General features: G+C 43.2%; 2 protein-coding genes and 1 long non-coding RNA gene across 12 annotated transcripts; 1 reads left to right on the plus strand and 2 right to left on the minus strand.

Annotated features, from left to right (window-relative positions):
- The first annotated feature begins 19,015 nt into the window (after window positions 1-19,015).
- Window positions 19,016-208,378, plus strand: OXR1 (oxidation resistance 1). Of its 9 annotated transcripts, XM_081204469.1 has the most exons (17): window positions 19,016-19,097; window positions 35,702-35,746; window positions 94,470-94,669; window positions 165,779-165,861; window positions 169,832-169,939; window positions 170,969-171,088; window positions 171,771-171,923; window positions 175,074-175,258; window positions 178,713-179,431; window positions 181,248-181,413; window positions 182,154-182,310; window positions 195,335-195,415; window positions 200,929-201,051; window positions 202,110-202,262; window positions 204,016-204,111; window positions 205,043-205,116; window positions 206,576-208,378. In XM_081204469.1, exons 1-17 carry the CDS (start codon window positions 19,081-19,083, stop codon window positions 206,709-206,711), a joined length of 2,616 nt encoding a protein of 871 aa, XP_081060595.1. In that variant the 5' UTR covers window positions 19,016-19,080; the 3' UTR covers window positions 206,712-208,378. The 9 variants fall into 9 exon arrangements, with proteins under 9 accessions (XP_081060595.1, XP_081060600.1, XP_081060596.1 ...); XM_081204474.1 differs by lacking the exon at window positions 195,335-195,415; XM_081204470.1 differs by lacking the exon at window positions 35,702-35,746.
- A 124-nt stretch (window positions 208,379-208,502) lies between these two features.
- Window positions 208,503-222,079, minus strand: ABRA (actin binding Rho activating protein). The gene is made up of 2 exons (XM_081204888.1): window positions 221,288-222,079; window positions 208,503-211,636 (listed from the first exon to the last, which is right to left on the minus strand). The coding sequence occupies exons 1-2, from the start codon at window positions 222,022-222,024 to the stop codon at window positions 211,174-211,176; spliced, it is 1,200 nt and encodes a 399-aa protein (XP_081061014.1). The 5' UTR covers window positions 222,025-222,079; the 3' UTR covers window positions 208,503-211,173.
- A 7,477-nt stretch (window positions 222,080-229,556) lies between these two features.
- LOC308593158 lies at window positions 229,557-233,691 on the minus strand. Of its 2 annotated transcripts, none has more exons than XR_014010795.1 (3): window positions 233,643-233,691; window positions 232,576-232,871; window positions 229,557-229,904 (listed from the first exon to the last, which is right to left on the minus strand). It is a non-coding gene; the product is annotated as an uncharacterized lncRNA (long non-coding RNA). The 2 variants fall into 2 exon arrangements; XR_014010796.1 differs by lacking the exon at window positions 233,643-233,691 and adding an exon at window positions 233,496-233,599.
- Between the last annotated feature and the right edge of the window lie 53,310 nt (window positions 233,692-287,001).

Raw genomic sequence — 287,001 nt, forward strand, 5'->3', positions numbered from 1 at the left:
TACCCACCAACCCCAATATTTCCATAGTTCCTCCCACCAATACTTGGGGGCCATTCCTAATGTTCTTTTACTGCTGAAGGGCCCACTGATATTCGTATTCAATTATTCGCTGGGCCTCAGGGGTGACTCTCCACCTTTCTGCTGAGGCACCCACTATATGGAGCAATTTCCCTATAATCCCTTGTGGGTGGACTGGGCCCTCGTGTTGTCTCCTCAAGAGATTATACCCAAAAGGGGCTTCCCCCTCTTCATATATCACCATGCACCCACAAGAATATATCCACCCCTGCAACGGCCTGACACACGGGGTGACTATATCAAGGGGTTCTGGTCCCAATACCAAAAGTCCTAGTGGTGCCTCTAAATTTGCTGGAGAGCAAGTTTCTACGTTGGGGACCCTGCCCGCGGGCACCCCTCCCATCCAATTCTTCCGGAACTAGGTGCCCTGTCTGTCTACTGGGCGGCAACTCTTATGCAGCCACAAGAATACCCTGCCACATTCAAGGGTATTAGGTGTGGAGTTACCAGGCCCAGTAGTTCAGGTAGTATTCTGGGATTTTGGGAGGCTTGAGCCACCACGACAACCACAGGTGGGGCTGCAGAACTTACAGGCACCTGTTCAGTAATTTTAATGTGCACCTGATTATCAAATGGGGTTGGTACAGTGCTCTACCCTGCAACCAGCAGGCTATTCTCCCACAACCACAAGAGCGGTCTAGAACTCGATAGATTTCGACCAATCCTGCAGCTCCCCGGAGGAGCCACATCCAAGTGCGCTGGGCAATGCAGTGAATAAAGAGCCACAGTGGGAGAGTGGGATGCTGTACTGCGGGCGCCCTATTGAACCCTCGTTCCCAAGAGCCTACGAGTATGCCGTCTCTTACCACCGGCAAGACAAACCAGTCATAGCAGAGGTCAGCAGGCCAATAAGGTTGGTATGGTTCGGTAGGGTCAGGGCAATAAGACATAGAGCAAGTCAATAAAGAAAATAAGAGAGAAAGAGAAAGTCTTTGTAACTGTCCTTGTGATGATTAGTCGCAGGATCTCGTTGCCCGTGGCCTAACGCTTTTTCCCTGGTAGCGTCAGACACAAGGTGATGATCAACTTCAGAGGGTTAGCAGGATTTCTCTTGCAAGTCCAGACACCCTTCTTCAGATGCGTGTGATGTACCCAGGGGATCACCTCGACTACTTTCACTGCAGTTGGGGATGAGGGGGTCGCCAGACACTGTCACCCAGAGGAACTGGTGAACCGGCTCAGCGAGACTGCCGCGGGACTGCAGGTGTACGCTCGAGGGAATACCTGGAAAGGAAGCAAACACACACAACAAACACAGGGATTGCACTTGTTCTTGGGTGATGTGATCTCCCATCTGCCCCAAACTGGCGGGGATGTCTCGGACGAAAGGGGTTGGCCTGCCATATAGAAGTTCAAAGGGTGATAGTCTCAGTCTCTTGGTTGGCGCACAGGGCACATTTTGGGATATAGCAGCAGTTAGTTATAGCAGCAGTTAGTTGAGATAGAATATTCTCCCAAGGTGTGCTTTAGCAGCTGGGCCTCCCAAATGGGTGGACTCGTGGTAATTCTTTACAATTGTGCTGGCCAGATGTTGGGGCGCAAAAACACGGCTGTCTGGTCCTTCCTGGAGCGTGGTACTTCTTGGCTGGTCTACTGCTGTTCATCAAGGGTGTAACGTGGTTCCACATCGTCTGGAGTGAGTTCTGGGATTATTCTTTTGGCATAGCAGGCATTTCCTGGAAATCTGGGCCACCAGTTGATAAAGGTTGGCTATATAGACATACTTCTCCAGCTGCTTGGTTGTGGCATCTGGCCTCATGTGGGTGGATACATAGTATCTGGTTTGTCAGCAGTGCTTAAGATCCCTTCTGGGACCACTGTTCCAATAACTGAGGCGGGGCCAGTTCCCGGGCTGCTTCCTTGGCCACTCTGTCTGCCAATCGATTTCCTCTGGCCACTTCTCCTGGTCCAGTCTTGTGTCCATAACCTCAATGCAATCGTGCGTCTGCTCCTCACCTTCTCCTACCGGCAACAGGGTAGCTGGGTTGAGGGCGGTGGTGACCACTGGTGGAGGTTTCAGAGCTGCCTCACAAGCTGCATTATCTGCTTTCCGGTTGCCTCTAGTGACCATGTCCCAACCTCTATCATGGCCCTTGCAGTGCATTACAGCAATCTCTTTGGGGGCCCATACAGTTTCTAGTAACGTCTCAACTTCTGGAACGTATTTCAGAGCTTTCCCGTGGGCTCCACTCAAGCCCCGCTCTTTCCATAGGGCGCCATGCGCATGCAGGGTTAAGAAGGCATATTTAGAATCAATATAGATGTTAGCCTTGCATCCAGCTGCCAATTGCATGGCAATGCCTTTCGCTGTTGGACTTCACCTCAGAGGACAAATAACTCTTGGAGACTTTGGCCTCCTCAGAACTCTTGGAATGGCTTGCCTGGCCTGCACCCCCACTTTTGGGTGCTCCATCGCCTGAGGAACAGCTTGCAACTGCCTTTTCAGCCTTTCTCCAACAGACAGTGCATCACACAGATGCGTTGAACCGTAGAAACAACTTCCCAAAGCAGCCTCAGCCCCCTCTGGGCTTGGTACTCACTGCAGCCTGACATGCCGTCTTCAATCCCTGCCACGCAACCCAGGTCTTCTCTAGAGCATCAGCCACGTCTCCTTCACAAGCCTCCACTGCGCCTGTAAACTTCTTAATGGGCTGGGCAAAGCCTGTTTCAGCCTGTGTACTTTCCCATAGTTGCTTTTCTGCCAGCCAGTAATACATGCGTTTTGACCAGGCTTCCCAATTGGCTCCATGTAGCCTTTCACAGGGGTAATTCTTATGGCCTTGCTGTTGCTGAACAGGCATCTTCCTCCCCCTTGGCCGCGGGTCTCTGAATGGCTACGGCGGACCCCTCGGGTCCCTGGCCTGTGAGCCATTCCTGTGCCTAACACTGCTGCCTTTTCTTTCCTCCACTGCTTTTTCTCCCTCTTCTCAGCCTCTCCTCTTTGTTCAAACACCTTCTGGGCGATGGCCATGATCTGAAATCTGGACATGCCCTGGAACCCAGGCTGTTTTTGGATTTTTGGTTCTAATGTCCTTTGCACATTGTCCTATGAGGGAGGCATTTACCATTAACTCATGTGCAGGGAGTTCAAAGTCAAAGGGGGTCCAAATTCTGTATGCCTCCATCAGGCGTTCCAAGAAATTCTAAAGCCTGTGTATTAATTCTCCTTAATTTTGAATTGATCAGTCTTATATTTCTTCAGCCAGGGGGGTGGGGGGGGTTTCTCTATTATCACGTGAACCTCTAAAACTTCATCCATGTTCACAAACTCATGCAAGTTAAATGGAGAAAGTTCTTCTTCCTCTTTTAGTTTTATGCAGTTTTTTTGTGTTTTGTTTTTTTTTTTTCATCTGTTCCCTCATCCTTTTTCTGTGGCAACTAACTTGTCAACTGTGGTGGCCACAAAGATGCAGGTCTTCTCTTGAGGTTTCTCTGCCTGAGTCTCAAACCAGGGGTCTGCTGCAGTGTTCTCTGAGACACACCTGAGCACTGAGCCATCCAGCTGGTGCCTGGTTAAGGACACCAATTAAATTGCCCTCCCTGTCTCAGCTATAACTGCTATGGGTCTAAAACCATTTCGTATTTCCTAGCCATAGACCACCTCTCACTGGTCATCAGAGAACCTAGGGCACTACTGGTGGTTTCCCTGATGTGTTCCAAACTGCCGCTGGTCACATATATACCCAGCTCTTCCCTAACTAAGTTCTGGGATTTAGCTTGCCCTCCCTGCTCAAGCTGTACTTACTATAGGGATCAAAACTGTTGGAGGTCTGCAAGGCTCATGTACTTCCCAGTTCAGTGATGGGCTTTGGAGAAACTAGGAGGCTTGCCTTACTATCAAACTTACAGCTCAGCAGAGAACCCTCCAGCTCTGCCTGGCTGAACTCTTGCCTTCATTGAGGTCCAGAGATCTGAAAGCTTTGTATGCACTCTGGTTCTGTATACTAACTTGGATAACCTAAGGGATCTCTGGAGCGATCCCCTCCATCGCTCCCAAATCTGAATCTGAGTCTGAAACTCTTCTCTAAGTAACTACTCAGCCTCAAAAGATACTCCTTGTTGCCCTGTCCCAGCTAGGGCCCCTATGTTTCTTCCCAGTTCAATACTGTGTCCAGTCCAGTTCACACAGAGTGTGTAAGTGTTCTGGCGTCATCACAACGCCATAGTCTCCGCTGAATCCTTTCTTGAAATTGTTCAACATGCACTTTAGGGGAGTTATTAGACCTTTTGAGCCACTCCCTCCCATATTTAATATGGCCCTTGTGCAGCGTCCCCAAACACCAAACACACACACATGCACTTCCCAATTTTCCTCGCCCATTCGAACTCACGCTGCTAGGAAGCGGAGTATTTATTGGTTCTACCCCCACACACACACACGCACCAAGTGCCTCTTTCACTGGACGCTGTACCACACACACTAGCCTCCCGGTTCCCCCCCCTTTTCCTTTTTGCCTTCCTTTAAATCCTTAAACGTGGGTGGGTATCAGGGGCCAATCCTTCCCTTACTGCCACCAAACACGCTTGGGCATGTGATCAGGATGCCCCTTCCCCTTTTTAATTACAAGGGGGTCTCTGTCTTCCTCTGTCCCCAGGGCCCTTTGTCATGTACTCACCAGCCGGCTGGACTCTGCCCTGTCCTGTCAACCTCGGTCCTTCAATCCATTGCCTTCTCTTCCAGGATCCAGCAGAAGGGTCAAATTGGCTTCGCCCTCCTCCGAAGAAAAGCCTCGGTGGCGCCAGGATAAGCGGCCTATTGGCCCTTCCCCTGTGTCCTGCCTAGAAAAGGACAAGGGAGCTGCCTTCTGGTCTTTTTGAGGACTTAAGGTCCCTATCCGAGTCACGCAAGCACCAGAAATGTTAGAGACTTCAGAATACAGACCAGAATGGAAAAATCCAGGCAGCAATATTTTAATTACAAAAGTTTTATTGACTTTGGTTTATTTGTCAGACAAGCAAAGCAAAGGGGTGCATTCAGCTACCAAAATGAGAGAAAATGCCCCCGAACACCAGGGGCAAACAGTTTTTATCCCCTTAGGCAAAACAATGGTTCAACCCTTGACCCAGCCCTCAAACATTCCCCTTTATGCATATTCATTGAAGCCCAACCAATTAATAAATTTGGTGTGTCCTTTCGGTTCCAAGTTGCCTATTCCACTAGGTGGCGCTACTGGCTTATAATCTACTTAACCTCTTTATTAGTTCCAGGAAGTGCCCCTGAGCCCCCCCCCCCGCTTCCAAGAAATGTCCTTGTGGTTTTAACAGGTTGCTCGGCTTAGAACCTTGTGGTAGGCTAGACATCCTGGGCAAACGAACAGTTTCTCAGAACAGCTCCAAAATCCCCTGACCGCATCCTCTTGCAAACTCGCTGTGTATTGTTTTTGCAAGCAGGGGCAAGCAGGGGAGAGAGAGAGAAATGTCTTTTTTAGCTTTTAGTTTGCTCTCTAAGATGGCTTTCAGCTTATCTCCAGCCTGGCTCTCCAAAGTGGACCCAGGTGGACCCCTGGTCCTCACTCCTTCACAAGGGGCTACTTGAAGCCTTGGATATGAACATTTTGGAAGACTACGTATGTGCTACATATTTTATTTTCAGTGATGGGGAAACTGTGATCTTCCAGCTGTGTTTGGACTACAGTTCCCATCATCCCTGACCACTGGTCCTGATAGCTAGGGGTGGTGGGAGTTATACTCCAAAAACAGCTAGAGACCCAAATTTGGGAAACACTGGTGTACACAATACTTTGCTAGTTAGACCAGTGCTCTCACTCTAGTTGGCCACTGTAGGAACAGGGGGCTGGACTATGTTAGGCTCCACCCCCTGTGTGTACAGTGGTCTCTGTGTTTACAACCACTTGCATACAGGGTTAAGATCTGTACATGCTTGCATATAACTTGTACATGCTCCAGATGTTCATGCTATACTTGGTGGATGTCATGGAGCAAGCCAAGTCATTGTGCATGGCAAGCTGGTTTGTGCAGTGTTGAGACTGGGACTAGTCAGAGCAGTAGTAAGCAGGTGCTAGGGTTGCCATATGTCCTCTTTTTCCAGGACACGTCCTCTTTTTCATAGGTATGTAAAATGAGAGTTGTCATAGAGATCCGTAGTTAAAAGTAGAAGTCGGCAAATGCGTCCTCTTTTCTGCTCTTCAAAATATGGCAAGCCTAATTATTCCACGTGTTCTGCCCCCACAGGGTTCAGTTATTAGTGATAGCAAATCTGTGTATTAATATTAGGTAGAAGGAAAAGATAGTGCCTTTCCCCCTTTTTAGACCTCAAGTCAGGTTGGGAAATGTAGGCATAGCAAGATTCTAGTTTCTATTGACTCAGCCCAGAGCGGGAAGAAACCTCCCTTCCTCCTTTGTTTCAGTGATTTATTTCTTGCATACCAGGAAGATGGGCAAATTCACTCATTCTTACATAACTACACAAAGAACTTCATAAAAAGCTTCTAACCACTTTCATTCAGAACCAAAGAACAGCCTATTGCAATGTGAGTAAATATTTCTACATGTGCCTTGTGATTTTCAATAAATCTGTGTATGAGAACTTTGTGGAGTTTTGTTCAATGCTATCCAGAAGTCTCAAAGGGACGCGGGTGGTGCTGTGGTGTAAACCACTGAGTCTTGGGCTTGCCAGTTGGAAGGTTGGCTGTTTGAATCCCCGCGACGGGGTGAGCTCCCATTGTTCAGTCCCAGCTCCTGCCAACCTAGCAGTTTGAAAGCACATCAAAGCGCAAGTAGATAAATAGGCACTGCTCTGGCGGGAAGGTAAACAGTGTTTCTGTGTGCTGCTCTGATTCACCAGAAGTGGCTGGCCACATGACCCGGAAAAACTGTCTGCAGACAAACGTCAGCGCCCTCGGCCAGTAAAGCAAGATGAGCGCTGCAACCCCAGAGTTGTTCGTGACTGAACTTAACTGTCAGGGGTCCTTTACCTTTTACCTTTTATCCAGAAGTTTCAGGACAGAATACGACATACGAGTCCCAGTTGCCCGGTGAAGGTGGCTAAAATTAATGAGAGATCTGTAACTGCACTTGAAATTGGTTAAACATTTACTTATATTTCTAACACAAGATATGAAATATACACACATAAATGAAAAACTGCAGGGAATGGACATCAGACTAATAAAAAAAGAGAGACTCTAATAGGACAGAAAAGCCCTGCAGTGTTTGGGGGTAAAAAAATAATTGAAAAGGCTTGCCTAGCTGGATGAAGTATACATGATTAAACTGAACATGCTGCAAGCCACAAAATAATTAATTCATAAAAGGGAAGCCACAGTGTAAGTAGATTATATTAACAAGCTTACAAACACAATCCCAAATAAACAATGATATTAAATCCCACACAACAGTTAGAAGTTTTTGCAACCAACTGTTGACAAACTTTAGATACTATCAAATTTTTAGAGATTTTAGATAACTTTAGTTAGTAGTTAGTAAATGTGATCTGGACACACCCACCCAAATAAAAACCCTCACTTCTGGAAGAAAGGCTTAAGATGCAGCTTAGAGGTTAATTGTGCTCCAAGCTGATATATATATAGGCCCTCTGAGAATCCAAAATAAACAGCCTATCCCATCAGCACAGCTTCCCTGCATTAATACTGTTGAAAAGTACTAGGCAATTGGATGTTTGGGGGAAGGCTAGTGCGTCAATGTAGGAACATAAGAAGCTGACATAAGAGTCAAACCATTGCCCCATCTAGCTCATTCCTACCTGGGAACACCAGGGGCTGAATCTGTGACCTACCCACTGAAGCTACATATCTTCTCCAAGCAGCCAGTTTGGTGTAGTGGTTAAGAGCAGTAGTCTCGTAATCTGGTGAACCGGGTTCGCATCCCTGCTCCTCCACATGTAGCTGCTCAGTGAACTTGGGCTAGTCACACTTCTCTGAAGTCTCTCAGCCTCACTTACCTCACAGAGTGTATGTTGTGGGGGAGGAAGGGAAAGGAGATTGTTAGCCACTTTGAGACTCCTTCGGATATTGATAAAGCAGGCTATCAAGTCCAAACTCCTCCTCCTCCTCCTCCTCCTCCTCCTCCTCCTCCTCCTCCTCCTCTTCTTCTTCTGCTTCCATGAATGCTGCATCTTGTGTTTAACTGGGGGTACCAGTTTCATGCTGTCTTGTTAAATTATGTCCTTTTAACCCACCCTTCCTCCAAGGAGCTGAGAGTGACATGCATATTCTCACAACAAACCTCTAAGGTAGGCTAAGGAGGGAGTTGCTGCCCCAAAGTCACACTCAGTCATGACTGGCCCAACATCACCCAGTAAGCTTTTATGGCTGAGTGGGGACATGGGTGTCCAACACTCTAATTGCTACACTACACTGGCACTCACAAATTTTCTACTTTCTGCATATTAACTAAGAAGTAAGATAGGAGATGCAGTCTCAATAGCTGCTGTACATATTTGAAAAGACTCATTTACAGAGAGTTATAAACATCTACTTTTGAGCAATTTATGGAAAAACTTAATGTGTTAGATTTCATTTGAAAAACTGCCTATGATACCAAAATTAAATTGTCTTTTATGGCATATACTGACACTCTTTTCTGTCTCTTCTTACTTCCCCATATCAGACACCTATTATCCCTCTTGGCAAATTTCTCCCTGTTTGTGCATCTTACTCATCCTCATCCAAACTACATGGCTTCAATCTACCCCTTATTTATTCATATAGATAAGCTTGTTTGAAAGTAGAACAGGGTCTTCCCTTCATTTTCTTTCTTTATTAATTTCTTACTTTTAGTATCACACCCTTCCTTCATTAGGAGTCTTTTTCTTATTTTCATTTGCAGTTGTTGTGCTACACTCTTTAAATACAGCGGACGACTTCTAGGGTAATTCATTTGAGGGATACAATCTGCTGTTTCTGTTTCTGCTTTGCTTTCTCACTGCATCTTGAAAAGGAATAAGTAATCATTTTATAAATTTATAGTTGTAGGAAAACATATATTTTAAATGCTGGGAACGGTTTCATAAGCCGAATTTCATGAGTCCTCCGTGATCTGGCTCAATTTTTAAATGGCAGCGTGTATTCAAGTCTCCAGGGCCAGATGAACTGCATCCAAGAGTATTAAAAGAACTGGCAGATGTGATCTCAGAACCACTGGCAGTCATCTTCGAGAAATCCTGGAGAACAGGCGAAGTCCCGGCAGACTGGAGGAGGGCAAATGTTGTCCCTATTTTCAAAAAGGGGAAAAGAGAGGACCCAAATAATTACCGCCCAGTCAGTCTGACATCAATAGCAGGGAAGATTCTGGAGCAGATCATTAAGCAAACAGTCTGTGAGCACCTAGAAAGGAATGCTGTGATCACCAATAGTCAGCATGGATTTCTGAAAAATAAGTCATGTCAGACTAACCTGATCTCGTTTTTTGACAGAATTACAAGCCTGGTAGATGAAGGGAACACAGTGGATGTAGCCTACCTAGATTTCAGCAAGGCATTTGACAAGGTGCCCCATGATATTCTTGTAAAGAAGCTGGTAAAATGCGGTCTTGACTATGCTACCACTCAGTGGATTTGTAACTGGCTGACTGACCGAACCCAAAGGGTGCTCATCAATGGTTCCTCTTCATCCTGGAGAAGAGTGACTAGTGGGGTGCCACAGGGTTCTGTCTTGGGCCCGGTCTTATTCAACATCTTTATCAACGACTTGGATGATGGACTCAAGGGCATCCTGATCAAATTTGCAGATGACACCAAACTGGGAGGGGTGGCTAACACCCCAGAGGACAGGATCACACTTCAAAACGACCTTGACAGATTAGAGAACTGGGCAAAAACAAACAAGATGAATTTTAACAGGGAGAAATGTAAAGTATTGCACTTGGGCAAAAAAAATGAGAGGCACAAATACAAGATGGGTGACACCTGGCTTGAGAGCAGTACATGTGAAAAGGATCTAGGAGTCTTGGTTGACCACAAACTTGACATGAGCCAACAGTGTGACGCGGCAGCTAAAAAAGCCAATGCAATACTGGGCTGCATCAATAGGAGTATAGCATCTAGATCAAGGGAAGTAATAGTGCCACTGTATTCTGCTCTGGTCAGACCACACCTGGAGTACTGTGTCCAGTTCTGGGCACCACAATTCAAGAAGGACCCTGACAAACTGGAATGTGTCCAGAGGAGGGCAACCAAATTGGTCAAAGGCCTGGAAACGATGCCTTATGAGGAACGGCTAAGGGAGCTGGACATGTTTAGCCTGGAGAAGAGGAGGTTAAGGGGTGATATGATAGCCATGTTCAAATATATAAAAGGATGTCACATAGAGGAGGGAGAAAGGTTGTTTTCTGCTGCTCCAGAGAAGCGGACACGGAGCAATGGATCCAAACTACAAGAAAGAAGATTCCACCTAAACTTTAGGAAGAACTTCCTGACAGTAAGAGCTGTTTGACAGTGGAATTTGCTGCCAAGGAGTGTGGTGGAGTCTCCTACTTTGGAGGTCTTTAAGCAGAGGCTTGACAACCATATGTCAGGAGTGCTCTGATGGTGTTTCCTGCTTGGCAGGGGGTTGGACTCGATGGCCCTTGTGGTCTCTTCCAACTCTATGATTCTATGATTCTATGATTTAAATGATTTTTGTCCTATCTTTCTCTTATGGAACTCAGGGTAGAGCACATGCCAGACTCTCTCTCCCCCCCCCCCAGCAATTCTTTTAAAAAATAGATTAGACTAAGAAATACAGACAGTCACCTGGTGAGGTTTGGGGTTAAGAAAGTATTTAAACCCAAGCCTTGGTGATCCCAGATCAACACTGTAAGCCAGTGGTTTTCAGTGTAGCGGTCCTGACCCCTGGAGGGGGGCAGTGGGATTACCTAGAGGGCAGGGGGTGGCACTGAAGTTGTAAATGACTATCAGACATTGAGAAGCTGGTCTCACTGGATCAAGTTTTGTTGACGAAATCCTTCTAATTGGATTTTGAATAAATGTGCAAATACTTTTTTATTGCTTTAAATTTATTCTTTTTTTCCCTTTGGTGGATCCTGCAAATTGCTATTTGGAATAATGATTTTTATAGGCAGCACTGGGAATGAGTTTATGGAATCAAGGGAGCAGTGGCCCCCAGACGTTTGGGAAGCACTGCTCTAACCACGTATATTGTACTGGGTCAAATATATGAATTAACCGCTGTTAATGCTCTTCTGCCTGGTCAGCAGCATGAGTGATAAAATGGTAAATAATCTAATAAAGCAATTGGGGACAAATCTCATGCCACATTTTGCTTCTCCATTAGCAGTGCTGTTGTCAAGTCAAATATGCCATCACCCAATTGAAAGTTTCCCCTATAAGGCAGGACGTATTAATGATTGTGTTGTTATCAGTGCTTTGCAAAGCTTTGTCTCACAAGCTGCCTTGAAATGCAACTAGATTACATCTATTGGCTACATCCCTGTCAGCTCTTATTGTCATCTTGTCACGGGCAGTAATCTGATGGGTTAAAGGATGACCTGTTTCTTTATAAGCTCTTGTTATCGTCCCATTAGTCCATATACTTGGCCAATAGGATGTGTTGCAGGGTGAGAATGCTGTGCGTCAGTTAGTTGTGCATAAACACGTGCCCGGTATCCCATCAAGGCTGCAGTCCTGTACACATGTACTTGGAGGGTAAGCTTCATTTAATTCAGACTAAGGAGGCTGCACATTGCTCACTCAGAGTAGCAAGGGAAGTCATGGGGCAGGGTATGGTTCTGAATTTGCGTCTCCATCTTAGGAAATCCCCCATATCCGTAAGAAAGTAATGGGGATGGGCCTACCAGTCTGATCTGTGGAGTGAAACACCAAAGGGCTCAACTCACATTCAAACAACACAGAACAGTGCTATGTTTCACCAGTTTCTGGAAACTTGATAACACAGCTGTTTAAGAAGCAAGTGATTCCCAACATCACAGACATTACCTTGACTTGCACTCTCTCAATTGCCCATCTTCATGGGGGACCCCTGAGATTGGCAGAAGTACACATACTTTTTACTGGGATGGAAAGCTATGAAATGGCCTAACAAGAACTTAGTGGTCTCGGTGTCCACAGAATACTGACTAAGGCCCCATCTGCAATGTACATTTAAAACAGTGGTCATTATTTATTTATTTATTATTTAAATTTGTATACCATCTTAAACCCGCAAATGTTTGATTCTCAAATATTTTTCTCTGCCCCACGCTTTCAGAATAAAATTTGCTCGTGTCACACCAAATGTTTTATTGATAAGAAATACATTGGAAAACACAACTAGGATTGTCCTTGGTATTGCGTGATGTTTGTGCTTTCATTTTGAAAAGCTATCTATCCATCTCCTACTACACACACACACATTCTCTCTCTCTCTCTCTCTCTCTCTCTCTCTCTCTCTCTCTCTCTCTCTCACACACACACACACACACACGCACGAACGCACACACACACACTTACTAGCTAAAAGGTAAAGGTAAAGGACCCCTGGACGGTTAAGTCCAGTGAAAGGCGACTATGGGGTTATGGTGCTCATCTCGCTTTCAGGCCAAGGGAGCCGACTTTTGTCCACAGACAGCTTTCTGGGTCATGTGGCCATGACTAAATTGCTTCTGGCACAACGGATCACCATGACGGAAGCCAGAGCACACGGAAACGCCGTTTACCTTTCCACTGGAGCGGTATCTATTTATCTACTTGCACTGGCGTGCTTTCGAACTGCTAGGTTGGCAGGATCTGGGACAGAGTAATGGGAGCTCACTCCGTCGCGGGGTGATAATATTTTGTGATACCGTCGCAGGGTGATAGTATTTTGATACTACACTATACTGAAATATTTCAATGTTTCTTTGATTGTCCTTGAATCTTCCTGCCACACTTACCATCCTCTCCTGGTACAGCAGTGTGGTGCACCACATCCTTTGAGAACCACAGATTTCAATCAACATGCTACCGCTTTAAGCAGTCACAGGTCTCTCCCCCCAAAAAAATTATGGGAGCTACTTTCCATTGGCAATTTTCTTTTATTCAACGAAACTAGTTCCGGCTTTTCTAAAGACCTGAACACATGTTTTCTGAAAAAGTGTCTGGGGTTGGAAAATTACTCTCAAATCCCAGTTGGTGGCCATTGGGAGTAAAGGGTCTGAGTGAATTGGTGTTTCTGTCTCCCACATCAGCCCTACAGGTACATAAGTAGAGAATGTCTCTAGAGGAAGAAAGGTAAGCACATTGTAATTGAGGCCACACATTGGGGGTAAGAGTAGAATAATGACCAACACACAAAGGATAATTTCTGGGGAAGGAAACATTTAGAATGGGAGTTGTGTGTGCGTGTGGAGGGTTAGGTTATGTAAGTAAGTATTAACAATATATGTAATGCACTGACCTTAATCTAGTGTGAATACTGGACAGCTTGCTTTGGTGTTGTTCTGCATCTGTAGTGGGTGGGTGAGATAGCAAATTCTGGAGGTAAAAATGGTGGGTGTCTATTTCTACTTCTGTGCAAGGATAATCTGTGCAAGGAGGTGCACATTTAATTTATAGATGGAGGGAAGCAGGAGAGCTCTGTATTTTATTCCCACAGAAAGTAGGAGAAACTGTGATGATAAATCACAGAAAACTGGAGAGGCCAAGATGAAAATGTCACTGCCCAAACACAGAGTAATGAAAGATACAGCTGGAATTTTGTTCGTGTGTTGTTGTTTTTTTTAAAAAAAAGAACGGCTGCTTCATCTGCTAGAACTAACAAGACATTTTACCTGGCATGACATCAAAATGGTTGTGCCAATGTCATATTCCCTAAAGCGTTTCCCAAACCGAGGAAACTTCTTTCTTTAAGCCGAAATCTTTCAGTCAAATGTAACTTAATCGGAAAGTATTCTTAACAAACAAAATGCAATTTGCTTAGAGATTCTGCATTTCTAAATGTCTTCCGATAGCCATCTTTTCCTACAGGGAGAGGCCACTAAATCCTTGAATATATTCGTGTTGTGAGAGCAATTAACTTACGGAAGCAGAGCTGAGCCAGAATCTCTCAGTAGTCTGAGAAAATTTCCATGAAAAAGAAGGCCACTTAGCACAGCAGTGTTACATGAGCAAACAGCTCCCAGGGCAGGTGCACACCCTGGAGGGGTGGGGTACTGTTATGTACTGAGTTGAATAGGATCCAAAATGCAGCAGTCTGATTGGTCCTAGAATAATAGGACTCAGAATGCAACAGTCTGATTGGTCCGCAGGAGCTACCCAATCCAGCTCCAGGTGGAAGTGAATCCACAACCTGATTGGCCTACAGGAGAATCCCGGAATTAGCCAATCACGTGCAGCCCGTTGTGTAAATAATCTATATAAAGCAGATATTTTGGGGGAACTTTCATTCCTCCTCACCACTATGAGCTGAATAAAGAGCATGAAATCCACTCTCAACTCTGAGTATATTTCAGGTACATTGGGTGAAGGAGCTGGCTGCTGGCCAACCCCACTGGAGTGACCCAAGAGAGGAGCTCCGGGCCACGCTGCGCTGGGGGCACCTGCTTCACGCCCCCTCAAAAATCTGCACTCAGGGCCATGGCCCCCCGCACACTGCCCACGCCATGCCCCTGACTTGGCAGAATCTTCTCTAAATATTCTCCACCATTTTCTCCCCATAATATCCCAGGATGACACTTGATCTGGGCTTTTTATGGAGGATGCAGAACGATGGCCAGATCGTCTGTGCATAACTCAAACTCAAACAAAGGATTGTGAAGTAGGGTTTGAACAGGGATCACTGTATCTTTTCTTTCAAGCATTGTAGCAGCATAGTTTAATATTTCTGTTTTAAAGTTTTGCTTAATGTTTTTAGTGGTTTCCTTACTGTATCGTGCCGACTTTTTGCTCGTGGTTTTAGGATTGCAAATGCTGTGAACCGCTTAGAAGTTCTGTTCTGTTGTTATTATAAGTTATTAAAATGAAATAAACAGAATGAAATGAGAAGGAAAAAAAAAGAGGAGTTTGGATTTGATATCCCGCCTTTCACTCCCTTTAAGGAGTCTCAAAGCGGCTAACATTCTCCTTTCCCTTCCTCCCCCACAACAAACACTCTGTGAGGTTAGTGGGGCTGAGAGACTTCAGAGAAGTGTGACTGGCCCAAGGTCACCCAGCAGCTGCATGTGGAGGAGCAGAGACGCGAACCCAGTTCACCAGATTACGAGACTACCGCTCTTAACCACTACACTCACACTGAGCTTAGTGGTAGTACGCAGAATGCCCCAAGTTCCACCCTTGCTGTCTCTAGGAAGAGCTAGGAGATTGCAAATTGCAGTGGCAATGAAACCCCCACCATCTTTAAAGGGGAAAAAGAAAGTAGCTATGCTACGGCCACTGCTAATGGCAAGCCCTCTTTCTGGAAAGCTATTGAAGAATATCTCCTCCTGCTGGATAAATTTTCTGAAATGGTTCTCAATCCCAAACTTATCTGCCCACAAACAGCACAGAGAATTGTGAGAGGAAACAACTGTGCTTGAATGAATTTAATGCTTCCTTTAAAGTTTTTTCGAGCTTTGAGTCTGAGTGGGCACATGTAAAATAGTTGAATCGCAAAGCTCCAGCCGCACAACTGACACACACAAAAACCCTCAGTTTTTTTTAGTTCAGTTAGATGCTGAGAAATTGCACTACGGCCTGGCTTAAAGGTTGCATGTATATTTGCAAGAGAGATGGGTTGGGAGAAAAGCAAAAGAAAACGGAGATGACTGGTGACACACCCTCCACCACCATCATTATAGCGCTGGCCTTACTTAAAAACATTTTTGTAGCGATTGCTATGATTTCCTAGAGTAATAAGTATTAGTGAAGCATTTTTGAATACATGCTGTATTAATGTTATGTTTTATCATTATGTCAGGTTGTTTGAGGGAGGTCCACCCTGTGGGGGGTTAGATATTTAACACATTTACAGTATTTATTGATTTAGAACATTTGAAAACTGTTTTACTCAAAAATGCTCTCCCAGGTTGCGTAGAAGTGCAATTTATACATAAACGAGGAAAGAAATACAAAAGGCAATATGCATAAAAATAGTATTAAAACTAAGTTATAATCTAAAACAAATATAACTGGTTATGTGTCTGGATAGGTTTGCTGAAACAGAAAAGCTATCAATGGGCATTTAAAAAAGTATAGCAAAGGGGCCTTCCTAATGTCAACAGACATGCAGTTCCAGTGGTCAGGTGTTGCCTAACTATTTTTTTTTAAAATAATAATATTTATTCCTTTTACAACAATTTAAACACTTACAGAAAAGACAAAGAAAAAACAGTACATTACAATACAAAAACACTACATAAAAATTAACAAAACAAAACAAAAACAATTTAAAAACACATCAAAAGAGAAGAAGAAGAAAAAAAGAAACTTCCAATATCTTATCTTTCTTTCACATATTTCCACGGCCTTCTCACACCTCCCTTTTTGTATTCCACTTCTATTAATTATTTCAGCAACTCCTTTCCATCTTCCCCTGTTTTCTATCCTATAATTATCTTAACACATTTTAACCTTATTTTCCTTTAATACTCTATTAATCTATTTATACTTAATTCCTTATAACATTTCTACTGAAGCCATATAACTTCATTCCAACATTCTTCTAACATCATTAATTTTACAATATTTCTATAAATAATCTTTAAACTTTTCCCAGTCTTCTTCCACCGACTCTTTTCCCTGGTCTCGGATCTTGCCAGTCTTTTCCGCAAATTCCATCTAGTCCATCAACTTCATCTGCCATTATCCAACACTTCAGTGCTTCCAAGAGACAACCATTCTCTCAGCCAGCAAAAAGCAGATGGTTCACAACAAAGTTTAGGGGTCTGGCAGGGCAAGTCCACCTCCTTCTTTGGCATCCGTCAATATCTTAAATTTTACTCGAGGCTTCCTGCCCTGCCAAACAAATCCAAAAACATCCCTCTGCCACCTCCTGAAACAATCCATCCCATCCAAAACTTGCACTATTTGGAACAAAAGCAACATCCCCGGCAACACAGCAACCCTCATCCCCACCACAACAGATTGGCCCAACAATAGCAACTTCAGATTTGTCCATATTTCCCAATCCCCCTTCTCTTCAATCCAACGTCTTTCACAGTTACCCTTAAATAAATTCACATTTTTGGCGGTCATACTGACCCCCAAAAGCCTCTCTTTCTCAACCGATGTTAGTCCTGTCTCCTCCTGAAGCTCTGTCAAGCTTTCCTTTCCCAATTCAGGTAGGGCTCTGGTCCTCAAATTCATCTGTTTTTCTTTAAGTTCCATCATAACAGATGTCCCATCGAGTTGCCTTTGAATGGATGGGGCTCTCTCACACTCCAGTTGTATTGTTTTACATTCAGCAGCAAGGGTTTTCTCCCTTACTTCATCTGTAGTTTGCCGTGTCAAGGTAAAATCCTGTATCAATCTCTGGATGGTTTCTGTGTTGGTGTTCACCTTTTGTCCCAGATTGTCTGTTTTCCTGTGAAGCTGTTCCAGCGAATCGTTTATTTTCACTAATGCGACCACTAAGGCCTCTTCTGTCGACATTTCATCTGTTTTTTCCTTTCCATTTACCATAACACTTGAGAGATTCAAGGTCAATCTCAGAGTCTCACAATTTTTATCTTGCAGCTGGAAGTCCCCCTAGCCCAGCTTTTATAAAGTAACCAATTTCAGAGACTTCCACTAGGGGGAAACAGTTTCTATTTATAATAGTCAACAATGTCCCCTTTAAACGCAACTCATACAATCCAAAGTTAGTTTCAGATTTCAGTTACTTTTTACTCCTTTTTAGAAGCAGCCGGAGACAATAGAAACAATGTATTTCTCTTACTTTGCTAGCTGTCAAGGAACGTTCTAAGTGCTGTAAATGAGCATTCCTCATTTACCTCCCCGTTTCGATGCCAAATTAAACGTTTAAAATCCGATTCTCCCGTCTCAGCTCTACTCACGGGTAATTACTTTGGAGTCAAATTGTCCACAGGAAAAAGTCAATGATCTCCGGCAACAGCTATGCAGCTTTGCTCCGTGGAAGAAGCAGACAATTCGAAGCACTGTGCCACTCACCCCACGTTGCTCCGGATCCCCGAAACCGGGTTTCCCCGCGAGTAGGGGAGGCGCAAAAGGTGCCCGCCGAATCCCACATTCACAGGCTTCTCCCGCCTGTGATTTTTACGGGTCTCCGCCTTCGCCGTGGCGGCCAGACCCAAATTTCCACGGAGCAGATTCCTCCCGGTCAGAGGAAATCCGCCATTGCCGGAGGCACCAACCCGGAAGTCTCAGGTGTCACCTAACTAAAGGAATAACTCCTTGGAAATGTGGAACATTGGGTGGCACTTGTAGAAATTCAAGCTCCACAGATTGAAGTGATTGAATAGGCATGTATGGCCTGGCTAACACTAGAAACCTTGTTTTTACGTTCATGGGTGTTAATTTTTTTGGCATCCATTGGATAAAATTTTTGGCACTCACTGTTTACCTTATTACAGTGGTACCTTGGGTTACATACGCTTCAGATTACATATGCTTCAGGTTACAGACTCCGCTAACCCAGAAATATTACCTCGGGTTAAGAACTTTGCTTCAGGATGAGAACAGAAATTGTGCTCCGGTGGCATGGCAGCAGCAGGAATCCCCATTAGCTAAAGTGGTGCTTCAGGTTAAGAACAGTTTCAGGTTAAGACTAGACCTCCGGAACGAATTAAGTACGTAACCCGAGGTACCACTGTATCTTCAACCTCATTTGTCCACATCACCATTTTATTCTCCTTAACCTCATGCTCCAACAGTTTATATGGCTGGAAACGTTTTGCATGTTTTTGTAGAAATGCCTGGTGGGCAGTGTGACCTTACTCCCCAAGGTCGTGTAAATCATGTTTACTGGAAAATATTTATTCAAGGTGGTAGGTAATGCCAGCTTATCTGCTTAACCTGAAATTTTCATGTTTTTCTCTCCCAACCAGACCACCAAGAACAAGACAGGTTTGACCGCAGATTCCTCATAAATGTGAAGCAAAACACCTGACATTATGTTTAGCACTAAAAGGTGAGTAGCTGTTGTTTCTCATCTTCCTCTGTCTTTTTTAATCCATCCAGACAATATACAACAAATGCATTTTTTCAGGAGACCTTGATGTGGAGCATATGAACATGCATACAAGGACTGTTGTTTGCCTTTAATTTTTTTTTTTTGGGGGGGTGAAAGAGCGCCCACTTGCTTAGTTGCAGGAATGAACAGGGCTGCTTAAGAGTTAAAGTCCAACACTCAAAAAGCTCTTGACAGTTTTTTAAGTGATCAGCTGCAGCCCTTGAGAAATCAAAGCCCCTCTTTCCTTTTCTGCTCTTCCTCCTCTCTGCTGGTTCTCTCCCTTCCCCTAGGGGGAAAGTTAATACGCAACAGGCAGGTGACCAGGTGGGAGAGCCTCTCTGCAGTAGCATATGTACACCTAGCACCATTGGCAGAGCGTATGCGCCTGCTGCCTGGGGCGGGCATGCAGGGCGCGTCCCCTCGGGGGGCAGGGCATGGAGGGAGCCCGTTGCAGCTCACTGCAGCCCAGCAGAGCAGTGGCAGTTCTCTGCCGCTGACTCTTCACTCCTTCCCCAGGTCAGACCTGACCTGGGAGCAGAGTTGCAGTGTGTGATGGCCTGGGACTCGGGCTTGGACTCGGAGCTGCAGGAGTCCGCACCAGATCCGCACCAGATCCTCTGCCTCAGGCGACATCTGAACCGAGTCTGGGGCCTGATTCTGAAGAGCCCCAGTCTGCACAGGTTCCCCTGCAACAAGCACCAGGTGGGCCGAGTCAGGGGCCTGAGCCTGCCCTGGCTCCAGATGTGGGGATTATCTCGTTGCCTTCAGCTGGGCCGTCGCTTTCAGCTGCTCCACTACCGGGTGGGTCAGGAGAGGGTGAGGTGGCCTCTGGGTCTAGTAGCCCACTGACATCTCCCGAGCTGCAGAGACTGAGGTCTGAGAGAAAGAGAGACCTGAGTACTCACAGGAGGAGTGCTCACCTTCGGGTCAGGGAGGTGAGTCACTGGGGGATCAGGACCGGCCGTTACCCCATCAGAGATAAAAGGCTGCTGGATCCCACCCCAGGTTGCGGGAGCAACATTGCTGCTTGCTGGAACCTGCCTGAGACCTTGTGCCTGACCTAGCCCAGTTACCTGCCTTGGCCCTGTTGGACTGACTCCTCGTGGAATCCCTGGATTCAGGACCAGACCTGGACTGCGTGGCTTGGGTTAACCCCCAGGCCCAGCACACAGTGGAACTGCGGTTTGGTGCCAGGAAGCTGGCTTGACAGCTCCTGCATGTGTTCCGCCCAGCCCAGCCGAGGAGAGAGGCTCCGCTGCCAACTCTCCTCCATTCTGATGGTGGCACCTGACCATAGAGCCCATGGTCCCTGGCAGGAAATAATGTTCAGAGCCCAAGGCCTCTCCTCAATGTGTGCCATTTTCTTCCAAGCCTCATAAGGACTTCCCCTTGTTGTTGGCAGCCAGTGCCACCCCTTGGACAGGTTGTAAGAAGGCAGGCAGGTGGGAGGTGACCTGAGGACAGACTTAAGGTTGCCCTAGTAGACCATCTTTCCCGGGCGCTCTTGATGGAAAATGCCATTTTAAGTAGAGCAAAATTAAATTGCTCTATAAAGAGAATTAAAAGTTTGGGTCTGCTCTCACAGGAAATCTGAAAGTGTTCTAATATCATAGTGGCATTTACAATGTGAACGGACTCTGCAATCTCATCGCAATCCCATTTTCAAGCATAAAACTTGTTCCCTACTGGCTGGGTTGGCGGGCAAAACACTGTGGTATGATGCGTAGTACCTGCTGACCACAGGTTTGCATTTAGTGAATCATCTCTGCCTGCTGAGACCTGAGAAACTTTGAGAATAACTTTGTCATACTTTGAGGTCATAATCAAGGAAAATAGCTGGTTATATATAACAAATACATGCAAACGAGCTGTAACAAAAAATAGGTGATGCGCCTATTTTTTTTAGCTTTGTTTCTTTGTTAAACTCATAGCTTTAGGACAGGTTTAAATGGCCCATGTTCAGAATACATATCTTGACTTAATAAGCTAATATATGTATAAACCTTATGAACATTCTGTCCGTCCACCATCACCTCTTCTCTCCTTTCTTAGTGATTAACCCAGGAAGTTCACAGGCCCACAGGAGGGCTTGTGGGAGTGGATGTCAAAAAACACCAGAGCGATCAGTTCTGGTGCTTTTTTAAAGAAAAGTGTAGACTTACAGCAAATCAGCCTGCCAGTTCTCCAAGCCTTTGTGGGAGGGGCACTGCAGCAAGGAGATGGCTTGTCCATGTTCAGGCAAACAGGCTTACATTCTTTATACACAGCACAGCATATGTCACTTTTTCTAGGACTTCCCATCACTTCACCTGCCCAGATAAGGGCATAGGTGGCGAATACCCAAGTCTTACAGATAGCTCTCCTTTCTGGGCTCGCACCCCAGCACGCCAAGCCCACAGATAAGGATAACATCAAAGCAAGCCAATTACCTTATCTCAAAGCTAATAGAGTGACCGGATGGTCAGGGTATAAATGATAAATTTATTATGATTAATTATTATTAAAGAAAGTGAATCTGAACCTATATGAACCCATTGCTACAACAAATACCAATAAATTGTGGGGTTGGTTTGACTACCAAGATGGCATTAGCAGAGCTTCTGGAACAGTCCACCTTTGGTTCAACACATCTTCAATGGACCATAGTTTCCCACGCAAAGAAACAATGCATACCAGAATAAGAACAAGTCAGGGACTTAAACCAGCTTCAAACCCTGCTTTTATATCCTAGATTTCTCCACACTGGTAACCGTAGCTTCCTGCTCTTGGATGTGACTTTACTACATTTAATTGAAACTAAAATAAAGAAACTGGAGATCAAGATTTTCAGCAGTCTGATTTGGGGCGCAATGTGTGATTCCTATAAACTGAGGATTGCATGCTTAAATTTATCTCATTGAGATGAATGAGACCGAATCGTGCTTTATTTGTGGTCCTCTGTCAAACTCTGGCTGCCTTGTACTCTGCATGACTTTTTTTTATCCTAGTCCCACCTTTTGCTTCCAGTTCATGTTTCCCCCCCTCGATTGGAATTCCCCACCTCTTGAAAGGCAATTAACACGATAAGAATAGCAGGTAACTATTTTCTCGTGTTTTGTTGCAGCATTGTCCTCCTTCCTGTCCGTTATTATATGTTTAGGATGCTTTCCATGTTGGGTTGTTTCTAATTTCTTTTGCTGTGCAGAAGTGGCAAATTCCATGCACGATGGAGCAAACTTGCTTTCTGCTGCTTTGGAGGGTCGGATGCGAACCAGTGGATTCAAATTACAAGAAGGGAGATTCTGGTGAAATATCAGGAATAACTTTCTGACAGTAAGAACTGCTCATCAGTGGAGTGGACTATCTCAGAAGGTGGTAAACTCTCCTTCACTTAAGGTTTTATACAGACTTTTGGATAGCCATCTGTCAGGGATTATTTGGCTGAGATTTCTTTAGCTTGGGTTTGAATAGGAAGCTATTGCCATCACCTTCACAATTTCTTTAAAAAGATTCATAGAAGTGAAAAGAGGTATTTAGGAATGAAAAGTAGCTGCATTCAAAAGTGACCTAGAAATGAAGGCTTGTTGACAACTAATTTTATTTAGAGTAGACCCAATGAAATTAATAGACCTAAGTTAGTCATGGCTATTCATTGGATGCCTATATTTAACGCAGGTCTAGATTACTTATTTATGATATACTATAACTGGCTCAATTATTTCTTTCTCAAAAGTTTTGCATCTTCTGTTTCTTTCTGTGTTTTCTTGTTATATATTGCTGAAATCTATTTCTGGAATGAACTGGCAGTGCAATAGCTGATTAAAGCAGAATGTTTTTCGTTTTATTCCCGTATCTTGTGCATGGAACTTAGTGGTATTTTCTTACTTTTTTGGCACACAAATTGAATGATATTATAACATGTGAGCAACAGGGCTTGCGCTTCAGTTGGTCTGTTGTGGGTGGCAAGTATATGTGATGATTGCAACAGACAGGCTGTTTTGGAGGGTTTTTTTTGGTAAATGTTAATTCACACATTTATCTATAGAATGGCTTCTTGTCTAGGATGGTCTCTTGCAGATCATTGACATGCTGTATTCTTTTGCAAGTGCAAGCATCAACTGTTTAAACATTGGTTTTTATTTAAAGATTGTCCGACAGTGACAAGAGGGAGGCTAGTTCTGCTGTTCAGTGCAGATGTCATGAATCCCTTGGTGCTTTTGGCCTCAGACACAGGATGGCAGACTCTGGGCAGAGATGAGAAGGGATGGAAATGTGGGGCTGGAACAGATGGAGCACAACTGGCTCCAAGGTTGGGGCAGGTGTCCCAGCTGCTCCCCCCTCTTCTGTGTGGATGAGGGCCCTGCCAGAGTCTTGGGAAGGCTTCCAAGCACAGCCTGGGGTGGCCAAACAGAACTGAGAGAGGGAGACAGGTTCAGCACTCTCTCCCAGGACATTTAGTGTCAGTTTGCAGGTGAGACGGTCCTACAGGAATATTCACATAAGTAAGGGCTGCACCCTGCCTCACCTTTAAAGCTTGCCAGGTGGGTGTGGAAACTTGTTTCAGCAACTTCTCAGCCCCCATGCAGCCTTGAATTTTTTGTCACTGGGCTCATGAACCGAGCCAATGCTCATCCTTGCCAACCTTTTGCCTTATGAAAGCTCCAAGGTTGGATGATGATGATGATGATGATGATGATGATGATGATGATGATGATTGTTATTTATACTCCTCTCATCTGGCTCATCTGGGTGGCTCCCAACAGAATTAAAAGCACAATAAAACATCAGACATTAAAACCTCCCTAAACAGGGCTGCCTTCAGATGTCTTCTAAAAGTCTGATAGTTGTTTATTTCCTTGACATCTGATGGGAGGGCGTTCCACAGGGTGGGCACCACTACCAAGAAAGCCCTCTGCCTGGTTCTCTGTAACCTCATTTCTCGCAGTGGGGGAACCGCCAGAGGGCCCTCGGCGCTGGACCTCAGTGTCCGGGTTGAATGATGGGGGTGGAGACGCTCCTTCAGGTATACTGGGTCAAGGCCATTTAGGGTGTTAAAGGTCAGCACCAATACTTAATTGTGCTCGGAAACATACTGGGAGCCAATGTAGGTCTTTCAGGACCAGTGTTATATGGTCTTGGTGGCTATTCACAGTCACCAGTCTAGCTGCCGCATTCTGGATTAATTGTAGTTTCCGGGTCAGCTTCAAAGGTAGCCCCACGTAGAGCACATTGCAGTAGTCCAAGCAGGAGATAACCAGAGCATGCACCACTCTGGTGAGTGGATTAGCTCCTTTCTCCCTTCTGAGTCTGTACCATTACTCTGCTTTAGTAAAGATTGCTTACTTACATACAAGTAAGAGCACCTGCTGTCATGTTTTGGGGCAGATGTCAGGACAGCCAACTCTGTTCCAGGGATTAACGTTTGAATGCCAAGGATTGCCTCTTGACATTTGCTGCTGTGAACACGTAGACCACTCTCTTTACAATCACAAACTCAGACTTGCAAGTAGATGGGTGAAATAAAATGCAAGGAATCTTGCATGTCAGTTCTCTTGAGATGTTATCGCCTGTCACTCTGCTACCAACTTGCCCCAGGATGCAGAAATCAGGTTGCATTGTTTACTTATTCAATAAGGCATGCTTTAAGCAGGACAGAATCTCAAAGTATAAATGTGTTTTACACAGAATTTATTTTACAAAACCAACAGAGCACATGCCGATAAAGTCAGCCTCACAGATTTCATACAGTATATTGTAGAGAATCTTTTTGTGGTTATGGGAGGAGTGGAAGATTGCATGTGATTTAGTTGCAAGCCCATTATATGTATATATTTTAAGCCAGGCTCCACCAGAATAGAAGAGACAGTACAGAAATTCGGGTCTGGTTCTTGAGTAGCTATTTCATATGACATTTGTTAATTTTGTTAAAGTAAGAAAACAAACAGGTAGAACCAAAATGAACAGAGAACTGATGTCAAAAGCCTTTCAAAAAGCAGAGCAAGAAAGGAATCAATTTATAAAAAATTATTGTGTTCTGCAATAATTGTTTTGAATAAATGTGGTGTCCAAATGTAAAAAGCTCCTGTACATTTAAAAGTTGTTCAGAACAGAACAGGTGTTTTACTATTAATCAGTAAGATATCCCAATAATACAACACCTTATTAATAGTAAAACACCTTGCTTCTTTTAACTCCTTTGTTGTATGTTGCCTAGAGATGTTGACATCGGTAACTAAGGGAACAACCCAGAGCAAGATCTGACAGGCTGAGTGAGCTAGGATCCAGCAGATCTCCGGCTGAGCTGGGAGACCCCAGCACAGCTGTGCAACGGTGTCTTAACTTCCTCATCCTCAACATAGGCAGAGATATGCCAGCATTCCCCCCCCCCCCGACAACCCTATCCCGTCTCAACAGGTAGCCAGCTGGATGAGCTGAGCCCAGTGGATCTTAAACTGGCATAAGCTCTAAAAAAGTGATGTGCAAGGGACATGGTGGAAACATAACCAGAGACAAGGGACTTAGCCTGGATCATAAGCCTGTTCAGCTCAGTCATGTGACCTGGCAATTTCAAAATCTTTCCCAGACCACCTCAGTTAATTTTTCTCAGCTAAAATGCAAGGGTTTTTTTTGCCAAGTTAATGCATACTTTTCAGTTTTATTAATTATTGCTTGAACCCCACAGCTTGCTATCTACCTGTTTACAAATTTATTGTCAAAATCTGTAATCGTAAAAGATTAATGTATGAAAACATTGGTTTTCATTAACCAAAAAAAATATCCCATACAATCTTATTGAGTATACAGTAGAAATATCTGTAGCTATAGGTGCATTTTTGTTCAGATTTACTTGCTAGGAATGCCGTTGCCAACAGGTAAAATCAAAGATCTATGGCAATCCTATTCTTTCTACAAAACTTTATTATCAACAGCATAAGCATTTTAAAAACGTGTTAATCCAACCATGTGAAGAAATCCCATTTGGACATAGTTAGAATGGTACTGTCAGTTATTTAGCCTACAGTGCAAAATGGGTATGGTGCTTTTATCAGACACCATGAAATGCTAACAAATGGCTCTTGCCATATGTTGCCTTTTTATGGCAGTACAATATTTATATGTAACATGGCTATAAATCTCACAATTTGAGGGTACTTCAAGTTAAACGCTGTTGCCATTTCAGTTCCAGGGAGATACGCCTCTGTCGATTTTCTGGTGGGGAGTCTTAAGTACAATTTGGTATGCATTGTGTGTCTATTTTTAATGGCACTTTCCATTAAAGTTTTAATTAAGCACACGTCGCTGCATGCAGAGAGGTAATCAAAGGCTCCCAGGAAAGAAAATTTAACTCTGCTCCAGATGTACTGAAGAATGATTTCTTGATAACACCCAGATGAATTTCAGATAAAGAATATCTCTTTATGAAAATATTGCCAGCTTGGAAAAAAATACTTACTCTATAAATGGGTATTTTCCATAGTTAATATGCAGGAATGGCTTTCCTGCTGTTTCTTGCGCATATTTGGGAGTGGAAAGAAGGGAGCAAAATGGTTATATATACTAGCTATCGGGTCCTGTAAGAATGTGGAGTGTTTTGTTGTTTCTCTCCTGAAGCCTTCAGAAAGTCTCCAAGGGCAGCACCACATTATATCTCTACATCTGCCCCTGGTTTGTGGAATAGCCTTCCTTTAAAGATATGGAAGGCACCCACTTTCTAGAGACAACTGAAAACATTTTTGTTCTAATAAGCTTTATCAGATGGATTAATGAGTCTTTGCCATGAGTGTCTATTTTGTATTGTTTTAGTTTTGTTTTGAATTTAGTTGCTGTAGTTCTTGTGTGTGCACATGTAACTGGGGATTTTTCAGGTTTTTTAAAATTTTGTATTGCCTTGAAATAATTGTGTAGAAGTTGATTAAAACAACAACTTCTCTTCTTCTTCTTCTTCTTCTTCTTCTTCTTCTTCTTCTTCTTCTTCTTCTGCTGCTGCTGCTGCTGCTGCTGCTGCTGCTGCTTCTTCTTCGTCTTCGTCTGCTTCTGCTTCTGCTTCTGCTTCTGCTTCTGTTGATCAGGCATGGGGAAACTTTTGTCCCCCCAGATATTGTTGAACTACAACTCACATCATCCCCGAGCATCAATAATTCTTGCTGGGGCTGATGGGAGTTTTAGTTAGCAACATTTGGAGGGCCAGAGGTTCCTCACCCCAGTTCTGTTCAAAGGGTAATCAAGCCAATGAGCTAGTCTATCAGGATAAGGCACTGAGGAAGTCTGTATTTATATTTATTACTTAGAATATTAATATACCACATTTCCAAAAAAGCTTCAAGAGAAGGTATCATAACAAAAATACAATTTACAAGCCGACCATCTAATATTAGACAATATAACAATGGAAGACAAATGACAATTGCGATAAGCGAATGCCTGATGTAAGTGGTGTGCTTTACAATTCATTCTAAACTATCAAGAAGATAGCATTCCTTTTTAGGAATGATGCTCCACAAGCTTAGGGCAGTTGAAAAAGCAGCTTGGTTCCTAGGCACTACCACCCAAACTTGCCACAAAAAAATAGGCACAGGCCGTAAAGGCTGCTCACTCATCCTCACCTGATGTTGGATTATACAAGGACGCAGTCATGAAGGTCATGCTAGGCTTTAAAGATCCAAGCCTCTAGTTTTAGTTTAATTCACCACTTTTGCTGAAAAAAATAATTGACAGGACAGCTTGTAAGCCACAAACAATCCCTGCTTCAAAAATGTATCAGCTTTTTTAATCTCATTAGGCCACTAGGAAGATAAAAGTGTGCAAGCAGATGTTCGCTGCCACAATAGCTGAAGTAATTAGCAACTTAGGATCTTTATTAGGAAAATGGAAAATGGTGGCTTTGGAAGTTGCATTAATCTTTCTGTATTGGTTTCCAGTGAATTTTGAATTCTTTAAAAATAAAGAAGTCTAATGCTGTCTTAAGTAATATAATAATAATAATAATAATAATAATAATAATAATAATAATAATAGTAGTAGTAGTAGTAGTAGTAGTAGTTTTTTATTATTTATACCCTGCCCATCTGACTGCGTTGCCCCAGCCACTTTAGGTGGCTTACAACATAATAAAAGCACAACAAACGTCAAACATTAAATTCAGGGCTGCCTTCAGATGCAAAACAATTACCTCAACCTAAAGTGACTGGTTTGAAATAGTATACAGGCAGCGTGGAAGTGTCCTTGGTGCTGAAATTAGTGTTTGTGGAATAAAAAGAGATTGAGTAGGTGCAGGGGAGGAAAAAGCCATGAAACAGAATCAAAAGTCATGTCACCTCAACATGGCTAGTGACTAACTGTCAAACCTAGATGAGTTTTGTTATGAAACTTTCTACTTTAATACCACAAAAACTTTAAAAAAATTACCAACAAATTTAAAGCTATAATACTGTGAGGAAAGAGTGAAGTGCATTCTCTTCTGTCATTTAAAACAAAGAGAATTCTTGAATTGTACTACTAATGTTGTGTTTGAGGTATGTGTGGCACTGTACAGAATGAAAGGTATGTACTGCATTTATGGTAGGTCATATCTTATTGTATATATTGCTGTACATTGTATGGATTGGTGGTAGATAGGTACCTTAATAAACAAATAAATACATGAGACAGGAGCATAATTTACAACACCGAAAGTAATCCCTTTGGCCTCTGACAAACATGCATGCTCTTAAATGAGCTCTTAATGTCAAAATAAGTACTTGGCCAATAATAATTGCTGTAATTCCTGGGGGGAAATTACTTTTTGTGTGGTATAATGGCAACATTCACTTGCTAGGTTCTGCATTGACTACACTGAATTTAGGATAGGTGACAAAGGATGTGGTGAGACATTCTGCTGTAGCTCTTCTGGGTGGGCTATTATGATGAGATGGCAAAAGTATAATAAAATTTAAGACAGAGGTACTCTCCTGGGTGAGTTAGATGATCCCCCCCTTAGTAATCATATGGTCTAAAGTTTCTGTGTCCTTTTTAACAGCTGCTGCACATTGTTAAATGAGTTTGACCTGCCATGGGAAAATTGCATTTCCTCTTTGCTGTTTCTTTGCAGGCAGATGGGTCTGCTGCTAGTAATGTTGTTTTGCCATAAAGCCATTAATCCTCCCACATCCCTGCCAAAAGATTAGTCACTCATACCTCAAAAGTGATTCTCAACTCCGTAATTGCACAAGTTTTGGGAACAAAGTTTAAACAGGATACAGATATGAATGACCAGATAATTAGAAAATTGCATAAGCTATCAAAGCATTTTAAGGGGACAGTGTGGTAAGATTGACACGATGAAATCCTGCCCAAATATAAAGTCCCAGAAAAGGATTTAGCAGCCAGGAGAAAGCAAGGGTTCCAAAGCAAACATGTATATGCATCTTCTTTTTAGATTCTACCAGCCCCATAAGAATAGAAGAATTTCTTTGCAGAATCAGATCAAGATAATGCAATTGCACATTTTTGTTTCCAGAAACATATTCCATAAGCCAGACGCACCTTTCAGATGCTTTCACGCAGGAATGAAAACATCAGCCTTGTGAGAAAAGCTACTGTAGCCGATTCTGTAAGGGGCAAGGCAAATCAAAGCAGTCCACTGGAGAAATATGTGGAAAATGTGAAAGTGATATCCATTCCCTGATTTTCTCCAGCTTCTAGAATTCCACAGTATAACCCTTACTCTACCTAGATCTAATCTTGCCTAGGTCTAATCTTTTTATTTAAGTTGTCTAAACTGGAACCCATCACCACTCTTCTCTGGTTATTCATACATTTCTTCTTGCTTGCCGTTCACTCATTTATAATTTTAGTTGTATGCCACTTTTACACACACACACACACACACACACACACACACACACAAAATCATGCTCAAAGTGGCTTACAACAAAGAAAACAGGGATGCATTTCAAAAACCAAGCAGTGCAAAAAAAAATAATCGTAATAACACAGCAAAACAACACAATAGCAAATATAATTACAAAAAATAAAATAAAATTCAGTGCTATAAATATAAAAACATTACATTAACAACTTTACAACTCCTGGTGCTAGAGAAATAACAGGGAAACATCTAGGTCTGAGAAACATTTCCCGTGCTGTTGCTCACAGCCTGTCTCCTGCAGCAGCTTGAAAGCCTTCCAAAAGGAAGGGGTGGGGTAGCTGGAATCACTCCTCCGATTATGTCCTCAACGTACCACCAATCATTAGGTAACACCCAATTTCTAATATCTTGAGAGTGGGAGAAGCAAAGCTCCTGCCATGGGGCACAAAAGTGGAAGCAGCATAGCTTCCTTTACTCACCTTTGCAGTTCCAGGGCTTACCTGCCCCCTTTGGTTTTTGGCTAGTGCTGGCTGTTTGGAAACAGGCCTTAGCTTGGAGTTCTCATATTTTGAGAAAGGGAGACATACTTCCTCTCTCTTCCACTTGCTTTATATATTCCTGATTTTACCAACTCTCTGCCATCATGCCTTTCCCTGTGTTTTGAGTGGATCTTCATATGAGTTAAGCATATTGAGGTAGAGTATGACAGTGCAGTGCTAAATGTACTTTCTTCCCTGCCCATCATTGGCACCAAAACACCAGCTCAGATAAGAAATTATCTACCCCCCAAAAAACTTGACAATCCACAGAATCCTTCTTTTGGTGGTGTGGATCTTTCGGGGAGGGGGGAATTGGGGGCAGCTTTTCAGATCTTTCCTTCAGATGTTAAACTGTAATTTTGGCCCTCTTAAGAGCTGGATGTTGCAGTACAATATTGAGTGGAAGACTTTAGAGGTGCCTGCACATAAGTCGTGTAAACAGGAAGTATGGTAAAGCTATTATTACAGAAAGGTAACAAGATCTGTCCTGTTACTCTCACACATAGGATGTATCGGTTACATTCAGCTAAGTCTTCATTTGTATTAGAGAGCTTTATATATCTATCTGCCTATTGCTCTTGATGATTAATGAATGAAATATTACAGCTATGACTAAGCAGTTCTCCCATGTGGTGGTGGTGGTGTTATTCAAACTTTTAGCCTGAGTTATTTGGCAAGCCTAGAGCACAGTACAATACAGATCAGAAGCAAATTCTATAATCTATATCAGGTTCTAGGATATTATGGTAAAAGAACTTAACAGAGTCAGCAGAAAATAAAATTTCTAGCTGTAGTCCAGTCCGCACAGACAGACTAGTATTGCCAGTTAACCACTGAAGTGTAATAGTTAGGACACCTGGGTTCAAATCCGCATCCAGCCGTAAAATTTATTGGCTGCCTTGAAGCACTCATTCTTTCTCTGGCTGACCTATGTCAAAGGATAAGAGAAGCTTCAATACATTCCTTTGAAGAATACAAATGGGAGAAGTAAGCAAAAGGGTGCAAAGCAGTACTTAAAATGAAATTAAATATGCCATCGGTATGTTCAGTGAATTCTGTTTTTGATGTTTCATATTCTTTCTGTGCCTGGTGTCTTGTGCTGGTCCCAATAAGGAGAGTGTAATGGAGCAAGGCAAACACCATGGAAAGCTCTGTCTTAGCAAATTGCTCCAACAAAAATAGATTGAGGCCCTTAGGAACCTGTCTCTTGCCCAGCCTTCCCCATTCCTTCCACACCTTGTTGAACTCTTAACTCCCATAAACCCCAGCCAGTAGGGACAATGGGAATTGTAGTCTAACAACATCTGGATCGCCTGAGGTTGTTGAAGGCTGTTCAGCTGTTCAGCCTACCTGTCTTAAGTCCCAACCCCTTGCTTAAAGAAGTCTTTAAGAGGGCCAGAAGCCTGGCCTGGGCACAAGGGTTTTCTTTCTCTATTTTGGGGGCCTCCTGCCAGGCATGCTGTTTGGCAGGCATGGTAGTGAAGGAGCCACTTGGCTCCTCAAGCTCAAGGTAAGTTTCTCATGGGGTCCTGGGTTTGGTGGGCTTTGGTTTGGTGGCCTCGCAGTTTTGGGAGCCTGACCCACCACTACAGCCAGTGTCATAGCAGCCTTAGATCCAGCCAGGCTGTCGTCGTCTTCTGACTCTGAGCTTGAGGTTTGGGCCATGGCAGCTGCAGTCAGACCAAAACGATTGCCTTCTAAAAAAACTTACGGATAGTAATAGCAATTTCCTGTGCAGTGTTGGGAAGGCTTACGTAATGAGTTAAGAACCTCCTTGGGGCAGAACACAAATTACTCCTGGTTGGAGCCTCCAGTGAGATTTGAGAGAAGATGGCAAGCGTTAAATTTTCTTTGTTGGACAGCTTTTCAATAAAATATAGGATTAAGGATTGTGCTTTATATATTACTGTCCTTTGCAAGAGAGGCTGATGGGTAAGAAGTCCGCTCCTAAAATGAGCAGAGTGATAATTCTAGGGATATATATATTGACAGAGCTGCCATCAGAAATACAGACAAATTGTTCCCTGCTTGCTAAGAAAGGTTGACTCCCTTGCCTTGAAACATTCCCTTCTGCATTTTCATTTATTATTATCTTGGATAGCCTAGTAAAATCTAAGCCCTGAGTAAGTCCGCCCCCCCACCCAGCCCAGTATTTTTAGGCTTATAAAGCTTTGGTGGAAAAAGCAGATATCTGTGACATTCCAGATGGAAACTCAGCTACTTCACTAATCCAAAGACGGCCAAATTTTACACAGCTCAATATACATAAGAGATTGTCAGATGAAATATGTTTAACTTGCCTTGGGAGTCCTCCTCACCTTCATCACATGAAGAATGGTGATCCAGCTCCAGAAATAGGGTGATTACTAGGCTAGATAGACCACAGATTTATCATCGGGTTCTCTCACAATAAGAACATAAGACAAACTACTGGGCCAGGCCAATGGCCCATCCAGTCCAGCGCCTGTTCTCACAAGAGCCAACCAGATGCTTGAAGGAAGCCTGTAAGATGGACATGAGCACAACAGCATTCTGTCAACCTGCACAAACAGATGCTATTAAGAGGCACACTGCCTCTAACAAAATATTTTCAGCATACTGTAAAAAGCTCTCTAAAAAGGCACATTGTCACGATCAGTGTTGCATTAATCTTGTAAGGTGCTAAGGAACTGGTGCTGAGAATCAACACAGTAGCTGAACTCCCTGCATTCAAGGATCCCTTGAAATTGCTAACAATCAGGACTTATTGCAGAGCAATCTGATAAGACATGAATGTGTTATAATTCGCAATCTCTAAATGAATCGGGGGTGGGGGAGATGCTTCAAAGCTCATGCCGCTTGATGTTGATCTTTCTGCTTTGACATAAAATAGCTGTTATGGAGAAATGTGTGTTGACTATCAGAAGTGGCTTGTGAGGGGGATTTGAATGAGAAAGGCAGCCGCGCTAATGGAATGAAGCTTTTTCAGTCATATCTGAATGAGGCAAACTTGCTTTGTGCAAGTGAACTTGGCTCACTGAAGCCAGGAATTTAAACACACAGGGGTTCTGGGCAGGCACAGTGAAGAGGTATTTATTTTGCCTTTAGAGTTAAGAGCCATACTTTGCTTTATTCTTTATTCAAGATAACTGTTGGGGAATGATGATAACAAATGCATTTGGCTTCCTAAACTTACATGATTTGTGTACATGTGTCATGGAGGAGGTGGAACTTGTTCATTTTAAGCCAGATCTCCCTTTTTCTCTCTCTCTCTCTCGTTTACTGAAGATGAATTCGCACATGGAGGAAGTGAGAAGACAGTTCAGTCAGTCACCAGTTCAAAAGGAGAACTGGAGTCAAGAGTTGAAAATAGCTGCCAGGGGAAAGTAGCAAATCAGAGAAAGGCAAAAGGCACGGTCCAAACAGGCTCTGAGCCTGGTAAACATGGATCCAAGAAGCTGGAGGTGGAGGACATTGGAGACAGGTTGATGAATCAGATGCCAGATTAGGTGACTGGGATCAAGATGGTTAAGGATGGGTTTGTGGTCCACGGCAAGGCTAAAGCTTATTTGGCACCTTTGTATATCTACAAGTTGCCCAGACAGATGCTTTGAGAGTTCTTAGATAGATAGGGCTGGAAGGATCCCTAATGGTTCTCCAGGCTACCTGATTCCTCTTGGGCTGACTGCCATTGGCAGGACACACTGAGGGACAGCAAGGCTCAGGCCAGCCAACCTCTCTCCCTGTAAACTGTCCCTGTGGCACAAGGAGTAAAGCACCTTTGCCCTGCTGCCAGATTTTGTAGTAGGCACATGCATAGATGGGTGACAAGGGACAGGGCAAGTGTAGATGCAGGGCAGGAAGGGGGAAACACAGACATCTCTAAAAGATGCTTGGCTGAAGCAAAGATCTGGATTAAGTCCAGCCTTTTGCCTCCAGTTCCACCTCCCAGGCTCTCCCCAAAATTCTCTGAACGTCTTCCTTTGCAGTTCTGTGTGTGCAAATGTCCTCCTTTGCAGTTGTATGTGTCTTTGCTGCTTTCGTGAATCAGTACAGCAGCCATGTGATTCCTCTTGTCTTGTGCGGCATGGAGTATCATGCAGTCTAACTGTCGTATATTCTATGTGCAAAGCCAGAACATGAATGAAGCCTCACCAAGTAGCCACACATGTCCTCGATGTTGCAGACCGTGACTAGCTCTGCCCTTGCATCTGCACATATCGCGCATGCATCTGCAGCAAGGGAGCCTTGTGTAAAATTCTGCCATGCAGTCTGAAGCCTCGGTTGCTCAGGTTCCCAGATCACTTGGATGCCTTCATGCACAGCATCCTCCTTGCAGACGTTTGCACAGGTGCCAGGGATGGGGGGAGGGTAGTCAACATGTGCAATGGCAGGGCTGCAGCTACTCATTGGTCTAATATGTGGTTATGCATCTGAATGGGCCTGATGTCACTATCCTTGCAGTGCACATACTTAAAGGGCAGCATAACAGTCTTTTAAAAGATCTGCTAAATATAACTTGGCATTTGGCCTTGTGTGTTGTGCACCATTTCCAGAGAAATAATGTACTTAAAGCCGTGAGACTCTGCATCCATTGAATGGGGACTTTTATGCTTAGCCAAAATCTATCTTCACTTTTTACTTGGCTTCTTCTAGACGCTTTCTGGATGAACTGCTGGGTCACAGACAAGGATGTGATACAGATTGTGGCTTGGGGTACATTAAGAGTGGATTACAGCAGAATTCAGCTCTGGCAAGATTTTAAAGGCTAGTGTTTGGCAGCAGCTATTCTCTGTTCTCCAGAGCTGCTCTCTCTGCTACTTAAAGAGTGTCAGTAAAAATATAAAAATGAAAGCAAATAAAAACATTTGGAGGCATGGAACAGCTCTGAAATGGGCAGGCAAAAAACAAAATAGGATTGTCATTTTCCAAGCAGCTCTGGTATGTTATTTGTTTGAAATTAGATTACAACATATAACAAAAGTATCACACATATGTATATGAACTTTGGTATTTTTGAAGTAATCAGTTAAGAATGTTGTTGAAGCTTTACGCTTACGTTTTAATGGTCATGTTAAGAGCATTTCTATGAACTATATTATTTCATAATTATTTGCATTTCCTGTGATCTATAGCAACTCTGTGCAAATTGCTCTTCCTTCCTTCTTGCATCCATCTTTACTGTCCCATGAGGTAGAACGTTATTCTTGCTTTTGCAGATGGGAACTGAGACTGAGAGATAGTCACTCACCCGAGGCCACTCAGTGAGTATTAGATTCACTTTGCATGCATGCTGTGCATTCCGGGAAGCGTTGAGCTGTGTTTGTTTAGGATCCATGGCTAAAACCATTCTTTCCGTAAACGAATAGGTTTTAGCTGATGGACTGAAGAGAGAATACAGCACCATCAAAAGGCAGAGACCAGCATCACCAAAAGTGTGTGATCATATTCAATGTTTTGCTAAACAACAAGCACTTGTGGGTAGCCTAATAAGGAACTGGGGCAACTACATGTGGGGAGAGGGCAAAACCTTTATGCCGTGTCTGAGTCCCACCAAAATCACACACACAGCTGCTATTATTTGCTATGGCAAAGAAGTGGTTATTGCTACCAAGAGCAGTTCCCCTCATGGGATAAATAGCAGCTGAGTGTTGGCAAGGAGAGCACGGCCAGTCCAAGACATTTTGCTGCCTGAAGTGAACTGACACCCCTGTGGCAATTCCTTATCCAGAACCTGACCAGATAAGCAGTGAAATCTTCCTTTGACGCTGATAATTGGGCAGTATCCTTCACCACCCTTGCGGGCAGCAGAGCTCACTTAAGGGGCACAAGGTAATGTGACACTCCCAGCTCTGCCCTCCAGCATCTTGCTGCTGCTCCCAGTCTCTGCAGTCTGCTGTGTGAGGCAGCTACTTCACTCTGCCTAACAGTAGGGCCGGTTGTGCCAGGATGTTGGGGATTTTTCACTAGGATTGCAGTACAGAAGGAAAGGGTGTGAAAACCTCCCTCTCTGCATCTCACAGCCCAAAACCTAATTTCCTCTTCCTCCACACCCAGTTGCTGTTGGGGGAAAAAAAAGGTGTGGAGAACCTTTTGGCCCTCCAGATGTTGCTGAACTACAACTCCCATGATCCCGGGCTATTGCCCATGCTTGTTGGGGATGATGGGAGTTGCCGTTTAGCAACAACTGGGGGCCCAGAAGGTTCCCACTGCTGAATTAAAGCAAACAAGAGACATTGAATGTGATCGCAAATATAATGCAATGTTTAGTTTACCCTACTACGTCTCCAGTGAAAACAGCGTCTTTGCTATTTTGTAGATATTTATATTTTCCTATTGTTTACCTTGACTGACTTAACCCTTATGTTGCTTCTTGTATCCCCTCCACCATCAGTGTGTTTTCAACCTTTCAAACCTACAAATACATTATTACAAAAGTTAATTTTCGTGGTTTTTGTTGTTGTTGACTTTCTCCTTCCTGCTCTACACCAGGAAAGATAAAAGTAGTCAGCATGCGGCAACTTCCAGCCTTGCAACTATAAGCTCTGCATGAAATTGCATGTCATTAAGTTTGGATACAGATGGGTGTGACAACCTAATTGAGTGCAAGGAGCTTTAAAGAACGCCTTACTGTAGTAACTTATCGGCATAAGCAACAAGAGCAGCTTAACTGTTGGGGAGGACACCAAGAGGAGTTAATAATGCCTATCAGCTGCTTCTGCCTTGGGCTATAAGATAACTTAGAATGAAATAAAGTAGAACTCCCAGCTCTCCTCTCTTGAACTGCTGTGATTGGAGCCGCTGAAACAGAGCTAAGTCACTTCAGAGCTTCTTTTGCAGTTTGGCAGCAGGGGTGGTTTTCTGAAATGTGCCTTGAGTGGTTTTACCCCTTTCACAAATGCCTACATGATCATAAGCAACTCCTTTTATTTGGTATTGCTACTATTCACACAGGGACGCGGGTGGCACTGTGGTCTAAACCACTGAGCCTCTTGGGCTTGCCGATCAGAAGGTCGGCGGTTTGAATCCCCGCGACGGGGTGAGCTCCTGTTGCTCGGTCCCTGCTCCTGCCAACCTAGCAGTCCGAAAGCACGCCAGCGCAAGTAGATAAATAGGTACCACTCCGGTGGGAAGGTAAACAGCGTTTCCGTGCGCTGCTCTGGTTTCAGTGTTCTGTTGCGCCAGAAGTGGCTTAGTCATGCTCGCCACGTGACCGGAAAAACTCTCTGTGGACAAACGTCTGCTCCCTTGGCCTGTAAAGCAAGATAGGTGCTGCAACCCCAGAGTGGTCTGCGACTGGACTTAACTGTCAAGGGTCCTTTACCTTTACCTTTTTACTATTCACACAACAGCAGAAACCAAAGGGCAGTCCAGTGCAAAAGCACATAATGGTGAGTTGTATTGTTAGATCTGTTCAGGGAGGGAAACAACAACTTGGGATGAGTCATTGGTGCATCAAGTCCAGATTGACCCTGGAGCGAGGACTTGCGCCAGTCGGGTGTGGGCAGAGAGGAGACTTGCATTCTGCCACGCAAGGAAGTGGCCGAGTTAACAGGAATTCTGGGCACATCTCCAGGACCTACTTGCCCTTCCTCACGCATGGGACAACATTGCCAGCATGAAACGTGAGTTTGGGCTCCAAACCAATACATTATGCAGTGCCGAGCCTTACGGTCTACTAGTCTGTGGACTAGGATTGTGATCATTGCAGGGTTTATATTGTTTTCTATTTGACCTGTCTAGCCATAGAGGTCTATAGCATAAATGTGAACAGGCTGCACTTGGGGATGGTTCAGTGGCTGGTGAAACTGGATGCCTGGTCCTCATGCCTGCAAGTGCCCGTCACAATTTACGTGTGCACAAGTGAACTGCCTTCATTTAGTCTCATGGGACAATAGGAAGCTGCCTTGTACCAGGACAGACAATTGGTCCACCTCACTCAGTATGTCTACACTCTATCTATCAGTGGTCCTCCAGGGTCTCAGAGATCACCTGCTACTTAAACCTTTTAACAAGAGATGCCAGGGATTGACTCTAAGACCATCGTTGTAGAAAGCACGTGCCCTGCCACTGAGCTATGGCCCAAATCTATCTCCAGGGGAAGGGGAATTGAGGGCTCCCCTCTCCTGACATTCAGCAGTTGGGCTTCTGGCAAAAAAGGGAGTGGTGGTGCATCTTTGTGCATCTGTGCACAGTTCATTTGCCCAAATCCTGCAGCATTCTTGCCCTTTCTTTGCTTCCCTCAACTGCACTTGCGTAAAAATGTCATAAGGTGCTATGCAACATAAAATCACAAGACCACAGTAACATCTGAAAACAGCAACAATAAGGCCACTAGCTCCTCTCTGTAAAGATTGCGCTTTAATCTTGTGCATTATGATTTTTTAATGCATTGATTTTGGCCCCTAAGCATTGAAAGAAAAACAACAACATTCGGTTCTAAACAGGATTATGTGCTTTCTGCATTACATCAGCAACCATGCAGTGCATAATGATTTTGAAAAAGTAGAGAGAGAAATGACATTAATATAGATTTCACTGTTCCCTTCTTGGAATACCAGAACAGAAAAAACAGCCATAAATATAGAGAAAGGCACTGATTTTTTATGCCTTGATATTATGTATTATTTTTTGGACACTCTTTACTATGAGACTGTGGGTTACAGTGTTCTACTTTACTGCAGAAAGCCATTAGAGTAATTGATATACTTGGAGTTCATATTGGATATGAATCCCATAACCTCGGCTGAATTCTAGGCTATTTAGATTGTCTCAGTTACGTCATTCTCTTAAGAATGTATTGAAATATGGTGTCCAGAACATTTCTCCCTGCCAGATAAATGATACTATGAGGTCACCTTGAGGACAGCCATGTAGGACAAGTTGCCCCCAATCTACACACTGCATTCAAACTGTGGTGCACGATGAAACCATAACTGGAGCTAACCATGGTTAGCATTGGTGTGTGTGTAGCACTAAACCGTAGTTAACGCCAACAAAGGAAGGGAAGAGGGAATTTGCTCTGCAATTAGGTAGAGTGAGGCAGCTGCCACCGGAAGCAGATTTGGAATGTTGCGACAATGGTTCATTGCTTAATTTATAATTAAGCACTTGTGGGGTTTTCTGCTTTAGGAACCAAAATAAATTGGCAAGCTTTGGGTACTAGAAACCTTGACCTTGGGGGAGGCGTGGGCACCATTTTGTGCTCTGCTTCTGACAAAACAATGCCTTGGCCTGACACTGGCTCCAGAGAAGAGGGAACACATGTTCCCGGCGTCTGATCAGCTAGCTATGGTTTTAGGGATCCAGCATTTCATTGGCACCAGATCTGTATATTCTGTTTAGATTTTCACATTGCCATAAACTAAGTAGGGATGCATCTTAAATGAAAAGACCTGTCTTTCAAACTATGCATGCACCCACCAGCAAAGTGCCCTTCCAGTGCAATACTTTCAGTGTGAGGCTCCAAAATGCATACATTAGATAGAGCTATAGGACCTATTTTAATTCCCAAGGAATATTATTTTTTCATGAGTCTTGGAGGGCTAGACAGTGAATGTAAACAGCCTGTGAAACGGATTCCAGTTGCCTCCCCCATCACAGAAAAGTCAACGCTACTTTATTTAAAGAATGCAAATAATGAAATGTATTCCCCCTCCCCAATGTCAGTGGTTAGATTTACAGCACAGGGGTTTGGAGACTTCAGAGGTATTCATTTCAGGAAAGAAGGCTCTCGAACAGAATAATACATCTTTCTGCATAAGCTTCCCTTCTGATCTCTCTGCGGTGAGGACTGAGTAATACATCTCTTAACTTGTTTGCAAAGTGAAATATACTTTTCAGGCTTCTGTCATTACCTCTGCTGTGCGGTTGGTGGCTATTTTCTGTTTATTTCAGGGATTGCGGAATGTTGTGATCATTACCATAAAGGATCTTTTATGCGTTACTCTAACGAGTTTTGAGCGTGGTATGTAGGTTGGTTTGCAAATGTAATTGTGCAGTTCTGAGTGCTGGCAAAACAGCACTGGGAGGCAGAGACTGACAGCAGTAGAATTTGAGATGACAAAGCAGCAGAATATATAGCACTAGCAGGCTCGTACCCATCATTACTTGCGAGTTCTAAGAAACAAACAGAAACATCTGTGCAGTTTTTAAATCAATGGTTAAAATAAGTGCAGCATCGAAAGATTCAGTCCGCCACCTTGATTCAAAATCATATCCTAACATCAATGAAAACCTGCTCATTGATCTCAGGGAACATCATGCTAAATCCAGTTACTGTCCTGCTTTGGAGAAAACCTGATCCAGCAGTCCCAAGTCTACTCACATGAACAATCCAAAAGTCTGGTCTGGTCACAGTCCAAAATCAAAACACAAGAGAGACAGTGCAGTCACCAGCCAAGTTAAGAAGCTGGCTCAAGACTGTTGTTCCAGCACACTCTGGTGATGTTTAACCATGAACTTTCATTGCCCCACCCAGAGCATGGCTGCAGGCTTTCTGGATTGCCTGAGTAACCCCTTGCTCCTGAGGAGCCCTTGTTTTCGAATCAGCAGTCTTGCATTTGGCTGGGCCTGAAGTGACAGCTAGACTCTGTGGCAGTTCAGGCCCCACCTCTGCAGGGCTGCTCTATGCCTTCTGAAGTAAGTTGTGGTGTTGTGACTGGAAAGCCTTTGATCCTGCTGCTCTGTCTCACTGCCCACTGACACAGCCTGTAATGCTTGCTTTGGGGAGCAGCAGTTCCTCTGAAGAGGATTCCTCCATCAGAGGCATGACAATTGCGATACCTTAAAAGATGTCCAAATGAATGCAGCTTTGAAAGGTTCCGTCCACCATCTTGATTCAAAATGGCACCCAGTGGTATCCAAACCAAAACCAAAAGCTGCTCCTTGATCTCAGGAACCATCGTGCAAAATCTGGTTAAAATCAGGGCACTTTGGAATGATCTAGTCTACCATTTTGGTTGAAAATGGTGTTTGGTGGTATCCAAACTTAGACAAAACAACTGCTGTTCCATCTTGGAAACCCAAGTTGGTGGCGGTATCTTAAGGGGAGTCTGAATGCATAGAAAACAGATAGACAAACAGACAGACATCTTTCCAAAAATATAGGTATAGAAAATGCTAGGCTTTCCTGACATGCTCAAGAATGCATGAGAACACTAAGGTAAGCCAATGCCCCCATTTGGTTCTGAAAATTGCAATAATAATAATAATCCTAGGTGTCTGTTCCACCCGCTCCACCTCTTTCATAGGAGATGAAGCTGTGGCGTTTGCCCACTCATTACGAAGATGTAATACTGGGGGGGGAGAGAAAGGGTTAATAGGCTCACCAATAAGAAAGCCCAGGGGTGGAGCCTAACTGTGTTTAAGTCTCAACACAGGGGTTTGGGCAGTTAGTTTGATTAGTTTGTGGGTGGGAGGCACAGGAGTCAGAGTTAGAGACAGAGGGGAAACAAAGAGAGTGAATCGGATTACAGTGTTTCAAAGTATTTAAAACTTGTTTGCATTCACAATAAACTGGAATCTTTGTTAATACGTCACAACCTGACTGAGTCTGAATATATTACCGGGAAAACCTGGTTGGTGGCAGTGGAAGAGATAAGTCGTGGTGGTGCAGGGTCAATAGATTTAGAAGTGATTGTGTTAGATCACTTAATAGGATTGGACGCAATAATTTTTGTCATTTTCAACATGCAGTTTAGATACAACTTCCCTAGTAGTGCTCAGTTACAACACTTTTTGGTGTCCTGTATTTAGACCATCAGCTTTGGGTGCCTCAGCATCTCCTATAGTGGTGGGGAAATAATTGGATCTTTACAGAAGGTTAAACCTGTTTATAAATGTTTATTGGAATGCTGTAAATCAGAGGTTTGGGGCCATAGAGATGAATGGAATAGTGTTTCCTAAGCCTCTCCCCCCATGGGCAACTGGGAAATTGCTGTGGGTCTTGGCGGACCACTTAAAGATCTTTCTGCCTGTTGCAGCAGTTGTAATGCCACGGAATTCAAAGCGCAATGCAATAAAAGGCAATGTAAGAAATAAAAGAAGCAATAAAAATGCAATTTAAAAATCAATATAAATATTCAGTGGGATGGATGTGTGACCTTTCATTTTCAACCACAAATTCGCAGACACACCAAAGAGTCCTGAATAAAGCTTGTGAGCCTCTGGTGGTCCACAGACTAAAGTTTGAGAACCTCTGGTATAGGGAACACTCAGCTCAATCAACAGGGAGTTGCTTTGGTGTCTATATGCAGTGTTCCTTTAGACTTAAAAATGCCAATGATTCAACAAAAATGGTTTTTCCAGACCTGTTCTGACTCAGCAGTGCCTTCACAGGAAAGAACGTTGGAGGCATATGATATAGGTGCGCCCTAAACTTTCTGGTTAGAGATTGTTGTTCATATTAACTGTGTGGAGTTTTTTTTTTGGGGGGGGGAACCCTTGATATTTACAGATGCTCACATACTTTTAAATTATATTCGGGTGATGTGGGAATTAACAGATGGACAACAAAATTGGATCCTGCAAGCTGTTATTGTTGCGAAGGGACTTTTGAGGTGTGAGTTTGGAAGGGCAAAAACCCACAATCTACCGCTCAGCAGCCTGAAGGTCTCACTGTCCTTTCTGCATTATCCAAATGAGACAGATGATTGCATCTGTTTGGACATATAGACTGCATATATATGTCTGTCAAGAGTGATTAACTCTTTTCGTTGTTGTTAATGTGAGCTGCCGCTGTTATTTTCTTTCTTTCTGTTATAGTTGAATTAAATATAATAATAAGTGAAGGGGCAGTAGCGGATACACTGGCCAGGAGCAGATAGACCATCTCAGGGAGGCAGGGATGGCCCCCAATAAGGATACAGTGGTACCTCAGGTTACATACGCTTCAGGTTACATACGCTTCAGGATACAGACTCCGCTAACCCTGAAATATTACCTCAGGTTAAAAACTTTGTTTCAGGGTGAGAACAGAAATCGTGCTCTGGTGGCGCGGCGGCAGCAGGAGGCCCCATTAGCTAAAGTGGTACCTCAGGTTAAGAACAGTTTCAGATTAAGAACGGACCTCCGGAACGAATTAAGTACTTAACCCGAGGTACCACTGTATCATTGCTCAAGGCTTTCACAAAGGCTGGAGTCAGCACTGAATAGATTGTAAATATGCACAGGTTTTGCAGACTGGGTTTGAATTTCCTACAACTAAACCTTCTGTGTATATATTTGGAAAGAGGAACTTGAGGCAAAGATGTCCTTGAGCTTCCTATTATGCTGAGTGGACTTTTGGAGCTAAATAAAGCCAAACAAAAAAGGCTTTCTTTAGGATTTCAGGAGAGGGGATTGGGTTGCACTTACTCGTGTGGGTTTGTTGTTCTAGGTCCCTATTTCTTCTGTGTTTTGTTAGAGAGAGTTAACATTGCTGTCGTTTTAGTTGCAAGGGACTTGTTGCAAATTAATTGGTAAGATGTAGAAAGTGCACAGAAATCACCATATCCCCCCCCCAAAAAAAACTTAACTTCCCCATATGAAACTATATAATGCAGTCCTCTGGATGTTTACTCTGAAGTCAGTTAGATTGATTTCAATAGGCCTTACATCCAGGTATGTATAGAACTGCAGCTATCATCTGTGCCACGCAGAATGACGGTGCAAGTTTGCAGTGCATAATCATACAGTGTTATAACAGCATCTTAAAAAGGACTGGCCATTCACTACAGAATAGCCACACTATGTTCATTTATATGTCAGGATCAAAACACATATCTTTCATGTTCAGTTCCTGTCCCCCCCCTTTCCCCCCAGAGCTCAGAAAACATTAACTCCTTTAAGCACATTGGAACAGCTGCACAATTACCCCAATTGTATGTAGCCTATTTAATAGCTTCTCTATGAGGGACGAGGGTGGCGCTGTGGGTTAAACCACAGAGCCTAGGACTTGCCGATCAGAAGGTCAGCAGTTCGAATCCCCACTACAGGGTGAGCTCCTGTTGCTCGGTCCCTGCTCCTGCCAACCTAGCAGTTCGAAAGCACGTCAAAGTGCAAGTAGATAAATAGTACCGCTCCGGCGGGAAGGTAAATGGCATTTCTGTGCGCTGCTCTGGTTTGCCAGAAGCGGCTTAGTCATGCTGGCCACATGACCCGAAAGCTGTACGCCGGCTCCCTCGGCCAATAAAGCGAGATGAGCGCCGCAACCCCAGAGTCGGCCACGACTGGACCCTAATGGTCAGGGGTCCCTTTACCTTTACCTTTACTAGCCATTTATAGCATGTATAAATTGCTATAGCCGTTCCCTTCCCTCCTCTAGGAATCAGCTCTATGGCGTTGCTTCTTCTATCCCACCCCTCCCCCCAAAAATTGCATTTATGGTTCTCCTCTCACCCCGCAATCCAGCAGCAGCTGAAGGACTAAAGGTTCCTTTCTCCTGGCAAGAGGATTGGAAAGGCGAGGTGAAAGTTTAAGCTTTGCTACTGGAAAATGGTAGGAAGAAGGTCCAACTTGCCTTTGGGCAATGGACCATTGCTCAGTAGTAGACAATATGCAGTGAATGAGGAAAGTCCTAGGCTCAGTCTGATATCTTGGAAGAGCCGCTGCCTGTCAGAGTACAGATTGACAAATAGCTTGACCTGGTATAAAGCTATTTATACCTTTGACAAGTAGTGACAATGGTTGTTACTGAGATGGTTTATATTTACATAATGAGAATGCTACTAAAAGATGTCCAGTTTTGTGCAGGAAATGTTTTGTTCTGACCAGAATTAAGTTTTGGCTGTGCACAGAATGTTTGCTCAGGCTAATGACGCCACATTAAACCTGCCACTATAGTTGCAGACCTCCCCATTTGGACAATTTATATTAAATTGGGGGCAGAGGCCTATTTGCACTTCCTGAAGCAAATTGTCGGTGTATATGCACAGCAGTTCCTCATCACTACTTACAGCTTTTAATTCCAGGCACCGGCTTCACGAAGACAATCAGTATTTACAGCACCTAAAAGTCACTAAAAAATGGGGGGGGGGGGATCTACATAAAAATATATTGCACATTGTTTTCCTGTGGCATGATCAACAGAGCAAACAGAACTGCAAAATATTCAGAAAAGTCTATCAACAAATGCAGCAATACTAGGGTGCTGAGGAAGGAGGGAATCAAAGCCTGGGGTAAACATGGACTGCTACAAATACGTATATTGAAGCCATGTGTTAGCAGGTTACCCAGCTATGGTGATATGTAGAAAATCACTTCTTCATAGTTATAGACTTTTTATTTCATATATGAGAGATAAAAAGTGAAATGGACCAAACTTGACCCATATCTAAAATCAGAATTTCAGAATTATGGAGTTTAAAATTACAGCTCTCTCTGCTGTAGAGCAGACCTCTCTTGAAGTGTGAGAAGTTTTAAAAGCTATATTAGGTATGCCAGGAGGGTCTGCTATTGAAAGGAGAGTTGGAGGAGGACTGATCTAAAAATGAGCAGAAAATCATTTCCTGGCTTTTTTCATTTTACCTTCTCTGGAACTTGGATAATTTTAGCCATCTTTTGGAGTATAGTAAAAGAAATGGCCTCCCCAGTTTAGCCACCATGAATTTTGGACACATTAATAGATCCAGTTTTTTGTGTTGTTTAATATTATTTTAATATTGTTGGGTGGAAAGATTGGACTAGGCACCTACCCCCTCCCTTATTTTATTATTACTATTACTATTATTAATTTCATTTCTATACAACTTTATATTTTTAAGAGAAAAAGTGGTTTACAACTTACATTAAAACATCAAATTAAAAAATCCATAAAGTGAAAAAATCCATTACTGATGAATAGAACAAATCTACTCCTGTTGCTACCAATCCTTGCAATGGTGGCTCATGGCGAACTGTACTAAAAGGCAGCCAAGATTGTCTGTAGCCTTTTCATCGGCCTCAGCTTTTGCAACTAGAGTCAGTTAGGGCCACACTGTCCCAGGCCAGTCGGGAGAAGGCCTGCAAGGTACGGAGCAGGTCTTCCACGACTCACAGCCAAGTATGAACTGACAATAAAGTTTAATTCAACATAGTGAGCCAAATTGGTTGGAGGAAGGGCTTAAATTTCCTTCATGGGCACAAATCACGCCACATACGAGATAAGCCAACAGGCACAAGGTCAGCCAAGCCAGTTGCTATGGCAATGGTCCGGGGCCGTCTATATAAGTGATTAAGGTATGTCAGCTGGTTAGCAGGCCAGTGAATCTTGTGAATTGAGTTGGAGTCTGTGTTACATCTGGAGCAACAGATGTATAGTGTTAAGTTGTGGGTGAACATATCAGACGACACAGCGATTCTTCAAACAGCTCTTCTTTATTCAGAGGCCAGAACAGAACTGAACTGAAGGGCTCAGTCAGCCTGCTTATATAGAGCTCCAATACAACGTTACTGTAGCAACTTTCTAAAACTATCCAATCACTGAACGTCACTTTTGATCCTTCATTTGTATAACTATCTACTGCTGGCCCAGGGTGAGAACTTCAGTACATAACATATATATATCCCTATCACAGCCCTATAGGCTGTATGTATATATCAACATCCAGAATTGTATTGCCTAATCTTCTACAGTAACAAACTATTTTGGACCTTAAGCTGCAGCTGTGTGTGGTGAATGTACCTGAGGGTAGCTTCCATTACGTGGGTATCTCACCTCTGATCATAGCTGTCAACTTTTCCCTTTTCTTGCGAGGAATCCTATTCGGAATAAGGGAATTTCCCTTAAAAAAAAGGAAAAGTTGACAGCTATGCCTCTGATTCCTAACCAAAAATTTCTCCCCCTCCCCATGTCAGAAAATTATTTTCTTCTTCTCCTGAACAGCTGGAGAACTTCGCTCCTCCCTTGTAGATCATTTGGTGAAATTCCACACACACCACTTTGCTGCCTACAAATAGCATGGAGAATTTCTGCCGACCATTTTCAAAGCTGAACTGCCTGCATATCTGCTTCCTTCGGCCAGCTCAAAGAAGCCCTTTGAATACCAGCTTTGATGCAAGGCACTGTCAGTATCAGCAGTGGGAAGTATGAGAATCACTGTTGCTCCCAGGGGCAGATTGTTGTGAGTTTATAAGGACACAAGAAGAGCTCGGCAGGACCAGGCCAATGGAGCTCACAGTGTCCACCAGAGATGCCTATGGGAAGCCCGTAAGCAGGAACGGAGCGCAGCTGCTCTTGTGATTCACAGCCACTGAGATCGTGTTTGTTATAAGAAGCTATCCATATCAAGAAAATTGACTGCATGGTAATTTTAAATTGCTTGTGATCGCTACCAGAGTTAGAGAGAAAGGAAGAAATAGGCAACACGCTTCTGCTATACCCAAGCAGAAGTTCTTCTTGAAACCTGCTGCTAAGAAAACGTGTCTTCCACGTTTCTGAAGCCTATTGAACTCAGTAGGGCTTACTTTTTAGACATGCACAGGTTTGTGCTGTAAATATGATTAGTTATACGAATAAAAAGGAAATTACACATTCTGTTCTGAAATACACGAATGCTGAAATAGCTCTGCATGCTATCCCTTGCCTTGTTAGAACAGTCACGCGAGGACATATTTTCATGCTCGGCAATGGTTTTGTGAGTTGTTAGCTCTCCAAGCCTGGGAAAGCCATTGTCATCTGGCTGTAGAAATAAAATAGTGCTTTTACTGGTGCAATATATTTAGAGGTCTGCAATCATATATGAATGAATGAGGAAGTAAGGTAAGATCCAGAGTATTCAGGTGAACCTCTGCCAGTGTAATGGAGATTCCCTGCTCCCTCTTCCACAGGGGTGCAATAGGAGGTGAATGGGCAAAACGGGAAGGGCTGGCTTCCTTTGGATCCAAGCCCATTCAAAATAAATATACTGAGGATATTTTCATGCCTTTTTCATACCCTAGTGCTGGATTGCAAATGGACAAAGCAAGCTGAAGTGTTTTCAGGAATGGCTAGGATAGGAAAAACTCTCTCCTTTCTTGCATGTCACATTTACACATCTACAGCTGTACTACCCTGAACATACCCAATCTCATCTGATCTCAAAAGCTAAGCAGGATCAGGCCTAGTTAGTACTTGGATGGGAGAGCACCTGGGAATAGAGGGTGCCATAGGAATATTATTGTTGTAAGCTGCCCAGAGTGGCTGGGGAAACCCAGCCAGATGGGCTGGATACTCCTCCTCCTTCTCCTCCTCCTCCTCCTCCTCCCTCCCTCCCCCCCTCTCTCGATATATATATGCGCTTTTATAAAGCTTTGGATTTGGTAGTTCCATTACCATGCCCTCATTGGCTAGTTTTGTGCCTCATGAACCACCTACTGATAGGTGGCTTTTAGGTTATTTATCTATCTAACAGCATTTATGAACCACTTAATATTTTAGAAATGTCTAAGCATTGTACAATATTGAAACAAGCAATATCATTAAAACAAAGGCACAATGTAAAACCAATAAAGCCATGGTACTAAAAAAAATACACAAAACCAAAATAAAACAGGAATTCAAATGCATAAACCTGTTGGCTACCTCTCTAGTTTGGCAGCCTCCTTGGAATTTTGCCGTGATAAATTATCTGGCACCATCAGCAAATTTGGCTAACAGAGATTCCTAGAAGACCCCATGGCTTGCTTACTTAAGTTATGTAGCTGTCGGATTCTTCCTGCCATTTACCTCCCAGAGTAACCCTTTGCAACCTGGTGACCAACATATACTTTGGACTATTGTTGTGCTAGCCGGGGCTGATGGGAATTGTAGTCCAAGATGCCTGAAAATAACTTTGTTGGGGAAGGATGGGTGAATGTTATATAAGAAAGCTGTTATATAAGACAGCCCGGCTCCTGCGCTATGATTGAAAAAGCTTTTGACACAGTCTTCCACTTCATATTGCTCAGAACACGTCTGCAAACGTGTTTCAGTTTAACACAAGCTTAACTGTCTTGGCTTCCCCAAAGAATCATGCGACTTGTAGTCCACCAAAAGTTGTGAAACTTCTATGTCAGAACATCTCTCTCTCTCTCCCCTACTTTGAACTAGGAACTGCAACATCCTGATTTTTATCATGAGAGAACGGCGGCCATTTTGGTTGCAGTGGTCTCATGCGATTTCATAGTGCAACCCCCCCCCGACAAAGCGCTTTTTCAGAGCTGCGATATCACGCAGCACCCCAAAAAAGCATTTTTCAAAGGGGGTGGGGACTGCATTGAGAAATTGTGCCAGGTCACGGCAGCCAAAATGGCTGCCATGCTCTCCCAATAAAAAACACAAAGATGGAGTCCAGCCAGATGGCATCCCAGATTTGGGCTTCAAAGTGTTGGGAAGGACCATTGTTCGGTGGCAGAACTTTCTACATGCAAAGCAGTTGTTCTGCCACTGAGCAATGGTCTTTCCCTGAGCTACATTTCCCTGGTAAGAGGGACTCAAGCTGCAGTGTCAGAAAAACCCAACCCTCAGTATATACTGTATTGCTACTGTCTGCATGCTTGTTAACACTCTCAAATAATTACGGAGCTTCTGGAGGCATGGGGTGTTCTGTTCACATGTTTTTAAGCCCTGAGGAAAAACTGTTCCCTAAAGAAAACGAGGACAATGTGAGAGAGAATCATTACTTTCAAACCAGCCTTGAAGATACAGCTTGCTTTCCCTTCCTGGAAGAAGTATGCAGCCACTTTGATCATGTATCAGCTAGCAACTGCTTAGGGAGGCCAATATCATGCTTGGAAAAGCTCTTGTGTCTTGAAATGAGAAATTTTCTCCTTCTCTGGATGCTTAGGGGACACGTCTTGTGGTTTAAGGGGCTGAAATGGAAGCTGGCATTGAGCACACAAGAATTTATATGGCTGCGTAAGACAGTGGTGGGGCTCCCCCACCCAGCCTGTAGGCCAAATACAGCCCATAAAAGGTAAAGGTACCCCTGCCCGTGCGGGCCAGTCGTGTCCGACTCTAGGGTTGTGCACCCATCTCACTTAAGAGGCCGGGGGCCAGCGCTGTCCGGAGACACTTCCGGGTCACGTGGCCAGCGTGACGAAGCTGCTCTGGTGAGCCGGCACCAGCGCAGCACACAGAAACGCCGTTTACCTTCCCGCTAGAAAGTGGTACCTATTTATCTACTTGCACTTTATGGGTGCTTTCGAACTGCTAGGTGGGCCGGAGCTGGGACCGAAGACGGGAGCTCACCCCGCTGCGGGGATTCAAACTGCCGACCATGCGATCGGCAAGCCCTAGGCGCTGAGGTTTTACCCACAGCGCCACCCGCGTCCCAGCCCATAGTTGGGCTTAATACAACCCTCTGGGTCCCTTTCTGCCCTTTGGTTGCGTGGTGAGCCTCTGAGAGAGAAGGGGCTTTGATGTTGCTAAATCGCACCCGCTTCTTCTGCAAGAAAATCAAAGCAGACAGGAATATATACCTTGAGAGAGAAAGAGAACTTGTGTTCCTTGCCAGTATGCACAAAGTGTCCGTGCATTTAGTAATTGTTTCCATTCATTTGTTACGAATTCTGTGCAATTCCATGCAATTGCATTTTGCTGTTTGAGGCTTTGAATTGCTACAAAGCAGGGCTTGCAATTTAGTTGTGTGCTGACATTGTTTGCAATCTTCAGTTGGGATTGTTGAGTCGGTTTCGACTTTTGCAGGACAGATAAAGGGTGTTGGAAAGCTTTTTAAAAAGCAAACAAGCAAACTTGGTTTTATGGTTTTGAGGAGAAAATGGAAGGGGAAATTGTGTAGATTTAATAAGAATTAAATGTATTTCCATAAGAAGTAGCTGTGTATGAGTGTGTGTGATTGTGCAGAGGATGGCCTGCACCAGTACTGGAAGGGGAAACTGAGTAGATTTAATTATAATAATAATATATATTTCCATAAGAAGTAGCTGTGTATGAGTGTGTGTGATTGTGCAGAGGATGGTCTGCCCCAGTACTGCAATGTAGCATGGACAGCTTTCCATGGTGGGTGGGGGGTAATGTGGCGCTTGTCTCAGAAATGTTTCCCCACCCTGAAGATCCTGGAGAGGGCACGCAGGGTAGCGATGAAGCTCTGCATTGCATTGTTTCATCCGAAGTCTAGTTTAAAGCATCCCCATATTTTGCACATCCGTTTCCAGTTTCACTACATTGCATGTGACAGGTGCTTGAATGTGTTGTGAACTGCGAGCCCTGACTTCAAAGGGAGGTTGCACATTCAGGCGATTCCATAATATTCCGTTAAAGCCGAGTTAAACTGATTCCACATGACATCAGTATTAATGAGGATCAGTAAGTAGTGCAGGCTGTAACCTCAGGCCAGGCAGCGAGCAGAAAATCACAGGAACGGAATCCTGCTACAGAATTAGAGGCAGCCCATTACTGCGAATGAAGACAGATCCCGCCTGACTCACCGCCCGCCCCCCATGTGGAAGGGATGAAGCTCCAGTAAATATAAATGGATATCGAAGGTGACCGGTGACAACATCACACATGGCTGGCTTCCTCTGATTTGACAGTGCCTTCAGAGCGTCTTGAGGCGCTCTCTGAGCTAGCAGCCATTTAATGGTTGGTTTTGTAAAGGATTTGCATCCCTGCAGACGTAGAGGGAGTGCTTGCATTCAAATGGGCATAAAAAATTAAGTCTGCCCCATTGCTTTTTATGGCATTCGGGGTGCCAGATCTCTGAACACGGACAGCTCCAAGAGGTATCTGGACAGGAGCTGGTTGGAAGTGCTGACATTTCGGCATGGAACGCACTTTGTCATGGAATGCGGACTATAACACCTTGCCGTGTGCGTTTGTGTGTGCATGCATGAGAGAGAGAAAACAACACAACAACAACAACATTTCCTACATGTAAGCTTCTTAAACTTGCAATTCAATTGCAGGCTGGCGCCTCTTTCATGGATCCTCGTAGCATCCCCAAGAGTGATGCTGCCTGATCTTGCTTTTTGCCTTGAGTTGAGAATATTATTGTTTTGCTTTGTGAGAAGCAGCTGCTATAAATTGGGACATGAGCTTAGTATTGAAATAGTGCTTTTCCTAAGTATGCACAACATCTAATCTCTGCCCTGTGTTTATTTCCCTTTCCTACGGAAGCAGTATGGACTGAGTGAGGGTCAAGATCTGGGCATGTGAGAAGCCTGATGTACAAACAGTGGTGCCTCAAGTTACAAACATCTCAGGTTACAAACGCTTCAGGTTACAAACTCCGCTAACCTGGAAGAGTTACCTCTAGTTGAGAACTTTGCCCCAGGATGTGAACAGAAATCGTGTGCTGGCCACGCAGCAGCAGCAGCAAGAGGCCCCATTAGCGAAAGCATGCCTCTAGTTAGGAACAGTTTCAAGTTAAGAACGCACCTCCGGAACAAATTAAGTTTGTAACTAGAGGTACCACTGTATTTTGTCTACCTAATAAGAACGAAATTGTTCCCTCCCAAATGCTCTTACCTGGTGAGCTGAGGAGCACATTCTGCCCAGTGTACTTCAGTCTCCAACTTCAGCCTGATTCCCATCTCCATCTGTTAATGGCAGGGACCTTTCGCTGAAGAAGCGTAACCCCTCTTAACCATGACTGGGTCTAGGAATGAAGGAGCAAAGCAGTGATGGAGAATTGTGCCCCCCTCGCCAGCACTGTAGTTGGCCTTCAGTTCCCATTATCTCTGACGATTGGCCTTGCTGACTGGGGTTGATGAGAGTTGGGAGTCCCAGAACATCTGGAGAGCCACAAGTTTCTCATCTCTGCTATATACCAGGTGTGACAAGTGTTGAGTGTGATCCAGACAGGGTTAAGGACTTTTAATGATAATTGATTTCAGGGGGATGGATTTTAGCGTGTGTTTGATTGTTCCGCTTAAATCGAACGCAACTTTAAAGTGCTTAACTTTGGATAGATGGTGCAAAAATATACCCAAAACCTTCTCAAAAAAATACATAAAAACCAAATATCAAAACTGTTGAGTATTTTGTTTTCAACAGCAAAACTATCTATCCGGCTAGCGTTTTCCCCCTATCTCTCTTCTTCCCCCTTCCCCCTGATTATTGTCTTCCTGGCCTAGGATAAATTTAACTCTGTTTTTCACATTGCAACAGAAACTGGATTTTTTAAAAAATGGAAAAGGGAAAGCAGGAGCCAAGGGGTGGGGCAAGATGCTGAATCACGAGATGGGAATGATTTTCATGACTTGTGCTGATAAGTCTGACTAGTAACATCAACAAGTTTGGTTCCATTAATTATTTTTGAAACAGGCGACCTTTTCCTCTGCTGTGTTGTTTCTGTTGAGTCATTTTGAAAGAAAGGGATGCAGTAACATACAAGAAGTAGGTGTGTGCAGAATGAAACATCTGAAATTCTTGTCAAGGTCAATTGTTGTGACTTGAAAGGCTCGTTGAAAATAAAAGGTGTATTGACTACCGGGGAAGGCTGGGGGAATTCCTCTTACGGTCATTGTGTGGCACAGTGTTGCCCTATTCTGGAGGTGGGGAATCTTAGGACTGGGGTGTCTTGCCAAATGCAAGATGGTTCTTTTAAAAATAGATTCAGGATCAACACAAACGCAAGTGGTTGAGAAGATTACAGATTTTATTCCAAATAGCAAGCAGTATATACATTACCAAGGAAGCACTTCAATCGGCCACTGGGAAGCCCTGTCAGAAGTGGCGAAGAGACCACCAGGTAGTCTTGATGCATAGCACTGTGGCCACAGTCTATGCAGAGCTCCCACTTGGCATGCTCCAAAACTAGATATTTTATAGACCTGTGTCCTATTGGACTAACACAGGCTCAACCAGAGCTACTCTACATCAAAGGCTTTGCTGACCAGTTTCATCAGTACATCAAGGGCCTTTTCACAAAGGATATTGAAAGCAATAAAACACAGAAACCAGAGTCAGGAAGGAACAACCAGAGATGGAAGAGCTGACCATTCCAGATCACTGTCTCCTTGAAGTACAACAATCTTCCTCTATAATTATCCCGTACATTGGGAGTAATTGGGAGACCTTTCTGTGTGGCCATCAGGACTCTTCCCAAACCACCCCCCTCACCAGCACCTTCCTTGAGTATTTTTGCCTGCCTGGAATGTGCCCTTCAACTCTGCTGATGACGCCTGCTTGGCTGGATAGAGAGGCGGTGTAAGAACATGTGTAGAAACTAGTCTGAGGTAGACAGCAGACATTCATATTTGTTGTGGGATCTCCTAGTCTACTCCTTCACCCAAGTGTGGTGTTGTGGGTGGGAAAAGGGAAGGAAGAGCAACAACCCCACACTTACCAACAGGCTCAATTCAGACACCACACAACTTCTCCTTGGTTATTTTGGGCAAGTTCCCCCTGGTTCTACATTTTTTAAAATATAAAAATGGTTTTGTACCTTTGTGAGCTTTGAGGTTCCCCTAAGACTGCTGACGTCTTCCTGCTGCTCTCCGTTGACCTGTTTTTGCTCCAGTACTGTCAGCACACCCCACCTGAGTCCTCTGTTAGTAGTGAGGAGTTCAAACAGTGTCTTTTGCGTACTGCATGCATCACATTTCAAGTGGGATCTCAGAGGACCTACTAGCCCACCACAAAAATAAGATTTCTTCCTATGGAAAGCTGATAATGTCAGGAAGATGGTGAGGCTGGAACCATTCGCCCTGTTTTCTCCATGTTTTCCATGGGCAGGAAATACTTTTGCACACCCGCTTGTAGTTTGGTGGTGCAGCCCAGGTGTTCATGAAAACTAGACCTCAATGAGAATCCAAGAAGATGAATTAATTGCCTGTGATAAGCAGGTGCACATTTCATTTGTCTAGCTCCTTTTATGTTTTACCGCTCTCTGTCATGGCAGTGGGAGAATTGTATCCCTGTTACGATTAATTAATCTTTCAAAACTTTGAAAGATTCACATGTCTTTCCTAGAAATGAGGAAACGATGGATTTTTCAATGGCATCTTGAAAATTCCTCGGATGCTAAGGGAGAAGTTCAGTGCTTTGCTTTTATGATCGTTCTGTCAGCAGAAGCATTTCTGCTGAGGAAGGTGCAATAGTTGTGGTGGATGGGGGCGGCGAGAGCAGGATCCAGACCTTATGGCTTTATCCCTGCAATAACTGGCAATATGGTATTTATAGAAATATAGACTGGCAATGCTTGCAAAAGAAGTTCACTTAACTGGAACTTAATCTTGATAATGTTTAAAGTAGTGTTTTAAGTTTCTGACATGCATAAAACAATGTCTTGAATTTAATGGATTTATGCTTGTGAAACATTGCTTTGAAAACTCCTCCGAGTCTCTGCATTTGAGACTGAAAGTTGCCAAAGGATGTTTTAGGAGAAGAGGCATTATATAATTAACAATCAAGTTACTTGACCATTATAATGAAATCTTCCTATGCCTAGAGTCTGATGTCCTTGGAGTGACATAAATCCAAGGGGTCACTTTCAGTGCATTATATAATAGGCTCTCAGTGGTTTGGGGCAAAAGCAAATTGACTACTGTTGTTGAAGCTTCTCTATATTACAGATGAATAGTGGGAGCCCTTGCAGTTCTTAGTGAAGTTTGCTATGATGTATTTGGGAGAGGAATGGCAGGATGATGACTGAAGCCTTGTAGGAAAATTTCAAAGCCCCTTCTCTCTAACCTGGAGGTAGGTTTGCTTTTGAGTAGACTGTAGTAGTAGGCCTAATATGGAGCATGAAAACAAATTAAAGGACATTACTTAATATTCTATAGCTTGTAGCAGCCTCACATAAGAAAATTTCCTCTTCTCTCCCCTGCAGCCCCTCATGTACCCTCAAAACTGCTCCAGAATATTGAGAGACCCTCTGACTCCCCTCAGCTGCCAGGGGGGCATGGAGAGCTCCCAGGTGGCATGAAACTCCAGAAATCCCTGGATCATCTCCACCCACCTACCCCCCACCCAACTCCTCTGCCTACACCCTTGTGCAAATTAGTTGAAGCAAAGCATGTTTTCTATCTTACCCATAATCCTGTACAGCGGTACCTCTGGTTGTGAACGGGATCCGTTCTGGAGGCCCGTTCGCAACATGAAAAGAACACAACCCATAGAGGCACGTCTGTGCATGCGCAGGTTGCGATTCGCCACTTATGCGTGTGACATCATTTTGCGCTTCTGTGCATGCGCGAGCGGTGAAACCCGGAAGTAACCCTTTCCGGTACTTCTGGGTTGCTGTGGGATGGAACCTGAAAGAACGTAACATGAAGCGGACGTAACGTGAGGTATGACTGTACTCAAAACAAACACGAAAAGTCAGTTGATCATTATGGTGTCGGAAGCCTGCAGCCAATGGAAGGAATGATGCGCTCGCCACAATATATTGAGAGTCTATGAGAGAGAGTTGTTCCAGAGCTGGAAAAGAGGTATCCTGACACTACTGGGATATTCCAGCAGGACCTAGCCCCCTGTCACACATCAAAAGTGGTGAAGAAATTCATGACAGAGCAGTAAATACAGGTACTTGATTGGCCAGGGAATTCCCCGGACGTAAATCCCATTGAGAATTTGCGGGCTATATGCAAAAGTTGCCTCCGTGCTGTAGACTGTACGACTATGGAGAAGCTCATTCAGGCACTGATTCAAGCGTGGTATAGGGATCTGAAAATCAACAGTGACTGTTTGAAACTAGTAGACTCCATGCCAAACTGTGTTCAAATGCTGCTTAAAAATAGCGGAGGTCATATCTGTTACTAATGTACGTATATGTGAGTTTTGTACATGTATATGTGAGTTTTGTGCAATAAACTACATTGTTTGTTTCAATTAATTTGCACAAGGGTGTACATGTTCCCCTCACCTCTCAGGCTCCTGGCTGCCCTTGACTGGGAGCAACAGTTGCTTAACATGGTATCTATTGAAAGAAGTAATAAGAAACTCATATATGTGAAAGCAGGTTCCTAGCATTGAAATCTAGGTTTTAAGATCAGAATGTTAGGGACTTACGGTGGATGGAAACCCAGCACTGGGGATACACAACTCAGTGTTCTGCTGTGGCCACTTTAAATGCTTCAAATGGGCTCTTCTAGAAGCATAAATATGTTGAAATGTGAAACGGTGAAGGTTAACAGCAGTGGCTGATCAAAAGATTTTTCTCTTCCTTTAGAGGGTTGGGACGACTGGGCTGAGGTTGAGCAGTTTGGGGCAACTACAGCGCTGAATGGCACCTGAATGAATCCCAAATCAGCTGAAAAGCATCTGGGAGAGCAAATTGGGGACGCACACCAAGGCCTCAGCTCCATTTGGTGGGGCCATTCAACATCCGCAGATCTTGGCGCCGGTTTTCAGGGCTCCCCTATATTTTCCTGTCCTTTAAGCTCAGCCCCTTTCATATTGCTCCTTCCTATCAACGTGTGGCTCTTTTTCTTGCGCTCTTAAAGGCAGAACTGTGCACTTAGCAGATAAGATTTTTATAGCAGGCGCCTATTCAGAAAGGAAGAATTAATGGGAAATTGCCACTGTACTTTCAATACATGTTTTCCTTGCTGTGCCATACCTTTCTGAGGCTGAAAGGGAGAGAAATTGCCGCATTCTCGTATTTCCATTCCACTGTAAGCAATCAAAAATTTATCTCTCAAGTTGGAAGGGACATCTTTTCACGAAGCATGGCTTTATCCTAGGCTCAGTGTTACAAAGCCTGATGCTGAACGTACGGAATCCATAGGAGCTGCATATTATTATTATTATTATTATTATTATTATTATTATTATTATTATTCCCCTCCCCGACACACACATGCCCAGAATATGACTGAGGACAAACAGGCATGGGGATTGCTCCATGGCAATCAGACTTTACAGTTGTGGAGCTGCAACAAACTGTTGCAGTGTAGATGTCTTCTGTTCAGGGTTTTGGGTGTTCTGTTCCATTTTCCCCACCTGCTTTTCTCCTCCCCACTCCCAATCACCCCAATCAGTATTCCTTTGCCCTCTGTCCATGCTCAGTACCCATTGAACTGTGCGGTTTTCTCTCTCTCCAACCCCTGGGGGGGAAATCCCTTTTCTTTGCATTTCTTCAAACTTTGGAGTTTTCCCCAACCCAGCCAATACCACCCCGTTGTGCATGGGATATGCCATTTGGGTTATATAATGGCACTAATAATAATAATAATAATAATAATAATAATAATAATAATAATTAATTTATTTATACCCCACCCATCTGGCTGGGCTTCCCCAGCCACTCTGGGCGGCTTCCAACAAAATATTAAAATACCGTAATGCATCAAACATTAAAAGCTTCCCTAAACAGGGCTGCCTTCAGATGTCTTCTAAAAGTCTGGTAGTTGTTGTTCTCTTTGACATCTGGTGGGAGGGTGTTCCACAGGGCGGGTGCCACACCGAGAAGGCCCTCTGCTTGGTTCCCTGTAACTTGACTTGAACTTGCAGTGAGGGAACTGCCAGAAGGACCTCAGTGCTGGACCTCAGTGTCTGGGCAGAACAATGGGGGTGGAGACGCTCCTTCAGATATACTGGACCGAGGCTGAGCTTGAACATTGGAAATGACTAGGTTTATGTTTTAAAGTGGTGGTGTCCTGTGGCAGACAGCATAGCTTAGTTATCCTAGGGGTCGTCAGCTGGCTTCCTGCATCTCTTAAGAGATGAAACCTCATTCAACAACACCTGAACCCTCATCTCAACCCAAAATAGTTACGGCCCAACTTTTGGAAGGCTCGGAAAGAAGGAAACTGAAAAGGAACTTCAGTGTTTGGCGCCAGATGGTGCTTCCCAACACGAAGTATTTTTTCCCCCTTCCGTGTGTGCTTTATAAAGCTTCAGTAATCCCAGCGTTCCTTCACCACCTGTCTGTCTCCATTTCAGGAAGCAGAACCTGATGCTTTTTGGCAAAGCGCAACACCATGTCTGAGCTGCCGCTGCTGCTGCTTACAGCAGTCAAACTTCTCTCCTGTAATGTCAGGCAAACAGAAGGGAGGTTGACTATTTATTTATTTATTTATTTTTATCATCTGAGAAGCTAATAATACCACCACCCAGCCAGATGCAAGCTGCTGGAGGAGCTTGTGGTTACTCATCTGGCACGGGAAGACATGCCTGTTCTCCTGGCACTGTCCTGTGAACCTCCTCCTATGTAACCAGAATAATCAGAGTTAAACAGGATTACCTGAAACCTCACCACCTCTGAAGTGGGTCTCAGTAATGTTTAATGCTTTAATATTCGTTTGACAATTCATTTCAGAAAAACCGTTCTGTGTGCCTTTAAAGGCCGCACGACACCGAGGCTCATGGAACTATCATCCCCCTTTTGTCTTGGATCTTTTTTTAAAGCAACAGCGGAGACTGCTATTTTGAGTGGATCACCTGCAGGGGGAAAAGAGGCTGCTTAACCCTTTCCTCTAGGGCCATTTCCAGTCCAAAATTACCTCTCCCAGCTGTTGTGGAGAGCCATATCTTTTCCCCTGAGGTGTGAGGAAAACAACATATAAGGGGAAAGGATTAAGCAGTAACCTCCCCACTTGGCTTGCCAGCCAGCCAGCCAGCCAACATCCCGTAATTGTTTTCTCTTTTAAAAAAAAGAAAATAATTGAGGATTGTGAAGGATCTTTATAAAAACAGTGTGTCGTGTTGTGTGCAGTTTGGCTGAGAGAGAGAGAGAAACAGGAACTTTTTATATAATCCTGAGCAGGTGTTTTCGTTCTGTCTCACAGCCCCAAGTACAGAAGAATTTGCACCCATCTTTGCCTTGGGTCGCTGAGGTGGCTTCTCAGGGACACAAAGTCTCAGAGCTAATGTGTACCTAAGAGCTGGTTTTCTCATGTGTGAATTTCATGCGCAGGTGATGGCATCATAAACAGAAACAGTTACAGAAACTGTGGACTAGCGTTGAATGCCACAGTAGCCTTCCCTCCTCCACACAATAGCAAATATTTATTCCTATGTTCCTGGTTGAATAATACTGTTCCAAGGAACCCTAAGATCATTGGGTGGAAGAAGGTTTTTATTTTTATTTTCAAAAGGACGTTTTTGACCGAAAATGATTTTAGGTGCTTTAATTGTAATTTTTTGTTTTATAATCTTTGGATCCATTTTAGAATGCTTGCTTTCATATGTTTAGAATGCCTGGCATATCCGTTTGGAGCCCTGGGTTCCTCAGAGAAGAAGAGAGGGACAGAAACACAGTAAATAAATAGCACACAACTTATTCCCACTTCATCCCCGTGATTGAAACTGCAGTGTGTTGTTTTTCACCCAGTAGGTGGCAATAGCACACAAGCATGCTCTAGATTTGGAAGCAAATCCTCTTCCATGTGAGCCTTGCAAGCAAAGTAGAAAACCAACACTGAAATGAGGAACCGATAGGCTAATTGCTCATTAGGTTACCAGTCTGCCAATTTTTTTATTTTTTATTTTTTAAAAGTTCACTATTTTTCTCATTTTCACATTTTTGTGCACGGATTTTTTTTTAAAACTTATCATTTCCCCCTCCCCCAGAATGAATGCTTTGATGTAGTATTTTTAAGCCGGGTGGTGGTAACTCGCTCTGCAATTCCATTTGGAAAACTCCCACCCTCCCTTCCCCTTCCCCCTTACGCCTTTCCTTATTTATTCATTTAATATGCCCATTTAATTATTTATATGCACGCGAAAGCTCGGAGCAGCTCAGAGCGTTTTAAAAAATAATGAATGCTAAACGATACAATATATGGAAATCTTAAGCTGCATAATTCACAAATGATTCTGGCATTCACAACACTGATTTGAAATCAAAATCAAAATCAACGTGTCGGCTACTGAATCAATAGGCAGGGATGTTGCCTGCAGGGATCTCCCTCTCTGTATTCTGTCTGCACCACCTTCCAGAGGGACAGAATCAGGCATGTGAAGGTGACTGCCCTGTATGTCCGCTCTTCTCATCCCTCGCTCTCTCAGATCAGCTGCCCAGGCGGAGGCAGACAGGAGCAATGGGACCAGGAGACTGCAGGGAACGGAAAGAGGGTCTGTGGCTGGGATGTAGACCTCACCGGGTACCCAGGTACCCAACAAATCATTGAATTGTAGAGTTGGAAGGGACCCAAAGTGCAGGAATATTCTGGGGAGAAAACAGCAAAGACCTAATGAAGAGAGCACAGCAGAGGTTATATTTTCTGAGAATCCTCCTGAAAAATAATCTCTCAAAGGACCTGTTGATGGCATTTTACCATTGTACGGTTGAGAGTGTATTAACTTATGGTCTCTGTGTATGGTTTTGGAGCTGCACGGTCAAGGAAAAAACCCCATGCTGTCCAAGGTTGTAAAGTGTTATGTACTGAAGTTCTCACCCTGGGCCAGCAGGGGGATACTGTAGATAATTATGCAAATAAGGGATCGAAAATGACGTTCAGTGATTGGTTAGTTTTAGAAAATTGTTACAGTTACGTTGTACTGGAGCTCTATATAAGCAGGCTGACTGAACCCTTCAGTTCAGTTCAGTTCTGGCCTCTGAATAAACAAGAGCTGTTTGAAGAATCACTGTGTCGTCTGATATGTTCACCCACAACTTAACATAAAGACTGCGGAGAGAATAATTGGGTGCACTCTTCCCACCTTGGATCAAATCTATGCTTCCAGGTGCCATAAGAAAGCTGTAGATAGTGCAGGATAGCGCGCACCCCGGAAATGATCTCTTTCAGCTTCTGCCTTCTGGAAGAAGGTACAGGGTTATAAAGACTAGGACTAGCCACCTGAGAAACAGTTTCTATCCAAATGTGATTATGGTTTTAGACACAATGTAAGGTAGTCTCTATGTGAGTATATTGTATTCAATGATGGGGTATCAGATATTTTAGGTGCTAACCAGGCTGGGATAGTTGGGATAGCAGGCTTGTGGGTTTTTGAATGTCTGATGTAGATTTTTTCAATTTCGTTGTTCTGTATAGGACAATGAGAATAAAGATTATCATATTGTATCAAAACTGACTCATTGCACCAACCCTGACGGAGGAGCCATTGGGGGGAGCCACATTGCTCTGCTTTACTTTGGACCACATCAGTAAGGCTGGGGGGGGGTCCTGTTGTCTGTGAAGCCCAGGACCCCCAAATACACTTGCACCCCTGAGGAGGGCACTTCAGTGCTCATGCAGTGGTTTGACTTCACCGCTGGAGTCGCATTCCATTGTCTCTCGAGACAGGCGGATGCCAACAAATAAAATTATGTATCTTCCTTTGTATTAATATTCCACTCCTGGCTTTGGAGGCCAAAAAGCAGTATATAAATAAACCACAATGCAACACATACACACATCCCTTCTGGCCTGAGAGATTTTAACAAATCCTTAAAACACATACACAAACACAATTGAATAGTTATTCCTCCAGCCTTGTTGAAAGTTGGGAAGGCTGACAGCTGCACAGGATTCTGTGCTGGACGCCAGATCTTGTGATTTGCAGTGCCTGATCCCAAGTTTGCTAAAAAAATGTAAAAACCTGCCCTCTTTCTGTATGGGTACTTACTGTTGTTGTTGTTGTTTAGTCGTGTCCAACTCTTCGTGACCCCATGGACCAGAGCATGCCAGGCACTCCTGTCTTCCACTGCATCCTGCAGTTTGGTCAAACTCATGCTGGTAGCTTCAAGAACACTATCCAACCATCTTGTCCTCTGTTGTCCCCTTCCCCTTGTGCTTTCAATCTTTCCCAGCATCAGGGTCTTTTCCAGGGAGTCTTCTCTTCTCATGAGGTGGCCAAAGTATTGGAGCCTCAGCTTCAGGATCTGTCCTTCCAGTGAGCACTCAGGGCTGATTTCCTTCAGAATTGATAGGTTTGATCTTCTTGCAGTCCATGGGACTCTCAAGAGTCTCCTCCAAAACCATAATTCAAAAGCATCAATTCTTCAGCGATCAGCCTTCTTTATGGTCCAGCTCTCACTTCCATACATCACTACTGGGAAAACCATAGTTTTAACTATACGGACCTTTGTTGGCAAGGTGATGTCTCTGCTTTTTAAGATACTGTCTAGGTTTGCCATTGCTTTCCTCCCAAGAAGCAGGCGTCTTTTAATTTCGTGACTGCTGTCAGCATCTGCAGTGATCATGGAGCCCAAGAAAGTAAAACCTCTCACTGATTTCTTCCCTTCTATTTGCCAGGAGGTGATGGGACCAGTGGCCATGATCTTCGTTTTTTTGATGTTGAGCTTCAAACCATATTTTGCCCTCTCCTCTTTCACCCTCATTAAAAGGTTCTTTAATTGCTCCTCACTTTCTGCCATCAAGGTTGTGTCATCTGCATATCTGAGGTTGTTGATATTTCTTCCGACAAGCTTAATTCCAGCTAGGGATTCATCTAGCCCAGCCTTTCGCATGATGAATTCTGCATGTAAGTTAAATAAGCAGGGAGACAATATACAGCATTGCCGTACTCCTTTCCCAATTTTGAACCAGTCAGTTGTTCCATATCTAGTTCTAACTGTAGCTTCTTGTCCCACATAGAGATTTCTCAGGAGACAGATGAAATGATCAGGCACTCCCATTTCTTTAAGAGCTTGCCATAGTTTGCTGTGGTCGACACAGTCAAAGTACAGTAGGCTCCCAAAAATGGCGCCTAGGATTGTTCAATTCACTGATTGCACTCTTCACTAGCTAAGCAATTCACTCAATGCTCGCCATCGGTCACAGCTGTTGAAGTACATATATCTTCACACAGACGTCACTGTCATTGAAAACCTTCAAAACGGCAATGTAAAACAGGATGGAGGAAGCCTGCCTCAAGCCCATAATGCCTGCTACGAATGATATAGTACATCACTGTTTATATTTCAGAATGTGTGCATGTGTTGAACGATTCGCGAGAGCCCAGGGTCACAAGTTCAGATCGCCAATGCGTACGCTACAAGCTATCTGAGAACCCCTCAAAACAAAACCCAAATCTGTGCAAACTGGATGTTTTTATAAAAGTATTTCTGATAGCCCTGTTTTTCTTGGTTTAAGCTTGGCTTAGGTTCAACTTCTCCAGCTTTCTGATCCAGAAGACAGGATTAAACATGGGGGTGGGGGTGGTGCCATGAGAACACCAGAAAGCTGTCCAGTGTCCTAGTCTCATGCTGGTCGACCAGATGTCTCTGGGGAAAAGGAAGTTGCAATCCCACCTGCCATTGCACCTGATGTGTTCTGCCTATACACGATCTCTGGAACGTAACCCGTGCGAAAGTTGCAGGCCTACTGTATGGTGCTTCTGGTTCTAGAGGTAGTGCACATGGCTAGGAGCTAATTGATAGCCTTGGCCCAGTATATCTGAAGGAGCATCTCCACTCACATTGCTCTGCCTGGACACTGAGGTCCAGCTCTGAGGGCCTTCTGGCAGTTCCCTCACTGCGAGAAGTGAAGTTACAGGGAACCAGGCAGAAGGCCTTCTCGGTAGTGATGGCCACCCTGTAGAACGCCCTCCCACCAGATGTCAAGGAAATAAACAACTATCTGACTTTTAGAAGACATCTGAAGGCAGCCCTGTTTAGGGAAGTTTTTATGTTTGATGTTTTATTGTGCTTTTAATATTCTGGGGTGGCTGGGGAAACCCAAAAACCAGCCAGATGGGTGGGGTATAACTACTACTACTACTATTAATAATAATAATAATAATAATAATAATAATAATAATAATTTCCCCATCATGAATTTGTCAAATCCACCCTTAAAGCTGTCCAAATTGACGGCCATTTCTACATATTGTGAAAGAATATACATACCGTGTAAAGAAGCACCTCCTCTTTTCTGTCCCAAATCTTCCAACATTTAGCGCCATTGGTCACATGTGCTAAAAACCATGCTGTTCTTCTGTTGAAGCCTCTGTCGCGGTTCTCTGGCTCTCTCAGACATTAGCAAGGAAACGTTCTATTTCTGAGATTCTGTGTACAGGGCTTGGAGGCTGGGGGTTAAAGAAAGGAATTTGGAAATGTATATTTGAAAAGCAGCTTTTGAGTTACTCTGTAGAAGATAGTGGCCCCGTGTTAACATAATGAAACTCTGTGCAATTGGGAAGATTAAAGGATTAAAAATATGCCTCGGTAGAAACTGCCTGCTGTCCTGGACTTGACCCATACATTAACATTTTTTTTCAAATGGCTTTCATGCTACATAAGAAATATTGTACATCTTTTCATGTCCTGCACAATATTAATCTTGTAATCTAGAGGACCTCTTTCCCTTTCTGTGTAAGGAAATGGAGTCCTGCTGAGCCAGAATGTGTGGGTGTATGGTTTGTGAACATTTCCACCTCATTCCATGAAACATATTCTCAAGGGAGTGGGTGGGGAGTGGAAAACAGAACGTGCTCAGGGTGCAAATGCTTAGATGGTGCCAGGAAGTGAGGAAGCATCAGTCCTTGTTGCATGGTCAACAGGGATGCATTCCTCTTCCCATTTCAGAGTGAGGGCAATGGATGGCTTCATTTGCTCCCAGCGATGGCAACATCACTGGCCCAATGGATGTGGTTTCACAAAGGATCACCAAATGGCCGGCCACATCCAGTGAAGAAGTCATTTAGGTTTGGTAAAAAAACAAGATGGCGGCAAAGAAAAGCTGATGGAGCAAGCAGCATTTCTGAACAAATGTGGGGGGAAGTGCACATAAGAATGGGTGCTATCTTCCTCTGCCAGAGACCCTTTCCCTGTCCAAATGAGAAAGAATATGGTTCATTGGGAGAACATACGGAAACCTGTACAGTGGTACCTCAGGTTACATACGCTTCAGGTTACAGACTCCGCTAACCCAGAAATAATGCTTCAGGTTAAGAACTTTGCTTCAGGATGAGAATAGAAATCGTGCTCCGGCGGCGCAGCAGCAGCAGGAAGCCCCATTAGCTAAAGTGGTGCTTCAGGTTAAGAATGGACCTCCGGAACGAATTAAGTACTTAACCCGAGGTACCACTGTAATGATCTCAGGCAGGCAAGCAAGCTCCGATAAGAATTAATGAGTCTCTGGCAGTTTTATGTATGTTTATTTACAATTTACATCCATCCATTAGCTACATGTTGGTCACTCTTAGGCTCCGCCCCTGTCACGGCACGAAGGGCGCCAAAGTCCAGTCCTTCCCCTCATACTCTTCCATTGCATTTTAACCCTTTCCGCTCTTCTGGTTCGAGGAGAAGGTGGGTGAACTTGCCCCCTGCTATCAAACAAAGAGCCCTCTAAACACTGCCTGCCTCCCGGTTGCATAACAACCCCCCCCCCCAATGTCATCTATCTCCTCCTCTCCCTCTGCCTGTGAACTTTCCGAGTCTGGGAACTCTTGGTGGAGGGGGGATGGGGCGAACTAGCCCACTCCTGCTCTGACTGTGGCTGCAATTCCTCGTCTTCAGAGTCAGACTCTGTCTCCCTTTGTACAGGCATTCCTTCCTCTTCAGAGTCTGACCCTTCCCAGGCATTTGATTCAGCCACGTCCCTGATACAAAGCCACGTTGCTCAGTATAGACCAGTGGTTTCCAATTAGCTAAGTACTGTGGATCTGTTTTTCAGGAGCCAAGCCATGGACCCCCTATTTTGAAGATTTTGATATCTCTATGGTAGTTTTTGTTGTGTGAATGGTGCTGCGGACTCCCTGCGTGTGTTATACAGACCCTCTGGGGTCTGCAGACCACAAGTCGGGAACCACAGGGACAAAAAGGAACAAGGATTTTTTACACGGTGCCGAGTTATTTTAGGCTGAGCTGAGGTTAGGGACATAATGTTGGCTGAGCCAGGAATCGGTTGGCTGAGCCAGAGATCCACTGCATCCTAAACTCATCCTGATGGATCTCACCATAGGATCGTTCCCTTAGGTCTGCCTAAGTCAATAAATTATACCTGTAGATGAAAGCTAGCTGGTCATTCAGATGCCGGTGATAGGAGCACACTAATGTGCACTTAAACACACATTAATGCTTTATGCGGACACAGTTCATTATTTAGCTCGGTTTTCAATATGCAAAGGGCAGCTATACACTTTGTCGGCTTATCTAGCTAAAAGTTAACAGCTCATTTCACTGTTTAAGCAAGCATATTAAAATGATTTCCAGTTGCTCTTCCAGCTTTTTTCCAAGCGTAGTAAAGATTAGCAGCGATACAAATCTGTGAGTGCAGTACTTGTTCCAGCTAACTAATCTCTCTGTGTGTGTTTATTTCATATTTCATGTTGACTGCAGTGAGGTTGCCTTCAGATATGAGTTGTTTCTTTAGCCAGGCCAAAATTTTGACATCCTGCAGAGATTTAGAGTTCTGTTTGCTTATCCGGTGTGGGTGGAAAGTAATGGCCCACAGGAGCCAGGAAAGGGGGTGGGGAAGGGTCTATTGAAAATGCATGCCTTGAGATTACTATTCTCGACATGCCTGCGAAGCCTGTCTATCTATCGAGACCTCTTTAGAATTCCACACACCAATTAGAGGCAGGTCTGTGTAATGCTAGAGAAATTGCTCATCCATTGTGAATGAATACTACAGGGGTTTGCTTTTGGCTTAGTGTGGCGCAACAATTTATACTTGAAATATCAAGGAATAAATTCAGAAAGTTTTGCAGCTCTTAGAAATGCAGCTGCCCTTTGTTTTGTTTTGTTACACAGGGGGTTGCAAAAACTTGTGGAGAGAACAGAGAGTAACTTCCTGCTAGAGCTGTGTGAGACTTTGGCCAAGATCTGAGTCTCAGTCCAAGGTCCAAGATGTGGAAGGAAGATAACATGGTCAAAGGCAGCCTAGGGTTGGAGTCTGGATGAAATAGACAAGACAAGACAAGTTGTGAGGCTACATGGAGCAATAATATATGGCTGGCTTGTCAATTAAAAAGGGTTAAATATATTAAACTCACAGATCAGAGAAGAATCCTAGCTCCCTGGTTTTGGTTTTTGTTTTGCTGCTGAAGTAGTTAGATTAGGGGTCAGCAAACCTTTTCAGCAGGGGGCCAGTCCACTGTCCCTCAGACCTTGTGGGGGGCCGGACTATATTTTGTAAAAAAAAATACAGTGGTACCTCTGGTTAAGTACTTAATTTGTTCCGGAGGTCTGTTCTTAACCTGAAACTGTTCTTAACCTGAATCATCACTTTAGCTAATGGGGCCTCCTGCTGCCGCCGCGCTGCCAGAGCCCGATTTCTGTTCTTATCCTGAAGCAAAGTTCTTAACCTGAAGCACTATTTCTGGGTTAGCCGAGTGTGTAACCTGAAGCGTATGCAATCTGAAGCGTATGTAACCCGAGGTACCACTGTAATGAACAAATTTCTATGCCCCACAAATAACCCAGAGATGCAATTTAAATAAAAGGACACATTCTACTCATGTAAAAACACGCTGATTCCCGGACCATCCGCGGGATGGATTTAGAAGGCGATTGGGCCAGATCCGGCCACCAGTCTTTAGTTTGCCTACCCTTGAGTTAGATTATGATGGAAGTTCTCATCTACTGGCCTCCATCAGTAGGGGGCTCCACCTCGGTTAACTACATGTTGTTTAGCCACAAGTCCTAGTAAATTCACTGGGTTTTTTCCCCCCTAAGCATTATGTTGGGTTGTCCATACGGTAATAAAATTTCACCAGTGTTTGTCTCAAAGCCAGCTCGGGGGAAATCGTCAACATTTTAGAATTTACTTTAGTTGGTTTTGCAACACATTTGGAATCCAAGCAGTCAATGCAAAAAAAAAAAAAAAAAAATCAGCAGAAAGCCACTGCATATATAACACCATGCTCCAGTATATATCCTTGGCTGCAGCAAATGTGTCTTCTTGCCAATTTCGGGAAAGAGATTTGAATGCATAATATTTTGAGAGGGTAATTTCATAGGAATGTTAATGTTGTGTTCCAAATGAATATTCCAATTATGTTCTTGAAACATTTAAAGCTGTTGGCTACCCAAATATCCAAAGCAAGATGGGGATTCAGCAGATCAGTAGCTCCACATTTACATCTTCAGCATTTCAGAAGTTCTTTGCAATGCAAAATCTTGCTGCTAATTGGAATTTGCTGCATCTCCTTCCATTGAAGTTCCTTGAAGATTCACCGGGCCAACTTGTGAAAAAGATAAAACTGCAGCTGAGAGCACCCATATGAAATGCGATGTAAGATAAAAGAGAATCCACCCACCCTCAGTCCATAGTGCTTTTCTTCCATGGAAATGGCAACTTCTTGTTTGCTTGTCTTGATGTTGCAATGAACTGACCATACAGAAGACTGAATTTGAGTGAAAACCATCAGGATACTAACAAAACTCCTTATATTGCGAACAGACTTAGTTCAGTCTTTCCTAACCTTGTCCCCTCCATATGATTTGGACTGCAACTCCAATCATCCCTGACCATTGGCAATGCTGGCTGGAGAAGATGGGAAATGAAGATGAAAACATCAGGAAGGTACCAGGCTGACTTAGATCTTGTCCAAGTGATTCCTAGAATGCACCAGGCCCTTGAGACTCAGGGACACACAACATGGAGAAAATGGGTGGAACAATCAGGGATCTAGCAGGGACATCTAAGTGTTGAGTTGAAGGGAGATAAGTTGCTTGCTACCAGTACCCAGAGTACTGAAGGTTTTGAGAATCTTGGGCACTGTGTTTTCATATTGCTGTTGCTTTATATTAACTCTTGTAATGTACCAGGATAGTTCCAGATAGAGAAGAATCTTTCAATGGCTGGAGAAACTTTTTTCTAATGGCACAGAGAGGCAGGATCAGCTTTGCTTATCTCATGTTCTGTGGATCTCTTCTGGCTGCCATTGGATGAGAAACTTAGATCCTATATGAGGTTTGTAGAAGGACTTACCTAGGGAATGAAGGACACTCACAGGCTGAGCTGTTGCATCTTGGAGCGCATACCTGCCAAGAACTTGCCTCAGCAGCACGCTAGAGCTTCCTGGGGCCTTGTGAAGGCTGGCCAGCCTGAAACCTCAAACCCACTCCAATAAGCTCTCTTGTTTTAAGGGACCACTGTCCTATTCTGTAGCTGCTGGCTCTCACAGCATGGGGGATGCTGAGGGCTGCCTAGGAGGGGTATCATCTGAGTGGGCATAACTGGACAAAGCTACATCCTCTGTCCTGGATAATCTGAGAGGAGAGGGAGATGGTTCCCAGGCCCTTCCTCTGAGTCCACCTCTGAGTAGCACTGAAGATTATGGCTTGAGAACATGACAGGCAGTCCCAAGCGCACAGGGACAGCAATGAAAAGCAGCTGCAGAGCTGAGAACTGCATATTGAGTTGAAGCAGTCCTCTAAATATTTGCATACAGTCCTCTAGTTCTGCCCCCACTCACTCTGCCACACCACTGCACAACTCTCTTGCTCATCTCACACACCTCCATAAGCCCAGCTCCCTCGATCCTCCATTTGTCTTTCTTGGGTGTTTCCCTTAGCCTGGAACATGTGTGGTCTATTGCTAGGGTGGTGATGCAGTACTGGAAAGATGGTATAGTAATATATTCCCTTTGTTATGTACTGAAGTTCTCACCCTGGGCCAGCAGTGGGATACTGTAGATAGTTATGCAAATGAAGGATCTAAAGTGACGTTCAGTGATTGGATAGTTTTAGAAAGTTGCTACAGTTACGTTGTTCTGGAGCTCTATATAAGCAGGCTGACTGAGCTCTTCAGTTCAGTTCTGTTCCAGCTTACAAATAAAGAGCTGCCTTGGAAGAATTGCTGTGTCATCTGATATGTTCACCCACAACTTAACAGCCTTCTCTATAATTATTTTGTTTTCTTTTTTTTTTAAATATTTTTATTGGGTTTTCACATTTATATAAACACAAACAACACACATAACACCAAAACAAACATAAAAAACGACAAACATGAATAGTTCCCGAAAATCTTATTTTCTAACCCTAGTCCTTGACTTCCCCCCACCCCCTCCCCTGCATTCCTGTTCCCAGATTTGTGTCAGCAAGTTGGCATTTCTTCCGTCTTAGTATTAGTCCTTTTATAAAAAACAAAAATAAATTTTCCCTAAGTTGGACCCAATTCTCTTCCCTCGATTTCTCATTTTTTCTTACATAATTTTCTTATTACTAAACCCCCTGGTCTTGAGTGTTGTTTAGATTTAAGTACTTCCCTCCCTCCCATCCCCGCTTTGCGTCCTTTCCCAAGACATGTCCAAAATAACAGTTTTTAGCCTGGATTCCGCACATCCGAGGCTCTCAAATCTCTTTCAGTCCCTCTCCGCCAATTTTGTTGGTAGTCCTTTTTGTCTATCATCGAGTCTCGAAAGATTTCCTTAACCATCAATCCAATCAGTCCATAGTCTCTTCCCATATTTAAAGGCAACTGCTGAGGAATTTCCACAAGGCCTAAGTCTTGGTGATAGTCAAAATCGAAGTCTATGTGGAGGCCCCAATTGTACTTCTTTATTTCGAGTTCCTGAATTCCATAAAGTCCCAGGGCCTCCACTTTCGTCTTCTGTATCTTTCGTAGGCTTAAAGTAGATTTAATCCAATAGTCTCCTTGCTTGTGTTCTCCAGATGTCGGCTTCTGGTTAGTATTTTCCCAGATAACTTGTTCTCTTTCTTGTTTTGTCTTCTCCTCTTCTTTGTTTATAGTTTCGAATTCAGCTGTGGGTTCTTTCTCACTCAGGCCCTCATTACATTCAGCAGAACTACTTGTTTCCAAATCCAAGGTCGTCAATTGTTTACTCATAGCTGTAGTCTGCTCCTGTAAGGTTCCCACCAGTGAAAACATCCTTTCGATTTCTCTCAGTATCTTTCCACCCACAGCCATTGTAATTCCACAGAATTCCCCCTAGAGGGAATCTGGTTACTGAGTAATCTTTTCTCCAACAATCCTCTGTCCTATTATTGTTTCTTTGTTTCCCAAAATTTTAGTTCAATTGTATCTCCTTTTAATCCGGAGAGGTCTTAAACAGCGATTTTTTTCACTATTAATAGTCCATTTGACAGCTTTTGACAGCTGTCAAATTCTGCTCCTCTATACAGGCTCCAAAGCAGGTCGCTCCCGGGCCCGGGAGGGAGGGTTGTTTGCCACAAAACAAAGACTCTTCCAACACTCCACTCTCCTGCTCAAATTTACCTTTCTAAATCTTGGAAGTTACTGTCTTTTTAAAACTCACCCTTTACAGGGTAGGCACTCCAGCTTAGCTCTTATTTCATTGCTCTGGATCGTCTGCAAGGGGGGGTGTGGGGACTTCCTTTTGGCACACCCCCCGGTCGTCTCAAATTCAGAAGGTAAAAATTTTAAAGTTCAGTTCCAAATTACTCACGGGTTCTTTTTTCAGTCCGAATTTCAAGGAAGGAAGTCAGCGCTCTCCAGTTATGGCTCGCGGCTTCGCTCAGCGGCGGTAGCGGTCGACTCTCAGTGCCACGCCGTCCCCTGTATCCCCTCCGTAGCCTTTAAAAAGGCTCATTGCGAATCAGGGGGGGCGCTTAAGGCACCCGCCGAGTCTTCAGTCCGCAGGCTTCTGCGCCTGCGGTTTTTAAGGGTCCCCGTGTCGCCGGCACGGCAAAGACCCATCCACCGCTGAGCCGATTCCCTCCGGAGCTCGGAGGGAATCCGCCATTTCCCGATCGCGCCAACCCGGAAGTCTCCATTATTTTGTTTTCTTTTACCCTGCATCTCTTTGGTGCTCTCTTTTTGAGGATATTCAAGAACCCGGTGAATTTTGACCTTTTCTCTGTAGCCCGTTCCTACACGAAAATGCGATCACATCTGAGTTTAGTTCTGTTTATCTCCCCTGGTTTGTGTTTTTTGTCCAGCTATGTCTCTGGCTGTTAAATTAAATTGTAAGCCTGGGCTTTCTTCCTGTTGTTTGCTTTTTCTGAGTCACTTCCCCAAATATAATCTTTGTTTTGATTTGGTGTGGTGGGGGCAGAAAATGATGGGAAGGTGGCAGAGAGATTTTGCATCCTAGGGATTATGCTTTTCTTTGTTTTGATGCTTCTTGGTCAAGTTCCCCAATAATTCACTAGATGGGGATCTCACATTATACCAAGGAGTTTACCCTTGTTTAAGAAAAAAAATCTTTCTCTCTGTCATCTAGCTCAGATAGTAAGGAACTGTCTTTGTACTGGAACTTTCTTGTTCAGTTTTGTGACTTATTTTAACAAAAGAACATTGGGAACCACGTTTGGTGATGGCAGAGTTTTATGCAAATAGCCCGCATGATCATTGCTGGTCAGCAGTAAAGTATTTAAAATCAGTGCAGTTTAAAAAATAACAATCTCTCTCCATTATTTGGAAAGTATCTTTAATTAAGAGATAGCTGTGCTCCCTAAATTCAGCTCGCCGGAGTTCAGGTCCTCAGGGGAAACTGCCTTATCTCCTCTGCGATATGTAAATTAGGAGTGCCTGTCAAGGGAGAAGAGGATCTTCAGTCCTTGATCCATCTCATTGAAAAGTTGTAATTATAATAATTGGAGATATTAAATTCTGCAGAGTGATGGCAGATGTTAGTACACTCCAGGATCCAGCCCCGAATATTAAAATCAAATTAGGCCAAGCCAGTACTTGAAAGAAGAAAATAAGAAGATCAGTTGAGGAAGAGACACAAGCTACTAAATGTTAGGTTAACCTATTTCTACATCTTGCCCATTGCTGTAACAACTTTTCAGAATCTCAGGCAGAGAATCATTCTCACCACATGTTAACTTGTTTCTTTTAGAGATGTCATAGATTGAAACTAGGACCACCTGAGGTACCTCTGAGCTACCCTTAAATAAGCTAAGAGATGCACACTTAGTTTTGGGGTCCTCCCTTCTTGGCAGACCATGATTAACCCAGGAAGTCATCAGTCAACCATAGTTTCACTTTTAATTCTGAACCAGGAATCTGGTTCTGAGCTTGTTATCCATTGTTTCCTGGTCTGGATGTAACATGAAACTATGGTTAACTGTTTTGCGGTTTAATAATGGTGTGTCAAGATGGGAAAAAGAATGGACTGGCATGAGGACAGAGCATAAGACTTGTGCATATCTTGGCTTCCTTGTACAGTGGTATGTTGGGTTACAGATGCTTCAGGTTACAAACGCTTCAGGTTCCAGACTCCGCTAACCCAGAAATAATACCTTGGGTTAAGAACTTTGCTTCAGGATGAGAACAGGCCCCATTAGCTAAAGTGGTACCTCAGGTAAAGGACAGTTTCAAGTTAAGAATGGACCTCCAGAACGAATTAAGTTCTGAACCCAAGGTACCACTGTACCTCCAAGCTGCACAATTACCTCTTCAGAATGGTCGTCTCAATACACTGTTAAATTATAAAAATATTTTTGGAAGGGAATTATTATTACCCATTCTAGCTAGAACCTTTTATTGGCTATTTAATTGTAAAAAACAAAAACAAAAACAAAACCCAACCTTCTCTAAATGTCTTCTTAATAGAAGGGGGAAATGACACAGCTCTAACAGCTGCTGAATTAAAAGCTAATTCTGTGAAAGATAACGGGCTGGACTGCAACATAGAAAGGATGGAGTGATATAAACAACCCTCACATCTCTTTTAACTTCTGTTGTTCATTTTTCTAAGGCAATACATGAATGACTTGATACTTCATGTCTCTTATTTCTAGCTTTCATTTCTAACCATTTTTTCATTTTATTTTGTCCATGTGGGAGATGTATACACTGCTGGTGTGTGTCTCTTTCTTGGCATAGTACCAGCAATCCATGCTCCTGACATCATCAAACAATATACTGTGCACTTGTCTGTGTTCCTTTTACCCAGTACAGGGCCAAGTTTATGATTCTGCCACCGGTTTCTATTACTATTTTTTTAGTGTGTGCATGTGCATATACCCACTGCACACATATATGCAGCCCTAATTTTCTTTTTTTCTGCAACAAGGTTATGCTTGGGGTCGCCAAGCATGGGCATGCACAATTCATGCACTTTCAACTGCATTATAGTGGCTCTAGGGGGACAATGAAGGTGCTCTTTTGTGTGATTAATTGGATTTACACCCCCCCCCCCCCGTTCACCAACGTTCCCTGGACAGGTTACACAGGGTTCCTGATCACACATAGGAAATTATCCCCTCGTACATATGTATTTGGTGGGTGGGGAGGGTGTCCCTACACAGATGCTAATGATCACACATAGTTCAGAGGTGGAACCTGCCAATACATCTTCATTTAGCTCACAGGTAATGTCCGAAAAGGGGTGCGGTGCTGGTCTCCCATAGATGTAGCTATCTTTATGGTTTTCTTAAAGGAAAGTGTGATACTTTAAAGATAAACACGTGCATTGCATGATTTTGCTAGTTTTTCAGATACCACAAACCTCTTTGGTCTTTTTCTGCATAGACTATTAATAGGACTACCGCTCAGGAAGGAGAATGTAGGTGATGCCAAATGTACTCCCAATTGTTTCACCTCTGCTCCCTCAGAACAATTTGCAATACATTGCTAAAGTTTCACTGCTTGGCCACTGTGTGCTCCAGTCATTTCCAGTTCTTGCTGCTGGTGGAATTATAACCGCTTGACAATCTCCAAGGGTCTGCGTGAAAAATGTTCCTGGGCAATTATGCTCCATGATTAGGGAAAAGTAAGTTGGGCCCACAACAAAAATATGACAGTATATCCTACCTTTTGTTGTTGGGCCCACAACAAAAATATGACAGTATATCCTACCTGCTGCTGTTAAGGGCCTTCTCAGTAGTGGTGCCCGCCCTGTGGAATGCCCTCCCATCAGATGTCTAGGAAATAAACAACTATCTGACTTTAAAGACATCTGAAGGCAGCCCTGTTTAGGGAAGTTTTTAATGTTTGATGGTTTATTGTGCTTTTAATTTGGTTGGGAGCTGCCCAGAGAGGCTGGGGAAACCCAGTCAGATGGGCGGGGAATGTATAATAATAATAATAATAATAATAATAATAATAATAACAACAACAACAACAACAACAACAACAACAGCAGCAGCAGCAGCAGCAGCAGCAGCAGCAGCAGCAGCAGCATTTCCAGCCATTTCTTCCAAGCAGGGCATTCCAGTTCTGCTTTACTGTTCTTCTTCCTGGTTCTGTGTGTACTGAGCATGTTCAGTTCTTACCATTCTGGAGTTGTGTTGTCCTCTTAGGTGTTTTTGTTTTGTACCTTTGCAAACCTTGGGGTTCCCCAAAACATCCCCTCCTGTTTCTCAGTGGCCCCATCTGGGTCTTGTTTCTGCAAGCACTCACCGCCTGAGTTCTCTCTTAAGAGTGGGTAATGATTCCAAGATACAATGTGCATTTCTTCGCGAAGTAGGCATGTTGACGAGTAGGAGTGCTGTGACCTTCTGGCTCCTCATCCCCTCATTTTAGATTTTCTTCCAATGGCATACGGCTTGCAATTATGCCCGCACATCTGCTGCAAGGGGCACACTCATTCCCCTTAAATTTCTTTGCAACGTCCCCATCTGAAGAACAATACATTGTCAGATGACCTTTCTTAAGCAGCATAATTAATTGGGTCATTTTCAGACACATGATACTAATTAAAACTTACTCTCTTTAGCAGCAGAGATGCAAAGGGGGGAAAGTACACCCCAAAGCACAGTTCTGACTTCCATAGATCAGACTGTGAGAGAATTCCTTAAATGGACAAATTGTGAAGTGGCTCTAAGAAGTGTGTGACTTATTCTGGTGTAAACTGACTTCTCGCCAGTTTGGGGTCATTTGTATGATGCACCATATCGTACACAGAGCAGAATTCAACCTGCAGGAACAGAATATCTAAGCCTCCCTTCATAAGACATAGGAACTCATGTTCGTCCATGTGACAAATCTTCCCTTGCCACTAACTATCCCTCACTGTTTACAGAGCACAGTGTCCTGATAAATAACAAAGATGACAATCTCAAATCAGAAAAGCTTTCATCAGTTCAGATTGCTGTCCTGAGCATTCTTAAAAATAGCGCTAGTATGCTGAGGAGTTATAATTCTGCAATTTGAATTTAAATCTTATCCTTTGTACCATCACAGGCCTGAAAGAATTAGGAGGGAGAGAGGATGAGCTAGCCGATATTTTTGGGGAAAGGAGTAGAAGAAAAGGGGTCAGAATGAAGTAAAGCAACAAGCTTTAAGTGAACATGGTTGAAAGAGCTATTAATTCTTCAATAGGCCCTACCAGATGTGAATTGCTGTTTTCATCATTTTTTAAATTTATTACATTTATATCCCAACTTTCCTCCAAGGAGCTTAAGATGGCATACATACTCCTCCTCCCCATTTTATCCTCACAACGACCCTGTGAGGTAGGTTAGGCTGAGAGGCAGTGACTGGCCCAGTGAGCTTCATGGCTCTCTGGAGATTAAAACCCTGGTCTCCCAGCTCCTAGCCTAGCACTCACAGCACTACAGTGGTACCTCAGGTTACATACGCTTCAGGTTACATACGCTTCAGGTTACAGACTCTGCTAACCCAGAAATAGTGCTTCAGGTTAAAAACTTTGCTTCAGGATGAGAATAGAAATCGTGCTCCGGCAGCGCGGCAGCAGCAGGAGGCCCCATTAGCTAAATAGGTGCTTCAGGTTAAGAACAGTTTCAGGTTAAGAACGGATCTCCGGAACGAATTAAGTACTTAAACCTGAGATACCACTGTACTGGCTCTCACATGGTACAATATCAAAGTGTGACATGATCTAACTTTCCTAAGCCTAGAATCCTTACTCCTCCAGAAATTATTTTGTTCAAGGTTGTGTTGAGCCGCCATTAGTTAGGGCTCACCAAAATTAACTTTTACCCGTACTTATAAAACATTAAGGTCTTCCACAGTTTCACTTCAGCCTAGTTGCTGGTTTCCCAGGATTGAGGGCTCACTATGTGGATGTCTGCAAACGTCTGGGTTAGAAAATCCACTGCAAAAAAAGTTTTTTCTGTTAATTTGAGCTTTTCTCTTTTTGGAGTACTGCAGAGAGCCAGCATCTCTATGGGGGCGAAATGAGAGCTGAAATGTTTTATTAATTGAGCTGAAGTATTGAGTTAATTGAGCAAGTCAAGACTGTAGTCAAGCCTGCCTGGAATTTCCATGAAATTTCCCCAAATGGAGTTGGCACATCATGGTTGGGTCTGGTCATATTGAGGAACATAAAGGTTTACCTAGGCATAGAAAAACTGATATACAGTGGTGCCTCGCAAGATGAAATTAATTTGTTCCGCGAGTTTTTTCGTCTAGCGAATTTTTCGTCTTGCGAAGCACGGTGTCGGAAAAGTTTTGGAAAAGTTTCAAAAATCACCAAAAACCTCAAAAAAGGCTACCACACCGCGTTCTATGAGTTGCTCCTCGAAGTCAAGTCGCAACTGTATTAACGGTGTTAAGAAAAAGGAAACAAACTTGCAAGACGTTTTTGTCTTGAGAAGCAAGCCCATAGGGAAATTCGTCTTGCGAAGCAGCTCAAAAACCGCAAAACCCTTACGTCTAGCGAGTTTTTCGTCTTGCGAGGCATTCGTCTTGCGGGGCACCACTGTAAACTATTTAATCATTGTTACCTCATTTACTTAGATTGCAAATGTAAATGGTGGACAGATAATTCTGTTTTGCAGAAGAGATTGAATTAGACTTTCCAGTTGCAGGAGACGACTATTCATTCTGTTTTGCAGAATAGCTTAACGAACTGATATCACCGTTCTTGGATTCCACTTTGTTTTGTTTAATGGGGCCTGCTGCTTCTTCAGCTGGAAATTTGCCTACATGGCAATAAAATTATAGACCTTTTTTAAAAAAATAATTACCAGAAGGGTAGAATGATTATCCTCTTAGACAAGTTATTTGGAGAGTAAAAGAACCTATAAAGATACTGTGCATTACTGTTATTGGGAGATATATTTTATTATGTGACTTTTTAAATAAAAAAAAACTTATGGCTTCCTGACTTATTTAACAATCTATTAAAATGAGGTCAGCCCCTAAATCTGTTCTAGGGGTTCCCCCACCCCACTAGAGCAGATTTGGGGAGACCACAGGAAGGGGCACACATGGGGACAGGAGGGGAAAATGTTCTGTTGTAAAAGTGCAAATACAGTGGTACCTCGGGTTAAGTACTTAATTCATTCTGGAGGTCCGTTCTTAACCTCAAGCTGTTCTTAACCTGAAGCACCACTTTAGCTACTGGGGTCTCATGCTGCCGCCACACCGCCGTAGCACAATTTCTGTTCTCATCCTGAAGCAAAGTTTTTAACCTGAGGTAATATTTCTGGGTTAGCGGAGTCTGTAACCTGAAGCGTATGTAACCTGAAGTGTATGTAACCCGAGGTACCACTGTACTTGTGCTGATGGAACACATTAGCAGAACACCGCCCGTTATCAGTAACCCTGATGGTTCAAATGCATAATCATAGAAACACCACTTTAAATGAAATTTCAGTAAATCGGACCCTGTCCGCTCATATCAAGTAAAAGCCCTGCCAGTGAGAAATATCCAAGCAAGTTAGAGTAGGCCCGCTGAAATCAAATGACTTCAATTACTTGCATCTGTTGATTTAAGTGGGTCTGGTCTGAGTAGGATTAATGACTATCACCCAATATCGCTAACAAAATTATTTATTATTTCAGTTTATGAGCTGCCTAATAAAAAAATATATTCACTTGCTTACATACACAATAAAATAGACAGGCATTCAATTATTCAATAAAACCATAAATCAGTGAAACCAACCAGCAATTGTACAACAGTAAAATCCAGCCCATAAAATCTGACACAGACACAAATCAAATCCCAGGCACCAATCCAATTATCACAGCAAAACACCTCAGCTACAAATGCTAAAACCTGTCAAATTGATATTTTTAAAATTACGTTAGGAGATATTAGAAATGTTAAAAGAGTTAGCAGAAGTTAGCCCAGCAGAAGTTAATTTCCAAACTCCCCCTTATCCCCTCCTGTCACCAGTAACATCTCAGTCCACCAACATTGCCCCCACCTTCAAAAAATAAATAAATCAGGTTCCTTAAACTAAAGAGAGCGGTGGTCCCAATGTGCTTTTTCCACCTTGAGAGGCTTCATCTGAGCATGCCTAGTTTATCTTTAATCCCTCTTTGCTCTTTATCCCCTACGATGCCCTTTTTATTATGCTTTCATAACTATTTGTGCTCATGATGCTATTGGGGAGGGTCACACCTGATCCTACTTTTAATATTGCTTGTGCCTGTTAGGGACAGTCACACTGCTTATTTTCCAGTCAGTGCAGATGATTTAACTTCCTGCTGAAATCCCGTAACTTTTTGCACCACAAATATTCTAGTTCTGTTGTTGTGTTATAGCCCCTCCAGACAGCAATCATGACTAGCATTGAGGAAGCATTGCAGAACAAACTAAATCGGGATACATCTACTACGAATGCACTTTATATTGCTCTAGTGCTATTTTTCTAGAAACAGAGGTGCTGGAACTTACCGTACCTTGAATGACAGTGAGTTCCAGCTGAAAAAAAAGCCCTGTATTAAGCCAAGAACATATTGCAGGATACAGCTGCAATAAAACATTGGTTTGGAGGTGGCCATAATTGTAAATTGTTTTCCATGTGGGCGTTGGCATTCTGCTCTTCTTATTGATTGACTTAGTCAGGTGATCAAGGGTCATTTGCACTCTTCTTCCCACTGCCTATCTCAGGTTTTAATTACTGTGTGCTGAAACACACTGATTTGCAAAGAAATGTGAATTAAGGTGGCCTCATTTACCAATGAATCTCAGTGGCGTCAGCAGTAACTTTCTGTTGCCATGGAGCAAGGTGGCTTTGTGTTCTCTTCTCTGTGCCGTTGACGGATTTGCATGATCACAGTTTTAGAGGAGAAGATGTTTCATTATCCTGATAAAAAGAAAATAATTTCCCATCCAGTAATTTCCATTAACATGCAGGGGATAGTACAGGGATCACCCAGCTAGGATAAAGTCTCTCATGTTGTCCTTGTTGCAGGCAGGTGTGCACCATCCTCAATTATTAGCTCAGTTGATTAGCGTGTGGTGCTGATTATGCCAAGGCTGCAAGTTTGATCCCCATAAGCGACAGCGGCCTATTTCTACATTGCAGGGGGTTGGACTAGAATTCAGGGGTCGGCAAACTTTTTCAGCTGGGGGCTGGTCCACTGTCCCTCAGACCTTATGGGGGGACCAGACTATATTTTTTTGGGGGGAAATGAACGAATTCCTATGCCCCACAAATAACCCAGAGGTGCATTCTAAATAAAAGGGCACATTCTACTCATGTAAAAACACGCTGATTCCCAGACTGTCTGTGGACCAGATTGAGAAGGTGATTGGGCCGGATCCGCCCCCGGGCCTTAGTTTGCCTACCCATGGACTATCAGTGATTCTCAACCTGTGGGTCCCCAGATGTTGTTGGACTACAACTCCCATCATCCTTGAGGTCTGGCCTTGCTAGCTAGGGGTGATGGGAGCTGTAGTTCAACAACATCTGGGGAACCACAGGTTGAGAAAGGCTGGACTAGATGATTGTTAGAGTCTCTTCCAACTCATAAGATTCTAAGAATAAGAAAGAATATGGGCTAGCATTCTATCCTACAAGTTCTCCCATATAATTACGAAGACGGTAAGGAGGAACAGAGCATTTTTGGGATGCTGTGCTAGATTTGATCCGTTCCATCTTCCTATATGTGTGTCCCGATGACGCCACCACACAACCTATGGGGTTCCCTGCCTTTCTATATATCTCTTATATTTGGGGGAAAGCAGCATTCAAGTGGTTTAAATACAGAATTGCACATACACTGTCCAGCCTACAGGGTTTGGAACTAGGGAAAGAATCATAATTATAATGCTCCCTGAAGACAAAATATATTGCAGCTGAAGGGTTTACTTCAGTTAACAGGCAGCAGTTTCATAAGAATAATCACTGTAGAACTAACACACACACACACACACACACACACACAAACACACAGAGCACATCCTCTTCTTCGCATTGTACTTAAATCACACTGAAATATCTTTTTGACTTTCATTAGGAAACTGCAGCAGCTATCCAGTTTTCCTTCCATATCACAAACCAATTTATGTTAAATCAGCCTCCATGTCCTGAGATCACAAATCAATTTGTGTTAATTAAATAGCCCTGTAAAGTCGGTGGCTTGAGGTCTTTCCTACGCACTTTGGCACTGTGGTGTTACAAATGAATTTGTCATGTCAGCCGGGCTGTTTCAAATCAAGAGGCAAGTTAGTGTTTGTATAATTGCAGCAAATGCCACTGTCCAGAATAATGCAATGTTCTGGAAGCCAACTCAGTGCTCTTCATTCTCTGTTTGCTTCAGCTTACTCAGGCATATGACAAACAAGGAGCCTGGGCCTGCCCCCACTCTCAAAAAATATATATTATGCAAGTCATGCTGTGCAGCATCCTCAAATGAATTGCACTTCTAGTTTACAACAGCTTATCTATCCCAGGTGTAATCCTCTTCTTGTACTGCAAACCGGAGGAAGGGGATGCAAAGGGATGGCTTGACCAGAATTTCCATTGACCAGTTGGCTTGCACCAGCCAAGGCAGGAGGGAAGTGATGGTGACAGGCTTGGCATCTCCTTCTCTGTGCAAATCTCCATCTCTACTCTTATGCACACTCATTAGGATTATTCTGCCCTTCCCAATATTTCACCATATTCATAGGTTTCCTTCTTTAAAAAGAAAGAAATTATTTATTCACAAACTGTTGCCACATACACATGATCTTAAGCAAGAAATGACAACTATACATGTCATAGATATTTTCTAACTAAAACAAGCCCGTTGGCTCACCTGGTTGGGCTGTAAGTGATTATGGAACGTGAGCAAGTCCCTTCTCCTCTTCTTTCTTAGCCACCTCTGGCATGATTATTGGCAGGGTCTGGATTTCTGTGTTCACCTTGGCTATTTTTGTTTTACGTCAATACAAGTGGTTCTTCATTTCCCCCCCTCAAAGACGGTCCACCTTGGGGAAATTAGAGGTTTAGTGCATCCCTTTCAGACTTGACCTTCAAGGTCTGAAAGACTGCAATGAGGGGGGAAAGAGAGAAATATTCAGGCTGCCCTACATTTCCTGGAGATGTGAAAACAGCTGTTTACTAACTGTGAAGTCCAATAAAGCTGAGGCATAAGTGTCCCGAGATGCAAAAGGAAGGAAGAACTATCTTGAAAATGTGGCACTTTTCTTGTCTCCATCATCTGAGGATCACAGGGCAGTTTGCAAGATAAAAACACAAAAATGCACAACGTAGTAACAAACAAAATGATAACCCCTCTGCACAGTTTAAAAGGCCATGGATTCTTTAGTCAAAGGCCTAGGAGAAAATGAATGCTTTTGCCTGGTGCCTAAAGATATGTAACAAAGGCAAACCTCCCTGGGGAGAGCATTCCACAGATGGGGAGCCACTGCAGAAAAGGCTCATTCTCATGTTGCCACCCTCTGGACCTCTCAAGGAGGAGGCACATGAAGAAGGGTCTCAGATGCTTGCAGGGTCTGGGTCAGTTCATATGCCACATAAGTGCAATCACAGAAGAAGTATTCCCTCTAGCATGTCAGAGTGCCTATATATATATATATATATATTCTTTGTATTCTACAAACAAACATATTTCCCAAGCGTTGGAAAGTGCCTTGCTTTCCCAAAACGACCCCATCCACACTACAAGAAGGAAGTACCAGCAGTCTTGGCAGAAGCCCAAGATTTGGAGAAACAAAAAAACCATTGGCTGGGTTGAACCCTGAGCATGACCATTCCACAGTGTAACACTTGTTAAAAATTAGCAATATTTTTAAGCAAAGCATATTTTGATTGATTTAACAAATTAATTGGCTAAAAAATTCAGTCCCAGTTGGAAGCAATTTGCATGTCACTTTTGGATGGGTTTTCTAGATGGGGGAATGGCCAGCACATGGTTGTGTGTGTATGAGCGAGAGAGAGGAACAGTCATAGGAGCATTTGAACATCATTGTGGTCACACCATGGTAAAGCTAAGACTAGGGCTGGAGGTGTTTGAAAAAGTGGCAGTGGCACTTATCTGAACATGTACCTGGCAAACCAAAAGCCTGCAGGATTTCTTGTTTTAAAAGTCTTTACCAGCTGGCAGAAGACAACCAGAGAAGGGATCACCCAATCTTTGTGGGGGTAAAGTGTTCCATAGCATTGGAGCAGCTATTGTGAAGGCCCTACCTCATGTCAAACCAACTCTTCTCCCATAGACGAGAGGAGAAAAGGTCCTCTCCACCCAGTTTTTAATGAGCAGATAGGCAGTTTCCTCCGGTATCCTGGACCCAGGCCACTTGGGACTTTAAATGCAATTAGCAACACTTTGACTTGCACCCAGAAACATATTAGTAACTGGTGCAGAGATGGTTTCATATGGTCCTGTGGTTTCCTCTGACATTGGCTCTATTCCAGTCATTCTTCTCCCCCTCCTTGCAAGGAATTGCTGTAATGCATGGGGAGAACAGGGGCAAGGCTGTTAACCCTGCCCTCTCCTGCACCTCCCATCTACATTTCTGCCGGCCCCTCCCTGAATTGGGAGCTGGAATTCCATTGGAGGGACCTTTCGCTACTCAAGTAAGCTCCCTGCTTAGAATCTGGAAAATATGGGTTCTAAATTGCAGGAGGAGCCTGTTGGAGTAATGGTAGTCTCTCTGCTGCAGAAGCTGAAGCCCTCAACACTTGGGGGGGGCTGTAGAAATAGTGGCAGGAGAATGTGGGAAGGCCTCACAGAACAGTATTTGTATGATATGTGAAAGATAAAATGACTGAAGTAGGTCTATCCTTGCTGCTTGATCGAGTGCAGTTTCACAAAGAGTCTTCAAAAGTAAACTCATTCCAATAATTTAACTCCCTCCCCCCCCGGTGCATTACAGAGAACTAGAGTAAGCCTAACTCATAGTCACTTCAGGGTTTTGAGACAGTAGAGACCCTCAGGTAGTGATCTACAGGAGAAGGCTATTTTCAGTGAGATAGATTTCAAGTGGCAATATATATTGCTGCTGCTGAAAAACCCGAAACCCTTTTTTGTCCGTTGTATTTTTCCAGGAACCAAACTGTTCATGACATCTTGGATTATGGTTCTGATTTAAGGAGAGACACAGATCCGGCAATACATTTTGCTGCACATCAGATTCTAAAGTTCAGGAGAGCCATAAAAAAAAAATTTCTAGAGTGATGGAGATGAACCTTGGTTATGAAAGCCAGACGATGAGTAATGAGTGACGTCAGTGCCTAGGTGGCAGACTGCTAAGTGAATTGCCTCTACCCAAGGCTGCCTTATTTGGTATATGAAAGTGCCTTCTCTAAATAGCATGAAATGGAGATTTCCAGCAGCTTGTAATTTCATAATGTATGCCTAATTTAATAGGAGGGGAATAATATTTGTTCATTTAACTGCCTTTCCCCCATCACACCGGGTGACATGAGCAAATGGCACATATGTAGATAATACTTTAAATACAACAACCTTGGATGTAGCATGAAATGAGTTGAGGAAGGACTGCAACTGCATTCTCTGCATGCAGGAGGTACTTTAAAGCCCTAAACAGCCTCGGCCCAGTATACCTGAAGGAGCATCTCCACCCCCATCGTTCTGTCCGGACACTGAGGTCCAGTGCCAAGGGCCTTCTGGTGGTTCCTGCTCCTGCTCGGTCCCTGCTCCTGCCAACCTATAAGTTTGAAAGCACGTCAAAGTGCAATTAGATAAATAGGTACTGCTCCAGTGGGAAGGTAAATTGTGTTTCCGTGCGCTGCTCTGGTTTTGCCAGAAGTGGCTTAGTCATGCTTAGTCATGCTGGCCACATGACGGCCTCCGTCCTGTATACCTGAAGGAGCATCTGCACCCCCATCATTCAGCCCAGACACTGAGATCCGGCGTCGAGGGCCTTCTGGCGGTTCCCTCATTGCGAGAAGTGAGGTTACAGGGAACCAAACAGAGGGCCTTCTCAGTAGTGGCGCCCACCCTGTGGAACACCCTCCCTTCAGATGTGAAGGAAATAAGCAGCTATCCTATCTTTAAAAGACGTCTGAAGGCAGCCCTGTTTAGGGAAGTTTTTAATATTTAATGCTGTATTGTTTTTAACACTCAATTGGGAACCACCCAGAGTGGCTGGGGAAACTCAGCAAGATGGCCGGGGTATTATTATTATTATTATTATTATTATTATTATTATTATTATTACATGACCTGGAAAAACTGTCTGTGGACAAACGTTGGCTCCCTCGGCCAGTAAAGCGAGATGAGCGCCGCAACTCTAGAGTCGTTTGCGACTGGACTTAACTGTCAGGGGTCCCTTTACCTTTATTCATGGATATGCTGTCTCTAAAAATAGACAATCCATTTAGCTATTATGGCAGAGTTGGGATGGAAGAGGTGAGAGGGGCTTTGCAGAGATGACTCTAAGGAAAGGCATGATGGGAATGGCTTGGAATCCCATACACACACTTTTTAGAGGAACCAGCACCCCTGGCTAGGGGTGTGTGAAGAATGAAGATGCTAGCTGCATTTGGGCAGTGATATGGCAGGTCCCCAGGTGTTGCATAATTTCATCACAAAGTTTTAAATGTCACGGGAGATTTAACCTTCAGCTGCTGGTGAATAAGAGAGCTTGAAGGCTACAATGTGTATGAGCCAAAAAGCAATCTTCCCTTCCCTTTCCCTGACATTGAAAACTTTTTTCAAAAAAAACCTTCAGTCTTTTTCTGGACTGCTTTTATGTTTTGTTAGACCTGTAAAAGGCACTTTACATTTTTAGCCTCTGGAGTTGTATTGAGGATGGATTTTGCAGATGAAGGGGAAAATGTGTGAGCAGCGGCAAGGAAGTTGATGGGAGTCATTGATCCACTCCTTTTTCACAGGGACCGCATGGCAGACTAACCAGCATTGATTGACAAACTGGAAAATCAGTTATGAGAAGGGTGAAATATGGCTAAAATGCTGCCTTTCAGCTCCATGTAAGAAGGCAGTATTCACCCACAACCTGGGAGAGTCTTGAGTCTCCAGGGGTTTTCAGCTTGCTGTTTCTTAGAGCAACATCTGTACTTAAAAGATGAATATTACAGATGAGATATATGATTCTGTGTGGATGAAATGCAAGCCTGCCACGCTGAGATTGAGAGCCTGAATAAAAGTCACTAGCACCAAGAGAAGCAAACATTAGCTAATCTTCTTATTTGTAAAGGCACTCACAAAGTTCTGGGACTAACCTTTCTGGTTTCAAAGGCAATAATGTTGCTTCGATGTGAGCAAGTATCTCAAAATGAGGAATTTGCATAGGAATACAAAGCAAACACTTTCAGAATTATTAGATAAGTCTCATTATGCAACACATCTTGATTGCTAGACTTTTTAGGGCGCACAGAACTTTATGGTCATTTGTTGTTCTTGCAGATCCTCCTATGAAATAGACCAGCGTTTCCCAAACTTGGGAAACTCCAGCTGTTATCGGATTACAATTCCCATCATCCCTGACCACTGGTTCTGCTACTTTGGGGTGATGGGGAATTGTAGTCTGAAAACAGCTGGAGTTTCCCAAGTTTGGGAAACACTGAAATAGATCATTAGCCTAATTTAGAGATGTGGAAGTAGGGAAAGTTGGAGGAATTTAAGAAGATCCTTGCTGGATCAGGTCAAAGGCCTATGTATTCCAGCATCTGTTACACCACATCCTGTGGTAGAAATTCCATAGTTTAATAACTGTGCACTATTTCTGTCAGGACCAAATGGTGTTTTTTAAAAATTGATACTTCATTGAATTTTTTCCAATTATAAAGCAAATTATATTACACAACTGTGTAAAAGGGAAAGAAAAACATTATATGAATATATACAAACATATAACCAAATGTTAATTGCTCCACATTTAAATGATTTTAACAACCCTCACATTTTCCTAATGTATTTTGTCTTCAGTAAGATTTGTATGCATTCAAGATGCAGCTCCCCATCTCACCTTTGACAGGGTAATAAAAGTAGTAGTAGCAGTAATAGTAGTAGTAGCAGTAATAGTACAGTGGTACCTCGGGTTAAGTACTTAATTTGTTCCAGAGGTCTGTTCTTAACCTGAAACTGTTCTTAACCTGAAGCACCACTTTAGCTAATGGGGCCTCCTGCTGCTGCCATTCTGCTGGAGCACGATTTCTGTTCTCATCCTGAAGCAAAGTACTTAACCTGAAGCACTATTTCTGGGTTAGCGGAGTCTGTAACCTGAAGCATATGTAACCCGAGGTACCACTGTAGTAGTAGTAGTAGTAGTAGTAGCAGTAGCAGTAGTAGTAGTTATTTATTACATTTGTATACCACAGATATAATTGGCACCAATTATTTCCTCAGGTTTTATCAATGATGCTCACATGAACCCCCTCTCCTTATTGCAACTTTAAAGTAATAAGCTCAGATGACAGCTTCAAAAATAACTGAACATTTTATGCACCTAAGCTTTTCCGAGCTGCTGAGTTATAGAGAAGTAGCAAATGTGGTGTGTGTGTGTGTGTGTGTGTGTGTGTGAGAGAGAGAGAGAGAGAGAGAGAGAGAGAGAGAGAGAGAGAGAAAGATACGTCTATCTGCTCCCCAGTGTTATAATAATAGTAACAGTGATTTGATTTACTACAGAGGACTCTTCATAGAGCACAGTGAGTGATGGGCCATCCATCCTATTTGTAAGCTGAGGAAGACACAACTCCCCTTGCCTGCTAGGCTATCAAGCTGGTTTGAAGAATTAGCTGATAGCAGCATTTTGTTTAATCCAGCCTTTGGTCCTTCCCACTTCATCAGTTGGCAGAGATGAGCAAGACCGACGCTAGCATATATATATATAGGGAGGGGACGTCATTCATTGATTGTAATCCATTATCTAGGGCTTCCATATGTCATTCTGTGATGTCCTCCGATGGTCGCATCATCAAAAGAAAGTTGCTTTGATAATGGGGTGCCACGTGGAACAGAAAAATGAGTTACAACAAAGGATTTTAAAGGCTGCTCCAAGGAGGTTTAAGAGTGAAGAGGGAATTTTATTTGTATAGGAAGTTGGAAGGCAAAAAGAGAGAGAGGCTTTCATGAAGCTTAGGAGAAAATGAAGGGTGAGAAGGGAAATGAAATTGCTTGGGTAGACCATCAAAGCGGCATAATATTGCTGATGTGTGACATTTGAAGAAAAGCATACTTTCTGTTTGGAAGAATAGGTTTTCATAATTCATGCGCTTTCCCTAAATTTGCATTAGCTTAGCCTGGAAGCCCAAGGCCGGATGCCAAAGAGAGAAAGTGCTGCAATTGTGACATTCTGCAGTACCTTTCCCTTAACGAAGTTTAAGGCTGCTTTGGTGTTGTTTCTTTGAGTTACTGGTCCATCACAACCTGAAGGCTCAGGAGGGAGGCCTTCCTCCTGTCCCTGTTTGCGTACTTGGAGAGCTAAGCAAACCGACAGTGATAGCAAGGAGAAGCAGCAGCAAAGGCCTCAAGAGTTTTATCACCCAGGGTATGAAGGCTATCTGCGGTGAAGATTAGTTTGGCTCCAAGGTAATTCACTGGCCAATATTGGCAATGGCTATTTCAAAACAGTCAGTTTTCTCCATGGCACAAACTTTTACCTCAGGTTTCATCAAGGATGCTCACATGAACCCCCTCTCCTTTTTGCTGCTTTAAAGAATGTTATGCGTTGTTACTGAGGAAGTTAAGAAGCTTGCATTCTACACGTACTGTGTGTTTCAATGATGAGTCATGGAAGGGTAGGTAGTATTCAGCCAAGCAAGCTAACGGCTTTATAAGCTTCGCAGGAATCCTTGCTAAATATTCATTCTCTTCAACAAACACCTCCTTAGCTATGATAGGGCTGGCCAGCAGGAGTCACAACTAATTGCTCATTCCACTCTTATTCTTATTTTATGCTGTTTCTTTGTATCAAATAAAGATGTGCAACCGCTTTAAAAACGAAGAGCAAGATGGAACTCTTGAAGATAGGAAAACATTTGTTTTGGGCTTGTTTCCATAATCCAAGGATGCATATGTTATTGACTTGGGCTTACAATTTACCCAAATAGCCTTGATATCTTTGGGGCAGCCAGGGTGGAGCTGCAAATCCCATCATCCGCAGCCAACATGGCCAATTGCCAAGGATGATGGTCCAAAACATCTGTTGTAGAGTGGGCTGGGCAATAAATGACATAGTTCAAAATTGGCATTAACACTTTATTAGCAGAAACACGATCTTCACACATTTGGCTGAGTGTCAGGCCTAATGAGCACAGCAGCTCATTCCCTGTAGATCTTACTCCATGAAACCAGTTACTCCATGAAACTAAAGGTCCCCTCCTCCCCACAGCCATTTAGGTCTCCTCCTCTCTGGGGCTTTTTCCAGGCAATTGGAGACTGCACCTGCAATCCCCTTGTCTCTGCTCCTCCTGTCGCTTGCCTCTTCTGGTACCTGGAGTGGGGGGAAGGGGAGGTTGTCATAGCAGGGGAATGACTCACGTGACTTGTCACCAGCCTGACTCATCTCTGCCTCTGGGCTTTCCTCCTCACATTCGCCTCAGCTTCTGCCTCTGATCCTGGACTTCTCTGCCACAGACTCTCCCTGCTCACGAAGCCTTGCTATCCCCTTTAGCTTCCAGTACCTCCTCCCAGTCTCTGAGCCTTCTTGCGTGCAAGCAGGAGGGGGCAGGGATCTCTCAGGCAGCGCAATGCCTCCCTTCCCATCGGAGCAGCCCCAATCCCATTCCTACTTGTGTGCAAGCAGGAGGGGGTGGGGATCCCTCAGCTGGGAGGGCAGGCTTCCCGTTGCCTAACTGAGAGATCCCTGCCCCCTCCGATAGGCAGCATGAAGCCTCCCTTCACAGCTTAGTTGCTGGGGTCAGGGAAGGTGGAGGCAGCCCGGAAGCTGCATCTTCGAGCCCCTGCACCACCATCACATGGGGACTTCTGAGCAGCTCCTGAAGCCAGCCAGAACCAACTGCTCCGGGCTGCTGAGACTGCCGCTGCTGCATTTCCTGGGGACATTAGATGAAATCTGGGGACATTCTGGGGATGGAATTTGTCCGGGGACTTATTTGCAAATCCGGAGACTGTCCCTGGGAAACGGGGACATCTGGTAACCCTACACGAAGCCTTGTTATCCCCTTCAGATTCCAGCACCTCCTCCCAGTCTCTGAGCCTTCTTCCCTTGGTGGTTCTCCCACCATTCCTCTGTGTCCAACCTGTTCATAACAACATCTAGAGGGCACCATATTGACTACCCATTGTGGTTCTCTCCAAATGTTGTTGGACAACGACGCCCTTTTGCCCCTGACATCGTGGCCATCAGCAAACTTCATTTTATTGCTTTCTATGAGGTTTCAGACCTATGCCAATAGTTTCTGAAATCTGAACTGAAACTACTTTCTCGGCTGAGATTCTGATTGCTCTAAGCCACTTTTCTGATCTTGGCTTATCCTTTCTGACTCTCCTTTTCCACCCCTTCACTTCTGTATTTGTTTATCATGTATCTCTATTATGTTGCTCTTTTTCCAAAGGATTCAGTGCACATGGGGAAGGTGGCAAGTTTATCTGTGACACATGCACAAAATTACTTCAATGGAGGTTTTTTAGCACAGAAGTATCAAACAGTGGACTTGTTTATTACTGTGGAGGCAATCAAATAATTTAATCTACCATGTTTGCTTCCTCTCCTAGACAACCAAGAGAACAACTTTAATGCAATTAATCTTTGCAAGTGAACAACAATGTCAAGAAAGGGAAAATTAATTTACTTGATTCAGTCCTTGTACAAAAGCAGTAGCTGAATGTGAAAACTGAAAAGCCACCAGAGGGGTGGTGTTTTTTTTTTTGGTGTTAAGAGTTTATTTGCCAAATATTTCTTTTCTCCTCGGTGTGCTTTTGAAGGCTTTAATGTTTAAGGTGTAGAATGGTGGAGCTTAGCATCATAATCCATGAGTGACATTTAAGAAATCTAAGATGTGCTGATGAACACAATTTATTTGAAACTAGAGATGTCAAGTCCCAGAAAAGAACTTCAGGGACTCATTAAAACCCACCTTAAAGAAGAGGCAAGTTCTGGAATTATTTCCCTATTGGATTAAAAACCAAGCAGGATAAAAATTACTGGCTCAGTTCCTCCCTATTGAATGTACTGGAGCTATGTCACTCATATTCAATTTGGACCAGCGTTGGGGATTTGGACCAGGGTAGGGGAAGTACACAGGAATGCGAGTGGTGCTGTGGTATAAACCACTGAGCCTTGGGCTTGCCAATCAAAAGGTTGGCGGTTCGAATCCCCGCGATGGGGTGAGCTCCCATTGCTCAGTCCCAGCTCCTGCCAACCTAGCAGTTCGAAAGCATGCCAAAAAGTGCAAGTAGATTAATAGGTACCCCTCCAGCAGGAAGGTAAACGGCATTTCCATGCGCTGCTCTGTTGTTGGTGTTCCCTTGCGCCAGAAGCGGCTTAGTCATGCTGGCCACATGACCCAGAAAAACTTTCTGCGGAGCGGACAAACATCAGCTCCCTCAGCCTGTAAAGAGAGATGAGCGTCGCAACCCCAGAGTCGTTTGTGACTGGACTTAATTGTCAGGGGTCCCTTTACCTTTAGGGGAAGTACATCTCTCATGGCAGACCTACAACAACTTTTATCAACCCCCATGCAAAGTAATCACTGTGGCAGGGGGTGGACATTCGTAGGAGGAAAAGACTTCCCATACGGGTCTTCTACAGGGGGTTGCAATGTCTATTTTCTTCTCTCTCTCCACCCCCCCTCACTCCTGCAGCATCTTTTACCTGTTCCCCATGCAAAATAATGGAGAAAGTCAGTCAGTCAGTAGAGTGGTACCTTGGTTTACAACCATAATCCGTTCCGGAGGTCCGGTTGTAAACCAACACAGGTTGTAACCCAAGGCACGCTTTCGCCAATGGGGCCTCCCCCCAAAAATTGGTTGTAATAAAAAAGGGGTTGTAATAAAAAAAAGGGGGACATGTACTTCCGAGTTTGATGTGGTTGTAATCCAAAACGGTTGTAATCCAAAGCGGTTGCAAACCAAGGTACCACTGTATAGCATAGAAGGAAAGCTCCTGTTTCCTCAAAGCAGGGCGGGGTGAATTTTACAAGCCCTTGAACAGGCTTGGAAAAATTAGCTGAGGTAATTTCTCAACCCCCCCCCCCCCGGAGGTAATTTCTCAGTTACTCTGAGGGGCGCTTTGGAAAGCTCACGTATTCCAATTTGAAACCAAAGGTTCTGGGAGTTAACGTCATTGGTTATGATGATGGTGGTGATGCTGCTGTCTTGGGGAAATGCAGCAATTGGAAAGGTCTACAAATCTATAAAAGTAAATAAGTAAAATGATGTTGAATATCAAAACTATCATTAAAATAAAGTTTGAGGACTCCAGAGAGCACAGTTTCATGTGTCCCTTTTTAAAGATACAAAAATCATGTTTTCTCTGTGCATTTACTTATTTAGGATTGCTTATTCCATGAATGCAGAATTACTGTATTGAAAAATGAGCATGCACAACCAGAAATTTGGGGAGGAGACCAATAGTAGCTCATGTGCTGTATGCGCTTCATTGCAAATAGAACACAAACATCTTCAATTGAAGATATTCTCTCTCATACGCTCCATGTGTATCAAAGCCTTCATACATTTAGGAGAATAGAGAAACTCTCTTAGTTCTGCAAATAAAATTGTATAAAGTGTTGTTGTTTTTTTAATTTCACATCTCTACGGGCGCTGGGTTCTCTGACAATTTTACAGCAACCTCATATTTCAGAGTGGTATATACTGTTCCTGTCTCCTGAGAGATGGTTTTCTTTTCACAATAAATGTTTTAAATCCTTTTTTCTTTTCAGCAACTAAACTGCTGGCTGTTTGATACTCCTACTTTCAAAATGTATTTTGACGGTGGGGTTTTGTTTTCGCTCTAAAACACACCACAATCTTAGCATTGTGGAGCCATTTTTTCCTCAGAGAGTTGATCCAAAACCAATAAATTCTGCTAAGGAGAAAAAAGCCATTGGAACCTTTGCAGTTAAAATACAATGCGGTTCATTGATTGACATATCCCCACTGACTTGATGGGGATTGCCTTCATTAAAAAACACACACAACTAATCCAGATCTTGTTAACTAGTTTCTGCTGCGGTGTGTGTGTGTGTGTGTGTGCCTCTTTGAAAAAACCAAATTGGAATTAGCTATATTTCCTCCATCAGCTTTGTACAACGAAGACGTTAATAGCATGCTATTGCCATTTGTTTCCAGGCTAAAGAAAAAGTCACAGTCTATCGATATTTCTGCATCAAGTTATGAACCTCTGGCACCTGCCGCTCAACATGCAATGCAACCACCTAAGCCGCCGCCTGTCACAAACACAGCTACACCCGAGGAGGAGCAGAACAACACTGCAAATACGCAACGGCGCAACCCGCGGAGGGGCGAGCTGAAGAGATACTACACCATTGGTGAGCCAAAACACATACACCATATTTCCCCTTAAAAACGTGTAATCTCCTTCAGTGAAGGAAAGCTCTTGCTGTGGAACAATCAATCACATGTTCATTGATTGGGTGAATCAGAGCTGCTGGGTTTTCTGTTGTTCGGTGCAGGTTGTTTTCTCATCTGCTGTGGGCATTAAGAGTTTGCCCTTATGCAGGTCACTTCAGTAAGAGATATAGGAGTGCCTTGTCATTGCTTTTAGTTTTGTGTTGTTGTTTTAAAAAACATTCAGTTCTGTGGTCTATGACTTCCTATCGCCACCGTTGTTACTGTTGTTGTTCTCCTTGCTGTTCCTTAGCAATACATTCCAGTGCTGTCCAGGGTTGTAAAGACTGCGGAGAGAATACCGTAATTGGGTGCACTCTTCCCACCTTAGATCAAATCTATGCTTCCAGGTGCCATAAGAAAGCTGCAGAGATAGTGCAGGATAGTGCGCACCCCAGAAATGATCTCTTTCAGCTTCTGCCTTCTGGAAGAAGGTACAGGGTTATAAAACTAGGAAACAGTTTCTATTCAAATGCGGTTTTGGTTTTAAACGCAGTGTAAGGTAGTATCTATGGGAGTATATTGCATTTAATTATGGGGTATCAGAGTATTTAGGGGGCTAACCAGGCTGGGATAGCTGGGATAGCAGGCTTGCTGGTTTTTGAATGTCTGATGTAGATTTTTTCAATTTCGTTGTTCTCTATGGGACAATGACAATAAAGATGATCGTATTGTAAAGGGAGCAGTAGTGATTACAAAAAAACAGAACAAGCAATGTGTGGCTCTCTCTTGTCTCAGGGTAGTGGTTGCTGGCTTAAAATGGTGTTTGTCTGGTTCTGATCCTCTTCATGGTTCTTTCCTGACCTCTTTTTATGGAATTATTTCCTATTCTTTGCTCGTCCGGAGATCCCTGCACAGATCCCTGGTTCATTGCTGGGGATCTGGGGTCAAGATGTTCCAAGACATGTCCACCTACAGAACTGCCCAGTTGTTGTCCTTGCTGTTGTCCTCCATCAACTGAAAGTGTGACTTCCTATATACCCAATATATTGCATGGGGAGTGCACTGGTGGTAGGAAAGCTCTCTTGTCAGGGAAGGACCACAGTTCTGAAGCATAACATCTGTTTTGCCTGAAGAAGGTCCTAGTAGACTCCTGCCTAAGACCCTGGAGAGCCTCTGCCAGTCAGAGTAGAGAATGCTACACTAGATACAATGGCCTCACTCAGAATAAAGCACCTTCCCATGTTCCTGGGGAAATTTGTTCTCTTCCACTGATTCTTCTGATTCAGGGCAGTGGCGTAGCGTGGGTTGTCAGCACGGCAAGTAATTTGCGCCCCCTCTGCCCTAGGGGCAGAGAGCTGCGAGTGCGCCCCCTAGATGTTGCGCCCGGTGCAGCCAGGCCCCCCTGCACCCCCCACGCTACGCCACTGATTCAGGGACCCCAGAACCTCACGGCTCCTTGGACCACTGTTTTGACTTGTGTAGCAGGGTATGGCATCTGTAGAATCATTTTATTTGTTAAACATTAAATACTTGTGCGACTCCACATTCATTTTAGAATCGCCATAGTTATTAGGTCGGTTTGCAGCTCACCTGTTTGCCTCACTGTTGTATTTTAACCTGGTGGTTCCCTCCAAACCTAGTCTCAAACATGGACAGAGGAGGTTGCTAATAAACTGTTCTCTGAAAGGCTCTCTGTCTTGCAAGCAGCACCCAAGCCTTGTTAGTGCATCTCAGTGACCAAAGTAAACATTAGTCTTTAGTCTGGTAGTAGCTTGCAAGGCCTCTGCTTTGTCAACTGCCACTAAGATTCTGGTTGTCCCTAGCCCCGTCTCCCTGGCAGAGGTATTTATTAAATTTATATCCTGGCTTTCCTCCCAAAGGAGTTGATTACATCAGTATTCTTCAATACAGTGGGAGGTGAATCACCTGGACCCTCCCAGTGGCAGTTTAAAGGAAAATTGGCTTTAAAAAATTATTTTGAAAAGTCAGGTATTCAAGTTGTTCTCAATGAAGCTGCCAAAGTTTGAAACAAGCTAAATTTCCTCGATTTCTTTTTAATAAACTTTTGTGCTAGTGTTTAAGCAATCCTTTAAGACCATGAAATGTTCAAAGAACTTCGCTTGAGCCATAAATGTGAGGTGCCATTTCAATACCAGCTGAGCATCCTTTATTACTTTAGGAACTCTGCGCTGGTAGAGAAATGTCCTGAGGTGCAACTGTACCTTAGTGGGAATTAGGTTCCAGCTTTTGCACAGAGCAATCATGAACGACAAAAAGTAATTTTTATTTTACTTTTGGTCTGGAGCCAGAAGTCTGCCTGGCACTGTGTGACAAAATTGCCAATCAACGGGAGCTGCTTTTTACCATTATTACATGAGGAACATAGATCAGTGTTTTGTAATGGGAGTCTATTTCCATTTCTGCAACAAATCCGAAAAACTGTCTGTCTCTGCAACTCTTATGAGCTAAATATCCATTGCTCTTATTCATGGGATATGTGTTGAAAGAGAGCTTGTTTTCTGCAGAGATTAAGAGGTGATCTCTGGTGACAGAAACACATAGTGCCATATTCTCAGTTGTGGGCAACTGGGCCATCCAGGTTTCTGACTAATGGGCAAGCTTTTCTCCTAAGCACAAAGAAAGAAGTTACCATATTTTTCAGTCTATAAGATGCCCCCATGTATAAGACACCCCCTATTTTGGGGGGCTCCGATTTAAGAAAATGGGGGGAGATGTATCTGTGTATAAGACACCCCCAAATTTTTGACAATATTTTTAAGGAAAAAAACCTAGTCTTATACATGGAAAAATACAGTACGTATTTATGTGAGAGAAAGTAATGGGTGCCACTGATGATATACATTAGACTAGAGGCTAAACCTGTGTCCTGAATCCACATGTCTGGCATATGATGAAATTCCCCAGAAGCTGCCTTCAAAATTACAGTCTATGTACTTCGTTGTACAGAACTTCATGTGTGATAATATCTGCATTGCCTCTGATGATGTGATCACCAACTACATGACTTGTCCATTGATTTCAGTGGGTCTGTGCTGAGCATGACTAACATTGGCCCATTTTTTAATTAGATTTATATGGTTGCCTAGCAATAATTGGGTGGCTTACAAACAAGACTTTATTTAAAAATATGGTGTTTTGTATTTGCCTTATTAATAAAAGGCTAATTCAGATCCAAAAATATGTGTAGTGAAACAGGGTTAAAACCATTCCTTATCTATTTAACGTACCTTTTAAAATAATTCCTCCAAGTGCTCAGACTATCACCAAAACTTGTAAATTGGATTTGTATGGGTCAATCCATGCAAAGTTGACCGGATAACTTTGATGGAGTAATGCAGCAAGTCAAAACTAGAAGGAAGAGGTGGCCCTAACCAAGCATGTAACCAAATGCCTCTGTCTGAAACCAGTGCTATTTCTCTGGAAGAAAGAGGTGCCAGAACTCACCATGAACGCCTCCCTTGTTCTCTTATAATGGGAGTTGCACCCACCTGAGAGGTGCCGGAACAGAGTTCTGACAAGTTCCTGCTGGAAAAAAACCCTGTCTGAAACCCTACAGGGTTTGTTGCCAGTCAATATTGGGCAATACAGTGGTACCTCGGGTTATGTACTTAATTCGTTCCGGAGGTCCATTCTTAACCTGAAACTGTTCTTAACCTGAAACACCACTTTAGCTAATGGGGCCTCCTGCTGCTGCCGCGGCGCCGGAGCACGATTTCTGTTCTCATCCTGAAGCAAAGTTCTTAACCTGAGGTACTATTTCTGGGTTAGCGGAGTCTGTAACCTGAAGCGTCTGTAACCTGAAGCGTATGTAACCCGAGGTACCACTGTACTGCAGTAAATGACCCAATGGCATGACTCAGTATGAGACAGTTCCCTCTATGCAAGATTCTTTGACATCTGAATCCACATTGAAGGTTTAATTGAGAGTAGGAAGTTTGAATGCCTAAAGCAAGTGTATATTGACTAATGTGCGCACCTCAGCAGATTTTGTGGATTGGTGGTAATTAGTGCTTTGAACCCAAGTGTTTGATGTGTTTAGGCTCTTTAGAAACTTTTTGCAATTTCCTGCATTTGAGATCCTGCTGAAACCCCCGTTTATTCAAGGAGTTTTATGGCTGTTTCTCCTTAAGGTGTAAAAAGTGAAGGTTATTAATTGGCAAATGGGCCAGGGCTTCGTTTTTCAAAAGAGAAGGAGGCATAAAGATGGCAGTGAAAATGATTTGTTTTACATAAAATGCCAAACTGCATAATTATGTTTCCTTACTCTTAGCAAATCTGTAAGCAGCCTTGCGCAGCTGCCTAATCGCGTCTCTGCCTAATATGTGAGCAGTTCCCAAGAGACAGCGTCAACCCAAAATGTGACATTCTGTCTTAAATCTTTGTTGATAGACTAGAAAGCAGAGAATTAAGCCTTAGCTGTAAGGTTCAGCCACCACATCTGAAACGCTTAACAGCTCCCTCATGTAGTAGCATACATCTGTCTTGTTTTTTGTGGCTTTTTATATGCATTTTACTGCGTGTTATGACGGGCTTGCGAACTGTGTTGTATCACTGCTGAAAGGAGGATAAGCAGTGAAATATAGGATGCCGTTGGTTGGAAAGAGGTCAGCTCCTGGAATATATTTACAAATGCTTCTTATAGATTTCCCATTCCTGGCTAGTGAGAAGAACATGGAAAACTCCTAGCAAGACAGTAGCTTTGAAACCATTGAGTCTAGTTGTTTGTTGCCTTAATATCATTAGTTCATGATGGGGTTCAAGGTGCGTACATAGTGGATCGATGTTGCTTCCCATCCTGGCATTGATGAGACCCAGACTTCCTTATCTTCCACAAGGGGAAAGGCCGTCGTAGCTGAGTGACAGAATACTTATTTTCCATGCAGATGTTAGTTTCTGCTTGCCTCTGTACAGTGCTTTGGAGTCGCAAGACTCTCTTTTGCATTCCACACATTCCCCACCATTGGAAGTCTCACCGGAGATGGGAGACGGATGTGACGTTATTGGTTTGCTGTTCCTTTGTTTTTCAGTTGCTCTCTGCTCTCACAGAGAGAGGATGTGTTTTCTGTCTGCGTAGTAAGAAATAAAGCACAGCGATGTAGCCATAAATCTCATCACTTCTGCGTGCTGCTTTGATTCTCTGCTGAATGGCGATGTGCCTGGAGCCTCATCAAAGGCTCAGGTCATTAATCACGTCGGAGGGCGATTCCGGAAGATGGGCTTTATCAGCTCGGTCGCAGCATAGATTTCGAGAGCAGAAGCTCCCAGGTTCCATCCTTGGCACCTCTTAGGTAGGAATGGGAGACTTCTGTCTGAAACCCTGGAGGGCTGCTGCCAGTCAGTGTCACCCATACTGAGCTAGGTGGGCAAATGGTCCGACGTAGTATCAGGCAGCTAGGCACAAGGGAAATGAACCACCTTCTTCCCTTCGGTGTGCGATTTAATTCACAAGATGTTGCACAACCAAAGTGTTATGCAGCCTCTGTTCATGGTTTTTCACAGTGATGATGATGGTGATGATGATGATGATGATGGTGATGGTTTATTTATACCCCACCCATCTGGGGCTGAGTTTTCCCAGCCACTCTGGGCTGCTCCCAACAGGATATAAAAAATACAACAATAATAATAATAATAATAATAATAATAATAATAATAATAATAATAATTTTTTTAAAAAATTTATATCCCTCCCTCCCCAGCCGAAGCCGGGCTCGGAGCAGCTAACAACAATAAAATGATACAACATTCTAAAATCATTTAATTATAAAATTAATTCAAATCAGATTAATGGCAACCATTGGGCTAGAGTTCTGTGAGGATTGCATCAAACATTAAAAACTTCCCTAAACAGGGCTGCCTTCAGATGTCTTCTAAAACTCAGATAGTTGTTTATTTCTTTCATATCTGATGGGAGGGCGTTCCACAGGGCAGGAGCCACCACCAAGAAGGCCCTCTGCCTGGTTCCCAGTAACATGCCTTCTCGCAGTGAGGGAACCGCCAGAAGGCCCTCAGCGCTGGACCTCAGTGTCTGGGCAGAATGATGGGGGCCGAGATGCTTCTTCAGGTATACTGGACCAAGGCCGTTTAGGGCTTTAAAGGTCAGCACCAAAACTTTGAATTGTGAATGGTCTCAGATACCCCTGGTATACAAGCAAACCTTAAATTACTGGCTTAAATAACCAGGACATAAATTTAAAGAATAAAAATGGATTCCAACCCCTCCCCCCCAATTAGCAGAAATTAGTAATAATAACAGAGAATTCTCAACGCACAAATATACAGTTGCAAGAATTATTTGGAGACAACATAACTACTGAACTAGAGGTTGCAGTGTAAACATAGGCCCTACCATTATATATCCAGATGCATACCCTCCAACTTTTCTCTGATGAAAATAGGGACATTCTCAGGAAAAGCGGGACATTCCAGGATGAAATCAGAAACTGGGATGGCTTCTGTTAATCTGGGACTGTCCCTGGAAAATAGGGGCACTTGGAGGGTCTGCAGATGGCATAGTAAAGTGGAGGAAACACCCACACCCACACACGTACCATCTTCTAGCACTGAGTTCTTCATACAGGAGGCAATGATGTAGTTAACAACTGTCTCACTAATTTAACTAGGCCAGCAAGAGACTTGACATGAAAAGTTTACCTTCTTCCGACCTTGTTGGTACATTGTTCTCTGCCAGAAGCAATCAATGTCTTAAGATCAAGCAACATGGGCTAATCGTTACCATGATAAATGGATTAAGAAATTGCATTCACACATAGCGTAAGTAGCAGGTCCTCTGCCCCCACCAGTTGTCTCAACTGGATTTGCTTCTTCCTGGGTGGCATTAATTTGTGGCACGCTAATCTCAAACCACATGGTTAAGAGTCAATATTTATCGGATAATGAGCTGCATATTCAAACAGGTTCATGCTGGGCAAATGAGAGGAATAATTAAAGTGGACATCATCATTCGGCCCTCCAAAGCTAAGATGCATTTCAAATGGCAGCTTAGCAGAGTTTGCTTCTTGTGCTGTTCATGGCAGTCTGGAAATGTGCATGATAGTGCTTAAAACACACACACACACTCTGTAAATAAACTCTTCTTGCAGCAGTATTAATAAACCTCCTGTCTGCTGCCCTGTTTCAACAAGAGAGGTCAGTACACGGAAGCAGCTTTCCACCTGCATTGCTAATGGGGATCTGGATGCACATATCCACTTGCATTTTAATGTTTATCTGAGCTGCATGCATGCATCTTCTGCAGCAAAGTGAGACATGTATCTGTCTCCTAAGTCACTGTTGGGTACATGCAACTGGTTCCCTAAGACTAGTTTGATATAGCCAGTGAGATGTGTATCTACAGTCAACACAGAGTCAACCGCTAATCTCTCTCTGGTGGAAATACAGTGGTACCTCAGGTTAAGTACTTAATTCGTTCCAGAGTTCCGTTCTTAACCTGAAACAGTTCTTAACCTGAAGCACCACTTTAGCTAATGGGGCCTCCTGCTGCTGCTGCGCCGCCGGAGCACAATTTCTGTTCTCATCTTGAAGCAAAGTTCTTAGCCCGAGGTACTATTTCTGGGTTAGTGGAGTCTGTAACCTGAAGCGTATGTAAACTGAAGCGCATGTAACCCGAGGTACCACCTGTTGCCTCATAATCGTTATTTCCTGTGCTTTCTTGCATTCTATTAAACCATCAGCTGCCAGGGACCAAATGACTCTGCCAAGCACTGTAAGGATTTCTTCTGAGTTGGCATCTTTACCATCAGTTGGCTTCTATCCGCAACTCCTTCTGCCCACTCGGTGTCAAGGGAAGAGCCTCAGCCCTGGACAATGGCAACCATCAGCTGCTCTAGGACCAGTGGTGGTGCTCTATGATGGGACATTCATCATTAGGAATAGGTTCCCATTATTATACAGTATTATATAGTACAGATGGACCTCTAGATCAGTGTTTCCCAAACGTTTTTGGGCAACGGCACACCTGCTTACTGAAAAAAAATCTCGCGGCACACCACCATTAAAGCCCCGCCCCGTGACGTCAGCGCGCAGCGTCACGCCGGGAGGGACGCACAAAAGTGAAAGTTTTTCCCCTCCCCCTTGCCGGGGAACCTCCAAGCTTTGGGCAGGCAGGCAGGCAGAGCTGGGAAGGGGGTTTCCAGGGGACACGGCAGCTCCTCGAAAGGCTTCTCTCAGCTGCGCTCAATCCTCCTCGGAGAGGATTTCCCCTCCGGTCCCATGCCTTCGTTTGGGGCATCGCTCCGGCTGCTCCCTCTCCCGCCGCGCAGGAGCGATGCCTCTCTCTGGCTCTCCCTCCGCGCAGGCTGAGGGAGGGAGGGAGGTGCGCGTGTGACCCGTCTCTGCTGGGAGACCAAACCCAGCGAGGCAGAGTCGCACGGAGGCGCCCAGGCAGCGCTGCCGGCTGCGAGGAGGAGCGCCAGGCAGCAGCAGGAGGCGCGGCCTCTCCTCGCCGCCGCCGCCCCGCCTCTCGCCGCCCGACTCGCCCGCCTCCCTCCAGGCATCTCGCGGCACACCAGCCGATGTCTCACGGCACACTCGTGTGCCGCGGAACACCGGTTGGGAAACACTGCTCTAGATGTTGCTGAACTACAATTCCCATCAGCCCCAGCAAGCGTGCTTAATGGCAGCAGTAGTTCAGCAACAGCTGGAAGGCCTGAAACATCATATTGAAACAAAACGAAGCAGATAAAACCAGTGAAGAACAGAAGCTACAGTATAAACCATCACGCTGACTTCCATGAAGCTACTAACAGCCAATGGCTTCATTCTGAAGCAGATGTCTATGGGACAGGCCTTCCTAAGGAAGAAGTTCTGGAGCCTCAGTGCCACCACTGAGAAGAACCTCTTCCATAAAAGAGGAAGATAACTTATTCCAAGGGACGCGGGTGGTGCTGTGGGTTAAACCACAGAGCCTAGGACTTGCCAATCAGAAGGTCGGCGATTCGAATCCCCGCGACGGGGTGAGCTCCCGTTGCTCGGTCCCTGCTCCTGCCAATCGAAAGCACTTCAGAGTGCAAGTAGATAAATAGGTACCACTCCGGCGGGAAGGTAAACGGTGTTTCCGTGCACTGCTCTGGTTCGCCAGAAGCGGCTTAGTCATGCTGGCCACATGACCCAGAAGCTTTACGCTGGCTCCCTCGGCCAATAAAGCAAGATGAGTGCCGCAACCCCAGAGTCGGCCACGACTGGACCTAATGGTCAGGGGTCCCTTTACCTTTACCTTACCTTATTCCAAGTCAGGTCCATCTAGCTCAGTATTGTCTAGCTCAGTATGGGCTGAGCCTACCTGGAGATGCCAGAGTTTGAAGCTGGAACCTTCTGCATGCAAGGCGATTGCTCTACCACTGAGCTATGGCGTTTCCCAGGCAAACATTTTGGACACAAAAGAGGGATATTGTTGGTTATCTTAATAGATTAGTAGGTTTATATTTAAGAACGTAACCCTCCATAACATAAAGGAAACCCTGAGAGAAAGGAGCACACACAACATATATTTATATTTGCTCTCATCGGCGAATTTGCACCGATTTTGTTCTACTTTTGTCATGCCCCATTCCAAAACAAACACCCAGATACTTCCAACTCTAATTAACACAACACAATAAAGTAGCACACTTATACATTCCCTGCTTTTATAGATAGATTGTTCCAATTATTTTCTTTTGAATGTGGGCTCACAGAATCTGGAGAGGAAGAGAAATCGTCTCTGTTTTCTGAGCACTCGTCTACCTGTTTGTGAGTGATAAGCCAACTGTAGCGGACTTGGTGCAACCTGTGGATAACAAAAGTAGTTTCCTTGGTAACAGGAGGGATGCGAAATTCTGTGTGGGTTTTTTTTGTTTTTTATTGGTAAATGCACTTTAGACATGGGGTTCCTAAATGAGTAGTTTACATAAGAATCTGTACCTATTTTGTTGTTAACTCTTAAAAACATTAACAGAAACCCTTTAGTGTCAATTCCAAAGTGTAACCAAGTTTATGTATATGTACCGGTAATTGTATTTGTAATAATAATAATAATAATAATAATAATAATAATAATAATAATAATAATAATACCCTGCTCATCTGGCTGGGTTTTCCCAGCCACACTGGCCAGCTTACAGCATATATAAAAACATAATAAAAACATCAAGCTTTAAAAACCTCCCGGTACAGAACTGCCTTCAGATGTCTTCTAAAAGTTGTGTAGTTGTTTATCTTCTTGCCATCTGAAGGGAGGGTATTCCACAGGGAGGGCACCACTACCAAGAAGGCCCTTCACCTGATGAGGGAACCAGCAGAAGACCCTCGGAGAACCTCCAAGAGATTGGGATGGAGACACTTCTTTAGGTATACTCAACTGAGGCTGTTTAGGGCTTTAAAGGTCAGCACCAACACTCTGCCTCTACCTCTCTGCCTTCCTTCCTGCTGTGTCTTATTATGTTCTTATGCCTAATGATAGGGCCAACCTAGCCATGGTGGCTAGAGAATGGAGACACTGCTCAGTGGGGCTGATACAGCAGAAAAGCTTATACTGAATTGCTGAATGGAGGCATCTTGTGTGAGGTTCCCTCTGCTTGCAGAAGGTGCCCTAAGGAAGTCAGATTATCCTCCACCAGGGCCAGGGCCTTTTCAGTGATGGCTCCGACCTGGTGGAATGCTCTGTCCCATGAGACCAGGGCCCTACAGGATTTAACTTCCTTCTGCAGGGCCTGTAAGACAGAGCTATTCTGCTTGGCTTTCAAACTGAACTTAGCCTGATCTTTTATTCCCCTTCCTCCCTCCTCCCCCTTTTTTACCCACTCTGGGATCCTACAGCTAATTCTCCCCTGGTCTCCTCGCTGGCCCAAATAGGACTAAATTAGCCAGCTAGCCCTGGTGATCATCTAATGTTTATTGGGTGGATTTCCCCCCTAAATTGATTTTGAATTCTGAATTTATTGTTATTCACGTTTTAGACTGTATTTTATGCTGGGGTTTTTTGTTGCATCAATCGTTTTAAATTTGTTGTTAGCCGCCCTGAGCCTGGTTTTCTGAACTGGGAAGGGCAGGGTATAATTTATTATTATTATTATTATTATTATTATTATTATTATTATTATTATTATTACTATGCAGTTTGGAACAAGGCCTCGGGCCGCAATCCTAAATGCATTTGGCAGAGGAATTTCCTTTGAGCTTTGTGGGGTTTGTTTCTGAGTAGACCTGCATAGGATAGTGTGGCAAATCTCCAAGCTTTCCCATCTGCTTAAGGCAGAGATTTTCAACCTTTCTGAGTCCACGTCTACTTCGACCAACTACACTTTCTCTGTGGCACCCCTGTGGGGCTCAGGAGCCCAAGTTATGTCATCCCTTGCGTGCCAAGCTGGAAGCCTCTCACCCTTTTTCGAACACCCTCCCTTGTGGAGCGCTCCCTCAGCCTCCTTTCCTCTCCCCTCTCCTTGGGAGTCCTCCGGGCAGCCTCCGCAGCACCCCCTGGTCTCTGAGCTGCCTCAGCTCCTGGCAACCAGCACCCTCTGGTCAGTCCCAGAGGCACCATTCACCTGGGGCTGCTGCAGCAAACAGCTGTGCAAGCCTTTGCGAGGCAGAGACGCGAGAGGGCATCAGAAGAGGGAGGGAAAGAAGGAAAGAGGGAAAGAGACTAGTGTTGCCCTCAGAACCCCTGACCATCAATCGCAGTACCCCTGGGTGCCACGACCCACTGGTTGATAACCACTGGCTTAAGGGGACGTTCTGTCTCTTAGCACATTTTTTTCTATATTTTTTTTTGCAAACAGTGGGGATTATTTCCGAGCCTGCTCTCTCTGTTCTTTCTCGTGCATTTACTGCTTTATAGTAACATTTAGGATTCCATATTGATTCGAGGCAGCCACATAGGAGCATGTAATGACTTCAGGCCATCAAATATTCAACATTTATGACAGCTACCGTTTTGTAAATATAGTTGCTAATTGGCCAAATAGGTTTTTTTTTTGGGGGGGGGGACTATATAACAGTAAGCAGCAGCAGCACACCACCAGTCTGGTGACTCTAATTGGTATGCCAGAGTGATTTTAATTTTTAAAAATCTGTTTAATTTGCATAAGATAAAATGTGCATCCTTCTCCGGTGCTGTGAGGGGAAAAAACAAAACAAAACACAGGCAAGAATAATCCGCTGCTGGAGTTGTTGATATAAGATGTCAAGGCTCTCGCTGACAATATTTTTTTGCTAATGGAATATGAGCATATGTGACTACTTAGGTATGTAATTAAAAACTTTTGTGATCTGCTGACACTTTGAATTATCTTTGAATTATCTGGAGGGCCGAGTTTTGGGATGCCTGGCCTAGAATAACAATATTGGCCTTCTGGGTTGCTGTGAGTCACATAAAGCTCTGATAAAATCAACTGTATCTTACTATTTGCCCTCAACTTTCTTGAGCTAGAATTTTACTGTTCTTTTGCCACATTTAAATATGTAGGCATAATGCATATAAAAGCAATTTCCCCTTTTTCTTTTTTCCAGTGCATTTTTGAGCTGGGGCTTTCATATTCTGGCCTTTGAATAATGTCAACCAAGATCTGATCCCCAAAACATATAATTTGCTACATCAGAATATGTCCAAATTGACGTATGTGTACAAAAAGGGGCATGTCCACAAGCCATAGACCAGTGAGACAAGATTCATCCTTACAGTTAAGCAAAATTAATATGGATATGTTGCCTATAATCCCTTCAATTTTTAAACATTTCTACCATTTCCTTGTTATAGATACTATAACATGCCTATGCTATGGTTCATATGCCTTTAGAGCTGTAGACAGCATAAGTTATGTTAAATAAGGTTATAGGAATCAAGCTGTTTGAATTCCAAACAACCAAGATGCATCATTTTAAGGTCAGAGGTATGTGATGTGCCATCAGTGATGTTCCACTTGAAATGACTTAGAAAGTTTCAAGATCAGGAATATAATCAGGCAAGCAAGAAAAAGCATAATGAGTCATAAAAGAGGAAGGCTATTGTAATGGTTCAAGGGGTTGCTTGTGCGTAAGCTGGTGCCCACACCTGGCTGGGTTGCCTAAGTGAACCTGGCTGTCTCAGTCGCTGGCAGAATCCGTCAGTGGGCGTTTCTTAAACTTCTTCCAGCAAAGAAGTTCTTTCACGCCCAGTCTCCTCCTACTTTCCCTGCGCGGAAGCCTTCTGTGCAAGGAAGGCGTAGGCAGCGGAGGACCCTTCCTCCCCCCGCTGGTCCCCGGCAAGGAGTCATGTGACCGCCTCTCTGATTCCCCCATCTGCCCCCCTTCTCCACTGGAGCTGAGCTGATTCCCTTCCCCAGAAGATGGGCTGCCTCTCCCAATCCCGGGACGCTCTCTGGGATCCCTCTGGAGCTCTCTCTCTCCCTCCGGCACTGATGGCAGTTCCCTGACAGCTATGATCCAGCCAAAATGAAGCACATTGAAATTTGTATCATCTGGTTATAAATTAAGTTTGTATTCCAGAAATGTGTAACTGTAAAGCATTCTGCATCAATGGGAAGCCTATTTGCAGAACTGGGGTGGGGGAAAACATTTCTCATATATTCTTCTAGTAGTGTGTGGAATAAAACATAAAATCAAAAGTCTCAAGCTGCACAATGCATTCGAGCATGATAAAGATGGCACAAAATGGGTACACTGTTTTAAATATTTTTAGTAGTCTTTCTGTTTGTTGATTAAAATGGGTGGCTCTATTGAAATGCAGTTCATTTCTAGAGGCAATCTGCCCCAAATAAACACCATACTCCAAGAGATGCTACAAGTCAGTGCACAATGTGGGGAAGGGAGGAACAAATTAATCATTGTCTTGATCTTAATATTTTGATTACCATTTCATATTTTGCTGGGGATTTGAGGCCATTAGAATTTAAATAACTGTTGGCAGGGCAAACATGAAAATATGTTAACGAGTCGATCATATTCAGTTCAAAATGAATCATTTTTAGAATTGTGTGTTTCAAAGTTATTTCCCCCAAGAGTCAGTTTTGCATTTGTTGCTTTAGCCTTCCAGATGTTCCTGAACTACAACTCCCATCAGCTCCAACAATGATGGCCAGAAGCAAAGGATGATGAGTTGCAGATAAGCAACATCTGGAGGGCCAAAGGTTCCCCATACAGTGGAACCTCGCGTTACGTATTGTCCCCCTTACGAACACTTTGGGTAACGAGCTCCGCTAACCTGGAAGTAGATGCTCCTGGTTGCGAACTTTGCCCTGGGATGCGAGCAAAAGTCACACACAAGTGGCATGGTGGCAGCAGGAGGCCCCATTAGCGAAAGCGCACCTCAGGTTAAGAATGGTTTTGGCTTAAGAACAGACCTCCGGAACAAATTAAGTTTGTAACCGGAGGTACCACTGTACAGTGGTACCTCTGGATGCGAACAGGATCCGTTCCGGAGCGCCGTTCGCATCCTGAAGCGAATGCAACCCGTGTCTGTGCGTGCGCAGGTATTTGCCGCTTCTGTGCATGCGCGTGATGTCATTTTGAGCATCTGCTCATGCGCTAGCAGTGAAACCTGGAAGTAATGCGCCCCGTTACTTCTGGGTCGCCGCAGAGCACAACCCGAAAATATTCATCCCGAAGCATATTTAACCCGAGGTATGACTGTACTGGTCTTCTCCCATATTGGTGCTTGTCTATCCTCTGTATGTTTTGCTGTGGAGAATTTGAGCAGAATCGAGACACAAGCCACTGAATTTATTTCTGTTATGCCAGAGCTTAAGGAACACACAAACACCACGGCCATGCTAGGAACCGCACTGTTTGCACTTGGCTACTTCTGAAAGTCAGTGATCCCACGCCCGCTGCCCGATCAATACGATGTTCAGCTTGAAGATCATCTCTGAATTTCTAATAACTTTGTGAATCAAGATCTGATGACTGAGGGCGAATGTCTGGGGGTGCATACACTGGTGGGAATTAGTTTCTGCTTACTGAACAACATAATCATTGCCAGACTTTTCTCCAGGCAATTCTAGAAAAGAGTCCACAGCTGTCAATTTGTTTACCAAGGACCCATCTGTATTGGAAGAGTGACTTTAATATGAAGTTTGAAGGTGGTCTAATAAAGAGAGTTTCTTGGTTTGATCATACTTCGTCACTGAGTGGTACTAACCTAACAGCAGAGGAGAAGAAATAGATTGGATGCCAGGCACAGAGTTCTCCGGCAATTCTTCCATGAGTGCTACATTTCAGCTTGCCGGACCGAACAATCTCCCCTCTCCTCCCTTGGCACACCGCTCTGGGGGTTCTCCCAGCCACCCTGAACCAATTTTTGGGCACAAGTGCTGGGCATGAAGGTGGGAGACGGGAAAAAGCTTAGTTGTTTTAGTCTAAGTCCTTCTGCAGGCTTCCTCTAGCAGAACTCATTAATTGAATCTGGCCCATAATAATTGCAGTGGTACCTCGGGTTAAGTACTTAATGCGTTCCGGAGGTCTGTACTTAACCTGAAACTGTTCTTAACCTGAAGCACCACTTTAGCTAATGGGGCCTCCTGCTGCCGCCGCACTGCTGGGTCACGATTTCTGTTCTCATCCTGAAGCAAAGTTCTTAACCTGAAGCACTATTTCTGGGTTAGCGGAGTTTGTAACCTGAAGCATATGTAACCTGAAGTGTATGTAACCCGAGGTACCACTGTATAGTGTTGCATGCACCCCAATCTCTGCACAGCTGGAGATTCCAGGGGTTCTAGCACTTACCCAGAGTTTGGCTTCCTTGGAATGAAGGCCAATGGAGACTGTGGTATCGTTAGGATATATGGTTTTATTTTCACATATATACAGCCTGAGCACAGGATGGAAGGGCTCCTAGCGTTAGCACTCCAACGGATCTTGTGTCTCCTATGTTTTCTGGGAAGCCCCGAAGGCCTTGGCTTTGGTTCAGCACACCGAGAGAGACAAGCCTCTCTCCCCAGCTTCTAGCCCAGCCAAAAACACACACCTCAGCCCTCCTGGCCTACTGTTCTCCTCCCTAGGATGTTGTGGCATCCAGGCAGGTGAGGTGGGAAAAGGTCCACCTCCGTCCTCCTGGAAGCGTGTGTCTCTCTCTTTAAGGGACTGGTGAGGGTAGCCCTGCTAGAGCTATTAGCCCCACAAAGAAACTGGGTTGACCAGTTCATCTGGTTCTTCTACTGGATTCTGAACTTCATGGATACAGAATCCCAGTCCCAGAAGGGACCCAACCAATATCATCCCCCAATCTTAATAACAATATAAGAATTCACTTGAGCATGCATAAAAGTCTCCCCATGACTGACAGCCCTGTGCAATCTGCGGTTCCTGGTTGAAAGGAAGTGTGTAAGGATGTTCAGTGGACACACATTTCAGCCCTTTTAAAACCATGCCACATTGGCACGGACAGGGCAGAAGTGGCACACTTGGCTGCAGTTTTATAACTTCCAAAGAGGGTCTGAGTGGTTTCGAAATTAATCTGTGAGTCAGGAAGCCCCAGTTCAAATCTCATCCCAGTTAAGAATTCATTAGGTTGCCTCAGCCCAACCATCTGCAGAATGGGCATAATAATTAGGTTGCCTGACATGGTAGAGGACACAAAAATGTACATGAAGCATTTTGAATACTGTAATGGCGCAGTCCTAAATACGCCAAGTCTAGAGTATGTCCTACCAAGTTCAATGGGGTTAACTTTCACCTAAGTACCTATAGGACCGCAGTCTAAAAATACTACATAAATGCTAACTATTAAGCACCATTAGTGGCCTTTGATTATTGTAATGCATCGATTTTCTACAGTAGTGCTGACACAATTCTCTTTTACTTAGTATAGATTACACATTCCTAAAGCCATAAAGATCTTTTTAAAACCACTGGGGTTTCTCCCCTGGATATATATATATATATATACACACTTTCTTATGTGCCAGCAATGTATTAATTGCTTTCGCGTGTGTGAAATGTGTTTTCAGATATTAAACCAGACACTCAAGTGGTTAAATCTGATAGTGAGAATAACCTTACATTGTTGTTTAGCCTAATGATCCTGTTTCTTACTAAAGCCAAAGAGTCAAACTGATTACAGAATTTATTTGAGAAACTCAAGCTGGATTGAATGCGTTTCCTTACAGTGTTCTTACATTCGCATCCCAGCAATAAATAACTTTGAATTAGGTAGTGCAAAAGAATCCAAAGTGGATTTAAATCTAACAAGGCTTTTAGACTGCCAGGCTTACTTTCCTTTTACATCTGTTTCCATGCTAATCCTCAAAGAGTCCTTATTAGACATTCCCTCTATGTACGGATGAAGGAAGCAATATGGATCTAAATCATTGCCACAAGGAAGGAGGAAGCAGGGGCGCAGGAGGGCAGCTGGCTAATATGCCTGTAACCTAATCGAACAGCCTTACAAATGGGCGGAAATGTCAAGGGGGCACTGAGAAATGACCCTGCTATTTATCAAAATCCTTCCTGCTTCTTTCAGCGATGTTTCAGGCGCAGGAATCTCCAAGCAGGAGTCTCATTTGAAATACACCAAATGTGGACATAAAACTCACCAATAAGTTAATTTAAAAAATATCCAATACCTTCACATCCCAAAGCACTTTTGCTTTCTGCTTAAAGCCAGCATACAAATTATTGTAATTAATAAATAAAAATCTGGCCCCTAGGCCTATGTACAATGTATGCATGTAGCCTCATTCACAAAGCAATGTAACATCGTCACTCTCCATACTTGTGATTCCAAGCAACAGGCATTCAGATGCATAGTGTCTGTAATAGTGGGGGTAATGCATAGGCATTGTTAAATTGTGGGTGAACATATCAGACGACACAGCGATTCTTCAAACAGCTCTTGTTTATTCACAGGCCAGAACAGAACTGAACTGAAGGGTTCAGCCAGCCTGCTTATATAGAGCTCCACTACACTACAATGCAACAGTAACCACTTTCTGTAACTATCCAATCACTGAATGTCACTTTCAATCCCTTAGTTGCATATGTGGACCTGAGTGAAACTATCTACAGTTTCCCCTGCTGGCCCAGGGTGAGAACTTCAGTACATAACAGGCATCATAGCTAGTTGTCATTGATAGCCTTGTCCTTTGTGAATCTGCCTGGTCCTCAGAGTCATAAAACTGTAGAGTTGGAAGGGACCCTAAGTTTCATCTAGTCCACCCCTCTGCAATGCAGGAATCTCAGCTAACACATCCATGACAGATGGCCATCTAACCTCTGCTTAAAAACCTCCAATGAGTTTCAAAGCCATGCAAGTTGATGGTCATTACCGCCGGAAGACAGCGATATAGGGTGCATGTTCAGTAAGACAGCAGTATATGCTCATGTTCCAAACAAGTTGCAACCTCACACCTACTTTCCAGTTGGCCAGGGGTGACAGAGTTTCTCAAGCACTCTCTAATGCATATTTCTTGATTTGTAACATGCCATCGCCTTTTCCAAGGACAAGACTAGATATGAGCTTCTTTTATGTATTCTTGAATTTTTACTTTCTGCAAAGAGAATTAGAAAAATAAATGCATGGCCTGAAGAAAATCCAATAATAGAGTTTGCACGGGCTTAAATCTGGCTTCCGTGTGGCCAGTCAAATTGTACTGTAGATGCATACGATCTAGGTTAGTGATTCTGCCATTACAATTCCCATCAATGGTAGTTTGTAAAAAGTGGCTCAAGTGTCCCGTTCAAGACAATTGAATAAAAAAGTTTATGCAAGCATTGAAAAATAACAGCTCCAACTTAGATTTGCATCTCAAATACCATTTATATAAAATATTCTAAAAAAACTAAGACTGCATGTATTTAACATTTTGAAATGTTATGTGTACAATCTGGCAGGATATGTTATGTTCTTCTGACAGGGTGCAAATTCCACAATGCAAGTCCTTCCCTTTTATAATGTGTTTGATTGAAACATATTTTAGGGCATAATTAATGTGTGTTCTATTCTGTTGTTATGAGCGGTGACAACTACAGGACTCCGACTGAAAACCCTAACAAAGTCTAAACTTTATTTCAATATGAATGCAATATGAAAAGCGATTATTGATGGTGGTAGAGGGACAAAGGAAGTGAGGTTTGCAGCCACCACTGGTCAGCTGATCTGTGGTAGCTGCAAGTCCCGCTTCTGGCAGGGATTGGCTCCACTGGGGAGTTGCCAAGTGGAACCAATCACAGTGGATCTTCCATTCAGTGCCAGAGTTAAAATATGCTGACTAGAAACCCCATTGACTAATACACAATGATGTCAAGTATAGGGCACTGGGTGTGGTTTGCCTAAATGGCCAAATTCCACTGCTAGACTACAACTCCCATCATCCATGACCATTCACCATGCTGGCTGGGGCTGATTGGAGTTGTGGTCCAACGACATATGAAGGCCCACTGAAATCAATGGGAAGTAAGTTAATAGCTGCACTTATTTCAGTGGGGCTGAAGCCCTACTAACTTAATCCAACTCGTAGTGTAATTCCATTGTCGTTTTAGAGGCTTAATGGGTCACACTGTCCTGAGTATTTCATGGGAGTGATGTCATTTGATACTTACTAGTTTGCATCCAAAATAGAAAATGTCACCTTTCTCCTAAGCTGATAGATTGTGAAGGGGGGAGGGACAGGGAAATTTTTAGAGTCTCCCCAAGCTCTAACACCCAAGATTTTAGAGATGCCATGGAGCTGAGGTATTATAAAGCAGATAAACACATTATAGTGTAGATGTGCTGAAATGAGTATAATCCAGAGGAATGTCTAAACTACAAGCTCCAGTGGGATTTAGGCAAACCTATCCCCCCCGGTTTCCCCCAATTTTAAGGCCTTATCTGTGTTACAAAATAAAGGCCACTGAAAATGAAAAGTGAGCACGAGTCTTTTGTGAAGTCCATATGAGTGATAACTGAGGTTATATGTTACCACTAGAGCTGTGCCAAAATTTTCAGCACAGTTTTTCCCCCCTCAAAGAAAAAAATAATAAGTTTTAAATGGAGAGAAGGCAGAGAGAAAGGGACAAAAAAAAAAGAAAGAAGAAGAACTTGGAGAGTGAGGGAACAGAGGAATACCTAAAACATTTGACTCCTGGAAGGGGCTTACATTCATCATAGAATCATAGAATTGTAGAGCTGGAAGGGACTACAAGGGTTACCTAATCCAACCCCCTGCATGCAGAAATCTTTTGCCCAACATGGGGCTCAAACATACAACCATAGCTGTCAACTTACAGATTTTAAAATAAGGCACCAGCAGCCTCGAAAATAAGGGATCAGCAGCCAAAATAAGGGATTTTCCGAGTGCAGGTATGTTCGACTTCTGAGCCCCTCCGAGCCAAAGGCAGAAAACCCAACCAGCAGCCAAATGAAGCCTCAAGCGGTGGTTCCCACAGCACAGCGACCTGGCAAAGGGGATGCAGCAAGGGAAAACACCGTCACCTCTCCGCTGGGAAGCGCTGAGCAAAGGCGAGTCCCCAGGTAATGCGGCCGATTTGTTCGGCACAAGGCATGCAAGCTCCACCCCCCCAGTCGTTCTTAGACTCCTTATTGGGTGAGCAACGCAGCCAAGCAACACAGTTGGAGCCTCCCTCCTCCCTGGCCTGCAGGGAGGGAGGGAGAGGAGCTGCTTCATTTGAAACCCGGGAAATTTAAGGGACATCATCAATAAGGGACAGCAGCGGGACACAGCGCTGGGATAAGGGACTTTCCCGCCAAATAAGGGACGGTTGACAGCTATGCCCACAACCCTGAGATTAAGGGTCTCATGCTCTACCAGCTGAGCTACCAGAGCATATGTATGTAAATAGCAACGTAACTGTCAAATGTCCCCATTATACACATAACCTTTTTTGTCTGTTGATTTTGCATGCTGTATCTCACCTATATATGGACTGTAAAAGGTAAAGGTAAAGGATGCCTTGATGGTTAGTCCAGTCAAAGGTGGCTATAGGGTTGCGGCACTCATCTCGCTTTCAGGCCGAGGGAGCTGGCGTTTGTCCACAGACAGCTTTCCAGGTCATGTGGCCAGCATGACTAAACTGCTTCTGCCACAACCGGACACCATGACTGAAACCAGAGCGCATGTAAATGCCATTTACCTTCCCACCACAGCTGTACCTATTTATCTACTTGCACTGGTGTGCTTTCGAACTGCTACGTTGGCAGGAGCTGGGACAGAGCAATGGGAGCTCACCCCATTGCGCGGATTCAAACTGCCGACCTTCTGATCGGCAAACCCTAGGCTCTGTGGTTTAGACCACAGTGACACCCGCATCTAGGACAGAACTGTAAACTCCCAGTATAAGAACCATGCCGAGAGGAAATGCTCAGCATGTATCTGTATACTCAGTTGGAGAATACATGCATTTTTTTCTTGGGACTCTGATGGTGGTGCCTAGTTAACGCAAGCGATGGCCTGACAGATAGAACCATCACAGCCAGGAATAGCTGTGCAACTCCAAGCCCACACAGTGCAGAGGAAGAAGCACTGTTGTATTAGTCTGAAGATTGTAGCTGTAGATCACTTTGACAAATGCTGGGGCAACTATGGATCACTCAGTCTGCACAGCTTGGGCTATAGCACCGCCGGCAGCTCGTGGGTGGGTGGGATAGCAGTGATGAAGAGGACAGTAGCTAACAGCACTGTGGTTTCAGAGTTTTCCCCCTGCAATGAGCTTTAAAGTAAATAAATAAATTTATCTGCAGAGCAATTGTACAATGCCTACATATCTCTTGGGTGCTAAACAAATGTGGCTCTCCTACCTAAGTGGTAGCATACGAGAGAAAGGTGCATATTGACACCTATATTTCTTAAGAGGGGAACCACTGGCTGTGTATCATCATCATCATCATCATCATCATCATGTGTTTCATAACTTACTTCATAAAAGTCTAAAAGCAGCTTGCAATTATAAAAGCATACATAATGCAAAGATAACGGGCTTGTCTGACCTGAATCCTCAAATAATCAGCTGCATTGGATGCCAACAAGTTCTGGTGATCAAGAACCTCCAGAACAGCACGTGGGGGGAGCGAGAAGGAGGAGGGATCATTTTGTCTGGCAAGCTATAGTGCCAAGTTGAATTCCACCCGAAACAACGAACTTATTTCACTTGGAATTTGTTCTTTGGATGGCTTTCCTCGGGATTACCCATTATCCTGACATGCCAAAGTTAAGAAGCTTGGATCATTTGCTTCAGCAGATAAAACCGCTTTTTGGATTATGGAAGCTGAGCTCGATTCAGTTGGATGAGAGCAACGGGGACAATCGGCTGCCCCTTCAAACAGTTGCTATTTAATGTCTCTTCTTCCCCCCACCCCCTTTTATTATGGCTGCCTATAGATGTTTTTGGTTATTTCCCCCCTTTATAATAAAATCATTCTTTTGTGGTCTTTTAATATGCTGTGGTCTAAACCACTGAGCCTCTTGGGCTTGCCGATCAGAAGGTTGTCAGTTCGAACTCATGTGATGGGGTGAGATCCTGTTGCTTTGTTCCAGCTTCTGCCAACCTAGTTCAAAAGCACACCAGTGCAAGTAGATAAATAGGTACCTCCGTGCACCAGAAGCGGTTTAGTCATGCTGGCCACATGACCCAGAAAGCTGTCTGTGGACAAACGCTGGCTCCCTCGGCCTGAAAAGCAAGATGAGTGCTGCACCCCAGAGTCACCTTTGAGTGGACTAAACTGTCCAAGGGTCCTTTACCTTTATGTATCTTGTCATAGATTTAGGGTATTAGAGTCTGTTAGTGAATGGTAGGAATTAATAAACAGTGATATTTAGATAATATTGGGGATATGAAGGGAAAATGCAGGCTGCAGAACTGTGCCAGACAATTACTGGGTTAGCTTATGCAAATTGGCCTGGGCTAGCTAAGTGCAGAGCCATTGAGAAACAATGGGGAGCCAGGTTTGTTGTTGTTGTTTAGTCATTTAGTTGTGTCCGACTCTTCGTGACCCCATGGACCAGAGCATGCCAGGCACTCCTGTCTTCCACTGCTTTCCGCAGTTTGGTCAAATTCATGTTAGTAGCTTCGAGAACACTGTCCAACCATCTCGCCCTCTGTCGTCCCCTTCTCCTTGTGCCCTCCCTCTTTCCCAACATCAGGGTCTTTTCCAGGGAGTCTTCTCTTGTCATGAGGTGGCCAAAGTATTGGAGTCTCAGGTTCAGGATCTGTCCTTCCAGTGAGCACTCAGGGCTGATTTCCTAAAGAATGGAGAGGTTTGATCTTCTTGCAGTCCATGGGACTATCAAGAGTCTCCTCCAGCACCATAATTCAAAAGCACCCATTCTTCGGCGATCAGCCTTCTTGATGGTCCAGCTTTCACTTCCATACATCACTACTGGGCCATTAAAAGTGATTGCCCAAAGGGTGGGTGTGTAACCTTTTTGAGCTGGCAACCAGATCCTTATCTGGTGCCATCCAACATGCCAACTTGACGTCACTGTGACATCAGGTGATTGATGGGTGGGGGTTGCTCCACCCATCTGTCAGAATTCTGTCGTGCAGCACTTCCTAAGTGCCCCAAAGCCAGCTAGTTGTCGGGCATTTGTGAACCACAACACAAGGGGCTTTGCTGTTCCAGCAGCACTAAAACATTTGCATTGAAACCGTTCCTAACATGGAAAGAGTAAGCTCTGTTTTACCAGTGGTTCCATGCTCCCTGTCCAGCCACCAGTTAATTGGGGATGGGGGGCTAGCTTGGATAGCACCAAGCCATTTCAATTGAAACTGCTTCTAAAATAGAGGGGGGAAGCTTTGGAGAACTCATGGATTCAGACACACATTTTTCAAGCCTGATTCCACTAACCTCCCCAATCCTGTACATTGTAAGGCAGGTTACTTCCTCACAGGTCAAATTGGGGGAGAGGGGCAGGGAGAGAACTTGATTTTCAGGCACAAATACTGTAAGATAGCTTCACACACACCCCTCAAAAGAATCCTGGAAACTTCAAGAAGGTGGTATCTTAAGGGTTTAAAGGTAAAGGTAAAGTTACCCCTGACCGTTAGGTCCAGTCGTGGACGACTCTGGGGTTGCGTGCTCATCTCGCTCTATAGGCCGAGGGAACCAGTGTTTGTCCACAGACAGCTTCCAGGTCATGTGGCCAGCATGACTAAGCCGCTTCTGGCGAACCAGAGCAGCGCATGGAAACACCATTTACCTTCCTGCTGGAGCGGTACCTATTTATCTACTTGCACTTGATATGCTTTCGAACTGCTAGGTGGGCAGGAGCTGGGACCGAACAACGGGAGCTCACCCCGTCGCGGGGATTCAAACTGCCGACCTTCCGATCAGCAAGCCCTAGGTTCTGTGGTTTAGACCATAGCGCCACCCGCATCCCCCTCTCTTAGGGGTTTACGGGAAGGAATTCTTGAGTTCATTTTCTGAGCTGAAGTTTCCTCCACTTGAAATCTTTTAATTATGTGCAGGGATGCTTTTTCATAGTTTAAAGATTCCAGCTGACATGCTTCTAAGTGCAGAAGTGGTCGCTATCTTTGCTGCCCGGCTTCTGGCACAATGCAAATTTGACATGCTTTCTAAGTGTGTCTCCATCCCAGTTAGAAAGCAGATTGGGGCATGCATCCAAGTGCAAGACCACTGACAGTAATACAGTTTGGAGAGCGCACATCTGCACTTAGAGTCCCATTCAGATGTGCCAGTTTCCTGTATTTGCAGGTGGCTGGACTAGATGATCCTAGATGACTAGATGCAGTTTTATGGTTCTGTGAATTTAAGGCCGGCCGTTCCCAATCAAGTGATAACTTGCGCAGAGATGGCTGTTCCGGTGGGAGTGGTGGGGAAAGATAAAAAGTGAAAATGTATCTCCATCTTTGTCATGCCCCCTCCCTGTCTCCTTCTGGGATTGGAGGTTTCAAAGCAAAACAAGATAGCCAGCAGCAGAATACATAAATTGCAAAAGAGAGCGAGGGTGGAAATGTACATGGTCACTTCGTTAGTTCGTTATCAAATCTCCAGTTCATCTTTAGTATGCTGCTGCTGCCCCCTGCTGCATGCTAACTGTGATTCTTGGTCATTTTATTCATTGCGGGAGCAACCTAGCTAACAAAATGCATTAATGTTTCCTCATTAATGGAGTCGTAATCTTACGATTGCCCAGTTTCAACCTTGTTTTCTTATTCTAACTTCCTTTTTATTATCTTTCTTTCTTTCTTTCTGCCAGTGATTATGACCTCCTCCAAGGTCAGACAGGTGTTTTATTATATTCATATCTGCGACAGAATCTACAGACATGACCCTGCACAATTATGGGTGAGGTGAAAACCTGACCTACAATCAGATACTGTGAAATGATAAATTAGGCTACTGCCATGTGGGATTTAAATTGCTTCAATGCATATTTATAACCTCTGTCTGCAATGTAAGATTTCTTGCAATAAGAAGGAAAGCAAGTTACTGTGGCCCATTGACACTATGGGGCAGTTGTCAGGATAGAACAAGGTGTTGGAATATGTTCTCTGCAAGTTACGATGGCAGTTTCTCAGTAGATGAAGAAGGTTATGTGAGTGCAACTCATTCTTAGGCTTTCTTTTTTATTATTATTCACAGCGCTTTTTTCAAAAAAAAAAAAGGTTTAGGGATACTCTCATTTTTCTACTCATATTGAAATATTGCCCCTCAATGAGGCCAAACTTAGATTTACAAAATTTTTAGGGGTATGCGTCCCCCTGCGCCCCCCGAAAAAGCACTGATTATTCAAATTATCACTGTGCTGAGGACATTACTGGTTGTGAAAAATTAGAACGATGAGAGCTCAGTGGCAGAAGACACTTTGCATGCAAAATGTCTTTGGTTCGATCCTCAGTTATAAAGACAAAGACGTTGGCCTTTGGCTCAGGAGGGCTCCAGCACTCCAAGCTTCAGCACTGATGACCACACACTTGAGGTAGTAGACAGTTTTGCCTGCCTGGGTTCCACCATAACCAGCAACCTCTCCAATGATGCTGAGTAACGCCACACTGAGCTGGAGAAACGTACAGTATTGGAAAGGCAGTTATGGCAACAGCTTGCCTCTCCAACAGGGTATGGGAGAATGTGATGTTGATGTCCAATACCAAGATGAAGGTCTACCAGACTTGCGTGTTGACCACATTGCTTTATGGAAGTGAGTCATGGGCAACTTACAACTGTCAGGAGCGATGTCTCAACACTTTCCGCATGTGCTGCATTAGGAAGATTTTGGACATCGCATGGCAGGACAGAGTCTCAAACAAAGATGTCTTCTCCCAAGCCCACGTTCCCAACATATTTGCACTTTTGTATCAGTGGTCTATTCTGGGTTGGTCATGCCCACAAAATGAAAGATGGCAGGATTCCCAAGGACATGCTGGTTTCAGGCACCAGGCCCGTTGGTAGACCAGCTCTGCACTACAAAGACGTCTGCAAATATGACATGCAGGCTGGCAACATCAACCCTGCTGTGTGACTGCGGGTGACTGCAGGACCTGGAGACAGACACGTTGTGCAGTGGCCAAAGGAGGCATGACAGCTGGGAGGAGCTCAAAGAGAAGAGAAACACCATGGTGCATTTGCACCAGATGCCTTCATCTGCCCCAGCTGCAACAAAACATGTCTTATTGACCTCTACAACCACAGCAGGTGCTGCAACCTTTTAACAGTTTGACTGCAGCCCAAAAGGCACACTCCTCCGTTGTCTCCTGAGATAGATGGATGCCAACAAATTGGAGTAGGATATGTGAAAGACTTCCTGTCCGAGACCCTGGAGATATGCTGCCAGTTGGAGTGTACGATACTGGACTAGGTGGACAACTAATCTGTCAAGTGTAAGGAAGCTTCCTGTGATAACCTTTAAGCCACCACTGTTCTCCCAAACCTAACATCCATTCACTTAGAGCAGGGGTAGGGATCCTGTTTCAGCCCAAGGGTCCCATTTCCTTCCTGACACTTTTTCTGGAGGCCACGTGCAGGAGTGAGTGGAGCAGAAATCGTGACTGACACCCCTATGCAGTAGGCAAGTTTCTGCACACACTTGCACATGTCCTCTATCCTCTAACCTGTGAAGCAAGGGGCATTGTCAAGAGTCAAGGACACATATCCAAAATACTCAAGAAGGGCGCAAACCATGACCGGCAAGGTGACCTGGAGTGTCTGGGAAGAGTCCTAGGGGCTCGATAGAGAGCCCAGGAGCTATATTTGTCTCCTGCTGTCTAAAGTTCTCCATCCTTGCCATAAAGCCGGGGTCGGCAAGGTTTACCTTGCTTGGGCCAGTTCATTCCAGTGGAGATCCCTCCGTGGGCCGGATCGCACGCATGTGTGAGCGTGCATGGCTGCGATTTCCGGCGTCTGGATCTGAGCAGACATGTTTTCCGGCGGCTACATCTGCACAGATGTCTGAGCATGCGCAGACGTGATTCCCGGCACTGCGGAAGCAAGTCCCTGCACCAGTTTAGCACAGCGCACTGGGACTCGCCGAGCGGGTGGCTTGGTTTAGGGGCTGCTTTGGCTGGTTAAATGACCCCCATGGGCTGCTTGTGGCCCATGGGCCTTAGGTTGCCTACCCCTGCCATAAAGCATTAGCAGAAGTTGTCCTTAACTACCCCCCCTGCATTTACCATCTCCTCCCATCTTCTTCTGCAGAACTTCCATGGCGCTTCCCATTTTTCTTTTGAAGCTCCAGCCATTGCACTAATCACCCTCCCTGCTTCCCTGCCTGGGCTGCTTTCCGAATGGCTTTTTCTCTCTGTGTGTTTTGACAGTTCCCATTCTAGCCTGGGCTTCTTGTCGCTCAGTCAGCAGGGGGTTCTCCGCAGTTCCTACTTGATTACTGCCTTGCAGAGTTCCCAGCTGCTGCTTTTTTCACACTTAGTGTTTTCTACACGAGATAACCAGCCCAGAGTTCCTTTTTTTAGTTCTTCGGTTGTTAGAAAAATGTGTGGTTTTTTTAAAAAATAATTATAAAAAAGTAACCTGAAGGATTCCATACTGCAGCTTCCCCAAGTACCGTATGTGCCGCCAACAGATTGGCCCTAGATTGGCTTAATTTGCAAGGCAGTGAAGCATATAGATGCTCACAGGGATACCCATCTGTGTGCCTCCCTCTTCCCAGTAACTGCCAGCGCCACAGTTCCAGCTGCCATATGGCTTTATGATACGACGCACGTGGGTGGCATCATAAGGAGACCATGTGCTGGGTTGGCAGCAGCAATTGTGGAATATCCAGGTGTGCTGGTGGTTTGAGGGAACAAGATCCTATTTCAAGACATAACGGTGCTATGACAGAGTTGCATCAGCAGCAAGGAGTCGGGGTTTGGGCTGGCTAGCTTGGTTCCAGAACCCAGAACTTGGATGCCGCAGGATGCAGGCAGACCCACTGGCCTCAGGCTGTTTGCATAAACAATTGGTGTGGACCCTAGGGCTTTATGCAGGGGAGGGGAAACTCATTCCTGGGAGCCAAATACAGCCCTACAGGCATATCTGTTTGCCCCTCAGGATATTGTCCAGTTCATGGCATTTCCCATCTCACCTGTGCTGGGCCCAGGGGTAACCTGAGTAACACAGTCCAGGTCCAGTCCTGAATCCAAGGGTTCCGTGAGGAGTCAGTCCGACAGGGCCAAGGCAGGACACGAGGCAGAAAACCAGACAAGGTCAGGCACAGGGTCTCAGGCAGGTTCTGACAAACAGCAATGTTGCTCCCGCAACCTGGGGCAGGGTCCGACAGCCTTTTATCTTTGTCGGGGTAACAGCCAGTCCTGATCCCCTGGTGACTCACCTCCCTGTCTCGCCTGAAGGCAAGCACTCCTCCTGCGAGTACTCAGGTCTCTCTTTCTCTCAGACCTCAGTCTCTGCAGCTTGGGAGATGTCAGTGGGTTACTAGACCCAGAGGCCACCTCACCCTCTCCTGACCCACCCGGTAGTGGAGCAGCTGAAAGCGATGGCCCAGCTGAAGGCAACGAGATAATCCCCGCATCTGGAGCCAGGGCAGGCTCAGGCCCCTGAATCGGCCCAGCTGGTGCTTGTTGCAGGGGAACCTGTGCAGACTGGGGCTCTTCGGAATCAGGGCCCAGACTTGGTTCAGATGCCGCCTGAGGCAAAGGATCCGGTGCGGACTGCAACTCCTCTGGTTCTGAGTCCGAGCCTGAGTCCCAGACCATCACACCACCACACCAGTGTTCGAAATTCAGGCGCCCACTTTCCCCACTTGCGATTTTCAGCAAATTGTATTCTGACGCATCCTGGCTCCAACAGGGAGGGTAGAATATAGCCAGTGGGGTTAGTGATACCCTTGCCCTCCTGTGCCATCTTCCCAATGAGAAACTAAGATTCAACTGCCACTCCGGTGGGGTTTTGTATGGGTAATGGAGAGGGGACCCATCTTTTCCTTGGGCAGCAAAATAGCTTAGGATGGAGAGAGAGATGATTGTACAGTATCAAAAGTATGTGAAGTATCAAAAGTATCAGTGTGGGGATTTCTGTTTGCGCAATGGGGTCCTCTCCTCCTCTCCTTCCCTCATGTGCCCCCTAAATCTGTCTTAGGGGGTTCCCTCAACCCTCCAAGGCAGAAATGGGGAGGGCACAGGCAAAGGGAAGAGAGAGGGGAAAGTTTCTTTGCACAAGGGTAGAAGAAGAAGAGTTTGGATTTGGATATCCCGCTTTATCACTACCCGAAGGAGTCTCAAAGTGGCTAACATTCTCCTTTCCCTTCCTCCCCCACAACAAACACTCTGTGAGGTGAGTGGGGCTGAGAGACTTCAGAGAAGTGTGACTGGCCCAAGGTCACCCAGCAGCTGCATGTGGAGGAGCGGAGACGCGAACCCGGTTCCCCAGATTACGAGTCTACCACTACACCACACTGGGTAAACAATTGCTGCACAATTCTACAGTGCTGCAAACTGCCCAGTTCTGGCTCTGCTTACCATCTGCTCTGGGGGTCAATCGCTTGTCACAGGAAAGACGGTTCCCCGGGCCTGCTTTAAAACCTAGACAAGGTGGGCTGGATTCTCTCCGTCCTGAGAAAAATTGAGACCATCCCTTGATGGAGTGGCCCATCTCTCATTTATCTCTAGCTGTCTTGTTTTAAGTAATCAGCCATAAACTGTTCTGCCCTTAAAAATTCCATAACAGTAAAGTGATTCCTGTGTCCAAGGCAAAGGACTGGATGTTCACCAGACCAGCTAGAAAATCTCAGCTGGTTCATTGTGGTCTGGGACTTACATACGGGTTTCAAGGTAATTATAAAGCATGCTGAGGTCATTGCGTTTTGTACTGTATAATCCACAAGATGCTTGAGAGCAACAATTTTTTTATTTGCTGGACTGTAAAATGCCTAGCCCGTTTATATCTGCTATGTAAACAAATGATAATAACAACAAACACTGCACATGTTGCGTGCCTCCAACATACTTTCTCAGAGGAAAGTAACGCATTTGTTTCACATGTTTTAATTGGGATACTGTCTCCACTGCAAATCTCTTGGATATGGGGGAACTCAGAGGTGGTGATGGCAGGAGGAGAAGTTGTTGTTTGAAGAATGTGAAGCAATATATATGAATAACTGGTATATTTTAGGATGCAGTTGTTGTGGCAAATGATTCCACTTTTGCAAAGGTCTCGCCTGGCCTTGCAACCAAGATCTTCGCCAAATGTGGGCACATGCTTCTTGCTGAGATAAGGCACCTTCTACCATCTAGGTAGGAAAATAACGTTGTGTTAGGAGTGAAACATAAATTAGGTTGGAAACACTGGAACTAGATTGTGTTGCCGTCTGGTAAATATGTTGCAGTGGTGTGCAGAAAGAAATTGCCTGGTTAGACTGCTGGTCGAAAAGGATAAAGAAAAGTTAAGGCTAATAATAATAATAATAATAATAATAATAATAATAATAATATATGATCATGTGAAGATTTTTACAGTCTGTACCAGTTTACCATATTTAAGGTTGTACCATTCCACTGTCAGAAAAGCTTATCTCAAAACGGAGCAGACCGCCTCAGGGAAACATGGATTTTTGCATTCAGAAAGGTGTGTCTGGCATTAAACAAGACTCTGTCAAGTGCATTAATTTTAATTTGGTGAGTTGGAACCTGCTAACAGAGCCCTTCTCTCCTCTCTGACCTAAAAAAAGTCTTCAAGAAATTCCTGACAGTCAAAATCTTTGCTGGGAGAGTGCTCTGCAGCATGGGGCCAATGACACCAAATGCCCAACTTCCGGTTGAGGCAAATCAGGTCTCTATAACATGGGAAATAACTAACAGCTCTCCTTCTGATAATCTCCTTGATCAGATCGGGATATAAGGGCTCAGATGGTCCCTAAGGCACCCTCAATTCCAGTTTTGCATGGCTTTGTAAATCAACAAAAGACTCTTGAGCCTGGCCCAGTAAGATATTGGCAGCCAGAGTAGATGTTTTTGCAGACAGACCATATTCTGTTGGCTGTCTGCCTCCATCAACAGTCCACCCACTGCATTCTGCATGAGTTGGAGCTATTGGACCCATCCCAAAGGCAGCTATACCTATAGTGCATTGCAGCAATCTAGTCTCAAGGTTACCAATGCATGGACTACAGTGGCCAAAAATTATCCTGATCCAGATACGACTACAGCTGGTGTAGCATCTTCTGTCTTCTATACCACTATTTCAGGATAGCATCTATACCACTGAACTAAGGCCTGGGCACATTGATCAGAGTCACTAGGGAACAGAATGCTGTACACTTCATCTTACTTAGTTGGGCTTTTCTTATGTTCTTATTCTGAAATTGTTTCTGCTTACTTTTTTTAAAAAGCTTTCAGGCTCCTCCTACCATTGCTTAAGAACATAGTCACAACCATGGTGCAATAATTCTTTAAGAGTCTATTAATAAAGAGCAGCCACTTGAAACAGCCGTTGCATAATCCACATGCTAATCATGTTTAATTGTACCCAGCAGATTACAGGGCTGTGTACTTTCTTGAGCAGCCTTCCCAAGGCTCATAGAAACTTTTGTGTGTGTTGCAGGAAGTGGAAAGTGTTAAACCTTCCCTTTTATTAAGCCTTTTCCTAACCCTAATAGCAGCACAAGAGGTAGGAATTCCACCTGATTAGTGTTGACTAATCTTATATATATAGTTATTCAGAAGCAAATTCTACTTGGTTCAATGGGGCTTGCTGCCAAATAACTGCGAATGCAATTGCAGTGTGTATGTCTCTGTGAATCAGATTTCTTCCAAATCTGAGTTTTGCATGAAACAGGCAGGTCATTAAATCATTGCACCTAGTGGAACCCTGATTTGAAAGATGCATGCATCTTTTAAATTCAGGAAGTAGGCCTTTCCTGCACCTGCCTGTGCAATGGACAGTTTAACCACACATGGGTCTGCCAGCCTGATAAGACCATGTGTCAGCATGCCTCAGTATATTTTCAAAGAAGGGGCATTCCATTTTAGTGCACCTCTGCCTCTGAAAACTTCTGTTTACCTTTGCACTTCTGTTGCAAAGATGGCAGTTTTAGTACACTGGGTAGCCCATAACTGAGAACACCTCCCTTGTGTGATGAAGATGATTGTTGGTTTTATTGTAAATCTGATATGACTTGGTCAGCTTTCTTCAGAAAGCTTGTTCTGCTTGCAGCCTCTCTCCCCCCTTCCTTTAATGCCAAGTCATGCTGTATGTCATTATAGGTCTTCTCTCTATTTCTCCTTCAGACTGCAGCTTCCAAACCCACCTTTTTGCAGCCTTTCCCCATATAAACATCTAGAGCTCAGCAAGAGGTGGAAACCTGTTTTGCAGGCTTCTGTGCTTCAGCTTGTGGAAAAGGGGTGTGGAATGTTTACTGTAATTAAAGTCCTTCTATCCACTTGCGTTTGTGTTGGAAAGTACAGATGGTTTATTAGTAAGTGTTTGCTGGCATTTATTTACTCATTTTGTTTATATCCCACATTCCCTCCAGGAGGCTCAAGGTGACACACACAGGGTTCCTAAGAGGGTTTCCATCCAAACAGTGACTAGGCCAAATTATTGGGTGGTAGTGGGAGGGAGAATAGAGTGCCCACTTATGTTGGTAGAACATCTGGCCCTCCAGATTTTGATGCACTACAACTTCAGTCATTCTTGACCATTGGTCTTGTTGGGTGAGGCTGATGAGAGTCCCACAACATCTGGAGGTCCACCGGTTTCCCACCCTTTATGCATTGCCAAAAAAAGAAAAAAGAAAATACGTAACCTGAAAAGAAGACAACAGATTTGCATAAAGTTTGTCTATATAATCTTGCAGATTAGTTCTAGCAATGCTGGGTCCTTCCTGCTGAGGCCACAAGTCTGTCCACATGACTTCTTCTCCTGGCTGGACCCGGTTCATCATATGATGACATGGTGGCAACATGACAGCTACCATTGCTAGGTCTTGCAGGGCTTCCCTGCCCTTGGCCTCCTTGGTTCAAGAGGCAGCCATGCTCCCCAAAATCACATTTTAGCTGATGAACAAAAATTCAGCTCCTTAGCATAACCTTAAGACATATTTATGAAGTGGAGCCATCAGGTAAACAGCATCGGCTATGAATCCAAAGAAGGTTAGTACAACTGTCTGGAGAAAGCTCTTAAAATCTATAGCTTGCCACTCATATGCAGTTGCTTTTTAAAGAAGGAAAACAAGCTACTAAAACTATACAGATACAACGATGGAATACAAAAATACACAGAAATTGATCGGATATTAAGCATCTGCTAGGTGCCATCTGTTCTGTGCCATCTCTCTTCCCCTTCCAAACAGGAAGAACATAATTTTGTTAAGATATAATTTTAGCTTAGCTGAAGCATGTTGATCTCAACTCTTAACATTCAAGCTATTTATTAATTACACTTATACCTCTGCTATGACCAAATCGTTTTATGCACATAATAATTTCAGAGGTGGGTTGCATTTGAGAGATGGGGACTGGCCCAAGATTACCCAGTGAAGAAGAAAAAGAGTTTGGATTTGATATCCCACTTTATCACTACTTGAAGGAGTCTCAAAGCAGCTAACATTCTCCTTTCCCTTCCTCTCCCACAACAAACAGTCTGTGAGGTGAGTGGGGCTGAGAGACTTCAAAGAAGTGTGACTAGCCCAAGGTCACCCAACAACTGTATGTAGAGGAGCGGAGACGCGAACCCCGTTCCCCAGATTACGAGTTCATGGCAGAGTTGGCATTTGAACCTAGGTCTTACCAGTAGTACACTGTAAAGGTAAAGGACACCCTGACAGTTAAGTACGGTCGCAGATGACTCTGGGGTTGCGGCGCTCATCTCGCTTTACAGGCTGAGGGAGCTGGCATTTGTCTGCAGACAGTTTTTCTAGGTCATTTGGCCAGCATGACTAAGCCGCTTCTGGCGAACCAGAGCAGCCCATGGAAATGCCGTTTACCTTCCTGCTGGAGCGGTACCTATTTATCTACTTGCACTAGCGTGCTTTCAAACTGCTAGGTTGGCAGGAGCTGGGACCAAGCAACAGGAGCTCACCTCGTTGCGGGGATTTGAACCACCGACCTTGGGATCAGCAAGCCCAAGAGGCTCAGTGGTTTAGATCACAGCACCACCCACATCTCAGTAGTACACTGTAGGGTTGCCATATTCCCAAAAGTGAAAACCTGGGCAAAGTTGTTGACCTTTTTTTGGGGGGGGGGTTAAAGTTGTTAAAAGTTGTTAAAGCTTTCCTTCACATACGTAGTTTTCCCGGACATTTGGCCGATTCGGTGAAATTCCACCTGGATGCCATTTTAACCATCCGATTCCCGGGAAAACCTGGATGCATGGCAGCCTTAGACAATGATATTTATCAGGGCCACAAAATACCTAATGGTATAAATCAGGGCTGCAAATTACAGAGTAGATCCATGTTTACAGGTAAAACTGCCTGCCAGCCCTTATCCCTGCCAGTGTCATTTGGTTACTGGTCATAAAATGCAGGCAATAATATCCACTGTCACAAACAAGAACAATCACTTACAGCATGGATATATGTAAGGTAAAGGGACCCCTGACCATTAGGTCCAGTCGTGGCTGACTCTGGGGTTGCGGAGCTCATCTCGCTTTATTGGCAGAGGGAGCCAGCGTACAGCCTCTGGGTCACGTGGCCAGCCTGACTAAGCCGCTTCTGGTGAACCAGAGCAGTGCACGGAAACGCCATTTACCTTCCCACCGGAGTGGTACCTATTTATCTACTTGCACTTTGATGTGCTTTCGAACTGCTAGGTTGGCAGGAGCAGGGACCAGACAAAAGGAGCTCACGCCATTGCGGGGATTTGAACTGCCAACCTTCTGATCAGCAAGTCCTAGGCTCTGTGGTTTAACCCACAGTGCCACCAGTGTCCCTTATGGATATATGTACCTGGATCCTATTCATGTTCATTTGGATGTAATATTGTCATTAATGAAACTTAATGGAACACTGTCTTAAATGGAACTTAAGCATGCCTAGGATTGCAGCCTTAACTTTTTATTTTTCTTATTTAGGGACACTGTCCAGGGAGAGACACTGCAGCTTCTTCCAAAACTTTTAGTTTCCTATAGACTTCTAGTAAACCAAAGGCACAGTGAAGAATCTGTCGTACTTTTAAGTTTACATTCTTAATACATCGTTGATCTTTAATATGTTATCAGAGAACGAGTGATCTAACTTCTGCAAGGTCTTTGCTGTTGAATTTTAAAGCATCATACATTTTGACAGTGAGCTTAGGTTGTCTGTTCCTACATGAAACATTTTGCCTGATAGCTACTCTGTAAAATATAGTGGGAAGCAGATGATAACTAATTTATGTTATGCCAGAATAAAATTATTCTGTAATGTTACAGAAGCCTATCCAAACCTTCGTATTTAGATGACTCCATTAATACTGAAAAATGTAATGTGCGCTAGTGTGCCAAAACAAGTAATTAATCTAAAAGAAGCATCTTTGTTTCTATGCATGAAATTAGATTTGAAGTAAGCAGAACGATTAGAGAGATGAACAAGTGAGCAGTTATTTGTCCATAAACGTTATCAAGTCATATACACTATCAGAGTTGAGAGCTTTATCTTCGAAGTGTCTGTATAAATAACACGGCAGAAAAACAAACAAATTTCTAAGTACGTATACCCCTTGAAAGACCTAGATTTCCAGCACTCTGGAATTTGAAGAATTTGGAGATGTGGCAGGCTTTAAGCTGAATATAACAAAAACAAAAATGCTTGTTAAAAATGTAACCACAGAAGAAAAGGACGACTTAGAAAAAAAATATTGGGCCTGAAAATCTCTTCAAAAGCGAAATACTTGGGTATTTGGATCACCCCCAAGAACATAAACTTATTTCAGGATAATTACACCAAAACTTGGTTAGAGATTAGAAAAAACTTGGTAATCTGGAGTAAACTAAAATTAACGTTTCTGGGTAGGATTTCCATTATAAAGATGAATGTGCTTCCAAAATTAATCTTTTTATTTCAAATGATTCCGATACTGGGTGAAGCAGGTTGTCTCAAGATATGGCAAAGAGAAATTTCCAAATTCCTGTGGGAAGGGAAGAAACCTAGGATTAAACACTTGATCTTAATAGACATAAAAGAGAGAGGAGGCTTTTCCCTATCCGACCTAAAACTTTACTACGAGGCTGCCTGTTTCACCTGGCTAAAAGATTGGTGCACATTGCAGGATCCAGACCTCCTGGACCTGGAAGGTTTTGACAACCGTTGGGGATGGCATGCCTACCTAATATATGGAAAAGCGAAAATTCATAAACATTTTACCAACCATATAATAAGAAAGTCACTCTTTGCTGTATGGGAAAAATATAAAGACCTGATGGAGCCTAAAGTCCCGTGGTGGACTTCTCCAGTAGAAGCCATAGCAGTAAAACGGAAAAATACTCAGGAAAGCTGGCCAACATATAAAATACTTCTAAAAATTGAGGACAACCAAATAAAATTAAAAAAACTTTGAGGAAATAAGAGAACACATTTCAGACTGGTTCCAATGCCATCAATTATTTGAAAAATTTAAATCTGACAAACAAAAGGGGTTCTCAGCAGAAATTTCCCGATTCGAATCTGATCTTGTAAACTCTAAAAGAAAAACTCTTTCCAAAACTTACTGACTCCTCCTTGACTGGACAGTCAAGGAGGAGGAGGTAACAGTGGCAATGGTGAGGTGGTCCCAGGATTTTGGCCATTCAATAACCATGGCCCAATGGGGAAATTTATGGAAGATCAATTGGAAATTCACAAACTGTTGCACAATTAGAGAGAACTTTCAAAAAATGCAACATCGATAGTATCTAACACCATGGAAACTTTCAAAAATGTATAAAAATGTGTCAAGTAATTGTTGGAGATGCGGAGACTCAGGAACATTCTACCATATGTGGTGGATATGTAGGAAAATACAGGTATTCTGGGAGAATATACATGCAGAACTGAAAAAAATGCTAAAGATCTCTTTCAATAAAAAAACAGAGGCCTACCTCCTGGGAATAACAGATTTGGATATTCCACAAAAGAGGAAGGGTATCTTTTTATATGTGACAGCGGCAGCAAGAGTTTTGATCGCAGCAAAATAGAAGAGTAATGAAATCCCCTCTATACAAGATTGTATCCAGAAGCTGACAGAATATGCCGAATTAGATGGTTTATCAGAAAAAATAAAGAATAAATCAAAACAGGAATTTGTTTCTAAATGGGAGGTTTTCAAAGAATATCTGAAAAATAAATATAGTAGTTTAAATTCTGTTGCAGCATTCGAGGAACTTCAGTGATAGTTGCTAGGTAGATAGAAGAAATTAGATTTATTGAGAATAAGTTTAATTATGAAAAAAATGTGTATTGGCAATACGTAATATGAATTTGAAATATGGAATAGATGGGAAGTTGGGTCTGTAGTGTTAAGACGAATAGATGTTTTATTGTTTGCCAAGAAAATTATGTGTCTATGGTTATTTTTGTAATTTGTGTGTAATTTGGTATTTGTGTTTTTTGTGTGTGTTTTTTTCTTGTTGTATAAATAAATATTTTTTTAAAAAAAAAATGAAAGACCTAGATTTAAAGTGCATTGCAGCCTGTCTGAGGGCAGTGGTGTAGTTGCTGATTGACTCCCCCTCTGCCTGGTTCCGGTGGTAAAACGCATGGCGGGCAGCAATCTTGGACTGCTTTGGCGCGTAGTGGTTGCGGAGCTTCTCTTGGATCATGTCCCATGGTGTTGCCTGGACTGCTTCAGGCGCAACCAATGCTTGGGCCGTCTCAAACACCTCAGGCCCACAGAGGCTGAGGAATAGGCCCCACTTCTGTTCATTTGATACTGCTGTCAGCTCATTGGCTTGGAGGTAGCAATTGAACCGAGCGAGGTGGGAGTCCCATGATTCAGAGGCTGGCGCAAACGGCGGTAGAGGCACAAGTGAAGCCATGATTCCGATGCCGGCGTGAAGGGCGATGGATGGAACACAGTGCTCTAGCCAGAACAGTCAGCTCTGAATTGGTTCCATCCAGTGATTTCGCTCAGTGATTTCGCTCTGTGATTCAGCTCAGTTCAGAGGATGGTCGCATCTGGCTGTGCTCTGATGTCCACCGATCCCATCCTCGTCGCCAGTGTTAAATAGTGGGTAGACATGGCAGCGATTTCTCCAAAGCAGCTCTTTATTTTGTAAACTGGAACAGAACTGATCAGCAAACAGCTCAGCCGGCCTGCTTTTATAGGCAGCCGGCTGTCAACATTGTAGCAACAACAACCCAGGGTTTCCCGCCTAAAATAACTGACGTGGACCTGAGTGAAAACTATCTACAGTATCCCCCTGCTAGCCCAGGGTGAGAACTTCAGTACATAACACAGTTGATTTACATTCTTTCTCTTAACTCTCCATTAATTTTAATCCAATTCATTACTCCAAAAACAAGATCTTTGCTATGCTTTTAAAAAAACAAAACACATAATTGCATTTTAACATTCCTCCCCCTTTCTCCTTATTCTTTATCCATTAAGTTAGCTTTTCAAGACTTTGGCAATGCAGAAGGAACTGCTGTGCAGCCGAAATATTAAGGGTTTTTTAAAAACAGCAATGATGTTGGTCATAAGTCCTTTGCACAGGGTCACAAGAACATTGTTCCATGATTAGATATGTCTAACTTCCTTCTCTGCTTCAACCACAAAACTCTGTTTCCTCTTGTCGCTCAAAATATAGTCATTTGAAACACTTAACATTTATTCTTCTAGTGTGGCTCTGAAATCTTAATATTATCTGCTACCTAATCTTGCATAACTCTGCATTAGGCATAACATTCACTGTGTAGTATTATACATTCACACCATTAGTTTTCTACATTGTAAACAAAAAGAGGGCACTTCACAATGTGCTCTGGGTATTTATTTTTAAAAAGAGAATAGGAAAACAAGCCAATTTATATTTAGTGCTAGAGGCTCTCCTCGTCAGTGACAGTTTCCTGATTAATTAGTTAATCCCCCAGATCTGTAGCTACCTCATTACTAGTAATGTCTGTGACCTGGTGTGACATGCTGGCAAGTTAAGAGTACAAAAAATTAGACCACGGGTTCATGAACCAGTTTGCTTAGAACTAAACTGTAGATTCAACATTTTATATCCCAGTGATTTTGACAGAAAGTAAAACGTGTGCTTAAAATCAATCTCATCAAAACAAATAAGACTTCAACTCCTAACTTTGGCTGCATTGTAGCCCAATCTTCATACAATGGGACATTATACAGGTTGTTCTGATCATTCCAGCATTCCAGTGGGTGGGTAAGCACACTTACTGGCGTGGAACTCCCACTGAAATCCATAGGACTATTTCCAGGTAAACATGCCTAGCATACTGAGAACTGTTATATGGCTTTTCACAAGTGTTTCTCCATGTGTTCTGTAAACACATGGAGTTGTTGTTTAGTCGTTTAGTCGTGTCCGACTCTTCGTGACCCCATGGACCAGAGCATGCCAGACACTCCTGTCTCCTGCAGTTTGGTCAAACTCGTGTTAGTAGCTTTGAGAACACTGTCCAACCATCTTGTCCTCTGCCGTCCCCTTCTCCTTGTTCTAACTTTCAATCTTTCCCAAAATCAGGGTCTTTACCAGGGAGTCTTCTTTTCTCATGAGTGGCCAAAGTATTGGAGCCTCAGCTTCACGATCTCTCTTTCCAGTGAGCACTCAGGACCGATTTCCTTAAGAATGGATCGATTTGATCTTCTTGCAGTCCATGGGACTCTCAAGAGTCTCCTCCAGCACCATAATTCAAAAGCATCAATTCTTCGGCGATCAGCCTTCTTTATGGTCCAGCTCTCACTTCCTTACTGGGAAAACCATAGCTTTAACCATACGGAGCTTTGTCGGCAAGGTGATGTCTCTGCTTTTTAAGATGCTGTCTAGGTTTGTCATCACTTTTCTCCCAAGAAGCAGGCACATGGAGTAGGCAGGTCCATACCTGTTGGTGCCATCCTCACCACAAATATGCAGGTCAGCTCCATCCCAGCCTCTACAAGTGATAATTTTATTGTCTTATCCCTTTTGTAAACCGCATTGAGGGTTTTTTCCTACAATCAGATTTTATGGAATATATATGTCAGGGAAGTGCCATCAGAGCTGGAAGCGGAGGGAAGGCTCCAAAGGGATGGCGGAGAGGGTCCCAGTAGGGAGAGAGGGAGCCCGTCTGCTGGGGAAGGAAATCAGCGTAACACCAGTAGAGAAGGGGGGCAGATGGGGGAATCGGGGAGGAGGCTCCAAGACTCCTCGCCGGAGACCAGCGGAGAGAGTACGGGTACTCCACTGCCCACACCCTCCCTGCGCAGAAGACTTCCGCGCAGGGAGAGTAGGAGGAGACTTGGCGTCAAGGAACTTTTGTGCTGGAAGAAGTTTAAGAAACGCCCTCTGACGGATTCTGCCAGCGACTGAGACAGTCACGATGCTGGAGGCTGTTCAGTCAGAAAGGGTTCAACCAGGTAACCTAGCCAGGAGTGGCGGCAACTTACGCACAAGCAACCCCATTACAATATATTTCAAAATCACTAGCATGCCCTGCTGCAGCACCTTCTTGTTATTTCCCAGCCATTCAGAATGCATCTACTGGATTCCTCCCCAATAAAAAAAATGCACCTCGCATCTTTGCTACTATTTTTTGCAGCCTTTTGGGCTATATTAACCCTCTCCTACTCAACTCCTCCCCACTAAATCTCTCAGCAACTCACATATATCATGTCAATTATGTGTGCTTAAAATCCACTGGAGGATAGATTTTGACTGATATCTGGAGAACTCTTAAAGTTTCTGCTGTGACGCCGACAAGGGCTTTGCAAATCCCATTAAATCATCTTGTCTTCCCTACACATGGTTGTTTCTGTCTCAAGTGTCCCACTTCCCTTGTGAGAGCACATCCAATATGTTTTCCCCTGGAACCCATTGTAGCAGCTATAAAATACTTTGCTATGTAAGGCAGCACTGTGTTTTGCTAAGATATTATCATGGTCCCTTGTTGCTCATCGTTTTCAGTTGCTAACCATTTGAATTGTGCAAGCAAGTAAACCACACTTTCTTCATGCCTGGTGGAAGATTAATGTTTGGAGCTTAGATGAGCAAAATTATAGAGAAGGAAAACAACAGGTTTGTTGGGTTATTTCAAATGACTGAAAAAATATATATCGGTTGCATTTAGATGCTCATATATTGCATTTAGAGACAATGGAGGCACAAAGCAATTGTATTTTAAACATTTTAAATAAGTAGTGTGTTGCAGACGTGGCCTGATATGGTGATGCAATTGCATTTTGCATTAAAAAATGCCCTGGGGAAAATAGCAATATGCTCACAAGAAGGCAAAACAAGTTTGATTTCAATTAGATTTTCGCTCTTTACAACCAAGGCTGAATTTGAACCAGTATCTTTAATAAGAAACTGAACATAGCTAATTTGCAATGAGATGACTGCATGATTCGCTTGTGGAATTAGCTTTTCAGACTTTGGCCCGGTGCATAGTTTAGAACAAGCTGTGGTTTAGTGCGGACAAGCAGTGTGCACACTGCTTAAAAGTTCCTCTAGTGCTCCTTCCCCTGCCACAGACAAAACGAATCAGAAACTGGCTTGATATGTCCAAATCTGAATCTGCCCCCCACTCTCCTAATCGTAAGTGTCCTCTGCTGTAGTCTTGTGTGTGTGTGGCAGGAGAGCAGATAAACATATAAATATACAAATATACATACATTTTAATTTATAGATCACTTGCTCAAAATAAAATAAAATAAAAAATCCCAAGCAATTTGCAATGCACCAGGAATGCTTTTTGGAAAGGGGAGGATAAATGTTCCTAGAGAGAAAGGAGGGAACATACAAAAAGGAAACAGCTAGAGCACAATCTATAAAATGGATAATGCACCCTTTGCCATATGGTCCCAGGGCAGAAATATATAACACAACAAAAGAATATGAACAGCAGGATAAAATTCCACATTAAAAAACACTAATCCAAAACATGTAGCGGTCTTGATGAACCAAGCATGTTTCAGCTGTTAACAACTGGGCAAACTAGGGCTTATTGCACAGTAAGTTCCGAAAGTGGAAGCAGTGGGTGGTTATCTGAACCCAGCACAATTCTGTCCCTCATACCTAGATCCAGAATAATGGCTCCCTATTCCTCCTTTAAGTGCTAACATTGAGATGTGTGTCCTTGAATGATTAAAATGGTCTGAAGACTGTCTGTTTTGCTTCTGCTTAGTTTCAGTAACAGACCTCAAAAAGAGTATGCTGTCCCAGTGTATTACAGAACTAACCGTAACCAATTCAGTTAGTTCTATAACCACACATTTCCTGTGGCTACTGTTAAGAGTCATTCCAGTGGGGTGACTGAATCACTATAGCAGCGAGGGCCTGTTTCCTAAGAAGGAAACAGGCACCCCACTCCTCGAAGCACTTCACGTGAATGAGAGCCAATCCCCAGCAGCGAAGCACTTCGTTTGCAGCTCGGAGCTTGAACCATTATAAAAGCAGAACTGCCTCTGCTGAAGCCAACTCAGCCGTTGCTGTTTCTGATCCTGCAGCAATCTGAAGACATGCTCTACTCACAAATGAAAGGTATGTTCAATTTGGGCTTCTAATGCAGAACTAAGGGTGATAGTCAGCTAGGTCTTACTCAGAGTAGACCCGCTGAAATGCATGAGCATACTGTTCAGTGGGTGTACTCTGAGTTGAATACCACCCATAGATCACTTTTTTATACAGTGGTGCCTCGCAAGACGAAATTAATCCGTTCCGCGAGTCTCTTTGTCTAGCGGTTTTTTCGTCTTGCGAAGCAACCCTATTAGCGGCTTAGCGGATTAGCACTATTAGCGGTTTAGCGGCTATTAAAGGCTTAGCGGCTATTAAAGGATTAGCGGATTAGCAGCTAAAAGGCTATTAGCGGCTTAGCGGCTTAGAAAAAGGGTGGGAAGCGGAAAAAAAATCGGAACACTTGCAAGACGTTTTTGTCTTGCAAAGCAAGCCCATAGGGAAAATCGTCTTGCGAAGCAGCTCAAAAACGGAAAACCCTTTCGTCTAGCGGGTTTTCCGTCTTGCGAGGCATTCGTCTTGCGGGGCACCACTGTATTTAATCAAATGTTTAAGGTACACTATGTACACTTACTCAGGTGTAAATCAGTGGGCAATCTGTGGCCCTCCAGATGTATTTGGACTCCAGCCCCAGCACAGCCAATGGTTATGAATGATGGGAGTTGCAGTGCAGCAACATCTAGAAGTCTACAAGTTTCCCATTGCTGGCACAAGTCCTATTGAAATCAGTGAGATAGGTCTCCCAACATATGTGCACAGGATTATTATTCTGTTTTGCAGATGAGGTTGAAACAAAATGTATGTGTGAGACTTGTGGAAGGGTATCCAGCACTCTGTCCGATGACAGATCGGAGCTCAAGTCTCATTCTGCTTTCCAGTTTTTCAACTTCTAACCCCTGAATGTCTGCTATGGAATCCTAGCACATGACTGAGGGTTCTGGGATATTACCAAGGTTAACATGGGGCAGTGACCTTGGTCTATTAGGCCCCATGCCAACCCATCTGAACATAGCACTTCCCCATGGCTGCCACTGTAGGACAAGAGTCAGCCTGATGAGCACAAGTTTAGGAAGTTTTCCAAGCTGTTGAATGCTCAGCTAAACACATGAGGAGCCTTTGTTGTTGGGCTCTACAGAACAGTTTGAAAAAGCATCGCTCTTATCTCCAGATCCTCATCCTATTCTGTGGTACCTATTCCAACGGTCACCACTGAAAGTTGGTGGAGCCGTTTCTTGGGGGGAAGCATTCTAGGGTCTGGGAGAGCAGCTCTGGTTGCCTTCTGAGAAAGCTGAAGAGACCACAGCACCCCTGGAAGTGAGATCTGCTCCTTACCTAGCCCAGCCCACACTGCAGATCTTCATGAAAAGATAAGCATCCCAACCAAGTGGTGTGTTAAGAGGAGGAGTACATCAACTCTCCTTCTGGGGTAGTTGATCATAGGGTCTGGGTCAGTTCATATGGAGAGAACCAGTCCTTGAGTGATTGTGGACTTGAGAGATTTTATAGGTCAAACCCAGCATTTCTGAGATCTGTGGAACTTTCAGAAGAGAATCTCCCGCAGACTGAAGCCAGATGTGGTTTTACGGTGGCGCAACCACCCTAAAAGTCTGGGTGCTGCACTGCAGGGGTCACCAAATCAATGCTGTAGAACAGAGCTCAAGAGGAGTGGAGTGGGAGCACTGAATTTTAGCATCACACAGAGTGCTTCTATAATTTGAGTGTTCAAAGTCTGCCACTGCTGCAGCTAAGTACTGGATGTATAAGGGATAATAAGGTGGTCTCTAGTAACCTTGTCCTGCCCTGTATAGGGATGTATATCTTAGTACCTACACCTTGAACTTGGCAAATTCTGCAATTAATGTGTGATATGCTGCCACTAGTTTGTCCTCACAAGCTAGCTAGCCACTGCATTCTGCACCTGCTGCAACCTGCAGGCCAGCCCCAAGGGAAGCCCCACATAGAGCGCATTGCAGTAATCTAACTGTGAGGTTGCCAATGCTTGAAAAACTCTGGTCAAGCTGTCCCGGATGCACTCATAGGAGTGGGGTGGCAGTGAGGTTAAGGGGTGCCATTTTGGCAGTGTTGCACAGTACCACTGCCCCTCACCTCTCATCACTGATTTAAGAGCAAAACTCTGTACTTTGTTAAGTGTCTTAAGGTGGAAGACAGGACACGTGAAGCAGGTTTAATTAGATTAGTCTATAATTCTGTATATGCATTATAGTTTTTTATATTAACGAAGTTGGTGGTTAATTATAGATAACACCAAGTCAGCAGGGACAACATTGAAGAGTAATTTGTATGGTACATGAAAAGAAAACTACCTGAAAAGTGTATCACACACACACATTTTAGTGCCTACATGCCAATCCATACATACAAGGAATGTATTGTTACTGACAAACTGAAAACAAGCAGCAAAAAATATTTTCAGAGCCAGCCTTGCAAGTTTAGCTGTCCAAGCTGATCCAAAAGTTGGTATGGGCAAATATTGCATATGGCAAAAGAGTTATCAGAAAAGCTGATCCAAAAGTTGGTATGGGCAAATATTGCATGTGGCAAAAGAGTTATCAGAAAAGCTGCTTGCCGTTTGTTGAAACAGTTCATTGGCATAAATTTCAAAAATAAGCACTTCCAGAGGCTGAAGGCAAGCTGTGTATAATCTGCAGATCACGTTGTTGATATTCAAATTGAGGCTAGTCATACGATTATGAGAAATGAGCGTATGATTACTCTTGACACATTCTTTGTCTCTCAGGTTTCCAGGCTCAAAGATTTTTTACAGACCACGTGTCTTAATACTGCTGAGCTGTGCACAGTGTTTTGTTTATTACCAAGGCACTCTGGGAAATCTCAAATTCTGTGCTCCAGGTACTTTTCATACCATAATTACATGGAAGCCCCTACCCTGAATTAAGCACCAACTGTGTACCAGGGCATCATATGGGCAACCAATTCAGTTATTTAAGTGCCACAGCAAAGTCATTATTCTTTAGACAAACATCAAAGAAAGGAGGGTGACAAAAGCTGGAATTTATTGCATTTTTATCTTGCTGGTTTTTTGGGTGATTACTGTATTCCCCAAGCCCACTTTTATCCTCATGACAACCCTGTGAGGCACATTACGTAGAATTAGGTTTATGGTGATAGGAACTTGGGTGTCCCCAGTACTAAACTGACACTACAAGCTAGAGTCATAATGGCCTCAAACATTTATGTCTTTTACAGTGAGAGAAGAGATTGTGTACTGTCATTAGGACTGGGCGATATTATTGATATATTGTCCGAAACAGGTTTGAAGTCCATATTGTGATATCGGTTTCATAATTTTTGACCTGGCAATATATCGCAGATCATGATGTGTGTGTGTGTGCACGCACTACGCAAAAATCACAATGTGGAAAAACTGTGAAGCCAGCCAATGCTTCTCTCGATTCCTGCATCTCTTGTTAACTCTGCCAGCTCAGCTCTCCCCTACCTCATGCAGTGGGTAGCGAATCACAAGAGCAGGCACCGGCAAAAATCACGATGCAGGAAAAATCGTGAAGCCAGCCAATGCCTCTACATAGCTCCATCCTTATTTCAGACATCGTGATATATAGGTATATCACAATGTTCAGCTGGTGATATGTCACAGTGTTGAAAACCAGATATTGCCCAGCCTTAACTACCACCAGGATTAGAGGCAGTTTCCTCTGAATACAAGCTGTTGAGAATCGCAAGTGGGGAGCGCACTGTTGCACTCATATCATGCATGTGCCACTGTAAGGCTTCAGTGCTGGACTTTGGTCTTATCTAGCAAGGTTCTTAAGTTTTTAATCAACTTTCAGGAGACCTCAAGTGAGATCACTTAACCAGGAGTTAAGCCCCAGTTGAGCTCTGTGGAAATATGGCCATGAAAAGGCAGCCCATCTCAAGTAGCAAATGTTTTCAGTACCATAAAGGGTAGGAAATGTCTAGCGTTTTATTGCGGTCATAATCTGCAACACGTTCTTGACACAATAATGGCGCAATAGTTGTGTGTTTATTGTGCTTTAGTTTGTTCTGTTATTCTCCCCCATTGCTGCCATGTTATTGCTGTCCAGAGGGGCAACAGAACAATGAACATGGGACCAAGCTAAACCAGAACATTTGTGGGATAAACTGACTGGAAATGAAGTAGTGTGACTGCCCCAAAACGTTTGCAGGCACAAACAGTATCGAAAGCAGGATCACGTGTGCTGCCCCGATAGCATTATGAACACACATAATCATGAATGCGCAATAAAAAGGGAATATTGAGGAGGCCTAAGCCTCATTTAACTCAATGGGGCTTACTTCTTTGTAAATATGTATAGGAGTGCACTGTTAGACCCACTAATGTAATGGGGCCTAGTTTTCAATAAACGTGCACAGGATCAAGCTGTAATTGTTTTAGAAGCAAAAATAAATACTGAGAACTTAATAGCATGTATTTCTCAGATCCTATACAAGACACAGAGGGAGCAGGAGAGCTGGTTATCTAAGAAATAACATCTGACAGGCATGACTTTTCTGCGTTTAGGCTCATTAGACTTCATAAGATAACAGTAAAATCTGAATGCATGTTAAACATAAAACTCTTCTGAGATTGTTAACTGAAATTAAATGTTACACACAAAAAACGGAATCTAATTCTAATTATTGCTGTGCAAGCAGTCCTTCAGCCTGCAAGAACAATGCAGCAAGATCTGTGACAGAAATGCCACAGCAATCCTTTGCAAAAGGAATGACTTTAAACTAATGGAAGTATACTTTCCAAAGAGGCTTGGGCATGAAAAATCACTAGATTCAGCGTTTGTTGAAAGCTCTTTACCCTGAGCTATAAACTGAAATATATTCATATACACTCTCTCTAAAGAAACAGGTACGAGCCTTGGGGGCAGGAGGGGGATCCTGGAAACTAAACAAAAATGCCCAAGTGACCTATGTGGTTAGGAGTGCCTTCTACCACTTTAGTCTGGTACGGCAGCCTACAGCCATGTCTGGACTGGGACTACTTGGACAGTGTGGTCCACGAATTAGTAACCTTGTTCCTAGATTACTACAATGCACTCTGTGTGGAGCTGCCCTTGGGACAGGTCCAAAAGCTCCCAACTGATGCAGAATGCAGTGGCTCAGACAGCCAACCACATGTGGTACCTCTGCTAAAACAGCTGTGCACTGGCTGTCCATATGCTACCCGGACAGGATTAAGGGTCTTGTGTCCATTTTCAAAACCCTGAACAACTTGGGTGCAGGATACCTTAAGGACCACCTGAGCCCTTATTTCCCAACTCGATCACTGAGATAATCCAGAAGAGCACTATTAGAGGGGTGGGGGCGTTAATCGGGTTGTTGCTGTTTTGTTCTTGTTTTTATTATGCATTTTGTGTTTTTCGCTTGCATTTTTATACAAGAACCACCCTGATATCTACGGATGAAGGGTGGTATACAAATTTAATAAATAATAATAAATAATTGCCCCCTGTGTTACAGAAGCCCAAATTGCCTCGGTTTGAAGTTGGGAATTTAATGTTTCCAGTCCAATGCTATGGAACACTCTTCCAGCAGAGATTCAGTAGGCACTTTTGACTTTCAGGCAACTCTTGGGAGATCTTTTTATGCTGGCAGGCATAAACTGTGTTATTTATTTATTTATTTATTTGCCAGTCAGTTTAATGATTATCTGTATTGTTTTTAAAGGTGTTCGGTGTTTTAATGTTGTATACTGCCCTGATACTTCATGATATAGTGGTATGTAAATACTTTCATAAAATAAATAATCAAATATACTGTGACACTTAAAATTCATTTATTCAAGTTCAGTTTAGATTTCAGGAGTGGAGCTTGATTTCTGTACATTAGCAATCTCACTTTTTAAAAAAATGTCCACATAAAAAAGCATAATGGAATTTTTATATGCATGTTTAGAAGGAATGCAGTAATATATTCTGAGTTTTATTAAACATCATGTGACTGAAGATGAGTTGCACATAGTGCTGCAATTTCTAGCCCATGTGACGTCTCTTGTACCTTTAAGAGTTGTATACGAGGTAGGCCTAATTCAACTAAACATTAACTACAGGAGAATAAGTCACTTCTCACCTGACATATGTTGTGGAATCAGATGCACACTACAGGTGCAACTTCAACACCTATGCTCTGGAATTGGCATGTGATGGGTGTCCTTCCCAGCATGTCAATCAATATAGTTCTGTATGTTTACTTATGCTATTTTAGGTTATGTACCAATAGCATGGGCCCTGTCTGACTCACAGGCAGCCTGTCTCTGCAGAGCTTTTATACTAGCTAAGGAATTTTTTCTTAGGCTTTGGAAAACAGCTACTGTACTTGGGATTCATAACTGGCTAGAACTTTCCTGTTTGGCAGTCAATAAATGGATGGCTTATTTTTTTAAAAAAACCAACAACCGGGTCATGACTGATACTTTTAAACACTATGTGGCCCTTGTTCTTCAAGTGTGTTAGTGAAGATTAACTGAAATGGGTTCCTCTTCATTCCCCCCCCCCCCGATATTACAGTATATCATTTCACGTAGTGGTCTCTGCATAACTTGAGTTCTATTGGTCCTGTGCCTGAGAATGGAAAGGATAGGAACATAAACTAGGGAGGGAACTGCAATGTTGGATGTTTTGTTCAGCCGCTGGATATTATGATTCATATTAATCTTAAAAATAAATATTATCATTAAAAACTCCAGTAGGTACAGGGTTGTTTTTCCCATCTTTCTTTTGCCAATGCAGCATTCTGATGGGCAATTGGCCTTTGGCAAAATGTGCCCTTTTGTGCAGCCCTTCATAGGTAAAGGTTATTTATTAAGAGTTGGTGCACTTGCTGCATAGGAATGGCATGAGTATCTGGGGCAACTGGGCTGCTGGTTCTCACGAGGGGGAACGTTGATGGTCACCCGCTGTAAGCATTGGCCAGGTTCCTCAAACTTATATGCACCAGCCTATGCACCAGATATCCATCTCATGCAGTACCCCTGAACAATATATAGAAGTGACATGATCACACTGCAGATTTTTCACATTTAAGAACTAATTCAGATTTAATCAACAACAGAGAAATAAGGCACCTTTTTGCTTGGCACATGTTTATCTGAAGACCAGAGTATCATGGAAATTTGGCAAGAGTGCCTCAGAGGAGGCTCAGGAGTTATTCAGCAGCCATTTGTGCAAGCAGAATTTCCCTGAGAGCTCGCACAGCATCTACTGGCAGTATGCCTGGCATTCACTGCTGCAATTAGCACTTATTTTTATTGGCACCACATTTGTCCCCAGAGTAATTACAGGTCACCGCCACATGCTGTTCTATAGTTTTACCTTTTCCTACCTTAATCTTCTGTTGTTGTTTTAAAAAAACACAGCAACTTTCCTGTGCCTTGAAGTTTTTGCTAATTTTGGCCTCTTGTTTCTTTGCCATTTTATTGGGTTCAGTTACAGATAGGTAGCCGTGTTGGTCTGCCATGGTCAAAATAAAAAATTCCTTCCAGTAGCACCTTAAAGACCAACTAAGTTAGTTCTTGGTATGAGCTTTCGTGTACCAAGAACTAACTTAGTTGGTCTTTAAGGTGCTACTGGAAGGAATTTTTTATTTTATTGGGTGGTGAGTGATGGGAGCGCTCAAATCTAGCAGCAAGGGGGGGGGGGGACAGGGACTGTGAGTTGCCAAAACTTGCACAGAAGACCAATCCCACATTTCCCCACTGTTCCTGTAATACAGGACTTAAGAGAAAGCAGGGGAGAATCAGCAGGCGAGAAGTGGATTATTATTTGTATAATTCTTCCTTCAACTCACCGGTCATTTGCAAAAGCCCCCCCCCCTTTCCCACCCACCACTCCCACTCTTTACAGTGATTTTCCTCACCCAGATAGGCATTTGCAGGTGAAATTTGGCAGGACCTTGGTGCCCTTTCTTCCTGTTATTTCTGCTCTGCAACTGCAGGGTGGTAACTGGAGGTGAAGTTTAACTTTGCTGTTATTACCAACCAAGAAAATAACTCTAAAAACCAAATCTTAATAATACACTGCACTTGTAAAACCAACCAACCAACCAACCAACCAACCAACCAACCAACCAACCAACCAAACAGTAATGTTAATTGTGAAAATAGTACAAAAATATTATAATATATCCATTTTATTTGTTATTATTACTACTATTGAAGGGGAGCGGGTGGTGCTGTGGTCTAAACCACTGAGCCTCTTGGGCTTGCTGATCAGAAGCTTGACGGTTCAAATACCTGCTATGGGGTAAGTGCCCATTGCTCTGTCCAGCTCCTGCCAACCTAGCAGTTCGAAAGCACGCCAATGCAAGTAGATAAATAGGTACCACTGTGGCAGGAAGGTAAATGGCGTTTTCATACACTCTGGTTTCTGTCACAGTGTTCCATTGCGCCAGAAGCGGTTTAGTCATGCTGGCCACATGACCCAGAAAGCTGTCTGTGGACAAATACCAGCTCCCTCTGCCTGATAGCGAGATGAGTGCTACAACTCCATAGTCGCCTTTGACTGGACTTAACTGTCCAGTGGTCCTTTACCTTTCTTTCTTTTTTTTAACCTTTTTATTACTATTGCACTTGTTGAACACTTGTTACCCGAAGGTCTCCAAGCAATTTTCAAGACATTTAAAATATAAAAATAAATAAATTATATCATAAAAACAGAACAAAACAAACCCCCATAAGACCCACAGGAAGCTTTGGCAGCACAATAATAGCAAAACAACATTACATTTGCCTATCTAATCACCCCGTTGCGGGGATTCGAACTGCCAACCTTCTGATCGGCAAGCCCTAGGTTCTGTGGTTTAACCCACAGTGCCACCCGCGTCCCTCCACAGACAGCCACGACTGAAAAGGCCCTCTCCCTTTTCACCACCCTCAGGTCTCCCTCAGCAGTGCACGGAGGGTAAGTTATCATACCTCCCAAAGTTGATTAGTAATGAGTGTGGTAAATTATGGTAAACTGTTGGACTACACTGAAAAATCTAGACCTGGGTGAAGTGGTCACATAGCAAGCTCAGCCTACATACCAGTCACAAGAGTTTCTAGCTTTCAGCCCTCCCTGCCATGACTCCTGTGCCAGTAAACACCAGCAGGAGAAACCAAAAGCAGAAAATTTATTTACTACCAGTTGTAGTTCTGCTTCTTGTTTGGCACAATAGTCTACCATCGTTTCCCCACATTTTCCATAGCAAACAGACCATGAGAACCCACTCTCTTATTATCACACGGTTTATTTGCTACAAGAAATGTGGGAAAATAATGGGCAATGGATTTAATCAAGCTCCTTCCATTCTAGGCACTTTTTCACAAACAAGGGCTGCAGGTATAAGCCATAGCTGAGACAACTATTTAAATTAGCTTTGGATAAAAATACAGGGCATCTATATTTTTAAATTATATTTCCAAGACATGCTGTTCTTCCTACAGAAGTGACTGAGTCATTTGCTCAATGACTGAACTCTTGTTTACGTGATGTTTTTTTTTTTAAAAAAAAGTGGGGCTCATTAGCCAGCTTTAAACCTCAAGTAAATGGGTGTTGTGCTATTTGCAGCCACCCAGCACATTGTATGAGATGTCAGAACTCTTGTGTAAAGCACACATGCCAAAATTACTCAATAACTGAGTTCACTCCCGTACCACAAACCTATGTGTAACTATAATGCAGTATAATGATACGTGCTATTACCTGGCCTTAAAAAAAACCACACCAATACATACAAATGCTTTAAAAAAATCAAAAACCCTGCCACAAGTCACAAACAGCCATCACATATCTAAGTTTAAGAAAAAAGGATTTAAGTGAATATTTTCAAGTGCAGAATTCTTGGGAGAAAAACCATTCTTCAAACTCGCAGCCCATCAACAAATTGCCTCCCAGGAAATATGCATGACCTTGCATCACTTACTTCCTTAACAGCCCTTCTTTTCTTTTCTTTTTTTAAAAAACACCTTTTATGTAAAACTTTTGGCAGGACCCCTTAACCCTCAATCCTTGCTGAAACAAAGCCTCAAGGCGCAATCCTGGGCACAGGTTTATCCAGGACTTCACACAATACAGAACTGCATATGGAAATATCAGCCACTCACACGCTATACATATTATATAGCACATGCACAACTGCACATGCTATACGGAGGCATGTATCTACTTACAAATACACACATACATAGTGTGTATGTGTTACACACAGAGGCAAGATCCCACTGACTACATACAATATGGTGTGTGTGTGTGTGTGTGTGTGTGTATATATATATATATATATATATATATATATTTGCTTTCGTAGATTTTCACGGGTACAGGAATGCAGGTTTTGGTGTCTTCGGGTGTCTTCCCGTGTAAGAGTTGGGGTGTCTAGGCGACGTTTCGACGAGGTCTCACTCGTCATCTTCAGGCTGGTGCTTTCGGCTTCTTGTTACTGGAACAGAGCAGGATCTCAGTGTTTGAGTTCCTATAAATACTGTTGAGGGGGTGTGGTGTATAGCCTCCAACGTTCTGGGCAGAGAGGAAGTTCCCAGGTTAGTGTGTCTTTTCTTCTTTTGTTCATTAATTACTTGAGGGATATCTTGAGTGATTTCTTGAGTGATATTCTGAGTACCACTTAGGAGGGTCATTAGGTGTGGATTAGTTGCTAAAGCTTTCGTGTCTTGACCTCTTGACCTTGTGAAGAGTTTTTTCTGAGAAGATGGCTGTACTGCACTTAGTTGTGCTCTGGCTTGGCTTCGTGTATAGGGGCGAGCTGTGGTTTTGTGCCCTGTGCCAGCCAGATCTGTGTAGGGATTGCAGGGGGGTGCAGCATCCGGAGGTGCCACTATGGTTTGGCTACTGGATGGTGTCTGTAATTTATCTGTGGAGAGGGTCTGGGTTTGGGTCTGGTGTGGTTGATTGGAGATGGCGTTCTGTGTGCCTCTGGTTCTGGTGTCGGTTTTTGTGGGGAGGGCTATTTTCCAGATGTCTGGCAGGCGGGACGTATCGTCGCGCTTGTTCATGTTGTGAGGGTGTTTCTCTATCTCGATGGCTTCCATGATTATTCTCTTGTGGTGGTGTTCCATGTTAAAGAGCAATTTGGAATCTGAAAAATTAATTTCGTGTCCTGTTTCTTTCATGTGTTGGTAAAGAGAGGAAGTTTTTTCTTCTTTTTTGACGGCATTCTTGTGTTCTGCGATACGTGCATTTATTCGTCTGTTTGTTTGTCCAATGTACGTGGCTGGGCAGACTTTGCAGGGTATTTCATAGACCCCTTGGTTTTCTAACTGGATTTTATCTTTGGGGTTTCTGAGGATATTGGCTATTTTTTGGTTGGTGCAAAAGGCTGTTTTGATATTGTGTTTATGGAGGATTTTGCTAATTTTATCTGTAGTGCCCTTGATATAAGGAAGGAGGGCCATGCCATTGTTTTCTTCTGTGTCTTGGTTTTTGGGGGGTGTTTCTTTTTGGATTAGCTTCGTAACCCTGTTTTGCTGGTATCCGTTGGCGATTAACACATTTGAGAGATTCTGTAACTCAGTTGTCAAGTGGTCTTTGTCAGCCAGGCGTTTGGTTCTGGAGATGAGAGTCTTGGCTACGGAGTTTATTTGTGCAGGGTGGTGGTGTGATTGTGCATGTAAGTAGCGGTTGGTGTGTTTTTTTTTTTCCGGTAGATAGTGTGACACACTATCTACCGGAAAAAAACACACACCAACCGCTACTTACATGCACAATCACACCACCACCCTGCACAAATAAACTCCGTAGCCAAGACTCTCATCTCCAGAACCAAACGCCTGGCTGACAAAGACCACTTGACAACTGAGTTACAGAATCTTTCAAATGTGTTAATCGCCAACGGATACCAGCAAAACAGGGTTACGAAGCTAATCCAAAAAGAAACACCCCCCAAAAAGCAAGACACAGAAGAAAACAATGGCATGGCCCTCCTTCCTTATATCAAGGGCACTACAGATAAAATTAGCAAAATCCTCCATAAACACAATATCAAAACAGCCTTTTGCACCAACCAAAAAATAGCCAATATCCTCAGAAACCCCAAAGATAAAATCCAGTTAGAAAACCAAGGGGTCTATGAAATACCCTGCAAAGTCTGCCCAGCCACGTACATTGGACAAACAAACAGACGAATAAATGCACGTATCGCAGAACACAAGAATGCCGTCAAAAAAGAAGAAAAAACTTCCTCTCTTTACCAACACATGAAAGAAACAGGACACGAAATTAATTTTTCAGATTCCAAATTGCTCTTTAACATGGAACACCACCACAAGAGAATAATCATGGAAGCCATCGAGATAGAGAAACACCCTCACAACATGAACAAGCGCGACGATACGTCCCGCCTGCCAGACATCTGGAAAATAGCCCTCCCCACAAAAACCGACACCAGAACCAGAGGCACACAGAACGCCATCTCCAATCAACCACACCAGACCCAAACCCAGACCCTCTCCACAGATAAATTACAGACACCATCCAGTAGCCAAACCATAGTGGCACCTCCGGATGCTGCACCCCCCTGCAATCCCTACACAGATCTGGCTGGCACAGGGCACAAAACCACAGCTCGCCCCTATACACGAAGCCAAGCCAGAGCACAACTAAGTGCAGTACAGCCATCTTCTCAGAAAAAACTCTTCACAAGGTCAAGAGGTCAAGACACGAAAGCTTTAGCAACTAATCCACACCTAATGACCCTCCTAAGTGGTACTCAGAATATCACTCAAGAAATCACTCAAGATATCCCTCAAGTAATTAATGAACAAAAGAAGAAAAGACACACTAACCTGGGAACTTCCTCTCTGCCCAGAACGTTGGAGGCTATACACCACACCCCCTCAACAGTATTTATAGGAACTCAAACACTGAGATCCTGCTCTGTTCCAGTAACAAGAAGCCGAAAGCACCAGCCTGAAGATGACGAGTGAGACCTCGTCGAAACGTCGCCTAGACACCCCAACTCTTACACGGGAAGACACCCGAAGACACCAAAACCTACATTCCTGTACCCGTGAAAATCTACGAAAGCAAATATCTCACCTCTACGGGGAGGAAACCTTCCAGCTGACAAGAACCTACGAGAAACTAGAAATCCGAAGAGCCACCATCTTATGTGATCTCTTGTTCCTACGCAACTGCCGAGACAACAACTTAATTCCCACATGCTTCCAACTTAAATTCCACTCTAAAACCCCAGCTACCGAAAGGATCCTGAAACGAACTGAACTATCCCTAATCAGAAACGAACTACATAAGAAAAGATACCTACTAAACCAAACCAACAAAGATCTGCTCACTCTTCACCTCAAACTCTGTAACAAAATCCACCCTGCACTCTGGGACAAATGCAAACAACTAGCCGTTTGGAGAGCTGAAACAGAGTCCTCACATAAGACAGACATACACACCAACAAACTCCACAAACTAGAGAAACGCCAGAAGCCCAGCCACCCTCCACAACAACCCATGAAACAAACAGTACATAACATATCAGACAGGATCCTCACCTCAACTGAAACCAAAGTACTCTCCAAAGGTTTCAACTTTGCAGTCGCCCCGAGACGCATCCCCACGGAAAACATCATATGCGGAGTCGAAGCTAGCCTAACCAAAATCAACCCAGATGAAGCCAATAAAATCAGACTTGAAGTCACCAACATCCTCTGCTCCAGCAAACCACCCAGAAGCAATTTACACAAAGAAGAACAGAAAGCACTCACCAACCTGAGGAAAGACAACAACATAATCATTCTCCCAGCAGACAAAGGTAATGCCACTGTTGTGATGAACACATCGGACTACCAAGCAAAACTATCAAATCTACTCCAAGACCCTACCTACCAACCTATAAAAACAGATCCCACCACCTATCTGGAAAAAACCACCAAATCCAAAATAAAAGCCTCTCCTATCAGTGAAGAAATCCAGCTAAGAATCATCCCCAGAGAAAAATCATCCAGATGCCCCAAACTCTACGGTCTCCCCAAGATACACAAAGAAGGAACACCACTCAGACCAATAGTCAGCTCCATAGGCTCACCTCTACAAAATCTCGCTAAATTTCTCGCTAAGCAACTTCAGCCCTATGCAGAATCTATCGCTTCACACGTTACAAACTCCTTCCAGTTCATAGAAACAATAAAGAAGCAAAACCTACATCCCGATGACCTACTTGTGAGCTTCGATGTTGTATCTCTCTTCACACAAGTGCCCATTAATGAAGCCTTGACAGCCATTCAAAACAAATACAATCCCCCCGAATACATCCTGGACCTGACCAACCACTGCCTAACCAACACGTACTTCATCCACAATGGACAAAGATACAAACAGATAGAAGGAGCACCTATGGGATCACCCCTCTCACCGGTCATCGCAAATCTGTACATGGAACACTTTGAAACCAATGCTTTAGACAAGTCAGAACACAAACCCAAACTTTGGCTCAGATATGTTGACGACACCTTTGTAATTTGGCCACACGGGAAGGAAAAACTAGATAGCTTCCTCACACATCTCAACAGCCTACACCCCAAAATACAATTCACTATGGAAATAGAAGCCAACAACCAACTTCCCTTCCTTGACGTCCTAATCTACAAAAAACCTGATGGCTCCCTAGGACACACTATCTACCGGAAAAAAACACACACCAACCGCTACTTACATGCACAATCACACCACCACCCTGCACAAATAAACTCCGTAGCCAAGACTCTCATCTCCAGAACCAAACGCCTGGCTGACAAAGACCACTTGACAACTGAGTTACAGAATCTCTCAAATGTGTTAATCGCCAACGGATACCAGCAAAACAGGGTTACGAAGCTAATCCAAAAAGAAACACCCCCCAAAAACCAAGACACAGAAGAAAACAATGGCATGGCCCTCCTTCCTTATATCAAGGGCACTACAGATAAAATTAGCAAAATCCTCCATAAACACAATATCAAAACAGCCTTTTGCACCAACCAAAAAATAGCCAATATCCTCAGAAACCCAAAAGATAAAATCCAGTTAGAAAACCAAGGGGTCTATGAAATACCCTGCAAAGTCTGCCCAGCCACGTACATTGGACAAACAAACAGACGAATAAATGCACGTATCGCAGAACACAAGAATGCCGTCAAAAAAGAAGAAAAAACTTCCTCTCTTTACCAACACATGAAAGAAACAGGACACGAAATTAATTTTGCAGATTCCAAATTGCTCTTTAACATGGAACATCACCACAAGAGAATAATCATGGAAGCCATCGAGATAGAGAAACACCCTCACAACATGAACAAGCGTGACGACACGTCCCGCCTGCCAGACATCTGGAAATTAGCCCTCCCCACAAAAACCGACACCAGAACCAGAGGCACACAGAACGCCATCTCCAATCAACCACACCAGACCCAAACCCAGACCCTCTCCACAGATAAATTACAGACACCATCCAGTAGCCAAACCATAGTGGCACCTCCGGATGCTGCACCCCCCTGCAATCCCTACACAGATCTGGCTGGCACAGGGCACAAAACCACAGCTCGCCCCTATACACGAAGCCAAGCCAGAGCACAACTAAGTGCAGTACAGCTATCTTCTCAGAAAAACTTTTCACAAGCTCAAGAGGTCAAGACACGAAAGCTTTAGCAACTAATCCACACCTAATGACCCTCCTAAGTGGTACTCAGAATATCACTCAAGTAATCACTCAAGATATCCCTCAAGTAATTAATGAACAAAAGAAGAAAAGGCACATTAACCTGGGAACTTCCTCTCTGCCCAGAACGTTGGAGGCTATACACCACACCCCCTCAACAGTATTTATAGGAACTCAAACACTGAGACCCTGCTCTGTTCTAGTAACAAGAAGCCGAAAGCACCAGCCTGAAGATGACGAGTGAGACCTCGTCGAAACGTCGCCTAGACACCCCAACTCTTACACGGGAAGACACCCGAAGACACCAAAACCTACATATATGTATATATATATATATGTATATGTATATGTGTGTGTGTGTGTGTATATATTTGTTGTTGTTGTTTAGTCGACTCTTCGTGACTGAATGGACCAGAGCACGCCAGACACTCCTGTCTTCCACGTGTGTGTGTATATATATATATATATATATATATATACACACACACACACACACACACACACACGCATGCATGCAGAAAAAATACACATGCAACACACACGTACCTACCGACAAACACACACATACGTAGTGTGTACGTAGTATATACACACACATTTATGTACAAAATAATAAACTGTTGTACGGCCGCCACCATGGCGCAGTGGGTCGGTGCGTCCGCTAACCAGAAGATCGGTGGTTCGAGCCCACGCCGGATCCCTGCACTTCGCAGAGGGCTGGACTAGATGACCCTGGGGCTCCCATTCCAACCCTACCCATCTACGATATACTACGTCGGTAGACCCACGCCGCGCCGCGCGGCCCCTTTAAGCGCCGCAGCCTCGAGGCGGAGCCTGTCAAAGAAAAACTTTTGCCCAACTTTTCGCCCGGCGGGTCGAGCCCTTTCTCGCCGGCCCTTTTGGCTTTTCGGGCGGGCTTGCTGTGAGGCCACCGGCTCCGAGGGAGGCTCGAGAGGCAGGCGGCGCGACTACCACCCCCCTCCCCGCCCGTGCCGCCTCATGGAGTACCTCACGACTTTCACGGGCAAGAGCAGCCGGCTGCTGAGGGGCACCGCCAGCCGCCTGTGGGGCGCCGCGCCCGGCTCCGGGGGCCCCCGCCAGGTCCACTTCCAGGACTCCCTGCACGAGGGGGAGCCCAAGCCGGAGCCCCCGATAGGTAGGAGGCCTCCCCGCCCGTGGCGCTGAGGGGTCGGGACGGTGCGGGGTTTACTCGGGAGGAGGAACTCCGTTTATGGGGCGGCAGGGAGGGGGGGGGTCCTCGGGGAGAAATTTCCCTCGCCCCCCCCCCGTTTATTCTCCCCTTCCGCCCCCCCCCCGGCCCTCGCACACGTCACGAAAGGTATAGGAACGCGGGCTTCTCTAGGGCCAGGGCTACTTTGGGTCGGGGGAAAGGAGGCCTCCGGGGAGCCATGAGGAAGCCGAGGCGGAGCGGGCCTCCAGAGTTCAGCTCGGGTGGGGCGAGAAGCTGGAAGAGTCCGTCGCCCCCTTTCTCAAGCGTGGTTGCAGGTGGTGGTTGGGGCGGTGGATGTGTGTGTGGGGGGAGAAGGGCATCCTGGTGTGTGTGTGTGGGGGGGCTCCCCATTCCCCTCCTCATCCCATCCCAGAGGTGGGGCGGGGGTAAGTAGGGAAACTGGCGCCTTGCGTTGCTGTCAGGAGAAACTCGGGCCCACAAGTGTAAGAAGGCTGGGTGTGGGCCCAGTGGAGATTGCAGAATGCACGGGAAAGCATACATTTCCTACAAAAGGGACGCACAACTTTGGGTCCCTGAGCATGCTGAAGCTATCCAATATTGGAAGCGCTCAGGAAGGCAGCAGTATATATGTCATTTTGTATATAAATGTATGTATGTGAGATATATATGGATATATAGATAGATATATATCGCCACATGCAGACTATGTACGTGTGCGTTTGTCAGTAGGTACATGTGTGTTGCATGTGTATTTTCTGTGCATGTGCAATATTATATGTGAGTGTACACACACACACACACATTGTATGTAGTTTACCCATGGCCTTCCTCCTCCTTCGTATTCAATGACACCCAAAGGGAAAAGGTATAGGCGTGCTGGGTGAGCGTGCAGAGGCATCTGTTTCTTTTTTTATATATAAAATATTTTATTAAGGGTTTTCTTGTCTGTTTCTGCGCATGGATTCCTCTCACATGTGGACTTGCTTGTTGTGGTGGAGATTGGGCCCAGGGAGCTTGATGCTTTCAGCTGTGACACCTGGAAATCAGGAGGGAAAGAAAGAGGTGTGGCTCAAGACCAATACAATCACTTCGCCAGCATGGGGTGGGGGGGTGGGGAGAAGAGTAGTAAAAGTTGTATTTGCAGCTGCATCAAGAAGAGGCGGGCTGTGCCTTTCAGGAGCAGCTCCTTCCCCTGTCAAAGCTCAGCAGGGAGGGCTGGGCCAGTTTCGGAAAGCAGCCTGGTTGCTCACATGCCTCAAGCTCGTAGGAGCCTCTGCCATTTATTTGCACACTTGCTTTTCCTTTTGGGGCGAGGGCGGTTAGGGTAGTATTCTAGGCCTAGACCCTGCTGCACCTCTGGAGTGAGAGAACAGGTGAGGGGGATTGGAGGTAGCGGTGGCCATTCCTTGAAATCAAGGCTCACTTGCTTTCACAAGCAAACAGTGCTTTGCTCAGTGCTTTTAGTTCTGTAGGTTGCTTGGGACCACCGGGAAGTGAAGAAGATCACATTCCCAATAGTCTTTGTAGGTAGGTCCTAGAAGAACTTTCCTCAGTCTCCAGATGTAGCTTCCTAACATCCTTGAGCGCCAACAATACTGCCTAGGACTGATGGGGGCTGGAATCCAACAACATATGGAGGGCCACAAGTAGTATCATAGAATCATAGAATCATAGAGTTGGAATAGACCACAAGGGCCATCAAGTCCAACCCCCTGCCAAGCAGGAAACACCATCAGAGCACTCCTGACATATGGTTGTCAAGCCTCTGCTTAAAGACCTCCAAAGTAGGAGACTCCACCACACTCCTTGGCAGCAAATTCCACTGTCGAACAGCTCTTACTGTCAGGAAGTTCTTCCTAATGTTTAGGTGGAATCTTCTTTCTTGTAGTTTGGATCCATTGCTCCGTGTCCGCTTCTCTGGAGCAGCAGAAAACAACCTTTCTCCCTCCTCTATGTGACATCCTTTTATATATTTGAACATGGCTATCATATCACCCCTTAACCTCCTCTTCTCCAGGCTAAACATGCCCAGCTCCCTTAGCCATTCCTCATAAGGCATCGTTTCCAGGCCTTTGACCATTTTGGTTGCCCTCCTCTGGACACGTTCCAGTTTGTCAGTGTCCTTCTTGAACTGTGGTGCCCAGAACTGGACACAGTACTCCAGGTGAGGTCTGACGAGAGCAGAATACAGTGGCACCAGAGCAGAATACAGCAGAAGAGCCTTTGTAGATGCCAGAGGGTATAAACACTGGAAGCCACCTCTAGTGTTGGTAATTGTCTGTGAAAGTTTTGAAGCCCTGCTTCCTCTCCCCCTTCTGCACCCATGGAGTAAGCATGATGAGGTGGGGAAAGCCTACTCTTCTAACCATAAGGGTTTCAGTACTAAAACCATTAAGAGTAGGCTGTTGGCTTCATTATTGGCCATTCACTTCTTAGCTTATAGGGTGTGTTGGTAGCAAAAATGCTTTTTCATAATGGGCCCATTCTTGAGATTGCATCTCTAATTTCCATAGGCATTTTCTTCTGAAATGCATAGTCAAAGAGAATATTGATAGTGGCTCCTTATCTGCCTATCAAAATGCAAATGTTGTGAGGCTTGTAAATTACCTTGGGTTCCCAGTGGCCTGCACAACATCAGTACATTATGTATGGATTAATTTCCTAACCCACCTTATGGGGTAGTTGCACAGAAAATATGAAGCTAGGGAGAGCCATGTATGCCACTTTTAGCTCCTTGGTGGAAAGGTGGGATATAAATGCAATAATAAATAAAGGAACAAATTTTCAAATCTCCATGAAAGGGAACAAAGGACAACAGATGAGTTGGTGATAGTTTATTTTCAAATTCAAGTTGCTTTTTCCCATTATTCACATTATAATGGTGTCCTAGTTTTTACTTTTTGAAATATGGGAACCGTATATAAAGGTACATTAATCAGACAGCTTCCTGTCAAGTGTACACTTGGTCATAAACTTGGCTTTACTGCCAACTAATACATGGAAAAACCTTGATCTACAGAGTGATGATGAAAAGTATAAAAGCTCAAGTGAGAAAAAGGAAGAATACTTCTTGATGTCCTCTGTAATCCATCCAAGAGAACAGAGATAAGTGGCAAAAGAAGAGATTTAAGTGGGCAGTGCTTAAGCTGAAATGCATAAAACTCCATATTTCAGTTTAATAAAAATGTGAAGAGCCTTCTCCCCCATCCTTTAAGAAGTGCATTCCAGAACTGAATATGCAGTTTTTCCAAACCAGGGCAGAAATGAATTAACCACTTGCTTGTTTATTCTGCTCATCTATTGCTCTGTATTTATTGACATAGGAATTTTTATGCTATCTTTCTAACCATGGTCATTGAAAAGCTGCATAGATCAGGGATAGCGAAACTGCAGTCCTTCAGGTGTTCTTGGATTCCAGCTTCTATCAGCGCCACCCAGTATTGCCAATAGTCAGGGATAATGGATCTTGTACTCAGACATCATCTGGGGTGCCACAAGTTCCCCATCCCTGCTATAGATACTTAAGAGTTACATCTTTATTTTCTCTATCGTAATCTTTACTTCATTCTCTTCTTTTAAGATTTGAAAATTGGAGAGTTTGGAATTGTTGCTACTTGAAATTATTTTAAATCACCTTTCTTAGCCTGAATGACAGGTCTTGCTCTAATAAAACATAGTATTTCGTTAACGGCTGTTCAGGGTAGTAAAGCCCTAGTAATTAGAAGTTTCTATTTGAATAAGTGCTGAAATAGCTTTAAACGAGAGGAGTTGCACACAGTTGTCTTTAAGCAAGGGGTGTTGAATGCTGGAGCAAGTGGCTATTTTGCATCAGCAATATGTGAGCTCACTTAAAATTAATCTGCTTGCATTTGTAGTTCAGTTAAATTGAAATTGGTGGCCTTATTCACATGTAACAATAATCCAAAGTATGGTTTAGCATGAGTGAGCAAGACTGCTGGCACACCGTAATAAAATTGCAGGCACATTACTTCTCTCTCCTCCCCCTCCCCTATTCTGCATTACCAGGAGGAAAGCCATGGTTTGGCTTAGCATTGCATCTCCACCTGAGCTTGCGGTTTGTCCTGCTCCAAACAAACCACCAGACTGGATTTGGACATGCTAAGCCATCCATGGTTTATCTCCCAGGAGTGTGGGAGGAGTAAAGTGACCACAGCGTTGTCAGTATGTACCAGCAAACTTGCTCATCCAGTCTGTCTTATAGTTTGGTACGTGTGAGCCAGACAAATGAAACTCAAGTTTTATTTCTTCTGGGATAACAACTATTGAGCTTACATAATCTTGTGTGTATGAAGTATGAGCAAGACTGAAGTTGATGCGAGTCTGAAGTCTTTATAATTGTCTAGCTTGCTTCAGTTTAGCATGCCACCCTTAGTTGTGCTGTCAGAAATGATTTTATATCTGTTGCTTACTGATAGGTTTGCAGGGGTTTGCACTTTCAACTTTTCAGCCAGCATAAATAATTATCAGTCTGATAAACCTAGGGGTTTAGCGTTTGAGCTGCAAGCTGAGAGTTCTCTTTCAAATTTCAGTTCAGTCATAAACTCAATAGATTTTCTTTCTCAGCATCTCTCTGGATGCAGTTCTTAGGAAACTGCAGAAATAAAGAAGTGATTATTAGTAATGACTAGGCAAATACTTTTTTTTTTATTTCCTCTGGCCTATTAAATATGTTTTGACCAGGTAAATTTGTTTTAGTCCACTGTTTAGTCTCTGCTTCTTGATTTTTCTGCTGTACTAGATTTATTTTTGTGAAGCTTTTATTCAATTTTAATTTGTTTTGTGTTGCAAGCTGCTCTAACAACTTTCTGTTTTAGTGCCATGCATAAATATTGTAAATAAACCAACTGTACCTTACAGAATGTTGACAGGTTTACAGAGATAATGCATTTGAAACACTTTCAGTGCTTAGCTGTTCCTATTTTGAAGCTTTTGACAGTGCCCTCTAAAAAATGTCCTTCCTTTGACTTTGTCTTCACAAACACAACCTCAGCTAGGTGAACTAGCCAAGTTTTTTTTTGTCTCGCCTTCACCTGTAGCCTATGACTGTCCGTAAAGATATGTCAAATAATCATGGCAAATAATTCATCCATAAAATAGAAAGATCAACATAGATGCTTGTTTCTGGTACAATATTAAGCTTTAATGTAGCTTAGTGGTGGAACACATTATTTGTTTGCAGATGTTCCAAGCTTCAAAACTAGGAATCTCCAGATTGGTCAGGAAATGACTTGAAACCCTAGAGTGCCACTGCCAGTCAGTGGAAAATGCTGAGCTGGATGGATCAATGATCAGATTCAGTATAGCAAGCTAGCGAAAAGAATAATAAATGTAAAAACTAAAGTATACGTGTTCCATGGTGCTGGGAAATTATAATTTAACCTTGTGTATCTTAAATGTAAATGCAATATTATATAACTGGTAAATCTTGTCTCACTGGTTTGTGTGCATCTCTATTTGAATTAGTATTGTGTACTTCCAGATTCACATGCCAATGTTAATAAGTAATATACAATTCTCCTTTTAATTTTTTTTTAAAGACTTGTGCTTCTGAAGGTTTTGCCACATTTGGCTCCAATCGGTGGAGACTCATAGTGCACTGAAGGGTTGATGCTGCACACTCCTGCCCTTTGACTTACCGTATTTTTTGCTCTATAAGACTCACTTTTTCCCTCCTAAAAAGTAAGGGGAAATGTGTGTGCGTCTTATGGAGCGAATGCAGGATGCGCAGCTATCCCAGAAGCCAGGACAGCAAGAGGGATCGCTGCTTTCACTGCACAGCGATCCCTTTTGTTGTTTTGGCTTCTGAGATTCAGAATATTTTTTTCTTGTTTTCCTCCTCCAAAAACTAGGTGCATCTTATGGTCTGGTGCGTCTTATAGAGCGAAAAATACGGTACCTCTGAATGTCATTGTTCCAAATGGGGCGTTTTCTGTATAGGACTGTAAAGGTTGCAGGGATTGGGCTATACCTGTACAGTGGTACCTTGGGTTAAGTACTTAATTCGTCCCGGAGGTCCGTTCTTAACCTGAAACTGTTCTTAACCTGAAGCACCACTTTAGCTAATGGGGCCTCCCACTGCTGCCATGCCACCGGAGCATGATTTCTATTCTCATCCTGAAGCAAAGTTCTTAACCTGAAGCACTATTTCTGGGTTAGCGGAGTCTGTAAGCTGAAGCCTATATAACCCGAGGTACCACTGTAGTATTTTATTCAACCTAGGGATATCAAGCAGGCTTGGGAATGGGGAAGGTTTGCTGGGGTATGTGTTGAAAGATCCCAGTTTCCTGCTGCTCATGAATTCTGCACAATTACCTTATCTGCGTAGATAACTTGGTATGTGGGAACAATAATGTGTATCTGAAGGCTATCTTGAACCAGCTGTTCAGTGGCTATTGAAAGTGCTTCTTATTAACTAAGTTAAAGGCTGTAAAGGGCCTTGATTTTCTTCTGATTGAATGTTGTTCAGTTATTCAGAATAAAGGTGAAAATAAGGATTTTAGAAACACTACATGATGACAATGCATTAATGTATCTCAGTTTTGTTAGCATCATAATGCTTCTCTTGTTTTATGTAGCAATTACCACATTCATATTGATAATTAAAATAAATTGAGGTACTTAACATACTTAATAGTAATGAGAACCAATTTTTATTATATTAAACATTGCTTCTTTTTCATGTTTCAGAAATGGATTTTGGTATCCACTATTATAAACAGGTGAAGGAAGGGCCTCAGCCTTGTGTAATTCTCCCTTTCTCCTCCTCCTGTATTGCTGGGAGGAGAGTTCAGAAGTATTTGCTTCCGCTTTTGATTAACCATAGCTTGCTATGTCCAGAACTAGAACCGTGTGTAATCTTGGTTGGCTTAAACAAAGCAACTTCAGTAACAATGTTTTGAATTGGTTTGTTTGAAACAAGTATAGTTAATAATAACCACAGTTTGTCACAGCTAGGGGAGTGGGGAAAGAGGGTAGTATGCAAGTCTGAGGCTTGCTGTATGGCTCATTCCTGCTGATTCATATCACATTAAATTATGATTATTCTACAGGAAAAACTTCATCAATAGGAAACTACCGTATTTTTCGCCCCATAAGACGCACTTTTCCCCCTCCAAAAATGAAGGGGAAATGTGCCTGCGTCTTTTCGCTGAAGCCTGGAGAGCGAGAGGGGTCGGTGCGTACCGACCCCTCTCGCTCTCCAGGCTTCAGGAAGCTCTGCGCAACCCTCGGGAGACCGGCTCCGAGGGTTGCGCAGAGCTGCCTGCAATCCCGGGACCAGCGCAGCTCTGCCCGGCCACCGGGAGCCTGGGGAGAAGCTCCGCCCCGCTCCCGGTGGCCCTGCAGAGCTGCCTGCGCTCCTGGGACCAGCGCAGCTCTGCCCGGCCACCGGGAACCGGGGGAGAAGCTCCGCCCCGCTCCCGGTGGCCGTGCAGAGCTGCCTGCGCTCCTGGGACCAGCGCAGCTCTGCCCGGCCACCGGGAACTGGGGGAGAAGCTCCGCCCCGCTCCCGGTGGCCCTGCAGAGCTGCCTGCGCTCCTGGGACCAGCGCAGCTCTGCCCGGCCACCGGGAGCCGGGGGAGAAGCTCCGCCCTGCTCCCGGTGGCCCTGCAGAGCTGCCTGCGCTCCTGGGACCAGCGCAGCTCTGCCCGGCCACCGGGAGCCGGGGGAGAAGCTCCGCCCCACTCCCGGTGGCCCTGCAGAGCTGCCTGCGCTCCTGGGACCAGCGCAGCTCTGCCCGGCCACCGGGAGCCGGGGGAGAAGCTCCGCCCCGCTCCCGGTGGCCCTGCAGAGCTGCCTGCGCTCCTGGGACCAGCGCAGCTCTGCGCCGCCATCCCGAGCGGGGCGCTAAGTCCCGCCCCGCTCGGGATGGCGGCACAGAGCTGCCTGCCGTCGCGGGACTGCAGGCAGGTCTACGCCGCCATCCCGAGCGGTGCGCTAAGTCCCGCCCCGCTCGGGATGGCGGCACAGATCTGCCTGCCGTCGCGGGACCGCAGGCAGGTCTACGCCGCCATCCCGAGCGGGGCGCTAAGTCCCGCCCCGCTCGGGATGGCGGCAGAGATCTGCCTGCCGTCGCGGGACCGCAGGCAGGTCTACGCCGCCATCCCGAGCGGTGCGCTAAGTCCCGCCCCGCTCGGGATGGCGGCAGAGATCTGCCTGCCGTCGCGGGACAGCAGGCAGGTCTACGCCGCCATCCCGAGCGGTGCGCTAAGTCCCGCCCCGCTCGGGATGGCGGCAGAGATCTGCCTGCCGTCGCGGGACCGCAGGCAGGTCTACGCCGCCATCCCGAGCGGTGCGCTAAGTCCCGCCCCGCTCGGGATGGCGGCAGAGATCTGCCTGCCGTCACGGGACTGCAGGCAGGTCTACGCCGCCATCCCGAGCGGTGCGCTAAGTCCCGCCCCGCTCGGGATGGCGGCAGAGATCTGCCTGCCGTCGCGGGACCGCAGGCAGGTCTACGCCGCCATCACGAGCGGGGCGCTAAGTCCCGCCCCGCTCGGGATGGCGGCACAGAGCTGCCTGCCATCGCGGGACTGGTGCACTTCTCCCCATCGCCAGCCCCACAAGCTCGGGGGACAGCGGGGAGGCAGAGCGTGCCTTCCCACTGTTCCCCGACCTGGTTCTTCCAGCCCCGCACCTGGGGGGGAAATAAATTTTTTTTCTTTATTTCCCCCCCAAAAAACTAGGTGCGTCTTATGGGCCGGAGCGTCTTATGGGGCGCAAAATACGGTATAGTTGAGACTTAAGCACTCAGATACCTCTATCCTTTCCCCCTGCTCACTGTGCTACTTCTTGTTGTTGTTTAGTCGTTTAGTCGTGTCCGACTCTTCGTGACCCCATGGACCAGAGCACGCCAGGCACTCCTGTCTTCCACTGCCTCCCGCAGTTTGGTCAGACTCATATTTGTAGCTTCGAGAACACTGTCCAACCATCTCGTCCCCTTCTCCTTGTGATCTTTCCCAACATCAGGGTCTTTTCCAAGGAGTCTTCTCTTCTCATGAGGTGGCCAAAGTATTGGAGTCTCAGCTTCAGGATCTGTCCTTCCAGTGAGCACTCAGGGCTGATTTCCTTAAGAATGGATAAGTTTGATCTTCTTGCAGTCCATGGGACTCTCAAGAGTCTCCTCCAGCACCATAATTCAAAAGCATCAATTCTTCGGTGATCAGCCTTCTTTATGGTTCAGCTCTCACCTCCATACATCACTACTGGGAAAACCATGGCTTTAACTATACGGACCTTTGTTGGCAAGGTGATGTCTCTGCTTTTTAAGATGCTGTCTAGGTTTGTCATCGCCTTTCTCCCAAGGAGCAGGCGTCTTAATTTCGTTAAAACTGCTGTCACCATCTGCAGTGATCATGGAGCCCAAGAAAGTAAAATCTCTCACTGCTTCCATTTCTTCCCCTTCTATTTGCCAGGAGGTGATGGGACCAGTGGCCATGATCTTAGTTTTTTTGATGTTGAGCTTCAGACTATATTTTGTGCTCTCCTCTTTCACCCTCATTAAAAGGTTTCTGTGCTACTAGAGGCGGCTGAAGAGCTTCCCAATTTCCTTTTAAACTATTCACAGTACTCTGTTATGTCTAAACTTCAGAACTGTGGTTTGTTTAAACAATGGTTAGAACAAGCCAGGATCAGACAGTGGATTCAGGTTGTCTGTTATTTTTACTAACCATAGCTAAAACAAAACACCTTTCCTCAAATTTGAATGACAAAGGGTACTGTGTTTAGTTTCATTTGCTTCCTCTAGCATGTAAAAGAAGAGAGGAAAAGGGCTAATGGGCAAATCTGACGTTTTCTCATAATATTAAATAAAGGTATCCTGGTGTGGGTGAACCAACGTTGCTTTTTACATAGGAAGTAGGATGTCAAAGAACTGTTGGGAAATTACTCCTACTAAATACAGTACCCTTGTTCTGATAATACAATGTGGAAGTAAGAACCTTCTGGGATGGAGCTAAAAATAATGGCACCTTTATCAGATGTTTGAGATTTAAGTTGTGGTTTGTAGTATAAGGTTGCTATCAAATGGTTTTTAATGAAAGGTGAAACTTCATACATAGTGAAGGGTTTTCAAACAATTCTTTATTCTGTCTTACAGGCTTGTCCTCTGCAACACTTTTAATAACTTAATTGGAATAGTTACAACTTTAAGTGTTTCCTCTTGAAATGAAATCATTTTGATTATCTTTTTAGCATCGTTTAATCTGATGGCATCTATTGTTTTGATAGCTAATATTGTTGTGATATGACAGAGAAATGAAGAACAGTTATAGTAGAAAGTATAAAAATCTGTGCAGATAAATTTGGTTCTGAAGGAGGAATATGATTTCCTTGTGTTCCTTTCCGTCCCCACCCCCGTTTTGATTGGGCCATTTCCTAACACTTAGTATCTGAATGAATTTTGTGACCCCACCTACCATCTCCCACTTGTACATCTCACACGCTGTATAACATGTGCTTCTTCCACCCACATCCTGTTTTCTTTGGTGTGCTTACTCAGATTTACTTAAATGTTCAAGGAATAAATAGGAGGAAAAGTAACTGAAAGGCAGTTAAAGGGAGGAGGGGCGTTGTCTGAATTTCCTTGTGAATGGGCCACTTCTGAGCTGAGTTCACAGCTCCTTACAAATTAGCATTTGTGGTGCAAAGTAGTTCTGAGTGGAACATGACATTGCATTTCATTACACTTATACTATAATTTTTAGAAAGGACATGCATATAATCTGTATACAGAAGGCCAACTTTACATGAAAATGCACATCCTTTGTGTTAATGCTAATGGTTTTTTTAAAATCTGCATCTTAAAATTGTGTCTACTAAGCTGTGCACAGTCTGTTGTAGCTTATGGACATATCCTGTGCAGTGTAGAACTAATTGATGTTATAATTATTTGTTAGAATTATTTTAACCTTTTCCTATACAATTCTTGTCATACAGCGTGGTTTTTATTAATTGATAACACTCTGAATGTTTGCAGGTATTTGTGAAACTAGGAAGATATTCCCAATCACTGGAGTAGCTTATATTGGTCAAATCCTTAAAGCAAAACAGAGGAGTGAAGTCCCTGTTCTGGCAGCTAGTTGTGTTAGGCTGAGTTGAGAGTCACAGGGTATAAGCTGTGTAACTGGTGAAATAGATGTCTGCCCACGGGGCTGTAGTCAGCAGTCTGTGACAATACTGAAAGGGAGAGAAAAATGAATGTAACGCGTGCTTTGCCTCAATTTTTTCCAGATACTGGCCAGAAAAAGACCCTAGACAAGAAAGATGGGAGACGAATGTCTTTTCAAAAGCCTAAAGGGACTATAGAGTACACAGTAAGTAACTACTCACCTACATAATACGCAAGAGAAATCTATAAAGATTTGGATATGTATAATATTTGGATATTAGTTTTCTAATAGCTATTTAAGAAGAAAAGTGATGCATGTTACCTTTTTGTTTATTCAGTCTGTAGCTCTGGCATGCAGCTGATCACCTTAACAGGATTGACAAGTACTATTTTGAGTCTTTTCAGAAATGATGCAGTGTAATTCTGGAGAGGCAAAGTTAACCTTTCTAGTATTCCTGTAGAGGTTATCAAGTTGTAAATAACTGTAAATCAACAGGACATTCCTTTAGATGCACAAATTATTTTACTTCCAAGAAAGAACCAGATTTTTAAAATCCCTTACTGCCTTTATAGCTTTCAGCATTGTCCGTTGAATGCAGGTGATGGTGATGTTAGTCCATCTTTGCAGTGCCTTTAAATAACATTCTTATGCTCTCAGATCTCTTGCTACTTGGAAGCATAGTTCTATTTTTTCCAGCAGTATCTGAAAATGGAGCCTTTCTGTAACTGTTACGTTCTTCAAATGACCCTCAAACAGTGCTGCAGTCGAGTGTTTCGTATTTCTGGTTACTAAGGGAAACTGAATTAAGAAATGTTTTGCTACATATTGCCTGTATAACTAGGACTTATAAAGTTATAATTTTTAAACTGGCACATTAAACTGGCATGTTATAAATAATTTAATCTGATTTCTAAAATAAAAACGATGTGCTTTAAACTAAAATGCTATTAAGAACATGGATAATTTTTGTAAATATTTTAACAGTAAAACTACTATGTACTCTGAAGTTGCACTGACAACGTGATTGGCTGGAATTCCAGAAATTCTGATCAGTATAAGCATGAAATGTAATTAGGAAGTAAAATTATTCTCTCATATTAAGCAAATTACTGGAGTAAACAAAGTGATGCAGGCTGATCTGTCAGCTCTCATGCTTCTGTGTTTAACAAAATGGATTTCAGTATCTTGCATTAACCAGATACATGCTGCTTCTCTGAGCCTCTGCAATAACTTAAGATTGTTTACCCAGTTTATGCCATGTGGTTCCAGCGTGGGTTCCAGAAATCTATTAACTACAATATTAAAAACAATTACTGAATGTGATGTGTATTGTATCTGTATAAATAGGTGTAAAATATTGGACAGTTGGCTATCATTTGGTGTATTGGGTAGTATGTTCAGTAGTATTTCAAGCACTTTCAGAAAGTCTTGTTGTGAAAGTTGACATAGCTTCCAGTGAACCATATACCCTTCTGTGTCATGCTCAGAATCACAATATTGCAGTACCTTGCTTAAGTATTTGTATTGTTTCAGAAGCTTGTAGTATTCAGACTAAATAAAGTGCAGAACATATACCACTCTTAATTAATTGGCAGGGAGTTTAAAACATTGATTTAAAACAATGTTTAGCAGTAGTAATTTAGACCCTCACAGTTTCATTACTGCCAGTTCTACTGCTTCTTACTGCATGTTCCATCCTAGAATGATAACAGATTACAGAAGAGATTGAAAACCTTTCATCCAACACTGTTACAATTTTCTACCTTAAAATGTTAAATGTAGCTATTGCATAATACTTTGGAGTTCATTTCCCTTATTCACTTTCCTCTTACTGACATAGTATTGCCTCTTCTCCCTGTCCCCACCCATTTCCATGCACTGCTAGCATGTATGTTTGTTTCAATTTCTATCTTATGGTATTTCCAAGGCAGGTAGTTAAACCTTCATTCCTAAACCCACTCACCTGGGAATGTCACACTGAATTCAATAATATTTATTTCTGAGGAGACATAGTTTGTATCCAAAGTAGCACTATGTATTACTTTAAATGTGTCTCTGGGAGGAGGTGGGGGGGAATGAGGGTTATTTTTTTGTTTTTGTTATGTATTTTGTGTTTTTCTCTTTTATTTTTATGCTGTGAACCACCCTGAGATCTTCAGATGAAGGGTGATATGCCAATTTAATAAATAATAATAATATGTGAACTTCTCATCAGCATGTGGATATCTGCTTGTGCAATGGAACATTCTCCATCTCTCTCCCTGCAAAAAAATATGTTCTAGGGGTTCCCCCAAGCCCCCAGAGAAGATATGCTGAGGAGAGGGGCAAGTTCTGTTGTGCAAGTGTAAATACCACCCTTGGCTAAAATCATTCTGTAACATAAATTTTAAAATATGAAAATGGAAAATGGAAAAAAAATGTTAGGGTAATTTCTTCTTTTTCCATATGGCATTCCAAACGGCATTCTTAGAAAGCTATAATAGGGCCTTAGAAGCATTTTTTGATCCTACTTTATTAAGTACTTATTAGTACAAGAAAATGTCAACTTTCTGTGAAATTATAGAAAGGTTTTACTTAAGGAAATACTGTTACAAGAAAGGGATTATTTCTTGACTCTATAGGTGCCAAAGTGTTTCAGACAGACATCCATCTGCTGCTGGAGAATGTTGGGTCCTGTTAGCTCAAGATATATATAGATAGATGTAATTTCCTGTGATAACCATTGTGATAAACTGCTTTAAGTGATTGTTAGTCAAGTTAGCCAGAATTTCAATTGCTTATAAAAAGTAAGGAAGCATTTCTATTCTGAGAGTTAAAGGTGCTGTTAGTCTTCAGTCTTGCACTCTATCCATTCCCTACTTCGTTGTTAAAGATCTCTTCACTTTAAAAAACAACAACAGTATTTTAGTAGACCTGGTACTCTAGGAATTCATGGAACATAGTGGGGAACCAGCCTTTTCAGCCAAGGTGGCTAGCATTTCCTCAAATATTGTAGAAATTATTGTTGGATATCTGTATATTATGCCACGAAAACAGACACAGAGCAGCTGTCATGAAAAGAGTGGCAATCCTGCTTTTCAGCAAGTTTCTTATATAAAAAGTGGTTGATTTGCACAATTGTCCTTTACTGCAGTGGTTGTTAACCTTTTTTTTGGCCTGAGGGCCACATTGATGGTAGCCACCCATCTGAAGGCCACATACCAGTAGTAGGTGTAACTAGTAGTAGGTGTGACATGCGCACAAACACAAGATATGCAGGTGCACAGCACACTCCCCCTTCGATAGCCCTGGTTAACTCTGCATTCCAGCAGGCCTCCAGGGAATCAGCTGAGAGGCCATCAACATGGGATAAAACATCCCCTACCACTCTTTGGAAACAATTCAGATCCATTAAGTGGTGGGGCCAGACCATCTGTATCAGTTAAGGCAGTATAAAGGCAAACTGCATAAATACAGTACTCTGCATGCTTAAGGCCAGTAAGTGATCTTGAAAATAATGTGGGTAGGAAGTTCCTTAGGAACCATATCCAGGAGAAGCAAGATACAGTTGGAAGAGTGTGCCTTCGGAGGTGAAGTCAAGCCATTGGAGAGTTACAGCGCCTGCTGTGGCTGTAGAGACCGATATGTGAGCGAGAGATGCCTTGTTGCAGCTAGGGCAGATGAAGGCGTCTGATTGTGCTGTTGCAGTTGTACCATGGCGTTTCTTCTTTCTGCACTCCTCCCAGTGCTCATTCCTCCTTTGGTCACTGCTGTGGATACACAACTTGACTGATTGTCTCCAGATGCTGTGGTCGTCTCCAAAGGATTCCCACATGGTGGGGCTGATGTTGCCAGCCTTCATGTCACATTCACAGACATCCTTGTAACACAGAGTTGGTCTGCCAAAGGGCCTGGTGCCTGAGGCAGCTCCGTAGAGCATGTCCTTGAAGATCCTGCCATCTTCCAGTCTGGGAATTAGTGATAAACTTGTGCCAGGCTAAGCTTACAAGGAAAAGCTTGTTCATGTGAACTGGGTCTGCAAAGCCACAGCATGATCAAGAAAACCACATTCTGCCTGTTGGATTTGGACAATAATATTTTATTGAACCAGGTTGTGAAGACTGGTAGGCTTTCGAATTGAAGCTAAATAGAACTTGAATACTGTATTTCAACACTAGTTACCTTTTCTTAACAGGTTGAATCAAGAGATTCTTTGAATACTGTTGCCCTAAAGTTTGATACGACACCTAATGAACTGGTCCAGTTAAACAAGCTATTTTCCAGAGCAGTTGTTCCTGGACAGGTACTTCCTTTTATATAATATATGGGAGACTGAGCAACTGAGGCAAATATATTAAAATATTTTTAAGGGAAATCTGATCGCGGCCTGTCGAAGACAGTTTCTTACTCTGCTCTAATTGTGCCATGGAGGAAATCTGAAAAAAAAATAATGGTTGAGAATGGTTTCCCCCTAACTTGTCACAAACCTCAGATCAAGTACCAATCCCTTGTTGGTCTGGATCTGGATTGATCTGGATCTGGATTGAAGTTGCAACTCCAGGTCCATTTCTATGTTTTAAGTGGAAAGAAGACTTAGTACAAAACAGTAGCAAAGCCTCCAGCTTGCTTGCTTTCCCATTGCCGCCTCCTGCACGGCTGGGAGAAGGGCATTGCTAGCATTTAGTTTTGCTTCCAAAGAATCCAGGCTTTTCATTACATACAATTAGAGATCATGATTTAAACCAAACAAATTAGCCACTTCAAGTCATGGGTTATGAAACTGGCTTGTTTAACTAGCCAGCATTTGTTTTAAACTATGATCTCTGGTTCTTGTATAACAACAAGTTAAGATTATGGCAGGCATTAGAGAGAGGACATTCAACTGCACGCACTACAACTGAAAACGCAAGTCCACACCATCACTCAGTTACACCTCCCCTTACATCTACCACATAATTTCATCCACTCAGCTGTCAACTGACCAGTAATCATGTGCAGAAGTCTTTTAATAAGGCATCTAGTATAGCCCCATGTCTGAACCCTGGAGAGCTGCTGCCAGTAGTGTAGGCACTACTGAGCTAAATGAATCATTTGTCTGATGCAGACATATACTCACACGTTACATGGAGGAGTGAGATCAAAGGAACACAAAATACAAAAAAGAACACTGAGAATTCAAAGTAGTTACAGTGACAGTTCATAATTGTCTCTTCATGTATTGAAACATCTCTTACACAAAGCCTGTGCATGAAATGTATTTCCATCTTAATTTACTTACGTTTCAGTCCCGGTGATGACATCTCAGTTGGAAGTATTTTTCTTATTTTTACAGATTTTATATGTTCCTGATCCAGAATATATTTCCAGTGTGGAAAGTTCTCCTTCACTTAGTCCTATAAGTCCTTTATCACCTACATCTTCAGAAGCAGAGGCTGAGAAGACAGCTGTAAGTGTAAGTACGTTGCTGGAATAAAGGAAAATAACTTTTTTAAAAAAGTTTAAGAACATTCCTGAAGGGATAGTATTTGAAACTACGCTGATCTGATTGGTGCTGAGGTATCTTGAAATCAAAAACTGCGTTGGCAAAGATCTTGACTAGATTGTTTGAAAGAGTTATAAGGATTTGCTTTCAGACCTGGAGTGTCTAATATTTTTTTTTTGTCCAAGGGCCACATTCATCTTTAGCCAACTCTCTGGGGGCCACATGCTAGCACTGAGTGAGGCTAAAAATATGTGCACATAACTGATCAGCTGAGGAAGGGACATTATTACCAGCTTAGTTTCTCCTTTTATGGGGGGTTAAGTGGGACTTTTTGCTCTCAGCACTAAATTTGGTGGGAGTCAGGGGTGGAGGCTAGAAAAAAAATTGTTTAAGGAAGGGGCTGTAGAGTCCTTCAATATACTTTATAGATTTTTATGCTAATGTAGGGATTTTCTATCTTCTTTTACCCAGAGAGATTGTACAGTACCCATGGCCCTAGAATATTATATTGTAGATTTTTTATTTATAAATTTGCTGCAACTATCCAAGCTAAAAATTCAAAAAATTAAAAGCTGTGATTTATAGGATTTGGAAAAGAATGTACAGTGTTACTTTGGTCATTATAAAATAGTACTGTTTTTTCCCTTTGTAGGATTCAGATGGGGTGCATGGAAAAGAAGCCACACCCATACCAGTTTACACATGTGTTCGGCCTGCAAGAATTGTATCATCCACATCAGAGGAAGAAGAAGCTTTCACAGAAAAATTTCTCAAAATTAATTGCAAATACATAACCAACAGCAAGGTACAGAAGGTTCTAGCGTCATGCTTCAACTATTTATTTGAGGTCTTCCATTTATTGAGATTTATTGGCAATTAATTCACACCAATTAAAATGTACCTTAACTTAAAATTGTCAAATCTATATTTTTATAAATTGCATCCTGTACTTTTTCCACTTTCATATTCATACATTTTATTTATATGCCACTTTTGGGCCACCCAAAGCGGCTTACAACAAACACAACAAAAGTAGTCCTAAACAATAAATAAAACACATCAAAAAGTACACAACCAAACTGAGCAATTTTTGCATAAATAATACGGTCTAAAAATAAAGATGCAAAAAATTTAGTATCAATAGCAGTAGCAAAACCTCTCAACAAAACCCCATAAACAATACCCCAGCCTTTTGACACAATAATACTAGGTTTTGGTAAAATAGAAGGAAGTTGTGGTTTTGAAATCAACAGAGACTGCACATGAGAGGATCGCATACAGATTGTGTGTGCCATTATTTCCTAGAAATAATTTGTGTGCACATTTCCACAGTAGTTCTGTATTTGTGTAATTCTCTGTTTGGATTATTTCATTTCTTAAACCAGTGGCTAGGAGTAGCAGCAAATTTCTCAAGCCACAAGTTTTATGTATTGCTTTCTGAGGCAAAGTAGTGCAGTCGACTCACAACTTACATGCGTTTAACTGACGTGATTGCAACTTTACATGCATGACAGGCAGCCAGTTGAAATTTCACAAATTAAACACACAGAATGCAGAGAGCTTAACAGATCTTTTTGTGCTGGGTTTTCCCTGTGCGGAAAGTGCTTTTAAGCTTCTCCACCTTGCATACTAGGTGAACAAGACTGAGAGCTTAAAAGTTCTCTGCTTTCCTTGGAGGGTAAGACCCGTTCTGCATGCTGGCTCAGGAAGATAAGAGTGCTTGTGCAGGGGCGGTTCCAATGAGTTGTTTTCACTATATGCAATTTCAGCTTTATGTGCTATCCCTGGAACATGACCCTTATGTAATATACAAGTTAACTGTATAGACTTGCCCCATTGTCTTGCAGATCTAGCAGTAGTGGCCAGTTATATCAGGAGAAGAACACTGAGGAAAATGTGAGAGCCATTAATGCAGTTTAGGCTTCGGAAAACTGATAGACAATGCTGAAAGGAGAATTACGCCTGCTTCTAAAAAATAAAATATGTGGGAGGCTTGGTAGTGCCAAAATACTGTGCAGGAAAAACTGTCAAAACATTTACATCTTTCTTAAAGGCAGTGCATTCGGTATGGCATGTGAAATAACTTTCTCAGTACTTTCTCAGTAAAAATAATAAAGCAGTTTTCTAGAAGCGTGTGTCTGCTATTTTCAGCTCAAATCTTTCTTACTGTGTGTTTATATTTGATTTGATTCCTTCTCTTTCTGTCCCAAGACAGGTGAACTTAAAAGTCCACGAATGTATTTTTAGACTTTTGTTCATCCACAAACCTACATTGGTTTAATCCTATATATTGATGAACCCCTGCTGCCTTAAAAATTGGCCAAAGGCTTCCATTTGCTCTGAGTTTCATTACTATACCATCTCAACTTTTGCTTGGCTCTTTTATTTCATTAGTAACATTAGATTTTCAAAACTCATAATACGCTCTTCATATTCCTTGTTCAACTAGGCTCCCACTGTATACCTCTTAGAGATTTCCTAATTTTTGCAAAAGATGTTTCCACATTCTAAAATTATAACATACTGGTTGGTTATAAAAATAACTTGTGGATATGAATAGGTTTCTCTTGGTCCCTCATGCGCTTTTCGCCAAAACCTCTCTCCTTCCAAAAATAATAGATCATATGCACTTCTGGTTATATAAATCATTAGATATCTTTAAGAAATGACATGCCTTACATAAAACCATTATTTAATAAGCAGAAAATGTAGTGAATTTCACAATCTATTTTAAATGCAGATATTGCGTGATTTGATTTCATTTATGCTCCAGCTTACATTAATTATATAATTATATAATTTGAGCTAGATTCTGAATCTTTTTTACCATATGTTGAAACTTTCATAAACTTTAAGTGCATACCAAGGAATGGAGCTCCAAGACACATTCAATTAAATCAATGGACTGAATCCAGTTTTACCCTTGCTGTTGGTGATCCAACAGAAGCCTGCCGACAGAAGGGAGCCATGAGGCAGTTTTGCCCCCTCCTTTGCCAGATAACCAAACACACCACCTTCTTTGTTGTTTTGGAGGAGTAGATCTTTGAGGGGCTGTAGTGAGAAAGGGGAACCAGTCAAAATTGCCTCCTCTTCCATTATCAGAGAAAGGGCATAACTGGACCCAATCTAATATGTTTCTGATTGATTGATTGATTGATTGATGGATTGATTGATTAGGTTCTATTTTTTTTTAATGCCTCTATTTACAGTGGTACCTCAATTTAAGAACAACCCTGTTGATGAATTATTCGGTATGCGAACTCCGCAAAACTGGAAGTACTTAGTGAATTTTACCTCAGTCTACGAATGGAATCCGAGTGGTGGAAGGGCACGGGTGGTGGGAGGCCTCATTAGGGAAAGTGCGCCTCGGTTTAAGAACGGCTTTGGTTTAAGAACAGACTTCCAGAACTGATTAAGTTCGTAAACCGAGGTACCACTGTAGTAGGTTTCCAGGAGAAGGCTGCATCTCTTAGCATGCATCTGTGTTGCTTTATTTATGCAAAGAAACCAGAGGCAAATTAATGGTGTTTCCCCACCACCTCTTAGCTTTGGAACTAAATGCTTCAAGCAAAGGTGATACTAGCCCAGTCCCATTCATATTCATGAAATTCTTTCATAAAGTTAATTTTTAAATTCTCTAATCTAGGTGGAAGAGAGTCTCTTCCCAATTGCTAGCACGCTGAGGGAAAAGTCTTACAAGTTAACAGACCTAAGTTTGTTTGTTTTCTAAAACAGTGATGGCTAAATATTGATTCAGGCATCTTATTTTACTAGGGGAAAATGTTTTGCTCGTGGATTGGTTTACAATCCTTCACTGGCTTATAGGAGTGTTGAGTATTAGGTAGCTTCTAGTAAAAATGTTCAGTATTCAGTGCTGTTACTTGTAGAAAAGCTTTGAAAACGTTTGGCTAATCTTAGGTCATCAAACATTTTCCCGCCCCCTTTCTTATTTTAGGGAACAGTCAACGGTGTGCTGCTAGTGACGCCAAATAATATAATGTTTGATCCACATAAAATGGATCCATTGGTTCAAGAGAATGGTTGTGAAGACTATGGCATCATGTGTCCAATGGAAGAAGTGATGTCAGCTGCTATGTATAAAGATATTGTAGATGGCAAAGTAAAGGATTCATTACCCATGTAAGATAAATTAGATTTTCTCTCTCTTTCTCTGTGTGTATGTGTATAAATATATTTTTATAGATACAAAGTTTGCTTTTAAGCTGCATGGTAGTGGTTTCTATGTCATCATACAAATTATTTTATTCAAGACTTAAGGCAACAAAAAGTACATGACAGGCTCTAGCTTTTGTTTATGTGATGTATGTTCTCTTTCCAACTTCAGCACAGCCTTTCCCCTTTTTGCATCAATGATGAGTGTGGGAAAAGCCAGTATCTTAATGCTGCCAAGCTTAATTTTTCTTAAATTCAAAGGCATTAAAATTCAACGTTTAGGAAGAGGTAATCAGTATAAATTATACACAGTGGTTCATATTGTTCACCTTTTGTTATGTTTGTCTCTAATAATAAGATGACTTTTACAGAGAAAAAGAGCTGATCTCTCCCCCCGCCCTTCCTTCAAGACAGTGTTCCTTTTTGTTGTTTTTAGCTTAGTTGTGAAGATAATATTCCTGGCTTTGTTTGCTTCTCCCACTGAACAAAAGAATTAGTTTCAGCTCAATTCAAGCGGAGTTGAAAACATGTTTTACTTCATGAAAGGTACCCTAGAAAAGTTTTCCATGTCACTTGATTATCAGATTGAATACAATCCTTGCAAATTCTGAAAGTAGCACATCTCTGTCTAATAATGTTGTAGGTAAGCTAAAAACGTGCAGGGAATATTAGATGCATGTGCTTTTTTTATTTAATAGAAAATTAAAGGCAAGTTATTCTCTTGGGATTTAAATATGTTATTAGTGGAAATATTTTCTATGCTTTTGGTGTCTTAGGAACCTGAAGAACAGAGTTTAGACAACAGTTCTCAAGTTAAGATGCTGTAAGATTTTGCCAAGTATTTGCTCTGTGCCACTTGCCACTTTCATAGCCTTTGAAATAAGTCTTAATTAGGTTCTATGTTTATGTACTTTTAAAAAGTGAGGGATATAAAAGTGTGTTGCCCCATCTTATGTCTTCCGTCTCCCATTTGCTCTTAAGAGTAGAAATACCTGTGATATCCCAACCAGGTTTTTTCTGCTATCTCTGAAGCATAATCCCTTCTCTCTTTAGTATTTTACAATTATTTATATTTATATTTCCACCAACTTCCCCTAATCAGCTATACACTTTTAACTAGTATTGGTTGCAGTTGAATGCTTTTTTCTGCAAAATATTTAAGAAGATTAATCTTTTTCAGTTAAAGCTGAAAAAATTTGCTCTGCCCCTGATTCTCCCCTCTTCCCATCACCACCATGTGGGAATACTGTGTGTGGCACCACATTAGGCATGATATCTAAGTCATACTCGTAACTGAAAGTAAACAGACTAAGGGTCTGTTGATTTCAAAGAGTATACATGAAGTATAACTACTATTGGATACCACCCTAGGTTTTTCACATACTTCTGGTTTTCAGTGCTGGCATAAAATCTTTCTCAGTTCATCTTGGAATTGTGATTAAAACAGATGTTATGTGATTCTCTACTCCAGTAGGATACCTAAGGTCACTTTGTTCTATTATGCCGTGAGTTTGCTTCATGATCTGATCCTAAGACTCCATGCTTTATCACTTCATATTGGGAAAGATGTTTAGTTCAGCAGATCATGATGTTCCACCAGTATGATTATTAGGTTGTTTTTATAGGATATTTTGAGTTCTGCCAACTGATTTAGTGGCAGACTCAGTAATGGAAACAAATGTTTAGGCTGGAGATAACCTATAATGATATTTTTTTAAAAGTATTTAATGATTAGGGATACTCAGAAAAATAAATACTTATCACCACACTGGAACTTCCCCCAAACATATTATGGGAAGCAAACAGATAAATTTGGTCTCATAGTGAAACCTGTTGCACTGTTTCAGGGGAAATCCCTAGCTCCTCTCTTGGGCTTTAAGCTTAGTGGAGGGAGGAGGATTCTGTTCAATAGGAAAATGAGCCTGTATCTCCCTTCAGGTCATTTCTCAGGAGGAAGGGCAGGGTATAGCTTTGGTTTTTTGTTTGTGTTTGCTAAGTGCCCAAAGCCTTTCAGACACAGGCAAGCCCATGTGCCTTCCTTTGGATGTTGCTCTTTGAATTGGTGAGGGATAAAGAGTGCTGCAATCTTTCTTAGAAAATGTTTTTAATGTGTTTTCTGAGCTTTGTTGAATAATTTTATTTACTTTCAAGAGTAAAAAATGGTTTGGCATTAAGAAATACTTTATATAGGCATAAATCTTTTACTATTAAAGCTGAAAAGAAGAAAGAGAAACAGTTTTGCATCTTCTTATCTTCAGCATCAAATCAGCATTGTTATTTTTCATTTGAACATTTGTATTCAGTTTTATAATATACTGTTTTAACAAGATGTCAGTCCGTTTTGTATTTGCAGTTGTAATATAATGTGTTTATCACTGTAGTATAGAATATCTCTTTCCAATCATCAACTGCTTGCCTCATTTTAAAATACTGGATTCATGGTACGTTGTACAAAAAATGGTTTGTTTAAACCAGGGACGTCCAACTCCCAAGAGACTGCGATCTACCCTTTTTTGGGGGGGGTGGAGAGTTTCAGGCCAAATTTGTTGAGCTTTTTTTAGGGAGGACAGTTCCATTTTTGGGGGGTTCTGGCAAAAGTAAAGGGGAAACAGGATTAGTCACTCACCAAAAGATCACTATGAAAACTAACTGCCTCACTGTGAAAACTTCATCTTCTGTTCCAGTGATCATGCAAAAATGGAGGGTGGGGCCGGATTCTCTTAGAGCGGCAAAAGCAAAGGAAAAGGAGCCAGCAATTGACCAGAACCTCCCAGGAATCGACCAGTTGGACATCCTTGGTTTTAACCATTTATTGTGCAAAATTCAGAACTGGAGAAGATGGAATTGCATCTATTCCAACCTCTCAGATGTTTCTAACCATCAAATAAACAAGAGGGATAGCTCAGTAGGTAGAGCATTAATCTCAGGGTTGTGGGTTTGAGCCCCACTTTGGGTGAAAGATTCCTGCATTGCAAGGGGTTGGACTAGATGATCCTCGTGGTCCCTTCCAACTTTAGAATTCTATGATTCTGTGAAATAAATGACTAGCCAACTGCAGATTGACAGAATTCCATTTCTCCTCTGGCCCCTGCTTACCCTTATGCTAGATAAAGAGGAGGGGGAAACTCCTATCCCTGCATTGAATTTCACGTGTCTTTCTGCCTGCAATTCTTTGTCACTTATGGTTGCCATGCTAGTGCTTAAATATAAGGCGTATCTGGTCCATCCATCCATCCATCTGCCATAAAGCAAGAAGCTAATCATGTACATTGTGGAATTGAGTTTGATGGAGAGTCATATGCAATAAGCCCCCCAACTTACACAATTAAAATGTGGCTAGTAAAAACATAGGTGTTGTCTAGCTTATTAGGTTATAACATAAAGCTCTCTCTCTCCCCCCCTTCCCCCCCTTTTCTTTTAGTGATGTGGATCAATTGTCTGTAAAAGATCTCTACCATTTCAGGAAAATCGCAAGAAGCAATACTGATGAAATGGACTCAAGGATGCGAGATACAGGGAATGATAGTGCCAGCACTGCTCCGAGGAGCACAGAGGAGTCTCTTTCGGAAGATGTGTTCACTGAATCAGAACTGTCTCCAATAAGGGAGGAGCTTGTTTCTTCGGATGAACTTCGGCAAGACAAATCCTCTGGAGCCTCATCAGAATCTGTCCAAACAGTAAATCAGACTGCCACAGAACATGTAACAGCAATTTCAGACTCTGCCAATGTACTTGGTAATGTAAACTCCAGTCTAGAACATCCTTTGAATGACGGCAGCACGTCTGTTAGCGATACTGTGGGTTCAGAATCGGCAGACACAACACTAAAAGAAGTACAAGACACTGTAGAGGGAACTACTGCTGATGCTCAAGAGACACCACATGGCACAGATCAGGAAAATGTACCAGAAGGTGAGGAGTGTTTGCATTCTGAAGAAAATGATTCTAAAAGGGATGCTACAAATAAGGGGCAACTTGTGAAAGAGCCAACTCAAGATTCTGAGACCGATATTGATATGCTGCGGAAACTTTGGAAGAGCCATACTATGCAACAAACTAAACAACAAAGGGACAACATGCACCAAGATGCACATAAGGAAATGAAGCACAAAGTAGCAATAGCTGATGGAACAATAGAAGGTAAGTAAGTAAATATTAGAGTATAAATATGTATATATTTTTAGCAGTGGTGTGGCTGGAAAATATAGCCCATTCCTATACCAGCTTAGTCCACTGACAGATGAATAAAAGTAGTTGTCATAGCTGGAAAAATTACATGCCTACATTAAAGATGATTAAATATAAATTTGCGTCATAAGTTTGTCTTTATTATTAAAAAAAATTAAATGAACACAAAGTAGTTTTTTTAGCATCTTGTTATTTGGGGTAACCTTATCACACATCATTGAATAGCTCCCATTGTTAGTGATAAAACGTGTCTTGGAAGTATTTACCACGTTTGCATTCAGAACACAGTTTGTAGATTATGAGCAACAGGTATGCCAGTTAAGGAAATATTTAGCATTTTTTTCACGTAACATTCTTTGCATGAAACACTTGGGGATCCTTTAATAGAAAGATGGAAGAGAAATGCTTTTAATACATTAATTTTCTGAGAACAACAAATAGCTTTATCTAACATGGATTTTCCTACAGACATCTGGTTGGCCATTGTGAGAACAGGGTGCTGGACTAGAAGGGCCACTGGCCTGATCCTGCAGGCTCCGTTTATATTCTTATGATCCCTGACCAATGGTCATGCTGACTGGGGATGATGAGAATTGGAGTCCAACAACATGCAGAGGCCACCAAGTTTCCCACTGCTAATAGAAGATACTGTTATGTGCAGTGGGACCCTTAAGATTTATAACCCTTTTGTTTCAGACGCAACAGTCACTTACTTGTTTTTGCCTAGCCATACTAGACAATAAAAATCCTAAATAAAAAAGCCATACTAGAATAAAAGGCCATGCTAGACAATAAAAGGCCATACTAGAATAAAAGTCTCAACCTAAGTAGATAAAGTCAACTATTTATGATGGTGTAAAATCCATATCCACAACAATAATGAAAGCAGTAGCAAAAAGGTAATTCATTGGCCTAGCCAAAATATGTATTTACATGCAAAGCTGTTGAACATCTGTATCTCCAATGGAAAGGAATGCCTTAAGAGAGAAGATGTTGCCCTGTGTCATCATACTACTGTGGCTTTTGATGGAATTACAACCAGGCCATCTCCTGCAGCCCTTAAGGCCTGATCTGGTAGTGAGAAAGGTGCTCTTTCAGGTACTTGGATTCCAGTCTATATTGGGCTTATACACCAAAGTCAGTTTTCAAAGGTTAGTTTTGGAAGAATGAAAGTGTGCACAGAGATAAAGTAATGAGGACAGTTCAGATAAAGAAGGAAAGCATTTAAAGGAGTTTCAATAGATGAAATGGGGAATCCTGTGAAAAGGGAGGGGGAAAGTATTTAAAAAGACAGATAGCAGATTTCAGGATACAGTACAAAGTGTTTGTAAGAAAAGAACACTGAGAAACTCAAGACACAATAAGAGATTAACCAGGATTTTAGTTGCACAGATGAGGAGAAAATGACTATTGGGTGAGTTCAAGCTATGAGAAAAGAGAGCAACTGGAAAGGGTATACATATTTTTTGACTGAATGCAATTACCACAGGAACTGGAAGGGCACATTTAGGGGGAGAGGGGTTATCCAGCATGCAATTGCATAAAAGCAGAGAGATTTATAAGTTGTTGGCATCAGTCTGACTCAAGATACAATGGAGTGTGCCTCTGGGGGTGAAGTCAAACCACTGGAGAATCACAGCACCTACTGTGGCTGCACAGACCAGTAACTCATAACTGCTGCCTCCCATGTTGCTTTTGCTGCATTAGTAAACTACCTGATCAAACTTCCCAAGAAAGATCTGACATTTAATATCGTCTTTAATGAAAGGTTCTCTAACGAAGGAGAAGAGAAGACATCGATTACACAAGTTCTTATGTCTCAGAGTTGGCAAGCCAATGAGAAAAACATTTGTATCACAGGCAAGTGCATCCATGCAACAGTATGCACAGAGAGATAAGAAACATGAGTACTGGTTTGCTGTGCCGCAAGAAAGGTAAGATGGGAACGCTTTTCTGTAAATATAGCCATCATAAAGGAGTGCATTGTCACTTTTCAGCTTAACAATTGCTGCTTTCTTTCAGTATACCAAACTATTTTTCTACCAAACTCTGAAAGTCTTCAGCTCATAGGAGCCAACTTGTAGGGGCCGAGGTCCATTTGACCCCTCCAATAAAATATTTGAGGGGGCCACCCCCCAAAAAAGTTAATGGGCATTGCCATTAAAATGGTGTGTGTGCACCACATCTTGTGACCGATTATGCGAGGCAGGGCTTACTTGGGCTTCCCCAATATTATTGATGCCTGAGAAAGACACGCATTCTTAATTTATGGACTTCACTGTCGCAAGTTGTGCTGATGGCTTAAAATTTGTTTAGGGAAATTCATGGATAAAGCTTTCAGTGGCGACTAGTCAATATGCCTGTAAACAATTGAAAGATAGCTCTTGATGCTGCTAGTTTTATTTAGGGATGAGTGAGGAAAGAATGAAGTACAATAAAATAGTTTTCCAGAAAAAATAGAAGTCCCTTTTTATGCTTCTGAGTTATTGTATTCTAAATTTTCATTGGAATACATTATTAAAAATTGTAATGAACATTCACTCAAGTTCTTTCTTTTCAAAGAGAATAGTGTATAAGCAACAGTGGAAAGGTATTTGGAAGAAATTTGAAACATGTATAGGTCTTTGTAAGTTTGAAAGTTCAGTAACTACTTTTCTCTTTTGCTCTCTGAAAGGACTGAGCATCTGTATGCCTTTTTTGTTCAGTGGAGTCCAGAAATATATACAGATACAGAGGAGATAAGTAGAGAGCCTGGGTTTATGGTTGTAAAAAAATTTGAGTCTGAAGCCAGTGAAGATTCAATTAATGAAGCAGCTGCTAAGGAGTGGGAGGTAAGTGATTTTAAAGATTCCTTAAAGACTGGAAGACCTAGCTTTTGTTTGAAAGATTTCAACTTTCTATATGAAGAATGTCCATGGTGAAAATATAAATTAGATGGTTTTTAATGCAATCTCTATTTTTAGGGTGCATTTTGAGCCAAACTACTGTTACATGCAGGTGTGTATATAACATGTAGTCTGACTCTGTTTAAATTGGAAAAGCCATTTTGGAGAGAGGTAATTTGCAATCGGAGAAGGGAAAGCGTAAAACATTTTCCTTATCAGACTTTCATTCCCAGAAGCTTTTCTTCTCCATGAATTGCAAGCTTGTTGAGAAGGAATTGAGCCCACCCCACACTATTTTACTTATCTCAATCACTTCCCACTCCTCACCCTGCTTCTTTTCCCAGTTTGAAAAGTTCCATCAGATTACCATTACATTTGTTCATTGCTAAAGAAACCGATGAGCTTTTGGCTCAAACAGTTGCTACCTTGCAAAAGATATATGCAGTTTTGTACTGTTTTGCGAAAGGAAAAATAGACCTGCATGTTAATTTGTACATGTAATAAACCAAATGTTCGTGTTGCTCGGGCTTAGTTTCTAGTATAATGTATGTATGTATTTATGTACATACGCTTAACATGTTATTTTAGTTGTGTGCTGGTGTCCTAAACACACACACTTATGTACTCCATAATATTATGTGACTCAATGTACGCTTGTTGTGCTCATGAAGACTTGCTTGGTTCATCTTTTGTAGATGTTGTAGATGTTCCAGTTGCTGGTCTTGATTCTAAACGTTACAATGTGTTACTCCTGGATTTGAATCAGAATCTGCTGTATTTTTTTATTAGTTACAAAATCAAGACAGGAAAATATGAGTGAATTTTAATGTGACATCTGTGCAGAAACAGATTACATATAAATTTAAGCACCTCTGGAATAGAAAACAATGAATTCTGCTTTATTGATTCTTTATTTAATGTACATTTGTTTTTCAGTATTTTGATATTCCCATTTTATTTTCTAAAATAGACTTAAAATAAAATTTCCATATAATAGGTATATAGTTATATACTTTTTGTTATGGGAATTCAGTGATTACTGAGAGCGTTTCATGAATATCCTAACAAAAGTCAGTTTGCAAAGGTTAGTCCTTTTAGTCCATTCACTTTCTTTTCTGAGAGATCAGAATCTCGTATTAGCAGTCTTTTGAGATTCATTTTAAAGGGAAGGAGCTTAAAAAGCAGAGGAAGTTATGGTTTGGACATTGAAATAATGAAAACTGAGTTGCTCTCTTGGAACACAAGTGACCTTTGTTATATCCACTTTTAGTATACTCTGCTGTTCTTACAGGAGCTTTCAGGACAAAGATTCCTGAAGTCAACCATTTCATGACTTTCTTGCCAGCAGTAGGTTATTGCTACTGGAAGAGTATGCCTGTCTTTGATTTAGTCTGTGTAGTGAAACAGCAATATTAATTCCCTAGTGTGTGTGGGCAGTCTGTAAGTTACCTGCTCAGATATTGCTGGTGTACAGCTGTGGATTGTTGAGAGAAAAAGATGCAGAAAAGCCTAGTGATGATCCTTTGCGTATCTGGTGTTAAAGGTAGAAACAGTTGAACAGTATTGTTGATGATAGGCATTTTAATGCCTCTGTTATTCTTAAAGTGTTTTATGGGGTTTGTAGGTTTTGTGGGGGGTTTTCTGGTCTGGTTTTTATTATTAAACTTATTCTAGAAAAAAAGGTCTGCTTTCAGCTATGATGTCAGCAACATACAGTTCTGGGCTAAATGATTTTGATGTACAGAACATTGGTTTTCTGGTCCCCAACTTTACCATTTACTGCTCAGTATATCAAGTCCATAGTTTATCTTGTAAATTCACCAAATTTACACTTCAGCACTTTCCAGATGGAAAAAAGGAAGAAAGACTTTAGTGATATATAACATTGATCAAAGCAGCCTTTTACCCCTATAGAAAGGCACCAAATTACATCTTTACCGTCTCTGGCTGCATTCCCACGCACACTCACTGGAGTAAGCCTCTCTAAACACATGCATAGGTTTGTACTGTCAAGTCTTTTTTAAAAAATAGGAATTCAACTGGAGTGCTTACTGCTGTTTGTAAGAGTGTGATTTGTTAGTTTAACAGTTAGGTTTGTGTGTGATATACATACAGTAACACAAACTTTTTTTAAAAAAAGTTTTGTGTAAGGCAATTAACAAATGTGCATGCATTGCCTACTTCAACACAAAATTACTAATACATGATGCTGGTGGGTGAGGTAAATAGTAAAAAGGTGAATGGCTGTAAGCTTGTTGGAACGGTCTTTCCCATGCAAATACCTGTTCAGATTGTTTTCTGTTTAGCATCAGATGCGATATATTTTTCTACATAGGAGGAGCCATTAACTTATGGACTGCCCCTCCTGCCAGCACAATACAACTTCTCTCTCTCTTTTTAAAATTATTAAATTTTCCATTTTAACAATCCAATCACACCACATCATATATTCCGAATTATACATATTATTCAATAATCAAACAATTCAAACATTATGCCAAATTAGAAAAAAGATTCGGGGGCACTTCACCGGGCTCCGAGGTTGGTATACAACAATACAACTTCTCTCAATACAACCCTTGAGAGAAGGTCACCTGCATTACAGTTTCTAGCACAGGCCCTCCAGTTCCAGTAACACCTGCACCCTAACCTAAAAATAAATAAATAACCTGCAAAAGGTATTTCTAAGCTGCAGTAGAATAAATCTTCTTGACCTGTGTCCAGTTCTGTTGGAAGCTGTTTCAAAGAAACCACATCCTGTATTGATACAAATAGCAGGTGTAATGCTTATTGAAAATATTAGGATTTGGATGCTTTCCAATATTTGGACTAATTCCTGTTACTAATAAACCATGAAACTTTTCCCCACCTTTCTTTAATAAGCCTTGAAATAAGATCCTGCAGTCTCTAAATACTGTTTTTAGTTTGTTCTCTTTACATTCATCTTCATGGCTATGTGAATTCAAATGCTCTGCAAGCCTCCCTGCTTGTTATGTCAAAGTTAAAGCTATCAAGGTCAAAATAACTTTTGACAAGAGGCAGGATTTTTATTTTTTTAATGTGCATGGGTAGGTTGTAAACCATTCATTGTCATATATCAATTTTGAGGGCAAAATTGACATTTAAAAAGAGTGTAAGCCTTGTAAGATGACATGTTGTCATAACATTCAACTTCATATTATTGCTCTCCCTAGGTGTACTGCTACATATGATTGTGTTTGCGAGAGACAAATCAAATACTTTTTTCATACTCTGCTGATTTAAATATTCCTATACAGCACCTGGCAGAACTGTCACCTGACAGCAGCCATTATATCAACCTCCCTCAACAGCCACTTTGCAGTACCTATTATATCAGGCTGTGATAGAGGTCAGAAGAGAAGGGATGCAGGTGGTCTCTCCTGGTGCAGTTGAGAGGCCACCAACTTTTGGTATCTCCTCTTCAACTTTTTTCACTCCAGCTGGTCATTAGAAGAATTTGAAACTACAGTACTGTAAAAACTAAGTTCTTAGTTTCTTCCTTTCTGTTTGTGTTCCTTTTTTAGTGATTCTTCCTAACAACTTTGCTACCTATCCTGTATCAAGGGATACATGAATCATTTCAAGGCAAAATACACGAATCATTTCAAGGTGCATTGCACACAGCTGAAATAATTTGGCACCTGCAATCCTGAACTAGCTTTTGTAACAAACTAGAACAAAATAACTTCCCCCAGAGGCCCATATGTTATCATCGATTTGAGATTAGCCATGTTGAAATATGCAGCATGATGTTTTTGTAAAAACAACTTAGGTTTTGTAAATATACGCTACTAACACTAGTGGAACATTCGTATGTGGCTCTTGCCTGTAACCTGATGATAGAAGTTACCTTTACATAAGAAGATAAGAGCCCTGCTGATTCAGATCAAAGGTCCATCTAGTCCAGCAACCTGTTCTCACACCAGATACCCATGGAAAGCCCAGAATCACAAATAGTGTTCTCATCAACTGGTATTCAAAAGCACTTCATTTCTGACAGTGGAGATAGAATATAGCCAGCCTACATGACTTTGTTTAATCTTCTTTTAAAGCCATCCAAACTGCTGCTCAGGGCTCCTTTAGGAAGAAGGCCAATAGATATAGATATGGTAAATAAAATACCATATATACTAGAGTATGAGCCGACTTTTTCAGCACTTTTTAATACTGAAAATGCCCCCTTGGCTTATACTTGAGTGAGGGTCCTTTCCGGCTGCTCCTTCCTCCTCCTCCGCCTTTGCCGCTTTTGGTGGAGGAGGAGGAACGAGCAGCCCAAAAGCAACCCTTTTGGGCTGCTTGTTATTCCTCCACTGCTGCTGCCGCCACCACCAGGTTTGTGGTGTGGTGAACCGGCTTATACTTGAGTCAATAAGTTTTCCCAGTTTTTTGTGCTAAAATTAGGTGCCTCGGTTTATGTTTGGGTCAGCTTATACTCAAGTATATATGGTAAGTTGTGGGCCATCACTGCATCTTGTGAGAGTGAATTCTGAACTCCCTAGCTCAGGGTTGCCAAACCTTTTGGACTAGTAGGGACATTTCCATTTTCCGAGTGTACTGGGAGTGCCAGTCACATACTCACTGCCATGGGGAAGATGTGGCATAATGCAGGATGGCTCCCATAGGCAGTGTGGCATAACACAGAAATGGAGCGACAGACACCCCCAACAACTTTATTCTTCACAAGGGAAGTCAGCTATGTCTTGTTGACTTGGTTATGGGGAACACACACACAGTGATGCTGTTGCTATCCAATAACAGCCTGTTTGCACCACATGCACCTTTTAGCTCTTTCTCTCATCCTTCCAATTTTGAATAAATTGTACAGATGATGCTTTCCAGTCAGGATTGTCTGACAGGAAGGCGATCAGGTTTTTCCATCTAATCTTCATCTACAAAGCCAGCAAAATACCTGCCAAGATGGGTGTGTAGAGGAAAAGCCTGTATATTGCAGGACCTCAGGCCAGCTAGGAAAAGTCTATAACTCTCTGCCTCTGGGGAACGATTGTGAAATGTAAGGGGTGTGTGGCAGACCAGAGCATAGCACGTCTCGTCTCTTCTCTCCACGTGCAACAGAGGGAAAGGAGGAGAATATACATATTTTCGACATAGCAACCAAAGCTAATTTATGTGAATAGGTTTGTCATTGCACAGTTTAAATTATTTCATATGAAATAAAGAAATGTACCTAGGGAATTGGCTGCAGTGCAAAGGTTTGAGTTTTGTGGTGACTTAAATGCTTTGTTCACCTGTCTATATTTCTCACCCAGTCTGGGGAAACCCCAGCTGCAGATGAAACGTATTGGGTGGCATCAGACAATTCTTATTTTTTGGCCTAACTGTTGTTGTAAGGCCAAAATGCGATTCATTTCCGTGAACAAAGAACATGATACATTGTTTAAATAGGGTTTTGTATAAAATCTGTGCTGCTCGTGTAATAATTTTTTTATCTGTACAAATCTTGCTTGTGCCCCTTCAACTAGACATCTTTATAAACATTATTGTGATGTGGGAAGGTACACTTCCTATGCTACGTAATTCTTTTTCAAGGCTTATGCAGGCATATTATCACTTTCTTCCTAGATGTTTAAGCTAGAGTAATGAGAACTCTGTGAAATTGCTACTTTGTGAAACATGTTTGTAGTACTATTATATGTCACCGCATACACAGACTGTATACTGCATATACAATCAGTTTGCATGGGGTATACTGTGTGTGTGTGTGAGACTGAGTTACAGGGTGTGCATAATATACATGTTTGTGTCTGTAATGCTTTACTTCTAGTCTCAGGTGCCCAAGGATCGCCCCCCCCCCAAAAAAAAAATATTTCAAAATGTTAATAGTGATGGCACTGTTACTTCCATTTACACCTGAGAAACCTGGGGTTCAGGTTATCCCATGAGACACAGCCCAGTTGTCTACCTACATGCATAGAACTCCCTCTTTCCCTTTTGATACTTTTCAACTACACAACTGTATCAGACAGAACAGCTGAGATGGTTGGCTAGCATACTTTCAGCAATGTGTGTTATTTAAAAGCATATTTTTCTGCAAAGATTTAAGTGCAAAATGTCAATCAGATATCTTCCAGAAAAATTGTGATCACACACACAAAAAAGAACAACTGTAGCTTATTAAAATTAGTTAACTGAAACAAATGGCAGTTTTTATTTTATATATTTAATTGTGGGTTAACACTGTTCTTGAAGAGATAGTTCTGTTTTGACATAATTCTTACTAGATTCTAAAATGCTGTTCTGTCTCTTTAAACTATTCAGTCTTTTGAGCACTTTAGTGCACTACAACCTCCCTTGAATACAGAAACATTCCTGTTGTTCATTCACCAGGCAAGACACACCCCAGTGGATGCATACTATTCACCGATTAGCTTTCTGTCCTGTCAGTCAGTTGTCTGTGACTAGCACGTTATTCTGTCTTCTAGCAAGACTCTTCTGTGCCTGGAATTGAAAGCAGGTAGAGAGAATGTTGTGTGGAAATCCTTCTGTAAAGCTAAAATTGCTTTAATTTATTTTTCCAAGGGAAATGATTCGTTTCTGGTATGGCAAGAAAGGAAGAAAGCACCATTCAATGAAAAATAAATATACCCTGGTAATTCCTTTGAGAAATATTTTATTGATGTTTTGGCCGTCATTTTGATGATGATACCATGGCAAACTAGCAGTAGTTCCTGCTTTATTAATTCTAAGATTACCTGCAGAATTTTAAATTTTAGATAATTGCAAAAATACTGTAATTCTGAACAGTACAATATTTACTTAATAGTTGAACTTTGCAACCTGAGCATAATGCTTTAAAGTGATTTGGTTTAAACATAGGATGGAGCAATTTGTTGTAGGCATTGAGGGAAAATGCCTTTTAGGAAGTTTCTTATAGTAACTTGCTTGTTCTTGTGTATTTTAGCTAAAGATTATTTACAAACCATAGTATTAATCTAAAAATGCGCACGTTTTTCCAAATGTTAAATATGAATTTTGAATAATTGTATCCCAAGACCTTGTATTGAATCTGAAATCCAGTGTGCAGAAGTTAGCTTATTTTTATTTTATCTTTATTTTATATGTTAGTATTTTGAAAATGACTCGTAGGAAGCAATTAGTGCCACTGCAGTTGTTGGGTTTTTTTTTAATAAAATGGAGGATAGTCACTATGTCCTGGCTTGTCACTGTAGCTCAGTGAGTCCCTTGTGTAACTGTCAGAAACAGGAAGCAAGGAACTGCATGTGGAATACTTGAGAAAAGTTCTGTAACCAAGTGCATTATAATAGCATGGATTTTCTGCTTGTAGTTGCAAGGCTACTTTCTACAGAACTTACTGTGACTTGTATAAACTAATTCGTCTTTCAGGAGGGAGGAGTATTTCCTCACAGTAAGCAGTTGCTAACTGGAATTGTACTTCATGCCAAATTCTATATTTCTATGTTTGTCATAGTGGTATTTCATGATATACTGATTTAAGAATCTGAAATTGGAAAATAGGACCAATTAAGGCAATGGGGGGGCATACCACATTTTTTCTGTGTCTTGGTAATTGCATTAGTTTCGATCCTTTCTCTTTTGTTCATATAGGAAAGAAAATAATAATGATCAGACATTAGGGTTGGGGTCTGGGCATATTTTTAGGCACTGTCATTTGCATTCTATTCTCTTTGTTTAGAGACAGACATAATATAATACATGTAATGTAATTGGAAATGAGGAATAGAAAATAGTGACTCATCTATGGGGAGAAACTTCGCATGCAGGTATAGAAATCATACTTTGACATTTTTTTTCTTGCTTGTACATCTCTTTCTGAGATAAGATACCTCCATTACCAAACATTTTGACACATAATTAAAGGTACATCAAGTTGAGGCCTGTCATCTCACTCTCACAATGCTCTAAAACCCAGAGTTTGTAAAATGTGAGTAGTGTCCTCAAAGCACTAAATATGTGAGATAGCACAATAAAGAGAAAGTTCTAGGGTGGGTATAAGAATGCTGCCTGGAATCCTTTACATAGCTGAGATGTTTCTCTGGATTTACATGGGATGGTGGTAAAAAAACTAAATTATTGCATTCAATTCTGAATGTATTTCTGTGGTGTCATTTGAGATTATTGCAGTGCAGCTCCAGAACAGAGTTCTTTCTGTAGGCCGTCTGAAAGTTACGCTCCTTTAATCAAAAATTATTTTATTTAATTCTGAAGTTACTTGAAACAGCATTTTAGGGGCGTTGATTTTAAAATGTGTACCGTATTAGCTATTTTGAATCACTTTCCTTCTTTCTGTATTCTTTGTTAACTCTAATTGTTTTCACGGGTTGAGTACACCCTCATTTAACTCCTGGTACTTGAACAAGGGTGGTGCTGTGCCACTGAGCCTTTTGGGCTTGCTGATCAGAAGGTTGGCAGTTCAAATTCGCCCCACGGGGTGAGCTCTCATTGCTCTGTTCCAGCTTCTGCCAACCTAGCAGTTTGAAAGCATACCAGTGCAAATAGATAAATAGGTACTGCTGTGCCAGGAAGGTAAACGGCATTTCTGTGTACTCTGGCTTCCATCATCGTGCTCCATTGTGCCAGAAGCAGTTTAGTCATGCTGGCCACATGACCTGCAAAGCTATGGACAAACACTGGCTCACTCAGCCTAAAAAGCTAGATGAGTGCCGCACCCCATAGTCTCATTTGACTGGACTCAACCATCCAGGGGTCATATACCTTTACCTTACCTACTTGAACAAATCTGTAAAATGTTCACCCTGATTGCGTAGATGATTGTATGAACTTTCCCAACCCCTTCTGCCCTTACATGTGACCATTTCTAACATGGATTAAAATGAAATTTGGTATGCTCTTAATTTCAGTTTGGGGACCCAGACTTCACCTGCCGTTGTAACCATTTTCCCCAAAGGGTAGCTGTGTGGCATCTTGGATGAGGTTTGACAACATGGTACTGTGCAAATATGTGAAGAAGGTGAAGCACCCTGGAGAAATCTGGAGGGAGGAGAACTAGATTTTTTTCTATGCCCCCTATTCCCTCCTCCAAAGCAAGGGAGCTAAATTCTTCCCTTGGAATTTTTCCTATTTTTCTGGAACTTCACATATCTACACCTGCAGGCTTGTGTGTATGTGTGCCAGTACCTCACAGTGCACAAGAGACTAGTTGCCTTTACTTACTACTCAGTTCATGTTTGCACTGACTTGGTTTCTCCTACATTGAAAGCACTTCCTTAAGCATCTCCAGACTTCATTGAATACAAGGATTGAGCACCCATCCTCCTTTCTGTTCCTAGCAGAGGAGACGTGCGAAGAGCTTAACCATTGTGAGCTAGCACAGTGGTACCCACATATATGTCTTGTTACTGAAGAGAGGCATGCTGTATTTATTTGGGATTATGTCGCTTTCTGTGGCAGCATTTTGCATTATGCTATGGCCCATGGCTCAGCCATTTTTTGACTGGAACCCATAGCATCTTCTCAAAATTGCCCGTGTTCCCACTGTCCAATAAAGCTTGGCAACCCTTGATAAAAAGGGTTAGAGTCCACTTTATCAGGTACATTGAGTGTTATCCTAAGTTGGCAGCTATGCACACACATGTTTGTGGAAGAGGGATAAGGATGGAGAGAAAATCTAAATTCAAAAAGTGCAGGCAGACAGTTGTGTGAAAGTTTTTTTAATATATGTTTTTTAAAGGTCACTACATTGACCTTTCCTAAAGCAATACTATAAGACATCCTGGCATGGGTGGGTTGTAGGGGGGGTACAAATGCAGACAGCCGCTATCTTGATTCAGGCCGCAGCTAATAGAATTGAAGTTCCTTATTTATTATTTTATTTCATTTATTAAATTTGTATACTGCCCTTCATCCAAAGATCATAGGGTAGTTCGCAACATAAAAATGTAAAATAAGAGCACAAAATACACAATAAAACAAAAACAGAAGAATATCTCCCCTTCCCACAAACACATTTAAAAGGGCATAGAATGTTATTGAGACACTTTTTCCTGGCACCTAAAGATATGTAATGAAGGCTTCAGGCAAGCTTCCTTGGGGAGAGCATTGCACAGATAAGCAACTTGATCGCCAAAGTCTGCACCAGCTGAAGTTGCTGGACCATCTTCAGAGGCAGTCTTACAAATAACACATTGCAGTAATCTAACCTAGAGGTTACCAGAGCATAGAGAACAGAAGAGAGGCTATCCCTGTCCAGATTGGGGTACAGCTGGGCCATCAGCCCAAGCTGATGGAGGGCACTGCACCACTGAGGCCACCTGAATCTCAAACAACAGCAAAGGATCCGTAAGTAACCCCAAGCTGTGTACCAGCTCCCTCAGAAAGGGGTGTAGCCCCATGTAGGGGCAGGCAACCTCCCATCCATCCAGTCTAGGGAACCACCCACAGACAACGCCTTAGCCTTACCTGGCTTGAGCTTCAGTTTGTCGGTTCTCATGCAGTCCATTAATGAGGCATTGCAGTGGTTCAGCATATCCACTGCCACACCTACAGATGTAAAGGATAAGTAGAGCTGCGTGTCATCAGAATATTGCTGACACCATACTGTTTTGGGTTTGTGAGAGGGTTTAATCACTGCCTAGGATGTTTGTAGAGAAACTGACAGAATACCATGTGGTCTCACGTGTAGCTCCCTGCTGAAAGCATTCCAGTATATCATGAGGAACAGGTGTTAATTAGTTTACCCATGCTTGTGTTATTAACACTGTTTTATGACTTAAGAATATATAAAGACCTAGAACATAGTCCTATGGTAAGCTTGCAAGCAGGAAATAGGTAATGGACCTTTTCTGTGGTTACCCAGATGCAGGCATTCAGAGGCACGTTGCTGCCTCTGATCCCTGCAGGTAGCAAATACCCATGGTGACTAGCAGCTGTTGAAAGCCTTATCCTCCATGAATTCTTCAAATTGTGTTCTGTTTTTATTTAGTTTTTAAAAGTTTTTATTCTAAGTAAATGCTCAGAGATTTTTATATTGTGCGGTATATAAATTTTGTAAATGAATCTCTGTAATTCTGTTATAAAGCTCCTAAATTGGTGCCCATCGCTGCATCTTCTAGTAGCAAATTTCACCATTCAACTATGTACTCTGTGATAAAATATTTCACTTTGTCCTGCATCTCCCACCGTTCATTATAGTGAGAGAGAAATGCCTCCTCACTTTCTTTCTCTACAAGATGCATTATTTTATATTTCCGCTGTGTGTGTGCCACACAAACCTCCAAAGCCACAAATGTTGTAACCTTTCCTTGTAGGGCAGTTGTTCATGCTAGTGCTTGCATGCCAGTGGCTGGAAGGTCCAGAGGCATAAGTAGGCAGAGCAAAAGATGTGACTCTTACCTGTATACCAGGCACACCCAACTCCCAAGAGACTGCAATCTACTCCCAGTATAAAATAACTGGCAGTGATCTACCCATTGTCATTGGAGGGAGGAGGAGCGTGCATTTTGAGGGGGGTGGGGATTGACCAGGGTTGTTGAGCTTTTTTTGGCGGGAGGCGGAAACATTACTTGCCTGCGATCTACCTGTTGACCGTTTGGACACCGCCGCTGTATACAATAGGCTGCATTCCAGCCACACCCAAGCCAGAGGCTTACAAATATGCACCCTCTCAAGGTATTATCATAGTTCACAGATACAGTCCAGTCAGGCGAAATTCTCTGGGGGGAAGGCATGGAGCAGGGCCAGTGAGGCATGTGGATGGCCTTGTGAGAGTCCTGAGGGCATGATAAGTACAGGGGCGTGTCTTTCAGCCTAGTCCTGAGATTGTTGTATCCAACAAAGTAGCTCCTTTAGTGCTAGGACTTGTGTCTGTGCAACTGGACTCCCCCACCCCCGCTAATCTGCTCCAGGGGGCTGGGGAAAACTTGAGAACAAATTTGGAGGAGGTCTGCAGGGAGGGGAAGTTCCATTGTGCAACTGGAAGTTCTTTTGTCAACAGAATGACTTTGTTGGATGCAGCCCAATTTGGGGGCGATATTAATAGCATGAATGGCTTCTTTGGTAAACAGAAAATATAGAAATTAGATTAGTTTTCTTTCTTTCATGAAAACAGACAGCATTTTTAAAGAAGACTGTTTCTAATATATTAGGAGTTTCTAATGTACTGTACCTATACCCATATGAATTCCCATAATCCAACCTTTGGTGTGAGATTCCAGAAACATCCTTAAAGTTGGATGGACCCAATCAGCCTCCCTGGTACTATTGTGCAGTGGGATTGACACTGCAGTTAGTTGCTTTAAGATCTACAGCTGCTGTATTATAACGAACAAGAAAAAGTTAAGCTTACTGAGAGTTCTGGCTAGAGTCCATCACTTTGGTTCATTAAAAAAAATTTCTATATATTCTGTTTTATAGTTACATAATTGCTTACTCTTCTACAGACACAAATAGCTTTGTAAACTGTATCTCTGCATACATTTTCACAATTAACATTAGGCAGTTTTATTACTTATAAGTAATCTGATATACTAGTGTTCTAAGAAGAATGCAAAACTATTGATGGCACTGCACTGTGGTCACCTAACATCTAAGCTATTATAGAATATACTTGTTTTTCATCAGTCAGCATTGATGCCCAGCTAAAAATGACAGGCAACATTTAAGAAAGGAAACTATTTAGTGATGTGTATGCCTACATACTATTTTATAAGATGTGCTTCTCCGATGAAAATATATCAGATTTCTGGTACTATTTTGTTGAGAACGTCTGTTGTTATATGTGTTCATTCTAAATTTGAAATGTGTCTGAGCATCACATCACTACAATGATAAACGTCTAATTACATTTTATTTAATTTATGTTTTGTTTTGTATGTTGCTTGTCCTTTTTTTTAAAACCCTGCCCAATGTCTCCATAATCTTGTCATTTATTTTCTTGCTCTTTATTTTTCTTTAACTATGAGTGGAATTATTGTCTTCCTGTCTCCATATTCAGGTAGTGTCAGTGGCTGAGTATCACCGCAGGATCGATGCTTTAAATAGTGAAGAACTGCGCACACTCTGCAGACGTCTCAAGGTGCTCTCTTAAGTAGTTAACCAGCCCTCGTCCAGAGGCTAGAACTTCTTTCTCTGTAGTGTCCTTGATGAGACTAGTCTCATATTCATTGTGTTTGTCTTGGTTACAACACTGCAAGAACCCAGCAGAAAATTCATTCCTCATGAATTTGTCTCCCTATGTAGTGGTGTGGCTGAATGCTTTGACATTTGTGGCAAGTGGTTCACTTCTAGAGCTTAGCCAAACTTTTGCAACTTTCAATGTCCATGTCAAAATTGTAATGCATGCAAATTTTGCATGCAAAATCTATTAAAATAAAGTGCTTTTTCACGTTTTGTCCAAATCCTGGATGCTAGTTACAGATCAGATAAAGCCAAAGGAAAGCTCCCCAAGGCAAGGCTGCTTTTAATGCTCATGGGAACTACATAGACCCTGAGCAAGCACATGGAACGCAGCTTGAGAATCTCTCTACTCTTCTGAGCAGAAGATGTGTGGTTACTGAAGACTGTTCAACCAGTTCCCGGCTCCCCTAAGCCAAACCTCATACAGGATTCCTTTTTATGCTCTTGGTATGTTTTTCTCCATCCTCTGTGGCTGTAGACAAGGTTGGCAGACTCGCAATAAAGGAACTCCGCGTAAACTTTAGCTCTGGGTTGGGATAGATTCCCAAGGTTCACTGTGGCCGAAGGGGTTGGCTGCGCTGTACCAATGAATCTTAAAAATCAGCACCTTTACTTTTTAGAATTCAGGACCTGGACAAAAAAAAGGAGGGTGAAATTTGGGGCTAGTAGGTGAAACCATGCCATAAAATGGAGGCAATAACAGAAGTGAAAATAGAACCAAAAAGACTGTTTTGGCTCAGCTCTAATTCTTTTATACCCAGGGGAATTTTCTATTTATTTTTTGAAGTTTTGCTCTCATTGCTGCACATCTTTTCTAGACTGCTGAGGACTTACTTCACAGCTTGGGATGGAAGTTTGTGTTGAATTAAGAGCATTTCAAAAGAGAATGCAAAGAGCTTGCTTTAGCCCCAATTCCCAACTGCAATATTAGCCCCAATTCTCAACTGCAATAAAACCCCCTTTAAATGTTTGTGAAGGATCATCTATATCATTGGCCACAAGTCAGAAAGCTTAAAAGAAGTGCCCTATGTATGGCTCAACACCTAAAAGGCTAGTTTTCCTCATACTTTGCACTGGCCAAATGGTACCCCTTGTCTTGAGTCAAAAGAACAGACTGGATATACAATTTTATTCCCCTTTACTCCACTGCTTTAAGCTTCTTGGGTAATGCCAACCCTTTCTAAGCTTCTTGCCATCACTTTTGCATTCTCAGCAGATACACTTCTTTCCGCTTTGGCATATGTACACATGAATATAGTTGTGTACATTGTTGCTGAAAGCATATCTTTAAAACTGCACGAGCATTTTCTAAAGCTTGAAGAAGTAAACCGTATTGAATATTATCAAATGAATAATAAAAGCTCTGATCCAGAGCTTGGCTAAGCATTTGGATTTTAAGCCTCTATAATGCCATTCACTTCAGTCTGAGTAAATCAGTATAAATCCAAATATGTTTCAACTTAACTGAGATATGGACTGAACTGAAAGGGTTTTTTAAAATCGTTGTCTTTCTGGCTCATATTTACAATTGGCTAAATGTGGAAGAAAATGCTTTCATTGCTTTCCTAATTCTGCTTACCAGAAAAGCTAATGTTTCAAGTGGTGCCTTATTGACCTATTTTATGCTATCTAGTAATGAGCTAAGAGTCCCGATAATGTGAGTGAAGGATACTTTTTCTGCTTTGGGATAATGTCTTTAATAGGTTCAGTGTTCCAAAAGATAGCCTCTTTTAATTGTGGATATAATTTAGTATGGAGAAAGAACAGATGGGGGAACCAACATTTTATTATATTCCTATGGGTAAAAATGTCACTTGGGCGGTTCAGCAAAATACCTGTTTGCATATGAATTATTTGCTAACGTTGGATGCTGAATTGCTTGTACTTTTCAGATATTTGTATTCATATTTCAGAATATGATCAGTAGATAAACTTGGGTTTTGTACAATAGCTGGAAATATATAAATAGCACCTGCCACTATACAGTAGGAAGGAGAGCTAAAATAATGCTTGATAAACTTTATCGTTTCCTTCTCCAAAGAGAAATTGTGGCACAGGAGTACTCCTTAAACACAGTCAGGGGATAGGATGGGCTTCAGGACTGCCAATTCTCTCTTCTCTTAATTGTAGTGAAACATTTTGCCAGCAGCATCACTGGTTAACATTTTTGAGACAAATGCACCATATCTTGCAACTATATTATAACTTTCTCTAGCTTGTAACTAATGTGTATGTTTGAATTCCTTTTTGTTTTGTGTGATAATACTTCTTTCTTAGAAGAAGTGGGAAAACTTTTACATGGAATGGGTATTTAACATTTAACCACAAACTATAGCCAAGAACAAATGTTGTGGTTAGCCAGGAGGGGTCAGCGAGGAGGGAGCTTAACTATGAGCCTGAGTTTGGATAACATGTTAAGCCAAACCATTTTTTTACTTTATATGTCAACATCTGCAGATTCTGCTATAAAAAGTTTGCAATAATAATAATAAAAGACCAGGAAGGAGATAAAAGAGCCATGAACTCCGTAAACAGCATAGCTCAGTATCCTTGGGTTGCTTATGTGTTAAAGAATATCTCTGACGTCTTTGTTCTTTTTCCTTGAATTGAGAAGGTTTGTTTAGTGAGGGTTTCTAACAAAGTTTTTTTTAATGTAAAAACAAAAGTAGAGACAAAAAAGAAAGTCCAAACAAAGTTACAAAACATAGGAGCACTACAGATTTATTTTACAAACAAACAAATAGAGAGCAGGTGATGGAAAAAAATAAAACGAGCAAGACACATCATGATCACCAAACTTTGCAATTTGGTGGCGAAGATTTGACATGAAAGAAATGAAATCCCACCAAACTGCATAGGAATGTTCTTGGTCTTCCTTATCCTTTGAAACATGTTTGTGAGTTATTTTCTCTGAAATAGACAGAGCATACATATTGTTGTAAGGGACGCGGGTGGCGTTGTGGGTTAAACCACAAAGCCTAGGACTTGCTGATCAGAAGGTCGCGGTTTGAATCCCCGCGACGGGGTGAGCTCCCATTGCTCGGTCCCTGCTCCTGTCAACCTAGCAGTTAGAAAGCACGTCAAAGTGCAAGTAGATAAATACCGCTCCGGTGGGAAGGTAAACGGCGTTTCCGTGCTCTGCTCTGGTTCGCCAGAAGCGGCTTAGTCATGCTGGCCACGTGACCCGGAAGCTGTATGCCAGCTCCCTCGGCCAGTAAAGCGAGATGAGCGCCGCAACACCAGAGTAGGTCATGACTGGACCTAATGGTCAGGGGTCCCTTTACCTTTACCTTTACAGATTGTTGTACCACAAGGAGAGGTTTTAAAGTCCTGTAGTGCTTTTATTTCTGAGCCACAGTTCTCACTGCAGCCAGCTGCCACGTAATTCCTTAGGTCACCCCACAAGTTCAAAAGGGCATTGTGGGAAAACATGGATAGGACATTTAATAATAATAAATAATAAATAATCTTTAAAATCTCGGTGCAAAATTTGGATGCCAGAGGGCATTTCCACCCATAAATGGAGTTTCAAAAGATAGTTGTGTTTCAGAAAATAATTGTGTTTTACACACACACACACACAACACATACATACATACATACATACATACATACATAATGGTTCTGCAGGGATGCCAACTTAAATGAAATATTGTGGGAGCCCAGGTAAGCCCCTCCCCACATAGTCGATCACATGACACTGTGCACGCACACCATTTGAATAGCAATGCCCAGCCCCCTCAAATATTTTAGTGTGGGGACCGAAGCTCCCACAGCCCCTAGGAGTTGGCTTCAGAAAACAGTTATCGCAACTTATATGATCATATGTAAATGGCAAGAGGAATGTGTCCAGGAAGGTGGAGGAAGTCTATTTAAAGAAATCTGGAGCTGTACTACACAGTGAGATGATGTTTCTTGCTTAATTTAATTTTGTCTTTCTCTGAGAGCTAAACAAGATATTCATGACTGGCCCATGAATTATAATATAGGCTCCCACAACAGCTGTAAAACAGGGGTGGGGATTCTGAAGAGAGAGACAGTGAGCAAAAGGAGGTGCTGAAACTCTCCTCACCCTAGATGCTTTTCTCCTACGATCGCCTTCCCCATTTCCTTTCTCATAGTGGGGCATTGGCATCAGAAATGAGCCTGTCTTAATGGACAGCTGCTGTATTCTGAGGCAAAGGAACGCTTAGCATCACTATCCCTGTAGCCCATGCTTTGCATGAAATCTTTTCCCACCCTGCTGTTTTAAAGCTGTTTGGTAGATGTCCATTTTCTTATTTTGGGATCTGCCACAGGAATGTGTAATTCTGCCCTAAGTAAGTACACTGTGCCAATCAGTAAAGTGACATTTCCAAAAGAGAGAATAAACCCCTTTTTTATTAAATTCACCAAGATTAGAATGGAAGCTTTTTGGTGTGTATTTATGTACTTAATCTGAGCACTGGAATGCACTCATCATATTTTGTTCTGATGTACAATATTCAGAAATCAAGCTCGGGACACACACGACAATTTTGCTTATTTGCACCAGAAGTTGGCTATGCACAACACTTACTGACTGATACTCCTCCCTAAGATGTTTTTCGGCTTTTAAAAATAGTTGTCTTAAAGTAGCAAACATTATGCTGTGCTTAAAGGGGGGGGGGGCAAGTGGCCCAATTGAGGCATTGCAGGGAGATAGGAGAAATACAGGTGTATTTATCAGCGTTTGAATTACTGATGAGTACATTTGTCATTTGCATTTCATAGGTGGGAAGAAGCTTCTTGCTACTTGGGGTGGAAGGTGAAGGGTACTGTGACTCCTGTTTGGGGGTCAGTTTCTGTGCATCCTTTAAATGTAAACAAAAATTAATATAGTATTAACTAGAAAAATATTAATAGAACATCCCCCCCCCTTTTAAGAGCCTGGCTAAACTTGACGGTTGATGATTTTTGTGTTGGGTTATCTTAAATTGCAGAAAGCTGGAGATTGCGGAGGTCAAATTTAAACAGCAAAATAGTCTTCTCCCAATGTGGTTTTCTCCCAGTTGGGCTAGCATGGGGCTTCACCTTCCTTCCTTCCTTCCTTCCTTCCTTCCTTCCTTCCTTCCAATGATGGGACTGGTGCAGACAATAATTTGCTACCATCATTTGGCCCTGTGCCATGCCAGTTGAAAATATTCTGCAAGTTCCTATGCGGTTAAAAACTTTTATTTCAAATATTACAGGAGATATGTGATGAGGAAAAAAGCCAGAAGCTATTTTAATATGTCATTCAATGTACTTTATACTGGGGCATGCTGTGGCTATCTTACAATAGGGAAGAGTATAGTTGTATAGGTCTTGAAAGCTTTTACAAGTGTTTTCAGATTTTCAGATATGTTGCATGGTATTTTGAATGCTTATTTAATTTTTCCTCCATCTTTGCAGATCACCACAAGGGAAGATACACCTTCAACACAGGGAACGATAAAGGCGACCCTGGAGCCTGAGGCATTTCGGCCAAATCTTAATGACCCCAGTGAATTGTTACAACCGGAGCAAATTGAAAAGGTATGAAATAAAAAAGGTATGCCGGTCCTCAAAATGATAGGTTTGACATTTTATTTAACATTGCTGTAAAAAGCTGAAGTGTTGAAGTAAATATTGTACTCCTCCTCCTGAAGATGCTGGTATAAACAAGTTACCAAAAATCAATTAAGCATAAAAAGAGAAAATTGTTCATGTGATTGGTTTATTGAAGTAATACATCCTGGCTCCAAAATGTTTCTGGTAAGGTTCAAAACTAGTTAAGTTAGTTCTAGTCTATAGTCTACAATTCATATTTGTGCTCCTTCTCTCTGCATAATAATTGTATGAATAATCCACTTTGGGTGGACTAGAAATTCTATGTACTGTATCTGGTTGTTAATCCAGGATAAGATGTTCTTTAACTGAGGATGAGGGGAGGGTACTATTTATTATGGCTATATCTTACCTCCAGCATCAGAGGTGGTGGAGAGCACAGGTGTTGTTGGCCTCCTGTCCAGCTTTTGTGCTTTCCATGGGTATCTGTTTGGCCACTGTGAAAACATGAAGTAATCGTGACTGACCATGACTTAATCAGTAACTGGGTGCCATGGGAATGTGTCCCACAATTTACAGTATGTCTAGATGGTTCAGCAAGTAATAAAAGGTGAAGTTTTGATCTTTACTATATCCTGCTTGAGACCTGTATTAGTTTACAAAACATCTGCTGGACATTCAACAAAACAATTTAGGTCCCCTGAATTGTTTCTGATGTGGGCAAGACAGACTGTCCGTTGTGCCTAACAACCCAATCCTAAATGCTTTTAGTTGGAAGTAAATCCCCGTGACTTTAGCTCCAGCAATTAACTTTAAAAATACAGTTTGTCCCATTTGTTGTTGTTGATTTGAAATTAAATATTACGACTATTTTGTGTAAAGCAGTTTTAAGTGTTGGACTTGGAGTAATGAACTACAAAAGTCTAGCAAAAGGAAGATAGGTCATATGTGTACGAATTGTCTCATCCCAAAGCTGCTTCTTTTTTAATTAATTAGTCCATTATATTCAGTATATATGCATTATTTGCATCTGTGTTTTTTATTAGCTCACAAAACATCTTCCACCACGAACTATTGGGTATCCATGGACCCTTGTCTACAGTACTGCAAAGCATGGCATGAGCTTGAAGACCCTGTACAGAACCATGATGGGGCTGGACTCACCAGTACTAATGGTAATCAAAGACAGTGATGGACAGGTAAGGAAACAATAAACACTATTCTTCCCCTCTCTCCCCAGTCAAACAAACCCCAAAGTTTAAAACCTCTTAAATTAGCCATCGTATAGCATAGCTACATTTTACATTAACCACAGGAGAGGAGCAATGAGCCAGTGCTGAGTATTGTTTCTCTGCTTAACTTTAATGGAGCAGGGGGCTGGAGAAAAGTAGCCAGAAGCCGTTGCTTGCGTGTGTTTCTGCAATCCTTTCTATCTTATTTTTCCTTTCTCTGGAGAAACTTCAGAAGTCTCAACAGGCAGAGGCTGGCTTACATGTGACTATTCTACATAGGAGGAATATGACATATAGCAAGGTTTTTTTGGTATTGGGATCCTGTAGTCCTTTAAAGGCTGGCAAATTTATTGTGCTGTAGGAAGAAGTATTTTGTCTATGAAAGTACTTAGGTGTTAAGTTTCATAGAGCCTGTTTCATCTGCCACAATTTTTTAAAACAAATTTAGGGTGCTAAAATAGAAGACTCTTGTATTACAACCACATAGAGCCCCAAACCTTAAGACCTGAGTCCATATGGTATCTATATACAGTGGTACCTCAGGTTACATATGCTTCAGGTTACATATGCTTCAGGTTACAGACTCCACCAATCCAGAAATAGTACCTCGGGTTAAGAACTTTGCTTCAGGATGAGAACAGAAGTCGTGCTCCGGTGGCGCGGCGGCAGCGGGAGGCCCCATTAGCTAAAGTGGTGTTTCAGGTTAAGAACAGTTTCAGGTTAAGAACGAACCTCCGGAACGAATTAAGTACTTAACCCGAGGTACCACTGTAGTGGCTTTTTAATGTTCCATAGCACATGGCTTGGCCATTTGCAGCAAAACATCAGAACTAACTTTACTAATGTCACTAGGTTTTGTTTTTTCCTGATTTGGAAATACAGATCTCTGTGGTTCATAATGCTCTTCTCAAGCACAAGGTGAATGTTGGGCTCTAAAAGCACTACTCCACCTCTAATTTCAGTCCATCTGGAAAAACACAAAGGTGTGCTATGATTACTGCTTCTGCTTTCCTTCATTCTCCTGAGCAGAGTTATACAATGCCACAGGAGATAGATAGCACCCCAGAGTTGCATTTTATGGTGCTGCGTTTTGGCAGCTGCACATTTCTTGCTCTGAGCCAATAAGACAGCAGCATGTCTTGTACTGTAGCAGAATAGGAAAGCAGAGGTAGTGAGGTGGAGGAGGAAGGGTGGAGCTCAGTTGAGCAGGACAAGGCTCAAGATTGTTCTATTGTGTTTTCAGGAAGCTGATTTGCTTGTATAAGAGGCACACTGAATTAGCATGCCTGCTGAAAGCAAGCTAAATTCGTTGCAGTGATCCTAACTCTGATAACTGCTGTCCCAAATTGGCTAATCATCACAGACATTAACAATGGCAGTCAGTCACTGCTATTATTTTTATTTTGTTATTTTTTTGCACCAATAAGTACCTCTTTTTGTGTTTCCTGAGTTGATTCTCTGGTTCCTAAGCAAACTGCCATCCGGAATTGTCTTGGAAAAACAGTTACATTAAATACCTTCCTGAAGATAATTAATATTAGCTCAGCATTGTAAGTAAGGAGAAGTAAATTCATTTGATCTGAAGAGAAATTAGTGGAGGGATCTAATTTAATCTGGACATGAAGGAAGACCGTATCAGAGTTCTAATTGTACTGCTTACAGATATATTAAGGAAAGAAATCTCATGAACACCAGATCATTTTAATTATTATTTTTCTAGATCTTTGGGGCACTAGCTTCCGAACCCTTTAAAGTGAGTGATGGTTTTTATGGCACTGGAGAAACCTTTCTTTTTACTTTTTGTCCAGATTTTGAGGTAAGGACTAAAAGAGGTTGGTTGATACAATACTGCATAATTAACATGTGAATTTTATGCTTTTAAGTTGATATTTATCTTAAAAGCCCCCCTCAGAGAATATGTAGAGTTAAGTTTTTGTCAGCTTTCTATAACTTCTCCTTTTGATTGTAATTTTAATGTTTTGCTTTATTTGTCTGTGGACTTCACTCTAATAAAGCAGTTCTTTAAAAAATTGCCCTAAGATGGAATGTCATTGAACTGCAAGATTATGTGTCATCTTCTTAAAATAAGATGAACCTGGTATGAGTGTGCATATAATATTCTATACTAATAATTGACTTCAGTTATTGCCCATAAGCCCTGAATGACTTGGAAGGGAATTATTACTTAAAGGACCTTAAGATCTAGTTCAGAGGGTCTGCTTCAGTGAGCATATGTAACAGTGACTTCTCAGTTATGAAATTCATTTTCTGTAGAGGACTTAAATATACTCAGTGGCCATGGAATGCCAAATTTCAGGGTGGCATTCAGCTAAGTTTTACTTAGAATTGACCCACTGAAATTAATGAATGTGACAAGTTATGTCCGTTAATTTTTATGGGTCTACTATGAGTAAATCTTAACTGAAAACCTCTCTGTCTCTTTGAGGAAAAATCAAGAAACCTGGGAAGGGTGAATAATAGACTCATAGATAGGGTTCCTGAGGGTCATCTAGTCCAACCTTCAATGCAGGAATAGTATGGATATCCTGGAAGAAGGCATAGGAGGCTCACGCTGCGACGTTTTGTAGCAGGTCCTGCTTATAAAGTATTATCCATAGCACTCTCTGAAACAAAAACCATTGACGTTGCTTTACTCCTCTCCCACCCCCGGCCATTTTTTCCCTGGGGGTCGTAATTTCACATAATCACTGTGTCTGGCTGTTGTTTTTTCATTCTTTTAACATTAGACTTTCACGTGGACTGGGGACAATATGTTCTTTCTTAAAGGCGACATGGATGCCCTAGCTTTTGGTGGCGGAGGGTGAGTGATGAATTTATTTATTTTCTTACTAAGGATTGGTTTTTATGGTGGGTTCCCCCTCCACCAGATAAAGCCCTCAGATACAGAAGTGGTATGCTGTTAACTATATTGAACCTTGTAGCTATGATACTTGAATAATAAAACATTACTTTGAAGGAATTATGCAGTCCTGATTATAAATGCAGCTCTTACAGCCTTTTTTCATATATATACTCACTTTGAAGTGGTCTTCTTAAGACACTGTACCATTTCTCCTCTTCTATCTGCTTCTAGACATCTTAATGCTTTTGCTTCTTGATAAATCTATACACTTACCAGTGTTTGCAAATAGAATTTTTTGGGTCACATCCAAGAATTAATCCCCTTTGTTCATGGCCATGTTGACTTCTTTTACATTAAATATTGTTTCCGAGCTATCATTTCCTATAGTATTTCCTTCTCTCTCCCATATAACCTTCATTCACAGTTTCAGTTGAAATGGAATATTCCCTTCATGTGAACAGAATGTCCAAGGGCAGCGAGATATGGAGAGAATAGTGGGAGGTGAAGCAATGTAGAGAGAATAGCTCTAAGGCAGGAATCTGATGCTGTGGGAGTGCAGTTCCCATCATCCCTGACATTTGCAGCTGTTGAGAGTTGAAATCCCCCCCCCAAAAAAAACGCATTTGGAGGGTCACCAGTTCCCTATCGCACTGCCTTTTGCAATCTGGTGCCCTCCCAATGTTAGATTTAGTGCAGGTATAGCATAACGGCTAGCAAACTGAGCTGTGAATTCAAAACGGTGCATTTCAAACACTTGGAACTTGCTATGTAGCCTAAGGTGAGCCACTATTGCTTCAACTTCATCTTATTCCCTGTGCAACACAGGAGAGATGACTCTGTCTCACAGGATTGTTCTAATGATTGCCAGAAGATTGTGTGTGAAGCACATTGAACACATATAAATTCTATGTGGTGTTTGCAGATTAATAGTGATGTGCTGATCCATCTTTATGCAAGCTCCCAAGTTTGCTTTTTTTCTGCCCAGGACCTCTCATCTTCTGCCAAATTCTCTGAACCTTTCCCTCAGGTGTTTCAGTGCTGGATGAATACAAGGAAGACTGGATTCACGTTTTATTAGATCAAAAACTACTTAGTGAGGGACCAGGTTGCATTTCTGTACTGTGCTCTGTCTGCAGGTGCCAAACTTCAGTAGTGTGTGTAACTAAATAGGTGTAACGTAATGCTACCTGATTAGTCTCTGTTCACCCTTCAGTTAAAAGGGATGCAGAAATATTTATGGCAAGGAAAGAATTCCTAGCAAAATGTGCTGGTTTCAAATGCAGATGCAATTGTGTTCGGGGATGGAAAGGAAATGGAACATGCCTGTTGTTCTTGAGTTCTAATCATGTATGTGTTAATTCATGTAAGGAGGGTGGCTTCCTACTGTGGAGAAATAATTCTTTTTTCCATATTCCAGGGGTGAATTTGCACTTTGGCTCGATGGCGATCTCTACCATGGAAGAAGTCATTCTTGCAAAACATTTGGGAATCGCATTCTTTCTAAGAAAGAAGATTTCATTATTCAAGACATTGAAATTTGGGGCTTTGAATAAAATATAAACTGCTACTACAAAAGGTTGTCCCAAACCTGAAATGGATCAGTGCAGCTCAAAAAGCCCTTGAAGCAATATAATGCAGCAATGCCTTTCAAAATTCTCTGCATGGCCATCTAAATACCTTTACATAAAACATTATTTAGGTTATTTTTAATCAGCCTGCTATATTTTTTGAAGGATGTAGCTCTCATAAGTCATAATTGGAGTTTTTACTTTATTGGGGAAGGTAGGTCTCTCTTGTCATGTGGCTTGTCATCCCTGGGTTTCCCCACCCCCACCCCCACTACTCCAAAGCTTTCTCATACTCTTTTGGGCTATTTCATTGAGAAAACATGTATTTACACAAACTGTAGTGAAACATGTCCCTATTGGTCTAAATAAGAGACAAATGGAGATTCTGAAATTTTTGACAGTGATCGGTCTGGGCCATATATTTTTTTTTAACCATTCAGATGGTGCCACTTACTAGACAAAGTATTCATCCACATTCAACGGTGTCATTTCCTTTCATGCGTAGAGAATTCATGTCTGTTGTATTTAACAGTAAAAATGTAGCTGCCCTTATTGATTGTATTGAAGTATTTTGCACAAGCTGTTCATGATCTGCAGGATTGGGACAAATGTTGGGTAACGATTGAGCTACATGGTCAAGAGAAACAAAATACCAATGCTTAGTTGGACAAAGTGAGCGTAATGCAGTGGAGAAGTCATAGCTATAGCAGGGGCATTATATGTTCTAAGACTATGAAACAGATGCATTTTCCTCCCAAACAACATAAAGTGTCAGATATATAGATATATATACTGTTTTATAGTTTTTCTGTTGTAGCTTTGTAGCACATCGTCTCCAGGAATTGCTCCTGTCCAAAAAAAGAGAGAAAATATAGGTGTGGTGTTCTCTCTTTTTTCTTTTGAGTGGATCTATGTTGTAAACTGCAGTTAGCACCAGCTCTGATTCAATGAGGTAATGTACTCTAGGTAGACATTGTAACCCAGTAGACTTGTAATATGCAAACTTTACTGTTCCGTGACCTCAAAATGAAAAACAAGACAGGCTAAAATACAGTTAATCAGTAGCTCTCGTTCACTTTTGTAGGAGAACCGAAAAGCCATTGTGGCAATAATCGCTCAACAACAGTTTGTTTCAAAGCTTATATTCTATGTTTATGCAAAAGCAAAAATTGAAAAAAAAAAGCTGTTAAGTGTGACAGTGAATGATTTTGTGCTGAAATCTCAGCTGTTCCAGATGAACATTGTATATATTTCTTTGTAAATTAATGTTTAAAAGTAGTTTTTGTTATTTTAGAGAGAGAGAGAGAAAGTGTTGATTGACGGGTTGCTTCTAGCACTTTAAATTATTCTAGAAATGGAATAAGAAGCCAAAGGGTTTGGCTTAAATCATTAGCTGTAGTTGTATTGTATGTCGCTAATATAAAGTTCTTTCAGAAGTTCAAACACTTATCGGAAGGATGTTTACTGCTGTGGTAATGGGAAAGGGGATGTTCTAGCTCTACAATATGCTCATGCTTAATACAACTAAACATACAGGGCGTCGTTTTCTGTCTCAATGTATAGCTCTTTACTCCTGTTAGAACATAGTACAATATATGTAGATTAAATGTTTACAAATGAAACTGTAAATAAATTAAATGGCTTTTTCTCCCCTTTGGTCTTCCACAGCAGTATTATTGTCTTTGTGGGTTTAAGACTAACTATAAACAATCCTGTAATGGATTTTAAGTACTATAAGGTCATACTGATATAGAGCAAATAAATCTTAAGTACATGTAACATGAAACTTGAGTCGGGACTTTATTTAGACACACAAATTCCCTGAAGGAAAGAAGGTATTGTTACCGGTATGGTTTCAATTTGGATGGGGGACTGCATGTTGGGTTTCCTGCCTTTTGCAGGGGGTTGGACTAAATGACCCTCAGGATCCCTTCCAACCCTACAATTCGTATGATTCTACCTCTTATTTCCAGTTGTCAGAGTGTGAATGCTGGAGCTCAGTAGCAAAAAAACAGCACCATCCATGCACAGGATGGAAGTTTGAGCAGACTTAGGAGGATCGCAAGCTTTACAGAAATAAAAATTTAACCCCCCCCCAAAAAAACACCCAAGACACCCAGTGAGGTCTGAGAACGTTCAGTGGCCGCATTCATGGACAATGAACTGAAAACAGGTTGGAATGGCTATTTTGGTTTTTCTTGCCTACCAGTGCTTGGCAGAGAACCTATTTCTTCTGAACATGAAGCATAGAGGGTGAAAAATCCAATCTTTTGTCTTTTCATAATAAACAAATTACTTTCCCTAGTATTGTAGACAGTATTAGGGGTCAATAGTATCTTACAGGTTTATAAGGCCCTTTGAAATTTTTACCTAGTTAGAATCTTCCTTTTACCCAACAAAAATATTTTTCATTGCAGCTGTATGCAGAGTTCATGTTGATCAATACTTATTGATGATTTTGTCTGCAATTGCCTGCAAATCTTTTCAAATCTTTTCAAGCATCCTCATCTGAGGGGGTTGCTAGACTTATGGTAACTTGAATCAAAGGAACTGACATGATGTAAACAGCTATGATACTTGCATGGAATGTCCATGTTCAGAGGTGATACAGCTCTGGCTACTGGTCATGGGTAGGGCTGTTCCCTTCTGTGATGCTTATAGGTTCTTGGTGGGCATTTTGCTGGCTATTGCTAGAAAAGATGCTGGCTGAGATGGACCTTGGTATGATCCAGCAAGGCTCTTACATTTTAATCTAGGATTAACCCCCTCTGATTGTTATGGTGAGAAATTTCTGTAGTCGATCCTCTCCAGTGACTGGAGAAATAGGCAAGAGTTGTTCTGCTTGCTGCATGTCACAATATAGTATAGTAATCAATAAGCAACACCTTAATGAATAGCTTCCAATCAGAATAATGCAATGGAACCCACCATGTGTGCATGCGCATAAAGTTTTCTCCAGTACTAGTCCTGCTCAGAGTAGATCCATTGAAATTAGGACGACTAATTTAGGTTATGGTTTCAATTGGTCAATTTTGAGTTGGACTAGCGTTGGATTCAACCAGAGAGAGAGAGTGTATAATGCTTTCTTGCTAATGTAAAAGAACAAGAAGAATTTGATGATTGATGGTTTTTGTATTTGGCAGAAATAATATCCAACACATTATTTTTTGACAACTTACCCTTGCGATCTGCAGACTGAGGACACTTGTGACCCCATTCTAGAGAACTACTGGTACTCAAAGCAGCTCTAAAGTGCACACACCTGTGTATAGAACCTAAGCAAATAATGGCATTATAAAGGGCAAACAATCTTCAAAATGAAATCACATATATAGAGAGAGCTGAAGTAGTACATTAGAACTCAATCTTGCAGTCTCAAAAGCAATCAATTTTTTTGTTCAAGGAGAGTATTGCCTTTTTTCACCACTTATTTCAAAGCACATTGTTTTGCAAACAATGTTAGTATGCAAATCTCTAAAGTCTCATTCCATGCCTATATATGTAGGAAATTTATTCCTTAGCAAAATAAGGAATTTACTGCAAATAAATAAGTTTGTATTGTGAGCCAAAGCATTTTCACCAACCTATCTGTAATGCCTGAAAAACATTTCTGACAATATTAGCTTTATGACTGAAAATAGTCATACATCTTTTTTTCTTCTGTAAGAAGATGTGTGATCTTTCAGTTTGAAAGAGAACATGGGATAGGGGTAGGTTTTGTTTTGGTACATTTTAACATTAAACAGTAAAAGTATAATACTGTTTATCCGGAGGCTTTCCCATACATTTTTCAAGCACTTGTCAATCAGCGTCATAAATACATAGTTATAAAAATAATTAAACACAGAAAAAAAATAGTCCAGCTATACATTTTGAAGCAACTACAGGTTGACTTACATAGTGTATAAAATTGATGCCATCCTGAAGTTTATAGTGACTTAGTAAATATAAATGTGTATATTGCACAGTTTATATAAGTAATGCTACAGTATAGTTTATTATACTTAGTCTAGGAATTATTTATTCTAGATAAATTTGCTGCTGTTACCCCTCTTAAACCCAACAAGCATACAGTATATATTGAACAAATGCAAAGCTACTTGCATTCTGATAGAATGTAAACTTCATTCCCTTATATGCTAATCTACTCTGTGCAGTTCAGCCTTATAAAACTGGCTGAAGAAGCATGAACTTGCTAGTAACATGTAGACATTACTTAAAGGGAGGAGATTCTGACTATTTCTATGACGCAAGCACTCAACATGATGTCCTCTAGCTATTATGGACTACAGGTCCCATGATCTGACCAATGGGTGTGCTGACTGATGGGAATCATAGTCCAAAACACTGGCTACCCCAAGAAGAACGTGGATGTCTCAGCTGGAGTAGTCAACATATAGTTGACCAGGAACTGATAACGCTTTGAGTTATCCCATGAAGAATAGCATTATTCTAGCAAAGTTATTATCACATGGTCATCCCGGCCTTGCCACAACATTTCTCCTTCAAAGTCCAGCATCCCATGCTTCCTGGCCCTCATGAGTATTCCAACGACCTTATCCGAAATACGGACGTATCTTTCAAACAGGTCACCAAAAGTGACTTGGATCTTGCTATCACGGCGGTGCCGAGCCATTGTTCTGATGATGAAGCACATGTCTTTCATCTCTCGGTGGATGTGGTCCTCCGCTCTCTTGGCCCTTTCTGCCGTTTTTGTACCTTCTTTAGGACGGCCATAGCCTTCATCTCCTTTGCGCAGGCGGGTGGACATGGCCAGGTCGTAATCAAACTCCTCACTGAAGGGATTGAGCTTTTGTGTGATCATGTGCTCATCTGCCCAGTCTTCCCATCTCCCTCTCAGATTGTGGACGGGGCTGTATTTCTTGGAGGCCTTGATGCTTCTGTTTGCACTGAAAGAACCAAGAAATAGATGGTTTTTGAACTGCATTAAATGGTAACGGAATGCCTTTTAGTACTGCTCATCTTTTGCTTTAAAGGGCAGGCCACTAGGTGGCATGTTATCACCAATTCTAAAAGTCACATCTTTATAATAGCTTCATCTGAGCATGCTTACAACTGTCTCCTTGCCATCTCTTTTATCTTGGAACGCCAGATTTTGTTCAGGATTGCATTATTACTATTTTCCTGTCAAGAAGAATAACCCTTTATTTAGCTTATTATTTGCTGCATCTGCATGATCCTTTGTCCCATGAGCTCAGGTGGAGGGCAACCTTACCTGATCGTCTCAACACACCTCTGATGAGGTAGTTTGGCTGAAAGTGAATGATGGTCCCAAGGTCACCCAGCGAGCTTCATGGAGCAAGCTTGGTTTTTTCCCCTTCTCTGAAAGGTAGGACCTGAACCAATGGCTTCAAGTTACAAGAAAGGAGATTCCGACTAGACGTTAGGAATTACTTTCTGACAGTAAAAGCTGTTCAACAGTGGAACGGACTCCATTGGAGGGTGGTGGACTCTCCATCATTGAATGTATTTTTTTTAGTAGAAGGTGAATTGCCACCTGTCAGGGATGCTTTAGTTGAGATTCCTGCATTGCAAGGGGTAGAACTAGATGACCCTCAGGTACCTTCCAACTCTACAGTCCTATGATTCCATGATTCTGAGTTCCAGGGTGGACATCGTAGCACTCTAACCTCTATACCACACAGTGCTGTAGTATAATAAAACATACATTAAATCACACATTTCCTGTGTCAGCCTGTCCAAATCGAAAATTCTTCACAGTTCCACTGGAAGATCCCAAGGAAACAAATTTCACTGTTATAATGGCACAGGAACCAAAAGCATCTCTGTGCCCACGGTATCTTAAAATTTGGTACATTAAGGGCTAAGATGTCATGATACAGCTGGGGCGTTCCTTTCACAGCTCCTCTGGCCCTGTAGAAAACTACACCTCCCATCTAGACTTCTCTCTCCCAATCATCTTTACCTAGCCTATGGGGAGTTGATGGGGTGGCATAATTCCAACCAAAAGTCTTCGATTCGGCTAGGGGGTAGGACTGCTGAATGAGGTGGCTGTGGCCCTGGAGCCCACCTGAAAGTGGAACGAGGCTCACTGGTAGCCCTGTCCCACCATTTGAGGAACCCTGTCCTAAGGGAATGCAGCCCTTGACAGCAAAAGGGGCCCCTTGCTCCTAGTTTTGTCCATCCCTCCCCCCCCCCCCAGCTCCTATTTACAGCCATCTCCCTTTTGAAACCGCTGCTCTGTTTTCCGAATTCCGGGACAACCTTGCATGCTGCCATTCAGCTATAGCTCTGAATACTTGGAAAGGTCAGTCCGAACAGCATTCCATCTGCTGAATGTCCCTCTGTTGTTACAAGTCCAATGATAATGCATGTGAAATACGTTAAGTGAAATGGTACGCCTAAGCTTCAGGGAGGGGAAAAAACCCATTATAGCTCACCAAAGCACCTATATTCTGAACCTTCTTTCTGATATCTTTGCTATCTGCTCAGTCACGCAGAGGGCAGATGCAGATACAGTACAGCAGCTGTCCTCTTCCCAATCTCCCGGTCTATGACCTCTTAGGCCTTGCGTGCCTTCCCCTCCTCCTTGTCTGATTCCTGCAAAGTTACAAAGGCTGGAAGTGGTGAGGGAAAGGAAAGCAGCTGCAAAGATACCTTAAGTTCCTGGATCCTATTTTAAAACTTCTGATTGCTTTGTGCCTCTGACATTTGCTCCCACCCCCTCCATTCTTCCCACTTCTTTTAATCCTCCTTTCAAACTAAATACTATTATCACCTTCCCATTTTAATCTTCTCCTTAGTGGGCTAGATTAGCACCACTTGTTTTGCTTTTGGTTTGCTGCTTTGACACCCAAACACAATCCAACGCCGACTCTCTCTCCTTTTCCCATAGGAATCTTCTGCTGTGACACTTCCTGCCTCTGTTTCCCTTTCATAATTTCTTTTCCAATTTTTCATTTTTTTTATTAGAAAGGGCCAGCTGAGTCCTCTGTACTATTAGCAGCCCAATGCTGGGAAACGTCAATTGATTGGGTCAGAAGTATTATCTGAAACAAAACGGGGACTCAAAGAGCATCACCCTTGCTATGGCCACAGGCACATCACAGAAGCATCACAGAAGGGACCACTTTAAATAGTCATAGCTTCCTTGTTGTTTGTTAAGGGTGCTGAGAGTTGTTAGGAGACTCATTTTCTCCTCACAGAACTACAGTTCCCAGAATGCCTTAATCTTTACAGGGAACTCTGAGGATTGCAGCTCTGTGAGGGGAATAAGGGTCTACCAACGACTCCCAGAACCCTGATCAAACTCCTGCTCCCATAATTCTTTGGGGAAAGCCATGACTGTTTAAAGTGGAACCATAGTGCTTTAAATGCACAGTGTGAATGTGGCCTATGACGTTCCAGATTACCAAATAGGCAAAGCATGCACTGGCTTATGGGCCCCATGCTTTTTAGGGGCCTGGCGACAGTGGATCAAAATAATATTGATATGATCTTGAAAGAAAATTACAATCAATATTTCTCAGCTCAATATTATCCCACTAGAGCATGAGCACAAGGGGGAACATGAGATTTTGACTGCCATGGGGCCTCCACAGGGTTTAATCCAGCACTGGGCTTCTTCCTGAGGCTGGTAGCATTAACAGACATGGAGTCGAAGGGCATTTACCAGCAACTCTAGACTACAACTTCACATGGTCTGAGGCAGAGGCAGGAACGTGTGGTCTTCTAGTGCATCCTTAACTGTTGGCCATGAACTGCTGTTCAGCAACATCTTGAGGGTCAGGGAAGGATCTTTGTGTTTCACAGCTATGTGCCATTGAGAAGGGCACTAGGCTGCTCTAGACCTTGTGGTACATGTCAGGAGTGGACTGAACTGAGTTCTGGTGGAGCTGGATTCAAACGTTCTACTCTGCACCCAAACAGCCTGGAGTGGAGCCAATAGGGTTTACCTATTACTACAGTATATAGCAGTGATCTTGTCCAGAGCCACTGTGGTGTATGTCAAAATAAGAACAGGGAGACCTGAGTTTAGACCCCAGACATCCATAAAGCTCACTGGGTGTCCTTGAGCTACCCTGGGCACCATCCCAGAATCCCTTTTTAGTGTTCTCCCCTCACACAATTACAGTTACGCTGGAAGAAGAGCAAAGGTATGTCTGCTGGACTTGTTCCTGCCATTATGCGCTTGCTGCCTCCCTGATTTTTTATTTTAGCAGGGTGGGGGGAGTCTTAAGTAAGGAGCCGGGTGTGTGTGTAGGTTCCTCTTGCAGTTTAGAACCCTGTTCCCTAGTACTGTTGTGAGAAGGAAGGAGGGAAGGAAGGAAGGAAGGAAGGAAGGAAGGAAGGAAGGAAGGAAGGAAGGAGTGTAGGGGAGAAGTTTTTTACATGACTTGGTTCCATTGAGGAAATGAAGGTTAGAAATGTGCTTGTTATTGTTGAATTTCTGAGAGTTCTTCCAGACCTGTTAACCACCAGAAGGATCAGAACAGGGTGGTGCAATTGGTTTGGGTGCCACACTTCAGGGATTGCCAAAACAATGTTGTAGAACAGAGTGTGAGAGAGGGGGTGCTGAATTTTAGCATTGCACAGGGCGCTGCTGAAATCTGAGAACCAAAAGTCTGCCTGTGATCAGAACAGCAAACACAATCTGAAAGAGGAACTATTGTACCCTCTCTCTCCCTCTCCCTCTCCCTCTCTCTCTTCCTCAAAGGTATGTTTCCCTGCCACTTCAGTGCTAGGCCAGCCATGTGAGAACCAACCATCTGGGTGCAAGCCAAGCTAGGCATACTGAGGAAATGCAAAGGTCTTTCAAAACGACCTTGCAACTTCATGGAATTCAAAACTTTGTAGTTCTGTATAAACACACTGGGATTTCTTTAGTGCCACTTGCCTGTTACTTTCCTCCAAGGCATTGTTTTTTAAGTAGGGAGGAAAACACTCGGTGTCCTATTAACACAGCCCAAAGTGTGGGTGGTTTGTGTTTTGTCCACACAGACATATTGCCAGATAGTTACTGCTAGAGTAGGTTATATTTATTTCTCTTTATTTAAAGCATCTTTATCCTGCCAAAAAAAAAAAGGGGGTTCACATGAGGTGGCTCTGCAGGTACGACCTTGTGTCATTTAACGCGCCTCCATACAGAAAATAGTCCCTACACATAGAAAGCTAGATGTTAGGGAGGTTTTTAGACTAGCCATGTTCCTTACCGGCCAGCTCTCTATGTGCAGGAAATAGTTGTTTATGAAAGAGGACTGAATTATGTGGGCTTCTCCATTGGCAATCTGGTGGTACAATCCAGACAGAGGTTTATTGCTTGAATGAGAACCAAATTACAGGTAATGGGGGGTTCAGTGTTTAGGTAAAGCAGATGCCAATGGGTGCGAATGGAGCAGGAGCTTGTGAGGAAAGGGAGGAGAAATTGAAATCCTTTCCAGCAAAGTCTGCCATCCAATTAGCTATACATCAACCTGCGTTTTTCTACATGTGGAGTAACAAAAGTTGTTGGGGAGAATATTGTGTTTTTCAAGCGGACACTCAGCTGGCAAGGGATGTATTGCAGCCCAAGGACTTCATTTTCTTTCTCAAGGGCAGAATTTTTTTTTAAGGCAATTTCCTTCATAGGACGACACCAGTTTGAAGGAAAATTTCCCCTCACATGGCAGGCCAATCTCCATCTTTAGCGATTCGCCAATCTGACTCATGACGAGAGAAAATTCATGAGGTAAAATTAATACCACTGGAACATGTACACAACAATGCTAATCAATGATGATGATTTAAGGTGGGCACCTTCAGCCTCAGGCTCCACGGTGGGTTACAACATTATAATACAATATTAAAAACAGTTTAATCACAAAAACAAGGTGGGTCCTGAACATATACACCTCAAATGTGAAAAGCCAAATGCAAAGAGGTGCATGGGCCTGCAAAAACTAATTCTGAGGGCTGGTTTGCCTGAGGCAGTGAGATAGAATATTTATTATTTCATTTTATTTGGACCTCCAAAGAGGTCAAGGTGGCATATATGGTTCTCTCCCTCCTCATTTTATCCTTACAACTCCTCAGTGAGGTAGGCTATGCTGAAAAAAAAGGGGGGGGAATGACTGGCCTACCTAAGGTGACCAGCATGCTTCATGGTTGACTGAAGATTTGAACCCTGGTTTCTGAGATCCTAGTCTACCATCCTAACCATGACTGGATTGACCTAAGTCTCTTCGTTCAGCTGCTCTTTAGATTTTAAGGTACATACTAATCTTTATTAATATTTTTCTTGCACACTTTTTAGTGCCAGATCCTTGCAAACCACCTTTATGGAGGGATGTTAAAAACAAAACAATTGGCAGATATAATAAAAACAGCACCAGAGAAATCCTATGCTGGGAGCTAGCAAAATAAAAATAAAATAAAATAAATCTTTACCGCTTCTGAACAGTCGTGTTAAGGTGAAGCTCTTCAGAAAATATTTGAGAAGTTCATGTGACTCTGGCTAAAGGTTACTTACATCATCACTACGGTTGCATTTTATTTTTAGTGAGTAGTTCATGTTAATCTGGGCTGGCTCCAGGATGAATTGAATGGGCTGTTTAGTGGAAATTGTATATGTGTGGCAAATTTGACCCTCTTCTTTTCAGGAATAGATCTGAATTGGCAATGAAGCCATCCAAAGTTACTGGGAATACAGAATAGAAATGTTGGGCCATTGGTCAAAATTAAGACTACAGAACTATATCCTCCAGACAGATTCCTATAAAAACAGGAAGTTTGCCTGCTTGGCAGTGTCCCACCAGTCCTAATTTTAGGTTTCTAGTTCAAGTGGGTGAGTGGACTGGCCATGATCCTTGACAGCTTGAAGGTTTTACAGTCTCAAGTGGGTGCGAAAGTCAGTACCCCACTCCTGTGATAGTTTTACACCCTGTTTAAACAGGTGTGAATGACTATGCAGGGATACAGAAATGAGTGGAGAAGCCAGCTTGGTAATAGGATGGGGGGGGGGGAGAGTCCAGGTTGCTCTGGCAGTAAAACAGACTAGACTAGGAGCATTCCAAAACAGATAAATATCACATGATTTTTCTCTCCCTGCCTCCACTGCAGGACAAGGTATATTGCTATTTTATGTCAATTGTTTAAGTTACAGTGAATGTCCAAAATTTGGTGAGTATTGTCAATATCAGACTAGTATTTCATGAACGTTCAGCGAGGATATAGCCAGCCAATCTCACAAGGCTTGTTGTGAGGCTAATGTTTGGGGACTGGGGGGGATGAATCCCGAGCTTCTTGTTTTATTCTTTTTGTAAACTGCTTTGAGGTTTTTCTGTTTTTGTTTTTTGCAATCAAGTGGGGTGTGTGTGTGTGTGTGTGTGTGTGTGTGTGTGTGTAAGGAAGCAAACAAACAAACAGTATATAAGCTACATCTTTGGGTACATTTATAATAATTGAATATTGCATTAAAAAAAGCAAAAGTACAGGAATGCCTTGGGACTTTGAGGACTCCCAAGACTGGGGCTTGGTTCAGGATTTCAAGGTCCAGCTGGTGAAAGGTAAAGGTAAAGGACCCCTGGACAGTTAAGTCCAGTCAAAGGCGACTATGGGGTTGCAGCGCTCATCTTGCTTTCAGGCTGAGGGAGCTGGCATTTGTCCACAGACAGCATTCTGGGTCATGTGGCCAGCATGACTAAATCGTTTCTGGCGCAACAGAGGACTGTGACAAGTGCCAGAGCACATGGAAACACTGTTTACCTTCCCACCTCAGTGGTACATATTTATCTACTTGCACTGGCATGCTTTCGAACTGCTAGATTGGTAGGAGCTGGGACAGAGCAACGGGAGCTCATCCCGTCTCACGGATTTGAACTGCTGACCTTCTGATCAGCAAGCCCAAGAGGCTCAGTGGTTTAGACCACAGCGCCACCCGCATCTCCTCCAGCTGGTAAAGGACCATAGCTCAGTGGCGGAGCATCTATGTGCTTTACATGCAGAAGGCACCAGGTTTGAACCCTAGCATCTCTGGGTGCTGAGAGAGAATCCTGTCTTAAACCCCGAAGAACTGCTGCCAATCAGTGTGAACACTACTGAGCTAGATAGCCAATGGTCTGACTCAGTATACTCTGGCTTCTAATGTTCCTATGTATGGAAATGATCAGCACTGCAAAAACTGAAAGGTTTTTCAAAACCACCACCCTTTCATCTGTGCAGCTGTGTGAGAATGGTGGCTTAAGTTGAAGGGCACTTAAATGAAACTGAAAAGTAAATGTGGGGAAAGTACAGAACTGCAGGTGTCGTGAACCTGTCCTATAAATCACTTTCTTGTCATTATTCCTTTGGTGTGTTCAATTGCTACATGACACGTCTGGTGGCAACTCATGTGGTTCTGGCCAAATGCTTTTCTTTCTTTCTTTTTTAAGCAAAGAAAATGTTGCCGTCATTATTCTTCTACGTAGGGCAGGTGAAGTGGCTGCACACAGCTATAGGTACTTTGCAGTAGTTTTTCTTCCTGCAAACAACAGATCGGAAATTGTCCCTCTTTCCAGATTTGCATTGTGTGGATAATTGGCATTTCATAAAGGCCAGTTGCATGGGAGGGGCAGGGCAAAATCCAGCTGTGTGCAGCTTTCTCCTACAGAGTAAGCTAATAAGCATCTCCTTCTGTCTCTCCAAGCGGCTAGTACAAACTTTCGTCCACTAGGATACTAGAAGTAGCTATTCTAACAGTTATGTATTAAAATAGTTGTTTTACTTTGTTTTTAGAGGTGAGTGGCAGGTAATTAATTGTAGAATATTAGTAGTAACTATCTATCTATCTATCTATCTATCTATCTATCATCTATCTATCATCTATCTATCTATCTATCTATCTATCAATCATCATCAATCTTTATAGATCTGTGACAGCTGAAGTTTGAGCCGCCTGTAATCTCTCTATACATGCAGTAGATGACAAAATAGGATGTTTAGCCATGTGACATGTTGGTGGCCACTAAACTCATTGGCTAAAGAAAAAGGATTATACAAATTAATGGATGATAGATCTAGCAACAGCCCTTAGGTATGATAAAGCTAAATAGAACTGTCAGAGCTGCTTCAAGATCCTAGCTCACAGAGGATCACGCTAGCCAGCGGTCATTAAGTAAAAGTCTTTATTGAATTACAGTTTCCATTCTCACGCTGCTGTCTGCAACTCTACGTCTACTAGCTAGATCGGCGAGGCTCCGTCTGAGTCTCCGCCCCGTGCGCACCAACTTAATATCCTAGCCTTGCTCCACCTTTTCCTCCTGACTGTCCTCCTCTGGGTCCCTCTACCCCCCGGGGCTTCTTCCTTCCGGGATTCTTCTGACGCTGACCCAGACCCTTCTGCCTCCTTGCGCCGGGCTTTAGGACCCGGTTCCCTTTCGGGGCTGCTCACTGCGCCGCCTTCCTCTGCATTTGAACTTGGCGCGCGCGCCCAACCTTCCACTTTCCTCTTAACCGTTTCTTCGCTCCCCGATGGAGGTGTGGCCACTCCTGACTCCTGCCCTCCCTCCTGTGGTGAGCTGCCAGCGCTTCCCTCCTGGCTCCTTTCCTCTTCCCTGCTTCCTGGCGGTGACGCTGGTCCCGATTTCCAGCTGCTCCCCCCTGAGTCTCCTCTGGCTCTATCTTCCTGGGGTGCCTCCCTAGACTCCCCCCTTGCCCTGGCCACTGGTGCTCCTTTCTGTGAATCCTCTGATTCACTGGAAAGACTGGGAGATCTCGGGTCGTCGTCATCACTCATCCTTTCCTCTGTCTCCTCCCCTTCGCTCTCTGTTTCCTCCCTTGCCCGTGCCTCTGCACCTAAACCCCTGACAAGAACATTCATTTCCAGAAGCATGAATATCAGGTGTTGCATCCGTGGTTTTCGTTTGTACTTCATGGAAGCACCTAGCTAACAGATGGAAACATCTGAAAACTTTAACACCAGTGCTAGAGTTACCCAAGTTGGCCCCAAGTGATGTAGGTTCAGGGGTCTTCCAGATAACATCTTTATTCAGTGGACTTGTTGCAGCAGAGTGTTTTAATCCACTTTAATTGTGCAAACCAACGTTTGCTGTATGCAACTGAACCTCTCCTGAAAAACACTGTCATTATGGAGCCGTCATGTGACTACAGTATAACCCACCAACCATAGCCTAGTATTTCCATTGTTAGGGTTATTTCAAAGACAGTTGAAAAAATTTTTTACTGCACATGTTAGCATCTGCTATACCCAAAGGTCACTGGAAACTGCTTCTGTGTGAGGACTCCTCATGGGTCCTTACATGGGCCATTGTGCTGACCAGTTAATCACACACCCAATGATTTATTCTCCACCCACTGCCGAAATGTTCTTGATGTAGCATCATGGGAGAGACATTGTAGTGATGGCTGAACATGAGCCCACTTCGCAGAAATGTAAATGATGTATAAATGCCTTAAATAATAATAAATGCCTTTAATAAATAAAGCATCCATCAGATGGAAGCAGTTTCAAGGGGGGCCGATCTCCACCTGGCAGGCTCATTGGGTGAAGCAGCCCTTGTGAAGCCCACCTAGACCTACACTTGGAAAACTCGACTATTACTCACAGTGATGATGAAGGCCGTTTTATCCTCACAGTCCGTATTTCTTGACTACTGTTGTCAGCATCCAGTTTCTCCTCTGCATCTCCGCCATAACCGCTGTCCTCGGTATCTAAGCTGTCGCTACGATAATTCTGTAGTTCCGGTTCATCGGCCTTATCTTCCTGTTCCACCTGTTTCCACCCCTTAGTCAGCTCCGACACCAGGTTAGAACACTTCCTCCTCCTTGTAGGGGACATTTTGCCACTGAGAAGCTTATCAATGTCTTCAGTACTCTTGTTTGTTGACGAACACCCATTGTCTTTTTCATACTTGTCGCTGAGGAGACTCACGCCACTGCCTCTTTCGTACGCTTTACTTACAATGGTCTTTGTCACCTCTTTGCTTCTGATGCTAAGTTTCTGGAGGGCTTCGTTTGATTCACTTGGGGCCTGCTCTCCATTTTCTTTTGGCTCCTGATGTACTGATGGGAAGGACACACCATCTTTCGACTGGTCTTTCTTGAAATCGGTTGGTGGCTTGGGATACACCCTCTCCCTTGGGGAATTCTCCTCAGAGGGCACCCATCCACTGGGCTCCTGGACTTGTTTCGTATGGTGGTCAGATGCCCACTGCTGCCAACCCCGTGCCAAGCTGATGACGAGGCTAGCCGTACGGATCTTTCTGATGGCCCTTTGAGCAGGGGTGTTCTTCTTCAGCTGTTCTTCTGGAGACATTGTGTTGCCTGTGGCTTCCTCACCCATCCTTGCGTTAACACCACTTAGTTAAGGCTGCCCTGTGGCAAGTAACTGGCAGAAGGGAATGGTAGGGATTTAAATAGATGGTGGTGGGGATTTATGATGCTGGAAAGTATGGGAAGCATTTCTCACATGGAAAGAGGATCCTTACTCTGACAGTGTTCTTTTTTTAAAAAGCCCAGGCTTGCATTTCACCGCAGCAGATGGGACACTGGATATGGTAAACATGGATGACGCAGGACAGCCACAGCTGTGATGGAAATTAACAGACCTGTATGCGCCCTCGCTAAAGGTACCTTAGTCATGCATTCGGTTTGACAGTAAAATGTGTTTTATGCAGCGGAATTTGCTTAATGGGATGGTTTTTGCTCTTTGCACTCTTAGAAGAAGGCAAATCAGTCAATGAAAACGCTTGGAATTGGGCAATGCCAGTACAAAATATGGTTTGAAGCTCAACATCAAAAAAACGAAGATCATGGCCACTGGTCCCATCACCTCCTGGCAAATAGAAGGGGAAGAAATGGAGGCAGTGAGAGATTTTACTTTCTTGGGCTCCATGATCACTGCAGATGGTGACAGCAGTCACGAAATTAAAAGACACCTGCTCCTTGGGAGAAAGGCGATGGTAAACCTAGACAGCATTTTAAAAAGCAGAGACATCATCTTACCAACAAAGGTCCGTATAGTTAAAGCCATGGTTTTCCCAGTAGTGATGTGTGGAAGTGAGAGCTGGACTGTAAAGAAGGCTGATCGCCGAAGAATTGATGCTTTTGAATTATGGCGCTGGAGGAGACTCTTGAGAGTCCCATGGACTGCAAGAAGATCAAACCTATCCATTCTTAAGGAAATCAGGCCTGAGTGCTCACTGGAAGGACAGATCCTGAAGCTGAGGCTCCAGTACTTTAGCCACCTCATGAGAAGAGAAGACTCCCTGGAAAAGACCCTGATGTTGGGAAAGATGGAGGGCACAAGGAGAAATGGGATGACAGAGGACGGGATGGTTTGAGAGTGTTCTCGAAGCTACAAACATGGGTTTTACCAAACTGTGGGAGACAGTGGAAGACAGAAGTGCCTGGCGTGCTCTGGTCCATGGGGTCACGAAGAGTCGGACACGACTAAACGACTAAACAACAACAACAAACAAGAAGTATCCTGGCTATCAGTCAGTTAAAAAGTCAATCACTCTTATTCATCAATAAAGGACTGCACACTAAGGCAGCTTTTTGCATGCACAGCTGAACTGAATGCAGCGAGTTTTGCAGTGACCATGGGATTTGGCTTGGGCCATGATTCTGTGCATTCAAAAATAGCCTGTCTCTATCCAAAGTGTGTTGTAGGCCTCTTTTCCTTCAGTTCACTCTTTGTTTACTACAATTCCCAACCTATGAATGGGAAGAAAAGCATGGTTAAACATAAGAGCCCTGAGGGATCAGGCCAAGGGCTCATCTAATCTAGGATATTGTTTTCACTGTGGCCAAGCAGATGCGTGTAAGCAGGACCTGAGTGCAAGAGCATTCTCTCCACTTAGGATTCCCAGAAACTGGTATTCAGAAGTGTACTTCCTCCAATACTGGGGGTATAACATAGCCATTGTGCCTAGTGGCCATCAAAAGCCTTATCCTCAATGAATTTGTCTGAATCCTATCCAAGTTGGTGGTCATCATGACATTTTTTGGATGACTAAAGCCTTACCTGTGCAGAATCATCTAAGTCTTGAGCATTCTTTAAACTAATGAGATGCATAGTGTGATTTACCGAACAGCAATAGCTGGTTTCCCTTGGTTTTCTTAGTTTACTTTGAGGAAGTGATTTATTATTTCGTGGTGGTCGTTCATAAAATAGCTGCTTGCAAAAGCATATAATGTTTCTCATGTAACGAGAGAAGATTCCCTTGTTTTTCCGTGCTATGTGCCTGAGGCATTTCAGCAGGTCAGCCAGCCATTCCCAAATGACATCAACTGAGAGCTCAAATGGGGCAAATGAATCATTGGTTGCATACTAACTTCATTGTAGCCATATCAGAGCTAAATTTACACTCTGTGCACTGCCCAAGAACAGACAGAACTGAAGGAGTCTAGGTCCCCCCCCCAGCCCTTATAGGCTGCCATATAATAAAAAAGCAAGTCAGAGAAACTTATATGGTAATAAATCAAGTTAAAAAATTTTTTTAGTGATGCAGCTAAAACTTGAGAACCAGTTAGCAACCTCACAGCCATATTCTGGATTAATTAATATTTCTGGACAGTTTTCACAGACAGCCCCATTTACAACTCATTGCAGTTATTCAAACTCCCACTATTTTTAACCCTTTTGTGTTGTCATTCCTTTGCACTGAAATGAATGCTGTGGAATAGTGTAATGAAAATAAAAAAAGAGATCATGATGAACCTCTGGCCTGATCCAGCTATGCTATTCTTATCGTTCTTACTCACAGACAGCATTTCTATGAGGATGAAAACTCCTGTCCCACCGGAATGTAATCTCTGAATCAACCCTCTGTTCTCTATCGTAGGGAGTCGAATGCTGTTAGTCAGCCAGTCACTTGAATATGATTGTGTCATTAGCTAGTGAAAGAGGAGATTGTGGGAGAAGCAAAGGACTTCAGGGCTGGCAAAGGGCTGAGTGATTTTATGCCTGTTTTCTACTGTTTTCTCTTTCAGTTTGTTTGTTTTAATTGCATTTTATGCTAGTTTAAAGTTGATTTTGGTGTGTCAAGTGTTTCAGAAGCCACCCATATAAATCCATGTCTGAAATATGAGGATAGACATAACATGCCCTCCAACATATTGAGTGCCCAAGCGGGGACACACATCTTCCCACCTGTGCTTCCGTGCAAAATTATGGAGCCCAAAATATATGCTTTGTTCAGGACCATGCAAGGTTGCAGCCCCCAAAAAGCACTTTTTTCCAGGGGGAAAAGCACCTTTTCAGGTGAGATGTTCGCATGAAATTATGTGAGATCACGGCACCCAGAGTGGAGCTCTTCACAACTGGACTTTTTGTCCTTTTCCAATCACATCCAAACTAATCTTATTTATTAAAATCAACAAATTGTGCCCATCTTTGCTTCTTTCCACAAAGTCCCCCACATGCTCGCACACTCACCCTTGGAAGCTTCTTGGTATTTTTTGGGGGGTCTCTTAAGGCTGATGTTTCAGAATCATTTACCTTATTGCTGTGGACACACAGCCCCCCTTCTCTTGGCTAGGTGTAATGCATCCTACTTGTGCTCTATATTTTTAGGGAGGCTTTTAGAACCAACAGCGCGTATGAACATCTGTTCACTTTGTGTGTGTGTGTAGGTATGCTAATTTGCTTTTGATACCATTAATCTTTGTTGTCCTTATTGATCCTTGAGGTGCCAGATTTTGGAGGCTGTTCAGGTTTCAATATCAAAAGATCCTAAAGTGGATGTGTGCCAGGCGTTTGGGAGGTTCCTGGCATCAAGATTGTCAGTTTTTGGGCACCAGGCTATGGCGTTTTTATTTCCTCAGGTTTTCTTGGTGCTTGAACACAACCCTGAAATACAAGCTTGACTCTCTGCAAAATCATTAGGGATTATAGTACTTTCCTGTCTCAGTTTGTTGTTTAGGAATTAATTTGATTAAAGAAGAAGTTGTGGCAAGTCGTGGCAAAAATGCAAATAGGCTGAAATATCTAAGCTAGGAAATGTTATGATGGATCAGTCCACCTCAGATTTCTGTCACGGCAGTCCTATTTAATGAAGATACAGCTTGTTTGTCCTTGACCTGTACATGCTTTATCCCTCAGAACCTGTCTTTTCTGACATTCAGGACAAATCACCTCTGGTTCTGGAAGCCGGTCACTTAGTTGAGAACTGCTGTGTCGTTATTTGTGCTGTCTTCGTTCTGAACTCCGCAGTCATCTGGGGTGAAACAGGATAAATATCCTGTGCTGGGTGATATAAGAATAAATCATTTTGTTCGTCTCCACAAATGTAACTCATTATATAACTCAACATTTAGTTCATTTCCTTGTTTTAATCTCATTTGTAAATCGCTTCCCATGTAACACTCCGAAGCCATTTACAATTTAAAAAGCTATATAAAAGCATTGTTTCTAGTTCAGCTCTTGTACAACTGGGATGAAAACCTTCACATAACAGCTTTGTGGGAGGAGAAAGGTCTTCAACAGGTGCCAAGATTATAACAGAGACAATGCCCACCTTGATACGTAACAGGAGGGAGTTCCAAACTTTAGATTCCTAGAGCTGATGTCTGAAGCTCCAGGTTGAAGTAAAGTGTCTCTTTCCTCTGCCCTCCTAGATGTTTCCCCAGCTTATACATGATTGGGGCAGAACAGGTCTGCCATTCTCAGGGCCAGCCAATGCAGCCAATTGTCAAGGCTCTGTCAAGGCTTTGGGAAAGCTATTCCTCCCCCAGTTACAGCAAGAGCAGAGAAAACAAGGTAGAGTCCTTTTTAATGAGTTTTATTCGGTTCTAATAGTGAGAGACAAAAGAACTCAAGGCAACATCTTCCCTTATGGTGTCCCCCCCCGCCCCCCCGTAGTCAGATGTCTCTGATTCCATTGTTCCTGTGCTCTTAACGAAAGTCGAGTTCTGGGCAAAGGGGGATCAGAAATACTTTCTAGTGACAATGTGTCATCTGGCTGCCCTGCCGCAGCCCCCCACCCTCCGTTCTTCTAACACAGTCCTCTATCTCTGAGCTTTGACTTTCCTCCAACACTTCAAAGCCCTGCTGTAAATCAAGGCTGCCTCCCTCTTCTCTTGCAGCACCAGGAAAAGGTGTGTGTGTGTGTGTGTGTGTGTGTGTGTGTGTGTGTGTGTGATCTCCACCATTCCTCCTCCTCCATCTTGCCCTCTTGAGTCCAGTCCCTGACACCAGTGCAGTCTAAGACTCAGACCACTACAATCATAGAATTGTAGAATTGGAATGGACCACGGGTGTTGTCTACACTTGTTGACAACAGGTCTTCATGGTTTCCAAGGCGGGGGAGCACTCCCATAAGCTCCAGCTGGAGATGTCAGTGATTGAACTTGGTATCTTCTGTGTGCAAAGCAGACACTCTTATCACTGAGCTATGCACCTTCCCTGAACCTGAGAACCTGAACGTTGCGCCAGCTTTGCCCTAAGCCATGAGGAGGGATGTAAGTCTGTGATCCACTCAGACTGGTGGAAGTACAACACAGAATTATCTACTCAGCAGTCAGCTGCATTAACTGGGACTGAGGTGATTTGAGCAGAGAGAAACCAGTCAGAAAGAGGGTGGCTTTCTTTTAGATGCACAGGGAAATATTTTATGCCCATAAATGCACGAGTCCTGGACTGCATTGGCTACTGTGGATCATGATGGCTGAACAAAAAAAACACACAAATAAACACTGATCATGTGGAAGTTAAACCTTGTTCCAGACTGTAATCAGAGCAGGGCAGAAATCTTATCAGGACGGATAGGTTTTTTGTTTTGTTTTTTAAGTGTGAGAACTTGGTATGCCACAGGATTCAGAACACATGCAAATCTTCCCAACTGAAATTCTCAAACAGTTGCAAGTAACGAACTAGGTGAAAGTATTTCATTAAATAAACCAGATGGAATCTCATGAGCTTGCAGAAGGGCAGCTGCCAGGGCAAATCTCTCCTTCATTCATTCAAATCTAAGTTAAGAACATAAGGAGGGTCTGCTGGATCAGGCCAACGGCCCATCTAGTACACATTATCATCTCCTGCCCCTCCCTCCCTGTGTGCTGTTTCAGGGGTCTCCCAACCCTCCAGAGCAGATTTGGGGGAGGCACAGAGGGAAAGAGAGAGGGGAGACCTGTTGTGCTGATGGGAGTCCTTGCACTAGCTTCTGCTAGTGCACCAGGTCAGTTGAATCCAACCCTATGTCTTGCTCAAGAAAATAACTATGGCTGCAATCCTATTCACACTTAAACTTAGAGAGGTGTAAGCACCATTGGAATGGGGCTGTAAAAGAATACCTACACAAGGGAGGATCACATATCTCCTAGTGGATGACTTAGAACAAATTGAAAGAACAGTGAGAAACTTGTGGGGGGGAAAATCTATGACTATACATAACCTCTCACAGTTCTTTGCTTTGCAATGTGCACGGCTTGTATGAATGAGATGCAGTCCAAGACACAGGAACTTGGGATCAAATAATCTCTGCTCTATGGGGAAGGCCCAAGGGTCAATGGTGGATTATGTACCTTGCATGCAGAAGGTTCAGTCGTCAGATAGGTCTGAAATGCCTGAACTGATGATTCACTAGATAGTGTGGACCAGCTATTTATGGACTACAATTCCCATCATCCCTAACCACTTTTTCTGCTAGCTAGGGATGATGGGAGTCACCATCCCTAAATGCTGGAGACCCACCTTTAGGAAACCCTGGTGTAGACCAAGGACAACCTTCCAAGGAGCCACATGCCAGAGGCTAAAGTGGGTAGAGTGACGAAGTATCATCATCATCATCATCATCATCAACAACAACAACTTACCAAGGTCCAGGGTGGTTTACAACATCAAGACACAAGATTAAAAACAGCTTTTCAAGCAACTTGCAATAAAACAAGGTGGGTCCCAAAAATAGATACCTCAAAAGCCAGGGTAAGGTGTTTCTTCAGTATTCATTGGAAGCCGTGGCAGATGCACATCTGAGGCGAGGGAGTTCCACAACTCGGGGGGGGGGCTCTCCTGAGCCATCCCACCCCCCAAGCCTCTCAGAGCGGAGGAACTACTGAGAAGGCACCCTCCTCATGATATGTTAACACCCAATAAGGTCTGTAGGGAGGGAGGTAGTCGTTTCTACAGTAGGCTAGTTTCTACTCACCCCTTCCACCCTACATCTAAGCAAGCTTGAAATATTACTAGGGTTCAAGGACACATTCCAGCCAAGTGCAGCTTGGCTCACATTGAGAGGTGTTACTGGTGAGTGTGAATAGCCTGGATAATGTCCCACATTTGATCTCTGGGTCTGAGGTTCTCCATGCTGAGCTAGATGGTCAGCCTGGGTATGAGGCAGCTCTGCATGTTCCTATTATAAATGGCTGGAACTGAAAAGAGGGACTGACTTCAGAGCTGACATAGATGGATTTCTCTCCCATGGCTAAATAAATACATTACTCATGCAGCCAGGACGATGTCGAGCTCATTTCAGATTCTTTGGTGAGTTGGCCATAATTGAGAGTTCAGGTGTCCTCAGGGCTGATAAGGTCACACCACATCAGAATGTGCAATAGGCTGAATACAGTGCATGTGAGACCTAAGGCCAGCCTGGAAAAACACATTTGGTGAACACAAGATAGCAGCAACCTACTGATCTGCTCAGTAACCCAAAACCATTTTTTTAAAAAAGTCTCTCCCTATCTTGGCATTTATACCACAGGAAGACATACTGTGCCCTTACATCTGAAACCACTTAGGCATCTTTGCTTTAAATTCCTTCCAACCCTGTCTGTCAAGAAGCAAGATTTACAAGTGGAATTGCTGCTTTCCAAAGCAGGAGACGTACTGTCCACACAGAAATGTTTTCAGAGGGGAAAAGGCTGGCTCGTGACACCGGACCCAACTAAAATTTATTTCCTAAGTTATATAACGTGTGTGTGTGTGTGTGTGTGTGTGTGTGTGTGTGTGCATATGAGCTCATGGAATTATCAATATTAGGAAAAGGCACTTTTGAACATGCGCTCCCATCCCATCCCATCCCTTTGCATCACTGCTTTGGCTGGATGCTCTGTGCCACTGCTGCTTGCAATGAATCTGCCACAATCTTTCCAAATGTAGTACGCAATGTCGAAAACAGCTAGTTTGGTGCATTTGCCAGGATGGTGATCTAGGTCAGTGGTTCCCAAACTTTTCTCTCCTTGGACAACTTGAAAATTGCTGGTGGTCTTGGTGAATCACTGCAAAGTATATGCACAAAGTATCAAATGTGGTGACAGTAATAATAATGCAACAAAACAACACCACCACAAACTGGCTTATAAGTATAAAACCAAATTTACTAGAATAATAGCCAGAATAGAGATAGACTTGTAACCATTCAAACAACAAACATACTAAGGTGCCATGTGCAAGACAAAGCCTGGAGATACTGTAAACATGGAGTGGATAAATGTACAACTGTATCTTAACAAGTTACATGTGCAGCAAACGCTATATGGTGAATCACTGTCAGAATGCTGTCAGTGGCTCCCAGCTGGTTGCCTAGGAAAGTATAAAGACAAGAAAAAGTTTCTTACTGTCCTTTTTCAGTTCAAACGTTACACAGAGAGGCTATAGAACCCAGCCTCTTGGATAATGGTGTTATCCCGAGTGAATCTCCACCCCCCACTTCCTCATTCATCATCATCATCACCTCCTCTACGGGTGCCACTAAGTGCTCTCTGTCTTTGGGCTCTTTGCTCTCCTACTTTTAAGGCTCGCCGGGTTCTGGGAGATGGTGGGTCTGGAATGCTTTCTAATGACAACGTGTCAGCCAGGTGTTGCTCTGGCTCTCCCATTATTTCCAACTTTCCCCCTCATCTGCCTCTCAGCTGTGACCTCCCTCAACCTCCTGTTGTAAATCTATACTGTCTTCCTCTTCCTCCTCCCTGGGAGGGCCAGGATGGGGAGGCGGTCTCCACCATTCCTCCTCCTCTCCCCGGCCCCTGACAACCACTTAATGATTGTTCTGTATGTTGCAGCAATTGCAATGCACCGTGTTAGATGCTGTGTGATTTTTATTGTATTTTTATGGCTTTCTTTATTTCTCATATGGTTTTCTATTATAATAAATTTTGCACTCCATTTAATTCGAACTGTAATACAATACAAGAAATCATTAAAGCAATAGAAATATGTATTAAAATCAATGTGGATATTTCATGTGGTCATGCTGCAAGCAACCTGAATGAAGCCTGAAGACCACTGTTGGTCCATGGACCAAAGTTTGGAAACCCTTGAGCTGGGTTATCCAGACAGCAGCAGAATGATGTGAAATGTGAAGTGGAATCAGTAGGAATGTTGCTCGTCTTGGAAACAGAGCTCTGAGACTTCCCCCCACCCCAGAAGTGATGACATCTTCACAGAGCAGCTGGGTAGTTTATGGACCTTGCTGCCTGCATTTTTGGACTCCCCTCGGAGGTGTGGCTGTGGGGCTGCTATTATGAGCTTCTGTGCTAGATTTTTGACAGCAGCTGCCGCAATAGTCCTGCTTCAGTGACAGAGGGGGCTGCACAGGGGACTAATAAACTGGCACAGAGCTGACATTAGATCTCCTTAACTCCACCTTGCTTACTTTTCACCTAATGTACTGCTGCTGGACAGTACAATGTAATACAACCCAAAAAAGGACTTCTGGGTGAAGCTCTCTGCTGGAATCCTGTACCGTCCATCATCAAGTGTCCATTTTTTTCACAGGCCCCCACATACACCACAGGATTCTTTTTCATATAAGAAGAAGCTTCATCTCTCTCCTTGCTCCCCATCCTCCTCCTCATCTCCATCAACTTTCCTTGTTGAGTTAGGCAGCCAGTGCACACAAACACACTCACCTAGAAATTTTCATGTTGAATGACATGGGTTGCTACCTGCAAAAATAGGTACCAACTTGGCTACCCCGTACCTCTGAATCCAGGGGAAGCAGTGACACAGGCATTTCACCACAAACCCATCCATCACGCTTGATAGTCTGAAGTGGAGCTTAGCTGTTTCCCTTATGTAAGAAAGGACCACAAATTATAGTTGAATCCCTCCAGGAGATCCCAAATAATAAGGAAAGGTCTGCTCATCAGCCCACACATCTTATGTTGTGCAGGCCAAGTTTTAAATGCTTCCTTTTAAATGGATGAATTTCATTGGAATTATAAAATAGTATGTGGCAGTTAAGCTTGTGTTTTATTTGCAGGGAAACGGATCATGACAGGTTGCCACTTCAGACTGCTTTACTAGTGCGGACAGGATATGTCATGATGGCAGATTTATTCTGCTGTATAAATAAAAATACCCATTGCATGCTACTATTTATTTAATTTAATTTATATGCTGCCTTCCAGGGGAGTTTACATTGAATTAATGCTAGCATCAAATGTGATTAAAGACTGCACTGAAACCAACAAGATTTAAAACTAGCAGAGCACTAAAACTATTACCAGTAATGGTGAAAAATCAGCTCAGTTGACATACCAGGGCAGGTCAAAAGGTAATGACTGATTGACTGTATTTCTATGCTGCTTCCCATACAAACAAATCCCAAAGTGGCTTACAAACAATAAACAGCAATAAGATAATAGATCAGCAGCAAGTACAGCATAAATCGTATCAAAGTAACAAACCATCAGTAAAACAATTATAACCTATGAAACCAGCAATTAAAAATAAGCTAAATATCACAACTGCAGCATGTCATATTATATGATTAGGAAATCAATAAGGCATTTATAATCTTCAAAACAATGTTAACAAAATAGTAACTAAAAAAATAATCTAAACACTATTAATTCGATATCCATGCACACACACTTGGACTCATAATCTTTCACCCTGTTCAGTTCATTAAGATACACATAGACACCTAAATCAGCCCCTACCAACCTGTTGCTGTCCAGATCCTTTGGACTACAGCTGCCCACCAGTCCCAGCCAGCATACACCTCACCTTCTCTCAGTGAGGAAAAAGTAAAAAGTGGAAGAACTGCTGTCCTCCCCCAGGTCAGCATGAGAGTTCGTGGGGTGCAAGGGCTGGAGCTTTGGACTAGGACCTTGGAGACCAGGGTTTGAATATGCACTCGGCTGTGGAGCTCACTGGGTGACCTTGAGCCAGTCATTGACTTGCAGTGTTGTTGTGAGGATAAAACAGGGAACTGGAGAACCTGTGCACACTTTGCTCTCCTTGGAGGAAAAGGTGATGCATAAACGTAATAAATAAACTTGACCTTGCAATTTTGGCTCGCTCACCTAGGCTTTGATGATGGCCAAGGTACGCGCGGGTGGCACTGTGGGTTAAACCACAGAGCCTAGGACTTGCCGAACAGAAGGTCAGCTGTTCGAATCCCCGTGACAGGGTGAGCTCCCGTTGCTCGGTCCCAGCTCCTGCCAACCTAGCAGTTCGAAAGCACGTCAAAGTGCAAGTAGATAAATAGGTACCACTCTGGCGGGAAGGTAAACAGCATTTCCGTGCACTGCTCTGGTTCTCCAGAAGAGGCTTAGTCATGCTGGCCATATGACCCAGAAGCTGTACGCCAGCTCCCTCGGCCAATAAAGCAAGATGAGCGCCGCAACCCCAGAGTCGGTCACGACTGGACCTAATGGTCAGGGGTCCCTTTACCTTACTAAGATACATAAGTAACACTAACCATGGTTAGCAATGAAAATGAAAGGGAGGGGAACCAAGAGTGAAGAACTAGAAATGCAGTCAGTGAGGGCTGGTCCACTCGGGCAAATGGAAGACCATCCCACCAACCTCAGTCAGACTCCAACCAGCACCTGCACCCATATCCCTGCCTCCTTATGTACAGTCAGTCTAGGGGGTGGCACTGACTACCATCTTCTTCTTCCTCTGTCTCAGTGCTGCCCTTGTAGACCTCATTGGTTCTGGCGCCACCTTTTGCGAGCCTGCCACCAGTGCCTGCAGTGCTCTCACGGTCGGTTAACCATGGTTACCTCCAGTGCTACTGTTATAGAAAAAGAGGTGCCTGAAGACACTGTGAACATTCTCTTAGAATGGCAATGGCACCCACCTGAGAGGTGCTGGAATCCCCCTGAATAGTGCCAGAACTGAATGGTGCCGGCTGGAAAAAAAGCCCTGGTTACCTCAGTCTAAAACAGAAGTAAAAAAACCCTCTGGGTTGTCCTTGGTGGGAAACGACCTTAAGGACAGAGGATGACTTCATCCCTGCAAATAATGGCTGTGAAATCAGAGCCATTGCCTGACTTGAGCACAGTCATGTCACCTCCATAATATTTACTGCTGCTGTGTCAGAAGCCCAGCCAAAGTTCACAGGCCCTTGGCACAGGCATTGTCATATATTGGCTGGCAATTAATCACCACCACAGAGACCAGCTGACACTGTTCGTTCTCTGGTCTTAATGAAAATGCATTCCAAGGCGATGACGCTCAGAGGACCAGATCCTCAGTGGCTGCCTTTGGCATAAATGGAGGATAATGGCTCATGGTTTTCTTCGCAGGGTTATTCTTGGGCTGCCCTGAGAATATCTAACAATATTGCATTACTTTCTCTTCTAATCTGGCCACTGGCCTTCCAGATTTTTTGGCTTAGGGACAATGTACACTTGGACTGAACAGTGTGTGTTCCATAAAGGATTAGACAGGCAGTGATGGCTCCTTTTCCTTATTTGTAACCATAAATTTAAGGAGCAGAAGAAGCCAATGGTCTGGGGTGTTTGCCCTTCCTAGCCCACACCTGCCAACGTCTGAAAAAAAATAACACAATAGAGACTGAGACGTAGCTTGTAGAAACTGCCAAATTGTTCCTGGCGTGTACCATTGGCTGGGTGTATATTCAAATGATTGGGTGCTCTTCTATATTAAGAACAAACAAAATACCATAGCTACATACCAGAGAACCCTTTTGCTGATGAATTATTTGTGTGTGTTAGGGACAGGGGGATTTTTCTTTGCATTTTGATGTGAAACTATCTCATTCACACTGTGCACAAACCAAAACCCAATTATCCTTCAAAATTTGAACTTCTCTGAATTTTGCAGTGCACTTGTCCAGCTGAAGGATGGGTGCAATACGATATATTGGGGGAAATTACATAGAACAATGCATAATGATGGGTAAAATCATTTTGCAAGAATGTGCTACTTAGGAGAAACGCACCCTAAAATGCTGATGAAATTTCAGGTGGATCATTTTTTAATACAGTGGTACCTCGGGTTAAGTACTTAATTTGTTCTGGAGGTCCATTCTTAACCTGAAACTGTTCTTAACCTGAAGCACCACTTTAGCTAATGGGGCCTCCTGCTGCTGCCGCGCTGCCAGAGCACGATTTCTGTTCTCATCCTGAAGCAAAGTTCTTAACCTGAGGTACTATTTCTGGGTTAGCAGAGTCTGTAACCTGAAGCGTATGTAACCTGAAGTGTATGTAACCTGAGGTACCACTGTATATAAAAAGTGAAGATTGTTGCAGAGATGTGGGGAACTGAATTTAAGACTGGAAAAAATGAGAAACGGAAACCCAGATTGTCAGATTTGTCCATCCCTATTCAGCATGAAGCGACATAGTCCAGGCACAGTCTTACTACTCCATATTTGCGTAATCTAAACTATAAGGTGCATCCCTTGCTCTGAGCTCACCATCCTCAAATTCTTTTCAAAGGGAAGCCAATAAGACTAAAGCTGGTAGGGCTCCAGTTGCCACAACGCACACTTAAAGGGACGTGGGGCTGCCTAGTTGCACTTTCATGGTTGCAGGAACCTTTAGCGGAATACCCGCGCCACAGAGGCTGCAATGAGCTCTTTGAACAATGCAAGCCACTGCTTGTTATTGCAGCCATCGAACGTTGATCCTACCTCTGCAAACCCACAGGATGTCTCAGCAAGTGCTGAAGGAAAGCACAGCACGTAGTGCACGACTAAGAAACAGAAAAAAAGATAAAGGAATTGGATGACAAACTAAAATTTTGCAGCTCAGTTGTCTCTTTCCTGCATGTGTTTTGGTGAAATTCTGGATCTCTTAAACATTGGCTGGTTCTGGAGTTGTTTATCTGCTCTTTTCCGGCCTCTCTGTAAACCCTTTAAAAGTTGCTAGCTAGTAATTTTCCATCTCTGTTTGTGATTTCTCCTTTCCTGTCCATATTGTACAGTGTTTGATGTCATCAGCTGTTGCCAAGGCAACCCAGGATCCTGAACTCAGGCTAGTCAGGGAAAGTGATGAAGGAATAAATTCCGGGAATATTTTATTTGTGTTTTCATTGATGCTGTTACATTTCAAGATACTCAGATTAATGTATATTAAAGGGAAGACAAAAGGGGCAACTAAACCTCTAAAAAGAGGAAACAATGAAGCAAAATAACAATAGGTTTGTGGAATGGCATAGATTTCTCTCAGCTCAGTGATGCTCAGGAAGATCAGGCAAAACCTGAGTTGCTAAAGTCAGAATCTGGACTTGAGTTTCTCCAGCAACAACACAACAAGCTGTGCTTTACCTTAAAGACAGTCTGGCGCTAAAGAGACAGTGTGGTGTAGTTGTCAGAGTGCTGGACAAGGGCTGGAGAGACTCAAGTTCAAATCCCTGGGTAACTTTACAATAGCCAAGCTCTTTCAGCCTAGCATACCTCCCAGAGTTGCAGTGAGGAAGGGGCAGAAAGCCATACATCCTAAGCTCCTTGGGGGAAGGAAGGAAGGAAGGAAGGAAGGAAGGAAGGAAGGAAGGAAGGAAGGAAGGAAGGAAGGAAGGAAGGAAGGAAGGAAAGAAAGAAAGAAAGAAAGAAAGAAAGAAAGAAAGAAAGAAAGAAAGAAAGAAAGAAAGAAAGAAAGACAAGATATAAGTGGTGCCAGTAGGGAATCCCAATGGCCTGGATGAGCTAGTCATTCCTGTGATAGATGACAGCATTCATCCCAGGAAGTGAGGAGCCTAGGAGAGAGTGTGAATTCCATCCTGCTTTTTGATCAACAGGCTTTGTTGGTAGTTGTTATGTACTGAGTTGAATAGGATCCAAAAGGCAGCAGTCTGATTGGTCATAGAACAATAGGATTCAGAATGCAGCAGTCTAATTGGTCCATAGGAGCCACCGAATCCAGCTCCAGGTGGAAGTAAATCTACAACCTGATTGGCCTACAGGTGAATCCCGGAATTAGCCAATCACGTGGGGGCCATTGTGTAAATAATGTATATAAAGCAGACATTCTGGAGGAACTTCCATTCCTCCTCACCACTATGAGCTGAATAAAAAGCATGAAATCCACTCTCGACTCCGAGTATATTTCAGTAGTAAAGGTTATACATCCCTCTATCAACTTCACCTGCTATGTAGGTGGCACCGTTTCTGAAGGAGAGAGATGCTGCCCCATTGACACACACATTTCTAACTTCCCAGGGCTGACTGCTATAAATTCATGATATGTGTGACAGAAGTTTCAAATAGTTGGAATGCCATTGCCTGTTCCTGCTGCATGGCAAGTGGCTGGAGGCAAACTCAATTTGTTCCAGGGAAGCTGGGGCACTCCAGATGCCACTGGACCAAAACTCCTGCCATCCCTGACTATTGGCCATTGTGACTGGGGCTGATGGGAGAGGGAGCTCATCAAGTTATGGTAGGCCACTGCCCCCCCATGTGTGCTGTACGTGCTAACACTTGGCTTCAGGGACCAGGCGACCAGCTATGTGTGTACATTTTGTAATTTTACAATCTGTGTGCCTTTGCTGCTCCACTGATCTTTCTTTACATGGTATGTTGTGTTGTATGTATTGTCACTTTGCTTTTAATTTAATTCATTAGAATCTACTAACAATTTACTGGTTTGGAGTGATTTTTTTGTTTGTTAATTTATCGTTTGCTTATTTTAAGAGTTTTATCATGTAGCATTATACTAAAATATTGAATATTACGATTGAAGCTGTTTATTCTCGTAGCCACATTATCCATGATGACTTGTTTGCATTGGATTGGGTTGTTATAGGAATGCATGACCTTGGTTGCATATTCTGTTGTTTCTATAGTTTATAGGCTGCCTTGGGTACAGCAATGTAGATAGGTGGTATACAAATGAAAAAAAAAAGAAATGAATTGAATTCGAGGTGGTGGTTCTTAACTCGAAAGCCCATTGCTGTCTGGGGCTCACACACCAAACCATTGCCTTATTCAAAATAATGGTTCATGCATTCTGTCACAGGACATGCCATCTGGCCCCATAGCTGACAGACATGCACAGAGCACAAACATCTGCAGGGAAGGAGCCTTTGCAACTGTGGAAGTAAACATCCACTGGGTGTTTGTTTATATTATTAAGGCTGCAATCCAATATACACTTACCTGGGAGTCAGTACCACTGAACTCAGTGAGGCTTATTTCTGACAACACAGGGATAGGATTGCACTGTAACTTCTTTCCTTCCAAGGCTGCTAACAAGGCTAACAGTAAAAACAACAGGAGGGACATCAAAACCCATTAAAACGACAATACAGCCACAATAAAATGGCAGCAGAACTGAACAGTGTCAATGAAATGTATCTCCGACAGAAGCTTGCCAGAACAGAATGGCCTGGGCTTTCATGGGCACCAAGACCAGTCCTACCTTTAAGCAAAGGGAGGTGGCTGGCTCAGGCGGCAGAACCCGCAGAACTGGTAGTGGCATTAAGGTGTTTGAGAGCAGAGCTGTGTCTGCACAGCTTTTCGGGTAGCCTGCTGCCCTCTGGTGGAAGACACCATCTCATCCTTTAACTCAGGCAGCAAAGTGTTTTGGGCCAACCCTATCGACACACATTTGTACAGGCATTTCCTAACTGGTGTTTAGATGACAGGGAATGGCAGCTTTTGGGTTGTCCCAATTACCTTCCTTTCTTTTCTGCTACCAAGATGCATGCTGCTGCTAGTTAGTGGATGTCAATAGTATGCAACCTGCAAAAGCCAGGGGTTTCTACAAGCACATGTACCCCCTTCCAAACAAGCACTATCATATTCCAAGGAAACATTCCAGCTGGAAAAAAAGTCGTTGAGGAGGATGGCCAGGAGAGGGGGTGTTGCCCAGAGAGAGGCCCAATAGTTGGAAAGACTTGGAGAGTTGCATTTGGCCCCTAGGCCCCAGGTTCCCTCTTCACAGCAGACTAGATGCTGTGAAGACACATCATTTAAGGACAATAAGATACCGCTTTAACAAAAAAATAAGCAGAATAAGCTGCTTTTACAAAATCCGTGAGGCCTCCCACCTGCTTTTCCAAAAGTATCTGATGATATTATTTTCACTTGTCTTGTTTGCTATCTGCAACTGCAAAAGGCTTTTAGAATTAACTGAGTAGGAGTCGCAAAGTGGAATTTCACTTAGTTGTTAATTGGAGATGTCTCAACAAGCTGAGAGTAAATAAAACAGCCCGGACATACGATTGGACTCCTCAGAGAAGCCAGTGGAAATGAAGCTGGTAGCCCCCCTCCCACCAGTGCTCTAATAATTTCTTGTTTGTCCACAACAGAACATTTTTATTAGCTGTGCTTCATGTCTTCCTTCTGACACCACCGTGACCTTTCAATACTTAATTGAAAGCAAAGGCTTCTCATGGCTTGCTTTGCACCCTAGCCTTTTGCCCCCCAGTTCTCCTTTAATAAGCTGCATACAACTTGTGCCAAGACCCAGGGATCACTGTGGGAGAGAGCATTGTTGAAGGGAGTTCATGATCCTGGCATCTGTCTCTGAAAGCTGGAGGACTGCTGGCACGCAGGCCTGATCCATCCATTACCATCGTGGCATTGCTGTCTGCAGGGACCTGAGTTGTGTGCATGTCACTCCCCATTGTTATGCTGGTTGTGTCAAGAGGCGCCTGCATGCACATGGTCTGAAGCGGACGAAAATGTCACCAACGTTTTCTGCTAGCTTTGCTTAGCAGACAGGTTACAAGACTCGTCACCGCAACAATGTGGGCTTTGCTCAGATAGCGAAGCAAGAAGAACAGCACCCAGGTGGCTCAGTCTCCCAGAGGCAACTGTGCGGCCAGGATAATGCATGGAGTAGGTATTTGCATTTGCATTTTATTTAAGGAATTTGTGCCCTGCTTTTCACAATATGACTGAAATCAGTTGTGACTATTGCGGAAATTAATATTGCACAGCATGAAGCAACTGGATGCATAAAAACAGACTCCTTTTGGAATAAAACATTGTCCAGACCCATTAGATATTATGCAAAGCTTTACTTGCAGAACTTTTTTCAAAACAGAAAACTACACAACAGTAAATGATACATCCAAACAGTTCCATAAGATCATGTGCATGCCCAGCACAGGCCCATCTTCTTAGAAATAAAATCACTTATAATCAGAGCTGACGAATATAGCTCTCTCTCTCTGCATTAGCCTGCATTTTAGCCCCAAGGCTGTTGTGTTCCTGGAGTGAGTCATTTACACAATCTACTCCCACTCTGGTTGGGAACAAAATATCAAAGGCAACTCCTTTCAAAATGGTGATTTGCAATTCAACACCTTAACCACCAGATCTAAGGTTAAACACTACATGTTAGCTAGCAGAGAACCACCACAGTTAATTATCACCTCATCTAGGAGCTTAGAGAGCTGCTCTTGTTCTTCTTTAGCTTCAGTGGAATCTTCCAGTTAAGCCCTTTCAGCAATACATACAGGCATTCTCCATTTCAGTGTGAATTAAACAATTAACAGTGACTTCTGTTTACAGGGTTAGGAGCCCTGAGAAAGGGGGAGGTTGGCAACTTAGGTAGGTAGGAAGGAGCCAACCCAAGTTTCTCTCCTGGGTCTCCAGTTTGCCCTGCCCCTGCTTCCCTTAAGCCTCCTTCTCGTGAGTTTCTTCCTTCCATTAATACCTGCCTTTTACTGCTCAGCCACCGTGCCCTTTTGCGACATCACAGGAAGTTCATAGGCAACGGCAAAAGCTGGGGAGGCATCACCTTCATCTCTTCAGACCTCACAATTGTGGGTGCAGTTCAGCAGTGATTTGATTGTGTGTTTGTTTACTATGAATTTATCTTTATAGTCCTCTCTTCATCTGCACTGATAATGGACCGGGAGCATAATAAAACTGATATAGGGAATGTTTTCCGGCACAAGGACTGTTTTCTCTTGTAGAGAACCTTCCAGAGGCTGTATGCCAGCAATGGGCAGGATCATAGGTATAGGGAAGTGGAGCAAGGAAGGTTACTTTTATCTTTGAACTGTGGGCTCGATTCCAACTGCACAAAAAGCAGAGGCTTCTACCCCCCCTCCCAATATCTGAATCTAGTTAAACAAAAAGCACCAGCATAGTTTAAGGAAAGTTGAGGAGAGCGCAGAGGATCTGTGAACGATCTTGGTATGTGGAGCATCTTGAGGAACCAACAGATTGGCCTGGAGGGCTGCATTTGGCCCAAAGTGCAGAGGTTCCCTGTTCCTGACATAAAACCAGGGTGCTGAGAGTTGTTGGGAGACCCCCTTTCCTCACAGATCTACATTTCACAGTTTTCCCCAGGAAGAGGGCCTGATTGTTAAACCACTCTGAGACTTGAAGCTGTGTGAGAGGAAGAGAGGCCTCCTAACAAGTCCCAGCGTCCAGAACAAACTACCGTTCCCAGAATCCTTTGGGGGAGGAAAGCTATGTCACTTTAAAGAATATGATGTTGCTGCAAATGTATGGTATGGATGTAACCTCAGCTCTTTGTTCATAAGATCAGACAAGAGAACCCCACTTGTAAACAATGGCACTGTGAATATGGAACGAGAGTTCTTATGCAGCTTTGTCTAAATTTAAACTGCTTTTTTATGTTGTGGCTTTAAATGTGTGCAATTAACCCCTCCCCCCAAAAAAAAATTAAAAGCCAAATTTATACAATTAATCTGTCAATCTGTATGTCAATCATTCCTGTTCCTAAAGTTCCCTGGATAAATTGACAGCTACTCTGCATTTTCTGTCTTATACTGACATCTAGTGGCTTCTATACAGTTCCTCTGCTTTCCTAGCAGACATGCTTACTATGTCTATTTGAATCACAGAATCGGAGAATTGGAAGGGATCCTGAGGGTCATCTAGTCCAACCCCTTGCAATGCAGGAATCTCAACTAAAGCATCCATAAGAGGTGGCCATCCTACATCTACTTAAACACCACCAATGAAGAAGAGTCCACCACCTTCTGAAGGAGTCCGTTACACAAGATATATACTGGCTGAGTATATATGGAATTGTGCTGGAGGAGACTCTTGAGAGTCCCATGGACTACTTAACCTGAGGTACCACTGTACAGATTTTGACACCGCTGGGTGTATGGGGTGTTAGGAAAGGGGTTGTACCTTTGGTGGTGGTGGGACATCATGATCCTTCTGGGGTAGTTTGTCCACCTTTGGTCCCCACCTTGCACACAGCTCTCTCACCTGTGGCTCCTTTAAGCTGTCAATGTGCGACAGTAGCCACACCCCAGTAAACTGCTTTGACTGGATGGTTAAACCAGGTAAGGGTAGTTGATGGGTCTCTCTCTCTCTCTCTCTCTCTCTCTCTCTCTCTTTTTTTAAAAAAAATTATTAAAGGTTTTAAACAATAAATCACCAAACACATAAAATACCATCACCAAGATAAAACAGACAAAGAAAGAAAGCAAAAAGCAAAAAGATTAACACAGAATAGATAAAATACAACATAATCAAGTGTCAAAAAACCATATTTCCATAGCCTTTCGGACTTCCTCACATCTCCCTTTCCTGCGTTCCCAATTGTAAAATTATAAACAGCAATTTATCACCTTGTTTCAACTCTTATTTTGTAGTTTTCAAATATTATGTCTCCAACTTTAAATATTTTTATCAAATACTTAGATATTTAAATTTGACATAATATTAATCCAAATCTCATCTTTGTTCTTATACATCACTTATTCTCATACTTCTTTCAACTAAATTACTGACGCCATGTTGTTTTCTGTCCTGCATCTTCTTAACATTCATACAGTTTACAATGTTTTTGTAAATAGTCCTTAAACTTTTTCCAATCCTCTTCCACTGTCTCTTCTCCCAGGTCTCGGATTCTGCCAGTCATTTCTGCCAATTCCATGTAGTCTATCAGTTGCATCTGCCATTCTTCCAGAGTGGGCAAATCTTGGGTCTTCCAATGTTTTGCGATGAGTATTCTTGCTGCTGTTGTTGCATACATAAAGAAAGTTCAGTCCTTTTTTAACACCCTCTGGCCGACAATACCCAAAAGGAAGGCCTCTGGTTTCTTAGGGAAGGTATACTTAAATACCTTTTTAAACTCGTTATAGATCATTTCCCAGAAAGCCTTAACCCTTGGGCAAGTCCACCAGAGGTGAAAGAAAGTTCCTTCAGTTCCCTTGATGGGTCTCAAACCTTGGTGAGTTTGGGGCTTTTCCCTGCATGTGAAGACAGGCTCTGGTGGATTGAGCAGATGAGACCAAGAGTGGGTCCAATGGCTAAGATTGCAGTTACTTCCACCCCCCAGCCGGATCACTGAGAGGACCTGGACGCCCGGCCACAACAACGCCCACTGGGGAAGGTGAGCAGACTTCCAGAGTATCATTGGGAGAAGAAATAGCTAAGGAGTAAACACTACACAAATCCGGAGTAGAGTCCTTTTTTGGGGGGGGTGTTAAATAGTGGGATAGTGGGTTGACATAGCAGCCGGCACAGCGATTTCTTCAAGTAGCTCTTTATTAAGATAAGCTGGAATAGAACTGACTGCGAACAGCTCAGCCGGCCTGTATTTATAGGCAGCCGGCTGTCAACATTGTAACCACAACAGCTCAGAGTTCCCGCCTAAACTAACTGCCGCGGACCTGAGTGAAAACTATCTACAGACCTGAGTGAAAACTATATACAGTATCCCCCTGTTGGCCCAGGGTGAAACTACACTACATAACACCCCTCCCCACCGAGATAAGGCGTTAGTTACAATCGTAATGGTTTCCTTATATACAGCACTACGCGTAATGGTTCAATTAGGCACAAAAGCATATCGGTTTCATTTCCCATACTTAGACCAACAGTGATACCTGTCCAACAACGTAGTCCTTTAAATGAGTTGGGCGCTTGGAAACTCTGCCAGACCACCGGGGACTGGTAGCCAAGTCCGGAGGGCCACACAGTTCTCGCTGAGGCTGTGGTGCGACCCTAGGTGGCGTTGGAACCAACTCCCCTGGATCCGCTGCTGTGGGTGGAGCCTCCGCAAGTGGAGTGGTCTGAGTCTGTTCTGAGACGGCTTGGTTCGGCTCCACGCTGGCAGTTTGCGAGGGAGGTGTAGGTGGGGCCTCGCCATCTGTACGTGTCTCTTCTGGAGCCGCAAGCGCAGTTGGGGGCACCTCGGTAGTGTCTAAGTCGCCAACCCTGCGCCTAAGCTGGTCTATGTGCCGTCGCCACAAACGTCCGTCTTCGAGTGCCACCTGGTACGAGCGAGGTCCAGTGACTCCCACTACTGTGGCTGGCACCCAAGGAATGTCCCCCACATAGTTCCGGGCAAAGACCTGGTTTCCTGGGACAAATGACCGTGGTGCGTTGGCACAGCCTGGGGGTTCAGCCACGGCAAAGTCTGGGTGTAGCCGGTCGAGCGGTGACCTGAGGCGGCGGCCCATAAGCAGTTCAGCAGGACTCCTCCCTGTGGCCGCATGAGGAGTGATGTGCTGCACGAACAAGTATTCGGCGACCCGCTCATGCCAGTCTCCCTGGTCCAGGCGCGCCAGTGCCTCTTTTGTCGAGCGCACCATTCTTTCCGCTTGCCCGTTGCTGGATGGATGAAAAGGTGCCGTTAGGGCATGGCGGATGCCCAGTCCCAAAAGATACCGCTCAAACGTGCCTGACGTGAACTGCGGTCCGTTGTCAGAGACAAGGACATCAGGACACCCATGCGTTGCAAACAGGCCTCGCAGCACCCGGATGACAGCTTCGGTAGTGGTGGAGGGCATCAGGGCGACCTCCAGCCATTTGGAATAGGCGTCCACCACTACCATAAAGGTTCGGCCGTGAAAGGGGCCAGCCAGATCGATGTGCACCCTCGACCAGGGTGTCTTTGGCGTCTCCCAGGTGTGTCCCTTAGCTGCCGGTGGTGCAGGCCTCGACTCTTGGCACGCTTGACAGACGGATACCCAGGCAGTGATGGCATCGTCCATATTAGGCCACCAGACGTAACACCGAGCCAATGCCTTCATTTTGACAATTCCCGGGTGGCCAACGTGCAGAGCCTCCAGGACGCGCTGACGGAGTCCCTGGGGAATCACGACGCGGTCTCCCCACAGCAGACAGCCGCGATGAGCTGAGAGTTCATGTTGTCTGGTTGCGAAGGGCTGGAACTCTGATGCAAAAGGCCCTTGTGGCCACCCCCTCCACACCCAGTTGAGCACCCGGCTGATGGTGCGATCCTGGGCAGACGCGGAGGCCACAGTGGCAGCCGATACAGGCGCTGCCGGAAGATCCTCAATCAGAAGGAGCGATGAAGCTGGAGCCGGGTCTTCCACAAATGCTGGAAGAGGGCAACGGCTGAGGGCGTCGGCATGGCCCATCGATTTCCCCGGGCGATGGATGAGCCGGTAGTGGTAGGCAGCCAGGAAAACAGTCCATCGCAGCATGCGTGGTGAGAGGACCGGTGGAGTTGGACGATCACCGGCGAGGAGGCCCAGGAGTGGCTTGTGGTCAGTGATGAGGTCAAAAGTCCTGCCATAGAGGTATTCATGGAACCTCTTCCCTCCAGCCACAAGTGCCAATGCCTCCTTGTCGAGCTGGCTGTAATTCCGTTCCGTCGCAGATAGTGTCCTGGAAAAGTAGGCGAGCGGTGCTTCTCTTCCATCTGGGAAACGGTGACTAAGGACAGCACCGATGCCAAAAGGTGAGGCGTCGCAGGCAAGGACCAGCGGCCTGGATTCACTGTACTGTACCAGCACACTGTCTGAAGAAAGGAGAGCCTTGACCGCGTTGAAGGCAGCCGTCTCTCGATGACCCCAGGCCCAAGGCGTCTTAGTGCTAAGGAGTCGGTGAAGAGGCTCAGCCACAGTGGCTTTGTGGGGCAGGAACATGTTATAAAAGTTCAGCAGCCCCAGGAATGCCTGCAACTCCGTTTTGTCCTTTGGGGTGGGGGGCCTGCTGGATAGCGCGGATCTTGGATGTGGTTGGATGAAGGCCGGAGGCATCGATAAGATAGCCCAGGAACTCTACCTGTGGAACGGCAATCAGGTACTTCTCCCTCTTTACCTTGAGCCCGGCCTCCTGGAACCTGGTCAGCACGGCACGGAGGCGCTCGAACAGCTGCTGGTGTGATTCTGCAGACACCAAGACGTCATCAAAATATGGTACCACGCCCGGAAGCCCTTGCAGGAGACGCTCCATAAGGCTTTGGAAGATGCCAGGAGCCACACTCACCCCAAACTGCAACCGGCGGCAACGGAATGCCCCCCGGTGGGTGACGATCGTCTGGGCTTCAGCAGTGGCATCATCGACTGGCAGTTGTTGATAGGCTTGGGCAAGGTCCAGCTTAGCAAAGACCTTACCCTCACCCAGGGAATGCAGCAGGTGTTGGACAACAGGAACCGGATAGGCGTGCTGCTGAAGTGCCTTGTTGATTGTGCACTTGTAGTCAGCGCAGATTCTCACCGACCCATCTGGCTTGACAGGCGTGACGATGGGGGTTTCCCACTTTGCGTGGTCAACGGGCTCCAAAACTCCTTGGGCGATCAGTTTGTCCAGTTGTTCGTCCACCTTAGCCTTGAGAGCAAAGGGAACCCGGCGTGGCTTAAGCTTGATGGGGGCGACTTGTGGATCAAGGCTAAAGGAGATGGGCGTACCAGTATATTGTCCCAAGGTGCCGTCAAAAACCTCGGCAAAGTCTTTGACCAGACCCTCAGTCTCTGCGTTAGAGATGCAGTTGATGCCGGTGACTTCCAGGCCGAGGGCATCAAACCAGTCTAGCCCTAGGAGGCTTGGCCGCTGACCTTCGACCACCACCAACCGGAGCAGGCCCGAAAAATCCTTGAAGGTGATCCGGAACCGGCCAACGCCTACCACGGGAATGTCGTTTCCCTGGTAGTCTCTCAGGTGTACGCGGTGAGAGTCGAGTTGCCTTTTGGATACTCTGGGTACCAGTCTTTTGATGGTGCTCCATGACACGACGGACAGGGCAGACCCGGTGTCGATCTCCATGTCACATGGAGCTCCTTCAATGAGCACCGTGACGTTCAGCTTGCGTCGCGTAGACGAGTCGGTTTGGCCAATCGTGGTTCCAGACGGGCAGCGGCAGTTGGTGAGAGCGAAACAACTTTCCTTGGCAGACTGGAGTGAAGACTTGAACTTGCGAGTCGATGAAGGGGGGGTGTCAGACGGAGCCGATCGGCAGACCTTAGCGATGTGGCCCCTTCTGGAACACCTCCTACAGATGGCATCTCTGAATCGACACTTGGCACGGGAATGGTCGCCTCCGCAGCCAGCACATTCCGGTTGGCCCTTGGACTTCTGTTGGAGCTTCCTGCGCTCCCGCTTTGTCTGGTGCACATCATCGTCTTCACTGGAGGATGCCTCATCACTGCTGGCCTCTTCATGATGCACCGGAACTGGCCCCCTAGCAAGACGCGGGCTGCTGGACTTGCGGATCTCCTGGGCGGAGCGTTCAGCAGCTTCTGAGGCCACAGCCTCCTCAATGGCTTTCTGTAGCGTGAGGTCTGGCTTGGCTAGGAGATGCCGTTGCAGATGGATGTCCCGGACCCCGCAGACGATTCGATCCATCAGGGCATCGTCTAAGTCTCGGAACTCACAGTGCATTGCAGCCTGTCGCAGGGCGGTGGCGTAGTTGTTGATTGACTCCCCCTCTGCCTGGTTCCGGTGGTAGAACGCATGGCGGGCAGCAATCTTGGACGGCTTTGGTGTGTAGTGGTTGCGGAGCTTCTCTTGGATCGTGTCCCATGGTGTTGCCTGGACTGCTTCAGGTGCAACCAATGCTCGGGCCGTCTCAAACACCTCAGGCCCACAGAGGCTGAGGAATAGGCCCCGCTTCCGATCCACTGATACTGCTGTCAGCTCGTTGGCTTGGAGGTAGCAGTCGAACCGAGCGAGGTAGGAGTCCCATGACTCAGAGGCTGGCGCAAACGGCGGTAGAGGCACAAATGAAGCCATGATTCCGATGCCGGCGTGAAGGGCGATGGATGGAACACAGTGCTCTAGCCAGAACAGTCAGCTCTGAATTGGTTCTGCCCAGTGATTTCGCTCAGTGATTTCGCTCAGTGATTTCGCTCTGTGATTCAGCTCAGTTCAGAGGCTGGCCGCATCTGGCTGTGCTCTGATGTCCATCCTATCCCACCTTCGTCGCCAGTGTTAAATAGTGGGTTGACATAGCAGCCGGCACAGCGATTTCTTCAAGTAGCTCTTTATTAAGATAAGCTGGAATAGAACTGACTGCGAACAGCTCAGCCGGCCTGTATTTATAGGCAGCCGGCTGTCAACATTGTAACCACAACAGCTCAGAGTTCCCGCCTAAACTAACTGCCGCGGACCTGAGTGAAAACTATCTACAGACCTGAGTGAAAACTATATACAGTATCCCCCTGTTGGCCCAGGGTGAAACTACACTACATAACAGGGGGGGGATAATTTTTATTTGATTTTACTACTACTACTACTACTACTACTACTACTACTACTACTAATAATAATTTATTTATTTATACCCCGCCCAACTGACTGGGTTTCCCCAGCCACTTTGTTTGGCTTCCAACAAAAGATTAAAAGTACATTAAAGCATCAGTCATTAAAAACTTCCCTAAACATGGCTGCCTTCAGATGTCTTCCAAACGTCACATTGCTGTTTATTTCCTTGACATCTGACAGGAGGGCATTCCACAGGGTGGGCACCACCACCGAGAAGTCCCTCTGCCTGGTTCCCTGCAACCTCACTTGTCGCAGTGTGGGAACCACCAGAAGGCCCTCGGAGCTGGACCTCAGTGTCCGGGTTGAATGATGGGGGTGGAGACGCTCCTTCAGGTATACTGGGCTGAGGCCGTTTAGGGCTCTAAAGGTCAGCACCAACACTTTGAATTGTGCTTGGAAATGTATTCCATCTGCTTACAGTGGCCTCTCAAGTAACTTATAATTTTCCCCCATTCTTTTGCAAAGTCTCTGACCTCTTGGTTCCTGAGTTTTCCAGTCAACTTTGCCATTTCGACATAGTCAATCAGCTTGGTTTGCCATTCTTCTCTAGTAGGAACTTTGTCTTCTTTCCATCTCTGGGCTGTAGTCGCATACATAAAAAGTCTTTTCTGGTAGAGTCTTAAGGTGGTTGGATGGTGCCTTGTACACCTCCCTCTGGCAACTCCTGCAGCCAAAGATATTGTTCTGCTTTCCTTTGGACCACATCAGTGAGGCGAAGAGGGGAGGTCTTGTCATCTGGGCAGCCCAGAACCTCCATACACTCTGCCCAGGCTTGCACCCCAGGAAGGTCACTTTGGTGCTATTAATGCACTTTAGTGCTATTAATAGCACTTTGGTGCTATTAAGTGCCTCTTGAGACACTTTAGACATTTTTAACATCTTGCATCTTTGTACATTTGGGTTAGATTAAAGTTGGATATTTTCATTTACATTTTGGCTTCGTATTGGAGTTTGGGTTTGCACTGGACTTGTTTTGTGTTATCTGTCCTAAACGTACATGAGAAAAAATAAATTGCGCATTAGAAATATTTTAGGTTCTATCTCCACTTCATTTAGGAGAGATGCTTGCCTAGGTTTTTGGCTTCTCTGTTTCTGCTTCCAGATACATTTAGTTTTAGGAACAAAAAACCTAGTATTGAGCAAAAATGACTTCCCAGAATTCCCCATGTTATTTGTGAATGATTAAATGTGGGGTGCGGAGGGGCACATTTTGCCTAATATTCTTTGGGGGGGGGGGAGGTGAAATGATTCCATTGTTTCTCTCAGAAAATTATTTTCCCCTGAGAAATTTCAGTTTGAGCCCCTTGCTTCTGCCATCTATATTAAAATTAAATTAAAAAGGTAAAGGTAAAGGTACCCCTGCCCGTACATGTCCGACTCTGGGGTTGCGCGCCCATCTTGCTTAAGAGCCCGGGGGCCAGCGTTGTCCGAAGACACTTCCGGGTCACGTGGCAAGCGTGACAAGCTGCATCTGGCGAGCCAGCGCAGCACACGGAAACGCCGTTTACCTTCCTGCTAGTAAGCGGTCCCTATTTATCTACTTGCACCCGGGGGTGCTTTCGAACTGCTAGGTTGGCAGGTGCTGGGACTGAGCAACAGGCCACGGGGATTCGAACCGCCGACCTGACGATCGGCAAGTCCTAGGGGCTGAGGTTTTACCCACAGCGCCACCCGCGTCCCAAAAGAAACCTGTGACTCTAAATGGTATCAAAACTGGTTCCATATTACTGGTCAAAAATAAGGTATTGCAAAATTGGAGAAACTATCTAACATCTATCTATCTATCTATCATCTATCTATCTATCTATCTATATCTATCTATCTATCTATCTATCATCTATCTATCTATCTATCTATCATCTATCTATCATCTATCTATCTATCATCTATCATCTATCTATCATCTATCTGTCTATCATCTATCTATCTAGCTATCATCTATCTATCTATCTATCATCTATCTATCTATTATCTATCTATCTATCATCTATCTATTCTGCAGGCTGGGTAGTGGTGGTGCTGATCTGAAATTGTCCAACAGCTGAGAGGATGAAATGGGGAGGAAGAGTACAATTTATACCACCCTGTGTACATATTAATCAGTCAATCACCTTTATTGGCATAGAGAAAATACAAAAAATATATGGGTCAAAGTATAAAACTGGCATCTGTTCATAGAAGGAGATACTTATAGAACTATACAGATCTAATAAAGTTGAAAAAGTGCCTCTCAAGTCTTACAGTGACATACAGTGGTACCTCAGGTTACATACGCTTCAGGTTAAAGACTCTGCTAACCCAGAAATACTACCTCGGGTTAAGAACTTTGCTTCAGGATGAGAACAGAAATCGTGCAGCGGCGGCAGGAGGCCCCATTAGCTAAAGTGGTGCTTCAGGTTAAGAACAGTTTCAGGTTAAGAACAGACCTCCAGAAGGAATTAAGTTCTTAGCCCAAGGTACCACTGTAGTTTCATGGCACCACTTAGAAATTTTGCTACATCCTCCATAATATCAGCTATTTAGTAAGAAGGAAACCCTGTAGGAGTCAGAACATTTTAACCTTGTATGGGGTTTGAATATTTATCATGGATTTTTTCATAGAATGGAAAGTAGAATAAAACATGCATGGTGGTTTCAACCTGTTTTATCACCTGTGCACATAAATAAATACATAAATAAAGGTGTCAGAAAGAAAATAAATAAATATTTGACAGAAAATTATATTCCGATAAACTTTCCTTTGGCTCTACCTAAAATTCAACTCTTAGGTTCCTACCCAGAGATATAATCAGTTCTTTTTTTTCTTACAAAAATGTTTAGGGGCACTCTCATTATGACTTGAGAAAATCACCATTTTATAGTTCAAATTGGGAAAAATAAATACAGTAAATGGACAAAAGTACAAAGATTCACAAAATGTTTAGGGTACCCCTGCATCCCCCCCCAGAGAAAAGCACTGGGTATAAGTCACTCTGCATTCAGAAAGAAATGGTGGGCAGGGAGACAGTAAATAGTAAATAAATTAGTAAATAAATAAATGATATTAGGAATAACCACACCTGCAATACTGCATGTCTGCCACTGTGTGGCACTGTGTCTAATGACAAGCTTTCAGGGCTTAGCTAAACTGGTACGTGATTTTTCTTTGCAAATGTATTTGACAAGCAGTGCCTGAAGGTGGGAGAGCCAAGTATTGTCAGCTTGAAATAATTCACTTCCAGCTGCCCAGGGGGTGCATCAGCCTCTTTCTCGGTTATCTCCCCAAGCATAATAAATAGCAAACACTGGGAATATTGGATGCATGCCTTCAGCACCAAGAAGCAAGCAGCTATGAAGTGCACTTCTTAAAAAAAAAATCAAAATCCACAATATATGTAGAAGTTGGAAGGATTGCATCTTGGGAAAGTAATAAAACATTTGCTACGAACCAGAATGGCTGACCTTCCGAATCACGATCTGGGTTCTTGGTGGCTGGATAGCAAAACAGCTAAACAGTCTCCTGGAAAGGCAGTCAAAATCTTTACTTTCTCGATTATATCAGTGACTGGAATTAATGAAGGGATGATTTCTGCCACCGACCCCTTTACCAGATGCAATAAATCCTTTGTGGTTTGTCCCTGCCTGTCCTAATCTACATAACCCCCTTTAGGTCAGGTCAGATGTGGGAAACACACAGCCTTGCAGATGTGTTTGGCTCCAACTCCCATCATTCCTAGCCCTCTTGGCTATTGGCTAATGAGCAATGGATGATGGGAACTGGAGTTAAACACTTGGAAGGTCGCAGGTTCCCCATCTCTGGGTTAGGTGAAACTGATGCTCTTTCTAGTACAGTGGTACCTCGGGTTAAGAACTTAATTCGTTCTGGAGGTCCATTCTTAACCTGAAACTGTTATTAACCTGAGGTACCACTTTAGCTAATGGGGCCCCCGCGCTGCCGCCGCACTGCCAGAGCACAATTTCTGTTCTCATCCTGAAGCAAAGTTCTTAACCCGAGTACTATTTCTGGGTTAGCGGAGTCTGTAACCTGAAGCATCTATAACCCAAGGTACCACTGTACAGCCATCTAGTTCAGGTGTTTTGAACCACAACTCCCATCAGCCACAGACAACAAAGGTATGCCAGTGGGGGGTGATGGGAGTTTTAGTCCAAACCATATTGAAAGCACCAGGCTGGAGGAGAACCAACACAGAGAACTAACCAATAGGCCATTGTTTAGAAGATGGGCACCTGCTTTATATATGATTTTTTTTAAAACCCCACTAGCAGAAGCTTTGGGCATGATAGGGGAGTACAAAAGTCCATCGTGGATGACTTTTGTTTGTTTTTTGTTAAATATTTTATTGAAAGTTTTCAACATAAGATCAATAAAAGCCAAACTAATCTAAAAAAACAAAGAAAAATACAGAAAAGCCAAAATAAGAGGGGGGGGGGGAATATAGGCGAGAGAGAAATAGTTATAAAAACTCCCTATCACAATTGTATCATATCCTTTATCTATACACAGAAAAGTGATTAATGAGGTTGTTTGCATGGCACCATTGCTAGAAAAAAGAAAGAAATCATTCTAATGGTAATAAATAGTTGCTGGCGATAACGGGTCATCATTCAGCGCTGAGGTAGTGCATTCACTGCTTTTTATTTCCCTTTTCAGCTTGGGTTAACAGATTATTATTATTATTAATGGCATAAGTGAGAGATGAAATGGATTAGCAGATAAGGCTATCTTGGTGAACTCCCACAGAAGTGGCTGGTCTGTAGGTACCCAAAAGCTGCAGCCGCGTTCTGCTGCACTCAGTAAGCTGGTCCTGCTGAAAATAGCTATGGTGCTTATAAATTGCTTGCAACTTAGGTTTAATAGAGCACAGGGAGAAGAAAGCTTGCCCGGGGCGTGTCTCCTGTGGCAGGATAGGGGAGGCAGAGGCAGAGAGTAGAGAAACTTTGACCAGTGGCAGCGGGTGGTCAAAATCTGGGCAAACAAAGCCAATGGGAACGAGATGCTTTAAGACTGCTTGGCAGCTGAAGGTATCCCACAATTCATGCAGAGAAGTGGTCCGTAGGCCAGATTTGGACCAGGTAGACTTGGACTGAAAATCCACACCCAGGCATTCAACCCAGTAGGGTCAGGAAGATCTGTCCATTTTGGTTTCTCTTGGTTTCTCATTTTTCCAATGGCTCATTTTACTACAACGAGAAACCAAGCCTTTAATGGCACCAGCCTAGGTGTTATGTCCTGAGTTGAATAGGATCCAAAATGCAGCATTCTGATTGGTCCTAGAACAATAGGATTCAGAATGCAGCAGTCTGATTGCAGAATGCAGCAGTATGACACCCAATCCAGCTCCAGATGGAAGTGAATCCACAACCTGATTGGCCTATAGGAGAATCCCGGAATTAGCCAATCACGTCTGGCCCATTGTGTAAATAATGTTTATAAAGCAGATATTTTGGGGGAACTTTCATTCCTCCTCACCACTATGAGCTGAATAAAGAGCATGAAATCCACTCTCAACTCCAAGTATATTTCACTAGTCCTGACCCCCACTTACCTGGAAATAAGCACTACTGAGTTGAACAGGACTCCCTTCTGGGTAGACATGGTTAGGGTTTACACATGTTGCTTCACTCACTTTTGCCTTTGGCTCCACCCACCACAAACAGGTGGCCCTTGAATGGTTGCCTGCAGAAGGGAATGTGGCCCTTGAGCTGAATAAGGAGGTTCTACATGGCTGCCCAGAAGCATCCCGAAGTGATGCAAAAATATAAATAATGAAAACACGCCTTAAAAACAATTTCAGTTCCAATTGACTGGGATAAAAATCTCCCCTTGCTAGGTCTTGTTGGGAAAGGAACTAAATGAAGACAAAGCCTCATACCTTGGCATTTCCATGCACAGCTGCCTCCGAACTAGGCAGTTTTCTGCCGTCTCAACAAGTCTCTTCCAAAATAGAAGCATGGACTTCAGGATTGTGGCAGTAATAGACAGGAATCAAATCTCTCCTATGAGAAGTCCAGCCAGAGTCCCAGGCATTAAGGGCAATAAACGTCTCACAAATGTATTCTGGGAAAATCTCCAACACCACTTAATTTCCCACACCCGAAATCTGTGGGCCATGCAATATTTGGGCGATAGCTTTGCCCACAAAAACCTTGGGGGCTGAATCCACCAAGCTGCAACTTCTAGAGCAGTTACATTTTAATGTCACCCTAGTGAATTTAGATACAGGGAGATATTAAAACAGATGGACGCTGTTCAATTTCATGTCCACCTCATGTCCATTTGTGTCTCTGGGCAGGCTTGGTTCTGGTTTTATTTCTCATTGGCAAGTCGCTCTTTCTCACGCTAGTCCAAAAATCCTCCTTTAAGTCTTCTAAGACCCACCTGCGTCACTGCGTCAGGCAGATTTAGGGCAATGCGACCGGTTCTGCCACATGGATACTGAGCCTAGGGAACACTGCAGGGCATTGCAGCTATGACATCATGAATTGAGCAGAGGGGAAGGAGAGAGGTGGTGATGGGGAACCAAATTTTGGCCTCACACACTGAAATTAGAGATACCAAGATCTGCACTCAATCTGTACAGAACAGTACAGTACAGGGTCTTTCCGCCCCCTGGCAGAATCATAAGAATTCTTCAGATGCACTGGGTTGTATCCAACTAAATCATTGTGCATGCTGAACAATTTCCACAAGTGCAACAGGACTCCCCTTCCTCATGGAGAGCTTTGTGAATACCGAAAGCTGATGGGATGGTTAAATGGGATGCATCAAAATTATAGTTAGAGCAAAACTGCCTTCCATCGTTAATCCGGAAGCGGACCCCACAATATGAAATTAAAAACTGCTTTTTCTTTCCCTGAGGCATTTATCTGGCTCTGTTTCTTGTCTGTTGACTGCTGGAAAATAAAATCAAATAGTGGTGCCACTTGCTCATTGCTCATTGTACTAAGTTAATAAATATTACCCCTCTTGTTTGCAGGAATGTCAAGTGAATAGCTATACTTTGCCCAAGAATGTGCGCTCATTCACATGCAAACAACGGTATTCACTCCAGTGTGAACAAGTGCATTCGCTTCCTCTTGGACTATTTGCTGCCTTGTTTTCACATGTCAGTCATTATTTGCTTGCATTAAGGAAGGTTCTGACTGGGAACTGAGAGCAATGAGAGGGGACTCCATCAGCAGAGCCATCCTTGGCTGCAGAGGAAGAGGGTACCATGCCATCAGGATTCATCCTCAGGTTGCTCTTTGGTAGTTTCTCGTGCAAATGTTTCCAGGTCAACCTGGGTACCAGTTTAGTTCTCTTCAGGCCTTACCTGCCGGGCTCCACTCCTTTCTTGCACCCGCTTCATGCCTGATGCTTTCCTGCCTCCAGGTCCCTTTGGACAGACACCACAGGCTGTTGAACAACTTGGTTTTGGATGGCCTTATTCTGCACAGTGTCCTTAAACCAGTGGCTCATGGCTATGGCTGGCCTGTGATCTTTCAGGTACTCAAGCTTGCCTCTGCCTTAGAGTTGAACTTGTATGTGTCGTTGAATGCATTCGTGCATTTAACAAATCTAGTCCCTGTCCCACAGAACAACACCCATGGGAGAGCCCAATCAGGATTAGGGCAGCAATGTGTGGGCAAGAGTGTGGGTGTCAGTGCCAATCAGCACTCCACTCCCCCACCCCCTCAAAAAAATAAAATCTGGCAAAAAGCTGCTATTAGCTCTGGGAGAAAAGCTTTTAGTGGCAACCACTGGATTTCTCTTGAAGGGTACATATACAGAGATGCTTTCAAGCGCACAATTGGCAGTGTGAGAACAGAGGTGGTGGTGCCGCCTCCATGGAGAGCCTGTTCTACTTCGGTGAAGCATGCTTGGCTTGGTTGGCCCTTAGCCACCAAGTTTCCAAACCACTTTCTGTCAGCCTGCCTGGGTGCATCCATGCCGTTCCCTCGCAGGCCGAGACTGAAAGACGGCACTTCACCCCTCTTTGCCATTTGCTCCTTGCAGCGGCCGGGTGCGTCCAACTTGTCACAGCTCCCCTCTTAGGCACGCACATCGTTTTTCATGGAACGTAAAACCTGATTAACGTGAAATATCATCCGCTTTATTCGGAGATTAGGAGGGTCTCTGTAGAAATAACGGGATGAAAGACTACCTCCCGGTGGACATATTTAAATGACACATTTGGAAACACATAAAATTGTTATGGAAATTTAAGCCCTCTGTTGGAAAGGAAAGTTGGGAGAAACAAAATGACGACGTCTCGGTAATGATAACAGAACAATTAGGCACTGGGGTTTTGTATTGGGGGTGGGTGGGTTGTACAACATATAACAAAATGTGAAGCTCCAGCTGCCTGGTTTGGGCCAGCTTCCCAGCTGCTGTAAATTGTTGTAGCTCCATTCAAGTTGGAGATGTTTGCCTGTGTTACATCAGCAGGGGAGCCTATATAACTTGTCTCCTGCTGGAATGGGTTTTAATGAAGAGTCCATCTTAGTTATACAGACCATAAACACCGGGGATTTCAACTATGGAATAACGTCTGAATGAGGATTTCCTTGTCAATTTTGCTCAGCCCATAACTTTCCCCCTTTGGAACAAAGGGATAGGAAGGTGAGTGTCTGCTATTTGAAATTGCCCTGTTAATGTTTTGAGAACCCTCCCTTCAAATTACAGATGGTGAGGCAGATTTATTGCAATTCTTTTTTCCTGTGGTGAGAAATGCATAAACTCTCATGTCATTGGAAGTAGGGGTGGCCCGATGCATTTTTCTGCTGTGGAGAGAGATATGTTGGTGTTCTTCCCTCTGTGTTCCACATACAGAAGCCGTATTAGAGTAGCCCCTGAATGTTAGGCCACATTTGCACCTTACATTTAAGGCACTATTATATCACTTTGCAGTCATGGCTCTGCCCAAACAATTCTGGGAACTGTAGATGGTTAAGGGTGATGAAAGTTGTTAGGAGACACCCACCCACCCCACGTTTCCCTCACATAAAAATTCCAAGAGTTCCCTTTGAAGAGGACTTGACTCCAGAATGTGGCAGCTAGACTGGTGACTGGGGGTTGCCGCTGGGACCATATGACACCGGTCCTAAAGGATCTGCACTGGCTCCCAGCACATTTCCAAGCACAACTGAAAGTGTTGGTGCTGACCTTTAAAGCCCTAAATGGCCTTGGTCCGGTATACCTGAAGGAGAGTCTCCATCCCCATCATTCAGCCCAAACACTGAGGTCCACCTCTGAGGGCCTTCTGGTGGTTCCATCACTGCGAGAAGTGAAGGTACAGGGAACCAGGCAGGAATTAAGAAGACCCTGATCATGGCTCTCCTTCCTTACATCCCCTTGGGCCAAATCTGATTTCTTGTGCTAGTTGCTGGCGTTAAATGAGAAGTTAAGCTTATCAGCAGGCAGAACAATAACCAGAGAATGTGGTCAGTATTTTAGGAGGAGAAATGCTCATGGCCTGTATCAAGGCAGCGTTGCGGGTGACCTTGGCAAAGAGAAGCTGGGAGGCAAAGGCATAACAATAATCCCATCTAGCAGGAATGCCCGACCTTCATGATGTCTAGCTGGAGTGTGGAGGCTCTGTAGGTGGGTGTTTAATTTAGCCAAAGCAAAGAATTCCACACAGACGTAGCCTGCCTCTTCAGGAATGCAGTTAATAATAAAGCAGGTCTTCCCTTCTCTCCTGCCCCTCTCCAATAAACCCTCTTCCATGCCAACAAAATCCCTGCTTGAAAGTGGCTTCCAATACTTCCCTGCTTCCAATACTTCCAAGAACTTCAACTCTAAGATGCAGTGTAAGGAGATGTGTTTAAAGCAAAGCTTAGTAGAAGAACATCTCCTTTGCATTCAGAAGGATGCCATTTCAGTCCCCTGCATTTCCAGGTAGGTCTGGAGGAGACCCTTCTTTGAAATCTTGGGGCGCTGCTACTAGTCAGCGTGGTTGAGGGCTGAGGAACCTCCACCCTGTGACCCTAATCCAGACCACCAGTCCTCTCTATCCTCACATTCAGATACAGTCGTACCTTGGATCCCAAACACCTTGGTACTCAGATGTTTCGGCTCCCGAACGCCCGCAAACCCATGAGTAATTGTTCCAGATTGTGAACATTCTTTGGAACCCAAATATCTGACAGGACTTCTGCAGCTTCCAGTTGGCTGCAGGAACTTCCTGAAGCCAATCAGAAGCTGCACTTTGGTTTCTGAATGTTTTGGAAGTCAAACAGACTTCTGGAACGGATTCCGTTCAGCTTCCAAGGTACGACTGTACTCCTCTCTGTTCTCCATCTAGGAGGCATCATCAGAATTCAAGGACACATTCGAGCCTGGAAAAACATCCAAGGAGGGTAGGAAGTAGAGTTGGTGAGGGGTATGGCTTGGGCAGACAGTGTGTGACTGAGAAGCGAGTGTGGCCTGGAGAGAGTCTCGGGGGCCAGGTAAGCCTGGAAGATTCCCCACCCCATCCAAGATGCAGTTGCCTGGCACCATCAGGGTTGAACCATGGCACCGACAGGGTTGAACCATGGGCACGTACAGACCCGGACCCATAATTTGTTCTGAGCAACAATGGATTGTGCCTCTGGGGTGCGAAGTCAAACTGCTGTGTTAGCAGCACTGAATGGACCTCCCTGAGGCACAAGTCTGGGCAGTGTGTATGGAGGTCCTGGACTGCCCGGACGACAAGACTGACGTGGTCCAGAGGAAAGCAGAGCAATATGTTTGGCTGCAGGAGTTGCTGGAAGGAGACATATAAGGCACCATCCAACCACTCTGGATTTGTGTAGGATTTACTCCTCAGCCCTTTCTTTTCCAGAAGATAACCTGCAAGGCAGCAGAGGTTTAGTGTCAGAGTTTTGCTTCTCCTAGATGGGCTGCCTTCCCAGGTTGATGAGCCCCATCTGTCCCCCCCTCCCCCATTTCCCTCTACAGCATGTGCAGAAACCACCCTCTTGATTGTTGGACCCACTATTGGTCTCATCTGCTCAATCCACTGGAGCCTGACTTTGCAGGCAGGGGAAGCTCCTAACTCACTGAGGGTTTGAAACCCATCAGCTACCCTCACCTGGTTTAGCTGGCAAGACGAAGCCATTTTCCTGGGTGTGGCTGCTGTCGCATCCTGACAGCTCCTAGGAGCCACGGGTGAGACCAAAGGTGGACAAACTGTTAAGTTGTGGGTGAACATATCAGACGACACAGCGATTCTTCAAACAGCTCTTGTTTATTCACAGGCCAGAACAGAACTGAACTGAAGGGTTCAGTCAACCTGCTTATATAGAGCTCCAGTACAATGTAACTGTAACAATTTTCTAAAACTATCCAATCCCTGAATGTCACTTTCGATCTCTTATTTGCATAACTATCTACAGTATCCCCCTGCTGGCCCAGGGTGAGAACTTCAGTACATAACACAAACTACCCCAAAAGGACCATGACATGTCCTCTGCCAAAGGTACTAACCCCTTCCCTAACTCCCAGACACCTGTGGCCCATAATCAGTCTTTTATACAGAACATTAGTGCTACACAGAGTTGCTGTATATTGCAAATATATGATTCCTGCTAATCATGATTTGGCTATGCTCCCTCAATCTCTGGTGCTCCTGGTTTTAGAGGAGTCCTGCAATGTGGACACCAAGTTGAGAAGAAGGAAAAGGCTGTGCTTCAAACTTCTCCATCCTTTTTTTTTTTTTTTTTGGTCAAAGCAAAGGTCACACCTTCACTCACTGCTGTCAGCATTTCAAAAAGTTGTCGAAACTAATTAGTCTGCTTATTTTTCATAATCACCAAGTTGTACAGCACTGCCCATCCACTATAAACAATTGCACAGCCGATTCAGAAAGGAAGTTTAAGAGAACAAATGGCTTCTTTTAAAGATATAAACACTTACCACAAAGAAGCTTATTTTTATAAAGGTCCACACCAATAACTAATTAGGACCCTATGGCCTATACGACGCTGTTGTAAATAATTAACTTAGTGATTCTTTTTAAATACCGTGTGTGTGTGTGTGTATAAACATTGCTATGCAGAATTTGTAATTTTAGCAGATTTACATCTGCAGTTAATGTAGTGGTGCGCTGCTGATGCTTCTATATTCCTGGTGATGATAGCCAAGGAAGCAGTACTGTAAATGAGAGAACAGCAAGTTTCTTCATGAGTTAAGAAGCTCAGGGGCAGCCTGGTAATATGGCGCCCTGAGTGAGGACAACATTTGGTGCCCTCCAAATATTTCTTATTTTCACAATAATTCCTTTTGGCATAGTTGCTTTTTATGGATTTTCTCAGTAGGTACTCAAATAAATATATGTATTCTTTTTCTTATTCTTGCCCCTTTGGCTACTGCTCTAAATCTAGAGCAGAGAAGCTCATGGATTTATTATTATTATTATTATTATTATTATTATTATTATTATTATTATTATTATTACCCCACCCATCTGGCTGGGTTTGCCCAGACACTTTGGGCGGCTTCCAACAAAATATTAAAAATACAATAATACAATGAAATACACAACCTACACAGGTGTAAATGTACTTACGCACAGCTGCTAAGCCATTATTTCCAATGTTGGGTTTGGGCTGACATGTTCTGCAATGATTTTTTTTTGTCTGTTTATTCATGATGTGATTTCTACCCCTGCTTTCTATACTGTATTGAGAGCATGCAATAAAACTGGGAGGTTGAAATGTCCCCACACTGGGCATTGGATGGTGCCATTTCTGTCACCTGATTTGGCCTGGTCCCCATTTCAGTATCTTTATGATGATGATGATGATGATGATAAGTGTTTTAGTTGGGCAAATATGGACAAAACAAGGCCAGTGATTCACAGGGGCAGAGACCTGAAGATAGTTGCTGTCCCTTAGGAGGAGGGAGTATACGGACGAGTAGGTGTACTTTCCAAGTGCCAAGACAAATGGATGTTGCAGAGCTGACAACCATTAAATTAACCACAGCAGTACTTATAAAATTCTGAATTTGGGGGATATTTATGGCATTGCTGCTTCAAACTAATAAAGGCAAGAGATTGTCCCCGTATTATAGTCTCCGTAGTACAAACAGCCAGTCCTGCAGCAGAGATTTTGCTTACAATCTGTGTTGCTTTCAGGGAAGATTGTTCTTTGCATTCAAAGAAAAATAATCTCCAGACTTTAAACTACTGTCAATGGGAACGGAAAAACTACATTGTCAAGCACTTGAAATGTTTCAACTGTAACAGAATCCTGATCCTTGAGTGTCCTTTCTTAATTACCTTTTTGGTAAACAGCACCACCCATAAAGATTCCCTTTGTGTGAATTGCTGTAAGAACAGAATTTGCAAAATAGCAAGAAGCTTCAGCTCCCTCCTTGCATCATTTTATTCTGTTATCACTAGGTTGGGCACTTCTTTCCCTTTGAGTGAAGACAGAGGCAAAGTAGGTGTTGAGCAGTTTCGCCTTCTGTCATCCAGTAGCATTTCTCTGTCTTCTCCACGCAGAGGGCATAAAAGGTAAAGGTAATGGTAAAGGGACCCCTGACCATTAGGTCCAGTCGTAGCCGACTCTGGGGTTGCGACGCTCATCTCGCTTTATTGGCCGAGGGACCCGGCATACAGCCTCCAGGTCATGTGGCCAGCATGGCTAAGCTGCTTCTGGCGAACCAGAGCAGCACACGGAAACACCATTTACCTTCCCGCCGGAGTGGTCCCTATTTATCTACTTGCACTTTGATGTGCTTTTGAACTGCTAGGTGGGCAGGAGCAGGGACTGAGCAACGGGAGCTCACCCCATCATGGGAATTCGAACCGCGACCTTCTGATTGGCAAGTCCTAGGCTCTGTGGTTTAACCCACAGTGCCACCCGCGTCCCTACGCAGAGGGCATACTACTTGCTTATTCTTCTTGCTTCAAACATAGCCAAAGAAACCTTTTAAAATTAATTTTAACCTATCTTGCAAGCCTGAGCTCATTCTGAGCTTTGGCCCGGCCTGACTTCCTCTCTGCAACTGTTGGCTGCTCAGGTATATTCTTCCTTCATGATTTCCCCTTTTTCCCATTTCTAAGACATGCCTTTCCTAAATCTCAGCTCATCTGTAAGCTCCTTCTGCAGCCACACTGATTTCTTAAGAAAACCACTTTCCTTACTCATTGGAATTGTCTGCACTTGTGCGTTCATTATTTCACCTTTAAGAAACTCCCACCCATTTTAGACTCCCTTCTCTTTGAGTATTTCTGCCTATGGGATCTCATCTAGTAGTTCCTTAAACTTTTTGAAATCAGCCTTCCTAAAGTCCTGAGAGCATAACCAACTACATTCATCTTTCCCTTGCCTGTGTATAATGAAACTCAAGAGGACATGACCACTTTCTCCCAAGGTCCCCAGTACTTCCACTTCGTCAATCAGTTCCTCCCTGTTGGCGTGGACCAGGTCCAAGTTAGAAGATCCTCTTGCTGCTTCTTCCACCTTCTGGAAAATGAAATTGTCAGCAAGGCAATTGAGGAATTTGTTGGACCTTATATTCTTGGCTGAATTTGAGTTCCAACAGATATTGGGGAAGTTGAAGTCTCCCATGACTACTATATCTCTCCTTTTTGAATGTTTGGTAATCTGCTGTAGGAAGGCATCATCCAAGTCTTCAGCTCACTGCTGTTTCTCTCTCCAACAATTTTTACCCATATACTCTCAATCTGCTTTCCATGCTCCAGTCGTGGATTTCTTCACAAATGTACATATCCTTTACATGTAATGCTACTCCTCCTATCTTCCTGTTTGGTCTATTCCTTTTGAATAGATTATACCCCTCAATTTCTACATTCCAGTCATGAGTTTCATGCCACCAGGTTTCAGTAACGCACATTGAAATTTCTAATAAGCAGTTTTGAGTGTGTATAGGCATGTGTTATTAAGCAACCAAATGTGATCAAAATCAAAGTTTTGGTTGATTTCTATGTGCCAAATAAAAGAGTATGTGTGTTTATCTATCTTCCAAACTCTCAGTTGATCAGCATCATACTCAAATAATGCTCACATCGACAGATAGAATCCTAATAAAAACTATTTGAAAAAGAGCAATGAAGCAACATCACAAAAACACAGCAGACACCAAAATATGTTTGTATATGGGTGTGCATGGGTGTGTGTACACACTTCTTTCTGTCTATCTATCTATCATCCATCTATCTATCTATCTATCTATCTATCTATCTATCTATCTATCTATCATCTATCTATATCATCTATCTATCTATCTATCTATCTATCTATCTATCTATCTATCATCTATCTATCTATCTATCTATCTATCTATCTATCTATCTATCTATCTATCTATACACCCATCCACCCACCGACCAGGATCTGTATATTCTCAAAGTCTTCTTTTTTAAAAAGTGACTCCTTCTGTGTTAGAAAAACAGAAGCTGGTTTGGAATAAACTTCTGAGAAGAGTAAATGTTTGAAATAGAAAGTTACAAGGAGAGAAGGAAGGGTTAGTTGTTGCTGAAAAGATAACAATTTGGAATATCTACCACAACGCCCTACATGAGAGGAACAGGCCTTGGTGAGGTTAGGTCAGGAGGCACATGTTTTAAATTAGTGCTTTCTAAACAAGGAAGTGACAATTATTTGTTATGATTATTTGTCAAATAATCACATCTGTCCCTAATTACCACATATGCTCCAGTGTTTGTATTGCTCACTAGGCAAATTTCATGAGCAATAGGTTTTTAAGAGGCAGCTCTTTGAGCCTTTGTTTTATTGGAAAAACAAAATAATTCCTCCAATGATACCTTAAGTTAGAAGTTCTAAATATAACCTGTCCCCTCTGGCTATACAAAAATCATTCTTCTTAAAAACAACAACACCTACATGCAAGGGAGACTCCAGTCATAACGGGAACTGTGCAATTTGGAATGGTGTGAATTGTGAATGTTATGAGATTGGCTGTGTGTTTTGGTTCTGTTTTGCTTAAACAATAATTGCAAAGAATTAACAGGTAAAATCCTGTGTCCTGTGTTGCATGAATAAACCAACATTGTGAAAGGAATCAATCCAGAGAAAAAGCTTTTTTCCTAACAAATTGAGACTTTTAATCCAGTTTTTGTAGCTGTGCTCAGTGAGTTTCTAAAATGCAATAAAAAAATAAAAAAAATAATGCAATGATGAAATATTTCTCTTCAGATCGTACAATGATGAAAGATAGTAATAACAACAACGTTTGTGTACTATGTAAAGTTGTTGAATACCCTCAAATGGAAGATTACTTCATAGCCAGCAGGTATTGTAAAGATTAATCATTATCCAAACAAGGCTCATAAAATATAAAACCTGTTTTACCTACTTGCCTCCCTTTCCATTTAACCAAGTGATCTGATCGTGCCATGCTTCATAAAATTGTTTTTTATTTCACAATTTCCAGGCTACTTCGTGACCAAATGAAGTACAGTCGTACCTTGGAAGTCAAACAGAATTGCTTCTGGAAGTCCGTTTGACTTCTGAAATGTTCGACTTCCAAAATGTGGCTTCTGAATGGCTGCAGGAAGCTCCTGCAGCCAATCAGAAGCCACAGAAGCCCTGTTGGATGTTCAGCTTCCAAAATAACGTTTGAAAACCGGAACATTCTCTTCCGGTATTTGATCTTTCAGGAGCTGAAACGTTCGACTCCCAAGGCGTTTGGGAGGTGAGGTACAACTGTATTCTGCAACCTATGAAAATAAGGCCCTATTAGGCTTGGCCTGTCAGTGACTGATAGCGGCTGGTGGCCAGCGGCAAGGCACTTTTGAATAGCACATCCTGGAGAACAAAAAAGAGCGAGACCTTCATCCTCATGACTTGGGGACAAGGTTCGCTCAGGCCAGATGGACTGGGCACACATCTGTACATGCAAATGTTGGGTTCACAGGCAATATCACTTGCATGATGGCACGCATTCTTATTTGCAGAACATGAGTTTGCCAACTCAAACTCTATAGAGTCGCTGCCCATCTGTGTAGACAATACTAAGCTAGATGGACGAGTGTTGGACTGACTTTGTTCCTATCTACATGGAAGCCTTTATGTTACGCCCTACACTTAAAATGAAGCCTTGTTTCCAAGGTGATGTGTAAATTGGGTCCCTCGTTGTCACTTCAGTGAAACACGCCCATTTTGCTTCTTGGGGATTTTGGCTTTTACAGTGCTCATCCTTAACTCCCTTGCCTCTTCCTTTCAGTTCTGGTTTTGGATACACTTCTCTGAACACTGCCTTGTCCTTGCCAAGTTCTGCAATGTGCCAAACCTCTCTCTTGTGGAATTCTCTGTGTCCCTCTCTGTCAAGCTACACAGAGTCTGCCCACCTGACTTCCTGCCTCCTGTGCCTTTGATGGCCTTCCATGTTTTTCCAAAGCACTGTCCCTTCCTCCCACTTCTGCTACTCATGAAAACTCTTCACTTTCTATCCCGTGTTCATCTCTGCCTTCAGTTCTTGACACATCTACCCTGCTTTCCCAATTAACTATTCACCCCTCTCATCAATGGGCTTAGGTTACCTCCTCCATTTGATATCACTGTTGTGCTGCTGAGCTCCATCTCTGGAGAAAACCAAGGAATTGGGCTGACTTCCTGCACAATAAATTGACCGTTTCCTCCTCATCATCTGACATCTACAAGGCCAAGCAACATTACTTGACCTCCACACTAACCTGAGGTGTTTTCAGCGTGTCTTTTGATGCCACCCTAAGGCTTACCCTACCATGTCCTTCCTCATTATTCTCTGCTGAAAACTTTACTTCCTGCTTCAGTGCTAAAATTGAAAGCATCTACTCTTAGCTCTCAGTCTTTTTTTCATCCAATGCACACCTTTACCACATCTCCATCTCCTACCCCATTCTCAAGCCTTTCCTCTTTTCTCCATCTCCGTCTCCATGCTTGTCTAACCCATCCATGTCCATCGTTGATGCCCTCCCATTCCTAGCCACCATTTCCTCTATGTTTCTATTCTTTGCACTGCAACACATGATGCCATTAACCCTTGTTTTGACCACACAACCGGCCTCTTTCTCTTTTCTGAATTCTTCCCTGTTTGCAAGGAAGGCAAAATTGATCACTGTCATAGATTGGCATGGGGTCCCTGTTATTATTTACTATTAGGCCAAGTTACTTGCTTTGTAGGTCCAGGACAAGGGGCTGCTTCTTGATGAAGAGTCTTAACACACAACTCCAAAGGAAAGTGAAAGTAACCACAAGGACAAACTAAAGGGTGGATTCTTAGCTTCAACCCATAATGACTGGAGACAGTATTTTACTCTATAATTACCAATTACTACAGTCCCCTTCTAAATTGTGGTCTATAATTCTGTTGGGGAAAATAACATGTAGAGATGCAGGGTACTGTTTAAATGGGTGGGAGCATTCAAACATGAAAGATTCTGCCAGCAATGTGAAGTGGAAAACTCCTAGCAGGGTGATGTTCTGAATACCGAGGCTGAGGCTAGCAACACACACACAAAATCTAGACTTCCATGTACCCAATAGGTGGCAACAATAATTGTCTTACGACTTTGGATGGTCTATTCATGCAATGTAAAATGTGCACAGGAGAAACGAGTAAAGGCACATGTTGGATCAGATCAAAATCTAGACCAAGTCGTGCCCTTCTGGGCAGAAATAATTGTATCTGCTCTGGCACTTATTTTCATTGTTTTTTGCAAAACCGACCTCAAGGCGCCTTAAGGGTAAAACTCAAAATCCGCAGCGCCTACTTGGGTGTTTGTTATAACAAGATATAATTGGTTACATAATTGGATCTTGAACCACAGTCTGCTTAAATGCGAGATCCATAATTTGTTTAGCTGCTATGTGGTTGATGATATCAATTTTCTTCTCAGAGAAGAAATCTGAAAATAGATTGTTTGCTGTATTATAGCAGTCTTCTTCTTCTTCTTCTTCTTCTTCTTCTTCTTCTTCTTCTTCTTCTTCTTCTTCTTCTTCTTCTTCTTCAAAATATGCCTCTCTGGGGTAGGTATGTCCAATAATCATACACTTATCATGATCAGACCAATGACAGGGTCATTGACGTGCCTGCTTTTCTATTTGCAAATGGTTACTTACCCTTTATGACAGGGGAAAAATAATGCCCTGTTGTTGTTGAGGTGGAAAAGATGCTTGAACACCTATGCTTAGGTAGTGCTGTGTGTAGCACAAAGAACCATCCTTTGCCAGAAAGTACAACAACAAATATACAAAATTCTTACACCAGTCTTGAGCTGTGTACACATTAGCGTTTACTCCAGCTTCCATTGCTGGTGGTGTTTGAAGCTGGGTAAACACAATGTTAGGGACAATCCATATATATGTAGTAGCTAATTGGGAAATATTGCTGTTTGATACATTTGCCCTCAAATCAGCATCCACCCAGTTTGAAAATGTAAGCCACAGTTAAGCTTACTTGTGTACATTTGAGACATCCATTGCAGGCACCCTGCTGTTCCAATAACCAGTAAATAAACTCTGCTTCTCTATATATTTCCTCTTTCTTCCTATGTTTCTTAGCTTAGTCATATATCAGCTCATATGCATCAATTTTAGGTGGGTACCACTTTTTGGGAATCCCAACCCCCACCCCCAATTATTTTGGGTTTTCAAAAAGACACCAATTAAACTTGCACCACTGGATTAATTTTGTTGATTTATTTTTTAAAAAAATCACAATACCCCAACAAGATTGATGGTGGAGTGGGGTAGAGGAGGCATTTGAAATACAAAATAAACAGAGTTCTTGGGTCATTTTTGTCTCAAACATTTTATATACATAGTGAGTATGTTTGTGTGTGAATGGACATTGTTTATTACTACACCAATAGCTCAGTTGGTTGGATCATGGTGCTGATAATGCCAAGGTTGCAGGTTCGATCCACATCTTGGGACAGCTGCAATTCAGGTGGTTGGACTAAATGATCCTCAGGGTCCCTTCCAACTCAACAATTCTATGATTCTACTCTGAAGGTGACAGTGTATTGGAAGGACTACATTGTAGTTCTACTTCTGGGCAAATTCTGCAAGCAGCAGTGACAGCCAGCATGTCTTAGTGGTCAGAGTGTCAGTATGACCCAGGAGACCAGGGTGGAATATACACACATATTAAAAATGCTGTAAAAAATCTTTCTTTAAAAAGTTTTGAAAAATACATTGACTTTTGCATAGCTCACTGTTGCCATCTAGTGTCACATTTGTATATTGCAGTTTACAACACATTGAAAACATTTTGTTTGCACCTTTGTAGCTGAGTTCAAATCCCACTCAGCCATGAAGCTCACCTTGGACCAGGCATTGTCTCTCAAGATTAGGCTGCCCACAGGGTACTTGTCAGAATAAATTGGGGAGGGGGAGAACCATGTAGGTCACCTTGAGCTCCTTAGAAGAAAGGTAGGTTATAAGAGTAAATAAACAAATAATAAATTATTTTTTCAAACTCCCACCCACAAATATCTGGGTCAGAGTGTGCCAGGCTTATCTCTCCCACTGAAATCAACGCAACTCTCACGTCCTTAAGCATTGCTTGTTTCCTGCCTCAATAATTGTGCTGGATTCCTACTTAAAAGTGCACAACTCCACTGACACTGATAAAACTGGCCGTGAACATTTGCAACACACCTCCTTGAGTCAATAGGGAGTTTCTCCCAACCTTCCCAAAGGAGTTTCAACTTAAGAAGCAATAAAACTGATGTGTGGTTAAAGGCCCTTTCTAATTCTCCCCAAATCTCTTCCATGAAAATAGGAATTCTTGAAAGGCTCGCAGCTACTCAAACCATATACTTTTAATTTTTTCAAAGACAGGGTTCTAAGTTCTGCCAGCTTTCGTAGAAGTCTTCTCCTACACAACCCCAGGACTTCCAAGACTTCCAAGGCTGATTCTGTGAGGTCATTGAGCCTCCCAAGGAAAACATCTTTAGTGCCAGCTCTATTTAGGAGTGACTGGATGCTATTAAAGTTGGAATTTGTCATTTTTTATGAAAGCACTGACAGCTTTATGTCAGGAATCGGAGCAAAAAAAAATTGCATTTCATCCCTTTTTATTTCCCTTCTTGGCTATGTTCTGGCCATCTTGACAAAACCATCTAAAGCTCCAATATGGCCAGCACAGGCATCTTACTCAAACAAATTTCTGGGAATGTTAAGAAGATAGAGACCTGCATGCTTTTCATCTATGTAGACAATCCCCTAGTGGCTGCTTTTGACAATTGTAGCTGAGGGTTTATAATATGCTCCTCTGTTGGGGCAAAGCTGTATATATTGTTGCATGCCTCCCCAATCTCTGAGTGGTGTTAGATTTCAGGAGTTCCAGAAGGGGTTCTGTGTATTAAGATTATTCCATATACCTCGCTTAGAGATACTTTTTATTAAGCAGTTTATGTTTTTTTCCTAACTAACCATCTAAATAAATTGGCTGTAGAAAAGCTGAGAAAGATCTCCTTTGCACTTTTCTTCCCAGTTCCTCCCGTCTTTATCTCCAGTGAATCTATCCTGTCCATATTTTTTCATTTCTTAAATGCATCTTTAAAACGTGCTTTGTTCAGCCTCTCCGTATTGTACATTTCCATCGGTTTGTGAACGTGCATCGTGCTCTGGTTACAATTTACTTCCAGATTTTTGCTAGTGCTTATTCCCCATTTGTCAAGTACAACTCTAAAATTACATTTTCCTTGGTTGGTTTCTTAGGTTTCTGGAACGAGAGGTTGTGTCCCACAAAGTTCAAGAATGCAAGTTCTTCCTCTCCCATTTTCTTTTACTAAAATGGGAACATCAGATTTGTCATATTAAAGCAGAAAATGTGCCTATCGTCTTTTCTCGTGACCGGTTCCCAGATGCTGGCCAGGGAAGACAAGACGAGTTCTAGATTACTTCTCTGAAAGTGGAGCTGTACAAATGATCCCCCTGCCCCCTTAAAGCAACACGGTCAGAATCCAGCAGTCCTCCTACCCAAGTCTCAATGAATCCTTAGAACCACAGAGCTGGAAGGGATCTCAAATGTCATCTAGTCCACACCCATGCCGATGCAAGAAATCCACTGTCTGCCACTGCCATTATGATGTGCAGCTCCCATTCATCTCATTGGGATGTATCCTGGCATCCTTTCTGTTGGATAGTGCACTTTGCATGCACTGACTTGTGGGATGTAATTTCCTCCTCTGATCTTAGAGGTTAAAACTCCAAATGTATGCACACTGTTTTGGGACTGAGCCCCATTAAATTCAGTGGGGCTTACTTCCAAGCAAACAGGAAGACCATAAAAGTACAACTGTTATCTTGCTTTGATGCAGCAAGATAATTCTTGTGGTGTAGTCTGATGCAGTCATTCAGCACTAGACTGGTCTAGTGGCCAAAGTAATCATTTGGGTAGAATCCTACACTGAATGTCATGCATTTCTGACCTATATGTAATGGATCCGAGGGACTTGGATGTCTGCTACATTGAAATTTTCACATCACATTCAACAAGCTTCTTGCATGACACTACGAATTCCTTACTTTCAGCATGGTGGAAAAAACCCACCCTGTGTGCGTACTGGAAGTTATAGTCCTATATGCTGGAAGTCCAGAGAATCTTGTTTGTTAAGTTCTCTCATTTTACAAACTTAGTTTAGAACAGCAGATCTCAAACTGTTGAGCAGGCCTCCAGAAGGGGAAAAAGAACTAGACAGGGGAACTGAATTCCTTAAAAAGTAGAGCAGAAGTTGCCAACATGGCATTTCAACACTCTTGATTTTTCTCCAAAGCATCTGAACTCTCACCGCTTCTGCTGCTTCCTTCATCATGAAGTGTGGCTACCTTTTTCTCCCTTGCAAAGTACATATCATTCCTTGCCTTGTCTGCTCTCAGGTCCAGAACTGTTTCTATTGCCATTTATTTGCAAATGACTAACAATGGTAGCTGCACACAGCTTGCTTTCTCCAATTGATTATGTTGCGTGGCAACAAGAGTTTCACCATAACCAAATGATTGGTGTTATCATCATTAGATAAGAAACATAGAAGTCATACATCTCTTTAGTGATGAGGGATGCATTTTTTGTAAGAAAAAGGAAGGAAGGAAGGAAGGAAGGAAGGAAGGAAGGAAGGAAGGAAGGAAGGAAGGAAGGATGGAAGGGAAGGAAAGTCCTTAATGGACAAAGGTTTCCAATAAACTCCTCTGTTTTGGAATGTGAATGATTTTCCTCGGCAGCAGACTTCTCCACAGATGGTTACCATTTCAGCATCAGATGGCAGAAAGCACCATATCCAAACAATTACAATGCCTTTCATTACAGAACCAAGCAAACAGGCTGGCAGGCCTTAGTTCTCGTAATTTCACCCAAATCAGAGACACCTGGCTCAGCAGAAGGAAGGGTAGGTTGTTGCATTGGGGCATTTGATTAAAAATGGCATACCCTATGCCATCCCAATCACTTTATGGGGTCAAGCAAGAGAAATCATTTTAAAATATCTTCCATTTCACATTGCAAACATAACAAGGTGCTGAATACAAACTGATCAAGGCGCTTTAAGAAGAACTTAATAGGGCCTCCTTGTGTTGTGCTGTATCCATTGCTAATTATCAGAAATATTTTTACTACTTTTCTCTTGAAGGAATGCTTTACAAGATGGGGTCCTTCTTAGATCCCTACTTTGTATTCTTTGGCATTTGCAATTGCTTGGACTTCTATATTCTTCCATTTGATTGTTAAGTGATCAGTTTGGGTTTTTGCATACAAATTTGCCATGTTATGAAATAATTCTCACCAAGTACTCAACTGCAGCCTAATAAAAGCAAGTAGTTTAGTTATATCCCCATAAGATGGGCTCCATATGGCTTGAGATGGAACTTTGGGATGACGAGATGATGATGTCAGCTAATGGGCAGGATGGGGTTTGATTCTGTGTTGCCAGTTTCACAGCTGGGAACAGGCATGCACAGCCAAAACTCACAGCGGGGCTGTTTGAAAGCCCTTTTGCAAACAGCACCATGCTGCTCTTTCAGCCTCCAGATTTTGAAGGTTGAAAGGGTAGAGGGGCTGTTTGCAAAGGGCTTTCAAACAACCTTGCCTTGTGCTTTGAAGTACCAACAGTCACTTATGACATCAGGTGATAGACAGGTCTTGGATGACAGGCTTGCTGGAGTTGGTGGAAACTGAAGGCCAACAACATTTGAACACTCCTGATCTAAAGGTACAGGTGAGATGCAGGCTTGCTACATCAATGAGGCCTATGTTAAAACTGGGAAATTCCACCCCTATTATAGCTAAAAGACACCAGTTTAAAAGAACATTGTGCAGGCCCCTGTTTCCAAAATCCAGTGTTTTCAGAGTTTTGAACTGAGTTTCCAAAATCCAGTGTTTTCATAAACAGGAGTTCTGAACTGGTCAGACTGGATTGTGTTGGCTCAAAATGCGGCCTATTTTGCTCAGCTGTGTCAGTGGCCAGGCCTTTTCCCGTGTGGCTGATTTTGTGGTTATCTCATCTTTATAGAAAGCACAGCCAAGATGTCGTCCCCTCCGCTCCCCAACTTGGCTACATCTTCTTATTTGGAATCAGATTTCAATTTCATGAAAATAAAATTCAGAAGAACTCCTTGTTCATAACCGATATAAACGTAGCAGAGGCGTCCATCGTCTTACTGGCTTTCCTTGTTCAAATTATATTTGACTTACCTTATTTTAAGTTATTCCATAAACCAGCCTTTTAAAATATATACATGGCAGAGAGATCCATCAGCTTGCATACAATAAACCGTACAATGTAATAATTTGCTTTTTGGTTTGAGATTTGGGAATTAACTAAGTTTAAGTGGGCTGCATTTACAGCATGATTGATTCGGCGGCAAGCGTTTGTATATTCTATGTAGCCTGGAACAATCCCAATAAGCACAGTACATCTGTGTTTAGTATTTGTAACTTGAGTGGCTCATTATATTTCAGAGAAAGAAAGCAATAATAGCAGATGCATTTGTGTAGACGTTCTTATTTTCATTAGAAAAAATGGAAGGTGCCACACAGCTGGGGTCCACCTGAACAAACTCTGAATAATTGTGAGTGAGTGGCTTCTGCATGAAGCCCTAAGGAGTCTGCAGGGCCGGCCCACCCATGAGGCAAGGTGAGGTGACTGCCTCAGGTAGCAGGATCCACAGGGGCAGCAGATCTAGATGTACATATTTCTTCCCTCCCCCTTGTGTTGGGGAAGGAGAAGCCATTTTGGGGTCTGCCTCAGGTACCTCCCCCAAATGCAGCTTCTTATGAACCAATGAGAGGAACTGAGGGGCAATGACCAGGTCTTCCACGGCTGTTCTTTGAGTGGCCTGCTGCCAAGTTGTAACCGAATGTTTTGCTTTCCCCACATGTCTTTCACCCTGTTCCAAACATCCCTATGTACCACTGGCCCATCTAGTCCACCATCCTGTTCCCACAGTGGCTAACTAGATGACCCCTTCTGTAGTTTCCTGAAGGAGTTTCTTCACCCATCATTCAGCTTGGACACTGAAGTCTGGCTCTGAGGGCCTACTGGCAGTTTCCTCACTGCAAGAAGTGAAGGTACATGGAATCAGGCAGAGGGTCTTCTCAGTAGTGGTGCCCGCACTGTGGAATGCCCTCCTTCCAGATGCCAAGGAGATAAATAACTGTACAACTTTTAGAAGACCTCTGAAGGCAGACCTGAACAGGGAAGTAGTTAATGTTTTATTATGTTTTTATATTTGTTGGAAACCACCCAGAGTGATTGGTCAACCCAGTCAGATGGGGTACTTAGAATTGGTCCTCTGAGGATAAAGGCAGAACATATTCAGTAGTCACTGAGAGGCTTATCCTCCATGAATTTGTCCAGTTCTCATTTAAAGCAACCCACTTTGGTGGCCATCACTGCTTCCTGTGGAAGAGAGTTTCATTGGTGAACTGTGTGTTGCATGAAGTATTAGAACCGATTATACTAAAGATTGGGATATTTCTCTTTTGGAGAAATTAACAGAGAATTTAAGAACTGCCAGGAGCAAAAAGTCAAAAGGACAATTTTGTAACCGTTCCATTCAATTTCATCTCAGTTGTATTTATGGAAGAATACAGCCAAGAACCCCGTCTTGCTTATGAGCGGATTTGGTTAATACATTAAACATAAAGTAAACTTAATGTTTTGATCAGTTTCCCTTGACATGGTAGGGTTTTATGATTCTGTTTCTGATTTCAAGCATGAGGACTGAATCCAGATCATGTACCCACCCTACAGCCCTAAGTATATATTTTTTTCAAACCTTTGGTTTGTAGTATCTTGTTATATGCTTTATGGTTTATTTTGTGTATGCCTAAGAACAACTGTTTGTTTGACAGTACACAGTAGCTGAGAACTATTTGCAAATCTGGAAAAGGATAAAAATATTATTGTTGGTTCCCCCTCTCAAAAAAGAAGCACTTTCTTACTGAGGCTGATGCTGAGGGGGTGTTAAGAGTCCAGCCACTTCAGCAAGTAATTCCACATTCATGTAGTTCCACCTCTATGCTATAAAGGCAGCTTCCCATGTTTCAACAGTGGTTAATCCTGCCGCTTCTAAATCTGATTTTCTTCTTCTTACCCAAATGAGCAGACAACTCAGAAAATCTTAAGCAGAATCAACATGCTGGCATTTCTTCTCAATCATATATATATATATATATATATATATATATATATATATATATATATATATATATATGTTATAATCATATATATATATATATATATATATATAGATAGATATATAGATATATATATAGATATGTTGACGACACCTTTGTAATTTGGCCACACGGGAAGGAAAAACTAGATAGCTTCCTCACACATCTCAACAGCCTACACCCCAAAATACAATTCACTATGGAAATAGAAGCCAACAACCAACTTCCCTTCCTTGACGTCCTAATCTACAAAAAACCTGATGGCTCCCTAGGACACACTATCTACCGGAAAAAAACACACACCAACCGCTACTTACATGCACAATCACACCACCACCCTGCACAAATAAACTCCGTAGCCAAGACTCTCATCTCCAGAACCAAACGCCTGGCTGACAAAGACCACTTGACAACTGAGTTACAGAATCTCTCAAATGTGTTAATCGCCAACGGATACCAGCAAAACAGGGTTACGAAGCTAATCCAAAAAGAAACACCCCCCAAAAACCAAGACACAGAAGAAAACAATGGCATGGCCCTCCTTCCTTATATCAAGGGCACTACAGATAAAATTAGCAAAATCCTCCATAAACACAATATCAAAACAGCCTTTTGCACCAACCAAAAAATAGCCAATATCCTCAGAAACCCAAAAGATAAAATCCAGTTAGAAAACCAAGGGGTCTATGAAATACCCTGCAAAGTCTGCCCAGCCACGTACATTGGACAAACAAACAGACGAATAAATGCACGTATCGCAGAACACAAGAATGCCGTCAAAAAAGAAGAAAAAACTTCCTCTCTTTACCAACACATGAAAGAAACAGGACACGAAATTAATTTCGCAGATTCCAAATTGCTCTTTAACATGGAACATCACCACAAGAGAATAATCATGGAAGCCATCGAGATAGAGAAACACCCTCACAACATGAACAAGCGTGACGACACGTCCCGCCTGCCAGACATCTGGAAATTAGCCCTCCCCACAAAAACCGACACCAGAACCAGAGGCACACAGAACGCCATCTCCAATCAACCACACCAGACCCAAACCCAGACCCTCTCCACAGATAAATTACAGACACCATCCAGTAGCCAAACCATAGTGGCACCTCCGGATGCTGCACCCCCCTGCAATCCCTACACAGATCTGGCTGGCACAGGGCACAAAACCACAGCTCGCCCCTATACACGAAGCCAAGCCAGAGCACAACTAAGTGCAGTACAGCCATCTTCTCAGAAAAACTCTTCACAAGCTCAAGAGGTCAAGACACGAAAGCTTTAGCAACTAATCCACACCTAATGACCCTCCTAAGTGGTACTCAGAATATCACTCAAGAAATCACTCAAGATATCCCTCAAGTAATTAATGAACAAAAGAAGAAAAGGCACACTAACCTGGGAACTTCCTCTCTGCCCAGAACGTTGGAGGCTATACACCACACCCCCTCAACAGTATTTATAGGAACTCAAACACTGAGATCCTGCTCTGTTCTAGTAACAAGAAGCCGAAAGCACCAGCCTGAAGATGACGAGTGAGACCTCGTCGAAACGTCGCCTAGACACCCCAACTCTTACACGGGAAGACACCCGAAGACACCAAAACCTGCATTCCTGTACCCGTGAAAATCTACGAAAGCAAATATATATATATATATATATATATATATATATATATATATATATATATATGTAACCCCATTGTTGCATCTTCTACTTCGGCCTTGCCATGGCTTTGCTTTCAACCCAGCAGTTGCTTGAGATGAGATAAAAGAAGTGATTTGATTTCTGTCCCTCAGGATTAGACATCGGAACTTGGTGTGATGTCCAGGCATAGGCGACGTTAACTGTTTTGTGCTGTGATTAAGTGCTATGATATTGCTGAGCCTGGGATTTAACTGCAAATGCCTGTGCTTCCTGATGCAGCGAAGATAGTATTGTTGAAAGAAAAGCATTTGGAAATCCCTGTTAAGAGAGAAGGGATTAAAACACAATTGGATATTTTGTTCTTTGAACGGAGTGCAGTTAATGGTGCGCGTACATCGAAAGGATCGGCAGTGCTTTTTCTGGCTGACATGTCTGCATCAATACAATAGGCATGAGGGGGGAAATGGTGCAAAAGGGGCTTAAGAAGCAGATTTCTTACCCCTTGGCAGCCTTGACAGATAATAAGGGTGATCAAGAATGACAAGTTTAGACAGATGTCAGGGATTGCCGGAATGATCGATGCCTTCATTTGGGAAAATCAATGGAGGTTGTCATCTGGTAGTGAAAGATCAGCAAGGGGGCTGAGACAAGAACGGCTTGTGGTGAGATCTAGTTAAAAATTCCATTATTTTGAAACTTGGGGCAGAGAGAACCACAGGCCTCTTCTGGGCCAGAGACCTTCCTGTGTGGTGGCTACGCTGCCAGTAGTTAACACTGAATCTGTACTTGCAATTTGCTATAGAGCAGGGATCATGAATCAGATGAGAAGCGTCAGAGTAAAAAGCAGACTAATGGTGCTCGTCACACAGGGAACATAAGGAGAGCCTACGGGATCAAGCCAAATAGCCCATCTAATCCATACCCTCTGACATTCTTCAGGTGAAAATAGGGACATTTCTCACTACCCCTCAAATTGACCCACCTCAACCCTCCTTTTTTGTCCACCCGCACAGAATATTTCCTGTCAGAAGAAGTGAAAGTGCCGCCACCACTTCGCCAATGGGACACAGCGCACATGCCATTTGCCATCCTGAGATTTACACAAAAAAGCACACACCAATAAATAAATTTTAGAAACAGGCAAGATTAGGTGTGGACGCCCAAAGCATTTTAAAATAATAATAATAATAATAATAATAATAATAATAATAATAATAATAATAATAATAATAATAATAATAATAATAATAAATAATAATAATAATAATAATAATAATAATAATAATAATAATAATAATAATGGCTTCTTGTGCTCTGTTTCCCCTGTTTCCCTGCCCATGGTGGCCCTGCCCTCTGCTCACCCCTTAGAGTTGGCACATCACACAGGGCTGGGCTTTGGCAGTGGCAGCCTCTTGTCTTCCTCACCCAATCTCCAGCAGCTGCTACGAGCTGCCCAAGGGAGCAGGCCAGCAGTGGCAGCCATGGAGAGGCCATGGAGACCCTAACTGTCCACAGACTGTCTTGCCAGAGTGGTGAATGCTCTGATTATCTCCCGCTTGGACTTCTGCAATGTGCTCTATGTGGGGCTACCTTTGAAGGTGACCCGGAAACTACAACTAATCCAGAATGCGGTAGCTAGACTGGTGATTGGGAGCAGCTGCCAAGACCACATAACACTAGTCTTGAAAGACCTACACTGGCTCCCAGTACGTTTCTGAGCACAATTCAAAGTGTTGGTGCTGACCTTTAAAGCCCTAAACGGCCTCGGTCCAGTATACCTGAAGGAGCGTCTCCACCCCCATCGTTCTGCCAGGACACTGAGGTCCAGTGCCAAGGGCCTTCTGGTGGTTCCATTGCTGCGAGAAGCCAAGTTACAGGGAACTAGGCAGGGGGCCGTCTCGGTAGTGGCACCTGCACTGTGGAACGCCCTCCCACCAGATGTCAAAGAGAAAAGCAACTACCAGACTTTTAGAAGACATCTGAGGGCAGCCTTGTTTAGGGAAGCTTTTAATGTTTAATAGACTATTGTATTTTAATATTCTGTTGGAAGCTTCCCAGAGTGGTTGGGGAAACCCAACCAGATGGCCCGGGGGGGGGGTTATAAATATATTATTATTATTATTATTATTATTATTATTATTATTATTATTATTATTAGGCAATGGGATGCTCTCTCACCACTGCTGCTTGGGACAAGTGCCGGCTTATCCTCCTGCCTGAGCTCAGTAGTGGCAGCAGCACTGGCAGGGGAAATAGGAACATACCGGGAGAAAATGGCTTCACCGATGAAATTTGGGTCCACAATGCATTTATTAGGGTCACAGGTGGAGGTTTGCAACCTGCGACCTAGTGGTTGGGTATCAGCATTGTTGACAATTCATGGTATTCATTCTTCGGGCAGGAGTCCTTGCCAGCCCTTCTTGGAGATACCAGGGTCTTTACCTGCACCTTTTGCATGCAAAGTTCTGCCACCGAGCTATGACCTTTCACCAAAGTCCGCGCTTGAATACAAAATGGAGTTTCACAGACATGGAGTTTCGAGCCACTTCAGTTTGAAGGACTCATTTTTTGCAACTGACAAGTACTCATTTGGCAGTGACCTATTTGTTTCAATTTGATCTCAATAAGTTTTGGGGGTGGGATCCAAGTTGCTGTTAAGATGTAGTTAAAAATATACCCATCTTAACTTCTTATATAATAAGATCATATTCCACTAACCCGAAGGGAAATATTCTGTTGGAATTGCTTGCTTTAGAACACAGGGGCCAATCAAAGCTTTGTAATATTTTCACTATAACATACAATAATATTTGCACTACACAGCAGAATTGAAACAGGAGGAGGGGAAATCTGCCTATCTTTTATGAGAAGCAGGGCAGGAGAGAGGCTGTGAAGAAACTGCTTCTTTAATTGCTACAGAATGCAGCAGTATAAATCTTTATCAGCGCCCTTCCCTTGGATTTTCAGAGGCATTTGTTGGTATCCACAGCAAAGTAAAATTAAAATATTTTAATTATCGCCCCCACCCCGTCTGTGGCTCTGGATTTATCTATCTATAAATCTTTTAATGGGTTTCATTTTGAATTATATGCCTTGTTCCCATAACCTTGGCAAAACCATTTGCATTGTGTCACTTTATAAAAATGCATGATGGATGAATTTTTTCAGGCATTCATTCAGTATGTGTGAATAGTAGCATAAACCCAATGACATTTCCCTTCGAGCTTGGAACCAGGATCTGAGATCAGTAATATCATGATTTCCAGTAGAAAATCTTAAGATTCTGCAGGAACACACTAAAAAAGAATGGAAAAGTACTCTAAGCACAGTATACTTTATTACAACAGATTTGGTATCAATACCATACCCTGCAAGTGTACCTGGAAAAAACGAGACATCCCATTTTCTCATGCAAGAGCATAGTAGCCATTTTGAGTGCCGTCATCTTGCACCATTTCACACTGAGATCTCACCTAGGAAAAGGTGCTTTTGGGGGGGGGACACCTGCAATCTCACATGACACCCCAAAACATGTGTTTGGGGGTGTGTGATCTCGTGCAGATTACATAACTTGCATGGGAGCATGGGTGAGAAGACAGACATCCTGGTTCTGGGACTTAAGATGTTGGAGGGTTTGCATTACAATTACTTAGAGCAGTCTTGTGGACCAACCTGGCATCTTCCGGGGCTACATCTCCCATCATCCTTTGGCCAGCGCAGCTATGCTGGTTGATGATGATGATAGTTGCATCCCAAAATATCTGAGAAGGCACCAGACTGACCTTTTTGGATGAGGTTAGCAGTGCACACAAAAGTTCTCATTCCTGTGTGTGGTGGCATCAAACTCCATGAGCAGAGCAGATCACCTCAGGCAGGTGGCAGAAATTTGACCCCTGTACCTGACAGAGGGCTGTCAGTAGACATTTCAAAAGCAGTTTGTGTTGCAGCATGGGGAGGGGAAAGTGGTCAAAAGTGTGTTCTGTTCTTAGCAGAGGTGTCTGTCAAAGTTGCCCATCAACCGTTTGCTCCTGGGCAAGTACACAGCTGACCTGCTCCCAAGCTTCACCAGGAACAATAGTACTGATTCTTGAATTAACATCTAGACATATAAATTAATTGATGCTAATCCGGTTATTTTGTGCCCCCTCTCCTTTTTGGATGATGAATTTCCTTTTTTTATGGTGACGTTTATGCAGCCACCTGCATGTATGCAAGATCCTCTCAGGACTGCTCCTCAATTATAGAAGGGGGGTTGCTGTGCAAATGGAAAGCTGAGGACTAGAATATTGAGTCCAAGACACTGAGTTCAAGAGTACTACTTTACAAAAAATGCTACACAGCGCATGGTTAACAATTAGCATAAGTTGTGAAATAAAGAATTACAAGGAGGAACAGATGTTTCTCCTGACATGGGCAATGCTTTAAACCCTGAAAGGCAGCACTAATTAAACATCCATCAAAACATCCTAAACACAGTGCCTAAAATCTCAATAAATTTAAGAAAATCCCCACAGGTATCTGGCACTTAATTGCTTCAACAGGTGGGTTCCAGAAGGCCGCAAGACAAGGCCTGCACAGTTTTAGTAGGGTTACAAGTTGCAGCAACTGTATTTTAATTGCAATCCTTATTAAATGGGTATTTAAAATATAAATCTTGTCAGCACTTCATGCTCTGTTTAATGACTGCCTAATTAAGAAAAACAAGATGCAGGGCATATTTTTTTTTACATTCACTTAGTTCCCCTGCCACTCAGCCCTCCAAAGAAGAAGATAAGATGTGCACAGAAACATTTGAGCTATGATTCACAAACTTTGGAATGCGTCTTCCTATTGTAACTCTTGCTGGATAAGTTAGAAAGCTTTAATAAAAACATGGTTAAGCAAATGCTCAGCCGGTTCTCTATTCTTCCCTCAAGGGATTACTCACCATTCTGGTAGATGCTCATCTGAAAGCAATTGAAATCAATAGGCTGGCATGATCTGAAGCTGTACTTGCATTCCTCACTGTCTTAGTTTCTGATGCATTATTTCTGAATGATGAGCGTGTGCTCAACCGGATTTTCCATGAAAGGGTGAGCCTGTCACCAGCTGGCCCTCAAGGATCCACTGAATTGGATCCAGAATAGGGCTCCTTCTGTTCTGGAAAAGGGCTTGGGTGTAGCAGATGCTCTTGCTCACAGGAAAAAAAGGAAGAAATTCTTCCTGTGCCATCTTCCATGTTGTGTTTTGTCGAGCTGCGGCAAGATTCCAGGGGGTTCTAGGTGCTTGCCCATGGTCTGTGTTCCTTTGAGAAGCAAGACATGGCTGGGCCTGTCATGCCCTTAGGAATATGGTTTAATTACACATAGTTATACCTTTTGTCTGCATAGAGGGAGTACAGATCTTACTACAGGGACGTGGGCAGGGGCGAACGAAGGCGTTGTGGCACCCAGGGTGGAGCGTTGCTACGTAGGGTGCTTTTGCGGTGTCACCACATACGGCGCATGCACTGTACGTAGCGACACCGCACATGCGCTGTATATAACAGTTTGCCGCTGCTCCAGCGCCATATGGACAGTGCCGGGATCCTCTGATCGTGGCTGCAGCTGGGAATGGATTATCCTTTGTTCACAGCTGTAGTGGCGATGGAGGGATCCCACCGCCGTCTGTATGGTGCTTGAGCGGGGCTGGCGGAAAACCGCTATGTACAGCTCATATACGGTATCACTATGTACAGTGCATGCGCCGTACGTAGTGACACCACACATGCACTGTACATAGTGGTTTGGCACTGGAATCCTCTGCTCACAGCTGCAGCCACAAACAGAGGATCCTCCACATGTGGCTGCGGTGGCGCGATGGCAGCTTGTGCCGCCGTGAGCCCCCGCAGGGTGCCTTCTTTTCACCCCCCCCAGACATGGCACCCAGGGAGAACCGCCCCCACCCCCCGTTGCGACACCCACTGGACGTGGGTGGTGCTGTGGTCTAAACCACTGAGCCTCTTGGATTTGCCAATTCAAAGATTGGTGATTCAAATCCCTACGATGGGGTGAGCTCCCGTTGCTCTGTCTCAGCTCCTGCCAACCTAGCAATTCAAAAGCACGCCAGTGCGAGTAGATACTTAGGTACCGCTGCGGTTGGAAGGTAAACAGTGTTTCTGTGTGCTTTGGTTTCCGTCACGGTGTTCCATTTCACCAGAAGTGGAAAGCTGTCTGTGGACAAATGCCAGCTCCCTTGGCCTGAAAGTGAAATGAGCACCGCAACCCCATAGTCGCCTTTGACTGGACTTAACCGTCCAGGGCTCCTTTACCTTTTTCAGATCTTACAGTATGATCACCTCAAGAGGGAATTGCTCCCCACAGCAGTGCAGCGCTGGAGTCCAAGGCATCTCTCCCCACCTTTTACAAACCAGCCAGACCAGATCATTCTGGTATTTTCTCAGCTATTCCAAGCCTCACGCCAAAGACTCCAAACTCTTCCTGTGATATCACACCCAGTTACCCTGGCAACCTCCCAAATCTCCTGTCTCTGTTCACACCTCAGGGCAGCGGGGAAGGGCAGTTCTCTTGCATTGCCAGTGGTCCTCCATGGCCCTTTATTGTTTCTTATTGGCCCTAGCTTGGCCAGGTCTTTCTGCATAGACTAGCCCAGGAATTCCTCTGCAGCTGGTATTTCTCCCTCTATATCCCAAATCATCAAAATCCTACCATTTATTAATTTCTAGGGTTTAATGGGGTCTCTCCACTAAACCCTATATTCAGCAATATATTCAGGGAGGGAGCTCAGAGGGCAGATCACTTTTCTTCCTTTCCATAAGTGCGAGTATTCTGTGAGTGTGTTCCAAGGATCTCTGGATTCAATCCAGTGGTCTGGAAACAGAAGGCATTAGTCACACCTAAGCAGAACCATTCAGCCCGAACCTATGTAGAACTACTCAGAAGTCTTACAGTGTTCACCGAAGGGCAAAACATATGGCAGCCACATGAGTCCGTTAGAAAAACCCAAGCAAACATTGTTGCACAATTCCCTTATTAGAAGCAATTAAAATGGCAAAGCAGTGAGAAAGCTTTCAGGCTAGAGAAAGGGAGAAAGAAAGGAATCAGAGAGAAAGATTGTGGTGGTAAAGGAGATGCTTGCCAACAAACTTTGCCAACAAAGGTCCTTATAGTTAAAGCCATGGTTTTCCCAGTAGTGATGTATGGAAGTGAGAGCTGGACCGTAAAGAAGGCTAATCGCCGAAGAATTGATGCTTTTGAATTATGGTGCTGAAGAAGACTCTTGAGAATCCCATGGACTGCAAGAAGATCCAACCTATCCATTCTGAAGTAAATCAGCCCTGAGTGCTCACTGGAAGGACAGATCCTGAAGCTGAGGCTCCAATACCTTGGCCACTGCATGGGAGGAGAAGACTCCCTGGAAAAGACCCTGATGTTGGGAAAGATGGAGGGCACAAGGAGAAGAGGACGACAGAGGACGAGATGGTTGGACAGTGTTCTCAAAGCTACCAGCATGAGTTTGACCAAACTGCGGGAGGCAGTGGAAGACAGAAATGCCTGGCATGCTCTGGTCCATGGGGTCACGAAGAGTCGGACATGACTAAACGACTAAACAACAACAACAAGAACAAAGGAGATGCTGGAGTATTCAATACATGAGAATGTTAGTAACATAAAAAGAGCTCTGCAGGATGAGGCCAATGGCCCATCTATTCTTGTGATATCCACGAGCAACAAGAGACCCATTTTTATTTTTTCATCCTTTGTAATTACACTTCTTCTTTTCTTTCTCCTGCTCTTCCTCTTTTCTCTCTGTCCCCTTTCTCTTTCAAGGGGTGGGGGGAAGCCTTAACCAAATAAACAGAAAGACAGAAGACCAATCTCAGGCAAGAGGGAGCAAAGCACGCTGTTGACTCTCTTGTGTTTTCCTGTAAGTCTTTTGTCCGGTGTTGTAAATGTTGGGATGGCTTAGATTCTTTCAAGCCCTCACCTTCTGAAGCTACTCATCAGTTGTTTGTTGTCTCAAGCCTCAAGCCTACAAATAGAATCTAATGTAATTACAGCTTCTGGTCTTTCATCTCCCTTGATGGGCCAAGTGTTTTATTACTGTCCTAGTGGCCTTCATCGTAGAAGATCTTTATCATCTGAAACATTATACTGGGGTCAAGAAATGAACAGCACCAGGAAAACATGTTTTGCTGTGAAATGTAGTTTCTTTAAACCCCAAAATATTCTCAAAGATGCTCTGATTTCACTTTAGATTTATACAGTCCTCCTTCTACATCGCAGCTTTGAGGTTTCAAATCACACAAGGGAGGACTGGCAGTTTGAAGCAACCTAATAATATCCAGTTCCAACAGCTAGTTTGTTCATAACTTGGATGGCTCGATTTTCAACTTATTTTTTTAAATAAAACAACAACAACAACAACAACAACTGTATTTAATTATCTGCATTTTATACTACATTCAATCATATTCCCAGGATAGTTTGCATAAAAAGATGACAAAACAATTAAAATATAAATACACAAGCCTAATGGACTACAAATATCACAAGTTCTCAAGACCAGCATCAGAACAGCAAGGTAGATTTTTAAAATGTGCCTAAAAGGCTTGAGAAAAGGCGAATCTCTTTGGGAATAGCATTTTGAAATCAGAGCAACACCAGCAAGAAGACCCTCTCTCTGATAGCTATCATCAGAAACTGCCTAATTTACAATTTCTGAAAATGGTATGCAAATGGTATGCACAGCTACTCTTCAAAATTCACGCTTCTCTGAATTTTGTTGAATAGTTCTCCACTTGAACAATATGTACAAAAATGCAAATATTAATGAAAGCAACATAAAAAAATATTATTATATTAGTCAAAGTTGTAATGTGCTTCTTATGAGAAATGCACATAAAAATCTGATGGATTTTCACGGGATTAAAAACACAAAACCACAAATTCCTGTGGAAATGTGGAGAACCCGAGTTAAAGATAGGGGGAAATGAGGAACTAGAGAAGCAAAATTGACAGATTCATCCATCCCTGTTGTCCAGGGATGGTTGATGCTTGAAACACTGATTTGCAAAGTGAATTAAATAGTTCCAGACCTTTGGACAGCCTCCAGTCTGTCAGGAGTGACGTTAGTAATGGAGGAGACCCAGCTCCTTTTTCACATGGAGGGGTCCGACGTTCTTCTGATCACACTTTGTCCACAGTTTGTCCACAGCCAGAACACCTTTCTTTTGAATAGCATGGTAGGTAGCCAGCTTGGAATGTGGGCAAAGATTGTGAAATCACTGACCCAACAACAGTTCCACAGGAGCAAACAGAAGCCAAAAGCATGTAAATTGTTGCAGATTGAGATCCTGGCATACAGCTGGCAGGGCAGTTGCCAGAATGCCCCCAGCTAATCATTCCTCCCTTGGCTTTTGAGAAGATGCCGTTGAAGAGGGAGAACCAAAGAGGCCGGAGAGTGGGATCCAGTCTCACTTTAGTGTTTGCCTTTCTGCATGCGCACAATTGAATTAACCAATTTCACAGAGATGAGGTGTGAGATCGAAAAAGTATGAATCCCCAGCCAGCTGTCTAGACATTGGTGCTGATACATACAAACATGCAGGCTATATAACTGAGCATCAAGATCAGCTCATGAGCATGGAAGGTACATTTGCAAAATAGTGCTTCACTCCTTCATCAATAACTATTTTCCATGGGACTTTTTGCTGCCTGTTGGGATGGAGCTGGTGGCAGACCTTCTCATTTTAATAATGAAGAAGTTGTGATGTCTAAGATATATATATATCACATCCTAGATGTGTATTTATTTTTTTAGTGAGGATGATTGGACTAATGTGAGCCTTATGTTCTCACTTTGAGCCTAGCCAATCATTGGCAAACACCCCTACTTACATGATCTAATGCTTACATGCTCGAGTAGTATTAATCTGATACATCTGTGTTTGCCTTTCGCATGTAGATAGACACATCCTGGGGATGAAGGACACATCCAGGGAACTAGCCCGAAGGCTCATCGGTTCTGATGGGGCTTTATGTATTTGCCACACTAGAAACTTTTCTGTTCACTTTTAACAAGTCTCTGCTGCTTTTCTGGGCTGGTGTAGCATTCATGTTCTGTCTGCTTTCTGAGATCTAGGCTGTAAGTCTGTGTCTTCACAATATCTTTGCTTTAGAGGTTGTTTGCTTTTTATGCATCAGGAATAGCCCAGTGTTCGTTTTTCTGAATTTTGTAGAAAGCGCTGCTCATCCACAATTTGCTCACATTTTTGGTTCCTCCAGTTCATTCATGTTTTTATTTTAATAACTTATAAGTTATTGAAGTGGATGTTCAGTGCACTGATACAACACTGCAAGAGAAAGGGAAAGGGAAAGGGAATCTTGATGTGATTGTATTGAGATTATTTTTGTGTAGTGTTTCACCAAATAGCAGGAGAATATTATATGGTAGTAAAACACTGTGA

This window comes from Podarcis bocagei (genome assembly GCF_964188305.1).
Source record: "Podarcis bocagei genome assembly, chromosome: 8".
Taxonomy (NCBI): Eukaryota; Metazoa; Chordata; class Lepidosauria; order Squamata; family Lacertidae; genus Podarcis; species Podarcis bocagei.

Coding starts and splice junctions, on each gene's coding strand:
- OXR1 (XM_081204469.1), top strand. Junction 165,862..169,831: donor AAGGGACTATAGAGTACACA/GTAAGTAACTAC, acceptor TTTTCTTAACAG/GTTGAATCAAGAGATTCTTT. Junction 171,924..175,073: donor AATACATAACCAACAGCAAG/GTACAGAAGGTT, acceptor TTCTTATTTTAG/GGAACAGTCAACGGTGTGCT.
- ABRA (XM_081204888.1), bottom strand. CDS start 222,024: ATGGGTGAGGAAGCCACAGGCAACACAATGTCTCCAGAAGAACAGCTG. Junction 211,637..221,287: donor AAACGGCCTTCATCATCACT/GTGAGTAATAGT, acceptor TGGTTCTTTCAG/TGCAAACAGAAGCATCAAGG.